The following is a 288,358-nucleotide window of genomic DNA, read 5'->3' on the forward strand; positions in this document are numbered from 1 at the left end:
AGAACGTCACTAATTACGGTAATTATAGAACGTAAGATCTGCTAAATGTATCTGATTTCTATGCCATAAATCATAACGTCTATGTATTGTCTGTCTCTTTTTGACTTGCACTGAATCTGAAATTCAACCTGAGGTACAGAAACATTATTGTAATAAGCCATAAGGTTAGTAGAGAACAGATGGTGCTGTAGTCAGAGCCGTAGGATATTTGCCATCCCAAGCAACAAGCCATTCCATGCCGCCCACTCTGCTGGGAGGTGGGAAAAAACAACGCAGAATATAATTCAGAACACGAATCTTGAATACTAGAACACAGCAACAATATGTTTTCTTTTATAAATGTTGGATTAGTCCGATGGAAACTTCACTCAGTTAGAAATTAATTAATATTTATCCTGTAAATTTGGCTCTCAGGTTTGCTATTTGGAGATAAAAACTTTTCTAATATCAGCAGGAGAAAAGGATAAATAATTAGTTGCTTTTGAACAAACTTTGCATGAAATCAATAGTGAAAATAAGTATAATGACTAGAGATGAGCGAACACTAAAATGCTCGGGTACTCGTTATTCGAGACGAACTTTTCCCGATGCTCGAGTGCTCGTCTCGAATAACAAACCCCATTGAAGTCAATGGGAGACTCGAGCATTTTTCAAGGGGACCAAGGCTCTGCACAGGGAAGCTTGGCCAAACACCTGGGAACCTCAGAAAAGGATGGAAACACCACGGAAATGGACAGGAAACAGCAGGGGCAGCATGCATGGATGCCTCTGAGGCTGCCTAATCGCACCATTATGCCAAAATTATGGGCAACAGCATGGCCATAAAGAGTGACAGAATGAAGCTAGATAGCATCTAAAACATCCAATAATTGACCCTGACACTATAGGGGACGGCATGCAGAGGCAGCGACAGCAGGCTAGAGAGTGTCATGGCGACATACCCTAAATGGACTCAGGCTTCAAACCAATGGGTGGCAGAGAGGAACCAAAGGAGGTGAGCAAGAAGCGCTCAAATAATATCGCTACATGATAAAAGTTTCCCAGTATATTTTGTGGATTACACAGCAGGGTGGCGACAAAGTTAACATGGAATCCATGAAAACAACCCAAAATTCTGCCTGACACAGCTCGTTTGATAAGGGGACCATGTATGGAGGCAGTGAACTAGTAGTAGATTAAAGGTGCTGCAGTTAAAACTATGTTAGTTGGATCTTGGCATGGAGCTGGCGCTCCGCTGCCAGGCGAGCTTTCGCCAATCCAAGCCCCTGTCTCTAGGCTACTCCCCAAACAGCACTTCTAAGAACCTTTTGTATAAGATCAAGTGTAGTAGCGTTCTTATAAGTTTGGGATATGGCGGGTGAGGGGAATGTAAACAGATGCGCAAGAAGCGCATGATGCGCATGGAGCTGGCGCTCCGCTGCCAGGCGAGCTTTCGCCAATCCAAGCCCCTGTCTCTAGGCTACTCCCCAAACAGCACTTCTAAGAACCTTTTGTATAAGATCAAGTGTAGTAGCGTTCTTATAAGTTTAGGATATGCCGGGTGAGGGGAATGTAAACAGATGCGCAAGAAGCGCTGAAATAATATCCCTAAATGGTAAAAGTTTGCCAGTATATTTTGTGGATAACACAGCAGGGTGGCGACAAAGTTAACAACTTTGATGTGGAATCTATGAAAACAACCCAAATTTCTGCCTGACACACCTCGTTTGATAAAGGGACGATGTATGGAGGCAGCTATATGGACGACTTTTGGAGGTAGCAATGGAGACAACGTGTGGAGGCTGCTATGGAGACAATTTAATTTGGATAGTGCCTGTATGTGGCAGTCCCAAACATTATTCAAACCAGAGGAGCAGGTAGGTGGCCCTCCAGTAAAATGGAATAGATTGAGTGCCTGTATGTGGCAGTCCCAAAAATTTTTCAAACCAGAGGAGCAGGTAGGTGGCCCTCCAGTAAAATGGAATAGATTGAGTGCCTGTATGTGGCAGTCCCAAAAATTTTTCAAACCAGAGGAGCAGGTAGGTGGCCCTCCAGTAAAATGGAATAGATTGAGTGCCTGTATGTGGCACTCACAAAAATTGTTTCAAACAGAGGACCGGGTAGGTGGCCCTCCAGAAAAATTAAATGCATGAAGTACTATAGCAAGAGCCAGTGGGCCCTGTCAAAAAATAGCCATTTTCCTCTGCTTTACTGTACAAAGAGGAGGAGAAGGAGGAAAATGAGGAGGAGGAGTGGATCAATTATTCAGGTTGAGCTTCCTTCACCTGGTGGAGATTGGAAATTCTGAGAAATCCAGCCTTTATTCATTTTAATAAGCGTCAGCCTGTCAGCGCTGTCAGTCGACAGGCGTGTACGCTTATCGGTGATGATGCCACCAGCTGCACTGAAAACCCGCTCGGACAAGACGCTAGCGGCAGGGCAGGCAAGAACCTCCAAGGCGTACAGCGCCAGTTCGTGCCACATGTCCAGCTTTGAAACCCAGTAGTTGTAGGGAGCTGTGTGATCATTTAGGACGATGGTATGGTCAGCTACGTACTCCCTCACCATCTTTCTGTAAAGATCAGCCCTACTCTGCCGAGACTGGGGACAGGTGACAGTGTCTTGCTGGGGTGACATAAAGCTGGCAAAAGCCTTGTAAAGCGTACCCTTGCCAGTGCTGGACAAGCTGCCTGCTCGCCTACTCTCCCTCGCTACTTGTCCCGCAGAACTACGCACTCTGCCGCTAGCGCTGTCAGAAGGGAAATACTGTTTCAGCTTGTGCACCAGGGCCTGCTGGTATTCTCACACTCCTTTCCTCTGCAGGGATGAGAGTGGAAAGATTTTGCTTGTACCGTGGGTCCAGGAGAGTGAACACCCAGTAATCGGTGCTGGAATAAATTCTTTGAACGCGAGGGTCACGGGATAGGCAGCCTAGCATGAAATCTGCCATATGCGCCAGAGTACCAACGCGTAAGAATTCACTCCCCTCACTGGCCTGACTGTCCATTTCCTCCTCCTCCAACTCCTCCAACTCCTCTTCTTCTGCCCATACACGCTGAACAGTGAAGGACTCAACAATGTGTCTCGCCAACATTCTCCTCCTCTTCCTCCTCATCCTCCTCCACCTCCACCTCCACCTCCTCCGATATGCGCTGAGAAACAGACCTGAGGGTGCTTTGGCTATCAACAAGGGAATATTCTTCCCCTGTCTCTTGTGACGAGCGCAAAGCTTCCGACTTCATGCTGACCAGAGAGTTTTTCAACAGGCCAAGCAGCGGGATGGTGAGGCTGATGATGGCGGCATCGCCACTGACCATCTGTGTTGACTCCTCAAAGTTACTCAGCACCTGACAGATATCAGACATCCACGTCCACTCCTCATTGTAGACTTGAGGAAGCTGACTGACCTGACTACCAGTTCTGGTGGAAGTTGACATCTGGCAGTCTACAATCGCTCTGCGCTGCTGGTAAACTCTGGATAACATGGTCAGTGTTGAATTCCACCTCGTGGGCACGGCACGTGCGCTGCCCTGAGAGTGGCAGCATCTGGGCTGGACTTCCTGAAATGCGCACAGATGCGGCGCACCTTCGTGAGCAAATCAGACAGATTGGGGTATGTCTTGAGGAAACGCTGAACTATCAGATTTAACACATGGGCCAGGCATGGCACATGTGTCAGTCTGCCGAGTTGCAGAGCCGCCACCAGGTTACGGCCGTTGTCACACACAACCATTCCCGGCTTGAGGTTCAGCGGTGCCAGCCACAGATCAGTCTGCGCCGTGATGCCCTGTAATAGCTCTTGGGCGGTGTGCCTTTTGTCGCCTAGGCTCAGCAGTTTGAGCACCGCCTGCTGTCGCTTAGCGACGGCACTGCTGCTGTGCCTAGAGCTACCGACTGATGGCGCCGTGCCCACGGATGGTAGTTCGGAGGAGGAGGTGGAGGAGGGGTGGGAGGAGGAGGAGGCATAGTAGGCCTGAAACACCTGGACCGAGGTAGGCCCCGCAATCCTCGGCGTCGGCAGTATATGACCAGCCCCAGGGTCAGACTCGGTCCCAGCCTCCACCAAGTTAACCCAATGTGCCGTCAGCGATATATAGTGGCCCTGCCCGGCAGCACTCGTCCACGTGTCCGTGGTCAGGTGGACCTTGTCAGAAACGGCGTTGGTCAGGGCACGGATGATGTTGTCTGACACGTGCTGGTGCAGGGCTGGGACGGCACATCGGGAAAAGTAGTGGCGGCTGGGGACCGAATACCGAGGGGCGGCCGCCGCCATGAGGTTGCGAAAGGCCTCGGTCTCTACTAGCCTATAGGGCAGCATCTCCAGGCTAAGCAATCTGGAGATGTGCACATTAAGGGCTTGGGCGTGCGGGTGGGTTGCACTATATTTGCGTTTCCGCTCCAGCGTCTGGGGTATGGAGAGCTGAACGCTGGTGGATGCTGTGGAGGATCGTGGAGGCGACGATGGGGTTTTTGTGCAAGGGTCCTGGGCAGGGGGCTGACTAGCAGCTGACACAGGGGAAGGAGCAGTGGTGTGCACGGCCGGAGGTGAACGGGCTTGTTGCCACTGAGTGGGGTGTTTAGCATTCATATGCCTGCGCATACTGGTGGTAGTTAAGCTAGTAGTGGTGGAACCCCTGCTGAGCCTGGTTTGGCAAATGTTGCACACCACAGTCCGTCGGTCATCCGGTGTTTCCTTAAAGAACCTCCAGACTTCTGAAGATCTAGCCCTCGCCGCAAGAGCCCTCGCCACGGGAGCTTCACTAGTTGACACATTTGGCGCTGATGCACCAGCTCTGGCCCTGCCTCTCCGTCTGGCCCCACCACTGCCTCTTCCAACCTGTTCTGGTCGAGGACTCTCCTCCGTCTCAGAAGCACTGTGTTCACCCGGCCTCTCAACCCAGCTTGGGTCTGTCACCTCATCATCCTCCGAGCCCTCAGTCTGCTCCCCCCTCGGACTTCCTGCCCTGACAACAACTTCCCCACTGTCTGACAACCGTGTCTCCTCATCGTCGGACACCTCTTTACACACTTCCACTACGTCAAGAAGGTCATCATCACCCACAGACTGTGACTGGTGGAAAACCTGGGCATCGGAAAATTGCTCAGCAGCAACCGGACAAGTGGTTTGTGACTGTGGGAAGGGTCCAGAAAACAGTTCCTCAGAGTATGCCGGTTCAAATGGCAAATTTTCCTGGGAGGGGGCAGACTGGGGGGGAGGAGGCTGAGGTGCAGGAGCTGGAGGAGTGGCGATTTCGGTGACATGGGTGGACTGCGTGGAAGACTGACTGGTGGTGGACAAATTGCTCGAAGCATTGTCAGCAATCCACGACATCACCTGTTCGCACTGTTCTGGCCTCAACAGTGCTCTACCACGAGTCCCAGTAACTTCAGACATGAACCTAGGGAGTGTAGCTCTGCGGCGTTCCCCTGCTCCCTCATCAGCAGGTGGTGTCTCACCCCGCCCAGGACCACGGCCTCTGACCCCTGCAGTAGTTGGACGCCCACGTCCCCGCCCTCGTCCTCTACCCCTAGCCCTCGGGTTAAACATTTTTAAAATGAGAGTTATAACTTTTTTTTTTTTTTTACCTTTTTTTTTGTTTTTTTTTGTGTTTTTTGTTTTTTTTTGTGTTTTTTGTTTTTTTTTGAGTTTTTAAAACCAAACAATGCTATCCTATTGCTATGGCTATTTTCTAGCCAAGTATCAAAGCACACTACTATGCCAGATGAGATGACACTGAGTTAGTGCCTAATTGAAATCCAACCCCTACTAAATTTTCCCACTTCGGTCTTTGCTATGGATATGTGCGTCACTAAGCGCAGAACACAGCGGTCGCAAGTCTCACTACAAATTGCTCAGAATTGGCTAGTACATGCACTGCAGAAAGTACAGCCACCAGCAGATCAACCAGAAATCAAATATATAGAACGCTACTGTAGGCGTAAGTAAGCTCTTTGTATTCTCCTATGGCTATTTTCTAGCCAAGTATCAAAGCACACTACTATGCCAGATGAGATGACACTGAGTTAGTGCCTAATTGAAATCCAACCCCTACTAAATTTTCCCACTTCGGTCTTTGCTATGGATATGTGCGTCACTAAGCGCAGAACACAGCGGTCGCAAGTCTCACTACAAATTGCTCAGAATTGGCTAGTACATGCACTGCAGAAAGTACAGCCACCAGCAGATCAACCAGAAATCAAATATATAGAACGCTACTGTAGGCGTAAGTAAGCTCTTTGTATTCTCCTATGGCTATTTTCTAGCCAAGTATCAAAGCACACTACTATGCCAGATGAGATGACACTGAGTTAGTGCCTAATTGAAATCCAACCCCTACTAAATTTTCCCACTTCGGTCTTTGCTATGGATATGTGCGTCACTAAGCGCAGAACACAGCGGTCGCAAGTCTCACTACAAATTGCTCAGAATTGGCTAGTACATGCACTGCAGAAAGTACAGCCACCAGCAGATCAACCAGAAATCAAATATATAGAACGCTACTGTAGGCGTAAGTAAGCTCTTTGTATTCTCCTATGGCTATTTTCTAGCCAAGTATCAAAGCACACTACTATGCCAGATGAGATGACACTGAGTTAGTGCCTAATTGAAATCCAACCCCTACTAAATTTTCCCACTTCGGTCTTTGCTATGGATATGTGCGTCACTAAGCGCAGAACACAGCGGTCGCAAGTCTCACTACAAATTGCTCAGAATTGGCTAGTACATGCACTGCAGAAAGTACAGCCACCAGCAGATCAACCAGAAATCAAATATATAGAACGCTACTGTAGGCGTAAGTAAGCTCTTTGTATTCTCCTATGGCTATTTTCTAGCCAAGTATCAAAGCACACTACTATGCCAGATGAGATGACACTGAGTTAGTGCCTAATTGAAATCCAACCCCTACTAAATTTTCCCACTTCGGTCTTTGCTATGGATATGTGCGTCACTAAGCGCAGAACACAGCGGTCGCAAGTCTCACTACAAATTGCTCAGAATTGGCTAGTACATGCACTGCAGAAAGTACAGCCACCAGCAGATCAACCAGAAATCAAATATATAGAACGCTACTGTAGGCGTAAGTAAGCTCTTTGTATTCTCCTATGGCTATTTTCTAGCCAAGTATCAAAGCACACTACTATGCCAGATGAGATGACACTGAGTTAGTGCCTAATTGAAATCCAACCCCTACTAAATTTTCCCACTTCGGTCTTTGCTATGGATATGTGTGCCACTAAGAGCTAAACACAACGGTAGCAAGTCCCCCTGCTAATTCCTCACAAAATGGTACTAGATGCAAATTAAAATAAAAAAAGTAGAACGTTATTGTAGCCCTAAGAAGGGCTGTTGGGTTCTTTGAGAATCACTCCTGCCTAACAGTAAGCTAATAGAACACCCTAACGCTTTCCCTGACCAGCAGCAGCTCTCTCCCTAGCGGCATCCAGACACAGAATGATCCGAGCAGCGCGGGCAGCGGCTAGTCTATCCCAGGGTCACCTGATCTGGCCAGCCAACCACTGCTATCGACGTGTAAGGGTACCACGTCATGCTGGGTGGAGTGCAGAGTCTCCTGGCTTGTGATTGGCTCTGTTTCTGGCCGCCAAAAAGCAAAACGGCGGGAGCTGCCATTTTCTCGAGCGGGCGAAGTATTCGTCCGAGCAACGAGCAGTTTCGAGTACCCTAATGCTCGACCGAGCATCAAGCTCGGACGAGCATGTTCGCTCATCTCTAATAATGACCTTATACTGTAATATTTTTTATCAGAAAAAAGTGCTTTGTTCTTCACATACCGTACTTGAATTTAAGTAATCCTGAATATAAGCAGAGGTATCTAATTTTACCACAAAAAAAATGGGAAAACATATTGACTCGAGTATAAGCCTAGGGAGGGAAATGCATTGGTCACAGCCTTCCCCCCAGTATATAGCCAACCTGCCCCCTAGTATATAGCTATTCAGCCCCCTGCTCTACGTATATAGCCAGGAAATCCCCTGCCTCCCAGTATATAATCTGCCAACTCCCACCACCTCAGTATATAGCCAGTCCATGTCCCCTGGTATGCAGCCAGCCAACCCAAGACCCCTGGTATTTATCCAGTATATAGCCAGCCGGACAGCCTGCCTATTCCCCCAATATATAGCCAGTCAGCCCATACCCCCAGTACATAGCCAAAAAGCTCCCAGCATATAGCCAGCCTCTAGCCCAGTATATAGCCAGCCCCTGGCCCAGTATATAGCCAACCCCTTGGACAGTGATGGCAAACCTCTTGGAGACAGAGTGCCCAAACTACAACCAAAATCCACTTATTACTGTGAAGTGCCAACGTGGCATTTTAAGCAGTAACTTATTGCTACCTGTTCTATTACTTCTTTCAATCGTATCAGCCCCTGAGGCCACCAATACAGTTGAGAGAAGAAGGGAAAATTCAGACCATCATTGTAGCTTCTCTCCAGGGTCTCTCTGTACAGGAAGAATGTTAGGTCCAGCAGGAGGACCTCCAAAGATAATGCAGTTCTGTCAACACCTTCTCACTTTTTAAGCAGTTCCAAACAGTAAATGAAGTGTCGCTGTAAAATACCGCTGACAGCAGCATCTCTTAAGTTGCCTAGGACTGCAGGAAGATTTGATGGATTTGGTCCTGTTTGGTGAACTCTGTATTGGGGTAAAGGACTTAGTGCCCATAGAAAGGGCTCTGAGTGCCACCTCTGGCACCTGTGCCATAGGTTCGCCACCACTGCCCTAGGATATAGCCTGCACCTGCCCCCATAGGTCCTCTTCTTGTTTCCTCTTTTTGCTTCCATCATGAGCAGGAATAGGAACTGCTCCAAAATTTTTATTCTGACAAAAAATTGTTAAAATAAAAATCAAAAATTGCGTAGGCGGATTATTGATGAAGCCAAGGAGATTTATACTGTGCAGTAAAACACCTAGTAATTAGAAAATCCTACAAGGAATACATATTCTTTACCTTTCTGCTTTGTTGAGCACAGTGAGACCTAATGCGATACATGACTGGTAAATTACAACCTTCCCAGCTCATTGTGTGTCGCCATGTACAGTGCTATATGGGACAATTATGGATCTTACTCCGCAACATGGTCCTATTATTGTATCACCGCCTTCCTAATTCCATATGCATTATTCATTATATTCACATTTAGCACAGATATTACAGACCTTCTGTCAACCAGTAATGTGAAGCATTAACACAGAATTAACGCTAAAACTTAGGAAATGATGAATTGTAGAAAAATGAAGGAGGATAAATGGATGCCTAATTCATAAAACAGTGGGATGAGCTGTATACTAGTACTAGTGCTTCTCAATAAATTAGAATATCAGTAAAAAGTCTTTTTTTTTCAGTACAGTATTTTTCGGACTATAAGGCGCACAAAAAATACTTTGATTTTCTCAGAAAGGTGCGCTTTATGGTCCAGTGTGCCTTATATGTTAACCGTACTTACGGACAACAGCTGCCTTGAACTGTGCACAGGTCTGCCACCTGCTGGTCATTCATCCTTATAGTCAGGTACGCCTTATAATCCGGTGCGCCTTATATATGAACCTAGACATGTAAGCAGGCATTTATTGATGGTGCGCCTTATAATCCGGTGCGCCTTATAGCCCGAAAAATATGCTAATTCAATTCAAACTGTGAAACCCATCTACATTATTATACAGACTCATCACAAACAGAGTGAACTTTTTTAAGTGTTTATTTATGTTGAAGGAAAACCCAAAAGTCAGTGGGCCACATTTACTAAAAACAGTACTATGTGCAGTTAGCTTGTGTATAGTGCAGAGGGCACCAGGTTCTGCCCCTGTTCTTCATGAATCTAGCGCCCTCTGCACTGCTGCGACAGAGTGCACCACTTTTTTGCTGGTGCACCTTTAACATGGGACGTGCAAACAATTCTGTTGGACTTTGCCTGATAAATGTGGCACACGGTCCGACTGAGCACCTTATTTTAGTGCAGTATAGAGCACTGCCACACAAATGTGTCCCGTGCGCCATAAATGTGTCGCAAGCAGTTTGCACTGAAAAGAATGTGCAAAGGGCAAGAATGTTCAAAGTATCTCAGAAACTTCGAATAAGTAACCCAAACAACTGCAAAGGCTTCCTAAGTGTTTTAAAAGGTCCCTAAGCCTGGTTCAGTAAGTGACACAATGGGGCACATTTACTTACCTGTGATACTAAAAATATCACGTGCGTCACAATCCCAGCGCAGACACCTGCTAAATAGCTGTCCAAGACGTGCAATCCCCGAAAAAAAAGTGCAAAGTCCGACCAAAGTGCAGTGCGCGACCCTCAGTAAATGAGCCCCAATGGATCTGAACACCCAGGTTTGCACATACACAGCTTTTTTAGCCTACACCTTCTGGGCACACAAATATAGCATTGGACATTAACTGGGTAGGGTGTACAGAAGGATCGGGACCACCCACTCAGCACTTGCAACCTCATTTGCATATTGAAATAATCTTTTTCTCCATTGAGGTACATTTTCTAACTTATTTATTTTGCAGTTCAATATGTAAAAGTTTCAAAAAAACGATTACAATTTCATGAATTTCTTCTTACACAGTCTTCATCCGATGATAAAGGTTGCTCAATGTTCTTTTTAATTACTTTTTTCCCCAGCATACTGCACATTACATACTAATGACCATCTGGTATTTAACCTAAAAGTTGACCCAGTATTGTAGAAGACAGGAGTCCTAGAACTCTTCACATTCAGATTTTCCACCTTATATCATTTGTATCTATATACAAGAACAACATATAGGGGGTCATTTACTAAAGGCCCGATTCGCGTTTTCCCGACGTGTTACCCGAATATTTCCGATTTGCAACGGTTGTACCTGAATTGCCCTGGGATTTTGGCGCGCGACGGAAATCGGGGGCCGTGGCCGGACAAAAACCTGATGTATTCGGAAAAACCGCCGCATTTAAAAACCGAAAATGTGTCACTTGGGAAGCGCTTACCGTCACCTGGTCCAGCTCGGTGTATTCCGGCGCGTTCAGATGATTTTCAGTGCAGCAGTGCCACCTAGTGGACGGCGGAGGAACTACCTTCATAAATCCCGTCCGGACCCAAATCCTGTGCAGAGAACGCGCCGCTGGATCACAAATGGGCCGGGTAAGTAAATCTGCCCCATATTCTCAGTCTCTGCTACTGAACTGACACCGATGTCAACTGTTCAGCTTTATAGATAGTGGGAAGAGGAGAACATTGGATCTGATGGAGGATGAGGATCTTAGATCAGCTCCACAGCTTGTCTTTGAGTAGGATTTTCAATGTAGATGCAAGAAACACTGTTATCACAAAGAGACACACATGTCGCTTCCATAGCCATGTCTTAGAGTCGTGAGGCATAAAGGAAATATATTCCGGGGTTTTTTTATCTATTTTTCTGATGTTAACAGTATTTTAAGATATGCTTCAAAAAAAGCCACAAAGACTGGCAACAATGGTGTTATTGTTGTCTATGGGGAGATTTCTGGACAAGCTCCGTGACCTACGGAGAGGTCATTGAGCACGGAGAAGGAGGAAGGACGTCAATGTAGTATGATCACATATACTGCAGAAAAGTGATCTCTAGTATAGAGAAATGGCTTAGTTTTCAGCGTGAAATCTGTAGGATTTAAGGATTTAAAAAAATATAGAAAATTACATGAAGAAATTAAAATAACATTTTCAAAAATTCTTAAAATAAATTTTTGGTTATATACTAAAGGGAATCTAATAGCACCTTCAAAAAGGGCGATGAAATACCCTTAATCTTATATTTATGAATACTAACATTAGGTCCTGGCAGGGTGATTGCTCATGGACAGATAGAAATCGCATGACCCTCTGCGGCCATTTTATGGACAGGAATGTCTGGCTGATAAGGTAAAAGACAGGAGGCTTTACAAGAAAGCGGTTTACATCTTTTAATAAATTACCGCATGTCCTGCCCCCTAGTTATATCCTAGTGTATTATGGACACTGGTGATGCACCCTGAAGCCCTTGTGCCTCATTTACATAAAGACAATAAATAATTAATTTTGATATATAAATATTTTGAAATAAACAGCCCCCCCCGCTACCCAATAAAACATTGCCGTAGTTGCGCTGTTGGCCTGAGACTATATTCATTTATAATGGCCATTTTGAGTTTATTTAAATTTTAATACTATATTTATGCTACACATTAAGAAAAAAGGATTTTCCCCACTATTTGCAACTTAAAATACGGTAATTAAAAATGGAAGAAAAAAATCCTTTAACATTTGTTATTTTTAAATGTGTTTCCAAAGGAACGCTACAAAAATGTTTAAGGTACCACATACCAAAAAAAAAGATATGGCCTTTAAACGTAAACACGTACGAAAATTGGCAAAAATTTTAAATTTTTGAAAGTGGACGGAAGGAGGGACTGTAAAAGAAATAAATGATTATCTGCTGTGGCGCACCTGGTACACAACGCCGCCGCCCGTGGGTACCAGCCTCTCTTTATTTAGAGAGGCAATCACTCTCCGCTCCGCCAATTTCCGCGCGCCTGGCACGCCCACCCGTCCCCTGCCGCCGTGCCTGATACTTATTGAAACTTATGCTGTATCAGGCACGCGGCAGGGGAGGTTGGTCATGCCAGCCGGAAGTTGTCAGAGCAGAACGTGCTGGCCTTAAACAAACAGGGGCAGGTACCTAGGGGCAGGTATCTAGGGGCAGCAGCGCAGGTAATGGGAGCGCCGAAGGAGGTAAGCATTAGTTGTTGGTTTTTTTTTACAGGAAACCTATACATTTTTATAAACTCTCGGACAACCTCTATGAAGGACATCAAGGAATGTAAACCAAGCACACGGATATGCTGGTGTGTGCCCCCTCTGACAGGATCTGCTCTTCTTTAAGATTTTTCTACCCTTGTTTTTTTAGAAAAAAAAAGGCTTCATAAATTATGCAAATCGGAGGTTTTAGGCTCCGTTAACACCTATGGAGTCTGCAGGCTCATTTACATGTTATTAAAAGCCTTTTTTGTACCAGGGCATAAGAAGCTAAAAAAGAATGGATCCTGTCAGAGGGAGCACACACCAGTATGTCAGTGTGCTTGGTTTACAATCCTTCATCCTGGTGGTAGATGTCCTTTAAAGCCTTTTCAGGCCTAATTTGTAATTTTGAACTTCTCATGTGAAATCTGTATGAGGTCCCAATGTATCTACAATGTATTATTTATATAGGTGTATGGCGAATAAACTCTTCATGGACACCTAGGGCCGTGTTCACGCGTTGCATTGGGTTAAGAAAGACTATTCAAGCACAGTAGGGTGGACCTTCACCCGAATGCAGATGTTTTGGAACTAAATAGGAACAAGTATGACGTTACTGCTAAGTAACACATGATTGCTGGTAGATGTGCTTAAACCTATAACAAAATCTAAGCGCATCTAGTAGCTCCTCCCCGCGGTGCTTGAATTGATTTTCTAAACGCAATTAATTTGCAACGTGTGAACAAAGCTTTGGGTTCCTGAGCCTGGATTCATCAGCATCTTCTGCACCCCTTAAAGTTACGTCCCTTTGTACCATGTGTTGAGCATCATAAAGTTGAATCTGACTTTTGAACTCTCCTTTTGTAGCTGCTGGAGTAATGGCAGACTGGGTAGGATACAGAAAAATGATCAATTTGAGATGATTTTCAATTATTTCCCCGATACCTTTTGACATGATATGAAGATCATAGAAATACATTTTTAGATTTTTTTCCTTTCAGCCGGTGTCTGTCAGGAGGTGATTTTCAGTGTAATTTGGCTTTGGCTGTAGAATTCTTTTATAACCTGATTCCTTTCTTCTGCTTGACTGAGCCTCTGGGAAAACTGTTTCTGGTGTCTATAGAGTTTTTTTTTTTTCAAACAGCCTTGAAATGTAAAGTCCTTGGATTGTATTGTACATTGTTCAGCTGGTTGTATAGGTATTGCTGACAGCCGGGGATTGGAAGATGAAACAGAAAACCAAATAATTGCTCATCCTCATGTTCCTCAACACTGGATACAGTAAGATATAGCTGATGTTTTTAGTGGAAATCAGAAGTATTGCAGTGTTATATGGAGAGTAGCCTTTAGATGGAACCAGGCTACATCCAGTAATTGAACCATTTCCCGCAGCTTACTTTTCTTTTGTATCTCTACATTTGGTTTTGGTTTCAGATCTTCTTTATATGATTTGTTAGAAGTATAACACTAGAATGATCGTAACATCTTTTTCATATGTTAGCAGGTGGCAAATATGTTAAAGGGAATGTCCACTTTCAGCAAATAATTTATATTGTTTGTGTCACAAAAGGTTCTACAATTTTCCAATATACTTTCTGTATCAATTTCTCACTGTTCTCTAGTTCTCTGCTTGCTTTCATTGTATAGGAAGCTCCATTGTCTACTTTCTATGGATAAATCCCAGCCTATGGTAATGTGATGTCACACAGGTGCACAGCTCATTATATCCCTGGTCATGTGATGTCATACAGGTGCATGGCTCATTATATCACAAAAATTGGAGCCTTCACCTGTGTCACATAACAAGGGGCCAGTGTCACCTGTGTCACATACACAAGAAGGCCCATTTACATTGACGTTCTGTGGACTTACATCCGTCCATTTACTGCTCTTACAGTAAAGAATCTCTGTCTATGGTGATGGTAGAACCTCCTCTCCTCTAGGTGTAGAGGATGCCCCTGTCTATGGTGATGGTAGAACCTCCTCTCCTCTAGGTGTAAAGGATGCCCCCTGTCTATGGTGATGGTAGAACCTCCTCTCCTCTAGGTGTAGAGGATGCCCCCTGTCTATGGTGATGGTAGAACCTCCTCTCCTCTAGGTGTAGAGGATACCCCTGTCTATGGTGATGGTAGAACCTCCTCTCCTCTAGGTGTAGAGGATGCCCCCTGTCTATGGTGATGGTAGAACTGCCTCTCCTCTAGGTGTAGAGGATGCCCCGGTCTATGGTGATGGTAGAACCTCCTCTCCTCTAGTTGTAGAGGATGCCCCTGTCTATGGTGATGGTAGAACTGCCTCTCCTCTAGGTGTAGAGGATGTCCCCTGTCTATGGCGCTGGTAGAATCGCCTCTCCTCTAGGTGTAGAGGATGCCCCCTGTCTATGGTGATGGTAGAGACTCCTCTCCTCTAGGTGTAGAGGATGTCCCCTGTTTATGGTGATGGTATAACCACCTTTCCTCTAGGTGTAGAGGATGCCCCCTGTCTATGGCGCTGGTAGAATCGCCTCTCCTCTAGGTGTAGAGGATGCCCCCGGTCTATGGTGATGATAGAACTGCCTCTCCTCTAGGCGTAGTGGATGCCCCGGTCTATGGTGATGGTAGAACTGCCTCTCCTCTAGGTGTAGCGGATGCCCCCTGTCTATGGTGATGGTAGAACCACCTCTTCTCTAGGTGTAGAGGATGCCCCCTGTCTATGGTGATGGTAGAACCACCTCTTCTCTAGGTGTAGAGGATACCCCTGTCTATGGTGATGGTAGAACCTCCTCTCCTCTAGGTGTAGAGGATGCCCCCTGTCTATGGTGATGGTAGAACTGCCTCTCCTCTAGGTGTAGAGGATGCCCCGGTCTATGGTGATGGTAGAACCTCCTCTCCTCTAGTTGTAGAGGATGCCCCTTCTATGGTGATGGTAGAACTGCCTCTCCTCTAGGTGTAGAGGATGTCCCCTGTCTATGGCGCTGGTAGAATCGCCTCTCCTCTAGGTGTAGAGGATGTCCCCTGTTTATGGTGATGGTATAACCACCTTTCCTCTAGGTGTAGAGGATGCCCCCTGTCTATGGCGCTGGTAGAATCGCCTCTCCTCTAGGTGTAGAGGATGCCCCCTGTCTATGGTGATGATAGAACTGCCTCTCCTCTAGGTGTAGTGGATGCCCCGGTCTATGGTGATGGTAGAACCACCTCTCCTCTAGGTGTAGAGAATGCCCCCTGTCTATGGTGATGGTAGAACCGCCTCTCCTCTAGGTGTAGAGGATGCCCCCGGTCTATGGTGATGATAGAACTGCCTTTCCTCTAGGCGTAGTGGATGCCCCGGTCTATGGTGATGGTAGAACTGCCTCTCCTCTAGGTGTAGCGGATGCCCCCTGTCTATGGTGATGGTAGAACCACCTCTTCTCTAGGTGTAGAGGATGCCCCCTGTCTATGGTGATGGTAGAACCACCTCTTCTCTAGGTGTAGAGGATGCCCACTGTCTATGGTGATGGTAGAACCTTCTCTCCTCTAGGTGTAGAGAATGCCCCCTGTCTATGGTGATGGTAGAATCGCCTCTGCTCTAGGCGTAGATGATGCCCCCTGTCTATGGTGATGGTAGAACCACCTCTTCTCTAGGTGTAGAGGATGCCCCTTGTCTATGGTTAGGGCAGAACCACCTCTTCTCTAGGTGTAGGGGATGCCCCCTGTCTATGGTGATGGTAGAACCACCTCTCCTCTAGGTGTAGAGGATGCCCCTGTCTATGGTGATGGTAGAACCGCCTCTCCTCTAGGCGTAGAAAGTGCCGCTCTACATCCACACCCAGATGGCAAGAATTTGTGATTTTTTCACTGCTTCTACACCAGGAGACTGGCTTATATAAAGGATTGACGAAGAAAAAGAAATAAACATATAGCTTGGTAAGTTAAGGTGGAAAACAGGTCTAGTAATAAGGGGCGAAAATTATACTTCATTCCGCATAACATATTCTTCAATTACCTGTGTAATTTGGAATTGTAACCTTGTCTTCTCTAATTACGTTAATTCACAGTTATGAGTTTGGGTTCAGTTTCTTTCCTCTTTCATCTTAAAAAATAAAATAAATATGGTAATAATGCAACTCAATAAATTAGAAAAGTGCATTAAAGCCATTAGCACATTTCAGCGCCCACCTCTAATTTCACTGTATGGAGGTCATAAGTAACTGGCCCTGTCAATTTGTGGTGAGTCAACACTGCAGATGTTATTGCATTTTCTGAATCTACTATTCACATTGCCAGGAAGGACAAATACTATAATAAGATGTAGAGAGATAATCAGCTTCCCTGTGTATTGCACAGTAGCTTCCCTATTCCACAATTTCGGAGCACACGCTAATAAGGCGCTCGTGTGACTGAGATATTAACCCCATCTTCACAATGTTACCATACACAACGGGATTTATCAGCTTTCCATAATTAAACTTGTATTTACGTCACTGGACCAGAAATTACACAAAATCGTATTACTGTATCCGTTGTGAGATACCATTCCCTCTGTTTTATACCTTTAATGGGAACAATGCAATTTAACTGGACTGGAAAAACTGTGCAGAAGAACAAGACCCTCAGGAGATTTCTACCAGGATGTGAACAGAACAATGACACTTAGAGAACTTTTGTCAGAATGTATATTTAAATAGTTCAAGAACAAATCATTTCCCAGTATTTATGAACAGACAAAGTAACTTGTCAGGGCCAATTGGGTCACTAAACCACCCACAGGTCCATATGGACCAGAGGTTTAGCGTCCTAAATCGCCCTGACAGAGTTTTCTCCCCCATAATCCTCCCCCCAGCCCCTTTCTCCCTAGCCATTTTTTTTTTTAAATGTATGTGCGGTAAATTGATTTAAACCAATCCGACCTCTTACCAAATAAGAGGTCGGATCCTGTATCTGGTGTGCTGGCAGTCGGCGGTATTCATAAGGGGGCCGGCCGGCACACCCCCAACACGCCCCTGCCAGCGGTCACATTGTAGGAGAAGCCGGCAGCATCGCATCGGCCGGCAATGTGAATAAGCCAGGTTGTGGCCGCAGCCGCTGTTAGTGCAGTGCTGCATGGCTGCCGGCTTCTCCTACAATGTGACGCTGGCAGGGGCGTGCTGGGGGTGTGTCGGCACGCCCCCTTATGAATACCGCCGACTGCCAGCACACCAGATACAGGATCTGACATCTTATTTAGAAAGAAGTCGGAACGGTTTAAATCAATTTACTGCACATAAATTTTTTAAAAAATGGCTATGGAGAAAGGGGCTTGGGGGAGGTTTATGGGGGGCACATTTGGTGGGTGGGTTTTCCTGGGGTGACAGGTCCTCTTTAAAAAACATTTTAACTTACCTCGTACTAGAGATCTCTACGTGTTACCACAAGTGAAGCCATAGACGCCCCAGCTTTACTGCACAAGCACTATAGGTACAACACATGCCGAATAAATAAATAGTAACTTTTTTTTGGTCAATAATACATGGGGCTTTATTTTTATGTAATTTTTACTTTATAATAAGTAACATGTATTTGTAAAAGAAACAATGGGAGAGATAAAGCAAGAATTCTGGCCCAATTGTGCTGAAAACTGGCTAATATGCTTTGTGCAGTTTTATACACTTTTCAGAGGAATCTGACAGCTCACTACATTCTATTCAGCAAGGATTTTCAGAAATGTCCTTGCAGAGATACAAACAGACCCCTCAGATGCCACTAGACCTTTGGAAGTCTGCAAGTTACAGCTTGTACTGATGAGCTTTCCTCGTGAATAATAATTTGGCGTAGACAGTTACCTGATATTATGAAGATGATTTATGAGACTATCTAAAAGAAATACTGGCGCTCATTTACTAAGGGCCGCACGCACACTTTTTTCGGACTATGCACCGTTTTCGGGGATAAAACGGCTTGCACAGGTATTTAATAAGTGTGTGCACTGGAATAGCTGCGCCGGCTTCCATGTGACACAAATTAGGGGAATTTTAATTTTCAAATTGTGTCGCAAGCACTTAGATGCACCACTAAAAAGATGGTGAACTCTGTCGGAGTTTCCGAAAGTGCATTGTCCGATGATAATGCGCTGTGCCGCGATTCACTAAGATTGTGCGCCCGATATCCTGCATGTGTCGCTTCCCCGCTCAGGTCCGACGGAGTTCACCATCTTCTTCCCAGTGTATGTAACTGCATAAAAATCCGATTGCGTGCGACACAATCCCCTGCTTAATCCCTGTCACAGTGGCACAAATCCCAAACATGTCGGGAAGTCCAACTGAAATGCGATGCGCGGACCCTTAGTAAATAAGCCCCTTTGTGTGCAATTTGAGTGTATATCACTATGCAAAATGCCATATTGCATATTCCTGTTGTACAAAATCAGGGACAGCTCTGGTGAAACAGACAAGGTCAGTGGGCACTGATATGAAAATTCCTTTCCAACTTTCCCTGCCTAGCTGCCATACCTACCCCAAGTGGAAGGAGACAACTGGTCGACGTTCCTATCTTGCGCTAAAGTGCAAACACCAAGACAAGGACAAGAAAATACAAACAGAAAAGGATAGTCATCAAATTCGGGTCAGAACCAAGATGCCAATGCAGTATAAAATCACTAGGCAAAGGTATGACAAAAACTGAAACAAAGGTATGAGTAACGCAGTCAGACAAGTCTATCTCGTATATGGTGAGTATGCCAGAGAAACAGAGTTATGAGGTACCCTCACAAATATACAACTATGAACCTATCCTCCTAAACAGAGGGAATGACATACACTATTGCTGCGATGTAAACGAATAACCTTTATTGAATTCGCAAGTTCAAATACAAGTAAAAAAGCATCGCAGGAGAGATATAAAAGTGAAACAGCACAGGAGGTTAGTCCACAGGGAACAGGTAATTCAGCAAACTTGTGAATTCAATAAAGGTTATTTGTTTACATCACGGCTATAGTGTATGTCATTCCCTCTGTTTAGGTGGATAGGTTCAAAGGGTCAAAGATGCCAGAATACAGAAAACAGAATAAACACTAGCTAGCTGAGTACAAGACTATTACAAGCAAAAAATAATAGTACATAAAACCTTTTATGAGATGCCAGAGCCCTGGACCAAAGGATGATTTGATCAGTTCTCTGACATCAGACACGGGAGCATTGGAAATGGGAAGAGACTGGGGGTCATTTACTAAGGGCCCAATTTGCATTTTCCCGATGTATTACCCGAATATTTCCAATTTGCGCCGTTTTTTCCTGAATTGCCCCGGGATTTTGGCGCATGTGAAAACGAAAACCCAACGGATTCAGGAAAACCGCCGCATTTAAAAAACAAAACGTGTCACAGGACTTGCACTTACCTTCACCAGGAATAGGCCGGTGAACTTGAGTGCATTCCAGTGGGCCTCGGGGAACTTCAGCGCAGCAGCGCCACCTGGGAGGAACTACCTTCAGAATCAACCGCAGAGAACACGCCGCTGGATCGCGAATGGACCGGGTAAGTAAATCTGCCCCATTGTGTCCATCACAGAGGGTTAACCGTTAGTAAACCAGAGCAGAGTTTACAGGAGACAGATGGGTGTGATGGAAGTCAATCAGAGCCGTAAGGAGTACATCAGCGTTCAGACTAACAAGAACAGAATAGAACAAAATGACACATCCTCATCAACACATCCATACATTAGGAACACAGGATGAAGCAGGCACAGATACTAAAAGTGTTAGCCACTTTTTGTAATACTTTTTTTTGTTGTAAAAATGACTAATGTAAGTCATAGCAAATGTGAACACAACCTAAACTCAACCATATTTCTAATGTGCTTTATCCAGTTCTCAGAAAAAAATCAACAGTTTTTCCAATCCAGTCTCTATAAATATGTCCTGGTTTATATGTTGAAGAATAATTTGGGAAAGCTGTGTGTTCCTAGAGGCCTTGGTGCAGAAAAATGACCATGACATGATGAATTTTATCGACAACATGTTTCAATACTTGAATGATGTCTTCTTTAGGTCAACATGTACAGATAGCCGTCAGCTTATGAACCAGTACAATTGTGCCTGGATATTTTCTACTCAATATTGTATTGCCTTGTATTACATATATCATATAGGCTAGAAAAAATGTGCACCCACCATTGATATTATGCCCCATATTGATCAAAAGTGACATTATTATAGCAAAATTCATTTATGACTGGAATTTCTCCTCTGCAAGAAGCATCCAAGGCACCAGTAATATATGTCTCAATGGTTTATTACAGGGCACAAAACCGCATGACAGCTGTAGGGCCTGTGTGCCGAAATGTCCCTATTATGTGCTCCACAATAAAATATTGTAAAATATATTTGCCTGTGCCCTGGATCCTTCTTGAATACTGAACTTCTATGTTGGATGAAGGTGGAACCCACAGCCATTTAACCTGATGCACATGATACATCTGTCACAATATAAAATATACTGCAATTCACTTACACACAATGGCGCACATTTATCAAAACTTAATAAAGTTTGTTAACCCTTTCATTTTCAAAATATTTACACATCACCAGTGGATAAAATAACAAAATGCTCCACAAAGTTCAATTTCTCCCGCTTATAACAATACTACAGCGGTGGTAAACTGTTGTTAAGATGCACCATTCATAACAGATTTGCATTGTGGCTTTTTAAAAAATTTTATTACATTTTTACAGTATGACAGTGATATTAAAGAATCAAGCATTTCGACCCATTGGGCCACCATTGACTCTTAAAGTTATGGTGTGAGGGTTTACAATACACAAGTTTTCCTGCTAAGTATTATTGTTCATTTGTTTCAATCCTCGCGACAACCCTACTTCTAATGGACCTAAAGAAATCCTACCCAGAAGCAGAACAATAACTGCTCATATTTTCCTTTCCACCAAAATGGTCCTCACAAGACACTGAGAAGAACCAGCATGCCCGGGTTGGAAGAGGTGATTACACTGGGTACGAAAAACCAATAGCTATCCAAAGAAACAAACTTAAAATATTCCAAACCCAATGGGATAAGTGGACACAAAGCCCATATTACCAAGAGTGACATGTGATACACCTAGAGCTTTAGGCCTTGTCTATTGTTTACTGTTTAATGGTTAATGTTAAGTGTTAAATGATAAGGGGCTTTCTAGGCCCCAGGGGCTAAATGAGAAATGTAGTGTCACTGGTCCCCGGGCCATGTCGATTTTTAAAGGCTATATTTTTTCTGGCAATTTGGACACTTTAAGGCTTATTCTCTGCGAGATTAGATGTTCCTTACAAATTATACATTTTAATGGGTCATTAGCTTATTGATGAGATTTAATTAAATCTTGAATGTATGGAGGAAAAGAAAATCATCAATTCTGGTTCCGGATTTTTTGGTATTTGTTTTTGGGCTATTCACTGTAATATAAAAATTACAGTGATGGGGCACATTTACTTACCTTTCCCGTCGCAATCCCCGCTGTGCGTTGTCTCACGAGGATTCGGATCTATAGCGATTCACATAGCTCGTGCTCCCGATTTCCTGCATCCATCGCTTCACCTGCTGAGGTCTGTCTCCTTCTTCTTCCCGCTGTATGTGAGTGCTGATTTCCCTACGCAATTTGTATTTTAAATTCTGCGGTCTGTCCGAATCTGTCGGGTTGTCCGATGGCCACGATTTGTGTCGCATGAAAGCCGGCGCCGATGCCCCACAATCCGATCGTGTGCGCCAAAAACCCGGGGCAATTCGGCGTAAAAAGGAAAAATCCGGAAAACGCAGGAAATGCGGTCCGCAGACCCTTAGTAAATGTGCCCCAATATGTTATCTTTATTCTTTGGATCACTATGACGTTGGTATTTTTCGGTTGACAGAGCTGGTTTATGGCTTATTTTTTACATGTTGAGTTGTTTTTTTCAGTAGTACCATTTTGGCAAATATACCTTTTTTATCACTTATTGGAACATTCTTGCAAAAGATTTTTTTTAAATGTACATTATTTGGAAGTTTTTTAGTGTTCACTGAACCGGTTCAATAATTTTGTATTTTTTGTGCTTTATTAGATGTGTATAGGAAATGGTGGTGTTTAGGGTAATGCAGTCGAACTCATGGCTGCTGGCACGGCCGTACAAACGGGGAAAGATGTTCTATCCATGTACGGAGTAGTACGTGTGTGGCACTCTGTGTTGCTCTGTGCGTCTATTGGAGCACTCAGATGGGCCTATTGGGCCTCAGTAGCCTCTTAATAAAATTTCCATTTATCTTGGATAAAAGTTTTCTGAGGATCTGGGGCACATAAAGTTTTAATTTAAAAAAAAATTAGACAAGAATACATTACAGGAACCTGCCACCGGATCTACCTTAGTAGGTAGATCCGTGATGGTAGGTTTCCTTTCATACATCTCCCTAAATCTCTATTTTATGCAGTTTCTTTCTAGATATTATACAGAATAGGGTTATTACTTCTTCAGTGTAGAGAAAGACTTATACGTTGTATACTTGAAGTATCCAACACGTGAGATCATATGAGGCTGCCCATTAAAATACATTGCAAATGAGAATACCCCTTTTAATGGTGCCACACAGGATGGCTCTCCCAGCAGTGCACTTATCTGTTGCATTCATTGATACCGGTTGCTCTTTAGCTCAAGTACCAGTTATGACCTTGAGTGTTTTCTGTCTAGACTGGCTATGACATAATGAGCCTCAAATACATTCAGTGTGTTTTATTCCTTTAGGAATTTTAAGTTTATCCTGCAAATGACAATGATGATATTTTCACAAAGTAAAAACCAAAAAGAAACACATACAATTTTTTATTCTTATATTTTATCCTTGCAGTTAAATTTTTAATGACATGAAAAACTTAAGAAAAGATGTTCATTGGAGTTTTTTTGATAAGCTGGAATTTTAATTCAGGGCACCGCTATCAATCTAACTCAAAGGGAATTCGGCGTAAAATGAAAACCTTTTGAATGTTAGAATTTGGTCTTAATCATGACATTTATCTAGTTTAAGAAAATAGATCTACTATGCAGATCCGTCAATCATGTTATCAGAACTTGCTGAATTGCCTGGCAGTATTCTGAATGTGATCAGGTTTCAGGCTTTTGTGCTTGAAAACCACACCTAGGGTCATGTCCGCCATTAACGGGGGTTTATAGTGACAGTGAGCCCCAAGGAGGAACAGGGGTCCTAAGTCGCAGAAAACCCTACTTTCTTTCCAGGTTCAGGGAACTCACTGTGTACAAAGGGGTGGATGATCATTCTATGAGGTGCCCACAAAATTATGCCAGTCAAGGGCCCTGAACTTCCCAGTGGCGGTCCTGTCTAGGGGTGCCTTTGATTGACAGCTGCCTTTCAGTATATTTTCCTTGAGGAAAACTAGGTCTGAGTTTGAGTTCAATTTGTGTGCGGCTTGAGTGATTGACAACTGAACCAGTCAGCTGCTAGGGGCAGCGTACATTAATCCCTTCATTTTCTGCCCTGTTCCATCAGAAGATGCTGGTTAATTCTCAATCTTCTGACACTTGTGTCTTTGCCATTGCTACTTGCTTTGCTTTTCTGTGTATGCTTTTTCACTCAACAATTATCGTTGCTCTCCTTTTTGTGCTGCTCCAACATCCTGGTTTTGACTCAGTTTTGCCTAACATTGCTTGTTCTGTTTTTTATGTTGTTTTTTTTTCCTCCACGGTCCACAATGGCAAAGAGAGGCAAAGAAAATCCTGTCTGGTCTCCTAGAAATGATGGTATTAAAATTAAGGGCAGTAAACGGCCTGCATAGGGAACTTGCTTGGAAGTACAAGCTAGATGGTTACATTTCCATTCAAAAGAGGCATAGACTCTTCAAAGTTACTAGTCTACCTTGACGTGGGCTGTTATTATGCTACAGAATCTGTAGGTTCTGGGCTGACCAAAGTAATTCCCAATTTCTCAATTACGCTACAACTTTACATCTATATGGGTTTCATGCAGTTAGGGAATGTGATCGGCTTTGCTAAATAGATGGGTTACAAGAGCACGATTGAAGTTCATCATTAAATTACTTTTATGAACAGTAAAAGGTTAAGGATATACAGTAGAGTAGCACTTACGTCCTAACATCGGGCACATGTTGGTTTGGACGCCTGGGGGGCCCTAGTCATGTGAACAGCCCGGACCCATGGGACACTTAATCCGCCACTGCATAAATCTTTTTAGCTTCCCTGAGCTTAAAACCCAATGTTATACGTTAACTACTAACAATCAACAGATAATACTAGACAATTTCCCACTGGAAAAAAACTGCTTTCAGAAATCGATAGCACTAACTTTTATCTTCTGTAAGATCCATTTGGAAGTTAGAACTGTCACATATTATAGTCAGCCAACCCTAAATGAGTAGCTTGCACTTATATCTATTGACACTTTAACTTCAGTTTCCATCTAAACATAGAGGTGCTGCCATAGATAATGGGGCAGATTTACTTACCCGGTCCATTCGCGATCCAGCGGGACGTTCTCTGCGGTGGATTCGGGTCTTCCGGCGACTCACTAAGGCAGTTCCTCCGACGTCCACCAGGTGTCGCTGCTGTGCTGAAGTTCCCCGAGGCCCACCGGAGTGCACGATCTTATACTTGGTGAAGGTAAGCACGTGTCCCGCGACACTTTTTTTTTTTAATGCAGCAGTTTTTCCGAATCCGTGGGGTTTTTGTTCGGCCACACCCCTGATTTCCGTATCGTGCATGCTGGCGCCGATGCGCCACAACCCGATCACGTGCGCCAAAAACCCGGGGCAATACAGAGAAAATCGGCGCAAAAAAATTGCCGTAACCCGCCGGTAAAACGCGATTCGGGCCCTTAGTAAATGACCCCCAATGTCTTTACTATTGCCCTCTATTAATAGTCCAAAAAGTTGAGAGGCAAGGGACAGAAGTTGGGTCCTTAATTTATACGGGCAGCTTCAGATATCATCATTCCTCCCTGTAGTACTTTTAGTATATCATTTAGGCTTGTGACATTCCCTGAATGTCACAAGGATAGCTAAAGTGTCTTTATGGTGAAGATCTCACCATTCAACGTGTTATATTACAATTCCCCAAGCCCCTCTGTTCCATAGATAACTATAGAATTTGGGGTTATCTTAAATCACACTTGGAATTTGTAATAATGAGGTCCTTATAGTTAGTGGAAAAGAAGTCAAATATAACATGCCAATTTTGGTGGTACTGGTCAACTTGTATATAGTTAAGCACCAGAAGAAGGTCCACGCTTGGAGTGAATCAATTAGTACTTTTTTATTTTGGTAATTATACATTTCAGAGGTGAACTAGCTGTTTCATCAGATCTGTGGAGACATTGAGTCATGTGTGAACTTCACACTTGACTGTGGAGTCCACACCCGAGAGTTCGGCTCACCAGATGAAGAAGGGACAGAAGTAGTTCACTTCTGAAATGCTTAATGAATTAAATAAAATAAATTACCAATTGATTCACTGGACTCCACAAATCTCCCCTAAATTAAGACAACCACTTTCCCTTTTGTGTTTCCGAATCAATCCACCTTTTCGTACCGAACATATTCACATACCAGCTGTAAACCACACATGGGTCTCAACTGCATGGCTGCCATATACAGAGCACAACTCAAGGGTTTCTACGAAGAGACACCTAGAGGTGTCAATAGAGGGGCTCTTACAGAACTAACACAACTACCATAAAGGGGTGCCATCTTGTCTTTATATAGGGCTTTCCTTGGCTCCAATGCTATGGGTTGGCAGAGAGTTAGAACAATAGCTTTTCTTCCAGGAGAAAAGCCTCCAAAAGCTGCCAACAAAGAGGTGTCTGGCTGTGAATTACTGTACTGCCTCCAATGAAAGAACATATACACTCAGTTGAACTAGGTGTGCAGGTACATGGGGTGTCAGGAGGAATAGCTATTATGGCTGTATGGACACCTTAAGGCATTATAGTTAGTTTTCTGTAAGTAAATGCCTTAACTGTTGGCTAAACCTATTAATAACCCAATTATACTGATAAAAATAAAAGACATCATTATTTAGGGAATTTCTTTGTACTTTCCAGTTTGACATTTACCATAGAAAGTGAATGTCATTGCTTCTATATTGATATGTTACAAAAAAAGAACTTCTAAGAATGTTACATCCTTAATACAGTGACCCATCAGAACCCGAGCTCATTATAGACCTTCTCAGATGTATGGGGCTGGAGAGGAGGCAAGAGGTTATAATGACATATCATACATTAGTCAGAGATATTTTAGATTTCAGAAGGTATAAAGTAAAATCAGAGTTGTAGCAGGACATCTGACAACTTGTGGTTCTATGTATTGAGGACATGTAGTCATTTAATAGACCACAAGAACATATGAACAATAGGAATTTCAGATGGTGATTCACATAATTAATCACTGCACACACTGAAGAAATAAAGTGAATTCATTTTAAATGCAATTTAGTCGGTTTTTCTGTACAGCAAAACCAATAATCTTTGCAGTTTACTGCCCCTTAACCAATTGCAGCCACATTGTGAGCTAAAGGATCTTTATGACAATGCCATCAATATGCAACCCATAACTATGACACACGACAGTGTCAACCCATGTCTTACAAACACGGTAAATTAAATATGTAGTTAGTTCAATGCTTGAAAAAGTTTATGTAGCGGTTGTGGCAAAATTAGTTATCATTTATTTTTGCTTTTTTAAGGTAAATCTGTAATAAATGCTAACCTGGGTGTTAGGCTCCAGGGGCAGTGGACCCACTGGACCAACTCAGATGATGACGCAAGTCGACACCTGGGACCGGAAACTAAGTGGCATCTGGTTTTCACCAGAGCCCGCCACAAAGCGGGTTGGACTTTCAGCGGTGTGGTACCACCAGGTCGTTCCATAGGTGCGACTTTGTCTGTGGTGGCAGCCAAGGTGAGGTACAAAAACGTTAGGCAGAATCATGGTCGTGAACAGGCAGGAGGTCGAGACAGGCAGCACAGGATCAACATCAGGGACAAAGCAGGACAGTCAGCAAGGAGTCAAGGTCAGGAGAGGAACCGGGGTCACAACGGGAAATCAGCAAACAGGCACTAGCTTTCTCAGATGCATAAAGCACAAAGATCTGGCAGGGTGTGCAGGGAGAGGCTGGTTTCTTTCGCATTCTGGGAAAATGGTCAGCGCCAATTAACGGCGTGCTGACCCTTTAAATCTGCTGAAGTTCCAAAGTGCGTGCACAGCTGATGGAGTGGAGACAGGAGCAGGGACAGGTAAGAAGTGCGGGTGCCGTGAAAGCGAGTAGTAAGGGGCACGGGTGAGCCCACGACCCGAGATATGGGCCGCAGGAGTACCAGTGACACTGGGTGTAAGCATATTGACAAGATTTTCCATCAGTTTATTATATTTTCTTTACAATTTTTATTTTCTAGCAGTACAACTATCCCTATATTGTTCCACCCCATGCCTCTGAAGTTCCACAGTCTGTTCGTAAGGTTGACTCACCATCTATGGATATTCATGCCTGGCGGGGAACAATATAGGGATACTTTTACTACTATATAGTAGCAGTTTTCAAAGATATGTTTAGTTAGTGTGAGTTAGTTTAACTTACAGGTTCCCTTTAACAAGATTATGGGGGAAGTTATAGTACTAGATTATTTGCTCTGAGCTGTAAATAAAAGTTCAGAGATTTGCTTTAAAACAAACAGAGGGACATGAAAAACCCAAATTTAAGAAAAGAAGGAACTTACTTGCATTGTGCTACAAGTATGTAACGGTTTGTATCTTGTATGACTCAAAGCAAAATGATGTATATTTTCCTTTAAGGGATTTGTTATCATATTTCTTTGATGTATAATTTGCTTTGAATTTACATTCATTTACTGTCATTTACACAGAATTTACTATGAGCCGGCAGCTGCATGTACCAGCTTTTGTCACAAGATGAGATACCATATGTTATGCTGTCCCACACCGAGCCACACAGGAACATGAGCTCTATAATACACCAAGGGTCTAGTAAAAATCTTAAAACAATGTTTTGTCTATGGAAACTGGAGAGGGTGTTAAGATTACACAAGGTTCCTGAAGAACTTTGGGTGCAACATCAACCATCAAGAGTAGTGTGCCAGCAAGCGTTTTCCTGTAACCATCAAGTCAGATGGTTTTCTTCACTTATATGAAGAAAACAATAATTATATGTTACTGAAGAAGGTCATTCTGCCACCAACAGGAAGCAATAAAATTATACCTATTGGTACTGGTGCGATCCTGTGTTATCTGCCCATTACAGTATGAAAAGATTTCAATATTTTATTATTAAAACTATTGCCAAAAACAGAAATTTTTTTTTTTAAATTAAAGATCTATGAAATATAAAAAGCCTGATATCATAATCAGTAATTTTCAGAATGTTAAAGATTTATAGTAGAACTGATGGGGAGAGTAAAAAAAGTGTAAAGGAAACCAAGACCAATCCAGTGCCAAGGACATTGAACTATTTTAAGTTAGAACATTAATTAAACAAATTCTTATACAAATTATTTCTACGCTGGCAGCTTCAAAGTCAGTCCATGATATCCGCTAATACTGGGGGCCTATGCAGGGATATGTTTCTGTCCGGCTTAGCATATATCATAATGTAGAGAGGAATCTGGATGTCTTCAGTTAATGGCAGTTTCCTATTCTGGAGAAAATCCAGGATTTAGAAACAATGATTATGAATATAAGAAGCAAGAGGTTCTGATCACAGCTTAGAGATTCCTGTTCTGGAATATGTCTCTGCGCTTTATTATAGTGTCAAGAAGTCAGGAGTGAGAAAAAGGAAAGGAAAGTCAGAATCTTGCTGCAGTAAGGAAGATACAATCTTCATACATTTGGTAATAGAGGTAATAAATATATATACAGGCGGTCCCCTACTTAAGAACATTCGACTTACATACGACCCCTAGTTACAAACGGACCACTGGACATTGGTAATTTATTGTACTTTAGTCTTAGGCTACAATAAACAGCTGTAACAGTTATCACAGGTGTCTGTAATGAAGCTTTATTGTTAATATTGATTCCTATGACAACCCAACATTTTTAAAATCCAATTGTCACAGAGACCAAAAAAGTTCTGGGATTACAATGATAAAATATACAGTTCCGACTTAAAGGGAACCTACCACCACGATTCTACCTATAAAGGTAGATCGGGTGGTAGGTGGATGTAAGGGACGTGAGGAGAGCTCTTTTTAGAGCTAATCCTCACGTCCCCGCTAACTTTTAATAAACTTTATTCCCCTAACATGTAAATTTAGTTATGCGGCTACTGGGGCGTGGAGTAGCCGGGCACGAGGCTACACGGCGCGGCTACTCCACGCCCCAGTAGCCACGTTACTCCTCCTACCCTGTGTGTTCGGCGCGCAGCTCCTCGTAGCTGCGCGCCCTCGCCCGACATGCTGGCGTTCTGCGCATGCGCAGAACGCAGCTGAGCAGCCACAGCTCCGAGGCCGGAGCTACTGCGCATGCGCAGAACTCCGGCTTGTCGGATGCCGCGCGCTGAACACACAGGGTAGGAGGAGTAACGTGGCTACTGGGGCGTGGAGTAGCCGCGCTGTGTAGCCTCGTGCCCGGCTACTCCACGCCCCAGTAGCCGCATAACTAAATTTACATGTTAGGGGAATAAAGTTTATTAAAAGTTAGCAGGGACGTGAGGATTAGCTCTAAAAAGAGCTCTCCTCACGTCCCTTACATCCACCTACCACCCGATCTACCTTTATAGGTAGAATCGTGGTGGTAGGTGCCCTTTAAGAACAAACCTACAGACCCTATCTTGTATGTAACCCGGGGACTGCCTGTATATATATATATATATATATATATATATATATATATATATATATATATATACTCTCAAGTACAAGCCGACTGAGTATAAGCCGAGGCACCTAATTTTACCACAGAAAAACTGGGAAAATCTCGAGTATAAGCCTAGGGTGGGAAAGACATTGGTCCCAGCCTCCCCAGTATATAGACAGGAAGCCCTCAATAGTATATAGCCAGCCCCCAGCAGTATATAGCCAGCTAGCACTCAGTAGTATATAGCCAGCCCACAGTAGTATATAGCTAGCCAGCCCCCAGGAGTATATAGCCAGCCAGCCCTCAGTAGTATATAGCCATCCAGCCGCCAGGAGTATATAGCCAGCCAGCCCCCAGTAGGATATAGCCAGCAAGCCCCCAGTAGTATATAGCCAGCAAGCCGCCAGTAGTGTATAGCCAGCAAGCCTCCAGTAGTATATAGCCAACCAGACACCAGTGATATATAGCCAGCCAGCCCACAGCAGTATATAGCAGGCCTGACAGACCACAGTAGTAAATAGCCAACCAGCCCCCTGTAGTATATAGCCAACCAAAAAAATAAACTGAGTACTCACCTTTCTGACGCCCATGGGAGGTCCTCTTCTTAAGGCGCACATACTATGATGTCAGCAGCTTGTTCACATCATAGTCTGTACGCCGGCGGTGTAGAAGTACCTGTCGCTGACCTGGAGCTGGCTACGGCACACACACTTGAAGTAAGAAAAGGACCTACCCAGGTTGTCGGAAAGGTGAGTGCTGAAAAACTTGGTGTATACTCAAGTATACACTCACCGGCCACTTTATTAGGTACACCATGCTAGTAACGGGTTGGACCCCCTTTTGCCTTCAGAACTGCCTCAATTCTTCGTGGCATAGATACAACAAGGTGCTGGAAGCATTCCTCAGAGATTTTGGTCCATATTGACATGATGGCATCACACAGTTGCCGCAGATTTGTCGGCTGCACATCCATGATGCGAATCTCCCGTTCCACCACATCCCAAAAATGCTCTATTGGATTCAGATCTGGTGACTGTGGAGGCCATTTGAGTACAGTGAACTCATTGTCATGTTCAAGAAACCAGTCTGAGATGATTTCAGCTTTATGACATGGCGCATTATCCTGCTGAAAGTAGCCATCAGATATTGGGTACATTGTGGTCATAAAGGGATGGACATGGTCAGCAACAATACTCAGGTAGGCTGTGGCGTTGCAACGATGCTCAATTGGTACCAAAGAGTGCCAAGAAAATATTCCCCACACCATGACACCACCACCACCAGCCTGAACCGTTGATACAAGGCAGGATGGATCCATGCTTTCATGTTGTTGACGCCAAATTCTGACCCTACCATCCGAATGTCGCAGCAGAAATCGAGACTCATCAGACCAGGCAACTTTTTTCAAATCTTCCACTGTCCAATTTCGATGAGCTTGTGCAAATTGTAGCCTCAGTTTCCTGTTGTTAGCTGAAAGGAGTGGCACCCGGTGTGGTCTTCTGCTGCTGTAGCCCATCTGCCTCAAAGTTGGACGTACTGTGCGTTCAGAGATGCTCTTCTGCCTACCTTGGTTGTAACGGGTGGTGATTTGAGTCACTGTTGCCTTTCTATCAGCTCGAACCAGTCTGCCCATTCTCCTCTGACCTCTGGCATCAGCAAGGCATTTCCGCCCACAGAACTGCCGCTCACTGGATGTTTTTTCTTTTTCGGACCATTCTCTGTAAACCCTAGAGATGGTTGTGCGTGAAAATCCCAGTAGATCAGCAGTTTCTGAAATACTCAGACCAGCCCTTCTGGCACCAACAACCATGCCACGTTCAATGGCACTCAAATCACCTTTCTTCCCCATACTGATGCTCGGTTTGAACTGCAGGAGATTGTCTTGACCATGTCTACATGCCTAAATGCACTGAGTTGCCGCCATGTGATTGGCTGATTAGAAATTAAGTGTTAACGAGCAGTTGGACAGGTGTACCTAATAAAGTGGCCGGTGAGTGTATATAGTACTTAAAATCAGGTTAAATCTTTATACTATCCAAGTCAGATTCATTGCTTCATGCTTTACTTGGGGCACCCAGAGATCAGGATTTCACCCAAACAATGGTGACATGTAGATGATTGGTAAAAAATACCCCCAAGGACCTTGTGAGAAACAAGATGCTGGCCCACATCCTCCCTAAATGTATGAAACTGTATCTATGTCTATAGGGTGCCAATTCAATTTAAAGCCATAGTAGAACAGACAGCAATAGACTCCCTGCTCTCTTTCCCATATGCAAAATTTTGTAAGGGGCCCCAGAAATGCCTAATCTCGCTCTGAATATGTAGTATATCATACTAAAAGAAAGCTACAATCATTGTTGTATATTTTTTTTTTATTTATAGATTTTTGGAAATGTACAACCCCCATCTTAGCCCTGACCCGCTACTGGCCCTGTTATCTGCCTATATCTAAGCCCAGCACTTGTATTCTAATTCTGGTATTATGCTTTTTTGTTCACAAAATGAAGGAGCACAATTAAATTGGACCACGCTTGAAATTTCATATGCATATATTTATCTGTGGCTATTCCGGTAAGCTTATTGATTATTTATATGTGTCCTATATTCAATTCATGAATAAGGACTGAATACCAATTGGCCCGAAACGCGTAGATCTGTTTTTGGAGATCATTCAAGACGTGACTATGTTTTATTAACTTTATGGAATAAAATTTACTACTTTTAAAGATGGAATATCGTGTGACGGAATACAACCTTCTTCGTCTATCTTGTGAACCATCCAGTCATCTGACAAGACTGCCTAATTCCTTGCACCGGGGGCTGCACAAAAACCAACTAATTTTGGGTGTGAACAAAACTGTGAGTGAGCGGTAGCTTAGTTGTAAAAAACTTTTGATCACATTTCTATGCTGTTTGTGTGAAACTAGGGGATGGTCCCGGAGCGGAGACATTTATATTAGAACATTTATATCCTCTGAATATTCCATAAATATCTTTACTAAACCTTTTTTTATTCATTTTTTATTATGTAAAAACAACCTCTCTGTGTCTGTTGATCTGCTTCTCTCTCCTGTAGTGAGCAGTGTACATGAGAGCCTCCTGAGGTCCGTTCACTTCAGATATATAATGAGGCTAATGATTAAATCTTTTCCATACCTACAGATGATTCAGCTCTCTGAAAAGAGATTATCCATAGACCTGTAAAGAGTTAAAGGGGTATTCCCATTACAGCAAATTATTGTTATTGTTTATATTATAAAAAGTTATACAGTTTTATAATATACTTTATGTATCAATTCCTCTTGGTTTTCTAGATCTCTGCTTGCTGTCATTCTATAGAAAGCTTCTACGTTTACTTCCAGTGGACAAAAATGTGACCGTCGGAGTTCACTGAAGTTTATCAAGCTACGCTGGGTGCAGGTAAGCGCGTGTCAAGCGACACTTTTTTTTTTTAATGTAGCGGTTTTTTTCCGAATCCGTCGGGTTTTCTTATGGCCAAGCCATGCTGGCGCCGATGCACCACAATCCGATTGCGTGCGCCAAAATCCCGGGGCAATTCTGGGAAAATCACCACAAATCGGAAATATTCGGGTAACGCGATGGAAAACCGCGATTCGGGCCCTTAGTAAATGACCCCCACTATCTATACAATGAAAACAAGCAGAGATCTAGAAAACCATGAAGAATTGAAACAGAAAGTATATTGGAAACTTGTATAACTCTTTATCATTAGAACAATAACATTAATTTGCTGAAATGGGAACACCCCTTTAAGTCATTAGAAACTTTATCAGGTTCCTTTATCTCTCCGCTGTCACTGGAGAACAGGACAGAAAGCTGTTTTATACAAACTGCTTAAACAACTAAGAAAGGCACAGGGAAAAGTACACATTAACGTATTTATTTAAGTCAATTATAAATTTTACTATTATCATGTGAATGATTAATTTATGCAATTTTATTAAAAGCTTAGTTACTTTACTTAATTTACCCCCCTCCCTCCAAGGTGTCATGCGTCATTTATATTTTATTTGTATTTCAGTTATTGGGATGTGTTTTATGATCTCATGTCTTTGGATACATTCTCCGTCCTGTCTTAATAAATAGATGCACAAATGTGCACAAGTGCTAACAAATGTCATCAAAAGAACATTTGGAAACCTGCTGTTTTTAATCGTTTTTATGTGCCATACGATCCTATTTGACGTGCCATGAGTAAGCAAAATATCAGGAGACTGCAGAATCATATTTCTACACACACTATAAAATACAAATGTATACATCAACAGAGATCATTTGTATTTGTCAGCAGTCACCTGCCGATGTAAGACGCCGCACGTCTCCATCCCCTCCTACATTCTGCCGCTAATTACTGTGATTACTCACTATAATGACATTATCTGACTCATTCATTCCGACTGAGTTGCATCAGTTTGGTTTTTGCTAAATAAATAAATCCATTGCCAGGATTGTCTGTTCCCCATGTGCTGTGTAGAACCGTGTGCTCAGCGTCTGTTAATTGCATAGAAATTTATGGAACATTGGAAATTTTCTATTGAGTTTTCTTCCTTAATAAAATAATTCCGTAAAAGCTAATGACTCTATGTTCTACTGCTGCACGCTAATTACTTTCATCTGTCATAATAATAGATGCATCTAGAATACAGAAGTACAAAAACAGGCACTAGTGTTTATGCCAACTTTGCTCAGGCACCTTAACATGGAGGAGGTGTCATGCATAGCCCCGGGTGAACTGCAGAAACAGGCAGTAATTTTTAAGCAAACTTTTTTCAGGTGCCTTAACATGGAGGAAGGTGCCTTAAAGGAAATATACCACCAACATACACATATTTCAACCTAAGCACACTTTTATGTCTGTGGGTGTCTGCTGATCCAGGATCTTTTCTTCATTATCCCTGAAATTGGCACTTTTTTGAAAAATTATAGAAAAATTGATAGAGAAAAAATATGTCAGTTAGGCTTAGAGGCTTTTGTGTATGTTACAGTAGCCCCTTCTTGCTCCATCTGCCTTTATTATGCATGCCTCTTGCAGGTTTCTATGCAATCCACCGTGCATGCGCAGTCAGTGCATTGCCAGGTGTTTGATATGAATTCTGGAGAGGCGTCTTATATCATCGGCTCTGGGGCAGCAGAACAGAAGGAAGGAGAAGGACATAAACAACTTGAAAAGGCATGCATAATTATAGGCAGAGGGAGCAAGATGGGGCTACTGTGATATAAACAGTATCCCCTGAACCTAATTTATATATTTTTACAACTGTAATTTTTCCAATGATAATGAATATGTGTCAGATTCTAGTAGAATGTTCATGAGCCAAATTAAAGTGTGTATAAACTTGGACCCTGATAATCTAAGCACATTGTCAGCACACTGCATCTCATAGCAAAGAGGAATCATGAAGTGTCTGCTTAGGGAGTCCCCGCCCACACTCTGGAATCTTACACTGACCATCACTGAGTGATAGGAGCTAAAACAGCAATAAAAGAGTATAATTGTAAAGTAAGGGGTTAAAATTATGTTTATTGTGTAAACATCACTAGGGGGAAAACCCCTTTATTTCACCCTTTTAAATAGCTCTGGTGGAACTACCTAGACCGGCACTATTGTTTATGCCGATATTGCTCAATAACCTTAACATGGAAGGAGGTCCCTTGAATAATTCTGGGCAAACTACATAAACCAGCTCTAAATTTATGGTAACAATGCTCAGGCACCTTAACATGGAAAAGGTGCCTTAAACAAACAAGAGTGACAGAGATACAACAGACCATTAGAAGGCAGCCAGGTCTGGTGTGTGAGTCCTTCAATACTAACAGCACTAGGACCTGGCAACATCTAGGCAGCGTTTACAGCAGGAAGTGGCTGTCAGGAGAAGGAAATTAATTACAGAGAAGGTCTCAATAAAAATTATCTCTAGGCTTGCATGACTAATTTGAGGCTACATACAATTTTGAATTTAGTATTTTGGTAAGACCCTTAGTTTTCTGTTGCCTTTAGCAGCTGCCACCTGGCACTGATGCTACGCTGTTTCAGTGAATGTTAGGATAGAGATAGCTCGGGCCATGGATATGTCTTCTGAGCCACTTGTTTTGATGAGAACAGATGGAAAGGTCAATCAGGGAGGTGTTACCAAGATACCTGAGCAAAATATTCCATCTATTCCCTGCTAGGGGTTTATAGCCGGCGTTTAAAGGAAAATACAACTCCCTAGGGATAGTGCAGATTAATTCACGGTATGCTATCAGCTGAAACTGAGTACAGCGTACACAAATCTCCCTCTGTACAATACACTTCAGGTTGTAAGATAACAGAAAAGAAACAAAGCAAAAAAAAAATATCTCTCTATTACACGCTATTGATGCCTTTCCTGACATTAGTCCATCAGGTATTGACGGCATGCATTAAAATATTGTAACAGGTTTTCCTGTGAAAACAGATTCATATATACTCGAGTATAAGCCTAGTTTTTCAACACAAAAAATGTGCTGAAAACCCAAACTCAGCTTATACTCGAGTAAAAAAATATGTCTTACCAGGTTTTTGTGGTAAAATTAGTGGCCTAGGCTCATACTTGGGTCGGCTTATACTCGAGTATATACAGTATATTATGTCACAAGCATAGGAGGAAGTGTGACCACTGGGAACTCAATTTCTAGAATAATAGCATCACCTTCATTTTTGGGCATAGCATTGCCCCTGACCATGCACAGATATTAGTCTAGCCCTTTTCTAGTTGTTTGAATTAGCTCTCTATGATACAAATATTTGACTGCATCCGGATGTATTGAGCTGCCATCTGTCACCAGAATTTTACCCCTCACATTAATAATTCCTGCTGGTAAAGAGTTAAAAGTCCTCACCATATCAACTAAAATTATAGGTGAGTCAACTTCTGAAAAGAAGAGTCATGTTTTTACAAGGCTTACAGTGAAGCACGCCTCCTTCTTTTCATTGACATTCAGTGCCTCCTCAAATCTCAGCGTGAGCAGATAGGAAGTTCTCTTTCTGTCCAGTTAATATCCTTATCAAAATTCTGTCCCTCTCACTGCTTGGTGTGGGAGACTTCAGAACTTGCAACCAGTGCACCCCATGAGAAGTGGGCCACACCACATATTAGTGGAAGGAGCCACTATGGACAAAGGCAGAAAATGTTTGGGAACAATTTTATTGGATGCGGATGTAAGCTGGGACACCTGTGGTTCACTTTCCAACAAAGGCACAGCGGTGGGGAGGGGTAAGTAGGTTTTCATTTTCATGTTCTTGATGACAGGTTCCCTTTAAAGGGGTCGTCCAATTTCCAGTAAATTGATAATGTTTATATAATGAAGGGTTGTTAGATTTTCTATTTTACTTTATCAATTACCTATCTTATGTTCTATAACACCTAGAAACAGGCTTTTTTGTGTCATAAAAAAGATAAGAATCTCATATTTCAGATAACACCAAGCCCGTGGCTCTAGGAGCTACAGAACATGACAAAAAATAGTCCAGAACTGGATCTTTATTTGCTCCTTGTATTTCCAATGGTCAGTTGTCTGTGTCTCCAGTGAGACAAGAAGAGTCGTATTTGCTAGACTTTGGGGGAGATGATTTCTTTTATAGGTAAACAGATAAGATTTCAGATATAAGAGGAAATTCTAGATAGGACATTTTATTCCCTACCTCGGGTAGTTTAGAGGGGTAAAACCAGGAAAATATGGTCCCCTGGGGTTATAAAAATAATAAACACGCTATACTGATGGCATGTCATCACCATTCAAGTCAACACAATGGGAAGTGATTTGATGCTTCATTGCGGTGTCAAAATACCATCTTTGGAGGCCAGATACTACCAGGGGAACAGTAAAGCAGTCAAATTAAGCATTTTTGGATACCATTTTAAGGGTTTTTAGGTGGCTGTGTGTAGTGTAGCCTTCAAAGCATAATATAAACCCAGAGACAGTGAGCTGCATATAAGGGAACCTGCAAGCAGCAATAATTGTTGTCATTATTGTAAGTGTCAATGTTTTCTCATGATCAGGATATGACGACATGGAGTAAGGTGCGGTAGCGGCCATAAGTGTTTTCAGTCTTTCCTAATGGCAGCCGTAATTAATATTGGGCATCTAGTCTCTCAACGTGATGGCCTGATCACTTCAACGTTGTATCAAACATGTATAGAGTCTCTCAGCTCCAAGGGGAACCTCTTGAGGTGCTTGAGGTTGTAAGTCCAGGATGAGGTTAGGATATTTTTTCTCCCAACTCCTGAGCCCAATTCTCAGCCTTAGGCTATATTCACACGAACGTATGGGGGACGTATATACGGCCGCCGTATATACGGCCGATATACGTCCCCCATACACTTCTATGGGCGCACGGCACCCTACGGGAGCGGTACGGTGCAGCACACGTGCGGCACCGTACCGTTCCGTACCCGGGAAAAAGATAGGACCTGTCCTATCTTTTCCCGTAATACGGCGCCGTGCGCCATAGGTTGCTATGGAGAGGGGCGGGGGTGAGCTGCGCTCACCTCCTCCTCCTCTCCCCGTACACTGCCGTTGCCCGCTACGGTATGGTACGGGCGGGCAACGGCAGTGTGAATATAGCCTTAGGTGGATACTCTTTGGGTTCAGGAAAGCTCTTAGGGAGTGGAGGATGAACTGAGGGCATTGATCTCACAGTAGCTTTGGTACCAGGACCCATTTCTATAGCTGGGTTATTTGCATGTTGTAGAGAAATGGACTATGATTAAAAAAAAAAAAAAACTTTATTATTTCTATTATTCAGTTTCTGAGAAATTCCCACTTTAATCTGTATGCTAATAAGGAAGTTGTCAATTGCACCTGCAGCTTTGTTATTTATGTCTGGATCAATACCCTCCCCGTCAGATAAGCAAGAAATTTGTATTGCATGGGGTGACAATGGAAGAACACAAAAGTGTTTTAGGCAGGAATAGCAGTGCTCTGGGTGCGCCAACTAAAAGACATTTAAATTCTTAGTGCAATTATATTGACTCTGCAGATGGGAGAATTATTGGGGATGGCATAATAAAAAATGGACCAAAAGCAAGCAACGTTTTAATATAACATTACTTACATAAGGGGACGTACAGCATGCCCAGTTTTGTGGAGTATGTATTATTTAGGAGCACAGTAAGGGCCATTTTAGTTATGATCCAAGGGACATCATGTTGAAAGTGACTGTGGTCTTTTTAGGGGTGTTGTGTGGAAAGTTGAAGTTACTAGGGCAGCAAATTCTGTCATGATCACATCTGGGAGAAGTCTTGCCCTGCACAGTAATAACACTTTGTTGCTTACACACAGTATTATGATAAGAATCTGGAATATGGGACTGGAGGAGAATTGTATAGGAAATAGACAGATGATAGGGAGATGGATGATATAGGAGATAGATATGAGAGATTTATACAGTAGAAGAAAGATAGAAGATAGATTATAGGAGGTAGATAGGTAGAACATAAGCTAGATAGGAGATATCTCTATCAAATTATAGGAGATAGATAACTAGGCAGAAAGATGATAGATATATATAGACAGGAGATAGATGTCTATAAGCATCTTCACCCAGATGATAAGCATCTTCACCCGGGCATTTAAGCAAGGGTATTAAAAGAGCAATACATCCTCTGTCCACAAAAGTCCACATACATGGAGCCCCTTTAAGAAAGGGGGCCCTGGGCAAATGCCCAGTTTGCCTCCCCTTGACCCCGGCCCAGTCTGTCATGTATTTGCCCATGTTTTCGGTGTATAAACTGTGGTCCAAATTTATTAAACTGTTTATTTATACTGCATCAGTTTTGACCTGTTATATCAGAAAAAAACTGATGAATGATGAATCTCCACTATATGGGAAATATCTGATGAGGTAAGGCACTTTATCTCATAGTAGAATAGTATTGTGTCAATGTATGGTGGGGGCTCCGTCCTCCTGTGGTCTCCCGAGGGAGTTGACCCCCTACCGCAGCACCTATGGAACACACATATAGACACAGCAGCACCTCAGCAGTAGCACCTATAGACCTCTTTATATAGACACCTAGACCCTCCAGCACAGCAGCAACATATATAAAAACCTAGGATTTAATAATATCACGGTCCTTATTTTACCAGCAACCAAACTTCCGGTTGTCACCGACTTCGTGAAAACGTTGTGGCGCTCCAAAGTGACTGAAACACTTTGACATAAAGTTGACCGCATGAAGGCTAAAGGTGACCCTATCAGCCATAGCAAGAGTAGTTGGTTGTTCCAAATCTGTGATTTCTAGAATATTGAGTGTTTACAACATCTTATACAAGTCCCCCATGAAGGCTGGATAAGGATCTGTCTTGTCATGCTATGTCACAACATTTAAAAGCATTTGGACTGAACAGGGCCGGCGTTAGGGGGCAGCAGACTGGGCATTTGTCCAGGGCCCCCTGTCCTATAGGGGCCCCCTGCATGTGGAATTTTGTGGGCAGAGGATGTATTGCTCTTTAAATACCCCTTGGTTGAATGCCTGGGTGAAGATGCTTATCATCTATCTCCTGCATATATCTATCATCTATCCATAGATTTATAGATGCAGAAATATAAAGTAGATTATATAAAGATAGCTACCGTAGATACATGATAGTTGATAGATCGATAGATGTCTCATCTATAGATGTCAAAGGCTACACTCGCCTTTGCTGGAGAGCATGTTTTGAGGACACTTGAGAAGTGAACCCCAGTTCATTTTAATGATGAAACCAATATATTTGGGTCTGATGGAAAACATTATGTTTATCGACAAACTGGGGAAAGACTGAATCCAAAATGTGTAAGTCAGTGAAAGGTGGTGGAGGAAGTGCCATGGTTTGGGGATTGTTTTTTCTAGCAGGGGTGGGACTACTCATACAGCTACTACTGAGTGAATATAAATTTGCATCAGAACCTTCTTCAACAACGTGTGGTTCCTTCTTTTCCATAATAATAATAATAACCAGCAATTTTCATGCAGGACAATTCACCCTGTCAGTAAAATGGGTAAAGCAGTTCCTCGAAACGGAAACAAATGAAACAATGAACTGTCCAGAGTCCTGATCTAAACCCAATAGAAAATCCTTGTTGACAAAGTTATGGCCAAGAAACTCTCAACAGTCACAGAACTGTAGAAGAGACTGGTAGAATAGTGGAGCAAAATCCCAGCAGATCCATGTGAGAGACTAGTGATGTCCCTTGGCTGCAGATGTGCTGGTGACTGGTGGAACCTTCAGAAAATGTCATTCTAATCTTTCTCTGTGCTGTTCTCTAATTATAATAATCATGTTTTTTGCTCAATACATGTTTTATGTTAATATACTTTTGTCATTTTATAAAACACTTTCCCAAGATGTACCCAGTACAAACAATCCTTAGAGATTAGATTATTTCTGAAAAGTCATCATACAATGTTCTCTTATATACACTCACCGGCCACTTTATTAGGTACACCTGTCCAACTGCTCGTTAACACTTAATTTCTAATCAGCCAATCACATGGCGACAAGAAGCATAGACCCTGTAACAGAGCAGCAGCACCTATAGAGTACCCATATAGAAGCATGGACCCTGGAGCACAGCTGCAGCACCTATACAGTACCCATATAGAAGCATAGTCCCCCTACCACAGCAGCAGAACCTATAGAGTATCCATATAGAAGCATAGACCCCCTACCACAGCAGCAGCACCTATAGAGTATCCATATAGAAGCATAGACCCCCCTACCACAGCAGCAGCACCTATAGAGTATCCACATAGAAGCATAGACCCCCTACAACAGCAGCACCACCTATAGAGTACCCATATAGACGCATAGATCCCCTACCACAGCAGCACCTATAGAGTATCCATATAGAAGCATAGACCCTGTAACTCCGTAGCAGCACCTATAGAGTATCCATATAGAAGCATAGACCCCCTACCTCAGCAGCAGCAGCAACTATAGAGTACCAATATAGACGCATAGATCCCCTACCACAGCAGCACCTATAGAGTATCCATATAGAAGCATAGACCCTGTAACACAGCAGCAGCACCTATAGAGTATCCATATAGAAGCATAGACCCCCTACCACAGCAGCATCTATAGAGTACCAATATAGATGCATAGATCCCCTATCAAAGCAGCAGCACCTATAGAGTACCTATATAGATGCAGAGGTCCCCTACCACAGCAGCACCTATAGAGTACCCGTATAGATGTATAGATCCCCTACCACAGCAGCAGCACCTATAGAGCACTACATATAGACACCTCACTGATTTCCATGAATGATAGGGAGCAGCTCCATCCTCCTCCTGCTGCATCCATCAGCGCACACCCATCCTCCCTCCTCCCACCCAGGCTTCCCTCCTCTGCACACCGCACAGCCGGGCACCGTGCACACCCTGCGGCTCCTCCTCCCCGCCTCTGACAGCCCTCAGCCCCGGAGAAGCGGCAGTCAGTGCCGGGCTCATCTCTCCCTGGTCCCTGCCTTCGGCTCCGCCATGAACTTCCTCCGCCGCCGCTTGTCGGACAGCAGCTTCATCGCCAACCTCCCCAATGGCTACATGACCGACCTGCAGCGCCCCGAGCCCCCGCAGCCCCCTCCACCCAGCGCCCCGGACCGGAGCCGCCAGAGCGGGGCACAGGTGGCCGGGGGCTTCTTCTCCTCCATCACCAACGTGGTCAAGCAGACGGCGGCCTCTGCGGGGCTCGGGGAGCAGAGTGCGGGGGGCCCCGGGAGAAGGTCCCGCATCCTCCTGGTCATAGACGACCCCCACACCGACTGGTGAGTCCCGGGGTACACATCACACATCGTATAGTGTATGGGCTGGGGGCCGGTGCTTCATGTATATACACCACTGCCAAATATATGCACATGTATAATGTATCATATATACTGGATCTGCCCAAACCAGTGTATACTGTGTCATATATACTGGATCTGCCCAAACCAGTGTATACTGTGTCATATATACTGGATCTGCCCAAACCAGTGTATACTGTGTCATATATACTGGATCTGCCCAAACCAGTGTATACTGTGTCATATATACTGGATCTGCCCAAACCAGTGTATACTGTGTCATATGTACTGGATCTACCCGAACCAATGTATACTGTATCATATATACGGGATCTGCCCAAACCAATGTATACTGTATCATATATACTGGATCTGCCTGAACCAATGTATACTGTACAATATGTACTGGATCTGCCCAAACCAATGTATACTGTATCATATATACTGGATCTGCCTGAACCAATGTATACTGTACAATATGTACTGGATCTGCCCAAACCAATGTGAAAGGTGTGACCTGCAATATATTCTCTATAATGTAAACCCCAATATTATATATGCAGAACATATCAAAGGGTCCCCAATGCTACTCCTATATATATATGGACTGGGAGACTCCATAATGATTGGAGGATTCCCATATAATGAAAGCTGGTGCATAATGTGTCCCTGTAATATCCCTGGTCATTGCTGTGTATGTGGTGGGAGATATGACCCTCGTCGGTATATATCTGTGTGTACAGTACATATATGACCCTCGTCGGTATATATCTGTGTGTACAGTACATATATGACCCTCGTCTGTATATACCTGTGTGTACAGTACATATATGACCCCTGTCTGTATATACCTGTGTGTACAGTACATATATGACACCCATCTCTATATACCTGTGTGTACAGTACATATATGACCCTCGTCTGTATATACCTGTGTGTACAGTACATATATGACCCTCGTCTGTATATATCTGTGTGTACAGTACATATATGACCCTCATCTGTATATACCTGTGTGTACAGTACATATATGACCCTCGTCTGTATATACCTGTGTGTACAGTACATATATGACACCCATCTCTATATACCTGTGTGTACAGTACATATATGACCCCTGTCTGTATATACCTGTGTGTACAGTACATATATGACCCCTGTCTGTATATACCTGTGTGTACAGTACATATATGACACCCATCTCTATATACCTGTGTGTACAGTACATATATGACCCTCGTCTGTATATACCTGTGTGTACAGTACATATATGACCCCTGTCTGTATATACCTGTGTGTACAGTACATATATGACCCCCGTCTGTATATACCTGTGTGTACAGTACATATATGACCCCGTCTGTACATACCTGTGTGTACAGTACATATATGACCCCCGTCTGTATATACCTGTGTGTACAGTACATATATGACCCCCGTCTGTATATACCTGTGTGTACAGTACATATATGACCCCCGTCTGTATATACCTGTGTGTACAGTACATATATGACCCTCGTCTGTATATACCTGTGTGTACAGTACATATATGACACCCATCTCTATATACCTGTGTGTACAGTACATATATGACCCCTGTCTGTATATACCTGTGTGTACAGTACATATATGACCCCTGTCTGTATATACCTGTGTGTACAGTACATATATGACACCCATCTCTATATACCTGTGTGTACAGTACATATATGACCCTCGTCTGTATATACCTGTGTGTACAGTACATATATGACCCCTGTCTGTATATACCTGTGTGTACAGTACATATATGACCCCCGTCTGTATATACCTGTGTGTACAGTACATATATGACCCCGTCTGTACATACCTGTGTGTACAGTACATATATGACCCCCGTCTGTATATACCTGTGTGTACAGTACATATATGACCCTCGTCTGTATATACCTGTGTGTACAGTACATATATGACCCTCGTCTGTATATACCTGTGTGTACAGTACATATATGACCCCTGTCTGTATATACCTGTGTGTACAGTACATATATGACCCCCGTCTGTATATACCTGTGTGTACAGTACATATATGACACCCATCTCTATATACCTGTGTGTACAGTACATATATGACACCCATCTCTATATACCTGTGTGTACAGTACATATATGACCCTCGTCTGTATATACCTGTGTGTACAGTACATATATGACCCCTGTCTGTATATACCTGTGTGTAGAGTACATATATGACCCCCGTCTGTATATACCTGTGTGTACAGTACATATATGACCCCGTCTGTACATACCTGTGTGTACAGTACATATATGACCCCCGTCTGTATATACCTGTGTGTACAGTACATATATGACCCTCGTCTGTATATACCTGAGTGTACAGTACATATATGACCCCCGTCTGTATATACCTGTGTGTACAGTACATATATGACCCCTGTCTGTATATACCTGTGTGTACAGTACATATATGACCCCCGTCTGTATATACCTGTGTGTACAGTACATATATGACCCCCGTCTGTATATACCTGTGTGTACAGTACATATATGACCCTCGTCTGTATATACCTGTGTGTACAGTACATATATGACACCCATCTCTATATACCTGTGTGTACAGTACATATATGACCCCTGTCTGTATATACCTGTGTGTACAGTACATATATGACCCCTGTCTGTATATACCTGTGTGTACAGTACATATATGACACCCATCTCTATATACCTGTGTGTACAGTACATATATGACCCTCGTCTGTATATACCTGTGTGTACAGTACATATATGACCCCTGTCTGTATATACCTGTGTGTACAGTACATATATGACCCCCGTCTGTATATACCTGTGTGTACAGTACATATATGACCCCGTCTGTACATACCTGTGTGTACAGTACATATATGACCCCCGTCTGTATATACCTGTGTGTACAGTACATATATGACCCTCGTCTGTATATACCTGAGTGTACAGTACATATATGACCCCCGTCTGTATATACCTGTGTGTACAGTACATATATGACCCCTGTCTGTATATACCTGTGTGTACAGTACATATATGACCCCCGTCTGTATATACCTGTGTGTACAGTACATATATGACCCCTGTCTGTACATATCTATCTATCCATCCATCCATCCATCCATCTCAACCAGATTCATGGATGGCCATTTGTTGGGAATTCGTGGATGACCGTTCCTCCATTGTATTATTTGCCTTGGCCATTGCTTTTTTATGTAACATTGCTTTTTTGTGGCCGCTTATTGACAAAATAGAACCATATTTCCCCCACACTGGATCACATGACATAAATAGCCTATACTTTGCACATTGCCCTTTGCTTTACTAAGTAAAGGGTCTCATGAAGTGTGGGGTATGTGGTAATCATGGAAGCGTTGCCATCTTTAGTTCTAGTTTTTTTTTTTTTACATTTAAGCAACTGGGTGGTCACATGATGTATGGGGGGCATTATGTGAATGGCGCCATGTTTAGCTTTCCTCAGTTAAATTACACAGGATTCATCCATGTACTGCGCTCTTCAAGGAGCAGAAGTGTTTTTTTAAAAATAAGAAATCTGTATATAAAACAATATATATATCTATATATTGTTACATTAATTATCAACTTTCCCAATACTCAAGATCTTATTGCTGTTGTTGATTGGTACTGGAAAGTGCCGGTATGACGATGAGTTACTGTGGATTTCTGTGAATTTATGATTTGCACGTGTGACTTTAGATTACAGAATTTATGTGAATCCAAAATTTTCCAAGATGATTTTTGATATTCTGGGGTGGGAGGGGGAATCCACTGTGGTATCAGCCCAGTGATACCACAGTACTACCTTATTTTCCTTAGGGGGTTTTCCATCTTGATGATTGATTCAAGGGATAGGTCACGTATAACATATTGGTAGTGAGCTGACATTTGGGATCCCCACCCATCAGATTATTGTAACACAATAATAACAGAGAATGGAACCGGAAGTCCAGCTCCAAACCATGTGTAGTGGTCGGCCTTGGGAACTACAGCTCAGCTCTTTTTTCATACTGTGCCAGATAACCATATCATACCATGCCCCCACAATCCAGCCATGCAGTATTATAAGTGTTATAATCCTGCTATACAGGAACAGGTGGTGCCATGACTTAAAGGAAACCTACCATGAGGAATCTTCTATCAGAAGTAGATGTGATTGTAGATTCCTCCTGTCTGCCTCTGCCCTAATCTGTAATTCAATAATCCTGGAACCTAACCTAAAAAACTTTATTTTAGTAATATGTAAATTAACTGCAGTTAATTTACATATTACTAAAGTAAAGTTTTTTAACATGGTAGGTTAGCTTCCAGGATTATTAAATTACAGATTAGGCCAGAGGCAGGAAGAATCTACTATCAGATCTACTCCTGATGGTAGATTCCTCATGGGAGGACCCCTCCTTTAAAGGGGTCATCCAGGTTCATAATTTTTTTACTATTGGCCCCAGGTGGAGTAAAAATAGTAAAGAACTTATCCTCCTCGCTTTACTGTATCACACGAGGTTGCGCTCCTCCGTCTTTCTTCCTTCACTCTCTCCCAACGGGGCCACCCGGAGTTCCTCTGAGTTCCCCTCTCCAGGTAACTTGATATGGTATAACTGAGCCATCAATGTGCGGTCATATAGCAGTACTAGGGGAGGCCTGCAGCCCCCAGGATTGTTACTTATACAAAGTGTAGCTACGTGATAGGAGTATCTCAGATAGTAAAAATATGAATAATTGGTAAAAAGAATGAGCAAAAATGCATTTGTGTGAGAAAAACATATTGGATGTTTACAAGGGTTTTTAGGCTGGGGTCACTTTTGCCACTTGATCTATATTTGCCACTTGATCTATATTTGCCACTTGATCTATATTTGGTTAGCAGCTTATGTTTGGTTGCAGCAGGCGTCTTGTTCCTCACATATGTGTATTATGCTTCGTCGTACTGTATATAATGGGCGTCATGGCCGAGTCTACGCTGTACGTATTTGTGACCTTCTGACTAGGGATATGATTATTGTGAATGTTAGTACAGAATAGACCGGCTTTTCTATGGCATTGATCACAAACGAAATGACTGAATGATCACTTAGGGTCATTGCTACACAGTGACGCAGCCAGAATGAATCAGATCAGAAACAACCGGTATCACCCCTCCCATATTGTGTTGTTAATTTGCACTCAACATTTTCTATTTTCTGAATTCTGTAAAGAAGCCATCCATTCTTGTTTGTCTTGACAATCCCCATTGTTCCTCCTGACAAGGTATGGTGCACCCAAATGCCTTATATCGCTCTTGTCTGCGTCATAAATTCAATTTCCAAGCCAAGTTATTCTCAATTGATTTTCTGCCCAAGTGATGTTGAGTGCAGGCACATTGGAGCGGCAGAGTGCAGGTAACCATCAAGATTATCATCACTGACAAGACAGAATTTGCTTCGCTCAACATTTCATTGCATGAAATGAGAAATTTCCTAGTCTTAACCATTGTTGTGGTGTGGATTTAGATGCAAATGTACTTGTTAGATGGAGAAGAGTTTGTCATTTGAGTGGGTGGCCTGCCCAACACTCCTGTCATGATGGCACGTTGAAGAAGGTCATGATCCTCTGCTGTTCCCCTTACAAAAATCTGATTAAAACATGACATAATGTTATGATGAAAGAAGCTCTATTCACCTTACCGAACCACCATCGTCTTGCACTTAAACAGAAACTTGACATGACAACAAGAAAGCATGATGATAGAAGCCACACACCACCTTACCAATCACTTACCCTTTCCAGTCCAACACTCCTGGTCATCCGCTCAGTATGAACCAATGCCACATTCACATTACTGAGCCTAAGCTACTACCATTCCAACTCTCCTGAGCATCCTCTCAAAATGAAACCTGGCATGATGACCATCCACTCAATATTAGACAGGACATAATGTCATGACGAAGAAGCAGTACTCGCCGATTTGTCACTGTTCCCATTCCAGCGCTGATTTTCACCCTGGTCCACGTAGAATGAAACATGAAAGAACGTCATGATGAAAGACATGACATCCCTTCCCAACTTTCCTGGTCATCCATTTAGAATGAAACATGCAATGAAACACGATAAAGAAGCCGCACTCACCTTAGCAATCTCTTGCCATTCCCATTCCGATACTCCTGATCATCCACTCAGAATGAAACATGACATGATGATAGAGGCCACATGCTCCCAACCCATCCCCTGGGGTTCCCATTCCAATACTCCTGATCATCCACTCAGAATGAAACAGGACGTGATGAAAGAAGCTGCACTCATCTCACAGAACCCCTGCTATTGCTACTCCACCACTCCCTGTCATTCACTTATGATGAATTCACGATGAAAACATGACGTGATGGCCATCCACTCAGAAGGAAACATGACGTGATGGCCATCCACTCAGAAGGAAACATGACGTGATGGCCATCCACTCAGAAGGAAACATGACGTGATGGCCATCCACTCAGAAGGAAACATGACGTGATGGCCATCCACTCAGAAGTAAACATGACGTGATGGCCATCCACTAAGAAGGAAACATGACGTGATGGCCATCCACTCAGAAGGAAACATGACGTGATGGCCATCCACTCAGAAGGAAACATGACGTGATGGCCATCCACTCAGAAGGAAACATGACGTGATGGCCATCCACTCAGAAGGAAACATGACGTGATGGCCATCCACTCAGAAGGAAACATGACGTGATGGGATAGGATTAAAGAAGCCGAACTCCCATTCCAACACTTCTGGTCATCCACTTAGAATAAAACATGACATGAATAAAACATGATATGATAGCATGATGAAAGAAGCCTCACTCACCTTAGTGATTCCCTGCTGGTCCTGTTCCAACACTCCTGGTCATCCACAGGGGTCACCTGCCCATGTTTGAATGTCATTGCTACCGCTAGCTGTACAGAAACTGTAAGGGGTCTGGGAGTGCTGGAACAGGATCTACAGGGGTCTTACTTTATTATTTTATCATATCTGTAAATCTTTGTTGGGGTCTTATTGCATTGACCCCCACCTGAATGCCTTTCTAGATTATACAGACAACATTACAAGGGGACCAAAGGGAGAGCTGCCAAAGAGAACCACAGATCATTTACACTTCGGAATCACTGTCAATGTGGTTGTGGTGGTGGTGAGGGGATAGGTTGCAGGAGAACGTGGGGTTAAAGGGTGTAAAATTATTTTCCAGAATATCCTGGACAAAGCAGTTATGTTGCTTTTTCTAATACAAACACTCATTTACTGAATGGCTCCATGATATTTTTGGCCTCAGCATCGCTCATCAGGCCACGGCTTATGTTACTGATGCAATTATGTGTTATTGTGTAGATATGAGCTCAACTCTAGAGCAGAAACATTTTCCTCTGCTCTCTGCAGACACTTGTGATTCAGAGTTATACGTTCTCACAATGTTGTAGGCAGTCAGAAGGTGGTAACGCCAGGTCATCTGTAAGGTACCTTAATAACACTTATAGGAGGGTGGCTGCCTCCACAAAGCTACCACATATGGCTGTAGAGGATAGTTTGACATATCTGGTGGACTTTTGGTTCTTCTCACTTGTGTTGCTTTTCTAAAACTATCCAAAAAGAGAGGAAATCCTCAATGGTGGACCAAAAGGAGGGAGAATAGGGGCACACATTCCTTTCAGAGAGGTGTCCTGCCATGCTAGGTTACAGTCTATTGAAGGATACAAAAATAGTACAGGACATCCAGTAAATTTGCAGTATAACCAATTGCATTTGGACCACCCATTTCAACAGTTTCTTTATCCTATATCACTAATCTAACAATCATAACCCAAAATACATAGAAAGGTTCGTAAATGTATGACTCTGAGTAGTCTGACTCTGGCCGCACCCACAACAAGAATGAGTGTTAGTATTTATGGAGTATTTATTCCGTGGGAAGTAGGTGAGTATTTTTCTAGTGGTAGTCATGCATTCATACTATAGTACATAATTCCTAAGGGTGGGAGTTCCAAAATCTGGATCCTCAAACAGCATAAAGATTATTTAGCAACCTAAGTTACTAAATGTAAAGGATACCCAGTGAGATAGAAGATGGTGGAAGTAGGCACCCAACTAGTCATTGGGGCTCATTTACTAAGGGTCCGATCGCCGCACTTTCGTTGGGTTTCCCGAATATTTCTGTTTTGCGCTGAATTGCCCTGGGAATTTGGCGCACGCGATCAGATTTTGGTGCATCGGCGCTGGCTTACCCCCCAATGGATTCGGACAAACCGCGGAATTTGAAAAAGGATTTGTGTCGAAAGATCAAGCACTTACATGCACCAGGAATAAGCAGGTGAACTCTGGTGGACCTCATGGGGACACATGCAGGAACTCGGACGCACGATGTTAGTGAATCGCGCCGGACCCCAATCCTTGTCAGACACCGCACCGCGGGATCGCGACGGGACTGGGGAAGTTAATCTGCCCCATTGTGTATGTAGTGCTTTATACACAATTGTCCCATACCATCCCTTTCCCTGAAACACCATCAATACCACCTTGTGAACAGCTCACATCTGTGTTGGCACTTTCTGTTACACTCTTCGTTTAAATTAAACCCGTCAGAACAATTTGGACTTGTGGTTTAAATTTGCAAATCGACTTGTATGGCAGCTGTCCTCAGGCTCAATATGAACAATTTATCTAAATGTGAGTCCAGTGAGGTTCATCGAAATTGCGTCTGAAGATCTTGGCGCCTCTCGCCTTGATTCATTGAACCAGGATTACACCCTGGTTTTGTTGAGTATGATCCTTGTATCAAGCGTGTATATTCGGCTTCACTTGCTGCATCTTGTGGTCTCTGAGATCTTTGGAATGAGGTAAGTATACATATTTACAGAGAGAAAACTCGTACAGGGTGATTTGGGACACTAAACCACCGGTCCTGTGTACAGTCTTTAAGTAGATTGTAATGGAAACTGAAAACAGGGTCTTCTGTTCCCCACAGACTTTTATGGACCATCTGTTATGCATCTGTTACTAAGGCTATATTCACATGGCTGTATAGGGGATGTATATACCTCCAACATGTCCTATCTTTCCCCGCAAATAGGGTGCTGTGTGCCATGTTTCTCTATGGAGAGGGGCAGGGGTGCAGCACTCACTCCCCTCCTTCTCTCCCCAGCGCCTACTTGTGCCCGCGTGCTACGGTACGGTGGGAACACATCATGTGAATGTAGCCTAATAGCGGAGAAAAAGACATGGGTTGCTGTGCTATTTTCTCCGCAATTAATAAAAGAACGTGTAACAGAACCTGCTGAACTTATCCTTAACCCCTCGTTTCATTTCCCTTACAATCTGCAGAGTGTGTTGCAAAGGTCAATACATCGCGTGAATGTTTCATTATAATGCTGGCATTTTGTACAGGAAACTGAGCAAATTTATCAATGTAATTACATTTGTTTTCCGACTTCAGTGCATTGAGGTAAAATGGCACTCCCCATGAACCCGAAATATATATATATATATATATCTGACTCCCCTGCATCTATTTATAACACCTATAACATTTTTAGACTGTTTGTGTTTTCCACTGACTCACAAGGAAGCCTGTGACAAATGTGATAAATATATAAATCCTTATAGTACCAGGGAAGGGGAGGCCGCGGCGGTGACTAGCTGGTGAATTCCAGTCACCTACTTTCTGCTGTTACCATGTCTGCATGTAATGATTTATAGACGTCTGCTGGATAATGCCTCTTACATCTTCTGCATTGCTGACAACTCATATATTGACCACTGAATGACAGATGAGCAGTCAGGTGACATACTGGATGAGAGGACGCTCACATCTGATTTATGACATATTGTATCCAGTTAATAACATAATTTACCCCAAAAAGAAAAGAAAACTAAAGTATATAAAAATCCACACAACATTATATCTCCTTTAAGATGTCAACTTTTCAATTTTCTGAGATTTATCAGACTCTTTATCTCCCTACACTGCAGAGAGTAGGAATACCACCATGTGTGAGTATAATTTTCTTATTTAGTAGATTTAGCTTCTGTTTTTTCTTTGTCTTCTGTATAGGTAGCATAGAGGTATAGAAGAATGAATCATTAAAGATTCGTTTTGTGGAATCTTCATTAAAAAATTTTCAGTCTAAACCGATGTATCTCCAATTGACCTGGACATTGGTATATTACCCCCTCTCCGCCAATTTTTCACTAAAAAGGATAGTAGTAATGGTACAAGCAGACGATAGTAAAAAGCACTATTAGTATTGAACTGAAGTCAATGGACATTTTATCAGATCTGTTAGACTTCTGTTATTGTCGTGCGAGATTCAATTTGATGTCAACAAACCAAAGAATCAGTAGTGAATTCAGTGTAGCTGATTGTTGCAGGATCAGTAGTGAATTCAGTGTAGCTGATTGTTGTAGGATCAGTAGTGAATTCAGTGTAGCTGATTGTTGTAGGATCAGTAGTGAATTCAGTGTAGCTGATTGTTGTGGGATCAGTAGTGAATTCAGTGTAGCTGATTGTTGTAGGATCAGTAGTGAATTCAGTGTAGCTGATTGTTGTAGGATCAGTAGTGAATTCAGTATAGCTGATTGTTGTGGGATCAGTAGTGAATTCAGTGTAGCTGATTGTTGTGGGATCAGTAGTGAATTCAGTGTAGCTGATTGTTGTAGGATCAGTAGTGAATTCAGTGTAGCTGATTGTTGCAGGATCAGTAGTGAATTCAGTGTAGCTGATTGTTGTAGGATCAGTAGTGAATTCAGTGTAGCTGATTGTTGTAGGATCAGTAGTGAATTCAGTGTAGCTGATTGTTGTGGGATCAGTAGTGAATTCAGTGTAGCTGATTGTTGTAGGATCAGTAGTGAATTCAGTGTAGCTGATTGTTGTAGGATCAGTAGTGAATTCAGTATAGCTGATTGTTGTGGGATCAGTAGTGAATTCAGTGTAGCTGATTGTTGTGGGATCAGTAGTGAATTCAGTGTAGCTGATTGTTGTAGGATCAGTAGTGAATTCAGTGTAGCTGATTGTTGTGGGATCAGTAGTGAATTCAGTATAGCTGATTGTTGTAGGATCAGTAGTGAATTCAGTGTAGCTGATTGTTGTGGGATCAGTAGTGAATTCAGTGTAGCTGATTGTTGTGGGATACAGGGTTCAGATCTCCAGAGATAACAAATCCTGTACCTATATTTTCTAGTAATAGACGTTAATCGGCACAGAATTTTCAATATATTTAGGTTAACAGGAATGGTGTTCATGAAGGCACTATTACCTAAAAGTATCACTCCAGCTTTATTTTCTTATCCCTTCACACTTTACCTGACACCTTGTGCCAAAACATAATGGGGAACATTTACTAAGAACAGTGCAGTGTGTTCTATGTGCAGTTTGCCTGTGTATAGTGCAGAGGGCGCCAGATTCAGGATTTCTGGTGCATATTCTTCATGAATCTGGCTCCCTCTTCACTTTATTTTTGGCGCACCTTTAACATGGGGCGTGTGACACAATTCTGTTGGACTTTGTATGATAAAAATGGTGCATGGTCTGACTGAGCACCGGAACGCCCCCTTCATTGCAGAAATTTGTGTTGCGTGAAGAATAATGCAGCCGTGACACAAAACGGTAACGCACGACACAAATGTGGCGCAGACACTTCTTAAATACACGTACAAGCAGTTTGCTCCTAAAAGAATGTACAAAGTCTAACAGAAAACTGGTGCAAGCGCCTTAGTGAATGTGCCCCAAATTGTTTTGGAATAGTTGTGGTGGTTTATGGGTTGGTCTAACCGGCAACTCCTTTTTGGGATGTACATGGTAGAAATGTTGAGAGAAGTGTTATGAGTGACACTCACTATTCCAGTAGAGATGCATTCCGTCTGCTCTTATCAGACGCCATCTTGATTGTAAGATTTAACTATCCCATGATTCCTCAGCACAGCATCATTCGGAGGCCAGTACTGTTTCCAACTGGTGGGGGTTAGTGTAATTACCCATCTCTCTATATCCTCCTAAAAAGTATACAGTCAGGAAGGCTTCCCTGTCATATTTCACTTTGTAACTGTGTGAGAAGAACCTAATCATCTCCTCGTTGCAGAGCCCCTGTGATACTGTCCAGGCAGTAATATCCTATGAGGACGTTGGTGTCGGAGATTTTTATCCTCACAAGAAACCAAAAAGCAGGTCATTTTCAGGGTTTGCTGTGAGATCACATGACCTAAATAAAGAGGAAAAATCCAAGGAATTTTCAGATGGAAAGAAACAACTAAACACAGTACAGTGTGTATGAAAGCCCTGGGATTACAGTACAAGGCTGAAGATGTCACATTGGGGAATTTTCATGGTATGTGAACACGTCTAAAGTGAGTCTTCAGCTTGGGGGATCTTTATCTACAATGTTAGGGAATAAATGGTTATTCATTCTTGGATTCTCTTCTAAGAGTAATGTGCTCTACAAACACCGAGCCGCGTAAGAAGTGCATCCATAATACATGAACCGCTTCATTGTGTATGCATTATCTTAATCCATTTATTATTACATTATTTTTAGAAATTCATATTTAAGGGGCAGTTCCTTGTCCAACACACAATATTAATATGTGAAAATTACTGGGGAGATTTCCACATCCAGGGATACCTAAAAGCTGTGTAGCAGGTAGGTAATCTCTGGGATTAGATTAAATGATCTACAGGAAAATGAGATTATGAGATGGAACCACTCGGCCATAATCCAGTTGTTGTAGTTTCATTAGTGCCGGAAAAGTGTCTGTACACCACATTTTATATAACTGCTGGCTGCCATTAGTTTTTAAGAGGAATTTGTGTAAATTAGAATTTTTATTACAAAATTTTCCTCATTGGCGAACATATCACTTATTGGGTGATGAATATGGCACTTATTCCGGTTCATAGATTGACTCGGCAAAATGTACACTGATGTCACTAGATATTCTGGCTGCAACAGAGGAATTTGGACAGTTTGGGTTACAGGTAGTTAAGGACTTTAAAAATGTGGGTGTATGCGTATCCCAATGGATCGTAACCTTTGAGGCTCTGAACCTGAGATTTTAGAGAAGATGGTTAAGTAGGTGGAAGACCAAATAGTATAAAGTTATAGTAATCGAGAAAAGATTGAGTCAGAGCAACATTAAGGGTTCTAGATATTTCCATGGTTAGAAAATGGATGATTCAGGACATTTTTTTGAGGCAAGTAAGTTGTAAATGAGGTTGGATTCAAACACAGCCCTAAGACAATGGCCTTTTGCCTTGGAGTTATGGTTGGATCACAGATGGAAATGGAGATGTCAGGGTTAGGTCAGTGAGTAAATGGCAAAAAACTCAAGATTTTCAGTTTTAGAAAGATTATTTTCCAGGAATTGAGAAGAGATGATGGCAGATAATTACTACCATAGTGTAGTGCAGTAGTCCAGATACAACAAATAGGCAGTGTCCAAGGCCAATACGATGGATCGTCGTGAGAAGCTGGAGGTCAGCAGTGTAGAAGGATCCAGAAGAATGAGTAGAGATCAGTCATCTTAAAGGGCTATTCCCACCAGGACAAGTTTCTTATATGTACTCAGGATATAACAAAATAACACATCATCTAATTAAAAAAACAACAACACATTCTCTAATTTGCAGCATTTCACAGATTTAAGTCCAACCTGTCTCTATCAGTCCTGGTGTACACAATTTCAGTTGCCTCTAGACACAACCCAGTAACGTCTGATTTGGGTTGGGCTGCCATCTTGGATTTCTGTGTGAGATCATGCTGCTGAGTTTCTGTCTGTCACTGCTGTGTGCCTGTAGCCCCACCCCCAGCATGAAGCTCAGAGACACTCACATCCTGCCAGGACATCGTGAGCTGAGAGAGAGAGGCTGCAAACTACAAGCTACAAGGAGATAAGTGATCCGGGGGAAGGGGGAGGCAGGCAGATATCTGTGAGATGTGGCAGAGCTCACAGTGTAACAGTGTAAAAGTCTTTGAGCCTCTGTTAAATCTCATGTATCTCTGATCTGTCTCATCTCTCTATGTGTCAGTGTGTTAGTACAATGTCAGAAGCCAGATGAAGGTGTATATACGTAACCACATTGTCACCCCACAGAACTAGATGGATAATAATGTGTCTGCTTAGAGAGGCCCCACCCACAGCCTGGGATTTTTCACTGAGCAGCCTAGGGAGTGGTGGGAGCTAAAACCGCAATAAAACTAAGTAAAATTTCTTTTGCGCCCTCAAATCAACTCAAAACTGAAACCGGGACATAAGCTCTTTACAATTTCATTGTACAATTACTCGTTGTGTGCATTGATTTATGCAGCTCACTTACGGGACTTCCCAACTGGACTTTCCCGCATATTACATTTTGGTCACATGGACATGTATCTATAATGGATACTTTGCACCTCCGAATAATTGGCAGCATCTCGGTTGATGGGCATTGTATTATGGATTTTATGTCACTTTTACTTGTTTAGGTAAGTAATGTATTTGACTCTCGGGATAGAATTAGAAGTATTGTGTACTGAACATGTAACACAGTTTTCTATCTATCCTCAGCTTTGTTCATCAGAAATATCACCTCTGCTAGTTCAATGGCAGAGACCACTTACAAATATCCACGATACAAATATAGCAACTTGGACTATACACATTACATACATTTTTATGAATAGTATGTAATATTTGCAATTTCAATTGCAACTGATACCATAGGTGAGTTGTAGTACACAATTTGGCAACCTGTGTCCAAACGTCCTGTTGTGGCATACAGACATTGGCTCATCACTGGAGTATTCGGATCAGATTTGACTGGTATCATCTATATGAACTTCACAGGTTTTTTCCTCATGCTTTCCCAATTTAGATTACAAGAGACCCCCTGGAGACTGTGAGTAATGAAAATATGTGTAAACTGCTGCAGAATATATTAGCGCTATATACACAAGGTTGATAAAGAGGTCAATATATAATACAACAATTTCCATTTAGCAGCTGCAAGGAAAAAAACACGTGCAGCCAATTTAAAGGAACACCAGGTTTTACCACATTTAACTACTTTCCCCCCTCAGGTAAGTTATGGTTTTTAAATTCCACGGTTTGTCCGAATCAGTCGGGTTGTCCAACGGCCACGCCACCAATTTGTGTCGCATGAATCTGGTGTCCACAATCCGATCGCGTGCGCCATAAACCCCTGTGCAATTCAGAGCGGAAATATTCGGGAAACCCGACAGACATACGTCCGACAGATAAAACAGGAAATGAATCCAGCGCTTGACCCAGGTAAGTAGTAAAACTTCTTCTTTTATTTAAATAATGCTTGTGGTAATACAGCTTAAAATGCACAAACCGCCTGTATCTTGAGTCATCAGCGAGCTATGACAGATGGTGGTAACCTGGCTTCGCCTACGCGTTTCTAGTGTCCGCAGACACTCTTATTCATGGCTCCGACAGACCCTTAGTAAATGTGCCCCATTGTTGTTGGCGGTTTCTATGTCTTGGTGCACATTGGGGCACATTTACTAAGGGTCCGCAGCCGCAAATCCGTCAGGTTTTTCCCGAATATTTCCACTTTGCGCTGTATTTCACGGGATTGTGGCGCACGCGATCGATTTTTGGCGCAATCGCGCCGACTTTCGCGCGGCAGAAATGGGGGGCGTGGCCACCGGACAACCCGAAGGATTCGAAAAAACCGCAGAATTTAAAAAGCCATTTGTGTCGCAAGATCAAGCCCTCACATACACCAGAAAAAAGCAGGTGAACTTCGGCGGACCTCGGCGCAGCAGCGACACCTGGTGAATATCGGCGCACGAACCTTAGTGAATCCCAGCAGAACCCGAATCAGCGCCGGAGAACCCGCCGCTGGATCGCGACTGGACCGGGTAAGTAAATGTGCCCCATTGTGTTTTTCTATGTCTGGTTTTAAGCATTGGCCCATATAAGCCTTATCCAATGATATATATGGACATACATATTTAGTTAGTGCCATCTGTACTGTTGCTATTTCTAAGGTTCTTCTCTATAATAAAAGTATTACTTTGCATCACAAGTTTTGCCTGCTCATAGACAAGTATGGATGAGCCATATACAAAGCTCCAGCTCTTTCTGTAAATAATTTCTGGGATGTCATGGAATATGACAGCGGGATTATACAGTATGAGCTGCAGATAAGAGCAGGGAGGCCTCCTTGCACCGAGCAGCTGCAGACACAAGGAGATAATGTTATGTTGCTTCAGCATCTCCATCTGCAGCTTCGGCAGCCGTCATTACGTGACGCATCATTTAGAAAGAGGATAACTTTGTTAAATAAGCTGTAAAAGCCAATATCTTGTTCTGTCTTCTGTAGACTTCTCATTAGGTCATTACCGCCGGGCTGGAGCATAATGTAGACCTCATTTACTGGCTTAACTATTGTCTGATAAATTGCATATTAAAAACCCGAAAATTGGCAAATTGAGGAGAGACAATCTGACTCCTCGGTTGACACTTACAATGGTTCTTTTACTCTGACCTATACCCATCATTTGCTTCCTACTGGGGTATGTACTGTATACACTTGAGCATAAGCCAACCTGAATATAACCCAAGGTACCTAATTTTACAGCAAAAAAGCTGGGAAAACTTATTGACTGGAGAATGAGGGTGGGAAATGCAGCCACTACTGGTCAATTTCAAAAATAAAAATAGATACTAAGAAAATCTAGGACCTAGGATTACCCCTTAGAATAATACATTGCATTTAAACATTAGACCCCTTATAAAAAAAAACACTTTTCCCCTCCTCTACTTGTCTTCTGTGTGCAGCGGGCGGGAGTGAGGACTGATGGCAACAGCATGTGTGGCAGCTTGGGTCAGGGCACAACGTGCGCCAGGGAATCCTCCCGGACACGTCACACTTACATTGTCAATGGTATCTGCATTTTAAAGAAGCAGAAACCATTGACTCTCCTAACTGTAATAGTACTTGAGCAGCCAGTTCTGGACGCATCAAATTCTATTATAATCACAGGCAGGGCCCCTGCCCTTGTGTCCGAAGATGCCATCACTTGATTATAATACTTTTAGCATAAAAAAATGTGCATATATTTGGCTTATACTCTGTTATAAATGGTAAGTGGGTCTAAAATCTTATGCTCAAATGCACTGTTTTTCCTAAATAGTTTCTGTAAATCCATTAAAGACAGTGCCCTTTCCCTAAAATACACGAGCAGATTTTACAGTGTTTTTAGTTTCTACATTATAGTTAATGGACTGTGACCTAAAAAAAAAGAATTAAAAATCAAGCACAAAAAAAATTTAAAATGTTGCAATCCATCTTGGCTTCAGACTGAAAACAAGAAATGATATTAAAAAGGTAATGGAGTAGGTAAAAACTAATGGGAAATAAAAAAGGCACCTGGGTTGTGTTGTTTTCTGAGCAAGAAAGAGCAACATGGCGAATCACAAGGTCAGAAAATGAAATATATTACATGCATCTCCCTTACAGACTTGTACTTCAGGTTGCAACATATTTTGCTAATTGCAATGAGATGCATGCTGGGGAGATGATGATCTCTGCCCTTCAGGGTATCCTTCCTTATCCACTCTGCTCTCATCAGTCACCATCATGATTGTTAGATTCCTCTACCTCTGTGCTGTCTTCCAACTTACTAATGATGCACCAGGAGAGCATCACATGGGCAGCTAAAGACTGTTCCATCTCTGCCTGCTGGGAGGACGTTGTGTAATGCTTACCACTATATTCTCCTAGAAAACCTAAGAGTGCATATGTGTATGTTACCAGTGCTATAACGTGTGCCAGAGAATATTCCCCATTGTATGAATAAATGAGTCGGAGTCAAAAGGTCAAATGTTTTTAGTTTGGTCTAACTCTAGTAGCCTTGATTGTAGAGTTTGCACATGCACTTGTTTTAGACATACATTGCCAGAATGATACAATGCTGAACTCAAGGAAAAAAGAAATCCAGATATGTTCTTAGAAGAAAATCTATATTTCCTAAAAGAGACTTGTGCTTGTGGCCTTTGGTCACCAGGTTGTATGTGTATGAGATGAGTTCTTTCTTCCTACCAAACATGGTACAGAGGTTGGTGGCTGGCCTTGTGTCTGATATTGGGGCACATTTACTTACCCGTCCGGAGAAGTTCACAGAAAGTGCATTGTCCGATGATCATGCACCCTGCCGCGATTCACTAAGATCGTGCGCCCGATATCCTGCATGTGTCACTTCCTGCTCCGGTCCAACAGAGTTCACCTTCTTCTGCCTGGTGCATGTAAGGGCATTGTCTTGCGACACAATTTGAAAGTTAAATCCCACGCTCAGTCCGACGACCCGCCCCCACGATTTCTGTCACATGAAACAAAGCAACTGCACCGAAATCTAATCGCGTGTGACACAATCCCCTGTTAAAAACTGTCACAGCCGTGCAATTCCCGAAAACGTCAGAAAGTCCGACGAAAGTGCATCCACGGACCCGTAGTAAATAAGCCCCATTGTGTCTGGCCACCAATGTGATTATTTCCCCCCACCACTAAGGGAAGGTGAACATTTATTATGTTAGGAGGAGATGCAATATTAGTGGTAGGATTTCTTTTGGCTGCACATGTGGACTATAGAGTGATATTAGACCAATGGGGTAGTGAATGGCCCCAAACTAAACACTATGGGCCATATTTATTAAAGTGTTTGTACCAGTTTTCTGTCTGACTTTGCACTGAAAAGAACATGCAAACTGCTTGCACATGTATTTAGAAAGTGTTTGCGCGAGTATTGCGTCTGTACTGTGTCCGCTGTGGCACAAAATTCTGCACCTTAAGGGGCGCTTTGGTGCCCATTCGGACCATGCGCCACATTTATTACTACTACTCGACAGAATTGTGTAACACACTCTATGTTAAAGTTGCAACAAAAAATCCATGGGGCACACTTCACGAGCAGTGGAGGGGGCGCCAGATAATTGAACGCCGTATGCCAGTATTCAATAATCTCCCGCAACCTGCACATTAGTGAGGCAAACCGCACATAATACAGACTGCAGTACTTTTGATAAATCTGGGCCTGTAGTGTTCAATGCACTTCTTACTTTGTAGATGGGGGCGATTTATTAATCTGTCTACAACAGAATTCTGTCTTAATTTGCACTATAAAACTGTCTGCACCACATTTATAGAGTTTTGGATAGTTTACTGGCGCTCCGACGATTAGTTCGACAAAGAGTGTGGCCTATGAAAAGGGGGTGTGGCCTCTGTTATTCCCATACAACTGAATGGAGCGCATGTTTGTCCATATTCTGCACCATTAAATGAGAATTGGGCTCCCCTTTCCTGGAGAGCTTGGGGTCTGTTTTTGGCCATCAGTAAGGGTCCCAGCAGTTAGTCCCTCACTGTCCCCTAGTCATACTGCTGATATGACTATTAGGTGCCATAATAATAGCAGAGTTCACATTGTACATTTTCTATGACTGCAGGTCTTACTCTAGTTATTTAGAAATTCAATTAATTTCAGGTCACTGACAATAAATCATGACTCGTAGAGCATATATATATTTACACGCTGCACATTAAATATTACTACATAGTTAATGGGATGAATGGTTTGAGCGCCTCTCTTCATACTTGGGTTACAGTGTGTGTGTATATAGCTAATTATAATAATGTGGGGTACATTAGACAATCTATACTAGTTGACATCATGCAGTACTTAAACATAATGTTAACTGATGTATTAAAGGCGAATTCCAGTATATAGACATTTTTCCACTGTGGCTGTGTATTAGAGAAGTTATACTCATTACAAACCTGTCTCATGCTCATTAATGAATTTTTTTGGGGAAATGCAGTTCATGCCAGGCAGCACCGGGATAGCTTTGGGTGGCTGCCATGTAATTACCACTGGCAAAAGCAGGTGGAGCGCTACAGAACTACATGGTTCTTTAATCAGAGGACTTTATATTTAGGGCTTGTGTACAGGACAGTATTGGGCTAGATTCATACCTTGTTTTTAGCCCTACATTGTAAGGAGAAGTCGGGAGGATTCCTGATGTTTCCTCCTACAATGTATCCCACTATAGGCTCATACAGTAGGATACATTCTCCAGTTTGGCCCCATCCAGGAGTGAACATCGTCATCATCAGCAGCAGCTAGTGTTCGGTTTCTGCCAGGGTGCCTCCTACGTGATGTAACTGTCCTTATATAGACTGTGAGATCTCTGTGGGGAATGCCTAGAACATATGCTCAGCAGAGGCCAGGGAGGGATGCCATACAGTGGCGTCCATCTCCCATAGGCTAATATGGTGTCTTCTGAGTGTATACTGCTCAAAAAGCATAGAATAATGCCGCCTGCTGCATTTTTTCATCCAAAGTACAGGCAGTCCCCTACTTAAGAACACCTGACTTACATACGACCCCTAGTTACAAACGGACCTCTGGGTTTTGGTAATTTACTGCACTTTAGCCCTGGGCTACACTAAACAGCTATAACAGTTATCAATGGTGCCTGTCATTAAGATTTATTGTTTATCCTGGTTCTTATGACAACCCAACATTTTTAAAATCCAATTGTCACAGAGACCAAACAAATTCTGTCTGGGGTTACAATAATAAAGTATGTAACTCGGGGACTGCCTGTATCCTGATGGATGTAATGTATACTGAGCAGACGAAGAGAAAACATATACATCCATCTGCCAGTATATATCTATAGACACGACTAGCCTATAAATTGGGAGCTTTCTTGATGTACATGCTAAATGTATGGAAAAAACGAGATAAACCTAGATTTACATCTCATGCAATTTGGTACCTCTGCTGTACTGTATCATCATGTGCCCCTAATTTATATATAGAGGTTTATTTTTTTTTGTTCAATTTGCCTAAATCTGTCTATATCTACTCGCTTGCTTTGTGTCAAACACACAACAGTTTACAGAGTGGTTTGTGCTGATTTAAAGGGTTTGCCCATGAAGCTCACCACACAGGAAAACCCATGTAAAATATCACTGAGCACTACATGCTATAGTCCACCCAACCTCATTGAATCGTGTTTTTGTTGTGAAACTTGATCTGAACCTTCATACTATCAGCACTTTCCTCGTGGGGTTCACTTATCCCCAGCGCTAATAAGCTGTGGTCACCAGATGTGAACGCTGCTCAGATAAGTCTCACTATAGGGACTGAAAAAATCTTCTCATGTATACAGACCAATAATCATCGTATGACTAGCGTAGAATTTTATGGAATTTAGATAATGTGTAAGGATTGCCATATTCCCACAAATATGTGTCTGTACCTATATAGGATGTAGAAGAAACTGCATGGTAAATTGTGTACACGGAGAGATCTGCTTTACATAATTGATATTATAATGTCAACGCTTCATTCTTTATGGCTCATTCTTTAGCGTTATTTTATACTTCTGTACAATGTTTTGGGTTGTGAACCTTCACTATTACTCTCGTACACAAATATTTTACGCTTTTGTGTAGCACAGACACTTGATGCAACCCATAGGACAGACTTGAGCCCGAAGAAATTTCTGGAAAGATAACAAACAATAATTGTCTTATTGATTTAATAAGCCGCACTAAGAGCTCCGATTTCTGAGAAGTTGGAATATACAGATACGTGGACCATTTATCAAAGCAGTTGGCAGGAGCGAGACGACGTCAAATCCGCCCAGGCTCTGCTGTCTTGTAGGATTGTGTCTATATGTATTATATCTATGTCTCTTGTATGCTGTACATTGTGGCATCCACCAAACCCTTTATCTTCTCTTATTCTAAGCCATACTGATAGCATATTGCAATGTATTTATGTATTGCTGTGTTGTAGTTGCTTTTTTAATGCTAACTTTTAAGAAAGAATAGCCCAGGAATGGCACAATGTAGAGTTATAAGAAAAGATGCTCCACATTTGTTGTATATCTATATTATGTACCGTATATACTCGAGTATAAGCCGACCCGATTATAAGCCGAGGCCCCTAATTTTACCTCAAAATACTGGGAAAACCTATTGACTCGAGTATAAGCCGAGGGTGGGAAATGCATTGGTCACACTCTCCCCAGTATATAGCCAGCCAGGCTCTGCCCCAGTGTATATAGCCAGCCAGCCCCTGCCCCAGTGTATATAGCCTGCCAGACCCTGCCCCAGTGTATATAGCCTGCCAGACCCTGCCCCAGTGTATATAGCCTGCAGGACCCTGTCCCAGTGTATATAGCCTGCAGGACCCTGCCCCAGTGTATATAGCCTGCCAGACCCTGCCCCAGTGTATATAGCCTGCCGCCGCTGCCAGACAGATCGCACAGAAGATATACAGGGGTCACCGGAAAGGTGAGTTTAGATATATTTATTTTTTGACTCGAGTATAAGCCGAGTTTGAGGTTTTCAGCACATTTTTGTGCTGAAAAACTAGGCTTATACTCGAGTATATAAGGTATTATTTATTTTATGATATGATTCAGAGTATAATCTTTTTCTGTAGTTTTTGTAGCCCTTCCCAGAAAGTTTATTACAGTTCATAGAAAAACCATCTTGCTTAGGCCGTTCCTGACCCTACACAGTGCTGAGCAAATACTGCACAAAAGGAATAGATCCAATTATAAAAGGAATGAAATGTGTTCATCACACGGATAGCGAACACCATATACGCTTCTGTGAGAGGGAATGAGAGACAAATACTCTTTTAACCTTTGTGCATCAAGTGTTCAGCACCACGGACAGATCCATAAAGCAGACGATTACTCAAAGGAAATCAACCACTTATTATGGCTCTCGGGGAAGGGAGGGAGGAGCAGATGATTATGGACAGAATGGGGCACATATACTAAGGGTCCGTCGGACGCATTTCCGTCGGGTTTCCCGAATATTTCCGATTTGCCCTGAATTGAACAGTGGTTTTTGACGCATGCGATTGGATTTTGGCGAATCGGCTTTCATGCGATGCAAATCGGGGGCGTGGCCATTGGACAAACTACGGAATTTAACTTTAAAATTGTGTCGCAAGATACGCACTTACATGCACCGGGAAGAAGATGGTCAACTCCGGCGGACCTGAGCGGGGAAGCGACACATGCAGGAAATTGGATGGACGATCTTAGTGAATCGAGGCAGCTCCGAATCTTCGTCTGACATTCCGGATGTTCTCTGTCCTCCAGCTATAAATCAGCAGATTTATAGCTGTAGTACTGTTGTTTAGTGTCTATATATGCAGAATGAGAGTAATAATACTCTGCATTGTCTTTTTCGGATCGAAAAAACCAAACATATACATGTCAAATATTTTGTAAAAATAGGAGGGGGGGGGGGACTTGGGAACCCTAATTTTATTATTTCAGATTTTGATTCCCCAGGAAAAATTACACTGTGACAATTACATTGATCTACAATTCAAGTATTTTGACTTGATGATACTGTAATTGCCAAAAATAAAAAAGTTGTTAGAAAACTAGGGATATCTCAAGAAATTGTCCTGAAAAACTCAGCTTATGATTGAGTATATATGGTAATAAAAGTACAGGCGGTCCCCTACTTAAGAACACCCGACTTACAGACGACCCCTAGTTGGATTTTGGTAATTTACTGTACTTTAGCCTTAGGCTACTATAAACAGTTATAACAGTTATCAGAGGTGTCTTTATTGTTAATCCTGGTTCTTATGACAATCCAACATTTTTAAAATCCAATTGTCACAAAGACCATGAGGGCCATGGAGAGACCTGATGCAGGCTGATTTGGGAACCTTAACCACAGGTCTATATTGATCTGTAGTTTGCTTAGGCTCCCAAATCTGCATAACAGGTCTTCTTTAAAGAAGAGTAGTCGTAATTTACTGTGTGGATAGTTGCAGGATAAGAGTAGCAATGTAGAGGATTATAGGGTTGAAGACACTTTTCCTTATTATCTCTGTTATCTTTGTCCGTAAATAATTTTTGCTTTTGGTGGCCATGGGTCGGAGGAGGCCGCCCAAATGCCCATATTATAACCCACTACTGCTATGAACTATGGACGAAACTGGAATCTCCATAGCTATGAGTGTAGCTTCTGTCATCTTCCCCTTTGGAATATGGATGCAACAGTCTTCATTTTTTACTATGTTTTTCTCAAAAGATTATAATTTTGTTATGGCTGTTAATGTGTTTTCTTATAGTTTCTACCACTGATATAGACAAAGGATTATACAAAGAAGTCTGGAGAATTGATATTGATGATAAATGTGTCGGTTTTAAATGTGTGAATGGAATTTGCTATTTTTATGACTGCGTCGATTATGTATTCTTGGCGATCACAAGTACAGAATATAACAAAACAAGTACAAGTGGCCAAGAATAAAAATAGGCTCCTCGTCTTGTGTGATGATGGATTCCTTGTTATATATAGCTGTTCTTTCTCTGTCTATTTTCTAGCCTTGGAAGGTGGTACAGTAAGTATGGATGGAAGAAACAAAATTGTACGTGACTATGTAGTGAAAGTAGAAGCTTGTGAGTTTTTTCTTTAGTTTTTGTGGTCAGTTCTCTTTAGAATATACATTGGGTGGATTTACTTACCCGGTCCTGTCGCAATCCCGCGGTACGTTGACCGACGAGGATTCAGGTCCTGGAGAGATTCACTAATCTCGTGCGCCAGAGTTCCTGCTTCCGCCGCTTCTGCGCAGAGGTCTGCCGGAGTTCACCTTTTTCTTCCCGGTGCTTGTAAGTGTGTGTCTTGTGACACATTTCTAATTGTTAAATCCTGCGCGTTGGGTTGGCCGATGCCCCTCCCCCCATTTCTGTTTCGTGCAAGCCGGCGCCGATGCGCCGAAATCCTATCGCGTCCCCCAAAATCCCGGGGCAATTCGGTGCAAAAGGGAAATCATCGGGAAACCCGACGAAAATGCGTCCGATGGACCCTTAGTAAATGAGCCCCACTGTGTCAGCGCTATTCTAAGGCTCTATACAACTAATGTTACAGTTAGGTAGCATAGAGCCATATGTATACAATAGATAGGCCACCAACCTCACCTTAGTGTGCTGTTTTGGAACAGGTCAGGGTTTAAGTACAGAGATGCTGTTATTTAGTTGTTGCCCAAATGATTTTATGGTGTCTTTCATAGCTAAAACAGGTCTGATGTTACTCTCAGGGGGCTTGCTCAGCTATCCGTCAGCTGGTCACCTTACCACATATCACAAGACAATGGAGGTCTCGAAATAATCCAGAAGTGGAGTTGCAGCTTGGGATCTGTAGCCTGGACAGGAGGGCAGTGTGCTGAACAAAAGTGTGTTTTATAAAAGGGATTTTCTAGGTGCAACATATTGATAAACCAGCTGTAGAAGTGATGGGGAACCATTTAGAGAACTAGTGCCCAAATGACAACAAAACCTGCTCATTTATTGCAAAGTGCCAACACAGCAATTTAAGCAGTAACTTAACAGTATCCTAACAGTAACTTAAAGTAACAGCGTACTGGAGACACAAATACAGTAGACAGAAATTGGAGAAAAGTGGTGTATCATTGTAGCTTCCCACCAGGGTCCCCTGAACAGAAGGAGCAAAAGCTCCAATGGTAGTCCAGCTCTGTTCACACCTTCTCACTCCTCCAGTAGCCTCCGGCAGCTCAGGATGTGTGTTCATAAATAAAACACGGCATGTCCTGGGCTTTCTCGGACTACAGCAGAAAGCCTTGAGGCCTATTTAGCGGACTTTGGGCTAAGGTGACAGCCTGGATGCCCACAGAAAGGGCACTGAGTACCACCTCTGACCCCCGTGCAAAAGGTTCGGGGGGTCTATTGGATAGGTTTGATATGAGATCAGTGAGACTCAGACACCTGATATACCTTCATTCTGGTTCCCGTTACACAGTAGATGGAGCCAGAAACCAACAGCTCTTTCCATTGTGTATTGGCCCCAAATGCTTACTGCAGGACTGAATCCCATGAAGTGAAAGAGAGCTGAGCCTTTAGTGGACCAAATCGACAATGGTTGGAGCTGTTTCGTTCCCTGTCCACTATATAGTGTCCAATATATAGCGGTCACCAAAGACCGCTGATCAGTGTGGGTTTCCTCACTCTCATCTTATAATGATGTGTAGATCGATTGTAGATTTTAATGAACCTAGTTATCTGTTACAATAAAGACGACCCATTGATTTCAAAGCAAACCCTGTGAGGACTCCTAGGAGAGACTGTAAGAGTCCTGATTGCCCCTCCCCACATACAATGATTGACAGTTTTCTATGTGACACTCTGATACTGCTTTTCCTAATAGTCTTGTCTAGATTTAAACTTCTTTTTAATCAGTAATCTGGCCCCAAACCATGTATACCATGTACAACCAAGCTCAACGTTTCTTCTTCTATTTCTATCCCTCTCAGATAAGATAAAGAGAGAAAAACCTTTAGTCGTTGGCTTTAATACTTTTGCCCGGGGATATATTTCAGATGAGTGCTCCATCATTAACGTCTTCCTGGAATCTCTTCCTTTTCCGATCTACTTCTAAGGAGCTGCTCTTGGGTCACTTCTTTTGTTGCTAGATTTTATAACCTCATATATGTAGCTATATCTGTCCTAAAGAAAATTTGAAATATGAATAAAAGTACGGTGCGATGGAAGCTGAAGAAATGATCGGAGATCAAAGAAGTTCCTTGTTTAGGATGAGCCGGTATAACCAAATTTTAACCCAGATGTCAATGAAAGAGTCCTTCCTTATACAGATGAGGTTGTGAAGTCATTGATGGGTGATGGATGTGCGTCTTCACTTTAGAACTTTAGATGAACATTGTGAAATAATCTGAGTTGCAGATTTCAGCAACATAAAACCTTGTCTTTATAGTCTTGTTATTATGATACTCTAGTCCTGTGTTATTAATATTTCCGGGTCCCAGTAGGCTTTGCTTATGTTAGGACTTCCAGGTAATAACACTTCTGTGGTCTGGGAACTGCGTAATTACAAATTTGTCATAAAAGAAGGGTCCTCGGGGGAGGGACTGCAACCTCTAACCATGTACATACTATAATGTTTTATAATATACTACTGGCATCTTATTAATTTAAGAGGCTGAATTACTTTATTTATAAACACATCTTTTAATCTCTGCTCCCCACATGACTATCTCACATGGTGTATTTAATTTTCCTACGTTTTGAAGTCCTCTTTTTTTTAAAGAAGACTCTTGAATGTCAGATATACTCTTCTTTCTTTTCCATTCAGGCTTGCTGTCAATCCTATGATGCCTCAGCACAGCAACACATCTCTGTGATGGGTAACATATAGATTTCTGTAGACTCAAGTGTCTTGCCAGCAGATTTATATTACAGGCAGTCCTCTGTTATATACAATATCTGTAGGTTTGTTCTTAAGTTGAATTTGTATGTAAGTCGGAATATTTTTATAATTGTAACCCCAGACAAAATTTTGATTGAAAATTGGATTTAAGGAGAAATTTGAGAAATTGTGGAGTGAGTGGTTAGATACACTGGCGTCACAAGCATTGCTGAGAGGTAGGATTAGCGTGGGGGGTACGAATGTCGGGGTATGAATGACTTTGTTGGTCTGGGAAGGGGCTGAAGGGCAGGGGCATTGCTCAACCTATTATAAGTAATAACATCGGGCAGACAAGGTCCATCCCAGAATTGCTGTAGGTGAAGCTTTCGGGGGCCGGAACCAGGGGGGGGTTGAGGAGGGGGGGTGGGGTTGGGGTATTTCTTTGTTTTTCCCCATTTGGGGTATTGTTGGCACTGTATTGTTTGTCTTAAAATGTAAAAATAAATAAAGATCAATCTGATTTAAAAAAAGAAAATTGGATTTCAAAAATTTTGGGTTGTCGAAAGAACCAAGATTAACAATAAATCTTAATTATAGACACCTTTTCATAACTGTTATAGCTAATTATTGTAGCCTGGGACTAAAGTACAGTAAATTACCAACATCCAGAGGGTCGTTTGTAACTAGGGGTCATCTATAAGTTGGGTGTTCTTAAGTTGGGGACCACCTGAACTGTTCTCAGAGATAGAAAAAGCAACACAAAGAAAAGGTGAGAGACTGACACACAACGGACCATAGTGGAGCACAATCTACATTTGGAGAGAATGTCCTTTTAATGGGCTGATGCTCGACCCAAGAGCCATGTGTCTCTGGTTATGAGCCGGTTTTCCAGAAAACCGTTGTGGGCAGTCTGTTACAGGTATAGTGGTCATATAGAGCCACTAACTGCTTTTATTATAAACCTTTTCCATGGATAGGTCAGCAATATATAATTCCTGGTAAATCCATTGTTTTAGTGTATTGGGCATCAGGTTTACATTTTATAATATTATTTACCCAAAACAGGGAATATTACTGTCATGGTGTAATGGTCGGTTTTTGTTAAAGGCATGGGTATAGTAAATCATTTTACCTTTTAATTGATTTTTCGACCTTTTCAAGCATGAATTTTTCTTCTTTTATCACCCAACGATTCTGACAAGGTGTAATTGGCGGTGTATGACTTTCTGAGGGAAAGAATTGTGGAAATAACGAGTATGTTTGGAAGATTCGGGTTGGTACAATCCTCAATGATTGTCCCAGGGCTCTAATTAGTCACATGGGAAGGGAAGCCAAGTGGAAATTAAGCTGTCAGACGCTGCCTGCAATTCCTTGTAGTTCTTGTAGAGGATAAAGCAATGCACATCACTGCAGATAAAAGAGCTGAGAAAGATTGTTCTAAAAGTTTTTTTACTGTATTATATTTTTCTTGCGTTATTGTCATGTATTGAGATTTATAGCATTCTTTAGAATTTAATCTCCTCGTAACCATGAAATAGGAGTAAGAACTACGGCACCATAAAGATTTCATTTACTGTGTACAGGGACATTGAGGCGCTGTGGTTCTGCACAAGGATCAATAACAATTTTTATGGATCCTTTTGTTTATATGAAGTAGTCAGGCAGGGAGTATAGTGTGGGCGAGATTTGGCTTGAAGCGAACCTGCCAGGTAATTCACGTTGCTGTGTATATGATGTGCGGAGAGGAACTAAGATCTAAAATATAGGTTTTAGTAATTTGGAGCACAGTAAATTTGGACAGAACTCTTTGGTAAGACAATGAGAGTCCTGATTGCTGATCCCACACACAGTGATTCACAGTCTTCTGTGACACAGGGGCGTAACTACAGGGGTAGCAGCCATAGCAGCTGCTATGGGGCCCACAGTGTCAGGGGGCCCCGACATCTGGGGTATTTGGTGTGAATATGTTATATTTATGTATTTGTGATGTGTATATGCTCTAAATGTGTTTGCATATGTGATGTGTATATGCTGTATGTCTGTGTATATGATACATGGCTATATATGGTATTGTATGTATGTATGTGTGTATATATGGTGTGTATATATTATATGTATATTTTTAAGGGGTAAGTGGGGCCCCATTCAGAAATCTGCTATGGGACCCTGTCTATCCTAGTTACGCCACTGACTATACAGTTGCCCTAAGTAGTGGGGTAAGTAGTAATCTTGTTTTCTCACCTAGTAGTTAAGTCATTTTTGCTTTTAATTCAGAAATCCTGGCAGCATTATTTCTTTCTATTTCACAAATGAATACCGAAGACGTTGACTTATTTCAACTCACGTCACAAGCAGGAATGTGGAGTCTGTAAGCTAAACTGCCGACTCCTCAGTTTCCCTAACTCCGACTCTGCAATGTCCCTAACTCCAACTCCTCCAAAATGGTCACCGACTCCACAACACATCCCCGTTTTCCTGGTCACTTTAGCAGTTCAAAGATGAGTGCATGCAATGCTTCCCAGTGACTTTTTTCCTCTGGTCTGTAGCAATGGATTTTCACTACTGAGCATGTACATAAAGTACAGCCACATTCATCTTAACAAAAAAGCAAGGAACAGGGGTGTACAACCTGCGGCCAACGGGCCACATGTGGCCTGTCAAGCCTCATGTTGCAGCCCACACCAGTGATCAGTGGTGCAGGAGGCCGTGTCGGGTAGTTATCCGCTCTGGGGTCTCCAGTATTATTATTGTCTGTTCTGGGGGGGGGGGGGGGGTTCCAGTATTATTAACTGCTCTGGGCCTTCTAGTATTATCTGCTCTGAGATATCTGCTATTATTGTCTGCACTGCAGTATTCAGTATGCAGTATTGGACGGTATGGGAGCTGAGTGGGTAGCACTTCTGCCTTGCAGCGCTGGGGTCCTGGGTTCTAGTCCCACCCAGGTCAACATCTGCAAAGAGTTTGTATGTTCTCTCTGTGTTTGCGTGGGTTTCCTCCGGGTCTTCCGGTTTGCTTCCACACTCCATAACATACTGTTAGGTAGTTTAGATTCTGAGCCCCATGCAGACCTTGAACAATTTGACATGCTTTGTGCAGCGCTGCATAATCTGTGTGTGCTATATAAATAAATAATTATTATTCAGTTGCCTGTCATAAGGTTTCTTAAGAATTGACTTAAAGGGAGCTATCCCCAAAAGATGAGCTTAGTTTTTTTTCCATCCAGGAAATTGTGTGTGTATATTCTTTTCCCTGAATTATTAGTGCATATGTTATTCTTTGTATAAACAGAGGTCACAATTTTTATATTTATATGCTCTTGGGTTCCTTCTTTCTGCTCTGGGGTCTCCATTATTTTCTGCTCTGTGGGGTGTTTTATTATTGTCTGTTCTAGGTCTCTATTATTTATTTTCTTATTTGTGCACTGTATAATTCTCATCTGGGGTCTCTTTGTTATTCATGTCAGTTTTTTTTTACTTAACCAGATGTTGCACTTCATGGGTGAGAATAATTTTGTCTCGGCTCCCTGGGGTAACAAGTGTGACTTGAGCTTGGAGGTACCGTATTTTTTGGACTATAATGTGCACCGGATTATAAGGCGCACCATCAATAAATGCCTGCTAAAACGTCTAGGTTCATATATAAGGCACACCAGATTATAAGGCACACCAGATTATAAGGCGCACCTGATATAAGGATGAATGACCAGCACATGGCAGACCTGTGCATAGTTCAAGGCAGCTGTTGTCTGTAAGTACGGTTCATATATAAGGTGCACTGGGCTAAAAAAGGATTTTTTGTGCGCCTTATAGTCCGAAAAAAATGGTATATAGGAATATTTGATAATGGAAGCTGTGCTATCATGCTGAGTGTGAGTTATATTGTGCACTTTCTATTCCTGGATTAGATATCCAAAAAAATGCAATGAGGCACACTGGTAAGTTCACCCATGGCAAAATAAGGTGCAACGTTTCAGCTCATCCATAGAGCCATTATCAAGCATGAGCTGAAACGTTGCACCTTATTTGGCCATGGGTGAATAAAGATCACCTTTATACTTACTGGAGTGCTGCCTCATTGCATTTCTTTTGGATATCTGACCTTACAAACCGGTGGATCGGGTTTGTTGGAGGCGTGCACCCACCATTGGACTTGATCCATTATACTCGGTGTGCTACTCCACAATCGGACTGTTTATTCCTGGATTATATCTCCAGGTCAAACTTGTAACATTTAATTCTCACAGAATCCCTTTATAATCCATGCTGTTCTAAAAAAATTATGAGGAAGGTGCTGCCCCCTGCCGCCTCAGGTTACTATGGTAAGGATGTGTGTAAATACTGATGGATTTATTTGTAGAGTTGGTAAAAGATTACAGTGACATTTTTAGATCAAAGCTGTTATATAATGTTCCGCAACCACCTCCATTGGGGCTGCATCTTCCATAAAACATCAGTGATGCATACATTATGTCTTTCTGGTTTCTCAAGTGGAAAAATAATGCCATAAATAATTTGTTGACAAGTGGATGGGGAATTAGAATTGCTACTTAATATGTACATGTAACTTCTTATTATTAAGTGTTAGAAACATAAAGTAGACCCATTATCTACTTATTATCTGTCTACAGTACTTGTATTTTCCAGAAAATTATTATGGAACATTTCTGGATTGTGCCTCATAGATATTTTGGAATAAACTGAACTCTGATGTCAGTGATAAAATAAGGACAAAAGTAATGATTACAAATATTATCAAAAATAATATCCGCCGGAGTTCACCTTCTTCTTCTTCTCGGTGCTTGTAAGTGCGTGTCTTGCAACACAATTCGAATCGCGATTTGTGTTGCGTGCAAGCCAGGGCCTATGCGCCAAAATCCAATCACATGCGCCAAAATCCCCTGTTAAATGCAGCGCAAAACGGAAATCATCGGGAAACCCAACGAAAATGCGCTCCGTGGGCCCTTAGTAAATGAGCCCCAATTTGTTTCCTCCTGGAATATTTAATTTCCCCTGAATTGTTCCTTTTGTCTTCAAAGCGCAGGTTAAAGCAAATGGTGAATAGAAAAAATAGCTGTGTTGTTGTTTTGTCATATATGTGAGTAAGTAAGTGTATGCCCTTATAGTCTAACTAAACCTTTGAAGCTACATTTTCGCCGGAAAGGAATAGAGCAAGTAAACTTTATGATGTACTTCAATAAAGTAAATTTATCAGTCGTTTTGACTGTATCAAATATTCATGCAACTGGATAGCTCCCAGCAACATATGTACAGTAATATGTTTATTAGCAGCACTGCTGCTTCACTTAAGCTAAAACATGTCCACACATAAAGCGTAGCCTCTCTGTATATTTTATATGCTTCTTTCTCCTATAGAGAGCAGTAAATATCAAAGCCTCTTTAGTCATGCCCACTTCAGACAGATAAGGAGGCTAAGGACTCTTTCCATAACTGAAGAATATTTCCCTTCATAATTCCCTTTTCATAAATTAGTTTTGCTGTGTTAAGATGTTTGACACGTTTGTCCAGTAAAGTCAATTGATTGTCAACAATTCCATATTTCTGAAAAATTTTGATGAAGAACCTATCACGTAATTGTAATGGTCTTTCCTGTGTAGGAGGAGGCTGGAATCTATCATCCTGATGTTTCATGTAATATTCTTACACAGAAGATTAGAACTAAAGAAAAAATGTTTGCTGAGACCAGAATATCTATTTACCTATAACTGGCTGGAAATCTCTGTAGCTCTGATTGATGCCGAGTATTTTTAGTTCTATAATCTGTGCACCGCTCTGTTCCCGGGATCAATACCAGGCGTGCGGTGTACATGGTAGGAATAGGTGCTTCATTCTGCCATCAAATATTCATCAGCCTCCTTTTAAGAGAAATGTTTCCATCCAGTGATCAGCTCCGCAGGGTGTCTGCATAATGCAAGATAATCCAGCCTGCATCCCTGACTTTACCACCGTGTACTGATATTTTGTATCCTCACATGAAGTAGTTCTGCCCACTCAACCGCAGCATCGTTGTCTGATCCGGGACATTCCCCAGTAGACAAACACATAGGGCTGGCGTGGATTTCAGAAGTAACCTGGGCCTGTTACAGCTCAGATCCCATTTAAATGAATAAGAGCTGATCTGCATTACCACAGCATGGCCACTGCAAGGTGTATGGCATTGTGTATTTCCAGCTTCATACATTTTGCTTATCTGCTGACAAGACAGGTCACCAGAAATGTCATTTTTAGCTGGTGTCAGGTTCCAATAGCCTTTGTCAGATTTATGATTTATTTCGGTACTTTATAAAACTTTATTTCACATCACCTGTCTCCCTACCATCAGAGCGTGGCAAGTCCCAGGAAGGAGGAGGGAGCTGCAGCAGCTTGTGCCTGTGTCTCAGTCTCCTCTCCTCCACCCTCATTCAGCTCCCTCCCCTTCCTTTTCTGTTCATTGAATAGACAGGGGGGTGGTGTGTACATGAAGAATGTATGAGGAGACTTTTGCTTTAGTTTTTCTCAGTCGATTTGCATAAGTCTGGCCTCTATAGCCTATGACTGATCCATTAAGAAATATTGCTTTACTTGTAGCCTTGTGTCATCTATTCAAAATATTAAACTTGTATTAAAATGGAGACACAACTATCGGTATTGTTTTTATGAGTGAATGGAAGCTATGACTACGACTACTCAACTATTAAGTAGTCATGCTCATTATTTGCATAGACATAGGGGCTCATTTACTAAGGGTCGCACTGTTCTCTTTTGTCAGACTGTTTGCCTTTTTCAGCGATTGCAGGGCTTGGACAAGTATTTTGGCACAGCTGCGCTGGCGTCCATGCGTCACAAATCAGGGAGCGTACCGTCTGACGATCCGACTGATTCGGACTGAGCGCAGGATTTAACTTTCAAATTGTCTCACAAGACAATGCACTTAAATGCACCAGGAAGAAGAAGGTGAACTCTGTCGGACCTGAGCGGGGAAGCGACACATGCAGGATATCGGGCGCACAATCTTAGTGAATCGCAGCACTATGGACAATGCACTTTTTGTGGACTCCAGCGCATGGGTAAGTAAATGTGTCGCATAGGGTTTTATTCCCATGTAGACATGAAGCTTTGGGTCTTCAGCAGGGTAAATGATAATGCAGCGCACATACTCGTTTCTTCTGAATTTTGCCTTGTGACGACTGCGCTCAAACACTTCAATTGTAGATGACACTGGCTCCACGCTAGACGATAATGGCCAATAATAAGGAACTCTCTCTTCCCATAACATTGGCTGGAATCTAATCACCGTCAAAAAGTTTTGGTTTTGTATAAAAGAGTCACATCTTATGTATTGCTAGCTTTTGTCAAATGAAAATGGCAGAATATGATGATGAAAAGTAATGGAATTGCTTTATCCCGATAAATAAAACATAGCGGGAATGTCCTTGGATTTATGAGTAGACAGCAGAAAAACAAGCTGTCAAAACTGCTAAAATCTTCTGTCAGCGCCAATGAATAACCAGAGATAAGTACAGTACAATCCATGACAGGAGGAATGAAGTTTTCTGCTCTCAGACCTGCAATAATGACCTGGATCTCCATGACACTTCCAGACCAGAACCTGCCATTTACACTCAACCTTTTACTTTTCAGGTATTCTAAGAGCTGGGAGATCATTGTGAAAATTTGTGTAAAATACAAAAATATCAGTCTGTAGGAGCACAGATAGAAAATAGAAAGGCATAGAAGAGCACAGACAACGCGTTTCAGGGAAGAACAATCCCCTTCAAGAACGTTAATTCCTGAAATGTGTTGATTTATCCCTAAATTTTATCTACCATATATACTCGAGCATAAGCCTAGTTTTTCAGCACAAAAAAAACCCAAACTGCTGAAAACCCAAACTCGGCTTATACTCGAGTAAAAAAAGGTTTTACCAGGTTTTTGTGGTAAAATTAGGGCATCTGCTTATACTTGGGTCGGCTTATACTCGAGTACATACGGTAATTAATTCATCAAATAGTCCCGGACATCCTTGGTGTGAGTAAGTGTGCCCTGTGAATCCTCTTCTTCCCCTGACGTCCAGCCATCGGGGCCAGACTCATACTTACAGAGCTGTGGTGGGAAAATACTGCATATTGGGTCACATGTAGCTTTTTTTTTTATGACTTTTTTGCACTTTTGAGACTTTTTTTGTGCCGAACTACCATGGCTAGTTTTTTGCAGTTATCAAATGTTAAAATTGTGACTTTCAAAAGCTGTTTGTGATTTTTTTTTCGGGGGACTTTTTCTGACTTTTGTTCAAAAAGACATAAAATCACTAAAATCTCTAAAGAAGCATCTGACCAGCAAAAAAGCAGAAAAACAAAGCTACATGTGCCCCACTGTCTTTTCCATATATAAAATCATTTGAGCATAGTGTTATTTGCATGCCCTTGAAATGCTCAAAGTATATAATGCAAAGGTATCCTTTCATATTATTATAAGGGACATAATCTCTGGAACCTCCACCAAACCTGAGGAGGTCAGTTGAAAAGTTGTAAGATATTTAGAAAGTTACTGAACCTGATTACTCTTCATATAGCCATATAGTTTGTTTCTCAACCCCCACCTTCCTGAAGGAGTGGTTAATGATGTAGCAGAGCTGAGTCTCACAAAGCCACTGACTCTCTCTCACCTGCGCCCCCACCCTCAGGAATTCTCTTCAGCTAGTCACATGTCTCTCTCCTCTCTCAATGTTCCAGCAAGAAATTGCATAGCATTTTCTACCACTTTTAATAAGTAAACAGCTTTGCATATTTCTGTAGTTGAATATTAGCAGGCCATCCTTAGGTACTAGTTCCATACTGGCAGCGTGGTGGTAGCAGTGAGAATGTGCAGTGGGAATATGCAGTTACTGTGATTGTACTTACCTCAGGCAAGTAGCATATACAAACATATTTTTAACATTGCAGGCATGGAAAGGAACCATTTTGGGTGGGTTAATATAAATGGCAAGTTCCTAATAAACTCTATAAACATTGTTCATTAAAAAAATGCTATCATTTTACTGCTGCATAGACTGTGTAACATCTTAAACTAGCTGACTGTCTTGCTGATGCTTACTCCTGGCTGTGTTGGCACTCCCTACTCTTCCCATGCCTTTGTAGCAGGCTGTGGGATGAGACTAACATGAGAACAGAATGAGAGGAAGAGGGAGGAAAAGTCTTGAAAAGTCTGTCGATAGTTGTAGAAGAAAACAGACTGTAGTGCAGAATCACAGAGAGAGTTATTATGGGCTGAAGGTCCTATGACCAATGGACCATCCATTCTCCAAGGTGTCAGCCGTGTTTCGAAGACTCTGGTTTCTTAATCCAAATTGATTGGCATTTTCAGATTAGGATGTACAGTATTACGCATAGTATTACAGAGAACATTCTGTAGTTATTATTAGGAAAGCAAATATCTTTGTACAACCAGCTAAAGCCCTGGAGATGCTCAGTAGCGTTCCATCCAGGGAGCACAACCTTACACATGTTTGTTATCTTGTCAACAAAATCTGCCATAGAAGTCATGAAGGCATCTCTGGATTTACCATTGTAATATAGTACATACCTTGATTAAAGAGAACCTGTCACCCCAAAAACGTAACCACTAACGATACCTGGTAGATGACTGTAAATTAGTTTGAATGGTTCCATTGTGTCTTCTGTGCTCTTGTGCTTTAATTCAGTTAAGGAGGCGGAGGGGCACTGCGCATGTGCCTTTACTGTGCGCACCATCGGCTGTGAGTGAGAGCTAGTACTGGGCAAGGTGACGGCTTTGGGTGAGAGCTAGCTCACTTGCAGGCAGCGCCGCTCCCAGTACTTGCATTGCCCCTTTGGAGCCATGCAGGGACAAGCCGCCCAGCCCTTGAAATGAACCAATTTTGCAGTGGCTAGTAGTGACACAGGGCTGGGGGCAGTTTAGAGGGGAGTGTGGAAGAGCTCCTCCTCCTTGACTGATTTAGGAAAGGAATAAAACTCGTTTTTGGGGGAGCACAAGCGCAGAAAAGCCACACTGGAACCATCATCTACAAGGTACTGTTAGCGGTTTAGTTTGGGGTTTTGAGTTGACCGGCTCCTTTAATGTGCTCCTTGACTTTACACAAGCAATTTACATCTCAAGTCAAGGTAATTTTCTGGATTATGCCAACACCCTGGGCCTGTGTAACAACATACCAATCATAACAATCTGTGATCAATATAAAAAAAAAATTATACTTTACCCATTAGTTTTTATGTGGTCATTACCTCTTTCTGGAAGACCCTACAAGGATGGTTAGTACAGTGGTAGCTCACCCAAATCAGTGGACACCCTATGTCGTGCTACCAGCTCCAACAGGAGATTACAAATAATTGCGTTCAACAGTGGAACATTTTTATTTACCCAAGCTAATACCCCCCTCAGTCATGCACTTTTCACATATGTCTTGTTCTGCCATACTTCTACTATCTATGGCGTTGGGCACAGATATGTGAAGTCTTAGGTGCCCCTACAGTCCTCTCTGCAGTATCCTCCATCATCATTGTACTGTCACTATGGTTCTTGCAGTGATTGACATTGGATGAGGCTCCTGTACGGCGCATTTCCCTGAAACATGGATAATAAAGGAAAAATGTCATCTTCTCAGGGTCCGTTAATTGGCTTTAGAATTGTAGCTGCTGAAATCCTGATTCTTTGTCAGTCTCCTAATGAATGTCCACTTGAATTCCTAAGAAGAGCAGTGGACATTTTCTTGTCACTAAAAAAGAATATAACTTAGAAAAGCAAAGATTTATGGAGTTATGAGATATATGAGGTACATAATGTGTTAAAATTCCCAAATTGTGGTAGTGCTGGATGACCTACTATTGTGTAGATGGTGGGGAAAAAAATTAATTCAATTCAGAAATACTTTTCTTGCCTTGAAAACACTTAAAAAAAGGAAAGAGATCTTCATTTCCACATTTCGCTATTTAATTCTTTGTTCTAATTGAAAGCATTTGTGAGAGGTTCGGTGCCCACTCATTTGACACAGGCGACCTATTACCTTCACGTTTCAATTTGTTCCAAACCCCTGTTCATTTTCCATCTTTGTGCCGGCTCTGTGGAATATTTTTACTTGGAGAATAAAACAATTAATTACTTAATTAAAGAACAGTTAGAATTAGCGAGTGCAAGGAGCACCCTAATGGAAGGATCACTACACAACTTCTGTGACTTTCTGATCCTTCCTATTTGGCGCTGTTGGTGGTTATTAATACAGCTTAGTGTGTGGTCAGGGCATAAGTATTACAGGACTTACAGACATCCCTATTTACAGACGGACCCCTCTGATCACTGTGATCTCTGATAAAGCTCTCTGGATGCTTTACTTTAGTCCCAGGCTGCAGATGTAAGGTGTCTCTAATGAAGTTTTATTCATTTTCTTTTTTCCTACGAAAATCCAAATTTTGAAAACCCAATTGTCACTGGGACAAAAAAAAATTTGTTTGGAGTACCAATTTTAATATATACCTGTTGCGACTTCCATACGTATACAACTTAAGAACAAATCTAAAGAACCTTTCTTGTATGTAACCAAGGGACGTCCTTACCAGATAAAGCTGCAGATTGTAATATACCATATAAACCGAGTTTTCACAAAAATTTGCTAAAAAAAACCCTTACTCGGCTTATACTCGGGTTTATGAAAAAACCCCTCTATACTCACCTTTCCGATGCCCCCCACACGTTTTTTTTTTGCTTCTGAAGCACAGGCTCCAGCTGCGTCATACAAACCATGACGTCAGCTGCGAGCAGCATCATAATTTGTTAGTAGTGACAGTATACATCATAACGTCAATGGGACACGCAGGACCCAACAACAAGTAATGTGGATGGGCAACCTTCAAATATAGTAACCGCAGCAAACCCATACATATAGACCAAATCTCTTACCATCCTCAAACAGCACATTATATAAAAGGGAAAATGCAACCAAATATAAAGTCTTGGATGTTCTATGTTAGTGCATTCATAACACATAATGCAGGACCAACCAACCAGTTCCTATGAGACGACTGCACTGAAGAGCTGCAAAGTACTGAGAAGTGAAAAATAAAAAGAAGGGAAAGAAGAGAAGGGAGAAGAAGCGGGATAGGGTAAACCAGGGAGGGACTAAGGGTAGGGAAGACTACAAAAGGAACTAGGAACACAAAACGGCTATCACTGCTCAGAGGCTCAGGCAAAGAGAGCTACATATGTAAGCGGAGGATTTATGATATCCTCTTTTAGTGTCCATTGGTCGTGTGTTTCAAATTAGTTAAAAGCACATTGCAAAGAATGACTCTGTTGATTCAACTGCTGATTCAAGTGTCATTCATGCTACTGCCCTGGGCAAAATTCGCAAGTTTATTTGGTTTCACAAGTCTATATAGAAAAGCAGGAAAAAAGTAGAAAAGGAGGAGCATACAAAGCATAACATATCAGGCTTCCCAGATCGTGTAGTCTCTTGATTGGAGAGTTTCCCTGCTGTCTCACGCTTGCGTCACCATAGTGAATTCCTGAAATTTCTCAGCCTCAAGGTTTTAGGAGCGGTCCACGATGCCATCGCCATCTTAAAATGTATTCTCTATTACAGTACATTTAGGAAAATAAGACAAGTAGAAATGACAGGATTTGATCTGTCAGCTAGGTTTACCTTAACACATAATCTGGTGTGTCCTTAAACAAGAACCACGGTTGCCAGATTCTAGTGAATCTAGTTTGATTGACCTCTGCCAAAAGTTCCTACATGCGACAGATATTAGAGAATTCATGGATCCACTCAAGAAAGGGAGGAGGAGCCGGGGATCTCCAATGGCGCATGAGCAAGAATCTTAATAAGCCCTTTTTCTGTGACCATACTGTGCCTGGGAGGATAGATAGGAAGCCGGTCTGAGCTGAGATCTCTACTTAGGGTCCTGTGACCTTTTCATATGTGGCGAACACTCTGTTCCAGAAAGGTTGGAGAACAGCACACTCCCACCAGATGCGCATATGACTTTAGAAGTGATTCTTGTTAGGTATAGGTAAATTGGCATGGTTTAACCCCATAGCACAAAAAGACGTACCCTTATGTCTTATTGCGTATGGGGGAGTATGAAGCAGGCTCACGGGCCCATTGCTAACACCCGCGATCGGCGCCCATCTTGGCTCTGATCGTCTCTCTCCGTGACGTCATCGGGGAGCGGCGATCCGTTGCCATGACAGCCTAGGGTCATACAAAGATCTGAGGCTATCATGTTTTAGACTATCTATTACAATGTGTGATTTGCACATTATAATAGATTGTGTGCAAAATCCCCATATACTGCCATACTGTAGTAGCAGTGGCAGTATATGGAAGGATCAATCAGACCCTATATAAGTACCCTAGGGGTCTGAAAAATAGTAAAAAATAAAAAAAAGTTACAAAAATATTTAAAAAACCTAAAAATTCAAATCACCCCCCCCTTTCCCTAGAAGTCAAATAAATATAAATAAACAGTAAAAATAATAAACACAGTAGCTATCGCCGTGTCCAAAAATGCCCAATCTATTAAAATATAATAACGTTTTTTCACTGCCTTTAACCCCGTAACGGAAAATAGCGCCCAAACTCACAAATGGCACTTATTTGCCATTTTGAAAAATATTAAAAATTCTATAAAAAGTGATCAAAAGGTCACACAGTCCTAAAAATAGAAGGCATCAAAAGTCGCAAAAAATGACACCAAAGTATGAATAAGTTATTAGCGCCAGAAGACGGCTAAATGATTTTTTTTTTTTTTGTACAAGAGGTTTTAATTTTTGTACATATATGAAAACATTATTAAACCTATACAAATTTGTTATCTCAGTGATCATACTGACCCAAAGAATGAAGAAGACCCAAAGAAGCTAGCTAAGTCTCCTCACACTGCTGTTTGCCGCCAGGAAGTGCCTGCGTCTGAGCTGTTCTTGCAATGCAAGGGGGAGGAGCTGGGGGCAGAGAACACTGCAGTGTGCAGACAAGAGAAGCTATTCATGAGAAAAATCTGACCATAATCAGAAGATTCACGGTCAGATCCAGGAACAACCAAAATTGTGAACACCAGGACTGATAGAGACAGGTTGGACTTATATCTGTGAAATGCTGTATTTTTGTTTATAACAGTGAAATAGAGAATGTGTTATTTTGTTATCCTGAGTATATTTAAGAATCTGGTCTTTTTGGGTATATCCCTTAAGTCAATTTTTGCTCATTGAAATGTATTTAGTTTTTTAGTGCTGGTTGGTATTATGATTATTGGCTCATGTGAGGGGGCATTGAAATAAATTGTTTTGCAAACTTAGGTGTAAATATTATAAGGTTATATAGTCTTTTGTATAACTGGATTCATACACAAGTCTGAACCATATGCCTACAGAATAAAGTATGATATATTGATTGCATGAACAGGGCCTAATATACACTCAGATTGTGGTGATCATCTATTATTTTACTGTTGTGGATATTAATAATTAAAACAAATGATGACCTAATGTATTTTGCAACAGCTGTGGTGTATGCCTTCGATAATGCGCTATGATATCTACAATACATGCCATATATTGATGATTGATGCAGGTCCAAACTTGTATAATGAGAGCATTATTTTTTGTTAGATATCTACTTGTATGTAAGATGGAAATCAGCTACAGTCCCTACCATTATTGATTGTGAGAACGGATTGAAGAGAATTAAAAAGTATGAAAAAGTCAAATATTTTGAGACGGGAAAAGGGTTAATATGGCTTGAAAAAGGGGAAAGAAGATTTTTTTTTCTTTCTCTCTCCGACTGAGAAATGTGTGTGTGTGCGGGGGGCATGAGGTTGAGGCGGTTAGGGGATTATAAAAAATAATGAGACACATTTACTAAGGGTCCGCGGACCGCATTTCCTTCAGGTTTCCTGACTATTTCCGTTTTGGGACAAATTAAACGGACTTTCACGTGTCACAAATCGGGGGGAGTGGCCGTCGGACAACCCGACTGATTCGGACTAAGTGCGCAAGACATTCACTCACATATACCGGAAAGAAGAAGGTGAACTCAGCGGGGAAGCAACACATGCACGATCTTGTTGATTCGTGGCAGATTACATCCTCTTCGGACAATGCACCTTGGGGATCGCGCAGGGACCGGGTGAGTAAATGTGCCCCAATGTCTTGTTATATTAAATGTTTTCTTTAATGATGAGTTTGTAATTGGATGAAAACAATGATGCTGTGAATGGAGAGGGCACTTCACATGCTGAACACTCCCAATTTGCTACTGTTGGAGTTCCGTATACAAGTAATTGGGCTTACGATTCTAAGGACCCCATTGCAGCTGCATAAGCTTATATGGTATGTATGATAAGTTGTCATCTCTTCCATAAAGTGACCCTATGAATTTAATATTTATAGTCCTCTTCTAGGCCTCCAAGATCACAGGAGACAAACTACCACAGGCATATGTGAACAATTGTTAATCTGAGAGTCAATATTCTGAATGGAGTAAGAAGTATTCTAGATTATCCTAAGTGCCTCAAATATATATCTAGATCACATTGTGTAGTTCTCTATTCAGCAGACAATGCAGTCATTTATCTTGCTTCTCTATAATCCTATTATCTGCGTCTAGGAGTCTTGATCTTAACCCCAGTGAGATGTGATAAACATTTCACTGCAGAAAGGAAATTTGTGATGTCAGGAAGGATAAGCTTAAGACCTGGAAAGGATCATAAAGTGACAAGATAAGCAGAGAAGGTTAATTCTCTAAAGTGGAAGAAAGCTAGAATGTTTTTACCTTTTCATTTCCTAAAAATGAATCTTCAGTGTTGTAATTATTTAAATAATAGTGAATGTGGTTCTCCTGGAGACAAGTGACATAAGATTTACTGCTCATGGCTCCACTAGCACTTTGCTCGTTCCCACTCCCCATCAGTTGGTCAGAAGGAAAGTCTTATTGCTAGTCCATTGCTTTCTACCAGGCTCATCATTGGGGAAGCGATATATTAGTAATAAAGTGTATTATTTTTTAAGATTCAAACAATATCAGAGTCTAAAACACAAGGCCAAAAAAAAATATTCTAGAACTTCAGCTTATATACCTTAAAATGTTATCAATTAAAAGTACAGCTTGATCCACATAAAACAAGCCCTCATATCCCACCTTCAGGCAAAAAATAAAAAGTTCTAGATCTCAGAACATGACAACATTAAAACAAATGATTATCCCCTATGAGGATAATAAGATTATTTTATTCTATTATAGTCTATTGTTTATAATGTTCAGTAAAATATAAAATTATGGGGCCATATAATAAGAATATTTTGGTTTTTGTTGAATGGCAAAAAGCATAGAATGTAAAAAGTGTAAATATGTGCTAGTCATGCAAAAAGCAAACTCTCAAAGAGCTACAGCAACCGAAAAATAAAAAGTTATGATTTTTGGACATTGTGACATTGAAAAAATAAAAAATGGCCACTTAGTTCATGAAGTATTTTGGGTGAAAAATATTAATGGACTCTTCATAGAAAAGGGCCTCAAAATTGAACAGATACACAGATAAGCTGATTGGATCAATAGATAGATAGGGGCAGATTTACTTACCCGGTCCATTCACGATCCAGCGGCGCATTCTCTGTGGTGGATTCGGGTCTTCCGGCGATTCACTAAGGCAGTTCCTCCGACATCCACCAGGTGTCGCTGCTGCGCTGAAGCCCGCCGGAGTTCACGATCCTATACTTGGTGAAGGTAAGTGGGTGTCCCGCGACATTTTTTTTTTTAAATGCGGCGGTTTTTCTGAATCTGTCGGGTTTTCGTTCAGCCACGCCCCCAATTTCCGTTGCGTGCATGCCGGCGCCGGTGCGCCACAATCCGATCGCGTGCGCCAAAATCCCAGGGCAATACAGGGAAAATCGGCTCGAAATGGAAAATTTGCGTAACCCGCCGGTAAAACGCGATTCGGCCCCTTAGTAATGACCCCCCAAAGTGTAGTGGTCACACCAGGTTACTACAGATCAGCTACTCTGCATGGGAGCTAAGCTGTAGATCTTAGGAGATCTGATCTTAGGAAGGTGCTGTCTACTCCCTTCAATGTGATATTGAGGACTTGAGTCAGTGGATAGGTTATCAATATTTCAAGCCCAGAAAACCCTTTTAAGATATTAAAAGCATTGTGTGGATGTCTATCGACAGTACCTAAGCTCTCGGATCTTTAAGTGAAGAATCCCCATGTTTTATTGACTCATAGTCGTGTGGGTGACTGGGGATCATAGGTGATGTGTTTGAAATTACCTTTTATGGTTTCCATAGATAATGTAATAAAGAATATTAAAAATTGTATTCATCATCATATTCAAATTATATGAGCATAGGTTCTATATGAATAGACAATTATTGACATATAGTTTTCCAGTCTGGCAGCCGCTGTAGAGAATTGTATGGGTCACAAAGGAAATTACTTTGTGATTAACGCTTAGATTCTACATTGTAAAATATAATGATCATGGGCTGAGAATGAGAGGGGAGGGGGTTTTAGCTCTGAAGCATTGAGGTTTATCACTGAAATGGGATCAGAGGTGCGTGGCCCAGAAAAGTCTATAGACCACTGTAAAAATTAAAATATACCCACCTGGACAGTTGATAGCCTGTAAAGCTTAAGAGGTGCTCAAACTAAAGGCACTGGGGCACATTTACTAAGGGTCCAAATACCGTATTTTCGTTTTCCGACTTTTTCCGTTTTGGCACCGGCTTGCATGGGGCACAAATCGGGGGGCATGGACTACGGACAACCCGACTGATTCGGACAAACTGCGCAATTTTAAAACCAAATTGTTTCTCAAGATTAGCAATCACATGCACCAGGAAGAAGGTGAACTCTGGCGGACTCAGCGAGGGAAGCAACACATAGAGGAAATAGGACGCACAATCTTAGTGGATCGCGGCAGTTCATCGGACATTCCGGATCGGCTGTGTCAATGGGATGGGTAAGTAAATATGCCACATTGATTACCTAGAAATATGAAGGGTTAGAAAAAAACTGTGCAAGAATCGGCAGAGCAACATCCATTCAATGGACGCAAAGAGTTGGTGTAGGTGGCAGAATCAATTTCCTCAGTGTAAATGTAATGAACACTGATATATCCATGCACGGTAATCACTATGCACCATGAATATATGTCATTGACTCGAAGACGATGTGACTCCAGCAATGCAGTAATACCGAGAGGCTGGGGATGACAGATGGGTTCAGCGTAGATATAATTTATAGCACTGCTGACCTTTTCTTCACAGCGTCTCTGGGGAGCAGGAAGAACTCTTGTTGTGTAAATTTAATTTAACATGTTGAAAGTTCTCGTGAGACCTCCGACGTCCCTGAAGGATTTTTTTTACAGTTTGTGATTCAGAATGAACGGTGCAATGGACTGAAATCTGAGGAGCTTCCCTTCTGCAGCCAATGCCAGGGTGAATACTACCTCGAGTAAACAACGTGTAAATCCTCGAGAGAATGCGCCGGCAGTGTGGGTGGAGGGTAGTGTCTTCATGGTCTTTTTTTAAAATCAACAATCAACTTTATTTAGTGTAATTTGGAGATACAATTTACACAGCAGACAAAGCGCATGTAGGCCCATTGAAGAGAAAGGTGACAGAGAGCGGTGTACATTTGTACGAAGTGCATTAATGGTCCACTACAGTAAAAGGATCATCTCCACAGGAATACATGCATAAACCTCAATGATAGATATATAAGAATAGATCTGCAAAGTAAAATGTATGCCAGTACAGACCATTGTTTAATAACCTTATAAAAAAGTTCAAATTCAAGCAAAACAAATTACCCAACAATGCACAGCATCCCCACCCCAGGGCCACCCCTCATAGCACGGTCCAAAAAGGGAGATGAGGACCCATGCATACTAAAGAGGTGGGTGAAATTTACTAACTCTGATGGTAGTTAGATATGCTCCATGGAGCATATAAACCTCCAAAATTCTGGCTCCTAAAGTGGGGGAGACCATTTTGGGGGCAAGAGATCCCACTCCTCGTCTGTTAACCAGCCAAATTCATTCTCCCAACGTGCCCTTGCCGAGGCAGGTGCTCGCTTAATGTGGGTGAATAGTAGCTCTCTATGCAAACTAGAAATGAGGTCTTTACCTGGGGCCCCAAGTAGAAGAGGAGGAAGTAAAAAGGAATGATCTACTAGCTTATCACCCAGGAACTGTGTGTATATGGAATGGCAGAGCTGAAGGTATAGCAGGTGGAAGGAATTAGGCAGGTTTTTGGAATTTTTTTTTATCTCTAAACTCTAACTTTACCTACTTTGAAACTAAGTATAGCGATAAACAAATTTCAAATTTCTGAGATGTACCAGATATACTCAAATATAAGCTGAATATTTCAGCACAAAATATGTGCTGAATAACCCAAACTTGGCTTATATTCGGTACAAAAAAACAGTACTTACCTTTCCAATGCCCCCCACAGGTCCTCTTCTTTCTTCTGGCAGCTGCAGCTCCGTGTGCGCTGGCCTCCCACACCCTATGTAGTCAGCCACACACTGACAATATAGTGTGTGCGCTACCAGCGCACACGAATCTGCCGCTGCCAGAGCACAGGAAGAGAGAAGAGGGCCTGCAGGGGACATCGGATAGGAGAGTATTAAATCTACTTTTTTGTATACTGGGGATGGCTGGCAGGCTATATACTGAGGGCTGGCTGGCTATATATTGGGGGCAAGCTGGATGGCTATATACTGGGGTGGGCTGGATATATACTCGGGGGTGGGCTGGCTGGATATATACTGGGGACAGGCCGGCTGGTTATATACTGGGGGTAGGCTTGCTATATACTTGGGACTGGCTGACTAGCTTTATACTGGGGAAGGGACTGACTATATACCGGGGGGTTGGCTGGCTATAAGAACAGAATTGTTTTAGTTGCTCAAGGCAATCAATCAGAGCTCAGTTATTTTTATTGCCGCAGAAGTTTATAAAATGAAAGCTGAGCTCTGATTGGTTGCCGTGTTCTCAGATAAATCTCCCCCAATTTTATTTTCTCTTCATGTGTGTTTGAGTTTGTTTTCTAGCTTTGTTGAAAGCTATAACATGAAAATACTGACATCAGTTTTCCGGCAAAGCCACGTCTCTGTTTGACCTCACAAGGTGTCTGTTCTTCTTGTAGGTGACATGTATCAGGGTACAGTATAGAGTTTATTTTCAGTAACTGTTGTGTTTGGATTTTATGTACATTTTGCTGACAGGTGCCGTCTGAGCAAACATAACCTTCTCCTGCTGTTTACCAGGCCTGGGAGGTAGAACAGCTGCGCTCAATGATTATCCCGCTGCCCGGAAATTATAACACTTATTTGGTTTACTTCTTCCATTGCTTTGTTAAACCATTGTGTAGCAGTACAGCTCTGTTCTTCAGAATAGTCATAGAAGGTGAGCCCTGGCCTTGACTCAAAATACTGACTAGCCTCGGCACCAGGAGCCAGGAGCCTTAAAGGGGTATTTCCACTAAGACAAGCTTCTTATATGTACTCAGGATTCAGTTGCCCCTAGACACGACCCTGTAACTTCTGACTTTGGGTTCGGGCCGCCATCTTGGATTTGTGTGTGACAGCCGTGCTTGCTGAGATTTCTGTGTCTTTCTGCTCTGAGCCTGTAGCCACACCCCCTGCACTGAGCTCACACTGATCACTTCCTGCCAGCACATTGTGAGCAGAGAGAAGCTGCAGACTACAATGTACAAGGAGATAAGTGATCCGGGGGAAGGGGGAGGCATGCACATATTTGTGAGAACAGATATGTAGCAGAGCTAAAAGTGTCACAGTATAAAAGTCTGTCAGCCTGTGTCTGTCATGCCTCATGTGTCTGTTATGTGTAATCTCATGCATCTCTCATCTATCTTTCTATCTGTTAGTGTGTTAGTACAATGTCAGAAGCCAGCTGAAAGTGTATATACACCTGTACCCTGATAATCTAACCACATTGTCACCCCACAAAACTAGATGGATCATAATGTGTCTGCTTAGAGAGGCTCCTCCCACACCCTTGGATTTTGCACTGAGCAGCCTAGGGAATAATGGGGGCTAAAACAGCAATAAAACAGAATAAAATTTTAAAGTAAGGGGTTAAAATGATCTTTTGTATGTAAACATCACTAGTGGATTGAGATGTGAGAATTTTCTTTTGTAGGAAAACCCCTTTAAAACTTCAAAAACTGAAATAAAAATAGAAAAACATGCAGTTTTATGTGCTTTTTTCATACAATTTATTCATATAAATCCGCTACAATGAGAAGTATAAGGCTGTATTACTTTCTGCGTTATTGCTGAGAATTTATGACATTGCAGCAAAACTACAAGTTCCAATATCAGGTAAAGTCCTGAAGCATCTACAAGATGTGACATCACTGTGTCTGCTCGGTGGAAGTCCGGCAGATTTTAGTTTTATTCATACCTGGGGTCATACGTAATTTTTGCTTACCTTCAGCTGCCTATAGAATAAGGGCGATGCATTCTGAATGTAGAGCCCAGATTATAGTTAGGAAAACATCTATTATGTAAATTACAACTTATTGGAAAACCTCCTTCTTGACGAAGATTAATATTACTGGAATTTATTGCTTCTCTGTATAGTTAGAGTAATGAGTGTGCATTCATTAGTGAACTCCCAGGGACTTATGTAATTGGATCAATTAGTCACCGTTTCGGCTTTGGCTTGTTTTTTGTACCACTCTTTTTTTCTCATCTCTACTATAGAGATCTGTGTAGCATATGCTTTGGCAATATGACACATGCCTAATGACACCGCACTGTATTTTTGATACATATTAAAGGGGTTGTCCTGTTGATATTCTAGTCTATCGCTACCCCCATTTTGATACTTTTTGGCTACTACATCTGGTTCTTCTTTGACACAATAGAATAATGGGGCACATTTACATACCTGTCCGGAGGAGTTCACCAAAAGTGCATTGTCCGACGATCATGCACTCTGCCGCGATTCACTAAGATCGTGCGCCCGATATCCTGCATGTGACGCTTCCCCGTTCAGGTCTGCCGGAGTTCACCTTCTTCCTGGTGCATGTAAGTGCTTGATCTTGCAACACAATTTGAATATTAAATCCCGCGCTCAGTCCGAATCAAGTCGGATCGTCCAACGTTACACCCCCCGATTTCTGTTGCATAAAAGCCAGCGGAGCTGCGACACAATCTGACCGTGTCCGGCACAATCCCCTGTTAAATGCCTGTCACAGCGGCGCAAAACCCGAAAATGCCAGAAAAAAGTGCGTCCGTGGACCCTTATTAAATAAGCCCCAATAAGTTCAGCAATCAAAGATAAAGTTAAAGAGAGCCCATCATGCAAAATAACCCCCCTAAACTAAATATATTTTCATAAACTGCCATTAGAGAGCATTGCCTCTATCCCTTCATTGTCCCTCTACATGCCTGTAAACCTAAGCAATGAGGTCCTAAAGCTGTATGCAAATGACCTGTGAAATGTCCAATGAAGAATTAGCATATTCAAGCTGTCCACTCTATTCATGAGTGGGAGGCACAGCCACACCCCCAGTGCTTGACTGACAGCCTGTATAATGGTGTGAGGCTGTATAGTGATGTGCTTCCTGGTGCTGGTGGCCACGCCCCCTGCAGCCTGTGTGTGCATGTGTGTTTAGGAGAGATACAACAGCTCCAGGCAGCCATGTTACAGCAGAACATGTCAGATTCATGTGTAGCTGATGTCTGTGTCTCTCACCTGTATATTAGGAGGATGCAGCATGTCAGCAGATGCAGCAAACACACTAACTATGCTTTACTATACATTACACACAGACATGAGCAGGGGGAGGAGAGGGGAGGGGTAACAGGGGTGACATCACTGCCTCTGACCATGTGACCAGCCTCATTTACATGATAAAGAATAGATGATTTTACAATGAATAATGTATGAAATAACTAGATAAAGGCTGGGATGGGATCCTTGTGAGCTGCTCCAACAGGTAGAGGTGACAGGACTAGTGACACAGACCTGATGACAGGTGTCCTTTAATCTTTGCTGCTGATTCCACTAGTCAAAGAATAGTTTCAAAAGTTTCAAAAGTATGGAATAAACCGTCTTCATGTAAAAACCATAACTTTTACTTTATTTGAAAAAATATAAATGATCAAATGTGTAAATGCTAAATAACCAGTTGGACCACGGTGCCTGGATCTATGAGTAAGTGTCTCTGGTTTATCATGATGGATTCTGAAGATAGATTTCCTTTAAGCCTGATTCCAGCATCTGGTAGGTGGAGTATGTGTATATAGATGGTGTATGGTGATATACAGTGGTCAATATATCTTATTTTCTAATCAATTTCTGGACTGACCTAGTGCCCTTGTAGAACTGTTGTAATGAAGTATGTCCTGGCTACTCCGCCATGGTCATGGAGACTGGAGATATTGATGCAATATCAAGACAAATTGTCATCTGTGAAGATGAATTAAAGTAAAAAATGATCCTGAAAAGAAAGATGCCTTTGTGATACAACATGCAGTGAAGCGCAGTGTTATTTTTTGTTAAATTTTCAGTCCATATTTATGTCTCCATATGAAATAAGAAATGTACAGCAAGGCTCCATGGCCCTATAGCGTGGCTATGTCTGAGTGATGTTTTGGGTAGAAAATGCAGCATTAATTTAGGGCATTCATTTTGCTGTAATTGGAACCAGGATTAACAATTACATGTAATTACAGACACCTTACAGCTGATCATTGCAGCCTGGGAGTAAAATAAAGCACCCAGAGATCTTCTCCAGAGGTCACATTGGGAAGAAAGCTCCGTCTGTAACTAGGGGTTGTCTGTAAGTCGGGTGTTCTTAAGTAGGGGGCCACCTGTATACTGTATTTTACGGTTTAATAGATAGTAACATATAGGGCATACACATATATAAAAATATTATGAAGGCTTGGCTTTTGCCGTACAGAAGATCTAACAATCTGATTTCAGTCGGTTAAAATACATTGAGGCAGATTTACTTACCCGGTCCTGTCGCAATCCCATGGTGCGTTGTCCGACGAGGATTCAGGTCTGCCGCGATTCACTAAGGTTGTGCGCCCGAGTTCCTGCATCCGTTTGCTGAGGTCCGCCGGAGTTCACCTGCTTCTTCCCGGTGCTTGTAAGTGCGTGTCTTGCGACACATATCTAAATGTTAAATCCTGCGCGATGTCCGAATCAGTCGGGTTGTCCGACGGCCTGCCCCCAAAATCCCGGGGCAATTCAGGGCAAAACGGAAATCGCCAGGAAACCCGCCGAAAATGCGCTCTGCGGACCCTTAGTAAATGAGCCCCATGAGATGAGTGGACCCAAACTTGGGGGTCGGGTGCATCCCGCGCGACCTGTACTTATTGCCGGATTTGCGGCTTTTAACCATAGCTGTGATTGGCTAGGGGCGTTCCCGAACTTAAAGAGGACCTTTCACCCTTAAATCGGGCACTAGGAGCTGCTTACTAAACCTTTGGTAATGTTATCTAACACTGCAGCGGAGTACAATGTAAACGCCGGACTGCTCGCCAAGCGGTCTGATGTATTCATGAGGGGGCGGGGTTGGGCCGGCTTTAGGGGCGCTGACTGTCGCATGACACGCCGCAGTCACCGCCGGCCTATGGAGTAAACAGGGAGGTCCGGGGAAGAGGCAGCGCCTCGGACCACCCCATCATAAATACGTTGGATCGCTTTGTGAGCGGCATTTACATTGTACTCCGACGCAGTGTTAGAAAGCGTTATTGGAGGTTTCCGGTAACGCTATCACTCTAACACTGCGGCCTTTATTTAATCACTAGGAGCTGCTTATTTAGTAAGCAGCTCCTAGTGCCCAATTTACGGGTGACAGGTCCTCTTTAAAGTTCGGGTCCACTCATCTCAGCCCCATGACATAGAAATGTTTTCTAAAGGAAGAAGTCCACAACAAATCTTCAGAAAATCTAGGCACATAGGTGTATAAAAAGGACAAAGTTGAACTGCAAGGGTGCAGAAGAGAGCAACCAAACCTTTTAGAGGAGTTATACGTCAGCCAATTTTTTTTTTCCCAAAACTATCATTGGGGGCTGTCAAACAGGAAGCTATACTTACCTTTCTCCAGCACTCCGGTCCAGCACTATGTGTACCTTCATAACTGGTCTGTATATATGTATTCAGAGGTGCAGCAGTGACAGCACGACCATAGCGCGCACCCGCTCCAGGTCCTTGCTGCGCCATGTGTAAGACCTACACAGACCACAAGAATAGGCTGCAGCGGGAGAGATGGATATAGCATCAGCTACGGCATGATCTTATGGGAGACCCAGGTTTAGTTCGGATGCAGCCGTACAACCATGCAGGGTCCTGCTGCAGACGCCATATTACTGATACTCCGCTGATAACATGATCCAAATATTGCAGAAGATACAAATTTATTAAAATGAAGTTTGAAACTTTTCTGACAGTGTTAGCAAATATAGGCACCATGAATATGCTCCAAAATTGTCCCTCTAATTTTAGCCGTGACTGTGACAAATTCACTGAATAGAGTTAACAATCTCAATTACATCAAAGACTAAAACACTGCAGTCAGCAGATTCTTTAGTTGCTGGCAGAATGTAGCTGATATTAGCTTGTCCATTATGGGAATATAAGCCTTAAGGTACCATTAAAGAATTGGTGATGGCTCAGATCCTTCCAAGCTTCAGTTACCGTATATTGTAAATTGAAGCAGAATATAATGTAATGTTTTATTCCTTGTATTTCAATGACACGTTAAAAGATATTAAGATGATAAGATTTTCCAACCAGTCAATCAGAGGTCTCCAACACAAGGATGTGTCCTATGACCTATGACATTTCTACAGGTCATGCTCTTTAGATTTAAAATAATATTAGAGCAACAACTGCTGGACAATCCCATCCTTTAAGAGTTTCTAAGTACCAGGGTAATAACAAGTGGGAAGTGGACCCACTGATCCACCAGACCGGTTTGCCTTGGGGTTTATTCAAATGGAGACCCAGTGTTTCACCTTTAATCTCTTTATCACGATTTGAACTTTGCTTTTGGATCACAAGGCAAGTTCAGCTCTTGATGTAATCCGCTGGCCTAGGTTCGTCCGAAAAAGCAGATTCAAGGCACTAGGGGATCAGGCAGAGGATAGTCAGAGAGAGGCCAACAGCACCAGAAATTAAATTCAGAATCACAGAGCATAGTATTATTACAAAGGGGTAAGAAATTCAAGAATCAGCAGAAGACTTGTCATTTTAAGGAAGTAGCATGCTAGGGACCTTAACTCGTAGGTACTTCTCATTGGTGGAAGGCTACTTTATACTCAGGAGAGCATAGAAATTAGACAATTAAATTAGCCCTTTATATCTCTACAAAAAAGAAAACCAAGTCCGCACAGTGGAGAAAAGCCTCAATAGAGGGGGTGCAGGGCTTTCAAGTATCTTAGCAAAATCCTTCAGTAGTACAGGCGGTTCCCTACTTAAGAACACTCGACTTACATACGACCCATAGTTACAAACGGACCTTTGGATATTGGTAATTTATTGTACTTTAGTCCTAGACTACAATGATCAGCTGTAACAGTTATCACAGGTGTCTGTAATGAAGCTTTAGTGTTAATCCTGATTCTTATGACAACCCAACATTTTTAAAATCCAAAAGTCACAGAGAGCAAAAAAGTTCTGGCTGGGATTACAATGATAAAATATACAGTTCCGACTTACATACAAATTCAACTTAAGAACAAACCTACAGACCCTATCTTGTATGTAACCCGGGAACTGCCTGTAAAGTTAAAAAAAAAATGTAGGCAGCACTCCAAAATTCCAAAGGGTGAAGTTTATTGAAACAGTGGAACCGTCGCCACTGTTTCAATAAACTTCACCCTTTTGAATTTTGGATTTTTGGAGTGCTGCCTTTATATCTCTAGATATGAAGCTCATACCTTATGATGCAGGAACCAGAGGCCATGAGAGCAGTCACAGGACCAATAGAAGGCAGCAGCAGGATGGCAGCACCCATTATTCTAAACAAGATGAATAGGTGGTGGTCATGAACCACTTACATTACTACCAGGATATTGATGGTCTAACAATATCAGATCGTTGAGGTGAAAGTTATTGTTCCCATTCATTTGGATGAAAGCTAAACTGCCTGGCACAGCCATTTCACAGAAGATGGAGCTATGGATACAGTTCTGTGTATTAGTTCTGGTGTTAGTGGCTGCTCTGAGAGGCTGATTGTTGGGGGTTCCGGGTGTGAACCACCACTGATCACAGTAATCAGTCTTTAATCCTGGAGACTAACCTAAAAGACCTCTTTATTTTAGTAATATGTAAATTAACTGCAGAGGCTACTGGAGCACGGAGTATCCTGGCCGGGCACTGGGAGCTAATACACATCCCAGTAGCCTTAGCAATGGCCCCTCCTTTCATATCCTTGGGATGCTCTTCTTCACTCTTGCCCCTGTGCCTTCGGCTTATGTAGAGCATGGGAGAAGGAGCCTATGTACATGCGCAGTAGCTCCATAGAAACCAGTGGCACGCCTGGCTCTTGTACGTAGGCTTAAAGATGAAGACAAGCGTGCCAAGGATGTGCAAGGAGGCGGCTCCAACAATTAGGTTCTACAATTATTAAATTACAGATTAGGTCAGAGACAGGCAGTCAAGAGAAATATACCATCAGATTTACTTCTGATGGTGGATTCATCATGGTTGGTTTTTTTTTAATCTAGAAAATGTAACTATGGCTGTGGTCACAATTGGCTTCCAGTCTTGACAGAATCACAGTACCAGATCCTTATAGATCAGATCCTGTTTTACTGATCCGTCTGGTTGCATGTTACTGTATGCTTTACATGCAGAGGTGAGAGAACCTCCACTGGAGAATCCAAACAGAGCCCATTCTGCAGTGTGAACATAGCCTTACATAACTGAAGGGGTTGTATGCATAGGCTGTATTGCATTTTGGATATATCCTGTGTTCTGCTGCGTGGGGGATGAATTCACCGCAGAAGCACCAGCTGCAAACGTGCAAAAACAGGAGACACTTTCAGGCTCTGTAAATTACACATGGCTATAGATGATAATTAGCAACTTGTGAAGTTCCCCCGTGTCTTCTGTAAACTCCTCTATTTATAGGCCTGTGCCTGGAAATAACAATTAGCTTGGATTCACTGCTCTAATTAATTATAATATCCGAGAGAAATTGGGATATGCTTATTTTCCTCTCACTTAAAGGGGTTCTCCCGAGGTTGGAAAACATGGCGGCTGCTTTCTTCCAAAAACAGCGCCACACCTCACCATGGGTAGTGTGTGGTATTGGAACTAAGCTCCATTCATTTCTATACAGCTGAGCTGCAATACCTGCACAAACCTTGGTCAGGTGTGGCGCTGTTTTTGGAAGAAAGCAGCCCTGTTTTTCAACCTTGGGAGAACCCCTTTAAGCGTGTGGGAATGATAACAGCCATGCTATAGGTATGCCGTGGCGAGTGCAAATACTTTCATTTTGGAGGTAGCAGTTCTCCGGAACTGACATTAAATGGCTTTATCCTTAAGAGATTGCTGAGAATCCTTAAGCTGATTACAGCTCCATACTCTCTGATGTGGCCATTCTTTGCTACTGGGACTCCACGCCCATATAATTGAATATAGGATAAGCTGCAATTGCGGGCCCTCAGTTTCGGCCCACTACCAATCTCACCAATAATTACTGATTGTAACAATAGTCCATTAGTTGTCAGTCTTGAGGAAACCCACGAAAGAATGATGGAGTCATTGACTGATGTGTCCTTTTGGTTTTCAAAGCCAGATTTTGGTCTATACAGTAGATTAATGAATCCCAAACAGAAGCTTTATGTAAATCTTTCCATGTTATGGGAAACTTGTAGATACCATCACTTCTAGAAACCTCCATAATCCTGAGATTGTTTTGCCCTGGAGGGGCCATCTGATGTGCAGGGAAAAGCATTTCCTGGATTGGCGGGTTACCAAAGATCGGTTCCCTGGTAATCAGAAAGTGATGCTAAACCAGTGATAGCATGTAACTAGTCTTTGGAAGAGTATGTAGTACTAGACCTCCACCAATTGTTAAATGATCTCATATCCTAGTGATAAACCATGAGACAACCTTTTAAAGCAGTGATGGCGAACCTATGAAAGCCATTTTCAGTGACACGCGGCAGCCGTAGAGTTACATTTCATCCTTGGCTCCTACACGGCCATGTGTAGTAGCTGAGTATAAAAAAATTGCTGTAGTGTAGAGTAGTGCCGGAGGTCTGTAGGCTAGAACAGCAGAGCTCCGGCACAGGGCATCAAGGCCTGGAACTTCCGGCTGGCGCAGCAAGCAGGGAGCAGTGGGACGCCGCGGGGGGCACATATCTGAGGCCCTGTGATCGCATATCGCTGTCTGGAGGCCCTGTTATCACTGTCTGGAGGCCCTGTGATCGCATATCTGGGGCCCTGTGATCGCTGTCTGGAGGTTCTGTGATCGCTGTCTGGAGGTCCTGTGATCGCTGTCTGAAGGTCCTTTCTTTGCTGTCTGGAGGTCCTGTGAAAGGTTCTGGGGTGTCATGAATGAATGATTGGCCGTTACTGAGATAAGTGAGGGGGAGGCTGGAAGAGGCCTGTGCTATGGGTGCCGTTTCCTGCCATTAAGCAGGATAATAATAAATAATTATACATATTTGTTATTTAAACTATAAATATCACAAAATTATGTTTTTTCTCAAGGTGACACACCACCCAAGTTATGCTCGGATTTTTGGCGAATTTTGACACACCAAGCTCAAAAGGTTGCCCATCACTGTTTTAACGGGAACCTGTCACCACATTTTTCACAAGTATAGTTCGTGACATACATTCAGATCTAGCAGGAGTCTAGTGGGGTGTGGTCTCCTTGGGCTGAATCCAGCCGCTCCTCCCTATACCTTCTTAGCATTCAGCAAATAATCTCATGTGACCAGGGTGACATCATCTAAGGTCCTTTTTCCTCCTAACATTTGCAAACTGTACTTCATGCATGTATATGATCACATGAAATCAAGGCATGCCTCCATGGCATAGAAGTATATGCCTACATGCTGTGATTTTGTGCGAATGTTACAGTACAGTTTGTGAATGTTAGGAGGCAAAGGACCTTAGATAATGTCACCCTGGTCACATGACATTATTTGCTGAATGCTGGAAAGACATGGAGAGGAGCTGCTGGCTGGAGATGGGAGGAGTGATCACTGCTCACCTCTCTCATCTCTATAAGAAAGGAGCAGCCATGCTGCAAATTGAAGCAGGAATGGGTCCTGCTCTATAATTTGTGGTGCGGCTCAGTCACGGTGCGTGGAGACATGATGTGCTCAATGCACTGTGCACATGCACAATAGAAGTTTATGGGAGCCTTGAGAGTACCACAGTTTTGCGAACAGCTCACAACCCCAAAAAACAGTTATGTGTAACCTTGGGGTCCACAACAGAGTTGGACCGATCAGACAACTTTTGGGGAACTGGTCTACTATCTTATATGTATGGAGGCCAATATGATATCAGGATTCAGAAATCCTCCAAAGCAAAACAGACCTTCCATTTTTTTTCCTTTGGTTACAGTTATTTTGGCGAAAATTTTAGCTTTTTACATTTACACACAATAACCTCTTGGTTATATCTATAGCTGTTTGTTAACTTTTCTGATGACTTCCTTCTATTATTGTAAAAATGGCTCCACCTTTGAGGCACCAAAAGTCTCATTAGCATAAATCCAAAAATGTAATTTAATCTCAAATGACTATACAGTAACTGGAAACAGGAAGGTGGAAAGATATCTCTGAAAAGGTTATTAAGGAACATACAGAATGTTCTTATTTGTGGGGTGATATAAGAGCTAATAGGCTGCACCCCATTTCTGTGAACTTTGAATTATATTCAGAAAATCGAGAAAGGACGGGTTGTTCATCGGTAGTCAAGAGACAGACTTTGCTGTAGTTGTCAGTCTCTTCGCTAGCACTTTGTAGTTTTGTTCTCAGAACTTTAGGTGGAAGGATCAGAACATTTCTGCTTGATCGCAGATAACAAAGAATGAATAATCAAGGCGATCAGCACAGACAAATCCAGCGGAGAATGGTCAAGGACGTCTTACAAAAGCCGTAGGGTATCAGAAGCAAAGCCCTCCCCCATTGTACGGGAAGAATAGAAATGAATGGAACATGTAATATGTAGAACATGGTCACCTACTATCCTGTGTTTACAACAAACAGTAGGTAACATTCTATGGAAATAAAGGAACTCGTACAACATCCTTGAACTTTGGGTAATTTTATGCATTTATTATACCACTACCATTAGAAATAGGTCTCTTTGGGGTTGTGCTGTTTGTGAAGATTACTCCGTAACAGGATAAATAAATTGGTTCCGTTGAACCTGAAATGTAAAATGTATTCATTAGTCAGTTAGTTCATAATTAGTATTAACTCATTTTATATGTTACTTGAAATAAAACGTTTATTAATATACCTCGTGGTATACTATTGATCTATGGTCTACAGATCCTAAGTACAAGCCACCATATACTTTTGGCGTCAAAAAAGCTTGCTCTTCCCTTTTTTGGGAGTTCACCGAAAGTGCATTGTCCCACGATTCACTAAGATCCTGCACCCCCAAAATCCTGTATTTGTCGCTGCCCCGCGCAGGTCAGGCACAGTTCACAATCTTTTTAGTGGTGCATGTAAGTGCTTGGGCTTGCAACACAATTTGAAAGTTAAATCCCGCGCTCAGTCCGAATAAGTTCGAATCATTCGGATCACCCAACCGCCCTAAATTGTGTGGCATGGAATCCGGCGCAGCTGCGCCACAAAATGATCACTTGTGCCACAGTCCCAGTACAGACACTTCTTAAATACCGTTAAAGTGCACTCTATAAAGTTAAACACCGGAGATCAGAATTAGAGAATAAGAGAAATAAGCATTTGCATTACAATATAATTGTGTGTTTTGACTTACCTTGCACCCTGACAGAACATTCTGCTAAGCCCCAGGGGTTGGGCTTTAGTTTGAATGCATTTAAAAAACAGCATGTGACTTCTTTGTGCTACAGGCTCCTTAGCTCTCAGCCCCCACCTTTGTGTTCCTGTACAGCTCCTCCCTCCTGCTCCATCACATAGCTCACAGTGTGGTGAGCTGACGTCAATGGGAGAGGGAGGAGCTGTACAGGAGTATACAGGTGGGGGTCCTGAGAACTAAGGACTGAGCAGCACAGACAAGGCACATGTTATTTTTTGAAATGAAACTAAAGCCAACCCCTGGGACTAAACAGAAGATTCTAACAGGATGCAAGGTAAGTTACAACACACAATTTAATTTAATTGTAATGCTTCGAGAAAGCAGAAAGGCATATTTGCAATGCATTAGCTGTGATGGACTTCTGAAACCTGTCTTTAGTGAAATGGAGGTCCCTCATGACTGGTTCTCTTTAACAAACGTTCTGATACACACTTGTAATTACTCTGCTGTATAGCTGTATGAGAGGTCCAACTTCTCCTGCATGACACATTCCCCACGGCACTCCCTCCACCACATTTCACTGACTTCTTTACACACTTTAGGTTCAGTCTTTCCATAGTTTGTCAAGACACTGAGGCTGGAGACACTGAGGCTGCATTCACAAGCACGTATGCATACGTTTGCCGCGATGGAGAGGAGGATTGGTGATCCCTCCGCTCTCCACAGCGATGCTCGGCACCGAAACACGGGGAAATATGGGACATGTCCTATCTTTTCCCTGTGTACGGCGCGGTATGATGCCGCACTTGTGTGCCAACGTATCGCTCCATGCCCCGTTGCCGGCCTATGGGAGATGTATGGACAGCCGCAAGCTTGCAGCTGTATATACGTCCCCCTACGGTCATGTGAATGCAGCCTTAAACTGTATGACAAGACAGGTCCTTACGCTTTACAGTGCTGAACTGGCAAGCAATTCCACCTGCAGTGTTGAAGCCAATACCCATGGATATTCACCGCATTATCCTGTACTTTCTTCCATTTGTCTTTCGAGGGAAACTAGCCTTCTCGAGGGACTTTGAAGGAGTTTGTGATTTTGTAATATTCTAGAAATTGCAGACCTTGAATGATAAACTTCTCTTGTGATGGCTAATAGGGTCATCGCTTCTGGACAACCTGCTGTTGGAGGGTTTTGGTCACTTTGGAACGACACACCATTTTCCAGTTTGCAAAGTCAATGAAATCTGGAAAATTAGGTTGCCAGTTTAATAGGGTTTTTTAGATAATTGAGAAACTTGGGGGTATCTGAAAGTTTTCTGTAATTTTAATCACTGTTCTTTTTCAATGATCTCATTTACATTTTTTTCTGTGCTTTAGAATATATGCAATTTATGAAATAAGGTATTTTACACATGTTAGGATTAGAGATGAGCAAACCTGACGTTCGCGTTCATGGGGGTTGGCCGCAGGACCCGTAAACCTTGCCGGTTGAACAGTCAATCCAGCAGATTAACGCCTCTAACAGCTATCCCTGGCCAATCATTGCAATGGATAGTTGTTAGGGGCATCGATTTGCTGTTCTGCTGGCAAGTTCATCCGGGGTCACATGGCCAAACCTTGAGCGGGAACGCCGGGTCTGTTCATCTCTAGTTGGGATGTATTCACATAGGTCTACACAATGAACTTGACAATTAGGAAATTGATTTCTAGTTTTGACCTTCAGTTTATGGATTCAAGATGAGAAACCGTTTTGGATAGAGGAGACAGGTTTTGGATTGTATTTTGTGACACATTTGCCCATAGATGTCACAGCTGGACCTGTAGATTCTACATACATGCAGGGTGCCAAAGGTGTGACTACAGTGATAATTGCCATAGCCACTGCTATGGGGCCCCCAGTGTCACAGGGTCCGTCATCCGACCTGTATATAACATATATGTGATGTATATATTCTGTGTCTGGGATGTGTACATGCTGTATGTGTATACAGTCTATGGTGTCTGTATATACTGTATTATACTGTATGTGTATAAATGTGTGATTGTAACTGGCATATGTGACTATACAAATATGTATATTTTTAGGTGGGAAGCAGGGCCCCATTCAGAAGCCTGCCATAGGGTCTTGCCTCTCCTAGTTACGCTCCTGAATAGACCCCCACTAATCACGAGCATGGGTGTCCTGTTCTCACTAATTGAGTGAAGCAGCAATTCAAGTATGCCTCCTGTCACTCCAACCAATACTGTGGGAGCAGTAGACATTGCAGGGTGCATGGCTCTTCTATCTTCAGCACTATCATAGATAGTGTATGGGAGTCCTGGAGACACCAGGGTGATGTGCGCTGCAATATCTGGCGCTCCCATAGTATAGAAGGGACAGTCAGGATGCAAGCTTGTCCCGACACTTCTTCAATGAGTGAGAACTAGACCCCCCATTCTAGTGATTGGCGGGGGTCTGTTCTTCTGGAATAAACATGAACCTTGGTACCACCCCTTTAACTGAGTAATATGGGAGCTGCAGTGGTATTGAGCTTATACATGTGATTCAAGCTTCCAAGAGCCACAGAGCATCAATCAGTAGGCAAAGTCCTATATTGCACTGACTAGTGATGGATGGTGTAAGTAACTAGTAATGACATTCAACTTGATTATTTATATATATGTATGGAATGAAATCATCTTATCTTACATTATGGTCTCTTATCTTATCTTACTGGTGTAGATTCCTAGGAGGTTTTTACGCTTTTTGAAAAAGTCTTTAGCAAATTAGTGCCAACAGCAACGCCAAGCAATACACCTCAATCATGGTAATGTCTGTTCTATAGAGGTCTGCCTGCATTTCTGTACACAATGCATTGTATGGCAGATCTGTGCTGAACACTCTACAGGCGGCACAGCAGCCGTATAATTAGCAATGGCTGCATATGGCCTTAATAGGAATAATTCACCCTAATTACTCTAATTACTCAATAACAAGTTGTATTACTAGTACCACTGCTGACAGATGCTGTCCAGAAAAATGGTTATTAGTTACACATTACAGACCCGCAGGTAAATCAATGCATAATTACTATGTGTGTGCATGCTTCCATCTACCGCTTATTCCATGGAGACGTAGTTCATGCGTGGTAACTGTATTATAGACAACACAAAATAAAGAGAAAATATTACTGTTACATCATAAGTTCCAGAAAAAGATTCAGTAAGGAGAGCTCTTTCTTCCCTGACCTAGTCACGAGCCTCTCTCTCAGCTAAACCAGTTCCCTACACTGTACTGATCAGATGCAAATACATCCAAACAGCACTGTCTACAGTTGGGAATTTATTGCTCCTGGAATAGATATAATGGTTTGTCTTTTATCCGGCATCACGTCATTAGGCTTCCTGAAAGTCATGTTTGATATAAAGGGGGTTGCCTTACAAGGTAGATAAGAGGCAGTCTTTCCTTATCCCATCATGTTTCCATATTCCCTGATAAAATAAGAGAAAGCCTAAGGTAATTCACTTCTTGTAGTGGTGGGGCAAGTCCATAGTACACTCCTCTTACACAGCTCCCCTGTACACAGCTCTTCCTTGAACATATAAAGGGCTTTTCCAGTTTATATGTATTGATGTCCTACCCTTAAGATATCACATAAGTGTAAGTTAAGGCTACATTCACACCTTTTGTTTAGGACACATTTAGTGTATACATCAGTGGTGGCGAACCTATGGCACGGGTGCCAGAGGTGGCACTCTGAGCCCTCTCTATGGGCACCCATACCTACACCCCAGCACAGAGTTTGCCAAATAGGACTCAAAGCCTCTTGCAGTCCCAGGACCCTGGAAGGAAGCTACAATGATCATTTCAAACTTCTTTCTACTGTATTGGTGTCCTCAGGTGCCTATACGATTTAAACCTGTGCCAGAGCAGGGAGTAATAAGTTACTGCCTAAATTGTCACATTGGCACTTTGTAAAAAATATGTGGGTTTTGGTTGTAGTTTTGGGCACTCGGTGTCTAAAAGGTTTGCCATCACTGGTATACATAATTAAAAGCTCCTGGCTGAATGTATCCATAGCACAATGATGGAAGAAAGAGTCATCCATTCATGCCCTCCCTGTATTCTCAGAATATCTTGTGTCCAGCAGGAGGCACTATATCATCCTGCTTCCTGGAGAGTGCAGTATATGCTCAGCGGAGGCCGTTAGAGGCTATGGGGCATGTATGTAACTGTATGGCATCCATCTCCAGCCTCCACTGCACGTATACTGTGGGTATATAAATATGGACAGTTACATCACTCGGGAGAAACCCAAACCCAAAGCAAAACACTTGCTTCTGCTAATGTTCACTCCACCTCTCATATCATCAGGGAGGAGGAGGTAAACTGGAGGACCAGGAGGTAACTAGTTGAGGCAGACATATAGCATATACACATCACTTATGCACACACATACAGCAAATACCCACATACATACAATACCATATACAGCTTATACACACACATACAAATACTGTATATACACAACACACACATACAGCATATTATATACCCCTGATGTTGGGTCCCCCTGACACTGTGGGCCCCATAGCGTCTGCTATGGCTGCTACCACTATTGTTACGCCCCTGCTGCCCACCATTGTAAGGACATGTCCACAATCCTCCTGAGGTATACTTACAACATAATGAAATAATAAGGTATGAACACAACATGTTGGATACAAATCAAAGGAACGGAAGAATTTTTTTGCTGCTCACTTTATTTGGTTGCATCTCTCTGGCAAACACTAATGGGTGTATAGTATTTATAGATGGCTGTTTCCAGGGGAGTATCTAAGATCCCATTATTTTATCTCCATGGCTCAGGTCGGACTGTTATATACTTGTTAGAATATCCTCCATATGGTGCAGGGACCACCTCAGAAGTGGTGGTGAAATAAAAAACAAAAAACAAGTAGCAATCGTCCATTGATATTACCTGTGCCATAAAGAGGCTATTAAAGCAAACAATCCTATAGATAGTTCAGCTACGTTTGGATACCTCTTTTACAGTGCAGTAATGTACATCTGTTATCTGATTTTCCTGAAATGTCACATGGGCACAAGAGGAATAAGTGGCGGAGTTATAGGGACACATACATGCCAGAGGGCAGAGGGTGCATTCTGCTGAAGGAAATGGTGCACACCTGGGATCTTCCTCTACAGTATACGGCATATTCTCAGTTTATCTCTAGCGGCTGCAGAGATTACGGTCCATCATTGTCACTTTCCGCCGGCTTCGCTTTACATAAATGATGTAGACTTCGGCTCAGTATTCCTTCTGGGGAGATAAAGAGGATGTTGTTCACACAGAAAATTGGGCAATGTTTGGAAAGGTTTCTTTACTATAAATGGATTAGCTGCAGGATGTGCATTGTGGATATTCCGCCTGAGGGGTTGTAAAGTATTGTAGCATCCAAATTGTGAAAACCATAATTCACCCCATGTGTATATTTCTGTGTTTTCTACCTTTTACTCAACTTTGTACCAGAGCGACTTTTCATTTTGGTTTTATATAACTCAGATCTGTTACCATATAAGAAGCAGGTAATTTCATTTTCACATACAGTGAATAAGGGGTATTCTGAGCCATGTCAGTGGGTCGTGAAGGGGGGGGGGGGGGGCTGCAGCCGGCCAGGAGGTGGGTATTAGGCTGGCGTGGGGCATTTCTGTCCCTGTGCACTTCCAGGAGGTGGTGAATTTTGATATGTGAAAAGTCACCGGCTACGTTTATCTGCCTAGTGTACAGGTGAACACTGCGCAGGACCCCTCCGAATACCTCAATAGGCCCGAACCTCTTCATGTGTCCGACTGTGAAAGATGCACAACGGGGCTATCGTACACTGCCGCCTGAGAGTCGATGTATGATAAATGACCACCAAAAAGTGCAAAAGTAGTTAAAGGGTGATGTATCAAGTTAGCAAAAATCTGACTTCTTGGGCCTCTACCATTTTCATGAATATGTGTCTTGCTGGTCCATTTTATACTATGGAGTGTCAGAAATTGCAGAGCACAGCGCTCTGTTATCTCTGGTGCTTCCATCCAGAGAACTGTGCTCTGCAATTTACAATGCATGAATGAAGCGGGAGGACATATGCTCAACTTTCTACTTCACTCATTAGTGACCATAGGACTCTGGTTCTGCGGATTGTAGCAGTAGGACCCCCCAGAACAGCATGTTACCCCCTAACCTGTGTACAGAAGCGGGGATAACTTTGGTAATTTGGTACAACCCCATTAAGGCCAACTAATGGTGACAGTAGTTGTGAGTTTCCCCTATGCTGCGGCGTTATCCTGCATCGTCTATGTCCCTGCTGTATTCTCTCCTCTCACCCCTGTCTTCCTAAGACACATTTGGTAGATAGGGAAGATGTAGGGGGATACACATTTTTGCAGGATCTGACTACATATGATTTGTTTTTAGTCTATAGCCATGGAAACACATAGGCCCACATTTATTAAAGACTTTGCACCAGTTTTCTGATTGACTTTGCACTAGAAAGAACGTGCAAAATGCTTGCAAATATATTTAAGAAGGGCACTATGCCTACCGCGACATATAGTACATCTAGTACATCTGGAATAAAAAATCGCACAAAAATTGCAATGCACCAAAAATTGTCTCAAAAAAACCAGAAGAAAAATAAAGATGAATGACCCCCATAGAGTTGCACAAGGAGATGAAGGAATGGAGTGTACACGTGATGGTTGTTCTCCCTATTATATTTTTGTAGCAGTCGGATATTCTGATGTCAGTGCCGTGTATGAGCGGAGTTTATGACTGTAAAAACATGGTAATATCTGATTTTTCCCTAATTCTTGATGTGCTCATATACAATAGAGGTGCGCGATCTTGGGAATTGCCTCTTTTCCGTTTGGATAGTGTTCCTGGCACTTTTATCAATGCTTATGACATTCTGTTAATTCCTGGCTTTTCATGTTCAGCAGGACGGAAGTAACTTCCCGCTGAATTTATCAAAAGCCAAATGTGTCTCCTCTTTGCAGGTGAGCGCTGCACCCCATGAAACCTTGTTGATACAGTAAAACGCGTTTATGAAGGTCGCAGAGCAGCCGCATGATTCCCTCTATCCAGATCTGCATAGATCAGCTCGGCGCTGCTGAATAGCAAGCTCATGTGACAACAACAGCAAATAATGTGTTGTGTAGGAGGTAATTATAATCATCAAGGTTGTGTTCTTATTCTGGAGCAGATGCTGCTTTACATGTGTGTATTGTTTTACCTCTAGTGTAGCACACACCATCTGCCTTGTTTTGTTCCAAACCCCTCAGAGTCAATCGGGGCCTTGTGTACGTTGGCTTCATTTACTGAAGTTCTCATTATGTGGCATTTGTGCAATGTTTTATGTGGTCTTCACAAAAAAAGGGATTAAAAGACCCAGTTCCATTCCCATCTTGGCAGAAGCTTAGCTAGGGGTTCAGCGTAGGGGGACAGTATTCCACCATACAGTGAACATATAGTCTCTTCTGTATGACCAGCACCGCTCTGACTTCTAGCAGTGACGCATTGGATTTGTTAGAGAACCTGTCTGGTGGATTTGGGCCACTAAACCGTGTTTATAGTTAGCTATATGTGAGTCAGATAAGACACATTGGACTCACACCTGGAGCTCTTGGTGCTTCATCTCTCAAAGCTTCAATGAAGTTAGAATAAAACCTCTGTTTCATAGTACTTGCTGTGTACTTACAGCGCTTGTGGGGTATAGCCAGGGTGTACTACTCCAGCTTCATAGCACATGCTGTGTACCTACAGGGCTTGTGGGGTGTAGCCAGGGTGTACTACTACAGCTTCATAGTGCATCCTGCATACATACAGCACTTGTGCAGTGAAGCCAGGTGTACTACTCCCACTTCATAGTGCAAACCTACAGCTCCTGTGTGGTGAAGCCGGGGTATACCATGCCAGTGCAACATCCCCCACCTGGACCTAGCCTTTTCTTGGCCTTGGGCACGCTGTGGTCACGGTGCTTGATATGGGGACCAGAGGGCTGACCTACAGCCTGGCACGTCTCCAGCAGGTGGAGTGCGCAAGAAATATGGAGGGAGAGGCTGATGCAATGCTTTCTCCCTGGGGAAACCCCTGAGGTGTATTTAGGATGAATCTCTGGGTGATGGATGGGGAGCCCGTGATGGTGATACTGCCGGATCCAGGGATTAAATGGAAGCAACATTGTGAAATTCAACTTACAGTTCTTTATTCAACTTTAAACAGCAGGAAATGGCCAAACGATAGCAGCAGATTCAGCAGAACTGGTGAGCTGGTCCGCAGGAAGGTTGTTCACAACCTTTTAGTAGCCTCAGGTTGGGCTGATAGAGATGGAGCCGAGTCCAGATGGTGGATATCAGCTTCGGGACTTAAGTCTCCTGACGTGCCCTAAGGCAGTGATGGCGAACCTATGGCACGGGTGCCAGAGGTGGCACTCGGAGCCCTTTCTGTGGGCACCCAGCACAGAATTTACCAGATAGGACTCAAGGCTTCCTCCTTCAGTACAAGACAGCTCAGGACGTGCCACGCTCAGTGCTATTTTAAAGTGACACCTACTTGGCTGTCAGGGCTACAGGAGGGGCAAGAAAGTGTGGACAGAGATGGATCGTTGGAGCTCCTGCTTTGGGTCCCCTGATTCTTCCTCTTCAGGGGACCCTGGAGGGAAGCTACAATCCAAATGTCTCCTGCTTTCTATTGTATTGGTTTCCTCAGATACAATGTGATACAGCAGAGATCAATAGGTTACTGCTTAAATTGTCATGTTGGCACTTTGCGACATAAAAGTGGGTTTTGGTTGTAGTTTGGGCACTCTGTATCTAAAAGGTTCGCCATCACTGCCCTAAGGAATCAGGCAGCGGCCTGAGGTACCTGTTCTTCCTGGTAGTGGGTCTGGAGGAGAGCTCTGCAGGGAGCTGCACACTGGACCTGCTTCTCTGTCTACTGACTATAATCCAAAACCACGTGCCCCTGCCCACCAGTTGTTTATATACTCCCTTGGTCAGGTGGTAACACTCTCCAATCAGCTTCCATATATACAGGATGGATGTAGTAGTGCTGATCTGTGACCATATATACAGGATAGGGGTAATAAGTATTGAGCTTTGACCATATATACAGCATAGGAATAGTAGTACTGTGCCCATATATACGGGATAGGGGTAGTAGTACTGAGCTGTGCCTGAATATACAGGACAGGGGTAGGAGGAGTAGCACAATGCTCTGCCCATGTATATACTGAATAGGAGTAGTAGTACTATGCTGTATCTGTATATACAGGGTAGTAGTACTGTGTGAAAGTGTGGTGCTATAGTGTAGTGTAGGATAGGTGTAGTAGTGTCCCAGTAAAGGAAAGGATTCTTTACCGTTAGAGTAGAATGTAGACCGGTTAGTTAGCCCCTTATCCCAGAAAATATTGGACCTTTGGACTATTAGTAGCTAACAAAGAATATATGTGATTGCCTCAGCTCCATGGTGACTCGTTGCGTTACTTGACTTTGAAGAAGATGTAATTGGCCTGTAATACTCCTGACAATATTGTAGCGACTGTGGTTATTGATTCACCCAGAAATGTACTGATGTGTAATACATGTTTATAAGGCAGGGCAAATCCTGACCCACCACTGCAGTGAAGATCTACATACTTCAGATAAAACAAGACTTTTCTAATGTACGTCTACACCAGAGGGCCTCTTGCTGTGAGTATGGAAATCAATTAAAGTATTCTGTTTGCCTGACAGATAAAATAAAAAATGGGATATTCATCCTCCCTGACTTTCCATTCAAAAGACATAAGTGCTTGTTAATAATTCCCCTTAGGGTCTTCTTCCCATCTAGCCGTGCTGGAGGATGATTAGGCGCTGACGTAGAGAAGGCTGCTCCACTAGTTACTAATACAACGAGACTCGGTCTCTTCATCCATCAGTACTAAGATGTGACTGCAAATGACGTGAGACGACATATTCCACTGTTCTTTAAGATTCTTAAATGTACTCACGATAACAATATAACACATTCTCTAATTCACTGTCATTAACAAAAATACATCATTCCACAGATATAATTCCAACCTGTCTCTATCGGTCCTGGTGTATACAGTTTTGGTTGTTCCTGGATCTGACCATAAATCTTCTGACTTTTGCATGAATAGCTTCTCCTGTCTGCAAATGCCCTTTTCCCCCTGCATTACAAGATCAGCTCAGACACAGGCACTTCCTGCCAGCAAGCAGCAGCGTGCAGAGACTTACTGTACAAGATACAGGCAAGATAAGGTTTTTATAGCAGAGCTTATCTTTATATAGATTAGGTGAAGGAACAGAGCTGAGAGTTTCATTGGGGCACATTTACTTACCTGTCCATGTCACGATCTCCGATCCGGAATGTTCGACGAGTATGGATTGTGCAGCAGTTCACTAAGATCGTGCACCGATATCCTGCATGTCTCACTAAGGTCCGACGGCGCTCACCTTATTCTTCCTTAAGTGCTAGGCTTGCAACATAATTAATCCCGCGGCTTGTCAGAATCCGTTGGATCCTCCAACAGCCCGCCCCCCGATTTCTGTCGGACGAAAGCCAGCGCGATAGTTCCAAAATCCGATTGCGTGCGACACAATCCCCTTTCCTGTCCCGGTAGCGCAAAGTCAGAAAACCCGACAGAAATGCGGCCGCGGGACCCTTAGTAAATAAGCCCCATTGTGTTTTATATCCATCTCATGGATCTAATCATCTCTCATCTCTGATCTGTCTCATCTCTCTTTTTCTACTAGATGTCAGATGCTAGTCAAATGTGCAGAAGCTAAATAAAAACTGTAGATAAACCCTTTACTCTGATAATCTAAGCACATTGTCAGAACACAGCATCTCACAGCACAGAGGGATCATGAAGTGTCTGCTAAGAGAGTCCCTGCTCATACTCTGGTATCTTACACTGACTAGCACTGAGTGATTAGAACTTTCTTTCATGGGCAAACCCCTTTAAGGTAGGTAAATGTACAGTGCCAGTGAAAAAGTTAACTCATCCTACAAAAACCTTGATGAAAAGGTTATGAAAAGAGTTATGGTTCTCAGAAAAAAAACAAAATAATTTAGTAGAGTTTAGTGTTGGATCATCTTATTAATTTATTATAATGTAATTTTTGGGTCATGGGGGTAAAAAAAAAAAAAGAAAAAACATGACATGCTCGGGATTGCCATTTAGTATCTGATTGGTGAGTATATAACTGTCCCACGCAGGATACAGTGCTAAAACGGAAGGTAAAAACATGCAATATGGTGGCGCCTCATGTAGGGTAAAGATATACTATGCAGGTCGGTGTAGAAATGTGGAGGGATACTAGCTGTATTTTGGGACGTAGGCCCTTCATCAAGTACAGATGAAGATCAAGAAGGTCATGATAAAGTGGGGGTGTGCCCGAAATGCGTCTACAATTCAAAATAAATGTTGGACTCTTCTACACCCATGAAGTCTATGTGATATGTTTGTGGTTGAGTTCCCCCAAGTACAAGGGCGACCCAGCATTTAGTGATAATTCACTCCAAAAGGAGGCATTATGTACAAGGGACGTGTGACCTTACTACAGTGTTTTTTGATCACTCTTTCCAATGTTTTATGCAAGAAAAAAGAGTCGTGGAGGATGCACTGAATACAGTAATGCTGCTCATCTTGTGTGCATCAACTATTCTGGCCTGCAGGACCCCCCGATACCTTGAGCCCCATAGAAGCCGTTATGGCTGATACAGAGGTCATTATGTCACATGTAGCTTCCATGTCACTGGTTGAGATATTCTTATCTAGGGCATTTATTGCCCTGATTTCTGATGCCTGCTTACTTGGGCGATGTAATCGAGGGCACAGCCATGTTTCCTCTGATGATTAGACTCTTAGCTATGCTGATTTCTATGTTGATGACTGATGCAGTTTGCTAATCACATCACAATGAAGATCCTGCGTCTACACAAGAATATTTGTCTTCTCATTAAGAAACTCGCCTGATTCCAGTGAGACAAGAAGCCGTTCAGCCTTCTCACGTCCGTCTCATCTCTGTGTTATACAAATGTTTCCTAATCTTTTTTCTCAGTCTACTCGTCCTTTATACGTCAATGGATTAAATAATCTACAAAGCAGACAGTTATGTGCCCGCAGGGTAATCTTCAGAGTGTGTCCCCGTTAAATAACCCAATTATTTAATCTTTGTAGCCTTTGCATTTTCTTATGATTAATTTGTGAACTATTTATTGCTCCTTAGATAATGGTAACTTTTAGCTTTTGCTTTTAAAGGGAACCTGACACCAGGAATGTCATTTGTAGCTGGTGACAGGTTCCAATAGCTTATGCTGTTCTGATTATTAAAATTCCTTTGTCCACTTTTCCATTATTTCAGTGCTTTATAAAACTTTATTTCACATTACCTGGCTCCCTTCCTAGCAGTTTGTGGTGAGTCCCAAAGGAGTAAACGGGGGGAGGTCTGCAGCTGCAGTAGGCTATGTACCTATGTCTCGGTCTCTTTAGGCATTCTTCCTTCACACCTTCCTCCCCCTCCCTTTCCTGCTAAATGCACATGACAGGAAGAGTGGAGAGAGCTGGATGAGTGTGAATGAGAGGGTACTGAGACACAGGCACACGGCTGTCCCCTTCCTCCTGTGACTCACTACATGCCGCAGACAGGGAGCCAGGTAATGTAAAATAAAGTTTTATAAGGTAATGAAATTATTCAGAATAATGACAAATGCATATGCAAAATCAGCATAGAATAGGCTATTGGAACTTGTCACTAGCAAACAATTACATTCCTAGTGACAGCTTCCCTTTAACTACTAAATGACCGCCCTATAGTCTTTTTACGGCGGTCATTAAGGGTCCTTCTTTTGACGCGCCACCTTTCTACGGCGGCACGTCAGAAGAAGATTGCGGGACATCGGGCCTTCAAGTGCCGGTGTAAGGCTGTGATATACAATTAATAATAATAAATAATAAAGTGATATATACAATTTTTCATCAAATACTATCACAAATAATGTTCTAAAAAGTGATCAAAAAAAGTTACATTCCCTAATATGATACGACTGAAAAGAACAACTCTTTTCACAAAAAATAAGCCCTCAACCAGATCTGAAAATAGAAAAATACAGAAGTTATGGCCCTGAAAATGTCCATAATAAAAACAATGCGATTTTCTCCAATATTGGTTTTGCCAATATCGGGTCTGCTGCAATTCACTAAGGTCGTGTATCCAATTTCCTTCATGTGTTGCTTCCCCGCTCAGGTCCGCCGGAGTTCATCTTATTCTTCCTCGTGCATTTAAGTGCTTGATCTTGCGACACAATCTCATTTTTAAATTCTGCGGCTTGTCCGAATCCGTCGGGTTGTCCGACGGTACGCCTCCCCGATTTCTGTCGCATACAAGCCAGCGCCGATGCGCCACAATCCGATCTCGTGCGCCGAAAACCTTGGGCAATTCGGTGCAAAAAGCAAATATTCGGGAAACCCAACAGAATCGCGGTTCACGGAGTAAATGTGTCACGTGAAAACATTCTCAAAATCACCTGGATATGTTAAAGCGTTCCGAAATGATAACCAATTCTAAAAATTTAGTCTGGCCACTAAGCCATAAACTGGCTACATCCTTAACTGGTTAAAGGGGATTTCTAGATGTTTACAATAGATGTAAGTAGGGTTATGCAAATATTTTAAAAAACACAACAAAAAGAGCTTGTACCTCCACTGATCCCCTGCTACTGCCAATTTGATGGTCCCCACTAAACCTCAGTTTTAGCATCTATCCCGAGAAATGGTTAGAAAAGTCCAACCCACAACCTCAGTGAGGCCATAGATGTTGCCCAAAAAACAGGAGTGTACATTTCCTGTAAAATGTTCTTCCCAGTGTGTACCCGGCCCAGTATTTTCTTCTTCTATGATCATCACAACAGAAGCAGGACATGTCACAAGGGAAAAGGTAAGTGAATCAGAGTAATCATTATTCTGTGCTCCCTCCATCAGCTGCATTGTTCTCTTTCCTGCAGTCTGCGCTCCAGGTTCCTTACATTGTTAGCTCCCGTCAATGTATTATTAAGCATCCACCATATTAACCTGTCTAGTTAAGTTAGAAGCTACCAAAGTAAAGGACCCCAGAGACCATGAAAAATTGACCATTAACACAATGAAATTACAATAATTCTTTATAAATTTATTAAAGACTATTTAAATGTAGCATAAGAAAAAGCAGCGATAAAAAGTGGGTGCCCAAATTCATATAGCAGTAATTACTACACGGTTGAAACAATATCCCGAACGGTCGAATAAAATGTGGTTCCCACATACACTCACGGGCCACTTTATTAGGTACACCATGCTAGTAACAGGTTGGACCCCTTTTGCCTTCAGAACTGCCTCAATTCTTCGTGGCATAGATTCAACAAGGTGCCGGAAGCATTCCTCAGAGATTTTGGTCCATATTGACATGATGGCATCACACAGTTGCCGCAGATTTGTCGGCTGCACATCCATGATGCGAATCTCCCGTTCTACCACATCCCAAAGATGCTCTATTGGATTGAGATCTGGTGACTGTGGAGGCCATTTGAGTACAGTGAACTCATTGTCATGTTCAAGAAACCAGTCTGAGATGATTCCAGCTTTATGACATGGCGCATTATCCTGCTGAAAGTAGCCATCAGATGTTGGGTACATTGTGGTCATAAAGGGATGGACATGGTCAGCAACAATACTCAGGTAGGCGGTGGCGTTGCAACGATGCTCAATTGGTACCAAGGGGCCCAAAGAGTGCCAAGAAAATATTCCCCACACCATGACGCCTGAACCGTTGATACAAGGCAGGATAGATCCATGCTTTCATGTTGTTGATGCCAAATTCTGACCCTACCATCCGAATGTCGCAGCAGAAATCGAGACTCATCAGACCAGGCAACGTTTTTCCAATCTTCTACTGTCCAATTTCGATGAGCTTGTGCAAATTGTAGCCTCAGTTTCCTGTTCTTAGCTGAAAGGAGTGGCACCCGGTGTGGTCTTCTGCTGCTGTAGCCCATCTGCCTCAAAGTTCGACGTACTGTGCGTTCAGAGATGCTCTTCTGCCTACCTTGGTTGTAACGGGTGGCGATTTGAGTCACTGTTGCCTTTCTATCAGCTCGAACCAGTCTGCCCATTCTCCTCTGACCTCTGGCATCAACAAGGCATTTCCGCCCACAGAACTGCCGCTCACTGGATGTTTTTTCTTTTTCGGACCATTCTCTGTAAACCCTAGAGATGGTTGTGCGTGAAAATCCCAGTAGATCAGCAGTTTCTGAAATACTCAGACCAGCCCTTCTGGCACCAACAACCATGCCACGTTCAAAGGCACTCAAATCACCTTTCTTCCCCATACTGATGCTCGGTTTGAAGTGCAGGAGATTGTCTTGACCATGTCTACATGCCTAAATGCACTGAGTTGCCGCCATGTGATTGGCTGATTAGAAATTAAGTGTTAACGAGCATTTGGACAGGTGTACCTAATAAAGTGGCCGGTGAGTGTATATAGAGCATATCACAAATAAGAAGCCTAACCACTATAATAATACATATAATGCGATGATTGGATATTCTTAAAAAATACAATACTACGATAAAAGAATAGTCAAACAAACAAAGAGAGAGACAACAATTTTAATGTTAAACAGCATTAAAACCAAAGTAAAGGACACTAGTTATAAATCTGCTCTATTTCCTAGAGTATTTTGTGCCATTTTAGCGGTCGAGATTTTGGCTTGCTTTGGTGTAGTGGAGCAAATAATTCTGGAGTTCTTTGATGAGGTTCTTCACTTTGCCTTTAGCTGCCGCTGCTGGGGGGCTGTATCATATCATTTTGGCCACTGAGATGAAAGACTGTCCAAATAATAGTATAATAGAGTTGACTGGATTACATAAGAGTCATGATTCCTCTATGACAGTGGTGGCGAACCTATGGCACGGGTGCCAGGGGTGGCACTCGGAGCCCTTTCTGTTGGCACTCAGGCAATCGCCTCAAGACAGTGTTCACTAAACAGATCAAATCCACCAAATCTTCCTACAGTCCTAGGTACCTTAGGAGATGCTGCTTTCAGTGTTTTTTTTTACAGCAACGCTTCATTTTCAACTGCGCAAAAAGTGAGAAGGTGTGGACAGGGCTGCATTATCTTTGGAGGTCCTCCTGTTGGACCCACCATTCTTCCTGTACAGAGAGACCCTGGAGAGAAGCTACAATGATCGTCTGAATTTGCCCTCCTTCTTTCAACTGTATTGGTGGCCTCAGGGGCTGATACGATTGAAAGCTGTGACAGAGCAAGGAGCAATAAGTTACTGCTTAAAATTGCAATGTTGGCACTTTCCGGTAAATAAGTGGATTTTGGTTGTAGTTTGGGCACTCAGTCTCTAAAAGGTTCGCCATCACTGCTCTATGACTTCTAGGCACCTTGATAAGTTTCATGGGTGGTCTTCCGAAAAACAACCCCTGAAAAGAGAACATGGCAATATAGTCAATACTTTCATTTTATTTAGTATTTGTATTACTGATTTTCTCTGCCTTGTCTAATGTTTGAATTATTCCTACTGAACATTTACGGTTAAATAGACAATTGGGTGTAATTGGTTTCCTTTGTCAGGTAGGATACACACCGGCGTGTCCGTTGCAGGTTGTTTCAGTTTTGCTTCAGTTTTTTTGTCCGCATCCTTTTTTTTTTTTTTTTTACGTCTGTGATGTTACTATCCCGTTTTTTTTCACATCTGCAAAAAAATAACTGAAGGTTTAACATTGGTTACAAGACATTTCCTTATTCCCCAGCCTCCTCAGTGAAAAACAAAACGTACCGACATAGATTTCTATTACTTTCTGTGATCCGCTAGCATGAAAAAAAATAAGACAGGTTGTAAAATATTATTCATGTACAACAGATCGGTTGAAAAAAAGTGACATGTGAAAACACCCATAGAAAAGAATGGTTCAGTAAGGCTACCATGAAAATCACTGACTCACAGATGTGAAAAATAACCCTAGTGTGAACAGGCCTAAAAGCAGTCTGTAATTTTCTGCAATAATGGTAATACTAATTAGAATTTTTTTTTATAGAACTCTGTGTTCTGTGTTATTCTGTGTTCTATATGTAATATTATGGAAAAAATATAAGAAAAATTGTTATTTCATAGAATTTACAGGTTGCATGATATAACACAGCAATTACATTTTAAAGACTACAATTTACATTCATTGAAGAAATACTTGACATGGGAAGGGTTTTCCAAGAAATTGGTGCCGGGGGCCAGCATCTCGTGGCTCATGCAGCACGTCGCTCCTCTGGAAAGCTGCTCCCTACTGAGTGATTTGTTTCCATGGCCAAATGCTTAGGGCTCAGTTTAATCGATCATGTCCAGCTCTTGGTTGTAGTAGATGAAATTGCTACACTTGTTATTTATTAGTATAGTTTACCAAATGTTATTACAGCCATGGCTGACAACATGTACAATTACTATATGTTTTCTTTTTATGAGCTCATCTGGAAGGGTAAGTAAATGTGCCCCAATAAATGTCTGATTGCTGGAAGCCACAACTTTTATTATCAGCATCAGGCCCATAGACCCTCTCACGTGTGACTAAGATCGTGCGCCCGATATCCTGCATGTGTCACGCCCCCGCTCAGGTCTGACAGAGTTCACCTTCTTCTTCCCGGTGTATGTAAGTGCTTGATCTTGCGATACAATCTGAAAGTTAAATCCCTCGCTCAGTCTGAAACAGTGGGATCATCCGGCAGCCTGCCCCCGATTTCTGTCGCATGGAAGCCGGCGCAGCTGCGCCAAAATCCGATTCAAAAGTGTGGCTGCAGAGCCTTATTAAATAAGCCCCATTATGCCTGATTGCTGGACAGAGGCGGCAATGTTTGTCAATGTTAATTTGAATATTTAAAGTCTACGCTGTGTCCCGGTACATCTTGTTGTGTTCATACATTTGCGTTTTTAGAAAAGGAACAAGTGTTAATGCACATGTGCTTTGGCCTCCTTTTGGCACAATGAGGGTCATTTACTAAGGGCCCGAATTTAGTTTTTATGGCGGGTTACCCGAATTTTTTTGTTTTGCGCCGATTTTCCATGAATTGCCCCGGGTTTTTGGCACACGCGATCGGATTGTGGCGCATCGGTGCCGGCGTGTACGCGACGGAAATCAGGGGGCGTGGTTGAAAGAAAAACCGACTGATTCGGAGAAACCGCCGCATTTTTAAAAAAAAAAATGCCGCTGGACCCGCGCTTACCTGCACCCAGCAACGGATCGGGAACTTTAGTGCATTCCGATGAACTTCAGTGCAGCAGCGACACCTGGTGGACGTCGGAGGAACTGCCTTAGTGATTCGCCGGAAGACCCGAATCCACCGCAGAGAACGCACCACTGGATCGCGAATGGACCGGGTAAGTAAATCTGCCCCAATGTGCCTTGCAACCTCAACACGTGAGCGCAGCTCTAGGACAGGAGACACAAGGGGGGAGTCTGCAGGGTATCCACATTGGAATTGTCTAAACCACAGCGAATTCCATTACTAGCAAAGTGTATAGGAGTTCTACAAAATCCAGAGCACATTCTGCGTTAAAAAGCTGCAGCAGAAATAAAGTTCCAATCTTAAATCTGCATCTTGCCATGTGCCATTTGTTAAAAAAGACAGATCTTGCTTGTCCATTTTTCTGGTGTATTTTGGCTGCATTTAGACGAACGTATGCCCGCACCAATTTGGCCAGGCGGGTACGCGTCCAGCCTGCTGGAGAGGGGGAGGGTTGACCCCCCACAAATATGACGCTTCTGTGCATATTTTTAAATGGGTGAGATTTCAAATAAAAGAGGGAATTCTAGAAAGGTCATTTCATACCCTACCGGAGGGGAACTGTTAGTTTATTGGGTTAAAATCTGGTGACAGGTTCCCTCAAAATGCCTTGAATAATATTGTCATCTGTTGAAATAGTAGGGTTTTTTGCCTTTGCTGGGACCATCACTGCAGGAAAATGAGCTGCATTGTGTGGACATATATCTTTATGTTACTGAATTACCTGCTGCAGCCAGCGCTGGGTTATTGGATTGTACTATACTGTTTCTGTACTATATTGATGTCTTATCCATTAGAAGCCTTGAAATAAAATTTTAAAAAAAGCTTTAAGGTTAAATAATGGTAAAACCTTTCCAGCCTTTCCTTTGTTCCATCTGTTCCGGGGGAATCTGAGATGATAAACTGTTTCATCGGCTTTATTTCTCCCGGAGGAATTGTTGAATGTGTAAAAGTAAATTTTACTGCCCATAAATCACATTGGAAAAAAGTTGCGTCTCTAAACACGTATCTTGGATTTAACTTACTTTGTGCAGTTAATACTTTTTACGGGTATAGATTTTTCCTAGAAGTCTGGAACGTAAAAGGGACATCTATGCTGAACTATAGGTTCCGACCTTTCCATCTGCCTATCGATCGCTATCCTAATAGCAGGCCCCGCTTGGTGACGCTTGCTCTTCCCATGGCGGCACAGATGGTCTCCGCGCTGGCCTGTATTCCACACGTAATTGCACTTTTGAACAAAATTCAAGCATTTCGCTGTTCAGCTTCAGGCATTGAGCGCTCAGTGCAGCATCTCCTCTCATCAGCGAAGGAAGCCATGTGTGGCGAACCATCCACCTTCTAACTATAGAATGGCTCCACTTTGCTTAACTAAAGTGGAGCCCTCCGGCTGCAGCTTTACAGGCCGTTACATTGTGCAGGAACATTCCCCCCCTCCCTCCTAATGTGTGAGATTACATCTGGCAGAGGAAGGGAGAAGTGCTGGAGGGGGAGGTGTTGAAGCGGCACGTGGTGCATTAACATAATTTTAAAAGTTGATTTTAGAAGGAAGGAGGCCATGAATAACACATATAAGATGATTGTTACAGTCCTGGGATCTATGAGTAAGAGTCCCTGGTTTATTCAAAATGAAAAATCCAAAGGAGACCACCCCTATAAAGACCAATTTTCTGTGCAGAATCGTCTAATCAGAGGTTTCTCTGTGTGTGTGTGTGTGTGTGTATATATACCATTATATATATATATGTACCACTTTATTAGGTACACCTGTCCAACTGCTCGTTAACACTTAATTTCTAATCAGCCAATCACATGGCGGCAACTCAGTGCATTTAGGCATGTAGACATGGTCAAGACAATCTCCTGCAGTTCAAACCGAGCATCAGTATGGGGAAGAAAGGTGATTTGAGTGCCTTTGAACGTGGCATGGTTGTTGGTGCCAGAAGGGCTGGTCTGAGTATTTCAGAAACTGCTGATCTACTGGGATTTTCACGCACTAGGGTTTACAGAGAATGGTCCGAAAAAGAAAAAACATCCAGTGAGCGGCAGTTCTGTGGGCGGAAATGCCTTGTTGATGCCAGAGGTCAGAGGAGTATGGGCAGACTGGTTCGAGCTGATAGAAAGGCAACAGTGACTCAAATCACCACCCGTTACAACCAAGGTAGGCAGAAGAGCATCTCTGAACGCACAGTACGTCGAACTTTGAGGCAGATGGGCTACAGCAGCAGAAGACCACACCGGGTGCCACTCCTTTCAGCTAAGAACAGGAAACTGACGCTACAATTTGCACAAGCTCATCGAAATTTGACAGTAGAAGATTGGAAAAACGTTGCCTGGTCTGATGAGTCTCGATTTCTGCTGTGACATTCGGATGCTAGGGTCAGAATTTGGCGTCAACAACATGAAAGCATGGATCCATCCTGCCTTGTATCAACGGTTCAGGCTGGTGGTGGTGGTGTCATGGTGTGGGGAATATTTTCTTGGAACTCTTTGGGCCCCTTAGTACCAATTGAGCATCGTTGCAACGCCACAGCCTACCTGAGTATTGTTGCTGACCATGTCCATCCCTTTATGACCACAATGTACCCTGTAACATCTGATGGCTACTTTCAGCAGGATAATGCACCATGTCATAAAGCTGGAATCATCTCAGACTGGTTTCTTGAACATGACAATGAGGTCACTGTACTCAAATGGCCTCCACAGTCACCAGATCTCAATCCAATAGAGCATCTTTGGGATGTGGTGGAACGGGAGATTCGCATCATGGATGTGCAGCCGACAAATCTGCGGCAACTGTGTGATGCCATCATTTCAATATGGACCAAAATCTCTGAGGAGCTTCCAGCACCTTGTTGAATCTATGCCACGAAGAATTGAGGCAGTTCTGAAGGCAAAAAGGGGGTCCAGCCCATTACTAGCATGGTGTACCTAATAAAGTGGCCGGTGAGTGTATATCCCTATATGAAATAATATTTCCTCGAAAAGTATTTGTGACATAGTATCTGTCTAGCCATAGCTTAGAATTTTCTTCCTCTTTAGCCATCAATGCTTTGCACCACAGATTAGTATTATATATATATAGCTATGCGATGTGCCAAATGGCCAGCAGCTGTATATCTGTAGGTGGTCCGGATGTACACCGATGACCTACAGTTGTACTTGCAATGCAATATAACCTATATTGAGACTGACAATAGTAATGCGTCCTTGGAAAGCCTTACTAGGGAGATCCGAGGTTTCAGAATTGGGAATGAAGAATACTCGGTGTTTTTCGTTTGGATTCATAAAAATGAAGGCTACAAATGATGAGCATTAGACAATTTCTAGATTTCTACAAATGTATCCTGATGCCTGATTTAGTGTTGGGTGATTGGTCTCGACCTAATGGCCAAGCCATGAAATCAAAATACATAGGTTGTGTCTGGTCTACATGTACTTCTTCCATATAAGCCAGTTTTTAAAGAATGGATTTAATGAAGACTTATTAATTTTATTTGCGAGACGTCTCCTGATCTGGATCTGTTAGTTCTATACTCTAATAAGGGTTTTGCTGTCATTTACATCATCAGATGTGATGGACTATCAATATTGTTCACTATGTTACCTAGACTTGTATGGATATTTAATATATGAATAAAACAAAGTACTAACTGGATCTTTCCTTGAATGTATAAGACAGATAATAGTGTGCATTGCTGTCTAGAGGGTTGGGTACATCTTGACATCTTTCCAGTCCTGATAAAAGCCATTCTGGATAAGACCCAATGTTTCATCTCCTTGGAGTAATTAGCTAGATTGCTCTTCCAGCCTCCATGGCATCAGATATTGCATCCTATTCCTATTCCAGCCTATTTACTAACCTGCCAGATATAATGATCATCATCCTCACTGTGTACAGACCATTATCAGGCAGCGGGGGTCATCTGTAGCCTAAGCACGGACATTGTGTCACTACCAATTATTCCATTATAATGTAACACATTAAAGAGACACAATCATATAGTATCTCTTAAAGTCTCATGATATTTAGGACAGATGGGAAAAAATTATGACATTTTTTGGACTGAAAGATGCCCTCGAAGTTTAGTGATCTAAGGGAATTGAATGGTTAGATTTACCCAATCCATAGACCCTCACTGGTCCCTAATACAGGCCGTCAGCTACTTAAGAACACCTGACTTACAGAGGACCCCTAGTTACAAACGGACCTCTGGATGTTGGTTATTTACTGTACTTTAGCCCCAGGCTACAATAAACAGCTCCAAATGTTATCAAAGGTGTCTGCAATGAAGCTTTATTGTTAATCTTGGTTCTTTATGAGAATCCAACATTTTTAAAATCCAATTGTCACAGAGAGCAAAAAAAATTTGGCTGGGGTTACAATGATAAAATATACAGTTCCGACTTACATACAAATTCAACTTAAGACCAAACCTACAGACCCTATCTTGTACATAACCTGGGGACTGCCTGTATAAGGGATAACTTGAAAATTCCCAGAATATCCCTTTAACTTTAGTGTCTCCTGTTATTATAACAGAATTTTACAATGCAAATATATTGGATCGTCACCTCCTAATTTAAAACGGATCTCTCTCAGGTTATGCTTTCTAATACTTCATTGAGTCTAGTGTATTCATGAGCAGCATGCTCCCTCAACCTGTCCTGCCCTGCTGCTGAAGAAGAGGATTCACTACTGGTTGTTGTGTTTATATAACAACCAATCAGTGACTCTGGGGAGGGTGAGAGGTTGTTCTGCTCCTCAATCCACCAAACTCATAAATTCTGAGTCCAGTGTATTCTCTGATTACTCCTATAGCAAATGTTTGATATGAAAGTGTATTTGTTTTAGTACTCCAATTGATTATTCGGATATGCCCAGCTTCTTCACAGTAGTACTTGCCTAGAAATAATACGAATGCTTGCTTCATATAAGGTCAGGCCACAAGTAACTTGGGTTGAAGTTGGAATTTTAATTGCTTTTCCCGAAACGATTTTTCTCCGGAATATTTTTACTCCTCCGTCTGCACACGATGATGCTGAAGATAACATTTGACCTGAAGTCTCATTGTGCATCCAGGATTACAGAAATCTCTGCTCATCCTCCAGGGATTTCATATGTTTCATAAAAACTCAGTATGAGCGGCCAGGGAAATCATAGAATAGTGAGTGATCTATGATCAGAGCATTCACATACAACTGGGGACAGCAAGCAATCCTCACTATGAGGGGGAATGTGTCACCCTCTAACTATAATGTGCTGGGATAATGACACTTTTATTGGCAATACTACATTTATGACATGATATAGTTGTTTATTACATAATTGTACTCCTCCTGAGAGGCTTGATTTGTGTTTGATTTGTGGGCGGTATCTTATAGAGCAGGAGAAGCAGAGCAGATTATACATTGGGGGTCATTTACTAAGGGCCCGATTTGCGTTTTCCCGACGTGTTACCTGAATATTTCCGATTTGCGCCGATTTCCCCTGAATTGCCACGGGATTTTGGCACACGCGATCGGATTGTGGCGCATCGGCGCTGGCACGCACGCGACGGAAATCGGGGGCATGGCCAAAACGAAAACCCAACGGATTCGGAAAACCCGCCGCATTTAAAAAAAAAAAAGGTGTTGCGGAGCTTGCACTTACCTTCACTAGGAATAGGCCGGTGAACTTGAGTGCGTTCCGATGCTCTTCAGCGCAGCAGCGCCCCATAGTGTCCTTTCTGCATACAGCATGTTATAGAGCAGGAGAAGCAGAGCAGATTATACATAATGGGGCACATTTACTTCCCCGGTCCTGTAGTGATCCCTGATCTGGACTGTCCGACGAGGATGAAGTCTGGCGCAATTCACCAAGATCGTGCGCCCGATATCTTTCATGTGTTTCATGAGTGCATGTCTTGCGACACAATTAGAATTTTAAATCCCGTGCATAGTCTGAATCATAGTCCGACGGCCAAGCCCCCCCATTTGTGTCGCATGAAAGTCGGCGCAATTGCGCCAAAATTCTGATCGTGTGACCAAAAATCCCTGTTAAATGTGGCGGAAATCGGAAATAATAGGAAACCCGACGGAAATGCGGTCTGTGGACCCTTAGTAAATGTGCCCCATAGTGTCCTTTCTGCATGCAGCATGTAATAGAGCAGGAGAAGCAGAGCAGATTATACATAGTGTCCTTTTTGCATGCAGCATGTTATAGAGCAGGAGGAGCTATCAAAAGGACGCCTATTTGATAACATGCTGCCAAAGTAGGACTGTATGTTAACTCATGAGCAGCAGTTAGTGATAACAGTGGGATGTGACGTGCACATTTAGCTTTTACTATGGTGCTGTGTGCATCAGTTATACCCTCACTGCAGAAATAAGGTTTTATTTAATTTTTTAAAATTGTACTATCATGATGTACAATATTCCTGTAGTGTGATTGTTAGTAGAATTCCCAAGCTGTACAATTACTAAAGAGATCTTATTGTGTATTATCCTTGTACTGTGACATCACTGTGTGTAATATCCCTGTACTGTGACATCACTGTGTGTATTATCCTTGTACTGTGACATCACTGTGTGTATTATCCCTGCACTGTGACATCACTGTGTGTATTATCCCTGTACTGTGACATCACTGTGTGTATTATCCCTGTACTGTGACATCACTGTGTTTTTTATCCCCTGTACTGTGACATCACTGTGTGTATTATCCCTGTACTGTGACATCACTGTATGTATTATCTCTGTACTGTGACATCACTGTGTGTATTATCCCTCTACTGTGACATCACTGTGTATATTATACCTGTACTGTGACATCACTGTGTGTATTATCCCTGTACTATGACATCACTGTGTGTATTATACCTGTACCGTGACATCACTGTGTGTATTATCCCTGTACTGTAACATCACTGTGTGTATTATCCCTGTACTGTGACATCACTGTGTGTATTATCCCTGTACTGTGACATCACTGTGTGTATTATCCCTGTACTATGACATCACTGTGTGTATTATACCTGTACCGTGACATCACTGTGTGTATTATCCCTGTACTGTGACATCACTGTGTGTATTATCTCTGTACTGTGACATCACTGTGTGTATTATCTCTGTACTGTGACATCACTGTGTGTATTATCCCTGTACTGTAACATCACTGTGTGTATTATCTCTGTACTGTGACATCACTGTGTGTAAAATACCTGTATTATGACATCACTCTGCACATTACGAGGGAGGCTACTGTGACATCACTGTGTGTACTATCCCTGTACTGTGACGTCACTGTGTGTATTATCCCTGTACTGTGACGTCACTGTGTGTATTATCCCTGTACTGTGACATCACTGTGTGTATTATCCCTGTACTGTGACATCACTGTGTGTATTATCCCTGTACTGTGACATCACTGTGTGTATTATCCCTGTACTGTGACATCACTGTGTGTATTATCCCTGTACTGTGACATCACTGTGTGTACTATCCCTGTACTGTGACGTCACTGTGTGTACAATCCCTGTATTATGACATCACTCTGTACATTACGACATTACTGACTTACAACGCACATATATATATATATATATATATATATATATATGGAATTCTGTAAAAGAAAGTTGGAAACATGTAGGACATACATCAGTCAGCACACCCTCCTATGACACAGCAGGCAGTGATGTACTATCAGCCTCAGGCTCTTTTCCTATCAGTGTTGGAGGCTGTTACATATTCTGTCACATTTCCTGGAAAAATGGCGCTGCATACTGTATGCTGGAAGGAATCCTGGCAGACCCCAAAATTGCCAATACAAAACAACAGACGTTCCTGACAGAACTGCAATGTATATTGAATTTTGTCACTTGTTTTGTATTTTATATGTATTATTACTAAATGTCAATAAAATCAATTTTATATTTTTCATTATTATGATAAAAATTATTTTTTTCTGAGTGAAAAAAAAACCTGTTTAGTGTCATTTTTGAGCATGCATTTTTCACAAGTGACCAGTAGATGGCAGAGTTTTTCCTGAAATGTTTTGTCATCTTTATTCAGATGTATTTCATAGAGATTCTCTCTGATATATATGAATGGTAGGATATAGCTTTACATATTACAAATGTAACATCCGTTTATCTGTATATATTGTACCATAGATCTATAAAACTCCTTGATGCTGAGCCATATATCTATAGGATTACAATAAGGGATGGTTATCTCATCCATGTCAGTAAGATGAGAAGAGTCACATTTTGAATGAGTTGGGGCTCTGCCTGTATGTCCAGTTCTGGAGCCCACAGAACCACAACCATAAAAAACCAGAAAGATTATATTCGTAGCTTTAATATGACACCATGGGGGGGGGGGGATTTATCATACATTGCCGTATTATATAGGTTGCACCCCCAACCCGGGCAATACTACGCCAGGTCTGACCTGATGTAAAAAACTTGGTCACTTCGCCCTAAGCTGTGCCCCTCTGCGTTCCCAACTTCATGGCATGGAGGTGGCGTAAGCGCAAAAGTTATCACAATTTCTTGCAATGCTCAAAAACTGTGATTATTTCAGTGCTTCTACGACAGAAAGTACTGTGGAAGCCCTGATAAAAATCCCCCCCCCCCCCCTATGTTTCTAGGTGATAAAGTTATGAAGATAGGGACACTTGAGTCATTTCAGGCTAAATTATATTCTTCTCAGCTCATCTTTACATGAGTTTGTATGTTCTCTCCATATTTGTGTGGGTTTCCTCCAGGTCCTCCGGTTTCCTCCCACACTCCAAAACTTACTGGTAGGTTGATTAGATTGTGAGCGCCATTGGGGACAGTAAAGAGTAGAAACCCGCACAGCAAATCTATAATAGAAATATATATAAGAGGGCCACCACACTCTAATTCCAAATATATCAACAAAAGAAGAGACCAAGAGGAGTGTGTATAGGCCAAGAAAAATTTATATACAAATCTTTATTTATATCATCATAGAAAACACTACAAAACATGCATGAGTCTTAAAAACATCTAAAACGTACCAAAGTACATACAGTTTAACCCGTGTGTATGACCACAATAGGTGTATACACAACACATGACCCTATATTGTCAACAAATGAGTGGCCTGATATTGCCCTATAGATAAGATATATGTAGAAGGGAGCTGGTGTGACACAGTGGTTGGTCGAAATAGACCGCTAGCAATTCCCTTTAACAAAATGCATATGGTATGGCAAGAACAGAGACAAACTCAAAAGAAGCACACTCGAGAGTCAACACAGATTAGTTACAGGTATTGGGTTACCAGTCCATATGATAAGCCTGGAGTGGATCGTGTGCAAAAGGGTGATGTGGGTAGAAGTCCCCACGCGTTTCGTCGCTAGATGCGACTTCCTCAGGGGTCTATATTGTCCCTGTCCATTGGGGACAGGGACTGATTTGGCAGCTCTGTGCAGCGCTGCGTAATCTGTAGGCGCTATATAAATCAAGGAATTATTATTATTATTATTATGACTTTGGAGAACATTTACTTTTTTGTAATAGGTAAATGGGTGAAATTTCACATAAAGGAAGTAATTCTAGTGAGGACATTTTACACCCTACCTGAAGGGCTAGTAGTTAAGTGGACTAAAATCTGGTGACAGGTTCCCTTTTAAGTTTTGGGGCAGATTCCTAATAGTGCTAGATGTAAGACAGTGTTAAGCTATGCAATATTTAAGTCTCTAATGCTGAATGACATGTTTTAGGTACTATAGATTATAGACACATCCTCCCCTACCTAAGGGGCTGGTAGTTTAATGGCGTAAAGTCTTGTTCCATTTAAAGACTTATATTCCTGCCTAAGATGCAGTCAAGGAGGAGGGGTATCTTAACGATGCAGTCAGGCTACCCTACCTCCGGACCACTGCTTGCTCTGCCCCCTCCACTTCCTGCCGGCATCTGGCACTTCCCACTCCTGCCTCTTGTCACTGATGTCACTCTCCGGCTGTACATAGTTCTTGCGCATGCTCAGTGAAGGCGGCACAGGAGGCGCAGTACCGGCACTGCACATGTATGTGGCAAGAAGAGGTGGGTGTGGGAAGTGCAAGATGCTGGTGGGAGGCGGAGTGGGCAGAGCAAACAGTGGTCAGGAGGTGGGGTAGCTTGACTGCTTGTTCCCCTTGGTAAAGGTTCCCTTTTACCTGGACTGTCTCTGCTGAATAACTTTACAGCCTTTCTTACGCTATGAGCTGCAGTGAAGTACAGCAGCACATATGGTCTCTGTAGCATAACCTAATGGCAGTTCATAGAATATCCCCCCAATGATTATTTAGCTATATATATATATACTCACAAATGAATACCATGGGGCTCATTTACTAAGGGTCTGAACGCCGCACTTTCGTTGGGTTTCCCGAATTTTCCATTTTGCGCCGGCTTTCACGCAACAGAAATCGGGGGCGTGGCCTTTGGACAACCCGACAGATTCAGAAAAAACGCGGAATTTAAAAAACAAAATCGCAAGATCAAGCACTTACATGCACTTAGGCGGACAACGTGCCGCGGGATCGCGACAGGGCCGGGTAAGTAAATGAGCCCCCATGAGTACAGCTGAATATATGCCATACACCTTGCAGTCAGGTGGGTATATTTCATTTGCGCTGGACCCTTCCTAATGTCTCACTGCGCGGTGTACCGGGGAATAACACCCTGCACTACAGAGAATGATAAACTTCACTCATCAGCATAATGTCAGGATCTCTCTGTGTGAAGGTTACTCTTTAATGAAGTCTTATTCCAGACTGATGCAGCTAATGTACAAATTGTATTTGTGCCAGGGGCGTTTTATTTATAGGTAACTAATGCCGCCATCGGGGGGAGCTACAAGCCTCATTCTCCTGCACAAGGTTATCGGGATGAAAACATAAAAAATTCAGCAGCTGAAATAGCGTTGGGACGTATTGTCATTAAACTGTAATAGTAAAAATCATGAGGCGTGTAATGATAAGCGTTAAATAAAAGCATGAATATGAATATTATTTCATATTTATAATAGTTTATGTTAAGTGTATAACATGAACGCAGCCGCTAACAATGGAGTGAATGACTTCTTATGCTGGAGCATCACCCCCACATTACAGGACAGCAGATTCCCTATAGATTGGCTCTTGTCTGTCTGTAGCCTGCTTCACATGCAGTGATTGCAGATATTTAATTCCTACTAGTTCACTATAATCATCACATCCAAATTCTCCTATACTCTCCTATACAGGTGCTGTATATCATTGTTTGTCTACTAGAAGATGATTATCACTGGGGGCTAGGCAGGGTCAGCTCCAGGATTCAGTAGGCCCCTGGGTGACAGAGCCTCAGTGGGCCCCTTTGCAGTGAACTCACATGAGTTCATAGTGAGAAACTAAAACAGTCTCCTGTTCCCTAAAATATCTTACAAAACAGCCCCCTCATGGTTATTTCATATACAGCCCCCCCATGAGGTGGTGACCTCATTATATAAAGCCTTATGTGGGCCCCCCTGTAGCTCTGGATCCCAGCTTTTGCCCCAGTATTCCCAGTGCTGGTGCCGGCCCTGGGGCTAGTGGATCCTGCTGTACAGGTGAATTGAACTAAAGAGGGTCAGAGATTCCACCATAAACCAAGCCGTACCTACCAACAATATAACAACAGTACAAAAAAAATGCAAGAATCTGATACCATAGGGAGGGGAGAGCAGGGCTTTCTTTAGTGTGGAGCGGTTTAGAAAGGGGTGGGCTGGCTACACACCCAAGAATAAATAACCCAAGCTAGAGCCCCCCAGTGACCAGCAGAATTATCAGCAGGTCACATGACACCGGGTGAGGGAAGGGTGGTAATGCTCGACCTTAAAGGTACAGAGCACAGCCATTGCTGAGACCCCCACTCTTAAAGTGAATAGAATTTTCTTTAATGTGAAACCCTATATTTTTCTTAAATGTGAAAAATTATAACGATTCTCTGTTCAAAATCTATCTCAAGTCCACTCGTCTCCTCCTGCTCCATAGGATGTTGAATGCAGATAGGACACTATGTACAATCTGTTCAACTTTTCCTGCTCTATAACATACTGCCTGCAGATAAGACAATAGGGCATATTTATCAGGACCTCTGCGCCACATCAGCCTATGGCTAGCACTTGCGACTTCACTTCACGCCAGTGGGGCGTGAAAGGACATAAGGGTGGGGCTCGGCAGGCTGAGCGGGGGCCTGGCCGGCTGCGCCGGCGCACTCGCTGCCTGGCATTGATATGCGTCCGATGGACCTTTAGTAAATGTGCTTTGATGTTTCGGTTCTGATTCGGTGTCGAATTGGATATCAAAACCTGAAACCTGGATATCAAGTCTGCTCATCTCTAATCAGAACATCATAAAATAAAAATAAAAGCATGAATATGCATGAAATGGAGAGTAATACACCCAGCACTAGACCATGAAAAAAGCCTTCATGAAACCTTAAAGACTCTATAGATAAATGTTGCATATATTATGTCCTTGCACCTTTGATATTCTGAAGTAAAGTCTTTATCTGCGTAGGTGAAGTGCATACAAGTGCCTCGCACTACTCGTCTACGGACATTGTTTGACATCAATACCCGGCACTGTACATTACATACAATCTGTACAATCTCCGCTCTTGGACAGTTTTGTGTTGTTGTATCCACTTCATATGATAAGAGTACTTGACCGAGGAAGATCTCGTAACATAACATCACCTTAATGCATTACTGTTCTATTTCATGTTTTTGTTCTGAAAATCCCTTTTTTAACCAGGAAGCTCTGAAGTGCTTGTAGTTTACTCTGCTACCACTAGAGGGCATCAAATCCTTAGCTATAAATATTGTCTGGTTTATTACATCATAAATCCTAAAGCCTATCCTATTCTTCTCTGCAGATGGTTATGTAGTTTAGGTGACAAGTCATGTTTGACAGAGAAGCACCTTCTAAGACTCTAAATTAACCTCGGAGTCTGTATGAAGGACATTGGATGCTGTGACCACCATCTGCCGTCATATTCCTCCATCAGTATTGCACACAGGTACACATTTACATAATACAGAAACACGATCAATCTTAAAGGGAAATTCAGGAAAACAAATGCTTGCGTTCCCAGAAGAGTGTCTTTGTTAGACTAAAACACTTAAAGTAGGCAAATTAAAGAAGGAATAGACTCTCTGATGATAATAAGAGAACAGCAATGACTGTAGCACAGAGAGAATATAATGACTTTTTCTGTAGGTTACACCAGTCACCAATCAGTAGTGCCCAGGCCTTTACTATGAATGACTTCAGCACATCTGCAGCCACAGGACACCACTAGTCTCTCACATGGATCTGGTGGGATTCTCTTCCACTCTTCTTCCAGTCTCTTCCACAGTTCTGTGCCTGTTGTGGGTTTCTTGGCCATAACTTTGTCACCAAATATTTTCCCTTTTTTGGACTGGCCATTTCATTGTTTCAATGAACTACTTTACCATTCTTTCTGCCATGTAGCTGTATGAGAGTTTCAACTCCTGCTGCAAAAAATATTCTCCAAACCATTGCACTTCCTCCACCATCTTTCACTGATTTCTTTCCACACTTTGGATTCAGTCTTTCCCCAGTTTGTCGACTAACATAATGGGCCAGATTTACTAAGCAGTCTGCGCCACATTAGTTGCACATGTATTTATGAAGTGTTTGCGCTAGTATTATGTTGCATGCCGCAACACAATCCTGTGCAGTGTTTATTTATGTCGGCAAGTCCGGCGTAATTGTGGCTAGCTTTGAATTCTGGTGCACACAGTTCCTGCTTATCAGGCACATGCAGCGTGCCCCACATTCACAAAGACCAAGCTTCGGTCTTCATGAATGTGTCGCCCGCTGAAAAATAATAGTAAATTACTAATAGTAAATCTGCGCCAATGTTTCCCTTCAGATCCAAATAAATTAAACTTGCTTTAACCACTAAAATGAACGGTGGAGCACTTCCACACAACATGCTCCTCATCAAAGGTTGAATTCTGCTAATGACAGGTTCGGTCACTACAGACTGAGCTTTCAGTCAGAATTCTCTTAAACTTTGAGACAATGGGGCACATTTACTTACCCGGTCCTGTCGTGATCCCCGAGGTGCTTTGTCCAACGAGGATGAAGTCCGGCGCAATATCCTGCATGTGTCGCTTCCCTGCTGAGGTCCACCGGAGTTCACCTTCTTCTTCCCGGTGCATGTAAATGCGTGTCTTGCGACACACTTTGAATTTTAAATCCCGCGCTTATTCCGAATTAGTCGTGTTGTCCGACAGCCATGCCCCCGATTTGTCGCCTGAAGGTTGGTGCGATTGTACCAAAATCCGACCTCGTGCGCCAAAAACCCCTGTTAAATGCGGCGCAAATCGGAAATAGTCAGGAAACCCGACGGAAATGCTGTGTGTGGACCCATAGTAAATGTGCCCCATTGCATGACAAGACAGATCCTTACCCTGTTCAGTATTGAACTGGCGAGCACTTTCAGCAGCAGTGTTGAAGCGATTACCCATGGAGATTCTCTACATTTTACTGTCCTCTCTTGCATTTGTCTTTCGAGGGTCACCAGCCTCATTGGGGGACTCAAAGGAGTTTGTGATGTTGTAAAGATGCAGTATTCCAAAAATCACAGATTTGGAACAACCAACCTCTTATGGGTGATAGGGTCACCCATTTGGTCTTCATCTGGAGAACCTACTGCCGGAGGGTTTCAGTCACTTTGGAATGGGACAAGTCACTTCAAACTGGAAAGTTAGGCGCCAATAGGGTTGTCAGATAATTAAGGAAACTAGCAACAGATGCCAGATTTACACCAATAACTTGCAAGCATCTGATAACGTTGCTTTGATTTGATCTCATTTACATTTTTATTCATTCAGTATTTTAGAACATATACAATTTATGAAATAAACTAAAAATACTCTTATATAACTCATATTAGGATATATTCACATAGCACTACACAGTGACCTTGACATTTTGTGTGTTATTTTCATCTCCTGTGTGTGTTTGTGTCCATATATATATACACTGTATTTATACATGTCAGCATATTTATTGCTGCTAAACTGCTTTTGCTGAAGTCGGAAGGAGTCCTCTTGTATAACACCAGTAGCTGCATTATGTAAAATAAGAGGGCCGATGGTTGCACGCCTTGTAATTTACCTAGGCGGACATGCCCATGGTAAGACTCATGGTCACCAGGCACTAAACACACCCAATCTGGTTTGGTTGTTTTCCTGTGGATGAGATTAGTCAATATCTTATATCCAGCACCTACATGTTGTTAGAACAGCTTTTCTGGTCGTGGTCGTACGTCCACAACGTGGCATGAGAGGACAAATCTGTTCCTTCTATATGTCAGTCAATCCAGGCGTGGCACGTAAAGGGTCTGGCCATTGTGACTTTTCTGCTATGCGACTGAATTTAAGTTACATGCAGCCTGGACACATAGGCGATTCTTTAATTTTTCGGTCTCTTGGGAAAGCTGTGTCTGGTGACACAGGACCTTGTGTGAATTCAGTGACTGTCAAATATGCTGTTAAAATATGCAAAGTTTTCCAGAATGGGATAAGGAAAACCACACCTCTTTTAGCTACCTTGTAGGGCAGCTCCCTTGACATCAAGCCTAGAAGAGGCCTTATGACATGATGCGGGATTGACATATGACATATGCTGTTACACATAGCTCAGCAATATACAGTCATGGGCAGGCAAGAAAAGCAGGGTGCCTCTATCCCATCAAATATCAAGTGAATGACAACCCGATTATCTTGGGGATCTCAAGGAATTTCTTGTGTCATATTATAGACAACCCACCCCTGCACATGCAGACATTAAGTGAAATGACGTCTTTAGAGAGCCATGGGCCCACAGTAAAAGAAGGCAGTATAAAAAACTACTGATAGATTCCCTTTAAGAGAGATGGTGAGGTAAAAAAAACTGCACAAAATTAATCTCTTTGCCCCGCTTATCCCTGAATCTTTTAGTTGCCTCTGGGTAGCCTGATGATGAAGTGATCACACAGCATTACCATAATGGACGATCATTGAAGGGACTGTGTAACTGTGTATGAGGGAAAACTATTCAAAGTTGCCTCATAATAGAAGATAAATATGAAGGGATGAATTTATCATACACCACCACTTGTATCCCCACCATGTCCCGCCGGATACATCAAGAGGCCTAAGTGGCACAGATGGGCGGTCGTCTCTCAAAACTACATCACTTGGTGTAGTTTTAAATAAAATCCTGTGAACTATCAGTCATCAGGCTATAATTTGATCCTTACAAGTGCCCAGGTGAGAAAAGAGCTGAAAAGACTCAAAGTGGGCAAGGCTACAGGACCAGATGGTATCAGTGCAAGATTATTCAAGACCTGTGGTGATCAGCTTTGTGGTATCATTGCACATATGTTCAACATGAGCCTGGAGTTGGGAAGGGTACCACAACTGTGGAAAACATCTTGTGTGGTACCAGTTCCAAAAACACTTCACCCATCGGACCTCAACAGCTACAGACCGGTGGCATTAACATCCCATTTGATGAAGGTTTTCGAGAGGTTGGTTCTCACACGTCTCTGCCCTCTAGTGAGCTCATCTATGGACGCCCTACAGTTTGCTTATCGGCCAGGCATTGGTGTAGATGATGCCATCATCCACCTTCTACACCGAACTCTTTCTCACTTGGAGAAACCTAGGAACACTGTAAGAATAATGTTCTTTGCTTTCAATACCATACAGCCAGGGCTACTAAGGGACAAACTGGATCTGGCTGGAGTGGACCACCATCTCTCTAGTTGGATCCTAGACTACCTCACAAACCGACCTCAATATGTGAGAGCCCAGGACTGTGTGTCGGATACTGTGATGAGTAGTACAGGTGCACCTCAAGGTACAGTTCTGGCTCCCTTCCTCTTCACATTGTACACAGCAGACTTCAGGTACAATTCATGTAGCTGCTACCTCCAGAAGTTCTCTGATGACTCTGCAATAGTAGGCCTCATTACAGGTGAGAACGACAGGGAGTACAAAGAACTGATACGGAAATTTGTGGACTGGTGCCAGCGAAACCACCTTAGGATTAATGCTGGGAAGACCAAGGAGATAGTGGTTGACTTATCCATGGGACAGACATTGAGGCAGTGAAGTCCTATAAGTACTTGGGTGTCCTCCTCAACAATAAACTGGTGTGGGCAGAGAACATAAACGCACTTCACAGGAAGGGTCAGAGCCGGCTACACCTGCTGAGGAGGCTGAGGGCATTCAGAGTGCGGGGGGCTCTTCTTAAGACCTTCTTCAACTCTGTAGTGGCACCAGCCATCTTCTTTGGCATAGTCTGTTGGGGAAGCAGCATCTCAGCTAGGGAGAGGAGCAGACTGGACAAACTGATTAGGAAAGCAAGTTCTGTCCTGGGGGGTCCTCTTGACACAGTGCAGGTGGTAGCTGAGAGGAGGACACTGTGTAAGTTGAAGTCTATTCTGGAGAATAGCTCCCATCCCTTGCATGAGACTGTGGTGGCATTGGGGAGCACCTTCAGTGACCGACTGCTTCACCCCAAGTGTGAGAGGGAGCATTATCGTAAGTCCTTCCTCCCCGCTGCCATCAGGCTGTTCAACAAACAGAAGTAACCTGCGCCCCCACCTAACCAGTCCCTGCAGGTCCCATCCACAGACTAAACATCAAACTGCCAATCATTGCTTGTCTCTTTTTTGTCTTTTTATCCCCCTTTTCTTTTTGTTCATTTATCCCTAATATTCTCTGTACCCTCTCTGCTGCTGTAACGCGGTGAATTTCCCCACTGTGGGACTAATAAAGGATTATCTTATCTTATCTTAAAGATCAAAGGCTTTTAAAAATTAAACCGGCAAGGGGCAGGAGTGGCGTAGTCTCGATAATAATAACAAATTCTTGTATTGAGTAACGATTTGCCAGAAAATCATGAAGAAAACTGTGCAGGACTTGTAGGTGCAGAGTTTTCACTACACTTAAGGCAAATATCTGTTTGACAGTGCAGGAAGGGAAGCTGAATATGATGTCACTCTTAACTAGGGACATGCTTGTCCTCATTGGCAAGCAAATAAATATTCAGGCCAAACATGCTCGTCCTGCAGATCACAAGTGTACCTGCGTTATCGGCAGCATAGCCCCACAGCATCAGTTTAACTGGAGTTAGAGAGATGGAAAAGATTGTCGTCGAGTTGAGCTCAACGACCATGGAGTGCCAAAGGGTTGCTGGGGAAGCTGATCATTAGCCTTGGGTCTGCTAAGTAAAGGAGCCTAATTGGCAGACCACTTTTTGTGCTACGAGCCTTCCAAAAAATGGAATAAAAAACAATCAGAGTGTGGGTGTATGCCAAAATGGTACGTATTAAAACCTTATGTTATCCTTCAAAAACAAACCCTAATAAGGCCCTAATAATTGATTGGCAAAGTTAAAGCTCTCAGAATATGGGGACACATAAATTAGTTCTTCTTAAAAAGATGTTTTGGTTTTTTTTTTGCTTAAGTCATGAAAAATAAGTAAACCTTTATTAATCACACTTACCTCAAAACTAATGTTATAATTTTTATACTGTATGGTGAGCTTTGCAAAATCTTTAGTTAAAAAACAAGTGTCAGAATTGCTCTTTTATTCTTCTCCCTCCCCCAAAAAGAAAGACATAATACATTTTACTCAATATGTGTTTCAATTTTTAATGTAAAGACCAAACAGACAGGGGGCATCCTCTACACCTAGAGGAGAGGAGGTTCTACCATCACCATGGACAGGGGGCATCCTCTACACCTAGAGGAGAGGCAGTTCTACCATCACCATAGACAGGGAGCATCCTGTACACCTAGAGGAGAGGCAGTTCTACCATCACCATAGACAGGGGGCATCCTCTACACCTAGAGGAGAGGCAGTTCTACCATCACCATAGACAGGGGGCATCCTCTACACCTAGAGGAGAGGCGATTCTACCATCACCATAGACAGGGGACATCCTCTACACCTAGAGGAGAGGCAGTTCTACCATCACCATAGACAGGGGCATCCTCTACACCTAGAGGAGAGGAGGTTCTACCATCACCATGGACAGGGGGCATCCTCTACACCTAGAGGAGAGGCAGTTCTACCATCACCATAGACAGGGGCATCCTCTACACCTAGAGGAGAGGAGGTTCTACCATCACCATGGACAGGGGGCATCCTCTACACCTAGAGGAGAGGAGGTTATACCATCACCATAGACAGGGAGCATCCTCTACACCTAGAGGAGAGGAGGTTCTACCATCACCATGGACAGGGGGCATCCTCTACACCTAGAGGAGAGGCAGTTCTACCATCACCATAGACAGGGGGCATCCTCTACACCTAGAGGAGAGGCAGTTCTACCATCACCATAGACAGGGGGAATCCTCTAAACCTAGAGGAGAGGAGGTTCTACCATCACCATAGACAGGGGCATCCTCTACACCTAGAGGAGAGTTGTCTCTACCATCACCATAGACAGGGGCATCCTCTACACCTAGAGGAGAAGCAGTTCTATAATCACCATGGGCAGGGGGCATCCTCTGCGCCTGGAGGAGAGGCGATTTTACCATCACCATTGACAAAGGTTCTTTACTGTACGAGCAGTGAGACTATGGAACTCTCTGCCGCAGGAGGTTGTTATGGCGGACTCTATGTACATGTTCAAGAGAGGCCTGGATGTCTTCCTAGAGAGAAAAAATATCACGGGTTATGGGGAAAAAACATTTGTTTGATTCTTAAAGGTTGGACTTGCATATTTTTCCAGCCTTATATACTATGATACTATGAAACCTTTGGAAAATATGACTCTGACCACAAAGTTCTCATAGACCATAAGGCTGCATTCACACGTTTTGTAACGCAATCCAGACGGAACGGGAAGAGGCTCGTCCCGGTGTCATATTTGTTTCAATAGTAATCCATGCAATCGATAATGAACACCTGGTGTTTTTTATGTAAACAATGCAAAACACCGGGTGCTACTTATTGATGACATATGTCAGTGATGGCGAACCTTTTAGAGATCAAGTGCCCAAACTGAGACCCAAAAACACACTAGCTTTTCCCAAAGTGCCAACATGGCAATTTAGGCTGTAACAAACTTATTGTTACCAGAATTTTGGAGCTCCAATCCAACCCTGTCCACACCTCCTCACTCTTCGTACAGGAAAATCAGCACAGGATGGGTCACTTTAAAATAGCAGGGCACTACTTGGACTGTCTGAGACTGCAGGAAGATGCCATGTCTGGGAGACAGCCCGTGTGCCCACAGAGAGGCCTCCGAGCGCCATCTCTGGCTCCATCGCCACCACTGACATATGTGATCGGGCCGAGCCCTGTCCATGTACCTTTGCATTGTCTTTCTAAATGCAATGCAAATGGAGCATGTGATGCAGTGTTAGGGTGTTTTGCAGATCACAATCGATACCTTCCATTTCACTTTTTATTTCTCCTGGCATCATGCCTAAGCTTTGACCACACAAGTCTTGTAATGTAGGTAGAGAGCTCTGGCCTCATTTGCATGCTAATGGAATAATTTACATACAGCTGTGCCCAATTTGCATAGACAAGGTTACTCTGAAGTGCTCTTTCCATCTCGAATGGATGATTTTCAGAACAACTTTGAAACTTAATGCTAAATAAAGCCAAGGATCTCATCCGTCGATTACATAACATCTCGCCAATTCACTTAAAGCTGTACAGGTACGGCTTGGGGTAGGTGCAATAAAAGCTATTATGATGTAAATTCACTCATTTCAGGTAAAAATGCATTACTTAAAAAAAAAAGTAATGAACTGAATGGGTTCAAAGGCAATCTGATGTCACTTGCTGAAATTATGTGCTCTAGAGAATAATCTATATACTTTGTGATATAGATTTTATCATTAATGTTTTTAAAAATCTGTTCAAAATCTAGACTATTATTAATATATAGTCACAAAGAACAGGAATTTATATGTATCGTATCTACAAACATACTGACATTCCTCCATAAAACGTCTGATGCTGGTGTCTTCTTTGGTCAAACACAAGTTGATGAAAAATTTGTGACCATTTAAAGAAGCCAATTGCATTGTCCTTTCAGAGATTTGATGCTTAAAAAACAAAAAGTTTTGATTCAAGAAACATTGCATAAATCAGTAGCACAAGAACCTTTGTAATATACAGCATCTTATCAGAGAAAAATGCTACTTTCTCCACTTACCTGGCTCAGATCCTGCTCCCACTGTCCTGATACTCTAAAAGCTTTGTCGAATAAGCCTGCACAGTATCCGGCTGTGCAGGGACACAGTCATTTGCTAAAGGGAATAGTAATACACAGTTGTAATAAGTTATTTATCCTAAATTTCTAGACAGAATAACACATAGGGGCTCATTTACTAAGGGTCCGAACGGCGCACTTTCGTCAGGCTTCCCGAATATTCCCGTTTTGCGCTGAATTGCCCCGGGTTTTTTGGCGCACGCGATCAAATTGTGGCGCATCGGCGCTGGCTTTCACACGACAGAAAACGTGGGGCGTGGCCGTCGGACAACCCAACGGATTCGGAAAAACCGCGGAATTTAACAAACGATTTGTGTCGCAAGATCATGCAGTTACATGCACCAGGAAGAAGAAGGTGAACTCCGGCGGACCTCGGCGCAGCAGCGACACCTGCTGGATATCGGGCGCAGGGACCTTAGTAAATCTGGGCAGACCCCGAATCCTCAGCGGACAACGCACCGCAGGATCGCGACTGGACCGTGTAAGTACCGTAAATGTGCCCCATAATTCTAAGAGAAGAGGATCCAGGATGTATATCTCATCAGTTTATCTAGAGACATGGACATTATCTATATATTGGATATGTATGAGATTTTCTCTACTTCTAATACACCATTTCTTTACATTCTAGGGTAAAATGTTTCAGAGGAAAGAAGCTTCAAGGAGATTATGATATACGAGTTGAACAGGTAAGACACTACAAATGTTTGGTTAAAATGGACGAACTTAAAACCATTGTTGTTTTGTAAAGCCCACATTTTTCATGTAGATAAAAACTTTTATTGTATTGTGTGCAGTGGCATAAACTTATCACCCTAGTTATTAATCTTAAAATGCGGAACTGATGAAGTGTATATGGTAACATTTAGTGAGTACAGCATGGAGGTTATTATAGAGCAGTGTGTCGCAGAGATAATAAACAGTGAGATTGAGTTCTAGAGTGGGATACTTACTGGAAATTGTTATGTTAAAGAAATATTGCAGAAATATTTGTAAACTAGATCATACATCTGTGAGTGCAAATACAAACAATCTCTGGTAAAACGGACAATCGTTTATACTTGGGATATAAAATATATCTTAAAAAAGATATCCAAAGATGTTAAAACAGCAATTTAGTTGATCATATTCTTATTACAAAGGCTCTGAAGTGTTAGTGAACTTGTACATTTTTTCCCTCCCTAAATTTAGGCGGAATTTTCAGAAATAAATCTTGTTGCTCATTCTGATGGGACGTTTGCCGTAGATCTTCAAATGTTCCGAAATGGAGCCCGGGTTGTCAGGTGGGTACAAGACATCTACAGATCCAAACTTAAATGGAACCCTTTAGCAGATTTGTTCTTAAATACAGCTAGTGACAGGTTCTCATAGAGCCCTATTAACTATAAAATAAACTTTGTTATCTTGTCCTGTTGTCTATACAGTCCTGCTCAGCCGAATGCAGCAGCTCCTCTCCATGCCCAATGCTATCCCTTCTCACCTTTCAGCACTTCATGACATGTGTGCGGGGTGATGTAATCTATGCTCCTTTAATAACATTTGCAAACATTACATCTACTCCATGTTACATCTACTCCATGAAATCACAGCAGCCAGCATGGAGGATGGGGAAGAGTAGAAGTTCATGGTGGCTGCTGTGATTTCATGTGATCAGATACATACATGGGGTAGATTTTGGAAATGGTGGGTAAAGGACCTTAGATGAAATCACCCTGGTCACATGGTGTGAAGTTATGAATGGTGAGAAGGAGGCATGGACACGTGGATAAACCTCTGGACTTGGCTGAGCAGGACACGCACTTGATGCCAGGTAAGATAAAAAAGTTGATTTTATGGAGGTGGCAAAAAGAAGGGTGGCAATTAGGTGATAGGGCTTTATGGGAACCTGTCACTAAATTTATTTGTTAAAAATGTGCTTACCGATTCCCTTTAATCAAATCCATTGAAAGTTTGTTTTGTTTGGAAAATTTGGGTTTTCCAAGGCTTTTACGTTGATGGCCCAACACATCTGGGCAATGCAATTGATAAAAATGCATATATTCTATATATAGTGATGTTCTTTCCTGCATAAATACCACGTTCTATATGTTTAATACATATTTCATTGTTATTATTATTACAGGATATTAGTTTGAAGCGCTAATGAACATATATGTTTCCTCTAGGTCTTTTCGACCAGATTTTGTTCTCATTCGACAACATTCCTTTAGCATGGCAGAAAATGAAGATTTTCGCAATCTCATCATTGGCATGCAATATGCTGGGATACCCAGTATGAACTCACTAGAGTCCATTTACAACTTCTGTGACAAGCCATGGGTGGTAAGTGGTCACATAAAATTGTATATGATTATAACAGAATCTGGTAGGGGAACTGTACATTGACAGATATAGTACCTGGTAGAGGTAAATAAAAAGATATAGTACCTGCTAGGAGTAGCGTACATTGACACATATAGAACCTGCTAGGGGTACCTACTAGGAGTACTGGATATTGACACATAAAGTACTTGCTAGGGGTACTGTATATTGGCACATATAGAACCTGCTAGGGGAACCGTACATTTACACATATAGAACCTGCTAGGGCTACATTGACAAATATAGTACCGGCAAGGGGTTCTGTATATTGTACACAAAAAGTAACTGCTAGGAGTACTGGACATTGACACATATAGTACTTGCTAGGGGTACTGTACATTGATACATTTAGTACTTGTTGAGGGTACTGTAGATTGGCACATATAGTACCTGCTAGGGGCTTTATACATTGATAAACATAGTACTTGCTAGGGGCACCATACTTTTACAGATATAGTACCTGCCAGGGCTACCTTACATTGACACATATAGTACCTGCTAGGGCTACCGTACATTGACACACATAGTACCTGCTAAGGGTACCGTACATTTACAGAGTACATAGTAACTGTAGGGGGGACTGTTTTGTTGTAGTGTAAGGTTACACTATTGTACATCTGCAGTCATTTTGTGGTGTAATTTCTATAGTTTCTATATTTGCTAAAATGGCACCATAAAAGAAAGATTTGCCTTTGAGTTGTTAATTACTAAGGTATGAAAGGTGTCAGGATTTCCCATGTGTAACCATATTGATGATTGATCACATTATTTTACAGTTTGCCCAACTCATATCTGCGCATAAAACTTTGGGAGCAGAAAAGTTTCCATTAATCGAGCAGACATACTACCCCAACCACAAGGAGATGGTAAGTCTCACAGCAGCAGTTGTGTGTAACCAGCAGGGGGCGATGTTTGATTTTCTGTTTTTGTAAATTCATAATTTTGGAAATATCTGTTGTGCTAAGCAATACATCCAAAATACTGTTTGAAGGGCATATAATGATAACATGCCGTTATAACATTGCCAGTTTAGATACATTTTACAATATAAAAGGCCAACACTTAAGTCCATTTTTAACAGAAAATGGTCTATTATAGGGGTGGTCTTCTTGTACATAAAAATACACTGAATGTTGTAAGGACCATTGGTGTCAGCAGACTTGCACTGCACCGTACATCAAAGATAGGCAAATAATTAATGTTTCTAAAATCATGAATCTTTTGTTTGATATCACAATATATTACACAGAACGAGCCCAGTATTGTGGACCAACAAGGACCAAGAATTATACCAAACACAGCATCCCAACCCAAATGCATTTGGGCCGCCTCTCTTCCTTACCCATCATGGTGACCCAATCCATTGTTCAGGATAGTCCCATCATACTTGATCCCCACCAGCCTCTTGTTCTCCAGCATGTCTGCACTCTCATACCAGTCCCCCAGAATGACATCCCTCTAATTTTTGTCCTCAGTTGCTTTACCTCAAGTTCCCCGGCATACTACTTTCCCTCTTGTGGTCAATTCTCAGGATTGAACCTATGGCATGTGGCGCCCTAAGTGGCAGACTGCCGTCTCCATTGTTCAACAGTCATTGTTTACTGAGCCACTGTCAGCATGACATCAGCTCTCTGATCTAGCCTGATGCTGGCAGCTCATGTCACCATAAAGTCTCCTGCTCCCTTTCGCTCCAGTCCAAGTGAGCAGTGTAACAGGTCCACACAGGGCATGTCATACAGATGTCTGATATTTTTAAGGAGGTTCTCTCCTGTTCTGGTGAGACCATGATAAACTTATTTGGTTCCAATGGTGTCAAGTGTGTGTGCTGGTATCCAGGTTAAGAGCACAAAGTCAAGAATGTCTTGCCCATAGTCAAGCATGGTGGTGGGAGTGTCATGGATGTCTAACTTTGGGGAGTTACAGTTCAATGAGGGAACCATGAATGTCAACAAGCAGTAAACAACTGCGAGTAAAGGTGACGGAGGAGAACAAGGTCTGTAACAATTACCAGCTATGTGTCATGAGGGATGAAAGAGGACACCAGTGGCTATAATCTGTAAAGCTCTAGTGGCATTGCTGGAAATAATGGTTGCCACACAAAATATTGACACTTAGGCACAATTGGCCATTTTCACTTAGGGGTATAATCACTTTTGTTACCAGAGGTTTAGACATTGATCGCAGTGCGTTGAGTTATTTTGAGGGCACCCAATTTATATTGTTATACAAGCCGTATCACAGTGTCATATCTTCAGTGTTGTTACAATAAAAATATGATAAAATATTTCCAAAAATCTGAGCGCCGTACTAAATTTTGTGAGATACTGTAGGATCCGATTTACCTGGCCAGTTACTTTGAAAAAGAGCACAAAAAAAAATCTAAGGCTAAATTAAGGATTGAATATTTTATTACATCTTAATGACACAAAGCGGATGGGGTTTTGCTCCATAGATACAGTAACAATTATGCATGAACATAAATCCTTTATTAATCCTTTATTTAAAAAAATTGTAAATTGAAGAAAATTCATCAGACATATAACAGTGACACATATACATTGATAAAAGAACATTAATGCTCCACTTTACACGGCTGCAGTACAGTGAGTGAAATCTGCAATGAAAATCACTGAAAATCTAAGTTTTTCTTGTATGTCATGATATTGTTAAAGGGGTTTTCCCACAAACTTAAGTTAGGCCCTATCCATGGGAAAAGCCTAACTTGCTGATCAGTGGGGGTTTCAGTGATGAGACCCCCACAGATCATGAAAATAAGGGGTACCGTACCTCGGTCGGACCCCTTGTCACTCCACTGGAACGACGAGGGGTCCGTCAGAGGTTTTTGGGACCCCTCATTTTCATGGATAGGGCCTAACTATAGTTCTTAAGAAAACCCCTTTAAGAATCTGTACACTTGCAGTTTGCTGTACTTTGGTGCTGATGTAAAAGGTACAATCCAAACATGTTATCACAACCTTAGCGTAGCTGACATATCACAGGCCATAAGGTCTTAATACCCAACTTCCTTCCATCCAAATGATCTAAGGGGTAACATGTTGCCCAGTGTGCATCGGAACCGCGAAAAGAATGATCAATAAGTAAGCACCATTTATAGACTAATATCTAGGGCACCGGACAGTATATGGAGTGGCACTCAACATCTTACACCCGATGTAGTCAGTATTGACCCATATAAACATAAAGGAGCAATAACCCAACAATAACATAATGCTATATCCAAACATCATTGTAAAACAAACATATAGTGATCGAAGGCAACTTACAGTATAGAAACACTGACCTACAATGCGCAGAGAGTTTACGTACAATACGACACATGTAAAGTGACGAGGACAACCCTCTGTAAAAGGGTCATCTACTTTGGAGAAAGTTATTTAAGACTCGCAACAATTGAGTTGGTGACAGGTTATTTGAAAGCCAAAAGACGCAGGAAACCCTTTTATTTAATAACACAGCAAGGAATGAGTGGGGGCCTATCATATAGGGCAGGGATGGGGAACCTTTTCGAGACTGATTGTCCAAATTACAATCAAAAAACAACTTACCGTATATACTCGAGTATAAGCTGACCCAAGTATAAGTCGAGGCCCATAATTTTACCACAAAAACCTGGTAAAACCTATTTTTTTACTCGAGTATAAGCCGAGTTTGGGTTTTCAGCACATTTTTTTGTGCTGAAAAACTAGGCTTATACTCAAGTATACTGTATATGGTATTTATCCCAAAGTACCGTAACAGCAATAACCTATTGATTAATGTTCTGTCACGTCTTTGAATTGTATTGGCATCTTGAGGATGTTGTTACCATTGAAAGAAGGTGGAGAAATTTGGATTATCATTGTAGCATCTCTCTAGGGTCCCCCTGAACAGAAAGAATTGTGGGCCCGGAAAAGGAGCTAAAATGCACCTCCTGCAGGTCCTGGACTGCCTGAGTCCTGTCCAAGGAACACTGTGCTGGGGTAACTGCTTGGTTGACCCCAGAGAGGGATCCACCCAAGCCATAGGTTTGCCGCCACTACTTTAGTCTATGTCCAGAACATGGCTACCATCTTGAAAGATACCATATTGGATCAAGGGCAAGTTTTTCCACTGGGCAGGTAGTTGTGTAGACCAGGAACAGACCAAAATTGTCTCAGAAATGTTTTGCCAAAATCAGATCGCAATATTTCTTGTACAGGCAGTCCTCGGTTACGTACAAGATAGGTTCCTTGGGTTTGTACTTAAATTGAATTTCTATGTAAGTCGAAACTATATATTTTATAATTATAACTCCAGACAAAAGTTATTTTTGTCCCAGTGACGACTGGATTTTCTAAATTTTTTGCTGTAATAGGACCAAGGATTATCAATAAAACTTCTTTACAGGCACTTTACAGCTGATTATTGAAGAGCTTCACCAGAGGTTACAGTGGGCAGAGGGGTCCGTTTGATAAATAAGGTCATCTGTAAGTCGGGTGTCCTTAAGTAGGGTCCCACCTGTAGTTCAGATGTTAACAACAGGAACATTCCCTGTGATATACATTTGAAGTGTCCCTGGTGCTTAACAGAGCTGAATGCGCTGAATTCCGTCATTGTGAACCTGCATGATTATGCATAAAGTATGTCTGTGTTGATAATTTGTGAACCATTGCTTTCCCTTTCGAAAAACGTACCCTTGATCCAATATGGCAGTTTTCAAAATAATGTTCCGGATATGTTCCGGATAAAGCCTCAAATATAAGCTGCTTTTCCCATTACTTGTTGGGGCATCATATATGCTGTTTTCCTTTTAGTTTCTGAAATAAATGTGTGTCCTGGGACTTTTGATTTATCCTGTACTGTTAGGACCACCCACTATTGGGAGGAAACATAAGTCTTAATCTCCTGCACTGCCTCCACAGGTGAAATAGGGTATTACGGGTTGCCCTGGTTTGTAGAAATCCTGTCCACTAAGGTTGCTCCATAAGAATAACACTCATTTTGTCATTACATGTAGAATATTATTTTGTTTTATTATTATATCAAATTCATCCCATTCTGACTCACTAGATGGTATTCAGGGTCTTGGCCAGTGTGGGCCTTGGTTTTAAAGAGCATCTGTCACGTTGGAGGACTTGTCCTGTCCTTCAAGCAGATGATTTAAATAGACACTGTGCAATACTAAATCTCACCTGTGAAGGTGCTGTGCGGAAATTGAACACACAGATTAAGGGGAGGGGGCACTTAGTGGTTAACTTATTCTAAAAGAACCTTTTGGCACGCCATCCATAAGAAGTAGATAAAGTATAATATAACATAAATTTGTATACATTTCCCTCAAAATCATTGTTTCTTAGAGCTAACATTTTCAGGGAATCTTCCTTGTTAAAGTGATATAAACTAATAGATTATTGCTCATATGTTCTACATATTCTAATACCCCAGTTAAATCATAAATATACAGAGAAATAACTTGTGTATTGATTTCCAGGGTCAGAATAGCAATTGGATGAGATGGTGATGAGGCATAAAACAGCCGCAGCTATACCACAAATTATTTCCATTTTGTAATTTTTATAAATTGTATATTTATTACACATCCACAAGTTATGTCATTAATATATGATAGACACGGCTTGTACCCCTGGGATCTGCCCCTATCTTATGAACAGTGGTTCGCTGACCTGCCTCTTGCGTGCTAATGAATGCAGAATTGCCGCAAATGTTTAATAAACTTTCCATTCGTCTTGGTCGTGGAAAAGGGGTTCAGCAGACCCCTTTTCTTAAGATAGGCGCAGATCCCAAATATCATGGGATATGTCATGTCATAAACACTCAAGATGGGAAAAACCCTTTAAAAGGAACTTAATAAACCACTACCAGTTTGTTGTAGAGTAGCACAAGACCTTCCAGATCACGTTTCTTTCATGGCCCAGTGTGGTAGAGCTCATTCAACTTTGAATTGAGCTCTAAACCGGCTCTCCCTACTTCAGAATGCCATTTACACTGTGATTTATGGCTTTGCGTCCAAAATGTCCGGTGCATGATCTCAATCAAAGCAGATTGGTGGTGTTTGACATGGAGAATTTTACTTCAATGCTTAAATCTCCCCTGTCCGTGACTTTACATCTCACTTCAATTCCTCTTTACAGGTTCAATTTAAAGGGACACACATTTTCACCTAATAAAAGTTTCCTACAGTCTTTTTAATAATATTTCCCAATCTGCTTTTATCATTAACATTAATGGTTCTACTCACTTTTAAAAGTTGATAAAAGTTTACCTGGCATCTGTTACAAGGCTGCAATCATCATGATCTTCCTTTCTCCCTTCCGCTGACAGATATTTGGAGCACAATTTAAGCTAATGGCTCCAGGAGAAGAGGCAGGAGGGAGGGAAAAAAGAGGAAGATCTAGCTGAGCAGATAATGATGATGGTTGCAGCCTTGTTACAGATTAATGTTAATGATAAAAGCAGTTTGGGAATTAGTATTAAAAGGCATGAAAAGATGTAATGTGTGTCCTGATGAACAGTTCCCTTTAAGCATCATGCAACTGGATGTATTATATAAAAGGGAACCTGTATAAAAGTTTTTGTGGCCTTATTGTCGACACATCAGATCCCATATTGCCGGCTCTTCTACCCATGAAGCATTGGTAGAGATTTTTTTAAACTGTCTAAAAATAAAAAGAAACCAACCAGAACATAGCTTACAGTGCTTGAAGAATGAAAACTGCACTGTGATTGGTTGCAATGGGAAACACGCAGAGTGCTTTACTTTTTCACTCATTTTACATCAACCTACCCAATTATCTACTAATGGAGAAGACCTCCCATGAAGTATAACAATGGCTGTTCAAGAAGCCTCCAGCTGTGTGAATGAGGCCTAACATTGTGAACTGAGAACCAGATGAGAGACAATTACACCTTATAAATGACTACAGATGAGAGTTTCCACATCTCATTTTGTACGCATGTTGTAGTTAGTTGCAGAATTTTTTATTTCAAAAAGTGAATTTCTAGGAAAATAAGACAGACTAATTCTCCTAGTTTCTCACTAATTTTCTTATATTTACTCAAATACTATTAAAGCGTTTTCTTTATTGATTTCGTTTATTTTCAATCCAATATTTCCAACACCCCAAATTCATTCCACATTTTGTACAGTTCATTGTGTACATTGTAATCCATCGCAAGAATAAATGAGCCATTGGGGGTCCTCTAGGGGTGGGTGTTGAACTCAGACTTGTCAGGTAAAGCTGGGTGCCAACTGCAGGATCCATCTCTCTTTTTAATACATGCATGTTCTGTATCCCGAATCATGTTTTTACTGTCTGGCCAGTGACACACATTGCGTTCATGTATATTGCAGGATTCCCGGGCGCAATTTTTAATCTAAATATAAACAATTACAATTAGGATTTTAAATAATTTCAACAAAAATAGACTGACTCTCACTACTCTGCACTGACCCCGTAATGAGACATTGGGGCAGATTTGTGTAAAGTGTCATTAGGTACGTGCTTCTCCGGTCCTATCACAGTGTCTGCTGGATGATAAATATGGCGTAAAGTAAGACTGTCTAGTTGTCCTTTGCACCTCCTATTAGTTGGTTTAGTTTATGCCAAAAAGCTACCCCAAAATTGTGGAGCCTTATTTTTGGCACATGAAAGCCATGACCACTTTTCACAGGCCAAACACCCTTTATTGTACTAGTCGTAAAAGGGCCTGAAATTTGTCTAGAACCCTTGAGAAATGTGGAGCAGACAGATTTTGGAGCAAAATATGATTGATAAATCCGCTCATTGAGTTTAGTAAGTGTATGGAGAGGTCATGGATAGTTTAATGGGTGGAACAAGGTGTAATTTCGCTTTTCAGTTATAGGATTTACCCCATTAGATGATCAGTTTTCCATTTTTAATCATTCGGCTTTGTGAGACGCGGGAATATCTCACGTGTTTAGATTTATAAGGCTGCGTTCATACCATGTTTTTTTGCTCCATTTTAAGGATATGTTGGGAGGATTCTCAACATGTCCTTACAACGGAGGGCAGCATTGTATCCCATTTCATGCTCATACAGAGGGATACCTTCTCCATTCTGTTACATCACTGGAGGAACACTCACAGCGTACGCACAGCGGAGGCTGGGGATGGATCCCATTCAGTTGCGTCTGTCCCCCAAAGTGTCTACCGGCCTCTGCTTAGCGTATACTGTTCTCTCCAGCAGGCAACAGGTTGATAAAATGCTGTCTGCTGTGCTTTTAGTTCTGTGTTTCCTGCTGAACCCAACATTACTGAGGAGACAAAGGCAAAACGAATCCCTCCGTATGCCAGTATTTGTCTTTGAAGATCACCTGGCATATACGCTAAATGTCTCCAAAAAACAAGGTTTGAAAGTAGCCTTAATTTGTAATAGATTTTTAGGTAAAGTGGGTGGTTTGAAGTTTAATTATTATCTAATTATAATTAGGTTCCCTTGGGTGTATGAACATTAGGGGGTCTGATCACTCATACAATATACTGCAATGCTACTGCTAATGGTAATGCTAATGGTTCATTGCTTTATAACAGCTATGGAAGCCACGGAGAGTCATAGAAGCAAATTGCACGACAATCTTATCCAAGTGGTAGACAGTGAATAGAGTGGTAGAGCACAATAGAGTGGTAGGGCACATTCTTGACCTGCCACTTCATTCACTGGGGGGTACAACAGACCCCCACTGCCTAACAGGTTTTAACTTGCTGTAACCAGAGTACTCATGCAATGATGCCACGTGCATCTGTCCGGAATATAGAATAAAGGATAAGCACCCACCTTACACAGACATCCCTGCAGATATCCAACATCCGTTTGAGTTAGCATTTTTATTTGGAATTGAGAAAGTGTGTCCCAGGGGGTCACAAGGCCGCACAGGCTGATGTGAACATTTCCATTTTGAAAATGACCTTTAAGAAATCGGAAGATAAAAAAAATCCTTGATAACATGCACAGCATTAAAAGGGGACTTTTCTCCTCTTTGGACGCAATCCCTCTCAAATTCTATCACCTCTATTGCTATAATTCTGTGTTGTGCCCTTCCTCTGTCACTGTTTCAAGAAATAAATGTATGAATTTGAAGCTGGGTGTTACCATCCACCTAGTTGGATGGTTACATCTTCTACTACAGTCTAGAACAGTGCTGGCGAACCTATGGCACGGGTGCCAGAGGTGGCACTCAGAGCCCTTACTGGGGGCACCCGGGCCATCACCAAGACGATGCAAGGAATCTTCATGGATTCCCAGACAGCTCAGGACTTGCTGCGCTCAGTGCTTTCTTAAATCGACAGTGCTGCCCGAGACTACAGGAGGAGTGGGAAGGTGTGGGCAGGTCTGGATTATCATTTTAGCACTGGCTCCAGGTCCGAAAATTCTTTCTATTCGGGGAAACCTGAATTTATTACTCCTTCTTTCTACTGTATTGGTGTTCTCAGGATACTGATAAGATTGAAAGCTACGACAGAGAAGGGAGCAAGAGGTTACTCCTTAAATTGCTACGTTGGCACTTTGCGATGAATAAGTGGGTTTTGCTTGTAGTTTGGGCACTCGGTGTCTAAAAGGTTCACCATCACTGGTCTAGAATAAATATTGTAGAATTTCTTTTATGCTTTCATGTGAACACATAGAACATGTGCACTACATATGACATAAAACTGAGATTGGAGAAGTTCCTGCTGATCATGTGCCCTGTGCCTGGACATTGCTTGATCACAAAAGCCACTGACTTATTTTCTTATTTGTCTGGTTTGAGCCTGAGTCATTTGATTCCTTAAAGGGGTTGGACACTTTACCTCATGTTTTTTTAATGTGTGTAAGTGTGTGTGGGGGGGGGGGGGGGCAGGATGTTAGGTTATTTCCCAATATACATCTATTGATAGTTCTGCGCCGCTTTCTTGATATGTAAAGTGAAGCCTCCTGTCTTTTACCTCATCAGCCAGACATTCCTGTCCATAAAATGGCTGCAGATGGAGGGTCATGTGATTTCTTACTGGAGATTGTTCATGGATAGTTAGGGATCACATGACCCTCCATCTGCAGCCATTTTATGGTCAGGAGTAACTGGCTCATGAGGTAAAAGACAAAAGACTTCACTTCACAAATCAAGAAAGCGGAGCAGAACTATTAATAGATGTATATTGGTAAATTACCTAATATCCTGCACCCCACACATTACAAAAACATGAGTGGCCAACCCCTTTAATACAAGAAATTTGAGAGACTTTTGAAATAGTCTGCCAGCTCCTGCTCCCCAGTATATAGCCTGCCAGGCTCTGCCCCCCCCCCCCCCCAGTATATAGCCGGCCAGCCTCTGCCCCCCCCCGTATATAGTCAGCCAGCCCCCCTGTATATAGCCTGCCAGTCTCTGCCCCCAGTATATAGCCTGCCAGTCTCTGCCCCCAGTATATAGCCAGCCCCCTGCCCCCAGTATATAGCCTGCAGCCCCTGCCCTCCAGTATATTGCCAGCCTCTGCCCCCCCCAGTATATAGCCAGCCCCCTGCCCCCCAGTAAATAGCCAGCCCCCAGTATATAACCAGCCAGGACATTCCCTCAGTATATTGTCAGCAGCCCATGTCCCCCAGTATATAGCCAGCAGCCCAGGTTCTTTAGTATATAGCCAACCCCCTGTCCCCTAGTATATTTCCAGCGCTTGCCCCCCTAGTATATAGCCAGCTCCTGCCTCCTAGTATATAGCCAGCCCCCTGCCCCGAGTATGCCCATCCTTTAAAAAAAAACTCTCCACTCACCTTTCTGATGCCCCCATAGGCCCTCTTCTGTCTTCTGAAGCTCCAACTCTGGGTCCTTGTGAGCTGTCGTCGCATATACAATGTCAGTCGCTCGCCGATGGAGGCATACACACTATGATATCAGCAAGAGCCTGACGTCATGATGTGTGGGACCCAAAGATGGAGCAGGAGCTTCAGAAGACAGAAGAGGACCTGTGGGGGTTGTCAGAAGGGTGAGTACAGAGGGTTTTTTCATAAACTTGAGTATAAGCCAAGGGCTTTATAAGTATTAGGGCTTTTCAGCACAGTTTTTGTGCTGAAAAACTCGGCTTACACTCGATTATACACGGTAATACTTTCTACCATTTTGCTGATGTGGAGTCTTTGTAACTCCTTCAGATAGCTGGCTGTCCTGCTGCTTATGGCATTATGGACTTGCCTTTGGCTATTGTATTCATAGTAATTTTTTTACGTAAGTTCTTGTAGTGGTCGTCCGACTGTTATGAAAATGTAGCAGTCAGGCTAGGGAGAAAATAAAAAAAATATATAGCTGTACTTTCGGTAGTGACGGCTCTTTTCAGCCGGAAGCCAACGTGTGATGTGGCTATACGTCACACATTGTTAAGGGGTTAATATAACCTAACTAAACTAAAGAGGCTGTAACATTTCTTTAGCTGAAAACAAACTATGAGGCATCTTGTTACTGTGGAACCACGAATCCAGTAGCAGATTATAATGGGGGTCATTTACTACGGGCCCGATTCGCGTTCTCCCGATGTGTTACCCGAATATTTCTGATTTGCGCCGATTTCCCCTGAATTGCCCCGGGATTTTGGCGCATGCGATCGGATTGTGGTGCATCGGCACTGGCATGCACGCGATGGAAAATGGTGGGCGTGGCCGAACGAAAACCCGACGGATTCGGAAAAACCGCCGCATTTAAAACAAAAAACCTGTCGTGGAGCTTGCACTTACCTTCACTCAGCCCGGCTCGGTGAACTCCAGTGCGTTCCGGTGCTTTTCAGCGCAGCAGCGCCACCTGGTGGACGGCGGAGGAACTGCCTTAATGAATCCCGGCCGGACCCGAATCCAGCGCAGAGAACGCACCGCTGGATCGCGAATGGACCGGGTAAGTAAATCTGCCCCAATATGTGCAGTTGGGGTCCAAGGCTCCTAGAAGACCCATAGCCACCCACTTAAAATCCTCATACATGTGTGCTAGTTCTTTGAATGACAGCTTACCTGCAATAAGATATTCTTTTTTGAGTTCCAATGTTATTCCACAAGTAGCAGATTGGGATGCAGTGTACACAGAATGTATATTCCCCTTCTCAAATCCTTTAAATACCTACGAATATTAAGGAATCAATATATAGAGTTTTCTGAAATTTAGATGTATCATATTCAGTAAATGACTGCTTCTGATCTTTCAAACTTAAAGGGATTGTATAGAATTTTTAAATGATGGCCTATTCTCAGAATAAGCTTGACCGGTGGGGTTAATACCTGACCTCTGCAAGAATCGGCTGTCTGGGCATGTGGTTGGTGAAGAATAACACTTAAGTGCCCATGTAGTTGCTAGGTTCCCTTACTGCACAATGACTACATAGGCCATAAAATCTGGAGAATCCCTGTAAGCATAGTGTTTAGTGCATGATGTTATTTCAGTTTAAACCCTTAACGACCCTTTTTCATTTTTGAGTTTTTATTTTTCTATGTAGAGAGCAGTGTGAGGGTTTGTTTTCTGTATTAAAATTGCACTTCATAGTGACAGTATTTTATATTCCATGCCGTGTACTGGGAAGCAGGAAATAAAGTCCAAATGAAATTGGTAAAAAAAAAGTATTTGGGCCATTTTCTTGTGGGCTTGGATTTTACAGCTTTCACTTTGTGCCCCAAATTACACTTCTCCTTTATTCTGTGGGTCAGTACGATCACAGGGATACCAAATTTATACAGGTTTTATAATGTATTGCTACATTTACAAAATTTTAAATATCCTGTACAAAAAAAAAATTCTGCCGCTAATAACTTTTTCATACTTCAGTGCATAGAGCCACTGTGTTTAGCCACTGGCACATTGTAACAAATGGGAGTCATACAACCTTGGGTCTTACAAAGACCCAAGACTGCCATGAAGACTGACGCTCCCCGATGATGTCAGAAATAATCAAAGCCAAGATGGCGGCGCCCACACACAGGAAAATAAGGGTTACGATTGGGCGTCATATTAAAATTAATAACCTCATCAGGCTTTTGTTTCTTATATGCATCATTTTTTAACTTCTTTTTATAAAAACAAGGGCTTAAGAAGCTAAAAGAAGAGCAGATCCTGGCAAAGGGGGCACACACCAGCATGTGAGTGTGCTTGGTTTACAATCCTTCATCCTGGTGGTAGATGTCCTTTAATCAAATCCCAATGCCACCCTGGCTGACTCCTACAAGGAGGGAAACTAGTTTCTAGTTCTGAGGTAACACAAGGGATGATATGTTCTAATGTTCCTGTATTTTGGATGGCAAGAACAACAGAGACTTTAACAAAGCCATCAAAACTAAGAAAATCCAAATGATCCTATTATAGTCATCGGAGTCTGCCTGAAACTCTTATTTTTTATGTATGCTAATGTGAATGCAGCCTAAGAAATAAGCTTTCATGTACAGGCAGGCCCCGGGTTACATACAAGATAGGGTCCGGAGGTTTGTTCTTAAGTTGAATTTGTATGTAAGTCGAAACTCTATATTTTATTATGGTAGATCCAGACAAAAAAATTTTTTTGCCCCAGGACAATTGGAGTTTCAAAATTTTTTTCTGTATTTGGACCTAGGATTATCAATAAAGCTTCATTACAGACACCTTACAGCTGATCATTGCAGTCTGGGACTAAAGAAAAGCATCCAGAGAGCTTCACCAGAGGTCAGAGTGGGCAGAGGGGTCCGTCTTTAACTATGGGTCGTCTGTAAGTCGGGTGTCCTTAAGTAGGGGACCGCCTGTATATAGACATAAGGAGAGAAGAGGAGGTGTTATAGGAGGACATACCTTGAGCACCTTGATCAAATACTGGACGGTAGAGCTTTGCATGGGGTCGGTGGGGCGACCCTTCTCCCCAGTTACTTTTGCTCTAAACACTAAAAGAAAAGAAAAATAATAACAAGGATCAATAATACAAAAGGGACGTGTACCCTGAAATGGATAATTGTCTTTTTCTTCCTTCCTCTTAGACCACAGATACTAACACTCTTCATGAAAATAAACAGTACCCCTCTGTAGTGTATCCAAAACTTGGTGTGAGAAGACACCAAGAATGCATGAGAAAGGCTACAACTTTTATCCTGATTAGTAATCTAGAATAGATTTATTTTTGTTCATACTTTGCCTTAAATATACAGGGCTGGAGCAGGCACTATGCATGCCTGTGCGAGTGCCAGGACCCATAGATGTTGGCTGTTGGGGGGCCACATATGGTTGTACATAAGGAATCCATGGGGGTAAGGGGCGACTCTATCTAATGATTCCATTCGATTTGAGGGGAGGGCTTTTGTTAAAATAACCATGAGGGGGCTGTTTGGTACGATAAACTAGGGAACAAGAGACTCTTTTTAGTTTCAGAATTTTTAATGCCACCATGTGAGTTCACTGCAAAGGGGCCCACTGAGGCTCTGTTGCCTAGGGGCCTATTAAAACCTGGCACCATCTATGAACACTAGTTGTGCTTTTAATCACATCATAGTCACATTTTTCCGAATTACATTACCAGAAAAAAACCAAGTGAGTTAACAGAAAAGATAAGACAGACCTTTACCTTATGTCATACAACCTCCTTGCCGGCTGAATTAAACCCCACTAAACTAACAGCACCTTTAAATAGTGTATTAAAGATAAAAAATATCACCTTTTAAATCATATCACGGGTTATGGGGACAAAACATTTATTTAATTCTTAAAGGTTGGACTTGATGGACTTGCATCTTTTTCCAGCCTTATGTACTATGATACTATGATATTTAATGAAAATGGCAGGCATTGGATTTTTGTCTGCATCTCACATACCAAACTATGTATTTAAGTGCTCATAGCTCAGTTTTTGAGCACAAGGTTTACCCATGATTTGAAATATTACAAGTTACAAAAATATTGAAAGTTACAAAAAAAACCGAGGTGGGGGAGGGGTTCATTAAAAAATTTACATGTGCTTAGCTCCCCAGTCCCTCCCGGTGTCCTGAGCTGTTTAGAGGGGCACGGAAACTGCGCTCGGATATCTTCTGGGTGCCTTGCCCCCGGAGCTTCTATGCCCCCTAAACAAACAGGGGCACAGCACTGAGGGAGCACAGCATGGAACACTGAAGAGGGAGGGACTGAAGAAGTAAGTACATGTTTATTTTTTATGATTGTTATAGGTTCTATAGAACCGAAGATCTGAAGTGGGGCTCCACCTCCAGCCTCTAATTGACTCCACCATTTTGCACTTGACTGTGAAGGAAATTTTTTTACTAAAGGTAAACTAGTGAATTTTAACATAACGGAGGGAATTCTAGAAAAGACATTTAATTTCCTACCAGAGGGGGCTGTTACTTTAGTGAGGTAAAAGTTGGAGCCAGTGGGCCACATTTATCAGGGCGTGTAAAAACAAGCTGTGATTTAGTCACAATTCCCGGCACAGAGCCTCCTGATTGATCCAGGGGACATCATCGTACGTTGGCGATAAGTGCGATAAACTTGCCCTTAGGTCTTTGCTGTAGCTTCCTTGTCCACGTCCAGTTAACTCCAGACACGGCTCCAGTGTTTTACAGAATTTATTATGTATAGCCTGTACAATCTGATTCATGCGTGCATAAGTATGATGGCTGTCTCTCCTCATATATTTTAGTCACATTTATCAGCTTAGACACATTTTTAATGGACAGTAAATGAGGAGGCCGTTTTGTTATGTTCTGCATAATTAACTCTGCAGGCGATTAGAGAATAATTAAAGCAGCTGAGGTTATTGCTTCATTCTGTAAATGGAGACATATGTCTATGATATGGCAAGTAATGTCTCTTTATTAACAAAAAGTTAGTCAGTAAACACTTTTCCAACAGCTATTTCCTCTCCTCGCAGTATCATGACATCAAGGTGACTTGCTAGAAAATAAAAGGGGTTTAAAAAAAGAAAGCATACTTGCCTCTCAGGGTCCTGCTTCCTGCGTTGGGTCCTGGGTCCTGCTTCCTGCGTTGGTTCAGGTTTTCAGCACAGCATCTGTCCAGAAGTTCCGGTTGAAGCCAATGAGTGGTCTCCTCCGACCACGGAACATCACTTCCAATTTTCAGGGGACTTCTAAATGATTTTGGAGGCTGCCATCTTGCCTGAGATTCACTTGTGTTCAGTTAACAGCATTTAGTAATTTGCTTTACAGCAGCTTCATGGCCAGTAACAGATTAAAGCCAAGTCTAAGGAGAGTTTTGAAGGGAGGGAAAGTAGATAATGGGGCACATTTACTAAGAGTCCGATTTTTTTACGATTTTACCCTTAATTGCCCTGGGTTTTTGCCGCAAGCGATCGGATTGTGGCACATCGGCACGGCTTGCATGCGTCACAAATCGGGGGGCGTGGACGTCAGACAACCTGACTGATTCGGACAAACCGCGAAATTTAAAAACCAAATTGTGTTGCAAGATCAGCACTCACATACACCAGGAAGAAGAAGGTGAACTCCGGCGGACCTCAGCGGGGGAAGCGACACATGCAGGAAATTGGACGCACGATCTTAGTGAATTGCGGCAGACCCGAATCCTCGTCGGATCGGCGGCGTCAATGGGACGGGTAAGTAAATGTGCCCCAATATATGATATGATCAATTGTAAGTGGTGGATGTTATGAGGGGTCAGGGGTGTTGTAATCCTGTCAGCCTTGTCTATGTTGGAAATGAGGTGACTGTTGCAAAGACAAACCATACAAAAGTGGTAAGTGCTAGACTGAGTACATACAGGAGTACATGTATTTTCAAAATTTGTTACATATTACAGTGCATAAAAAAATATGTTTAAAACTTGCTCAATAAATGGGTCAATATGGTCTTGATCGATGCACCTATAAACCTTTACTGTTAAATTTGATTCTGGATCTTGGCAGGATGAGGTTTACTCAACAGATATTGTTTGGCCACCCCCTGTCTTTGCCGAGCCAAGAGAAAAGTTGAGAGAAGACACAACTATATTCTGAAAAGAGTACCATACAGTGGTACAGATTTCTAGGTACAGCAAATTTGTATGAACTGACCTCAAAGTAAAAAATATCACATATCTTTACATCCTTTTAATATACTCCATGTTTTAAAAAAAAAAAACTGATCAGAATGTGTACATTCTTCGGGCCTCTAATGCTTTGCTTACTGTTACATTAAGCTTTTTTCCGAGAATATTGCCAAAACTGACGTCTGTTCACCTATGAGATGTTAAGTAGAGACTGGAATTCGTGATATGTGATCCCTTGTGGACTAGGCCAACTCAAAATTCATGGATGCCTATGTTTGCTGCTGTCAGTTTTATACATTTAGAGGACTGATTATGTTTCTGGGGATAATTCCTCATTCAATTGTTAGTTACTCTGCTGCTTAAAACGGTATTCCCACATAGACAAGTTTCTTAAATATACTCGGAATAACACATTTTCTAATTCGCTGTTATTAAGAAAAAATACTGCATTTCAAAGATATAATTTCAACCTTTCAATCAAAATTTCAATCAGTCCTGGTGTACACAATTTCAGTTGCCCCTGGTTTCTGACCCTGAATCTTATTGTCAGCCATCTTGTCTGACTCTGTGGAGCTGAGCTCCCCTTGCTTCTAGCCCTCACCCTTGCATTCTGGGACGAGCTCACACACACTGACTTCCTGCCCCTGCCGCCAAACACATCGAAGCGTGAAGAGAGCAGGGATGTAGCAGAGATAAGAATGTCATTGTGTGTAATAGGCATCTCATGGATCTCATCTTCTCTCATCTCTGATCTGTCTCATCTCTCTTTCTATGTGTGAGATACTAGTAGAATATTCAGAAGGTAAATGAATGTGTATATTAACCGTGGACCCTGATAATCTAAGCACATTGTTAGCACACTAATAGCACTTGAGGGATCATAATGGGGCAGATTTACTTACCCGGTCCATTCGCGATCCAGCGGCGCGTTCTCTGCGCTGGATTCGGGTCCGGACGGGATTTATTAAGGCAGTTCCTCCGACGTCCACCAGGTGGCGCTGCTGCGCTGAAGTTCCCTGGAATGCACTGGAATACACCGAGCCAGGCTGAGTGAAGGTAAGTGCAAGCTCCACTACACATTTTCCGATTTCCGTCGTGTGCATGCCAGCGCCGATGCGCCACAATCCGATCGTGTGCGCCAAAATCCCGGGGCAATTCAGGGGAAATCGCCGCAAATCGGAAATATTCGGGTAACACGTCGGGAAAATGTGAATCGGGCCCTTAGTAAATGACCCCCAATGTGTCTACTTACCTGCCCACACATTAAGAATGTGCTAAGTTGCCCATGGCAACCAATTACAACTCAGCTTTCATTTTATGAATATTTTACAGGGGAGCTGTAATTGGTTGCCATTGGTTGCCATTCTTAAACTTAGACAACATGATAAATCACCCCCATTATGTGTATGAGATGTAAAGTGTTTTGTTGAGCTTTTGGATTTACCCTTCTAGAAAGTAATAGTGCAAGAGGGTCTGCTTTCCACTGGGAAGAGGGAACTGGGCCTGTTTATTATTAAATTTTGGAAATATTGTGGGGACTTGATCTAGCTTGATCCTTTGTGTGGGGCAAAGCTTTGGTACAAAAAAGTGCCACTAAAAAGGTGCATGAGTACCAAGCAGATGCCATTAGTGAAGGGGATTTTCTGTTTTTAACTTATAGTATTTTTGGCCTACAAGTATATTTATTTTTTAGATTTTATCATGAGGTTTCTAATGATAACTGTGAATTGATTCCTCAAAAACATTTATTATCTTTCAAAAATCAGTCCAAAGCTCTTAGCATATTCTACTTATATTTTATCTAATGGCCCCGGGTAACGTATATTAGATCTTTGATTTAATTCATGTTGCCGAATAGGAGTTTCCATTGTTCTGCTGTCACTTAGTGACAGAACCAACACGGATCAACTCACCCTGCTCCCCTACTCCCGTCCTGTTCAGATTCTTAGGGCTTTCTACTGGGAGCTGGATCTGTTTTGTAGCTATGCATGTTGTAAAGGAATCAGCCAGACAAAACAAAAGAGCGCTGACAAGGAGAAGACAAAATGTCACACCACTAATCACCCGCACAAAAGTGGCGAGGAAAAGTGCTTGGCCCAGACTTAATTAATTTCTCCGCTTACTTTTTGTAGGAGATCTAACACGAATTCCGAGCCTTTTCACAAGACTTACACAGCTAGTGGGTGACTGGGGCTCAGCAATATTGTAGTAATGTGACCCCCGAGAGAAAGCACAGTAGAACAAACACAAGCTTTGTTCAGCAGGAGCCAAGGAAACGTCTTGATTTAGGCATTAACCTTCCGCATAGATATCATTTTTTGATTTTTTTTTTTTTTTTACAAAAATGTGGATTGATTTATTTTCTTATCATGTATTTGTTATTGGGTTTTTAAAAGGTTAAATTGCTAGAACTCTTATTTTTGTGTAAGGATGGTCATTTTTTACCATCCCAGTACATTGAAGCGACATTGAAATTGTATTAAAAAATTACCTTTTGGTTTGGTTTCTACAGCTCCTATGCAGATAATGGGTCTCCTTGGTAACAGACAACAAACAAACCCTGTGTAGTCGGAGCAAGACTAAATTACACTGTTATTCACTGTTATTAAGTAAAAATACTGCATTTCAAAGATATAATTTCAACCTTTCAATCAAAATTTCAATCAGTCCTGGTGTACACAATTTCAGTTGCCCCTGGTTTCTGACCCTGAATCTTATTGTCAGCCATCTTGTCTGACTCTGTGGAGCTGAGCTCCCCTTGCTTCTAGCCCTCACCCTTGCATTCTGGGACGAGCTCACACACACTGACTTCCTGCCCCTGCCGCCAAACACATCGAAGCGTGAAGAGAGCAGGGATGTAGCAGAGATACAGAGATGTCATTGTGTGTAATATGCATCTCATGGATCTCATCTTCTCTCATCTCTGATCTGTCTCATCTCTCTTTCAATGTGTGAGATACTAGTAGAATATTCAGAAGGTAAATGAATGTGTATATTAACCGTGGACCCTGATAATCTAAGCACATTGTTAGCACACTAAATGACAGATAGGAGGTAATATGTCATATCAGTCTTTACAGAGGTTGATGTGTGTACCCATAGAGACACATTAATCTGCGTATGAGATACTGAAACTAAAATGTGTACAAAGTTCTAATTCAGACCTCACTTCATTTCTCAGTGTAAGGGACGTTATACAATAAAACATATTGGGGCACATTTACTAAGGGTCCGTCGGATGCATTTCCGTCGGGTTTCCTGAATATTTCCATAATATTTGCCCTGGGATTTTTTGGGCACGGGATCGGACTTTGGTGCATCGGCGCCGGTTTCATGCGACACAAATCGGGGGCATGGCCACCAGACAACCCGACTGATTAGGACAAACCTCAGAATTTAACAAATCAATTTGTGTTGCAAGAAATGCACTTACATGCACCTGGAAGAAAAAGGTGAACTCTGGCGCCCAGGGGAAGCGACACACGCAGGAAATTGGACGCACGATCTTAGTGAATCGCGGCAGCTCCGAGTCCTCATCGGACAACATACCCGACGGGACAGGTAAGTAAATGTGCCCCTTTGTGATCCTAAATTCATGTTTGGATTGAGGTAGAATCTCTATGAAGTACATGGAATCTGTGTAGATCTGAAAAGTGTGGAGGTGAATTTGAAGCATTAATTAAACAGCACAACTTGATCCTGTAAACCCCATTGAGGTTCAATAGAGATCTGTAACCTCCAATTATTCGTCAAAGGATGGAATTTAGGGAGGAGGTCGAGGCTGCATCCACACGTTTTCTTTGAATGACATCTCGAAACACAATTCAGTCAGAACGGGGAACGGTCTTGTCCTGATCTCATGTACATTTCAACTGAAATATATACGATCGGTAACAAGCACCACATGTTTTGAGTGTAAACAATGTAAAACATGTGGAGCTCCTTACCAATCGCACACCCTTTAGTTGGAAAACAAATGCGATCGGGACAAGCCCCTTCCCAAACGAATGTGTAAATGCATCTCAAATGCAGCTTCTAGAACAGATGTATTTATTCTTCTATTTTCATCTATTTAAGAATCAATACCAGTTAGATCCAAAGCTCAATATTGGACAGAACTAAATGGTCTGCATAGCGACTATGCATTGTATAGTACAAGTAAATATAAGAAACTTTGTAATAGTTAAAAAAAGTGATACTTTTTTTTATGTAATGCACATTACTAGTGACCACAAATCTATAGGCTTCCACAGTATTTATAGACAGAGCCATATAAGAAACCCCCCAAAAGTCAATTTTAGGTTAGATGGGTCTTGTAAGAAGTCTGGCCCCCAAAGATACTCTCTTGGCATCTTTTCGAGCTATTAATCAGTATGCAGCGAGCACAGGCTGCACTACAGAGATGGTAATTGTGAGGTTCTTCAGAGAGGCATGGTGTACATCTACTGCGCACATGGGATGAGAGCTAAGCAGCCACAGCATGACCTGATGAATTAAATGGACATTACACTTTCTTCGTTTTGTCCGACAGCAGAACACCGAATATTTTTCATCGTGATTTACTGATCAGTGTCACCGGTCACAATGGGACATTTCAGAAGAAGCATGGGTGGTAGATGTTCTCCTGAATACAGATGCCTGGGACATCATCATCAGGATGGTACATGATAAATAGGAGTGCGTTGGCCTCAGCTTGGTGCCAGATCATTTGTGTCACTTGCCACATTACTAGTCGTAAAAAAAAAAATGAATTATTTCACATTAGGAAGCTCCTGTGGCTTCCGGCAATGTCACTACAAAGATACAATCCTATCAATTAACGTTAGGGGGCAAGTCATGATTTATAAATGTAACCGAAGAAACTGCAGTTTGCATGTAGAGCCCTGACATACCCAGTTTATCCAAAAATAAGACGTCTCCTGAAAATAAGATATAGTTCAATTTTTTTTCAAGCTTTGATTTTTAAGGCCCTGAAAATAAGAACTGACATCTCCCCCCACACCATACATTAGTATAACTAGATCATTTAGAATTGTTGGACCATTTTACAAGCTCTTATACCTCGTGTCCCCCCTCATCCTCATAGACTGTAAGCTCCTGTGTCACCCCCTTCATCCTCATAGACTGTAAGCTCTTGTGTCACCCCCTCATCCTCATAGACTGTAAGCTCTTGTGCCCCCCCTCATCCTCATAGACTGTAAGCTCTTGTGTCCCCCGTGATCCTCATAGACTGTAAGCTCTTGTGTCACCCCCTCATCCTCATAGACTGTAAGCTCTTGTGCCCTCCTCATCCTCATTGACTGTAAGCTCTTGTGTCATCCCCTCATCCTCATAGACTGTAAGCTCTTGTGTCACCCCCTCATCCTCATAGACTTTAAGCTCTTGTGTCACCTCCTCATCCTCATACACTGTAAGCTCTTGTGTCACCCCCTCATCCTCATAGACTGTAAGCTCTTGTGTCACCCCTCATCCTCATAGACTGTAAGCTCTTGTATCACCCCTCATCCTCGTAGACTGTAAGCTCTTGTGTCACCCCCTCATCCTCATAGACTGTAAGCTCTTGTGTCACCCCCTCATCCTCATAGACTGTAAGCTCTTGTGTCACCCCCTCATCCTCATAGTTTGTAAGCTCTTGTGTCCCCCCCCCCCTCATCCTCATAGACTGTAAGCTCGTGTGCCCTCCTCATCCTCATAGACTGTAAGCTCTTGTGTCACCCCCTCATCCTCATAGACTGTAAGCTCTTGTGTCATCCCCTCATCCTCATAGACTGTAAGCTCTTGTGTCATCCCCTCATCCTCATAGACTGTAAGCTCTTGTGTCATCCCCTCATCCTCATAGACTGTAAGCTCTTGTATCACCCCTCATCCTCATAGACTGTAAGCTCTTGTATCACCCCTCATCCTCATAGACTGTAAGCTCTTGTGTCACCCCCTCATCCTCATAGACTGTAAGCTCTTGTGTCCCCCCTCATCCTCATAGACTGTAAGCTCTTGTGTCACCCACTCATCCTCATAGACTGTAAGCTCTTGTGTCCCCCCTCATCCTCATAGACTGTAAGCTCTTGTATCACCCCTCATCCTCATAGACTGTAAGCTCTTGTGTGTCTCCCTCATCCTCATAGACTGTAAGCTCTTGTGCCCTCCTCATAGACTGTAAGCTCTTGTGTCATCCCCTCATCCTCATAGACTGTAAGCTCTTGTGCCCTCCTCATCCTCATAGACTGTAAGCTCTTGTGTCACCCCCTCATCCTCATAGACTGTAAGCTCTTGTGTCCCCCCTCATCCTCATAGACTGTAAGCTCTTGTATCACCCCTCATCCTCATAGACTGTAAGCTCTTGTGTCACCTCCTCATCCTCATAGACAGTAAGCTCTTGTGTCACCCCCTCATCCTCATAGACTGTAAGCTCTTGTGTCACCCCTTCATCCTCATAGACTGTAAGCTCTTGTGTCACCCCCTCATCCTCATAGACTGTAAGCTCTTGTGTCACCCCCTCATCCTCATAGACTGTAAGCTTTTGTGAACAGAGTCCTCACTCCTATTGGTCCATATTACTGTTTGTACTCTGTACTGATATATTTTATTTGTATATGTTCCCTATGAAGCGCTACAGAATACGGTGGCGCTGTACAAATAAAGATTATTATTATGCCGCAAGAGGTTGTGACATGGGTGAAGAATTGACTGTTGATTAAATCACTGACTGTTGCGTTGCAAATGTGATACTCGCTGCTACCTGGACAAGAAGTGCCATGGCTAAACATGATAGATTTGGGACAATGATTCCAAATGAAGTCATTGAAATTCATGAAATTCAGAGTTTTGAGAGTTAGAAGTTGTTGATTTTGTTTAAACAATAAATGTGAATTCTTGTTCATGGAAAATAAAAAAAACTCCCCTGAAAATAAGTCTTAGTGTCTCTTAAGGTGCAAAAATTTTTTATAAGACACGGTCTTATTTTCGGGGGAAACACTGTAGGTGACTTAAAACGAGATTCTTATATTATGGTAAACCCTGGGCATCATGGAATTTTATAGGATACAGAAAGTGAAGCTTAAGTCGCAATCCCATTTCATGTAGCAGAACTAACAACCAACGTCATCTAACCAATAATCTTGTTCTAATAGATAACCTCACAAAGTTACAACTCTATAAGAATATTTTTAGAACTCAAGTAAAAACCAAAAAAAAAAAAAAATCAAACACAGAAAAAGGTTTTAAACTTCATGTATACCAAACAACAAACATACATATAGAGAGACTTACCAATATCTGCATCGCAAAATTGCTGCTGGGGGTGAGAGGGGACGCAGCTGCATGCTTCAGTCAGCTCCTTAAGGGTTAAAAAGAGCAAGGCGCAACAGAGCAACGTGTGTGTGAAGGGATTCATGCTGAGCAACAACAAGCACCGCAAGCCAAGAAAGCGATGCTCTTCAGAAGATACAACCGTACGTGTCTTCCTTCTGACAGGCGTGGACGGTTCTTCAGGCTCTTGCAACCTGATGTCTTATTACTATGGCATGATCCCTTCTTATTTATGGATGAAAAAGCTGGAGCTCCTCCTTCCAAACACAAGAAAACACCAATCACAGGAGGGAAATCCAGCGTGGTACCGAGGCAGCTACTAACATGTTGTCACTTCCTCATTGCTGAGTGTCTGACACATGATGTAACCTGTAATTGTACTTCCCACGTGAAAAGTGCCTATAGATACCTAGGATCTTCTCTGTTCGCTGTTCATTACTGGAGACCGATAGTAATTGTGCAACATTTTATGTGTAATATTATGTAAAATAATTAATTATTAGATGATTGATATGAAGAACCAATGTAGATTGGACTAGATGGGATTTTATTTGGCCATGTGTACGGTATGCCCTAAAATAGGTCTGAATGTTTTCTAGCCACAAGTCTCCACCCCCCCCCCATTAATACTGATATTTACTTTAATGCAGCTTTATTTTACTGTAATGAATGTGAAATGGGGAGGATTTTTTATGTGGATAGTACATTCACCCAATTACTTCTAAGGGCTCATGCCCAGAGCATTGCATTCCCCGAGCCCATGCATGAATTGGCTGCCCGAGCTGCTCCCATCAGTTGGGCTACCAACAGTGGTCTACGCCATAGACCATTGTTGGTAGCCTCTATGGACTCTGCGGGACTGTTTGTGCCTTTCAGGGCTAGTTGACACAACAGTGTTTGCCATTGCCAGGAATGACAAAATAGTTATCCGGTTGAAATAAATGGAAGGCCACAATATTCTATTTTTTCAAAAAGGAACATCGTCCACTCATGGTAAAAAGAAGCAAAATGCTCTATATACCACTCGGAATAAAGAGTAAATCAAGCAAGATGTTTGAAGTAAAGGGGTTTTCCCCACTAACAATCAGCCCCAATCTACAAGATAGTGGACACCCCTAAGAATCATGGGAATGGCCGTCTCCAACACTTATCCCCTCTCCTGTGTGAATGGAGCTTTAGTGCACCTCTTCATGCACTACACTTGACCATTTCTCCAATAAATATACCTGTCTTTAGCCAACAAATAGGTTTTCCGGCCGGAAAACTCCTTTAAAAATTCAAGCTTTAATGGCCGTCACGGTACCAAAGATAAAACACTTGTAGGGATAGAGGCCATTCACCAATGTTAGCTGTTGACTGAACTCTTGTGTAGCCAATAGCTGATCCTTTTGACTATGAGTAGATGTGTAGTATCTATCTAAAGTCTATTGTCATTTTTGTTACTTTTTGACTTGTAATAGGGACCATTACCATATGTTGGCTATACAATGACATGTAACCAGAGCCAGACATTATATAAATACCTTCAGTTTTTAATACCAAATCTTTTTAACCTTCATAGAAACTGACAGCGTGTAGTGTACAGAAATAATGGAGCCGCTCCTACAGGATACATGGCACATCATTTTATACACACCCGCACCTACTATTCCCTGCTGGAGAACAATATGTCATTTCTTTCTACAAGTGAAGCTAATAAACCATAACCAATTCTTCGCCTTATAATTCCCATTGAAGGTCATAACTTGGTGCTATGTTACAAGCACCGATACTTTCAGTCCTCTTACAAATCTTGTGTACAACCCGTCCTGGCACCAGAATTACTGCTGTGTCGCAAATAGTGCCAAGTCATATAGATAATTATTCATACGTGTAATAATGCAAATTTTTAAGTCTGATGACAGATTTAGTTTTTGGGCTGTAATTATTTTTGTTGAGACAGATTGAGATGACTATTCATTTAGTGAATTCTCTTCATCTCTTCAGTCACTATTTATAGAATTAAGCCAATGTTTCCAATGTTTCCTAATGCAGATTTTGACTTGAATGCCCTATTGAGTATGTTGCTTATTTTTTTGGCAAGTCCACCAACCTGTTTGTGGAATAAGGACCACGATCTACAGGTTTTTAAAGTGCATTTGCAATTTATAACTGTAGGACCTGGGTTTTGTTTTCTTCCCCAGTTGACACTTCTCTTCTAATTCTGGGGCAGATGCTGCCCCTACTGACATGTAAGTTCCTCTCCTCCAGTATCTATAGAAATAACATTGACTAGTTCAAGCAGTTAGGGCTATAAGACCCCTGCAGGTAAGAATAGCTAAGGTCACACACACTTTCCTTTGGGGACTTTGAGAATGTTTCTGAGTATAGGGTATAGTGCTGATCTTTCTTAAACTACTGAACAATACAATAAACCAATCCTTAGTCACTTCTACAAAACCCAAAAATAGTTGTGTAAGAATTCCATCTCATGCATTGAAAAATAAGCTACAATACATGATCTAATTAATAAAAAAAAAAAAAAAACATTATGATCCAAATACCGTATGTTACCATTCAAAAAACACGACATGCCCTGCAAAAAACAAACCTTTGCTGCAGAAAAAGATATGGGATTAGGATGAAGACAAAACTGTAAAGAACATGTGCTAATAAAGGTGAAAAATAATATGGGTATAGAGAGGTTGTTTTGCCTGTTAATGCATAATGATACAAAACATGATTGTGAAAAACGAGTAAAGATTTTTTCAATAATTATTTAATAATTATTATGTAAGAAAAAAAAATGCAATTCACTTCAATGGATTTATCTATCTATATGTGATAAAATAAAACATTAGGTAATCTAGTGCGACATTTCGCTTGTTTTCTCTGGATGCATATAATAAAACAATGGACATTATTTCATGCCCCAGAAGAAGGGATACAGGGCAAAGCCCAGGTTGTGCTGTACTGACTATTTTAAGATGCACATAACACTTTCTTGTATGACAATAAAACTAGATGAAAGCTGTATTGTTCTATTGTTCTTCGTATCTCCCAAGGTCATCTGAGAGAATGAGGATAAACAGTTATTTGACTGACTTAAACTTTTTTTGACCAAATAATATTAAAGTCCTATCCATGGCACATGTGTTTGTGGAGGGTTGTGACACCTGGTCCCCTTTGGGCAATGGGTGGAGGTTGCTACAAGGTGGATGACACCAGAACTAGTCATCTCTGTCTGTTAGGTAGAGATTGTACAGGCTTAAATCCCATTGCAGTGAACGGGAACAACACTGGGGCACATTTACTTACCCAGTCCGGAGGAGAACCCGAAAGTGCATTGTCCGACGACAATTCACAGTGCCGCAATTCACTTACATCGTGCACCCGACTTGTTGAATGTGTCGCTTCCGCAATTCGGTCCGCCGGAGTTCACCATCTTCCTCCCGGTGCATGTAAGTGCTTGGCTTGTGACAATTTTTAAGTTAAATCCTGTGGTTTGTGCGAATCCGTCGGATCGCCAGACAGTCGACCCGCCGATGCGACACAATACCCTTTTAATTGCGGTGCAAATCCGAAATCGTCGGAATATATCCGACTTTTGTGCGGTCCGTGGACCCTTAGTAAATGAACCCCATTGTCTTCTTCCATTTCTCTGTGTAGTGGACACAGCCCAGCAGTCAGCCATATGTACCCCCTGAACAGTATTACTAAAAAAGTGTAGCTCATAACATGTTGTATACAGCAATTTTGGAAACTCCCTGCAGCACTTAGCTCACAAGGTACCTAAGCATATTCTAGTCAACATATACAGGGAAAACCGCTCCCTCACTATATGTGACAATTGGTACACAAGTCTCCCCTACTGGAGATGCTAAATCACACTTCCTGACTACAACCGCACAGTGGGGGAGATTTAACAGAAGTGTCTGAGAGCATAACTGTTCAAGTAACCAGTGGCAACCAATCAGAGCTCAGCTTTCATTTTCATTTAATTTATAAAATTAAAGCTGAGCTCTGATTGGTGACTGTATATACACTACAACTTGTGGCCCCTCCTGGCATGTGAAACTCTAGAGCAGTGATGGTGAACCGTTTACAGAGTTCCCAAACTACATGACCCAATTTTTCTTAACGCAAAATGCCAACATGGCAATTTAAGAAGTACTTAGCTCTAACTGCTAGGCCAGAACTTTCAATTGTATCAGCATTCAGAGACTACCAATACAGTTGAAAGGAGGAGGGGAAAATAGGATTATTATTGTAGCTTCTGTCCAGGGCCCCCTGAACAGAAAGAATCAATGGGCCCGAAGCAGGAGCTCCAATTATAATATTGGTCCACACCTCCCCGCTCCTAATCCTGTCCCAGGCAGACAGGGATGTGCTGCTTTAAAATAGCATGTTCTGGGTTGCCTGAGATTGCGGGGGGATGCCTTGAGTCTGGCAAATTCTATGCTGGACCGACAGCCTGGGTTTCTACAGTAAAGGGAATAATGGCCATTATTGGCATCCATTCTATAGGATTGCCAACGCTTACATCTGACGGCTACAACCTATCCCACTGTACGCTTCTATTGTTTACATATGTCCTACTATTCAGCTCCTCCCCCCTGGAAGTGAAAGGAGTAGCAAACATTGGCATCAGGCAGTGATTTTAAGATGTCTCCATATATGGAAGTTACATCCTACGGGAACACCCAGAGTGTAGGTTCAGCAAAGGCCAGGGATGGATGTAGTACAGTGGCACCTGTCTCCCATTGTCCTCTGTTGTCCTCCACTAATGTATTCCTTCTTTTGAAGTAGTACAGATTACTACTCTTTTTCTTCTAGTGTTTCCTTCTGTAAGTTACATATACTGACTAGATGAAGGCCAAAAGAGCCTTCTGCCAGTACCGTATAACACTTTCAGTCTGTATGTCAGGAGCTTTCCTGCTGTAAAGGATAAATGCGTCCAAAAAATAAGGTGTGAAAGTAGATTTGATGTAATGCTACTGAAATATCCTGCACTTTTCTCCTACTTTCCTTGACATACTCCAAAACATACTGGTAGGTTGTTTAGATTGAGAGCCCCATGGGGACAGAGACCAATTTGGCAAAACTCAGTGCAACGCTGCGTAATCTGTGTGCGCTATATAAATAAATAATTATTATTATTATACATTTCATTGTATGTTTTATATTTGCTTTTGTATTCTTTTATGACTGGAGGCTATTTCACACACAAGAATATCCAAAAATATATGCAAGAAAAGGTGTTATAGCAAGATTTCCACCTGTTTTGTATAACCACATGTGGTTTTGGCTCACATTAAATGATGCAAAAAAATCTGTTAAAATAACTGAGCCTGGGCTTTACCATTGTCCACAATTCCTTTTAGCATGCATTCTGTGTAGATGTATACATTTAATTTTGTTTTCATTCTTACCTTGATGTTTTTCAGCTTGCAATGCCAACATTCCCTGTTGTCGTAAAGATTGGACATGCACATTCTGGAATGGGAAAGGTACACATAGATTGTGGTTCCTTGTAACTCCCTTCATGCATGCAAATTGTCAGTGTTTATTGCTGTTGAAAGTTAGGCATTCAGTCAACCGGCAGTTTGAGCACTGCATGCACCTTAGTGTAAGTATGCTTGTGCACTCACATGCTGGTACAGGCGGTCCCCTACTTAAGGACACCCGACTTACAGACGACCCCTAGTTAAAGACCGACCTCTATGCCCCCTGTGACCTCTGGTGAAGCTCTCTGGATGCTTTACTGTAGTCCCAGTCTGCAATGATCTGCTGTAAGGAGTCTGTAATGAAGCTTTTCTGAAAATCCCTTATCCAATTACAGCAAAAAGTTTTGAAACTCCAATTGTCACTGGGGCAAAAAAATTTTTTGTCTGGATCTACAATTATAAAATATACAGTTTCGACTTACATAAAAGTTCAACTTAAGAACAAACCTATGGAACCTATCTTGTACATAACCCGGGGACTGCCTGTATTGTCTGCCGTACCCAATTCACCTACTGTGGTACCACCTACTGTAGTAAAGTATATAATATTCTAGAACCTGTGTCATTTCAGTGTTCCACAGAGTACTTTTATCCGATCTAATAATTTCTGTAATTGATGTAATGTATTTGTGTCTTTAAAGCGATTATAGACCGGATGTAACCATTGTATATTTTATTTCTACAGGTGAAGATAGAAAACCATTATGATTTTCAGGATATCGCTAGTGTTGTGGCCTTAACACAGACTTATGCCACCACCGAACCCTTCATAGATTCTAAATATGACATCAGGATTCAGAAGATAGGAAACAACTACAAAGCATACATGTGAGCAGGCACTAACATATCTAATATATATATCTCTAGATTTGGTCTATAGTGAACTTGATTTTAAACCCCGATTGACCCCCTTCCCATGTAAGTTGGGATCACAGTTGTTGGTTAACCAATAGGTCAACCCCCTATTCTATGAATACCTGTCACTGTGGACAAACCCCTTCAAGTAATACAGGTGAATAGATTTATAGTGTCACGTATATGGTACGATGCCAAAACATAAGATGGAAAACAAAATTCCAGAAGGGGGCGCTGATAGTCACCATCAAGTTTCAACCCTCTTGTAAGTTTATCTGCAATGGATCGATAAGGACTGTCATATTTGCTTGAGAAGGGCGAGTCTAGTTTATAAAAGTAGTTTTCACTTACCTTAACACAGTAAGTATTAAAATTGTGGATATATATCCTAATTGGCTACAAATAGTCTCGCCATTTTTATTTTCCTGTTAATGGAGGAAAATGAGGGTTTGTTTTTTACGCAATGAGTTGTGTTGGTCAATTACTCCATTGTTCATATATTTTATTCATCATGTTTATGTTAACACTTTATTGGATGAATGAGAAGACTAAACAAGCAATTAAGCCATTTGATCAGGCCTACCATTCATTGCATGGAGAGCATATTGATTTTAACCAGCCTCCAGTGATGCCTTATGTCCTCTGTACTGGTGCCAAAGGCGATCTGTTCACTTGCTATATGTGCAAAGCCATATAGACAAGCCCTTTTAATCATAACTGCTACATTAATCATTCCTCTAAATATGGCATAAAGGTAAATGCCAGTCAATGTACTGTCTGTATGAGATACCACTTCAGTCCTTTTGGTCTCAGTTTATCTTGTAGTAATTATTTTCTCTAAAGCTACTTGATTTAGTATAAAAAAAATACTTTTCATTCACTAGGAGAACCTCCATATCAGGCAACTGGAAGACCAACACTGGGTCTGCAATGTTAGAACAAGTGGCAATGTCAGATAGGTGAGTAATAATTCCTCTATGTCTTCATGTTCCATAAATCCTCTACATAGAACGCTCTCTAGTGGTCTGCTCTATTTAATACCGGTGATAACTTTCTAATAAACTGATAGACAATAAGAGTCCTGATTATCCCGCCCACACACAATGATTGACAGATGTCCCTTTATCAGTATGTTTCTTTAAGGCTGTCAATCAATGTGTATGGGCGGGGTTATCAGGACTCCCACTGTGTCCCCTAGGAGTCTTGCCAGAATTTACTCAGAATTCTTGATACAACACATATACATTTCTATATAGCACAACTCTGCTGTTATATCCTGCTGTCAGAGAGCATCACAAATCAGCTGACAGGTCCCTTTAAAGCAGTGGTGGCGAACCTATGGCACAGGTGCCAAAGGTGGCACTCTGAGCCCTCTCAGTGGGCACTCACACTGTTTCCCCAGCACATAATTCATCAAACAGGACTTAAAGGGGTTGTCCGAGTTTAAAAAAAAAAAAAATATGTGGCCAGGAGCGGGGTTACTAAAACAATAAAGATGTACTTACCTCCCGCTGCCCTCCCGTATCCAGCGCTGCTGTCGCTCCGGTCCGGGGGCCATGTAAACAAACATGGCCGCCGGAGCAGCGCTGGATTCAGCTTCCGGCCGGCCGTGGCCGGGTACGCCTATCCGTCCCTATACACAGCATTGTGTATGGGGACCGGAAGGTTGTCGCATCCGGCCGGAAGCTGAATGCAGCGCTGCTCCGGCGGCCATGTTTGTTTACATGGCCCCCGGACCGGAGCGACAGCAGCGCTGGATACGGGAGGGCAACGGGAGGGCAACGGGAGGTAAGTACAGCTTTATTGTTTTAGTAACCCCGCTCCCGGCCACATATATATTTTTTTTTAAACTCGGACAACCCCTTTAAGAGATCCTCCTACAGGCCCATGACGTGGCACACTGAACGTTATTTTAAAATGAGACTGCAGGAAGAATAGATGTGGATATGGTCAGATTTTTATTGGAGCCATTGAAGCACTTGCTCTTGGCCCTACAATTCTTCCTGTTCAGTGGGTTGTCAAGTGAAGCTCCAATGGCAATTCGAATTTTCCCTCCTTCTGTCAACGATATTGGTGTCCTCAGGACCGTTGAAAGCTGTGTTACAGCATGGAGTAAGAAGATTTTAATAAGTTAATTACACCTAAATAACATTGATGGTTATGTTATATAGAATTGTTTCCCCTAAATCCCTTCCTCATCCAATCCCTCCCCTTCCTTGGTTGAACTCTTGATGGACAAGTGTCTTTTTTCAACCGTAGAAACTATGAAACTATGAAATAATGCTAGAATTGCTGTGTTGGCACTTTTTAAATAAATACGTGTATAAGGGTTGCAGTTTGGGCACTCGGCCTCTAAAAGGTTTGCCATCACTGCTTTAAAGGAATATATTTTACACTGCTGACGGGGCAATATTTGTTTTTTTTATTCTGCAGGTATAAGTTGTGGGTGGACACGTGTTCAGACATCTTTGGTGGCCTAGATATCTGTGCTGTGAAGGTTGTGCATGGAAAAGATGGCAAGGATTATATAATTGAGGTAACTATACTGCACAGTAACACTGGTTATTTCCTCTCTTTATACTCTATTTAGCTAATTTACATTAAATGACATAGCTTTTGTTAATGGATATCATATTCCATATTACCATGCCTATAGAGTTTGTCCCCCAAATTTTGGAAATGGCTAATTAGTATGGCAATGGTGTTCAGCTAAATCCCTTTCCCATCCTTCTCTAAAGCTTTGACTGCTTCAGTTTTGCCTTTTCATAGCAGAAGGAACCATGTGGATTATACACAATACTGGTATCAAGTCTCTCATCAAGAAATTTTACAAACAACAAAATTTCTTAAGGTTAATAACTACTTAATAAACAGCTTGTTAAATATCAAAATATGAGGAAATAAACTGACTTCTGCCTAATTAGTCACCTAAATCATCTGTGTGGATCGTTGTAATTAGGAAGTAGGAAGTTATTATAATCAGGTTCCAAAAATAGATGACCTCTTAGGTAACACATTGTAACAAATTGATAAAGAACTTGATAATATAAATATTAATATTAATATTAATTTACCTACTCACTCACTACTCACAGTGCTTATATTGTGTTGGTTTACTTCTTAAAGATTACCTCTAATTTTAATTTTTTTTAATTAAATGTGTAGAAAACTTCATTCTGACCCTATTTGTGTTATAAATCAGTTCACATTCACATAAAAACTGTGAAGTCTCTCCTTGGCAAAGCTCGAATAGAGTGTTGCTAAGTGGAGCTTATTCTGTCCACAGTTTGTACTCTACTTGGTTTATATGGCTTTTTATATTTAAGGGAAACTAATTACTGTATTTTTCGGACTATAAGGCGCACCATCAATAAATGCCTGCTAAAACGTCTAGGTTCATGTATAAGGTGCACTGGATTATAAGGCGCAACTGATTATAAGGATGGATGACCAGCAGGGGGCAGACCTGTGCACAGTTCAAGGCAGCTGTTGTCTGTAAGTATGGTTCATAAACAGTATAAGGCGCACTGGACTATAAAGCGCCCCTGAGGATTTTTTGTGCGCCTTATAGTCCGAAAAATATGGTACTTTACTAAAGTATACAGTGTTTACAGTATTTTTTTAGACTGTCAGCTAGAGCATTCGATACACTTTTATCAATTGATGCCTAATACATTGTTTTATACCTGGTACCCTATATTTTAATCTTAATTTTAAAGAGTGCATTTTTTTATTTAATTTAATTTAAATTACAGTAGGTGCAAAAACAAACATCCACAAATAAATGTAGTGAATTCCACTTGATACATCATTAAATATAATTCACTATTTTTGCATTCATGCTCACATAAGAATGTACACATAATATACATCCATCATGACTGCCTCCTCGCTCCAGTATAATAGGGCATTTAGTGTGATGGATTTTATATAGAATTAGCTAAAAGGGAGATGAAAACAGCTGTCACAGAAGATCATTAGGCGCAAATGTTGAGCCGACATCTCATCAGTATTTAGCTCTGTAAAGGGACAATTAGATAATGACAAAATGAGAATATTTTTGGAAGTGAAATGTCATCCACTTTTCATTGGAAAATAAAGTTAATAAGGCGAGGATTTAGAAAAGGGGTTCAAACTTTTACCGGGGGTCACATTAGTCTTATGTTGCTTTCTAAGGACCAATTGTAATTGTTAGTTTATTGAACTATTGGGGAATAGTTACATCAATCTATACAGTCTTACAATTACCACTCATTATAATAACATTCTCCTCTCCATAGACTTTTGCTCTATATATGTGATTTTTAACAATTAGGCTAAAAGATTTTGTATGGATTAGACAGCCCCTCTAAAACCGGTATCAGGATATTTTTAGCTTATGTTCCCCAGTTGGGGACTCCTACTTTATTTATATGTTGCTATACCTCTGATAAGACCATGGATATTTATTGAAATCCATAGAGACCTGTCAGGATCAGTGCCAGTGGATCCTCTGTACCACTACGGACGATGGCGTAAGCTGACACCTGGGACCGCAGTATACGTGGTACCCGGTTTCCACCAGAGCCCGCTGCAAAGCAGGTTGGACATATTGTGGCGTGGTACCACCAGATTGTTCCACAGATCGTTCCAAGACAAAGTACAGGATCATAAGGCAAGGTGGTGGTCGGGGACAGGCAGCACAGGATGAGAGTTGTGGATGTAGCCGAAGGTCAGGAGGGCAGCACAGGAGCGAGGTCAGGAACGGAATCGAGGTCACAATGGAAAATCAGGATAATAGCACAGGACATCAGACAAGCTTTCTCTAAGGCTATGAGGCACAAAGATCCGGCAGGGTGTGTAGGGAGAGGCTGAAATATAAAGGATTCTGGGAAGTGGCCAGCGCCAATTCCGAAGATGGGGACGAGCATGCACGGCCGCCGGACCGGAGGCAGGAACGAGGACACATGAGAATGAGGTGTGGGGTGTTGGAGCACACCGAGGGGGACGGGTAAGCCTGCTACATGGGTCGCTGGAGTACCCGTGACATGACCCCTGATTTGAAAGATCCCCAAAGATTCCTCTGATTACTGTATCACTGATCATTATATACAAAGACCACCCTAGGAACACCCACACCAAGGTCTTATTAAGACTGCCTTAGGCCCTGGGCTATATGACGGAGGATGTGTCCCTACTGCCTGCTTTCAATCTGCAGTGTCAGGACCTTTAGAGGACCTTTATAGGTCCTTAAATGGCACTGATGTACATGTTTATTGAGAGCAGGGGCAGATGTACAAGGTTTTTATGGGTGAAGATCCTTCTCAGTATAAAATTTGGTTGGTAGTTTATATGGCCATGGGCACTGCCCCTCTGGCCCCACCGGATACATCAATAATTGCAATTTCTGGTGGGTCTCTAGCAATTGTACTTATTTCAGGGCTTCTAGGTCATTTTTATGGCATAAACCCCCTGATAAATCTCCCCGCATGTATTTATACATTCCCATACACATTAGTCAGGTGGGTCAGGGTATCTTTCATCTAATGTATGTAGTCACCTAAACTGAGAGTGTTTTACTGATTGTATGATTTTAAGGGTCTGTCCTTGCACCCAAGCCCAGTAGAAATTCACCTGATCATAGGTTTTCCATATTAATTCTGGTTTTGGTAGCATCCCAGGCATTTGGTTCTGGTGCAAATGCTATGTGCTAACCCAACCTTATTGCAAACTCACATAACATCCAAACATGCAGATTAACAATCCTAACCTGCATAATAAAGTACATCAGCAAATTTGTTGCTCAAAAATATATTTAATAGGCTAAATAAATAACATATTGTTAGCAGCAGATTACTCGCTTGTAATAAGATGTTTGTCCAGGAAAGGGATTTTTATGACCATTTTTACACTTCTGCCTATTATTCATTATGTTAACGTAACAGTCAAACAGCTGCACGTTGCACGGCCTGGGTGTTGGCCACATCTCAAGTTGGTCATCGCTTATAGTTGTCCGGAAAAACCCTTTAAAGCAGCTGGTACATTTCATCATCTGATTGCTCCAGTTATGTCCCTAGGAGCCGTCCTTAAACTACAGTATCTTCCTTATTGCTTCCTTATTGGAGATGTCATTTGAGTTTTAAGGGATTGTGCCTTTAAAGTCACTTGTCCATCTACAGGCCAGGAAATCAGTGTTGGAGTCACTGGATATTTGGCTGCCAAGAATTGCAATTATAAGGGACTCAAAGTTCTCTAGTAGCTTTATGGGAATAAATTTCAGGCTGTGCTTATTCACCTCTATGGGAATGCAGGACATGGCCATCCCCACTAGTTGAGAATGTGTGTCTAAGGTCCATTCATATGGAGAATATAGGGACCTATAGTCGCCTATTCTAGTGATCTTTGGGGTTCCTGACAGTCAGACTCTAAAAAATAAGGCAGTTAACCATATACTAAGTAGGACTCGAAGTCCACACATCATCTTCACTATAGTAGGTGCAACAGTCATACATGATGTCATCCCTGGAGCTGGTTGAACAGATACCGGTGGTGAGGTGGGAGTATTGGCTCGGGAGCGGCAACACACAAGGAACGCACATCTCTTCATGATCCCATGTTTGTCATGTGATATTCTTTTATATTTTTGTATGGAATACTAAACGCCGCTAAGATCAGCCGATTTAGCACCTTTTGAAAAGGAGTCCCATAAGATTAGTTGTTTTGTGTTTTTATTTTTTAACATTCACATCATAATTTAAGCACCTTGTTCATGTCATGATATTTATGGGGATAACATACACGTATGTTTTCATGACCACTTTTAAAAAAAAAACCTCTTTTTTGAAATATAACTTAAAAACATTTACTGCACTTGATGTAATAAATGTTTTCGGGTCAGTAATGAATGTCACAATTTGATCTGAGCACTTATATGACCATTTGGTATATTTATTATACCTTTACTCCAAAGCATTATTGAATCCCTTTTACAAATCCTTTGATGTTGTGGTCAGCAATTGCTGCTCCATTTAAGGGGTTGTATGGCCAGAAAAAAACTGGGGGCAGCTGGTGGGGGAGGGGGGCTAGAACTGGGGGCAGGAGGAAGGAGGAACTAGAACTGGAGAAGTGGGGGGGCTAGAACTGGGGGCAGCAGGGGGGGCTAGAACTGGGGGCAGGAGGGGGCTGTCTGAGTGAGAAGAGAGAGCAGATCTGGGGAAGGTTAGGTGTCTGTGAAGGGAGGAAGGGCAACTTTATTAGTAGTTATATTCCAGTACATAGGGGCACTATTATAGTAGTTATATTGTTGTACATAGGGGGCAGTATTATAGTAGTTATATTCCTGTACATAGGGGGCAGTATTATAGTAGTTATATTGTTGTACATAGGGGGCAGTATTATAGTAGTTATATTGTTGTACATAGGGGGCAGTATTATAGTAGTTATATTGTTGTACATAGGGGGCAGTATTATAGTAGTTATATTGTTGTACATAGGGGGCACTATTATAGTAGTTATATTGTTGTACATAGGGGGCAGTATTATAGTAGTTATATTGTTGTACATAGGGGGCAGTATTATAGTAGTTATATTCCTGTACATAGGGGGCAGTATTATAGTAGTTATATTGTTGTACATAGGGGGCAGTATTATAGTAGTTATATTGTTGTACATAGGGGGCAGTATTATAGTAGTTATATTCCTGTACATAGGGGGCAGTATTATAGTAGTTATATTCCTGTACATAGGGGGCACTATTATAGTAGTTATATTGTTGTACATAGAGGGCAGTATTATAGTAGTTATATTCTTGTACATAGGGAGCAGTATTATAGTAGTTATATTCTTGTACATAGGGGAAGTATTATAGTAGTTATATTCTTGTACATAGGGAGCAGTATTATAGTAGTTATATTCTTGTACATAGGGGGCAGTATTATAGTAGTTATATTCTTGTACATAGGGGGCAGTATTATAGTAGTTATATTCCTGTACATAGGGAGCAGTATTATAGTAGTTGTATTCCTGTACATAGGGAGCATTATTATAGTAATTATATTCTTGTACATGGGGGCAGTATTATAGTAGTTATATTCTTGTACATGGGGGGTAGTATTATAGTAGTTATATTCCTGTACATAGGGGACAGTATTATAGTAGTTATATTCTTGTACATAGGGGCAGTATTATAGTAGTTATATTCCTGTACATAGGGGCAGTATTATAGTAGTTATAGTCTTGTACATAGGGGGCAGTATCATAGTAGTTATATTCTTGTACATAGGGGGCAGTATTATAGTAGTTATATTCTTGTACATAGGGGGCAGTATTATAGTAGTTATATTCCTGTACATAGGAGGCAGTATTATAGTAGTTATATTCCTGTACATAGGGGGCAGTATTATAGTAGTTATATTCTTGCACATAGGGGGCAGTATTATAGTAGTTATATTCTTGCACATAGGGGGCAGTATTATAGTAGTTATATTCCTGTACATAGGAGGCAGTATTATAGTAGTTATATTCCTGTACATAGGGGTAGTATTATAGTAGTTATATCCTTGTACATAGAGGACAGTATTATAGTAGTTATATTTAAGTATATAGGGGGCAGTATTTTAGTAGTTATATTCTTGTACATTAGGGGCAGTATTATAGTAGTTATATTTAAGTATATAGGGGGCAGTATTTTAGTAGTTATATTCTTGTACATTAGGGGCAGTATTATAGTAGTTATATTCTTTCAACCTCAAGCAGCAAAAAGGCAAGAATCAGCCCTGTGCAGCAGATAATAAGTATGAATTCCTGATTCACAATTACCTGCTGTATGGCTTCAGACAATTTCCGCCATCATTAATATTGTCTTGTTTGTGCGCTGTATTGTAGTCTGCTCTGATGTCTGTTACTTATTATACAAATGCAGTATTATGAAGTAGTGGTTTCTGGGGGGTATTTACTCTGTACTGTGGTTTTTGGCACATCTAGGGTTTTGGTTAATAGTGCGACCCCCTAAAGGGTAGCGGTATGACAATGCGACCCTTGGGCCGAAAAAAGGTTGTGCAGCCCTGCTGTAGAGGGTGACCCTGGCATTTGGCGGGTACTATTTGTTGAAGCTGCCAGTTGTGGACTTGTGAGGCGTCGGTTTCTCAAAGTAGAGACTCTAATGTAATTGTCTTGTTGCTTAGTTGTGCAGCGGGGCCTCCCAATTCCCTTTCTACTCTGGTTAGAGCCTGTTTGTGCTCTCCTCTGAAGAAAGTAGTACACACCATGGTAGGAAATCTTCAGTTTCTTGGCAATTTGTCACATGGAATGGCCTCAGATTCTAAGAACAAGAAAAGACTGTCGCGTTTCACATGAAAGTTCTTTTTTTCTTGCCAAAAAAAATGTTTGCAGGTTGAATAGTCATTTATCACATTAACAATGTACAGAGTGTATTTATGATCTTTCTATATGCCTTCTTTTATTTTTCAGCAAAATCTGATTGGCTTCTGTAGTCAACTCCTCCACTTTTATTTGGACCAGTTATCTGTAGGCTGGACTCTTTATACTATCTTTTTTTTTTTTTACTAGCGTGTCCTGGAGACAGACATGACATTTTAATCACTCTTATATGATAAACGCCCTATTTCCCAACATCTAGTAAGTTATGTAAGAAAATGAGACGTTTCTTGCCTCATATCAACCTATAGTAATACTAAAGTAAACCATAGCTCTGTTTTCGGATACACTGGTGCGTCATATTTTGGTTAATGATTATGTGAGTCACCGATCATCACAGTCTGTAGATCTGCGTACAACATTTATAGTGTAGGAACATTCGTCTCTCTATGTAATCACTCTTTCCACTGAAACTTTTTACAGGGAACCCGTCAATATGAAAATGTAGTGTAATCGGCAATCCCCATTTTATAGAAGAAGAGGATTTGATCAGAATCACATATAGTCAGAAACTGCAGCAAAGTCTTCAACAGCAAAAAGTAACAAAAACTTATAGTGGTCGATGTATTAAAGATTAGCATCTACACCAGTCCCGGCTGGCGTAGAGTTCAGTTTTCTGGCGCACGTTATAGTAAATTTGGCTGACCAAGGCATCTCATCCCTAGCACACCTTGTTCCCTGTTCACTGAGGGGGGAAAGTAGGGAGTACAAACTGGTTAAGACTTAACCTTTATTAGTTAGATAATATTAAAAATTGAAACACATAATAAGAAGATAGTGTGACCACAGTGTAAACCTAACACCATTGAGTGTGCAAAATAGGTGAAGTTAAAAAACAGTGGAAGACCCCAGACCGCAATATTGCGATCACTGAGTTAGTCTGGGACCCACGATATATATGTAGGAGGCTGAGAAATTGTGGATTGTGGGGTAGTCTGAGTGGACAACCTATCAGTCCTAGAATATTTGTGTATCCGGACTCAGTGGTGCAACTCTGATATATTAACTATCCCCCACTAGCTCTCCTATTGCTGGTTTATTTGATCCGACGCGTTTCCTGATTACATTCATCAGGGATCATGATGAGTTACATTAGTAGACTAGACTTAGATATGCATTTTTGTCTATCTAAACACTGATTCAGCGTCTCCCCGCATTGATGATAGGTGATGACACCTTGTTCCCTGCCCTTACATGCCCATTTTTAAGGACAAAAAGTACATAAGGACCAAAAAGGGGTTGGCTGCTTTACATACTTAATATTTTTAATAATATGTGTGTAGTGTGGGGGGCAGGATATTTGGTAACATACCAATATACATCTACTAATAGTTTTGCAAAGCTTGAAATGTAAAGTTAAGCCCCCTAGTTCAGAAATGCCGTTTACCTCATCAACTGCCATTCCTGTCCATTGGCCGCAGTTAGAGGGTCATGTGATTCTACCTGTCCATTGACTTGCCAGGACCTTATTTTAATATTCATGAATACAAGATTAAGGTCCTGCAGGTTGATTAGTTATGGACAAGTTAGGATCACATTACGCTCCACATCCAGCCATTTTATGGACAAGAACCGCAGCTGATGAGGTAAAAGATATTTATGAACAAGGGGCTATATATTTCAGCAGTGCAGAAATTGTAATCGATCTACCGTATATACTCTTGTATAAGCCGAGTTTTTCAGCACAAAAAAATGTCCTGAAAAACCTCACCTGGGCTTATACATGAGTCAATAAAAAAATAAACTTAAATAGTCACCATCTGGCACCCCAATGCTCGGTGCGACTCCCGGTCCTCGGCGCAGCTCCTGGTGGATCCTCTGCTTTCTTCTCTGTACTGTAACAGCCAGCAGAGACGCGTCCACATGTGGATGCGTCTCTGACAGCTGTTACCACAAAGATAAGAAAGAGGAGCCGTGGGAACCAGAACGTCGGGGAGCTGCGTCGGTCATCAGGACTGCCCGATGTTAGTGCGACTGCAGAGGTCGCACTAACATTTTTCTGGAAGGGTAATTATACTCCTCTCACATTTTTGAGGAATATTTTTAGCCGAGGAGGAGTATGAAATTTTTAGTAATACAATTATATAACTCCTAGTCGTATATATATCTATTAATGTCTATTAACTATCTAATAAACATCTGTGAATTTCTCAATAAAATTGCAGGGAAATCTTAAAAAAAGAATCTACAATCTGATATTATTGTGATCAGAATATGCTGACACTGCACACTAGTAGGTCAGTCAGTGATACATACATAAGGGACATCTAGTTCCTTACGGGATACTATCTACTCAATTCAGTCGACTGCTTCTCAGTACCAGTGCTTTCTGGCAGATGCTTTGGTGAATTTTGAATATTGGTGAATTCACACTTGTGGTAGAATGAGAGGGACTCTACAACCCACACAAGTGGCTCAAGTAGTGCAGCTCATCCAGGATGTCACATCAATGCGAGCTGTGGCCAGAAGGTTTGCTTGGTCTGTTTAGTAGTATCCAGAGGCTGGGGTCCGTTGGAGAGCAACAAGCCAGCAGCAGGACTGCTACCTCCGCCTTTGTGCAAGGAAGAAACAGGAGGAGCACTGCCAGAGCCCTGCAAAATGACCTCCAGCAGCCACAAATGTCCATGTGTCTGCACAAACAGTTAGAAAGCCTCTCCATGAGGATGGTATGAGGGCCCAACATCCACATATGGGGCCCAACACCATTCAGGATGCTTGGCATTTGCCAGGAAACATCAGGATTGGCAAATTCGACAATGGCGGCCTGTGATCTTCACAGATCAATGCAGGTTCACACTGAGCACATGTGACAGATGTGAAAGAGTGGAGAGCGATCAGCTGCCTGGAACATCCCTCTGCATGACCGGTTTGGCAGTGGGTCAGTAATGTTGTGGGGTGGCATTCCTTTGGAGGGCCGCACAGGCCACCATGTGCTCGCCAGAGGTATCCTGACTGGCACCAGGTACCGAGATGAGATGCTCAGTCTCCTCGTGAGACCATATGCTGGTGCGGTTGGCCCTGGGTTCCTCCTAATGCAGGACAATGCTAGACCTCATGTGGCTGGAGTGTGTCAGATTCATTGAAGCTGTGGGCTGTCCAGCTCATTCCCAGACATGAGTCTGATTGAGCACATCTGGGACATAATGGGGGTCATTTACTAAGGGCCCGATTTGCGTTTTCCCGACGTGTTACCCGAATATTTCCGATTTGCGCCGCTTGTACATGAATTGCCCCGGGTTTTTGGCGCACGCGATCGGATTGTGGCGCATCGGGGCCGGCATGTGCGCGACAGAAATCGGGGGGGCGTGGCCGAACGAAAACCCGACGTATTCGGAAAAACCGCCGCATTTAAAAACCGAAAATGTGTCGCTTGGGGAGCGCTCACCTTCACCTTCTATGGGATGGTGCATTCCGGGGCGTTAAGATTATTTTCGGCGCTGCAGCGCCACCTGGTGGACGGCGGAGGAACTACCATCTTAAATCCCAGCCGGACCCGAATCCTGTGCAGAGAACGCGCCGCTGGATCGCGAATGGGCCGGGTAAGTAAATGTGCCCCAATGTCTCGCTCCATCCATCAACATCACATTGCACCACAGACTGTGCAGGAGTTGGCGGATGCTTTAGCCCAGGTCTGGGAGGAGATTCCTCAGGAGACCATCTGCAACCTCATCAGGAGCATGGAGAGGTGTTGTAGGGAGGTCGTACAGGCACGTGGAGGCCACACACAATACTGAGCCTCATTTTTACTTGTTTTACAGACATTACATTAAAGTTGGATCAGTCTGCAGTGTGTTTTTCCACTTTTATTTTGTGGGTGATTCCAAATCCAGGCCTCCATTGGTTAATAAATTTGATTTCCATTGATGATTTTTTTTGTGATTTTGTTGTCAGCGCAAAGTCTTCATTGATAATGAATAGGATGTTTTATTTGAGTGTTCCCTTTATCTTTTTGAGCAGTGTATGTACAGCTAGTACCCTGCATAGATCGTATATATACAGCCAGACACCCCCATAGATAATATATTACAACACATACAGCCAGTACCCATCTAAACATAGTATATACTGCCAGTAGCTACCCACAGATATGTAGCATATTAAAAAAAATAATAAACCTTATACTTACATTCAGGCTCCCCGCCGCTGCCATCTCCTCCTCTTCTCCCTCCAACAGCCACACATCTTCTCTGCAGTGACACAGGCTATTCGCATAATAATGTCATATAATAATGCTGGCCCACATCATACAGAGCGGTGCACAAATGTGGGTCTGTGCTGCACCGCTCTGCCTGTCAATTATATTAGCATCTTATTGATTCTTCTATGGACTACTGGCGATCTACTGCCCCCCTCACGGATCTGCAATCTGCGGCCTGAGGCAAGATTTTAATTCCGGCTCGTGGCAGTTGCTCCCCTGATCCTGCCCCCACACTCATACACACATTACAAAAACATTAGGTTAAGTGGCCCTTTTAAATTAGATATTTTTTACCCCTACCCGTGGCGTGACATAATTGTACAACAGAGTGCTGAGATTGTTTATGCACCTTGTTACTGCGGGGGGTTCCAAGGAGTTGTGGAGAAAGGAACAACCCCTTTAAATGCTGTGATGGCAGCAGCTGCGGAGATCACCCTACCTCAGAAAGACCCTAAACAAATGATTGTATTGCAATGGTCCTTAAGTAGATTAGAAAAAACTAAATTATGTAAAGTGATAAAAATGTCTTTTTCAGGAAGCAATATAAAAAATAAAGCCATTTCTCTACAAAAGTTGGTCAAAGTTTTTTAAGAAATCTATATCTTGTATACCAATAAAAACGACCCTTATCTGGCAAAAAAAATAATTTACTTACATTTAAATATCCACTACAAAAAAGGTTTAAAGGAAACCTACCACTTTAAAATGACCCTTCTGACCCACAAATACCTTTAGACAGCTGGAAAAAGTGTTTGTTGCGGTATTCAAATCCACCTTCGGCTCACCATGATCCGGGTTCGTCTCGTCAGCGCCGCTCCCGTCTATAATTTGGCAAGCACACGGTCTTCTCTCCGAAGCCTAGCGATACTACAAGGCGTCAGTGGTAGTTTGCGCAGGCGCACTGGAAGCCGGCCACATGCGCAAGTGTTCCCGAGAGCTCGGTGATGTCATTAGCTCTCGGGCACGACAGAATTATAAACAGGACGACGACGAGCGGTCGCGTGCATGTAGGGAACACCAGGATCATGGTGCGCGCTGTGTGACACACACAGATGCGCCGAAAGTGGATTTCAATACCGCAACAAACACTTTATCCACAAATACAGCTGTTTCTGCTTTTATTCAAGATATGGTCCGGCATCAGCTCATCCTGAGCTGTCTAAAGGTTATTTGTGGATCAGAAGGGTCATTTTAAAGTGATAGGTTCCCTTTAATGAAAGTTAAAACCTTAAAATTTTATGAATTGATAAGTTTTATGTATTCTGACATTGTGCCAAGAAAAATACAACTAAACACAACATCCCATTGGGTCTTGCTACAATCTCCCATCCCTAGAATCTTCCTTTACTGGGTTATTGCAGAATCCCGAGACTTCTTCCTTTCTGCCGTGAGATCTTTCTAAATTTAGGTCATAGTGTGGAGAGGAGATGAAGGAAATCTCATTACAAATTCCTGTGGTTTCCTCCGAACAGTAATTCATATGTGCAGTCATGACTAAAAGGGCCCTAATAATTACAAATTACTATATATAGTCACCTACTAATTATAGTCTCCTATTCTATATATAGTGCCGGCACATGATGCAGAAAGCAAATATGGCCTAAGCAGTTTATATATGAATTTGCTCACGATTGCCAAGGGGGCAGTCCCGCTGCTCCATGCAAAAAGTGCTTTGTTTTACAAATATGCAAATTAGGCTAAAGTGCTGTGGCAGAGCACCTTAGGACTTTGGTTCCACTTCTTGTTGGACCCAGGAGTGGTGGAGCTAAAAGGGTAAGGATTAGAGAAGCTCGGTATTTACAGCTTACACCTACCATTTGATATGGTAGGTTTCCTTTAAGGCTTCAACTTTTTTAATGGATGCACATTGACCCATACATGTCTATGAGCTCATATTCTCACCCTTTTTTTATCCGAATAATGCTTCCATTGTAAATAGCACTCGTGCACAAAACAGTTTCCAGTTTTTTTTATCATCCATGAGAAATAAATATGATGGTTAATAACTATTTTTCTTTTATGGATCCATTTTCCTCACAGAACCATGCATCCAAAAATGGACCGGAATAGGACATGCCATAAGTTTATCAGAACAGACTACAAACACCTGATGCATAAATGTGTACCGTCTCCTTATTCACAACATAAACTTCTCAATAAGTCGCTTTAGTTTCGGAACCTCAAATAGAACAATGAAAAAATGACAAAAATAGATTCTGCTCACAACTACTTTGCTGTATATTTAGCCTAATATTATAAATATCACAACTTCTGCCCCGTATATCCGCTTATTTCTGGCGTCATTTCACATTAGTCTAAAATAGGATCCTCATGTGGTCCACCAAGACTAAGACTTTGTATATTGTGCCTACCGGTAAATGGTACATTGTGAAGAAACATGAAAAACACAAACATTTTCCTTAAAGTTTTAATGAGACTCATGGTTTTTAGGATTTACTGGTGACTATTTTCTGTTTATTTACTATGGATTGAAAGAACTGAATTTAGATGTAGAATAAAATGTAGACTGATATTTTCTGAGAACAAGTCACTAACTGCTTCAGTGACTTATTGTGGACTATGCTGCCCCCTGAGGGTGAAACTGCAGAATCACTGCCTTTTGTTAAGAAATTCTGCAATGGCCAATACCAAATTTACAACATTGGTTGCAAGAAGTCTCCATGTCCTTTCCTTAAACTAACATTATGCGCTGAAATATTATCAGAGCAGCTCTGGGTCTACAGCAAGGAAGGGCCTATTATTGCTGGCTATTACCAAGTGATTAAGTGGCCGCGTGTTCCACTTCCGTAGCAGGGTGGAAATTAGGTTTCACAAAGTTTTTTACAATAAACAACAAAAAAATTTGTTTTATATATTATATGCAACTCATAGAATAAAAAAGTCCTTTTTTTCCATACATCAAAGAAAAAGTAGAAATTTGTTCTGGATGGAAAAATGAAAAAGTTAAATATCTGGCTCCTTAAAGGAAACCTACCACTTCTGAAGGTAGGTATGAGATGTAAACACCGGGCACCAGCTCAGGGTGAGCTGGTGCTGGAGCTTACCTTAGCGAGTGTTTTAAACCGCTATATCGCGGTTTAAACACATTTTGATTTACTTCCGCGAGGCAGCTTCGAAGTGCCGGAGGCGTCACGCGTGCACGGCCGCGCGCAGCGCCAAAGCTGCCTCGGGGCTGTAAATCAAAATGTGTTTAAACCGCGATGTAGCGGTTTAAAACACTCGCTAAGGTAAGCTCCGGCACCAGCTCACCCTGAGCATGTGCCCGGTGTTTACATCTCATACCTACCTTCAGAAGTGGTAGGTTTCCTTTAAGACCCAGAAAGGCAAGGTTTTTTAATTCTGTAGTTCAAGAGCGGGCAATTAATTTTCCCACGGGGCCACATGATAAATTGAAATGGTTTCAGAGGGCCGGACTAATATATACTTAAAGGAAATTTACCTTTTGCTTTTATGCATTATGACCCAAACATACCTTGAGAATGCTGATGGAGAAACACATTTTGTTTAATCCCTGAATTGAGTGGTTTTGCTGAAAAAACAATTATACAATTACAACAATGAGGCTCTGTTGCTTCTGTGGCTGCCCCAGCGCTCTCCTCTTACCCTAATAATGCACTGCTCCAGCCTTGTCCTGCCTAGCATAAGCCAATAATACGTACGTCATCACTGTGCTGTCCCTGACAGGCAGAAGTAATCAATCGCTGCACCATCCCCCAGCTGCTGTTTGAGTCATCCAGCTCAGGTTGATTAGTACTGTCTGGACAGTTCAGGCAGCTCCTGTGTATGTGGAAGTAATGTGTTTATGAACAGCACCAGCTTTCCCAAAGTCCTGAATTTTATAATTGTTTTTTGAGCAAAACCACTTAGTCCAGAGATTAAACAAGATATGTTTCTGCATCAGTGTAGCTACAGCGGTCTCAAGGTATGTTTGGTTCATAATGCATAAAAACAAATGGTAGATTTCCTTTAAAGGGAACCTGTAATTAGAAATTAACCCAGTTTACCACTACAAATATGTTTTGAAGCATATTAACACCTTTCAGATGATGTTTCTTCCATGGCTCAGTCTGGTGGCATCATTCAGAAAATCAAATTTGATCTGTGATGTAAATTGGTTGGATAAAGTCATGGAGGCGGAGAGCTCAGCATTAAAGTCAAGCTCCACTCACCTCAGAATAAAGGAGATCTGGTTAGTGATGTGTCTGGATTAGGACTATCAATTACAGTGAAAAGGGCTTTCTGAAGTGAGAAAAGCTTTTATTATAAGTTGCAAAAGGGCAAAAAGTGGCGTTTCCGACATTTGGGCTTTATTATCCGTTACAGGGTTAAACCCCAGGAATTACTGTTATTTTATTTTTTTTGTAGATCGGACATTTTGAGACCTTTAGGGGGATACCTAACATGTTTAAGTATTTTTATTGTTTATTTTTATACCAGTTCTAGGAAAAGCAGGGTAATTTGATTTTTTTTAAAGGACAACTATCCCCAGATCGAGGATTGTAAACCAAACATACAGACATACTGGTATGTGCCTCCTTTGGCAGGATCTGCTGTTCTTTTAGCTTCTTATGCCCTGGTTTTCAAGAAAAAAAGGCTTTAAAATTATGCAAATGAGCCTAAGGGGCTCCAGGAGTTAATGGAGTCCGGAGACCCTCAGACTCATTTGCATAATTTTAAAGCCTTTTTTTTCTTAAAAACCAGGGCATAAGAAGCTGAAAGAACAGCAGATCCTGTCAAAGGGAACAGTGTTCTGGTAACAGATGTCCTTTAAAAAGAAATCCGATTTTTCCCTATTTTTCAGACTAACTTGGGTACTTAAACCCTAGGTTGTCTGATTGATCCTACCATATACTACATAGTATATACAGTATATATGAATTTTACTCATCATGCCACTGGCGCATTGTAACAAATCATCAGAAACTATACAGCCCAAAGTTATCATGGATAACAGATCACGGATTAACAGATTATCGCTCCCAGATAACGTCACATCGACATCGACAGCTTTGATCAAAGGGTAAAACCGTTTGCAGGTGATACTGGTGGGTGTTTGCTACATTATGCTGCAAATACCCACCCTGTAAGTGAGCCCTCTCCATACACCTGCAGCTAACATGTGATGTACTAATACGTCACATGTCGGTAAAGGGTTAAATAATGCCACTAAACAGTTTGTCACGTAGATAACAAACCCCTATACGTCTCTGAAAATGGAGAAATAAAAAAAGCTATAGCTTTTTGCAAGTAAAAACAGAAACACAAAGACAAAAAGGGGTGAATGGAAATCTATTCTTTTGCTTCTAATAGCTTGAGAAACAGGTCTATTAAAATTATTCAAATGAACCTCAGGGGCTCCTGGCTTCCCGTTTAATAATTAATCATGCCTCCAGCTCTAGGAGGAGGAGAGGCCAAAGGCTAAATTAAGATGTGCATAATAAGAAGACAATGGAGCCAGAAGGGGCTTCTGTGACTGAGCCGGAAGCCCCTGAGGCTTATTTGCATTATTTCAAAAGAAGGTTCTCTCAAAATCTAAGCTATGAGAAGCAAAAAGAACGGATGCTGTTTCAGGGGGCACACACCAGCATGTAAGTGCGCTTGGTATGGAAACACTGCATTCATGTGGTCGTTTTCCTTTAAGGGTTAGTAGTCACTGTTCAGTATATTCATATCTAAATTCTTACTCTGTAGGACCTTTACCTCAGAAGGTCACCTATAGGCAACGATAGGTAGACTCATCCCTTGAGCATTGTGCTGGAATTGGAATTAGCTGTAATGTATAATGTCTCTATTCCTATATAGCAGTGATGGCGAACCTTTTAGAGACCGAGTGCTCAAACTATAACCAAAATCCACTTATTTACCGCAAAGTGCCAACATTGCATTTTAAGCAGAAACTTATTGCTACCTGCTCTTCAACATCTATCAATCGTATCGGCTCCTTGAGGCCACTAATACAGTTGAAAGAAGGAGGGCACATTCAGACTCTCATTGTAGCTTCTCACCAGGGTCTCTCTGTACAGGAAGAATGTAGGGTCCAGTAGGATGACCTACAAAGATACTGCAGTTCTATCAACACTTTTTACTGCAGTTCCAAACGGCCAATGAAGTGTTGTTTTAAAATAGCGCTGATTTCAGCATCTCTTAAATTGCCAGGGTCTGCAGGAAGATTTGGTGACTTTGGTCCTGTTTGGTGAGCTCTGTCTTGGGGTCAATGGCCTGAGTGCCCACAGAAAGGGCTCTGAGTGCCACCTCTGGCACCCGTGCCATAGGTTCGCCACCACTGCTATATAATATAAAATCTCATAGAAACCCCTTATTCTGTCTTTCAGGTCATGGATTGTACAATGCCGGTCATCGGTGAACACCAAGTGGAGGATCGACAGCAAATAGCCGATTTAGTAGTAAACAAGATGAATCAGGTCCTGTCAAAAACTCCAATTCCCTCCCCGCAGAGACCAACGGCAACTGCACAGCCACAGGTAGCCATTCACTATGTCATATCTACAGAATGTACCGACTTATAACATATCATAAGTAAGTGAACCCCCATGTCTTCTCCCTGAGGACAAGGTGTGTGTTTCCTAATGTCACCATTGTACAGGAAATCTGTGCCAAGTGCCGTGAAATATGTTACCGATGGCTCAAAAATGGGAAATGCTCCTTGGACCAAATATGCCTAAAATCAAGATAATGGGTGTAATGTTTTTGGAAGTATTTGGCCTCATATTAATGGAATGTTTCCATTGTCTGATTATCACATGTAGTAAAGTCTTCAGTGTAGTCAGCAGATAACTACATTCAGGGGGGTAACTACAGCGGTAGCAGCCATAGCAGCTGCTATGGGACCCGCAGTGTTAGAGGGCCCCGGAGACAGATCTGTGTAAGTGTGTAAATGTATATATCGGTTTTTAAATGTGTGAGTATACAAATATGTATATTTTCTGAGGGGGCAGGGGGCCCCATTCAGAAGTCTACTATGGGGCCCCGCCTCTCCTAGTTACGCCCCTGACTACAACCTGTTTCATTCCTCTGAATAAGGTGACTGTTCATTCACTGCATGTGTAGTGTAATGTATATTCTGATCAATGCTTGACTGTGGGTTCAAAAATATGTGCTAATTTTTTGTGCCAGAAAACTTTGTTTTTCTTTGTTTTATACTTTTTATTTTTGCAATTTTTTTACAATGTACATTCTGATCAACACTTGACTTGATTTTTGCGGGTTCAGAAATATAAGCACATTTTGTGCCACAAAGTTGTCTAGTTTTTTCTTTTAAAAAAAAAAAAAAAAAAAAATTTGCAGGTTTTTTTTACATTTTTTTTATTTTATTTTTTTGCGTTTTTTTTTTATTACTATGGGGGCACAAGTTAGGAGGATACACATTACCTATGTCTTTATATAGTTGCAGGTCATAGATGACAGTGATCTAATGGTAATGGCCCATGAGGTCTCTGTTATTAGTTACAGTATCTGTATTCCTAGACATGCAGATGAGATGTAGATCATATCTGTATTCCCCTGCCCCCTGTTCTTAGGGGATTACTGGAAATGGTAACACCCAGTTGTCATTTTAATCATAAATACACAGAGAAATTACACAACACCGAACAATGAAGCATAAGGACAGTGTGTTAGTCCCAGGATGGCCACCAGGTGGCGATCTTGGCCTATTAAAAAACAGTAACTGAAAATCAGACGTAACTGCCGAATAAAAAAGATAATTATTTTTGGGGATGATTTATATTTATTAGATTTTTGTTTATCATTGAGCTTATAATAAAGTATATATAAAGATTTCTACAATAAACGCTGTACATGTAGTCTTTAATTAATTAATTTATTATGAATGTCACTTATAAAGCAGATATACCGGCTGTGTAAACTGTAATATATTTGGTGGGTTCCCATTCTTGTATAAGTGATAACAAGCAGCTGGTACTCTGCTAAGGAGAACCAGCCCTCCACAGCACCCAAAAAATACATTTCATATTGTTTCAGATAGGAAAATAGTGGGATGTATTTTACACTGCAGAAAATTTTGCTAAGGAATGGTTCCCAGATTGAGAGCAAAGTAGTTATGTATTCTTGACCATTATTAGAGAGACATCAGGCTACATTCACACCACGTTATTCTCTCTATTCTATGGATGGGTTGGGCGTATTGCTGAGTTGTCCTTACACCAGAGGGCTAGGATGTAACCCAGTGTATGCTCACACAGTAGCATATGTCCTCCTGTATCATCTTTTTACCCTGAAATTGTCAGTGGGCAGTGATTGGCTGCTGCCAGTGTCCATGCTGTTTCCCCCAGTGATGTCACTGTATTTTTATGGACATTCACATCACTGGGGACCTCCCTGAGCATATGATCAGCAGAGGTTGGGGATGGATGCAGCACTCTTGCATCCATCCATCATAGGCTCCCATGGCCTCCGCTAAGCATATACTTTGCTCAGCAGGAGGGAGCAGGATGGAAAGATGGATGCAGCTTGCAGTGTTCCCTAATGATATGGGAAACCTTAGGCATATACGTCGGGAGCTTTCGTGGATTATACACTGAGCATATAAAAAACCGTTGTGGGAATGTATCGTTGTAGATAGAGGTTTCTCAAACCTTGGACCTTTCCAGCTGTTGCTGCAGCCACATCAAGGGCAGTTTCAGACGACCATTGTCGGTCCAAGAATCCCAGTTTGCGCAGTGTTGTTGGGACAGAACTCTGTATATCATAGTGATACAAGGAGTCCCTTCTTCCTCCACAGAAAAAACAGCAGAAAAGAGTTCACTCCTCATATCATATATCACTGTGGGGACCCATTCCCAGCACTTGTGGTCAGTCCATGAATCCCAGTTTGCGCAGGGTCTTGTTTGCTCTGTTGTTGGGACAGAACATTATAGTGATACAAGGAGTCCCTACTTCCTCCAAAGAAAAAACAGCAGAAAAGAATTAACTCCACATACATCACTGTGGGGTCCCATGCCCACCACGTGTGGTCAGTCCATGAAACAGGGAACACTCAGCCTGTAATTCACTGTCTCATCATGTCTGTGTGAAACTGCCTTTAGTGACAAATACAGCTACAAAATGCTTACAACAGTACTTACCCAATAGGGAGGTAACTAGCACAGACAGGGCCCCATAGCAGACTTCTGAATGGGACCCCCTTAAAAAATATACATATGTGTGAACTCACATAACATATACACACACAAATACAGCATAAACATGCATACAGTAAATACATACCATATATACATAGAGCATATACATATATATATACACACTTCCAGCATATACACACCCTGGCACTGTGGGCCCCATAGCAGCTGCTACCCCTGTAGGTACGCCCCTGCTACCAGATACTACCATGCAGTGCACAAAATAGCCCCCTTTTAGCACCAAATGCCTTTGTTCAGCAAAATAAACCTCACATGATGATACCACCAGATGGTGATTTTGGAAGATTATTTTGTTTTTCTGTAAAGAGCTGTACTTTCAGGTGTCACCGTGGAATAAACAGATGATATCATGGTAGTAGTGAAGCATTTGATTTTTTTTTTTTTAAACAATATTAAATAAGAAATAATCTTCATTGTCATATTTCTACTGTAAGACAATGCTGTTCTGTGTTATATAATTTCATGTTTCACCAACCCGTGGGATTATTGTAAACTTCAGGTTTTCTCTGTGTCAGGATATTATATTAAATTCGGTACTACTTTTACTTATACTCTTTGCCAGATTTCCTATTACTTTCTGCTGTAGTTATATCCATGTTCAGTGCCCCCCCCCCCCCCATCCATTGTTCTACGTTATCTACTTTAATAATAAAATCTATTGTACAAAAAAAATGCCTTTGTGGTTGCCACATCTGTATCGCTGACCATCTGAGAACACAAGGGGGCACATTTACTTACCTGTCCCGTTGACGCCGCCGATCCAGAATGTCCGACGAGGATTCGGAGCTGCTGCGATTCACTAAGATCGTGCGTTCAATTTCCTGCATGTGTCGCTTCCCCGCTGAGGTCCCCGGAGTTCACCGGCGTCTTCCTGGTGCATGTAAATCTTGCAACACAATTTGGTTTTTAAATTCTGCGGTTTGTCCGAATCAGTCGGGTTGTCCGACGTCTATGCCCCCCAATTTGTGTCGCCGGCGCCAATGCGCCACAATCCGATCGTGTGCGCCAAAAACCCCGAGCAATTCAGGGCAAATCGGAAAACCCGACAGAATTGCATCCGACGGACCCTTAGTAAATGTGCCTCAAAGTGTATATACAGAGAACACATAGTGGATGTAGTATTGATGATCCAACCAAATACCAGCATGCTGAGCAGTGCACATAATATCCCCCTTTTAGCACCAAATGCCTCATTTCAGCACAATAGACCTCCCCAGTTATGCTGAAAACACTAAATGCAGCACAATATACCTCCTGAGTGGTGTCTCCTTTTCAGCCCCAACCTCCATGCACTGGCATTGTCACATCCTGCCCACTATAATCTGCCCCCATAGACTGACCATTCCCCCTATTGGTCAGCAGAATTACCCTCCTTTCCACCCGTGTTTGAACTTCTGTATTCAAACTCCACCAGTGTAATAAATACTACTGGATAGAGCACCCCTTTAAATTTTAATGCTGAACTAGCTAGCAAACAAGTTTAAGAAGCAGAACTGTGACGGGATTCAATCCAGATAGGGTGCAATTCTCGATGTGGAAGCAACACTCCACAGTTAATGAAAAATTCTTTATTCCAACAGTGGAAATATACTATATTGTATATATACTATATTTCCACTGGTGGAATAAACAATTTTTCATTAACCCTGGAGTTCTGCTTCCACATCGAGGATTTTAATGCTGAACTAGTATAGTCTGCTCCTATGTCCTTAACAGAGTGATCTTCAGAATACTATACACCAGAAGAGGGCGCTCTTCATTCAATATTAAAGGGAATCTATCATCAAAATCCATCATGATAAACCAGGGACACTTACTCATAGATCCAGGCACTGTGACTTTGGTAATCTAATTATATTTGTTATCCATGGCCTCCTTCCTTCTAAAATCAACTTTTACACCTCAGTGCTGCAGTTTCACGGGCTGTTACAATGTACAGGAGCACTTCCACCTTCATGCTGCCGGGCATTATAGCAAGCAGAGGAAAAGGGAAGTTCTAAGGCAGTTATGGGAACCTTTTAGAGACCAAGTGCCCAAACTTATAACCCATACCCACCTGTTTATCACATTATGTTTAGTTTATCACTAACTTATTGCTCCCTGCTCTGTTGTAACTTTCAATCGTATCAGTGTTCTGAGGACACCAATACAGTAGATAGAAAGAGAACCAATTTTTCCTGTTCCCCAGAACAGGAAGAAATATTTTGCCTGGAGAAGGAGCAACAATGATAATTCTGATCTGTCCACACCTTCCCACCCGTCCTGTAGTCCCAGGCAGTGCTGTTGCTTTATAATAACATTGAGCGTGACAAGTCCTGGGCTGCCTGGGACTGCAAGTAGATAACTTGAGTCCTCTTTGGTGATGGCCTGGGTGCCCAAAGGGTGCCATAGGATCGCCACCACTGTTCTAAGGGATCTAGGGTGAGGGGGTGGGGGGCCGTGTAACAAACTGTAAAGCTGCAGTATGGAGGGTCTCTGGTAACATCGTCCAGGTGCCCTCATTACCATAATTTAAAAGTACATTTTTAGGAGGGAGGTCATGGATAACAAATATAAGATGATTACCACAGTCACGGTGTCTGGATCTATGAGTAAGTGCCCCAGGTTTATCATGATGGATTTTGATGGTAGATTTCTTTTAAATGTAGTCACTGTCCAGTAAATCTGATTGATGTATTTTCTCCTCCTCACGTGATAGCAACTCCCCATTATCTTCAATAATTTGAGCTTAAAGGGGTTGTCAGGGTGTTAGAAACCAATCCTCTATGGTAAGTGATCAATTTGAAAACGCCAGGGGTCCAGCTGCCAGAAACCGATCGATGCTTCTAGTCCTGTGCACATCTCTGTCTAAGGTTCAGTTCACACCTGCATTGGGTGGGGGGAGGGGCTCCATTCCGTTCCTAGTTGACTTCAATGTATGGATGGTAGCCTTCTATTCAAACTCTGTTATACTAGCGGGAAAAAACACAGTTTTTTTTTTTGCTGTTTCATAACGAAAGGGGGAAAAGAACCTGCAGAGCCCAGGTATGAACTGAGCCTAATTAAGGTGAATGGGGTTTAGCTACAAGCCAAGTACAGTCACTGCACAGAGATGTGCGGTAGCTGAACTCTTCATTGAACTGGTTCTAGAGAACACCTTTACAGGGTTTTTTTCCCTTATCTATTTATGACATATCCAAGGGAACATGTCATAAATATATGATAAATGTGGGTCTCACCTCTAGAACCTGCTGTTATCTTGAATGGGGGTCCACTGATCCCATTGCTATCCATTATAGACTCTCCCTTCAAGTCTATAGGGCTAATGAAGGTGCATATCTTGGAATTGAATAGTTACCTGTATACAGTCATGGCCATAAGTTTTGAGAATGACACAAATATTATATTTTCACATGATCTGTTGCCCTCTGGTTTGTCAGATATTTCTATCACATACAGAAATACAAGTGCAATCATATTATGAGTAACAAAAGCTTTTATTGATAGTTAGAATGAGTTACTGCAGCGAGTCAGTATTTGCAGTGTTGTTGACCCTTCTTCTTCAGGACCCCTGCAATTCTCCCTGGCAGCTGTCAATCAACTTCGGGACCAAATCCTGACTGATAGCCGTCCATTCCTGCACAATCACTGCTGCATTGTGTCACAATTTGTTGGTTTTTGTTTGTCCACCCGTCTCTTGATGATTGACCACAAGTTCTCAATGGGATTAAGATCCGGGGAGTTTCCAGGCCATGGACCCAAAATCTCTATATGTTGTTCCCTGAGCCATTTAGTTATCACCTTTGCTTTATGACAAGGTGCTCCATCATGCTGGAAAAGGCATTGTTATCACCAAACTGCTCCTGGATGGTTGGGAGAATTCGCTCTTGGAGGACATTCTGGTACCATTCTTTATTCATGGATGTGTTTTTAGGCAAGACTGTGAGAGAACCGATTCCCTTGGCTGAGAAGTAACCCCACACATTAATGGTTGCAGGATGCTTTACAGGTGACATGAGCCAAGACTGGTGGTATCAGTCACCTTGTCTTCTCTGAACAAGCTGTTTTCCAGATGTTCCAAACAATCGGAAAGGGGCTTCATCAGAGAAAATGACTTTACCCTAGTCCTCAGCTGTCCACTCCCTGTATCTTTTGCAGAATATCAGTCTGCCCCTGATGTTTTTTCTGGAGAGAAGTGGCTTCTTTGCTGCCCTCCTTGATCCCAGGCCTTGCTCCAAGAGTCTCCGCAGTCTCACAGTGCGTGCAGATGCACTCACACCTGCCAGCTGCCATTCCTGAGCAAGCTCTGCACTGCTGGGAGCCCAATCCCCAAGCTGAAACACTTTTAAGAGACCGTCCTGGCGCTTGCTGGTCCTTCTTGGGTGACCTGGAGCCTTTTTGGCAACGATGGAACCTCTCTCCTTGAATTTTTTGATGATGCGATAGTTTGTTGACTGAGGTGCAATCTTTCTAGCGATACTCTTCCCTGTTAGGCCAGTTTTATGCAGTGCAATGATGACTGCACGCGTTTCTTTAGAGATAACCATGGTTAACAGAAGAGAAACAATGATGCCAAGCACCAGCCTCCTTTTATAGTGTCCATTAGTGTGATTCTTACTTAATCATGACAGATTGATCTCCAGCCCTGTCCTCATCAACAACCACACCTGTGTTTCTGGAGCAATCACTAACACGATGTTAGCTGCTCATTTTATGGCAGGCCTGCAATGAAGTTGAAATGTGTTTTGGGGGAAAAAGTTAATTTTCTTGGCAAATATTGCTGTTAAGCTGATCACTCTTTATAACATTCTGGAGTATATGCCATTATAAAACCTGATGCAGTAGACTGTGTAAATTTGTATCATTCTCAAAACTTTTTGCCATTACTGTACATCATTATTCAATGTAAGCAAAAACAAATTTAGTTTTAAAATAATCCTGATCTTTAGCTCATCAGTATCAGTATGTCCCAAATGTGGATGGGGCCTTACAGACATCACTATAGTATAAGATCTGGCCATATTGTTGTTGCTACCAGTTTTTCTACCTTGTTGCTACCTACAAATACTGAGGGAATATCTCAGTAATGTAGAAAGCTGGGAACGGCCCGAGGCATCTCTATAATTACTGGATTGTGAGAGATTTTTTTTTGCTTTGAATAGTTGGAGTGACAGCTGTGTATTATGCGGCTTCTCTGCGGACCGGGGAATCAATTTGGGTGGATTTAAGTAAAAATTTAACTGTTGTCCTGTCTTCAAGGTGTTACTTGTACTAATGTATCCAGTTATACCTGTCTACACAAAATATTTTTCCTTCATGGGGACTTAAAAGTGATTTAGCTGAACCGGGTTTTCCCACCCTCAAATATCCGGACAGGTGAATGGGGATTTTAATGAGCCGAACCGCTGCCATCCTCAGTCACATGACCTGCAAATGGGGTTGGGCTGAAATACCAAACACGGCCACTTTACGATATATGGCACTGTGCTTAGTAAGGAGTGAAGTCACCTACAGTATACTTACACAGCTAATAGGTCAAGGTGCCTGGTACTGATCTTATTTTGGGGAACTATACTACCTTTTTTACTGTTGCCCTCCACGGTGACTGTGCATCTGTCATTCAATGATTTCTGCTTATTTGGAATCGCACCAAGGCCACTCTGCTTACAGGGATTCGGCAATGTTACTGAATGATCGGGATGATTCATCTCTTTTTACCCTGAACAATCAGTTATTATCAAAGGGGTTGTCCCAAGGTTAAAAAACATGACTTCTTCCAAAAAGAGCACCGCACCTGACCATGGTATGTGCAGTATTGCAGCACCTCTGTATAGAAATAAATGAAGCTTAGTTGTAATACGACACATGAACGTCTGTTCTCCGGGCTACGGCCTATAGCCGCGTGCAGGAGAGAGGAGCGGTGAGTACTCTTCACCCCTCACCTCTCTATCGAAAGTCGAGCGGCTGTGCTGTCAACATGGCAAAATATAGTCGCTGGCTGTAACGGTAAATATTGTGGTCGTTCACTTTTCTACAACTGTTGACCATTGCTCTAAAGCCCCCAACCATGTGACCCAAAACTACAAGTTTATATTGACTCCTTATTTCCTGAACAATGAATTCCTTTCGAAAACAGCATTTCTTACATGAAATTATTTCCTGCCATTCAGTTTACTTGGATCACTTCACTATGGGGTGTGTGGACTTTTTATGCTTTTTTTCTATGCTATCTATGCTTGAATTTTATATGTTTTTGAAAAACTGAGATAAAAAAAAAATAGAAACACTCACTTACATCTATCTATAAAACCCTGATATTTATTGGGTTATTGCCCTTACTGGTACCAAATTGCCGAAAGAGATTCGTCAAACACAAAACAAGTAGGGAACTAGAGGGGGGTGTACTTGTTCTAGAAGAGACCTAGGAAGTTAATAAAAAAAAACACTACTGGGGCATGGAGTAACCTCTGGGTCCAGCCAGGCTACTCCACTCCCCAGTAGCCTCTGCAGGTAATTTACATATTACTTTTACAAAGTTTTTAAAAAGTTAGATTTGGTCTTTAGATTAGTAAAATAAAGATTAGGGCTGAGGCGGGCAGGAGGAATCTACCATTAGATCTACGTCTGATGGTAGATTCCTCATAGTAGGTTTCCTTAAAAGATAAGAACTCCTTTTTCAGTTTGCATCAGGCTTTTTGTTCAGTGAGGTTCAGAAGTGGAGATACAGGCAGATGAAGAAATAGGTTCTTTATCCACAGCTCGCAATCTCAACTATGGGGGGAATATATTAAGGCTGTCATTGTAAACGCCAGTGTTAAAATTCTCCCCAACCGGCATTCTGACCTCTTAGTAGATTAAGGTGCAGATTAGACCAGGTCTGACATGACAGAGATTTCTGCTATGGTTTTTCAGTGGTTTTCCAGTGGAGGCTGGACTGGTGGAGATGGGGAGATTTATGTTCCTTCTCTGCCAGAAAAATGGTATAGAAGGCATAATAAAGTGTCTTTCTCTTTATCTCCAGTTCTGTAGCTCCCAGAACCCCAAGCCTGATTTGATCTAAAAGATGAAATCCTTAGGATTACTTTAGAACCAGAGATAGACCATCTTAAGTGACCATCCCCTTTCAGCCTCTACAAATGACTCCTTACTCAATTTCTTGTGGCCTAGTACAACTCCCATAATAGCAACTTTTCTAAATTGAAAATGTTCCTACTAATGTATTGATTCTAGAAATCTAAGTAAGCTATGTAAACTTGGAAAACGTAGATATTCAGGAAACCCCAATGGGAGCTATAGGGCAAATAAACCTGCAAAGTAAATACATTATAACTGAACATGTTATTATTGGCAAGAAACAGGAAATTCTTCATGAAAAGTGTATATGTACCAGACTTCCCCATCAAAAGAGTTAACAGGAAATGACCGCTCGACCAATCGTTGCTTCGGTGGATCACAGGTGGGAGATCACAGAAGTATTGCATATTTTATTTTTGCATCTAGTTCTTCAGAAAAAAATTTCTATATATTCGATGGCTAAGAAGGCAAAAATATCCTAAAAAAAAAGGATAGTAGTCTCACATTTTTGTAACTTCTGAGTCTGCAATTTTTGTCTCAATTATGGACTCGTGAAAGGTTTTTATGGCTTGTGAATCTTTGTTGCCTGTCTTTTTATATCCTTCTTAGACATCACGGACAAGGTAAATAAAACTTGCCAAGAGTCATTAGAACTTGTAAACCGGACACTTTATTCCCATCCATGGCCTTTTCTTTGGTAAGATTCTGGCTACTGAGTAACTTGCTCCTGTAAATAGCGAGCTTAAACATCCAGCACGGGATGGCCATTTCATATTACTAGACGTTGTAAAAGAGGATTTAGATGTGGCACAATATATTTAGTGTAGAGTTAATGACTAGCACAATGTTTGCTGTTATATGGCGCTACTGTTCTCTGTTGCATTTATATTCTCGGGAAGGTAATTATACTTTAAGGATATGCTGTGATACTGTTCATGTGCAAACATACTGTAGGGTCACCTCAACAGCCAAAGTCCATGCTGGCTAAGTTACCTCCTGAACTTTAAAGTGTTTCCTACTGTGTGCACTCAAGTGGTGGCCATTTTGTACAACACCTCTGAGGCAATGATCTATTTTTATAGCTAAAATGGGTCAGGTAGGCATTCCCCTTAAGGAACCAGTCACCTGGATTCTCATTTTTTCACCAAGGAAAGCCAAAGCCAATTACATCAATATTCCAAAGCTGCTTTTGGCAAATTTCAGAAAAGTATAGTGTAGTTATAATTATTGAGTTTACCAGGCTCTCTGCCAGAATGTACTGCTGAGTCCCAGGGGGATGGGGCATTTCAAAACTAAACGACCATCTGCTCCTGGATCCTTACACCCTTCTTAAACGCACCCTCCGTCTCCCTTCCACAGGCTCATTCGTGCTCCCTACTGTCGCTGATTACTGCGCTTGCTCCCTCTGTCAGGCGCATTGAGATTTAAAAAAGAGTCCCCTTGTCTCCAGGGTAACTAGACAGTAGTGGGGCTTATGCTCAGAGGGAGCGAGCTCAAAGAGCAAGCATTGGAATTTCTTCCTGTGGTGGGCTGACATTAGTCAGGAGCAAGCCTGCAGGTAGCAGGAGCAAGCCTGTGGTAAGGAGAGGGAGGGCCTGGAACATGTAAGAAGGGCGGAGGTATCCAGGAATAGACAGCCATAACCACACCCACCGGGGACTCAACAGTCGATTCTGACAGGGAGCCTGGTAAGCTGAACTCATTGATTATAAAGAAACTATATTTTTCTGAAATTCGACAAAACCAGCTTTGGACTATTTATGTAATAGGCTTTAGGAACCTCTAACTTGGTGATGTAGCATTGTATTTCTCTGTATTGACAAATTACAGACTATAATTTGTGTTCCTGGAAGAAACAAGATCCAAGGAGCAGGGTACTCCTGTTTCAGGTTTTTTTTCTGCTTAGTACAATTGTACAACGTGGTTGACCAAAGATATGATATAGAATCAACAGTTTTACATGGCCCTTGATGACTTGGGGGTCCAAAAATTTTACTTGAAGGCCGCCAGTATTATAAAGGATACATGATAGGTATGGCCCATTTGGTTTTGGGCCCAGGAGCTCTAGGTGTTTAGTTGAGCTGCAGTACTGGGCACAGCCACTCTTGTCGGTAACCAATCACCCCAGGCTCTGCAGCGTAGGCTAATAGTGTTACACAATGGAAAACTCATATGTTGGTGACCTTTATAAGTCAGCTACTAAATGCTACACTCCAATCCCATCCACTTCTTCCCTACCACTCCTGGCACAAATGACACATGACCCCTTAGGCCAGTTTGCATACAGGGTGGTAATTGGCTGCATTGTTCCGGTGTCTTGGTCACAAGCTAACAGAACTTAAGTGCCACAGCTCAACAAGAGTAATATTCAGTAGGTAAATATTATGTTTTCTGCACTTTATTTTATGTTTTACATTGGCTGGTGTATTTGTAGCCCTAAATCTGTTCCGGTTTCCTTTTAGATTTTGTTTCCTGGTAGTTTCCACATCTGTGTAAGAAATGGTAAATCTTATCATTGTTTCTCATTTCTGTTTTTCAGAGCGGAACGATGAAAGAATCCGAGCAGAGCAAGATTCCAGGGCAGCGACCTCCACCTCAAGGTTGTTTGCAGTACATTCTCGACTGTAATGGCGTTTCTGTAGGACCAAAACAAGTCCAGGCTGTGTGAGGGGGTGATGAAGAGGGGTTCTAGCCAAAAAAACAAAAAAACAAAACATAAAAACAAAAAGGAATTCAAAAATGTTGTGCAGTATTTGCCATGTTTCAGTGCTGACCTGGACTGTGTTTTCTATGCAGTGTCACCTCCTCCTGTCTAGTCTCCCCCTCTATGTCCTCGCCTGTGACGCTATCTTCTCTTTTCTCTGTTTGTGATTCAGAGCTGATGTTAACAGTATACCCAGAATTGTGCCTCCTTCAAGTCCAACCTGACTGTTTATTATTACTGATTTCTCTTTTTTTTATGTATTGTGGGGGGATAACTCCCAACTCCTCGGATTTTCCATCCAACGTGTGTGTATGTATGTGGGCGTATGAACACGTGACCTGGAGATCACTCGATTCCTTGCATGAGACAGTTAGGGAGATCAATAACTTTCAATCCAGGTTTATCTTGTTGAATTCCGGGGCTACTTTCTTTTTGTAATTTTATAGATTTTGGCGTCATTGTTAGCATGAGTAGACTTAGTAAACATGGACTTTAGTACCGTCTATTCTGTGACTCCATAAAATGACATTCTCATGCGGAGGTGTGCGTTCAGTACTTTTTAGCCTTATTGTGTAAGTGTGATTTGCACGCCATATGGATAGGCCACTAGTGCAATATTTGTGATAACGTGTGATATGTTTCATTGTGGTCCACCTATTCCATTCTGGCTTTTGTGGCTTAATAAGATCACAGAGCAAGTGATTGAACATCATAACTTATATCTATGGATTTGATCACTATCCTTCTCCACCCGCTTACTTCTTATACCTTGTTCTCGTTGTCAGTCTACAATGTAAATATTACTGAGAAGCTTGGAGAATCTTCTTTAACTACTTCTTTAACATGTATCTTTCTATAGCCATAAGGTGTGACGTGACTCTCACATTAATTTATAGCTTAGCACTACCCAAAGAGGCAATAGGCAATCATGCTGTGCTTAAGGGTTTTATGGGTACAACAGATATTGCCTTCATTCTTACGTTGATCCAAAGATTGGGTCAGCTAACTTTAGGCACGGGCATACCCCTAATAATGAGATGTGGGAGAAAGTGTATAATTTAGAGAGTAGATGAGATGGTAATATATTTATACTTTATACAAGTGAATACATAGAAATTTAAGGTGTAATACAGAGCTTTATGCTGTAAGTATGGATGGTCCTTCACCAGCTTGGGTTGTTTGGCTTAATATGTTTGTCATCGGTTTACTTGTACAATTGTGTGCCTCATTTCATGTGAGAGTCACCCATGTTTAATGCAAAATAACTATAGAAAATGAAGGATCTGTTCTTACTGGCAGAGGTGCTTTTATAAGGCTTTTGTCACCATATTTTAGGAGGATCGGTAGAAGGTTACAGGACTAACCCACTGGTTGAGTAGGTAGACACCATTGTGGCATACTGGCTTTCTCCCGTCTTCGAGTTCTGCCATTTTATAAAAGGCTTGTATAATTTTAGAAAAAAAATAGTAGCTTTCTTCCAGATGTTGCTCTGTTCTTGTCTGTGGGCTGTGTTCGGTATTGCAATTCCTATTGGTTCAAGTAATTATGGAGTTGTCAACAAATTTCCTTAAAATGGGTCATAATGACATAAAAACAAAAGTTATACCTCATCAAACCCACATTGTTCCTGTTCCGATGCTTCCAGGGTCCCCACCGGCCTCTACTTTTTGTTTTGTCAATATTGACAAGAAAAGAACAATAATGGCCAAACCCAGGCTGTCGATCACTGATTAACTGATCAGTCACCAGTGGGACAAGAAAGGAGAGAGCAGTGGGTGTCCCCTCTTATGTTTTTTATGCCATTACATCTCTTTAAAATGATGTTGAACAGACAAAACAAAATCTAGGACAATATCAATGTCTGACCAACCCCCCATTGAGGTTACGCTGCAGCACCAGATATAGCCCATGACAAGGGGTGGTACCGTTTCTGGAAGCAGCCATTTATTTAGCTACAAGTCTCTTAAGTCTGGCTGTGTGTTTTTAGATTATTTTATGAATCAAGTTGAACATTTGTGAATCGTCATGTATTTTCCATTCTCAATCGTGTCACTTACCCCATTCCCTTGCATTGTCTTCTCCATCACATTTTGTGTCCTTTCTCCCTCAATTAAATGTGTATTTGTCTTCTACTGCCCCAGTAAATAGCCCATGTGTCCAGAATAGCATTTTACAAGGGCTGATAATCACCAAACATCAGTAGACATAATTTATCATGACAGACTATAATGTCCATTGCACTTTACCGACTATGGAAGTGTTCACTGCCGAATACCGGGGAGACTGAGAAGTGACAATGGGGGCTCGAGGAATACAATTGTTAGCACTCATTGTACAGCAAAGATCATCTTTTGTCAATTTGTGTCCGAAGTGCAGCTAAAATAGTGATTGTAGGTCTATGAGGGCCTTACTGGCTTCGAGTTTATCACGTGTCACATACACTGGTCATCCTACAGTAGAGACATGTGTAGAATTTGGGGGAGATTTATCAGAAGTCTCTTAGAGCAGAACTGTTCTAGTTGCCCATGGCCAATCAGAGCTCAACTTTCATTTTCCCTCAGCTGTTTATAAAATGAAAGCTCATCTCTAATTGCTTTCCATGGGCAACTAGAACAGTTTAACCTCTGAAACTTCTGATAAATCTCCCCCAATGTTTCCAGTTGGTGCATGCAGTGATGTGTGGGCCCCACTGCTTGAGTCTCTAGTCATTCTGTGTGCACAGTGGGAAAGGGTTACACAGGAAGCCATTAAGGGTTAACCTCTTTCTATGATACACGAGGATGTTAAATGCCGCTAGTAACATTTCAGATTACTATATATTTTTGGCATGTAAGCATGTTTCAGTACAATGTTGTGGGAAATGGGTCAGGCGTCTTAAAATGTAGATTTCATGTATTTGGGTTTTTTATGTTTTTTTGTTCCTGTTTGTTAGACCTTTTTTTTCTTTGTTTTTTTTTGTATAAAGCCAGTTATGTGGCACAGAGTACATGATGGATGTTTGACTGCAGTGATTTATGTGAATTATCTTGTACAGCTTAATGTGCAATAAAGGAAATAACATCTGCCTTCAGTGTATGGTTTTTGGGTCAAAATATTCAAATTATTATCATTCAAAGCAAAATGGGATATCCATTCCAACCAACTCCCAGTGTGTACTTTTATGGTCCAATAATCTTTCATATGATCAGCAGAGGAGAATATGTAATATACTAATATGGTGGCAGGTTCTGGGTATGGACAATCCAATACTACATGTAGTGCCTAAGACTCCATAGTATTAAGCCACGGGAACCCAGGCGCCTCCATCCGGCATCTGTGCTCATATCTTTGTATTGTCTATAAGGTCTGACAGACAATTGGATGTGAAGTTGATATCAAAATAGATCTCATTGTCTGAATGGGAACCATTTTGAACCAAAACTAATGAAAAAGAGAGAAGTGTTCAGTTATATGTTTCTACTCCAACTTGGTGCTAAATGTGAACAATTGGGGCCATTTTTTCTTAATTAGCATACAGCTAGTCGGAGATTTTTTGCTACTAACCCATAAAAATGAACACAAATATGAATATATTATCCAAACAGACCTTCCCATGATCTATTTTTTTCATACTAAATATACTACAAAATAGTAACAAATATAACAAGACATCTCCTTTACGTCTCTCTCTATTTTTCCCTGTCCTTTTTATGATTGTATAAAAATTGATTGGAGTCCCCGTTGAGTCCTGTCCGTAGTAAGATTATGAAGCCACACCTCTTTGGCAAAGCATTGTCTCAGGTTGGTCCCCAGCTGAAGATGTAACAGACGAGCAGGAGATTAATCAGAAACTTTTAGATGCTTTTATACTTGTTCCATGGGATAAGAGCCACCATTCTTCTAAAAAGCACTTTTAGGCTAAATTCACATGAACGTGTGCCCACCGTACACTGTAGCATGGCGGGCATGCGTCAGCACCCAGGAGAGAAGGAGGGGTGAGCGCTGCTCACACCCGCTCCTCTACATAGAGAAACATGGCCCACGGCGCCCATTGCCGGCCTATGGCGGACGTATATACGTCCCCCAATGGCCGTGTGCATGAAGCCTTATTGATAAGCTGCAATATACAGTCAAGCTGACCACCTCCTCACTGACGCTGACACTGCGAACCCCGCTGAAGGGAATTCCTAAGGAAGGAGTGAGTTTGATTTCTCTTTACATAGCCATTCCCACTCCCTCCTTCCTGTGGTTAATCATGTAGTAGAGCCAATCACACAAAGCCACTATCTCGCTCACCCCTTCCTCAGGAATTCTCTCTCTCTCTCTGTGTTTCTCTCTTAAGGTTCCAATAAGGCACTCTGCAGCATTTCATATCCCTGCAGGGGAAAGTAAAGTAAGCTGTATATGTCTGTAGTTGAATATTGTCAGTACTAGTTCTATACTGGCAGCATGGTGGTAGCAGTGAGACCTGTCAATCGGGAAAATGGAGGCTGGGCAGTTCAGGGAATAATGAATATGCAGGACTCACCGTGATTGGACTCACCTCAGGTTTACAAACTGATTATTTAAAATTGCAGACATGGAAAGGAAGCATTTAGGAATAAGGGAAATGCTTTTTAATCATAGATTTTAATTAGGTATTTATTGTAGGTGGGTTAATTTGAATGACAGGTTCCTTTAAAGCCCATAGTTTTTAACTGAAAGTAGACTGACTAATAGTGAGGGCAGCTATATTACTTGCTTATTTTTTATAGCATTTATTAAGCTAAGTGTTCCTTTAACAGTATCGTATTTGCTTAGGTCAATGAATTCAGGTCATAGGTGATTTGTAAGGTCACAAAAATTCAGCTTTTGGTACAACTTGTCAGTCAAAAGTTTTTTATGTAAATTGAACTGAATTAAAATTTGTGAATTTCAGATGGAATGGACTACCAATATACCAATAGGAAAGCTTTGTGTACACATAATCTCATACGTGTGGTGGAAAAACAAAGATTCTGGTGGTCATTTAAAACTATGGTGATCATTAAAAGTAAAACATTTGATCTATAAAGGTAAATCTAAATCTGCTTGTCTTGTATGTAGCTTCTGAGGACAAACATCCAAAGGGGTCACGAAATTCCAAATAGGACGTCACATTGTCAGCAGATCCCATCCTAAGCTGTGGGATCTACTGACAACAATCAAACATCTAGGGACATCCTAAAGCTTTTTTTCCCTCTGCAACAAAAATATTGGAAGATGTCATAAGTTTGCTTATCCAAGGGGTATAATTTGGTTACAATAGTTCTTCCTTACCTTTTGCAAACCAGAATTAACCAATATGTTCATACCATTATGTTATGCCATTACATGATCAATCTGATGTGTACAATGAAACCAGGCAATTGTATTCCTCATCTCCCATGCATGCTCCAGACTCATCTTATAGACTGTCAATGTAAATCATGTCTATTTCTACAAAGGCTGAATTATATTATCCATATCAGAGGAACCCAGCAAAAGTGGCCTTATCTACTATACCAAGGTGTGTGTGAAAAGGTAAGGTATAAGCTGCAACCGGAGCAAGTGTGATGTCTAGTGGATGTACATTAACCCAAGGTTTAAAGGGAGTTAATAATAATAATTCCTTTATTAATATAGCGCACACAGAACTTGCTAAATCAGTCCCTGTCCCCAATGGGGCTCACAATTTAATCAACCTACCATTATGTTTTGGGGTGTGGGAGGAAATTGGAGGACCTGGAGGAAACCCACGCAAACATGGAGATAACATACAAACTCTCCGCAGATGTTGACCCTGGGACTTGAACCCTGGTCCCCAGCGCTGCAAGGCTGTAATGCTAACCACTAAGACACCGTGCTGGAGTTTCCAGGACTGTGATATCCCTAGTCACATGATGTCACACAGGTGTACGGCTCTATACATCATAGAGAGTAATCAGAACTAGCCATGCACCTGTGTGACATCAGATGACCAGGCACATATAATGATCCGTGCTCCTGCGTCACATCATATGACAAGGGATATAATAAAGCCATGCACCTGTGTGACATCACATGGCCAGGGTTATAATGAGCCGCGCACCTGTGCGACATCACATGACCAGGGTTATAATGAGCCGCGCACCTTTGTGACATCACATGACCAGGGTTATAATGAGCCGCGCACCTGTGTGACATCACATGACATGGGTTATAATGAGCCACGCACCTGTGTGACATCACATGACCAGGGTTATAATGAGCCGTGCACCTGTGTGACATCACATGACCAGGGTTATAATGAGCCGTGCACCTGTGTGACATCATATCACCAGGGTTACAATGAGCCATGCATCTGTGTGACATCACATGACCAGGGTTACAATGAGACGTGCACCTGTGTGACATCACATGACCAGGGTTATAATGAGCCGTGCACCTGTGTGACATCACATGACCAGGGTTACAATGAGCCATGCACCTGTGTGACATCACGTGACCAGTGTTATAATGAGCTGCACACCTATGTGACATCATGTACCAGGTCTTGCAGGAAGATTTTACTTTTATACATTTGTTAGAACTGGTATCAATTTCTAGGAACTTGGGTTTCTTTAAATAGTTGAAATTCAATCATTTTGCATCTATTTTTGAACTTGTAGTGTAGAAGGAACATTTTCTACTGTGAACTTGTGAAACTGGAATTGGCTGGAGGCCACACGCTGTCTGCAGCAGCATATTACATATCAGGAGCAGCGATAACCACTACTGCTGCACATGACAGACACAGACCAATGAACGCTGGGTTATTGCTTACCATCAATTCCATTTACAGTTATGATACTAGACTACTAGTTCTCTAACCCCTTAATGACGAGGCCTGAAAAGACTTTAATAACCAGGGTTGTTTTGTTTTTTTGCGAATTCTCGTACGTAGCGGTTTAAGGGTCATAAATTCATTTATCCATCTGCTACCTTGAAACTTTTTTTGGCTTTTTTTTTCCGCAGACATATAGGGCTAGTTAAAACTTAACAAAAGTTTAAGGACTTTTGTTTCCATTTTAGTTTTATTTGAGGTTATGTTTTTTAAGTGTATAGTATATGTATAGTATATGTATTACAGTTTTCAAATGACCTCAAAATGTTTTGATAGATAATATGTAAAGTATCGGGCAAACTATGACTATGGCACTGGTTTTTATAGTGTAGCAGGGAATTTAAAAAAATTATCGGGAAATATTAATGTAAGTTTCTAAATATTTATTAATATTTTGTGTGTGTGTTTTTACTTTATATGTCTCCCATGAAGTCATAAAGGACCCCTGCGTGACATTTCCACAGTGTTTTTAAAAAGGTGACCCATATGAAGATCCAGTTTGTATCATAATTTTTGTTATTATTTGTTCGCCATTTGTCAATTTTAACTTGAAGACCACTAATGGCCAGGATGCCAAGTTACACTTATATTTTATTTCTAGCTTAGCAAAGGTTCATTGGGGTATTTGGCTGCTGCTGAAGTGTAGAGGTTGTTAAATTGAACCTGTCATCAGAAATTGTCCTAATACACCACTACTAGTATATTGTCAGGTATACAGTTATAAAAATAAGACCTTTTAGACTGTTTCTTTCATGGTACAGTGTGATGGCACTATCCAGAAAATCAACTTTGAAGTGAGATGTAAATTGGTTGTATCAAGTCAAGGAGGCGGAGGGTTCAACACTGAAGTCAAGGTGGGGGCTCGGAACGCCTCCTCCTCTGTGATTGACATCCTTCATTGGACTTCAGGAGATCTGGTTAGTGATGTCTCTGGATGCCGTGCAGGGGTGTTCTGAGCAAGAGAGAACTTGACTCAAGTGTTAAAATCGCCGCCTCCCTGACTTTATACAACTAATTTACATCTCACTTCAAAGTTGATTTTCTGAATGATGCCACCACACTGGGTCGTAAAAGAAACATGATCTGGAAGGTGTTCATTTACTTGGCAACATGTTGGTAGTGATTTATTAGGTCAATTTATGATGACAGGTTCCCTTTAACATCGATATACAGGGGTGTCTTACAAACAGTCCTTCATGAGAAAAATATGCAAATTAACTGTCCTCCAGAATAAAGTACTTTAACTTTTTGTGTCACATTTATATGTTGGTGCTTAGATGCCCCAGCGTATGATGGTGCCTCCCCCCCCCCCCGGCAGCCACCGCGTCTATCAGGAGGCGCTGGCGCAGAATTGCGCCATAGCTTGCGCCTGAATGGGTGCAGGCTATAGGCAATGCACAGAAATGTCCCACGTCTCCTACAGATCTGCCAGGTGTGAAGGTGACGTAACGGGGGAAATAGGTGCTATTCCTGACCGTGCTCTTATTTCGAGGCTTGTACGCCAGATATCTGTCATACAAGCCATGATAAATGTGCCCCTTAGTATCCATCTTAAAGGGGTTGTCCACTTTCACCAGATATCTGATATTGTTTGTGTAATGAAAAGTTATACAATTTTCCAATATAGTTTCTATATCAATACCTCACGGTTGCCCGTCACATCACCAGAGACAGATTTTTGTCCACTGGAGTAAACATAGAAGCTTTCTATAGAAGGACAGCCAGCAGCGATCTAGAAAACAGTGAGGAATTGATACAGAAAGTATATTGGAAAATTGTATAACTTTTTAAAACACAAATAATATCAAATATTTGCTGAAAGTGGACAACCCCTTTAAGTTCCTTTTCTGTCAATATCTGACCCAGTAAAGATTGTTAAAACTAGGGTTATCGGTTATATCAGACACCTGTATGTAGAGGTCTTTGGGAGTACTGGCTGCTCATCAGTACATGTTGACTTTACATAGGTAAAAATTTTAGTATGGTTAAAAAAAAAAGATTTCGGTTGGGGGTATTGGTTCTCCTTGCAGAGACACAGCTAGTGCTTTCCAGAAGGAAGAGAAAGGTAAAAAAGTAAGTTATTGGTGATTACGTTATAGTAATTTTCGGGTATTTTTATTCCGTCTGTTGCATTATTAGTACAATTCCTAAGATGTTGTGCTAAGAATAGACACAAGTAATGGCATCTTTGTCACCTGTCAGTCATACTGTACTTTCTGGCTTATACCAGTACAGGGGGAAATAGCAGAATCAGCAGCAGCTCAGACCACAGGCAGACACTTGATGTCAGCTACGTTGTTCTGCTAAACTAAGGAAGCAGAAAAGCTTCACATATTCCCTTTTTACACATCTGCTGATCCGCCTGCTAACGCATTTCACAATTCTGTACTAAATATATGTGAACTGCTGAGATGTCAGCCTGGGTCACCGCATTAAAGTGATCAGTTGAATCATACATCATGAGTAATACTATATTCTGGAGTATCTAACCACAACTTTCTCAGGAGGAGTTTATGATACATTATGGACCTTACTAAAAATATCTTTGATACTGACGTAGCAGAGTTGCATTTGACATTTTATGCAAAAAAGAAAAAGAAGTCAGGCTGTCTCTATCCCACTATCCTCACAATCTTCATTTCCTAAGATTCACGATTGATGGGCATGTGACCACTGCAGCCAATGATTGACTGTGGTAGATGGCTGCCAATCACTGGCTGCTGTGGTCACATGTTGCATAGGGGCATGTATGGCCTTCTATTTTTGTATGCCATTCTGCTATTACACACGGTACTGTACCGCTCCATAGCCCGTAGAAAGATAAGACATGTCCTACGCATTCCTATGGAGAGGGGCGGGGGTGGGGAGCGCTTATCCCCTGCTCCTCTCCGCAGCGCCGATGTATGCCCGCCATGCTACGGTACGGCGGGCATACATTGTGTGAATGCAGCCTTAAAGGACATGAACCATCAGTTTACTGATGGTAGATATGTCCTAACAAGACGATGTTCCTCAGGACTTCTCTTATTATAACTCTATATGCCATGATCGCGGAAATATACAGTTATAAAAGTTATGCTAATTACCCGAGCGCCGCAGGGAGACTCGTATTTTAATTTAGGCCCTCCCCTGTAGCACTATGGTGGTGTGTATAAATTAAAATATGAAGCATCCTGAAGTGGTTGGGTGATGTAGCCCGAGAGCCCCTGGATAATTTGCATAACTTTTATAACTCCGCGATCGCGGCATATAGAGTTATAATAGAATAAGTAATGAGAAACTATGTTCCTCAGGAACTTCTTAGTAGGAAACATCTATCTTCAGTAAATCAATGTCCTTTAAGTATTAGTAAAATGTTAGATTTATTGTCATTTTGCTTCTGTCAATCGTTTGATAATTGATACCTTTAAATCAGACATTTTTTTGCTTCCCCAAACTACAGGTAACGGCAACATTACAAAAAATTACCATAACCTTAAAGGACATGTACCACCAGAATAAAGGATTGTAAACCAAGCACACTTACATACTGGTGCGTACCTGTCTGGAAGGATCCGCTCTTCTTTTAGCTTTTTATGCACTGGCTTTTACCAAAATTATGTTTAAAAAATGTAATTATTTATTAAACATTATGCAAATGACTCTGAGGGGCTCTAGAATCCATAGATGTTAATTGAGGCTGGTGCATAATTTTGAAAGCCTTGATTGGTAAAAACAAGGAAGCTGAAGGAAGAGTGGATCCTACCAGCGGGAACTCACCTGCATGTAAGTGTGCTTGGTTTACAATTCTTGATTTTGCTCATAGATTTCCTTTAAGTTTTCAAAATTTCCCTTTAATATTTATATTCTATATACTATGTTTTGGAGGCAGAAGCTTATCATGAAGTTACTTGGCATAAACTCTGTTAATAAGGATTCTCAATAATCACAAATGATTTATAGCATCGGCTTCTTCACTTTTGTGCTCCGCCAGGATTTTTTGGAAGCACATCCTCTGTACCTCGTTGGAAGTTGAGGGATCACTGTAGATCACAAATGATCCTCCAATCACAATGATCATAAATATTGTCACTGGGGCCAGACATAACTGGATTTGTAAAGAATGTGAGGGCCTAGGGACCGATGAGTACTTTGTGTGCTGTAGTAAAAAACAAAAATAAGGAAGCCAGCTCTACATTCCTTCCATAAAGACAGGTGGATAGATGAGTGGTCTCCTGCACGTAGATCAAAACGCAGCTCATTCCAGAGTTGAATGATAGTTAAACGAGGAAAAAGACACATATCGGACACAGCTGAGAACAAAGACAAAGAAATCCTGGATGTAATATGTGGCCTTCTGGTCATCCGCCTTCACTGTGTACAATGAAGTGAACGGTCCAGCTGCTTGACCATCCATTTCTTAGCTCTACAATGTTGTGGACATTTAAAGAGTCTGGTTACAGAGTTATATTTGGAGGCATTACTATTAAACATATTAGGGCAGATTTACTTACCCAGTACAGTCGCGATCCAGCGGCAGGTTCTCCGACGCTGATTCGGGTCCAGCCGGGTTTCACTAAGGTCCGTGCGCTGATATCCACTAGGTGTGTCGCTGCTGCACTGAGGTCCGCCGGAGTTCACCTTCTATTTCTTGGTGCAGGTAAGTGTGTGTCAAGCGAAAAAATTTTTTTTAATAAATACCGCAATTTTTCCGAATCCGTCGGGTTTTCCGACGGCCACGGCCCTCGATTTCCGTCGCATGCATGCCGGCGCCAAAGCGCCACAATCCGATCGCGCGCGCCAAAAACCCGGGGCAATGCAGCGCAAATCGGAAAAATTCGGGAAACCCGACGAAAAAAAGCAATTCGGGCCCTTAGTAAATGACCCCTATTGTACATCTTTTAACACAATGTAGTTTTTCGCTCCTACAACAATTAACACGGACACATTTTTTCAATCATTCTTAAATTATAGTTTTTAAATAATAGTGGTCATGATCAAATTCTCATATGTAGGTAGTATGCAATATGCTCCTGAGCTCCTCCTAGTGGTGGCTAAAGATGTAAAGGATTTGAATGGGAATATTTATGCACAAGATTTGGAGTGTTGTATACAGTATAAAAAATGCAGTTTAAAACAATTTACTGCACATGCCATGGTGGGTGTTCAGTGGTTTTCCAGGAACAAAATATGATTTGGGGAATTAGTGGGTGTTGAATCTCAGCTTGATCGGGCATTGCATTTTCTTTATTTCTTTTTCCCTGGTCTTTCAAGTGAACTAAGGTGGCTTAAGCTTTGCGTCTTATAAGTGACCCTGTGTCGCTAGCCTACAAAGGATGTCACTCCTCCTGCATAGGATGTATGGGTCCAGTGCGCATTCCCAAAGTCTGCGAGCTACTTGGCTAGCTTATCAATAAGTGCCACTCTTTTGGGTATGTTCACATAAAAAATGCATCTCAAGCATCGTAACCAGTTTTGATGTGGTTTCTTAATTAAACAGGTATTGAAGGGGAAACATGTTCAGTAAATGTAATTCCCCTGTTTATTTAATGTCTTTCTCCAGTTAAATTAATATTTATTAATATAGACTTCGCCCCAACAAATTTTTGACACTTTTCAGTAACCAAATAAGTTGGCCAAATCAAATCCAAATCAGCTGATCAAATCAGACCCTGGAACTTCTGAAGACCCAGACTGAGGCAGGACTCCATGAGGTAGCCCAGGGAGGTTTCCCGTTTTCCAGTCCCCTTTTCAGGGTATTCTATGGGTAGACCACTGTTTCACCTGGACTAGGAGTCCTAGGGAGTAACTTTTTTAATACCCAAACAGATCGGCAGCAGAATCGCCATATACTGAAACACAGCTGTATTGTAGTATATAGTAGAAACAATCAGACCCCCTAAGTAGTCTAGGGGTAGGGGGTCTGCAAATGTAGTAAAAAAAAGTTTTAAAAAAATGTAAGAAAAAAATTCATATCAACCCCTTTTTTCTAGAAATACAGTATAAAATAAGCATGTTAGGTATCATCACGTCCCAAACGTCCTGATATATCAAAATATAAGAAACAGTTATTCCCGGTGGTGAACCCTATAGAGTAAATAGCGGCCGAATTTCCGAAATGCCACTTTTTGCCATTTTACAACACATAAAAAATTTAATACAAAAGTGAAAAAAAGATCATACAGTCCCAAAAAAACGATAAAAACATAAGTTTGTCCCACAAAAGTGACACCTTACACAGCTCTGTACGCTCTAGTATGAAAAAATACAGAAATTTTAAACTTTATGAAAATAAAGGAGTTTTTTCTTTGTACCGAAGGTCTTAATTTTTTTTTTAAACCATTACAACCTAATAAAAAATATACAAAACCAAAATAATAAAACGGGTGGTGTGGGCATAGATTATACAAGACCCCCCGTTGTATAAAATTATCTCACCAAAAGATTGAAAAAACACAGCATCTTAAATATCTTTCGTATAATACAAAAAAATCTTTATTGGAAAAGAGTAGTGCAACACAATGCACCAGCAACAATACAATATAAAAACAACAGAGAGTGCTACATAATATAAAGTTAATAAAACCAATGGAACAAATAAAGACTGGTAAGTATAGCCTATTGACAGTCACAACCTAAGTAGGAATTGTATACAGAGGAATAATGTCCCTCACACAAGAGCAGTAATGTTACCTATACCAGTAAGAAGGCACACGCTGTACACCCCGACACGTGTTTCGCACTTGGCTTTTTCAAGGGGAGTGCATCTCCATAGACTTGTATAGTGCATTTTTTACGCACCTGACTTAAAAGTAGAGACTGCTGAGATTTAAATGTGCAAGTCTGAAAAAGCCCAATGATTACAATGGGCCAGAGTGCAATGCAAGTTATGCGTCAAAAGTACGCTCAGAACACAAGCATGAAAAACGCAAATGTGAAAGAGGCTTATCAGAGAAAGAAGCTGGAACAGCTCCACTCTCTGTGCTGTGGCTGGGCTAAGTAACTGCTAAAAAGCATCCAAATATTATGATCGGTGGGGGTGTCCAGCAAAGGTGGTAAGAGCACAAAGAAACAGAAACTCATAAAAAATTCAGTGCCTGGGAATTGGTACCAACACAACAAAACCAATAACTTTATTGTAGACCTTTATATTGTGCAGCAATATGCAACAAATAATACTGTTTTGGCCCTATGTCCATTAAAGTTGCCTATCTTTAGCATGCATATATCTTGCTTACCATCTATGTCATTGCTAAGCTCCACAGGTAAGATAAGAGTTGTTGTAGACCCAATTCATGTTTTAACAATGAAAGTTTTTTGTACTAAACATAGGGGGCCCCGTGCAACCCCAAGGATTACATTCTGCTAGTCATCAGCCTCCACAACATGTGGACAAGCAAAATCTTCCTGGACCAGATCCGTTGCCACAGAATGAAGGAGAGGGGCCATCAACCACTGGCGGACAGAAGCCACCTTCTCTAGGACCATCTACTGTCAGCAATGTGGAATCAATACCCCGCCATCAAACCGTGCCACCTCCGAGAGCCCAACCTCATCCACACTTAAAGTAAGAGCATATGGCAAATATACTATAATATGTTGCTTTTTCCTTAAGTCTCGGACTGGGGTTTCAAACAATGGCCGCCTATAGATGATAAATGTGAGTTCAATGGTGGTACCTATGCTGGAACTGGCATGAGCAGTAGATGAGGCCTCCAGTTCTTCACTGTGCGGCTTAAGTGAGAAGTAGATAGATTAAAGAAGTAGTGGCCACTAGAATGGGATGATGTATTAAGCCCCACGCTTTGTGATTGGCTTGAGTTGAAATCTATGACAACCCAAGAAAATTGGTGCAGGTTATAGAAATCTTGGTGGTCCCCCAACATGGCAAACAAATTGGCGTATATGAAATTATAAATCAGCCCCAATGTCAGCAAAAGCATCTGAGATATACTTGGCAGTCTCCTTCAGTCAGATTGGGGAGATTTATCAGAAGTGTCTAAGAGCCGATCTGTTCTTGTTGCCCATAGGAACCAATCAGAGCTCAGCTTACATTTTCTCATAGCTGCTTATAAAATTACAGCTGACCTCTAACAATGTGATTGGTGAGTTCCAACTGCTAGGACGCCTACCGTTCACAAGAATGGCATCTCCAGGATCCAGACACGAGCATCCTGTTCTCACTTATGGGTGGAGCGGCAGGACAACCATGCACTCTGCTGCTCCATTCTATTCTATGTGAGTGCCGGAGAGGTGCTCAGCTATCTCCAGGACTCACATAGACTGTGAAGGAAATGGAAGGGCGTATTCTCCACCTATGAATGAGAACAGGATCCCCATTCTATCGATTGCAGGGTTGCTGTCCTCATGATCGTTGGTTTCCACGATCACCTTGTTTTCCTCCTATCCTGTGGAAATGGGATTTTTTTCTAAACTTGGGACAACCCAACATTTCTATTTCCTATAATTACTTTGCATTTTAGATGCTATTTACACATATCAATCAGTGTGACTGGAAGGCAAATTTCCATAGATCATCTTTCTGGCCGATGAGACAGATATGTGTCAGATCAACAGGCCATTTACATGCACACTTTGTCCTAACACTGATCCAAACAAGCAGAAAATCTCTGTGTAACAAATTCTTACAGATGATGGAATACAAGTACAGGCGGTCCCCGATTATGTACAACACAGGTTCTGTAGGTTAGTTCTTAAGTTGAGTTTGTATGTAAGTCGGAACTGTATAATTTATCATTGTAACCTCAGCCAGAATTTTTTTGACCTCTGTGACAATTGGATTTTAAAAATGTTGAATTGTCATAAGAACCAGGATTAACATTAAAGATTCATTGCAGACACCTGTGATAACTGTTACAGCTGATTATTGAAGCGTAAGGATAAAGTACAGTAAATTACCATCATCCAGAGGTCCGTTTGTAACTAGGGGTCGTCTGTAAGTCAGGTGTTCTTAAGTAGGGGACCGCCTGTACCGACTTTTGGATAGAACCTGTTCTCATGCATAGGATGATCGACTGAAAGCACCAACATTGGCCCTTTTATACTAGTTAAATGAAGCAGTATAAGATTATGTAGGGACAGATTGTAAAGGGGAGCGGAAACCCATTTTTTTAAATTAATCACATATTTCCAAGAGGAATAACAGAGGACGATCCTGAATACAGATCCTTGATTTCACTTCTGAATGTATCTGCACATTCAGCATTATCTGCCTGCAGATACATTGTAGCATTGCATCATTTTCTTGAATTAGAAGTCATCTTTGCCTCTTATACCTGATAGCCCATTATGTAATAGTACAAACAGATCTTTCCTCATTTTGCAATCAGCGTTAAGTGCTTGTATTATTAGTAACACATCCTATCACGTGAGAGCAATGCGGTTAATACTGGGAGGTGTCAGAAAGGAGGAAATCCTTGTGTGATTAGTCACATTCCTCCCACGTCCACGCTGTATAGTACCTGAAAGATCATCTCCTTCTCCATCCATCTCCATTATGTAAAGAATAATTTGCTTCATCTTCTCATATCATCTATTTAATAAATAATAATATATTCTCTTTCTCTATTTTCATGATTCCTTACAAGCATTAAAGGAAGTTTATAATGCTAAATATTATTATAATTATTAACTGCAGGAACCTGTCAACAGATTTTTACTAATATACCTAATGACAGGTTCCCATAGCACTATGCTAAGTATTGCCTCCATTGTTTTCAGCTAAAGAATGCATTGTTCCTATCCCCAGAAAATGAACTTTGTGAGCCTACCTGGCACCCTGGAGTAGTGATTTACAAGAGGCGTGTGTTATTCCTGTGAGTTACTATGTGACTAAGCCCATGTCTCCGGCATCTCCCTCATCCGCCCCCCCCCCCCTTCGAGAAGCCATGAATTGTACAGTGAGCTGACAAAGGACAGAAACCCAGTCCTCTACCCAGTGCACATGCACTAAAATTCAAAGGGTCCCAGAGGATGATGACGGCTGAAGGGAGAGGGGAAATGAGGGAAATGCCAGAGACATGGGCTGAGTCATACATTGGCTCGCATGAATAACACATGCCCTTTGTGTCTTTCTATTCCTTCTGGCAGGGTGCCAGGTAGGCTCACAAAGTTCATTTTCTGGGGATAGGAACTATGCATTCTTTAGCTATAAACAATGGGGGCAATAGTCAACATAGTGCTATGGAAACCTGTCACTAGGTTTATTACTAAAAGTGCGGTGACAGGTTCCAACTAAAATGCCTTTTAATTTCTCTACCTTTACAAAAACTCAAGCAAAATAATGTTCCTATGGGTCCTTGTTATAAAAAAAAAATTGTGAAGATTGGTGTTATATTCCTCAGCCTTATTAATAAAAAGTTTGATGGAGTAAAATATGGCCCATTTATGAGCAAATTTATGAGCAAATTTATAAGCATTCAAACTTTGAATGTCCTTGCTATTAGAGATGAGCGAGCACTAAAATGCTCGGGTGCTCGTTACTCGAGCCGAACATTTCCAGATGTTCGAGTGCTCGTTTCGAGTAACGAGCCCCATTGAAATCAATGGGAGACCCGAGCATTTTTCAGTAAAATTATAAACTTAACGAGCACAGTGAAAATACACAGTGCAGAACAGATTGCAGATGTTCGGGAACATCTGCAATCTGTTCCGGAGACACGCGTGCAGAACGGTGTTCTCCGCAATAGTATTTGAAGAACAATATGTGTGAAGAACAACTTGCAGATGTTTGGAAACATCTGCAAGTTGTTCTTCACACATATTGTTCTTCAAATACTATTGCGGAGAACACCGTTCTGCACGCGTGTCTCCGGGACATCTGCGATCTGCTCCGGAGACACGCGTGCAGAACGGTGTTCTCCGCAATAGTATTTGAAGAACAATATGTGTAGAGAACAACTTGCAGATGTTGCCAAACATCTGTAATGTGTTCTTCACACATATTGTTCTTCAAATACTATTGCGGAGAACACCGTTCTGCACGCGTGTCTCCGGAACAGATTGCAGATGTTCCCGAACATCTGCAATCTGTTCTGCACTGTGTTCTTTCACTGTTTTCTTCAATTAAACAATTAAATTAAATGTTTTAATTGTATCTTTTTACTGTTCTTCACTTTTTTTTTTTTAAATTAAATGCTCGTTATCGAGCAGGGCAAATACTCGTCCGAGCAACAAGCCGGTCCGAGTATGCTAATACTCGACCGAGCATCAAGCTCGGACGAGTATACTCGCTCATCACTACTTGCTATCAACTAGTACAGATTTTCTGTGCAATTTCTATTATTACTATAATTTATTATAATAATACTATTTCTGAGTCATATAACTCTATGGGATGTCTCTTCTCTTCCATTAAATCCCTCACACCTTTTAGAACCAGATCAAATTAGAGAGACTTTTAATGGAAATGAAACAGTTAAAAAAAAAATCCTATAAATACTCACCCCCTCTCCTTCTTGTCTAGATCCTGGCGCTGTCTGTCACTAGTCTTGACATGTCGGGATAAAAGAAGGTTATACTCAGCAGCAAGGAGTGCGGGGACAAGATGTCCGGTGCTCCGGGGTGCTAATTATGCACACCCCCACACCTCCCTCTCCCATGCTGGAAGAGGGAGGTAACGTCATGCTAGAGGAATGAATTCACAACTCTCGTGTGGCGTCACCTCCCTCTACCTCCCAGCATCTTGTCCCCGTGCTGCTAATAATACAGTTTTTTTGTTTTTTGTCAAAGCTAGCGATAGACAACGCTGGGATCAAGATGAGGAGGAGTGGAGGTGAGTATTTGTAGGTTTCTTTTTATTTTTTCACTTTGTTGATTTCCTTTAAAAGTTTGCACATTCATCGGAATGCATAGTGCACGTAAAGCCTATTGTTACCATTCTGCACATCTTCTGGTGAGACCCTAGATCAGTGATGGCAAACCTTTTAGAGGTCGAGTGCCCAAACTGCAACCCAAAACCTGCATATCTTTTGCTAAGTGCCAAAACAGCAATTCAAGCAGTAACTTATTGCAATTTCTTTGCTCCATGCTGTAACACAGCTTTCAATGGGCCCAAGGGCACCAATATCTTTGTCAGAAGGAGATGAAATTTGGGTTGTCACTGGAGCTTCCCTTGATAGCCTCCTAAACAGGAAGATTCAGGGGTCGCACAGGAGGGGCTCCAATGATAACCTGACTCCGTCCATACCTCCTCTCTCTTCCTGCAGCCTCAGGTATACCAGGATGCTCCACATTAAAATAATGCTAAACTTGGCAAGTCCTGAGACTGCAGGAGGATCCCTGTCTGGCGAACTCTGCCATGGAGCAACAGCCTGAGTGGCCACTGAGAGGGCTCTGAGTGCCACCTCTGGCCTAGATATTGTCAGTCATCAGCGCTCTACATTACTCACAGCTAGAATTGTTAACGTCAATGACAAACCATATTCTATTCCCAATTTTTGGAAAGTTCGATTTCTCTTACTTGGAACAACCAAATCCAAAGAATGTTTTTATAATTATGAATGGAATTGAAAAAATTTATGCTGTTTTAGGAATGAGGAAGATTTTTCCGAGTTGATTACACGATAATTTTGCTTTAATTCGCTATTTTATGTGATTTTACATACTTTTTGCTGCTTGAGATGCTCCAATTTGTACAAAAGTTTGGCACTAATTTATCCAAAATTGTCTGCTTGGATATTGAAATATCTCTATAGTGTCTAGTCTAAATTTGTATAAATTTTAGTATCAGTCAAATTGCCACATAGTTTTTTGTTTTTCTTTTTCCATTAAGTTCTGTCCCATTTACGGGGCAACCAGAGGTAACAACAGGGCAAGTAAAAGCCAAAGCACCGAAAATCCTTGTTTGTTTTCGCTTCATCTACCTAGAAAATGGCTGCCATGTACTATTTGCGCTGGGAAATGTAGCCGCTTACAGTTTTACAGAATTTTTCAGTAAATACTTCTCTATTTTCCTTTATTTAGCAAATCCCAGTCTCTGACCAACGCCTTCAACTTCAGCCAGTCCTCGTTCTTCCGCTCATCAAACAACGAGGATGAAGCTAAAGCCGACACAATCCGCAATCTGAGGAAGTCCTTTGCCAGTTTGTTCTCTGACTAAGAGGAATTGTTCACCTGAATATATACCATCCTAACCAGAATATAGCAAGCTTCTAACCTCTGTGCCAGATTAGTAGCCATAGGCCTCGCAGCCTTAATATGTGTAGCATACGTGTTGCTGGTGTTTACCTTTAGTTATAGCAATATTGCTGTGTAAAAGTTCAGGTTTGGAGACTGAGCCATAACCAATGTAAGACTGGGGTTCCATTGGCCCACCAGAAAAAATTATTTTCTGCCCACCACCCATCTGCCCCTAGTGAATAAACCTAACTAGCCTTTATAGTCTGAACTGCTATTGGGTTGGAACCAAAGCCCAATGGAGAATCCTCTGGTACTCTGGTGGACCAGTCCGACACTTGCCACAACCACCATGTGTATCAGAGATTATTTTCTCTACAGTTTATAATTTATATGTTTGTCATAATTATTGCTGTGTGAATTTGACTCATTTTCATCCTATTCATTATGTTATTAGTGTTTCCGTGAAAACACTGCTAACGGACCATTCAGATGTCCGCACGTAGTGCCGGTGAGCCAGCTCACGCCCACCATAAACGTGCATCAAACACATTGGGGCACATTTACTTACCCGATCTGGAGGAGATCCCGAAAGTGCATTGTCCGCGATTCATTTAGATCATGCATCCGACTTGCTGAATTTGTCGCTTCCCCGATCTGGTCTGCCGGAGTTCACCATGTTCCTTCCAGTGCATGTAAGTGCATGGCTCGATTTTCGTCGCATGAAAGCCGACGCGATTGCACCAAAATCCGGTCGTGTGCGACACAATACCCTTTTAAATGCGGTGAAAATCTGAAATTGCCAGAATATCCAACGTTTGTGCAGTCCCCTGACCCTTAGTAAATGAGCCCCATTGTGTCTCACCGCACTGTGTCCGAGCTGGTCGTCCGCTCCGCAAAAGATGGATGTTTATGTAGCCTAAGGGTGTTGTCTTTCTTTATGCTCAGGTGGTCATCCATTTTTTCCCTCTCATCTCTGACGCCTCTCCTATTTGTTCTGAATATTTGTCCAATTTTTTAAAAAAAGGGATTTTTTATAAATATTCAAACCCCCTTCTATCCACAGTGTCACATGCCACAACCTCATTGACATTGATCGTTCACGAATCTCAAAGGTTAAACACTTATCCCCTAACTCTTGGCACGAGTGGGTGATCACAGAGAGCAATCTTTGCATTTATGATAATTGATGTCATATTCTTTTTTTTATTATTTTCAATATAAAAACAGCACTAGATCACAAACTGCATTTCTAAGTAAAATACTGGGAAATTTAAAGGCTTGTCCAAGTTATTTCAGGTTTTTACCATACCTTGACATGCCTGTATACAGCACCGGGCGGCAGTGACCTCTTCTTGGCTAATGCTGTAATATCGGCACGTCACTGCTACACCCATAACCACTTGCAAGGATGGTGCGGCACCCAGTTGTGTTCTCCAGCACTAGAATATTTATTGAATAACTCGGAACACACCTTTAAGATAAGAGGAACATTCATAAACATGCAGAGAGTTTTATTATTTGGCAAGAGAAAGAGGGGATTCAGGGATAGTATAAGTCTGGTTTTGATAGTAGTTGTATATTTTATGTATTTTATGCTCTAGTAGTTCAAGAGATGTGATGTAGCTGGGTACAACCATTTATAGTGCTACAGTAAACCACTTTATAGTGCTGGGTAAATAGGATTTTGTTGCATCACTTTGCTATTTCCTTCCTTGTCGTTTTTGCTTTCCCTCCTCCGTACAGTCCCTGGTTGTTACAGATTATATTAAAAGTCCATTTCAGAAGGGTTAATTGCTCTGTAAATAATATATGCCATACAAATAAAGAGAATGACCTGAAACACATACTGACTTTTAGAGATTCTTTTGCTTTCAAATCTTCGCCCCTGGCATTTTTTTTAGGTAACATCCTATGAGGACAACCTGTGGCCACATGACCTAATGGAAGGAGAACCTACACAAATGCTGGTCTAAGAAGCCATGTTACTGTAAAGCTGACCAACTACATTGGGGTGGTGGATCGGAATCATATAATCTATGGATTACTGTACAATAACTTAGGTTGGACATAACTCAAAATCATAGATAATATTTGGCAGAAGAATCCATATGTGAAGTAGGACCACCCAACCCCTCATTGTCAGCTGGGCATAATTTTTTATTCAGGAGATAAGCATTACTCGTGTTGTCTGACAGCTGCTATACAAGTAAAGAAACACACTTAAAGGGTTTTTCCAGGTCATTGGTATCGACCACATATCCAATACTCTGGACACATTCACTTGACTAGAAGACCTGCGTTCCTGGTGATGGTCACTATAAAGTGTACAGAGATTGACTTTCATCCCCATTCTGTCTCTTGATTCCGGTTTAGGAGGCCACCATCATCGTTTCTGGTATCAGACCCTCACCATTGATATCTAGTGGATAGGCAATCAATATCACAAACTTCATCTACTTTAACCACCAGATTAACCATCAATGTCTCCCAGTGTTTCTGGAAAGGGGAGATGGGACAATGTGGTGGCAGACTATGGTCAGTGGCCTCCGTTGTCCTCCCTATAACCCTACCATGATTATCCCTATGTACTCCAGTATGTCTCTCTGATAGATATGAGTCCTAGAAGTAATATATCCTAGAGATCATCCCAATGTTTCTAGTTTGCGTGTCTGTAGCATGGTTGGGTGTGTGTGGGCATGTTGGAGCACAGACACTGGAAAAATATATGATCACTTTCTATAGTGCAAACTTGTATATTATCAGCAAGAGATCAACAATGGGCTGAGCCACTGAGCTACTCATGCATCATTATTAATCTATGGAGCCTACTCCTACTTCTCCTACTTTTGATAAGAGATTAAAATTACCCGCTGGTTACAATAAAAATTCCACAATAAATAATGTACACCTTTCCTCTCCCCTGTTTTGAATCCTTCTGGTGCAGTTCCTTATACCGTATTCACAGTCACATCTTCATTGCTGCAAAAAAAGTCCATACTACTCTACTGACACTGTGCTTTGGTAGTCTGGGACACTCCCCAGGTCTGGGATAGTCCATCCAATAGCAGTGGGGAAAGGTCCCAGAATACTAATACATATCTTGCAACCATTATAGATCTGGGAGCACTGTTCCGAATTTTTGGGTCTTCCCTGGTGTCCCATGCATCGAGAATTATGTTCCACACTGTGATTCTATCTGCGTCCTCCGGTTGAACCTCATTACATCTGCTGGTTTCAGATACACATAGGAGGGAGCAGGGTACTTCAGGGAACGAGGAGAGGTGAGTAATTGCACAACAACAATGAGAAGGAGGGGCACAATGTCACCATGCGGAGAGGAGGCTGGGGCACAATGTCACCATGCGGAGAGGAGGCTGGGGCACATTGTCACCAAGCGGAGAGGAGGCAGGGACACAATGCAGGATGGTGGAAGAGGGCCACACCACAATGTCAGGAGGAGAAGAACAGAGCCACAATGTCACCATGCAGAGAGGAGGCGGGGGCACAATATCACAATACAAGGAGAAGGCGGGGGCACAATGTCACCATGCAGGGAGGAGTAGTGGGCACAATGCAGGGAGCTGGAGGGCAGCCACAATATCACCATGCAGAGAGGAGGCAGGGGCACAACATGGGGAGGAGGAGGGCGCTATAATATCACAATGTGGAAAGGAGAAAGGGGCCACAATGTTACTATGCGGGAGAGAGTAGGGGGGCCACAATAGAAGAGGTAGGGCATTATAAGTAGAGGGAGATGGAACAAATAAAAGGATCGGAGGGGGAATTATACAGGTAAATGGGCAGTATACATGGTGGGGTGTTTCATGACTATACCATGTAGGGGCCACTAATGGGGGAGGGGGGGTTATACAATGTGGAGTATTGTATTGTGTGGGAACACTAGAGGGTGTAAATTGGGATATGGTAAAGCAAAGGCTTCTGTTCCGCAGAGCGCTGTGTGTAATGCATATTATGTCTCTCTTTGGCCATGACAAAAGTTTTGAGCTATGCTTTATGTATAATTTGCTGTGGATAGGAGTTAATTGTAGCATCAGAATGGTGGGATGAAAATTGTTGCTTGTAGGCTCCACCTTCGACCCATCACGCGGCAAAAGAATTCTTCTTGCGGCAAACCTTTTGCATAAATGAAGTAGAAAAAGACACGGGAGGGGGGGGGGAGAGTTTGTTTCTTTTCTACACCAAATATATGACCCCCAGTGTGCGCTAGTTCATTCAGTAACAGAGAGGAGCGAATTTATAATGCACAAATCAGAGTCACCTCATTTGCATTTTGCCACAACTGTGCAAAATTTCAGGTGTTATTGAGCATGAACCACAATATAGAACTTGTGCCGGATACCCGTTTATTTATTTGCTATTTTTACTACATTTTGAGACCAGAAAAACTTTCGGACTATTTAGAAAAATGCCACAATGTCAGAAACTGTTTTCATCCAGTGGATTTACTAAGGTGCAGCTGTATCTATTTCACACAGTTGTCACTTATGTCATAATCTAGGGAAGGGTAAAGTATTGCGGGTGTGTTCTGTATGGCATCCACTGTACAAAGCTTACAGTCCTGGCCGAGATCTTATATAACTTGAGATTTTTTAGGAAGGCGTCTTCTATAAGGGGTGGTCTTCTGGAGAGGTTTCACTGTATGTAGAATCTCCCATTACAGGAGGAAACAACATAAAGGACAATGTACTTCAAGGAAACCGTCAGTGATAGCGATGTTATAGATAGATGTTAGGAAACTGGGGGATATCTTCCAGGGAAAACAATTCATTTCCTTTTTCGTCAAATATTGACAACTTGGTTTGCATCTGAGATAAAATTAGGTTTGAGAAGGGATAAAGTTTGGTCCTTAGGGACTTTTGTATGATAAAAATAGACTGAAAATGGTATATATCCTAACAGGAAAAGTACAAAAAAAGACAAACATTTTAACCATATTTCATGTGCATAATGTTAAGCCAAACCATCTCAGGTTACTGAAGTGGAATAATGGCATAAAATACTGCAGTAATTACACAATAATATAGTATTGCTACATTACAGTCTAGCACCCTAAAAATATACACAGTGACATCACAGTACAGGCATAATACACACAGTTATGTCATAGTACAGCGATAATACACACAGTGATGTCACAGTGCAGGGATAATACACACAGTGATGTCCCAGTACAGGGATAATACACAGTGATGTCACAGTACAGGCATAATACACACAGTGATGTTACAGTACAGGCATAATAGACAGTGATGTCACAGTGCAGGGATAATACACACAGTGATGTCACAGTACAGGCATAATACACACAGTGATGTCACAGTACAGAGATAATACACACAGTGATGTCACAGTACAGCGATAATACACACAGTGATGTCACAGTACAGGGTTAATACACACAGTGATGTCACAGTACAGGGATAATAGACACAGTGATGTCACAGTACAGGGATAATACACACAGTGATGTCACAGTACAGGTATAATACACACAGTGATGTCACAGCACAGGGATAATACACACAGTGATGTCACAGTACAGGGATAATACACAGTGATGTCACAGTACAGGCATAATACACACAGTGATGTTACAGTACAGGCATAATAGACAGTGATGTCACAGTGCAGGGATAATATACACAGTGATGTCACAGTACAGGGATAATACACACAGTGATGTCACAGTACAGGGATAATAGAGACAGCACAGGCATAATACACACAGTGAAGTTACATTGCAGATACAATACACATAGTGATGTTAAAGTACAGAGATTATACACACAGTAATGTCATAGTACAGGGATAATATACAGTGATGTCACAGCAAAGTCACAATCAATAAAATACAGTGATGTCACGATATATATCAATCATCAGGGCCCGAATAAAGGGATGGTAGGGGCCCCACAATTTATTTCATTAAAGTAAATGTTACTAGAAATAAATATATCCAGCCACCCCAGATATATATATATATACAGCCCCCTGTAATAACTATATACAACCCCTATAATTACTATATATAGCCCCGAAAATAACTATAATAAAAACTATAATACTGTCCACTGTGATAACTATATACAGCCCTCCTATTATAACTATATACAGCCCCCTATAACTATATACAGTCCTCCTTTAACTATATACAACCCGACTATTATAACTATATACAGCCCCCTATAACTATATATACCCCCAGCAATAACTATATCCAGCCCCCCTATAATAACTATATACAGCCCTCCTAAAACTATATATATTATACCTATATACTGCCCTCCTAATATAACTATATACAGCCCCTATAACTATATACAGCCCCCCTATTATAACTATATCCAGACTCCCCCTATATTAACTGTATACAACCCTGCTATAACTATATGTAGCCCCCTATTATATCTATATACAACCCTCCTATTCTAACTATATACAGCCCTTATAACTATATACAGCTCCCCCATAACTATATACACCCCCAGCAATAACAATATACAGCCTCCCTATAATATCTATATACAGCCCTAGGTAAATTAATAAAATTGTACTCACTTTCCCCCGTTTCCCTGATGCACGCGACCTCCTCCTCTTCCCTCCCGGTGTCAGCTGCATACTGGCACTGGCGGCGCTGTGTGTCACGTCACTGCGCCACATCTTGTTGGAGCCCGGTTGTCTATATCAGAGCGGAGAACTAATTGTTCCCTCGCTCTGCTATAGACTACAGTCTGTTAGATGCTTCCATGTTCTCTGAACCGCCTGCTGCTTTACAATCGCCTGTATCTCCCACATTTGGTGGGGGACCCTTTAATCCGGCCCTGTCAATATTAGTTACAAATAATACAAGGAAAATACATTCACAGTACATAAATAATATCTACAGATATGAATTCAATCTCTTCACTCCATATACAGTCATAACACACGTATAGACGAAAATATTCTCAAAAAGTGAGAGAATATCAAATACACAACCTAATTCTGTATTATGTAAATTGCTGAGCACAGCAATCAGGTATCTCCAACACTCCCATTCATTGTCTATGAGAGTGCAGAAGATACCGGAGCGATGTGTAATTTCCAACACTTCCATACAATCAAATAGAGAGGCAGGACACATGCTCCACCCACTAGTGAGAACAGGACCCCGTTCCCTGGATTGTTTGGGGTTCTTTCTCGTGATTATGGAGGTCCCAGAAGTTGGACCATTGCTGATCAGAGTGTTATCCCCTTATCCTGATCCTATGCTCAACAGAAGTGCCCAAAACAGACAACCAATGAGAGGAAGGAACATGGAACCACAGCACAATAAACATCTTTATGCTCCCACACAACTTTTCTCCTCCCTCTGCCTGATATTAGGGCGGCAGATGAAGTTTTATCACACAGTGGGTGGGGTAAAAGTGCTCCTGCACAGTGTAATGACGCTTGAAGCTGCTGCACAGTGTAACGACCTGTGAAGCTGCAGCACAGAGGGGCACTAGTAACATCCCCAGGAGCCCTTCGACTTATTAACATAAATTTAACATGGAAGAAAGGAGGCCATGGATAACAAATTGAGGAGATTACCACGGTCGCGGTGCCTGGATCTATGAGTAATGTTCCTGGTTTATCAGAAGGGATTTTGATGGAAGATTTCCTTTAATGACCAATCCTATGGATGGATTATTAATATTTATGGCCTGAAATTCCCATTAAAGGAAAATATTGAGGGAAATAAAGTAATTATTTAACCAAAATACATATGATACTAGAGATAAATTTGGGGCGTGCGGCAGCCTTGTGCACAATTCTGTACATGAAGCTTGGAGCAGAACATAACATAGATAAGCGGGTAACCAGCCGGCTCATCCAGGGCTGATATGGAAAATCGCTGCTCTCACACTCTGTGCTCCTGAAGTGTCAACTATTTTTTTTGTCATTTTTTTCTTGACGTGAAATGAGGATGAATGATTGCAGGTTAATAGTGAGGGCTGGAGCGGGTGCATGCGCCGCTCTCTGATGATCAGCATGATTCAGCACTTCTCCAGAGAACATTCTTCCTTTCTTTTTAACGTTGAGTAATGAGTAACCAAACTGGCCTATCAAGGTGTTTCCAGCCACTCTCTCTTCACGTGCTACTGCTTACCCAGCCCGTAACCCCTGCACTGCTGGAGCCAGTGGGTTCCCAAACTGTGCAAAGAACTGAGAAGGGAAACCTGTTTGAGAGTTCTCAAAATTTTTATCTCATGTTTCATCCGGTTGCTCAACATTTTCAAAAAGGCTAAATAGAAGAACAGATTGGATATTAAAAGTGAAGTATCCCAAAATAAGAAAATCAAACATGATGACCCTAGTCCTTTACAGTCCTTACAGAGTAGATACCGCTTCCTTTGGATGGAATCTGCTTAAAGGGAACCTGTCAATAGTTTAACTGTATTTTTCCAAAAAACAGATAAGTTAGAGGAAAGTTTACCTTTCAGTATGCAGGGCTGTGTCCCTAGTCCCATGGGAGGAGCCAGTGAGGAGTGATCTCCATCCCCAACCTCGGAAAAAACGATCCGTCACACATCAATCTCAAATTTACAAAAACCTACCATGTCCACCATATCAATCCCCCCCTCAGGACGTCATACATATTTGCCCTGCTCCTCACTGGCCACTCCCATGGGACTAGGTATGGGTGGCACGGTGGCTGAGTGGGTAGCACTTCTACCTTGCAGTGCTGGGGTCCTGGGTTCGAATCCCACCCAGGTCAACATCTGCAAAGAGTTTGTATGTTCTCTCTGTGTTTGCGTGGGTTTCCTCCGGTTTCCTCCCACACTCCAAAACATACTGGTAGGTTGATTAGATTTTTAGCCCTGTGGGGACAGGGACCAATTTGATAAGCTTTGTGCAGTGCTGTGTAATCTGTGTGTGCTATATAAATGAAGAATTATTATTATTATTAGGGACACAGCTGTGCATACAGAAAGTTAAACTTTCATCTATATGTGTACACTATTCTCTATAGGGACCATAGGGCCAGGAAACCTCCTGATGACAGGTTCCCTTTAAAGGGATTTCCAAGCCACGGATTTTACTGACTAATTCAAAAGATAGGTTATTAAAGGGGATGTACCAAGAATGATTGTTATGCCCTTTCCATAGGATCACCCACTGATCATGAGAATGGGGGTCCTGTCCTTACTAATTGAATGAACTGACAGGTAGGTCATGCATCCTTCTGCTCCATTCACGCCAATGGGATTGAAAGAAATTGCCAAGCACAGCGCTAGGGTTACTCCAGAGCTGCAATGTAATGTAGTAATCTAGTAAAATAGATTGACAGAACACGTCTGACCTGTTGATTCATTGAATTAATGAGAACAGAACCCCCGTTTTCAGGGTTGGTTCTCGTGATTCGGCTGTTGGGACCCTCAGCAATCAGATTGTTATCCCCTTTCCTGTGGATAGCGGATATCAATCAAAGATGGTACAAGCCCCTTGATATGAATGTCCTGAAAAAGTCCTTCAAGGCCATTTCTTCATAATTTGTTTCTCTACAAATCCTTTGCAACTTGCAACCTTGGCATTTCACAGGTTAAAAACAATTGCTGAAACTCCCAGCACTGGGTAAAATGAGCCGGGTAATTTCACTATTTACCCTGTGTGCTCTATCGGGCCCCAAACCTTGAATCCGTGGTCCGTTGTTTGTGGTCCATGTGTCATCGGCATGTGAATGCTCTAGGTACTTAACATGCCTCGATAAACGCTCATTTATAGTAATTATAACAATATTTGGTCATTGTTAACAAAGGAGATCAAGTATAAAACTATCTCTTGTGATTCCGTAGATAACACTCCACTCGTGAAGACTATGGGGGAGATTTATTATATGCGTAGGATAAAGCTTTGCCGCCACGGTGGATACATTATGATGCTAATACCAAATTATGTATCCACCGGCCATTTTGGCTGTTGGACAAAACTACACCAGGTCCAACCCACATGGCGTGAAGGTGGCGTAGTTGCAGGAAAGCTGGCATAGAAACACTGATAAATCTCCCCTTATTACTGCATGTACTTTAAACCTCTATCCTTGTGCCTCTATAGACTTATCGGGGAAAATTCATCACTGCTCTAGGACAGGTTTCTGATATAGAAGCAGTGGAATAATTGCTAATTTATGCGCATTGAAAGAATTTACGATTAAAATCTTGAATATGCTACCTCCCCACCATGTGGGCGTGGAGGGGGCGTAGATGGGGGTGGCGGCTGATGGAGTGGGCAGGCACAGCAACTTTTGTTAGTTTCGCTTAGTCTTGATCTCTGGCTGCACTGCCCGCCGGATACATCAAATGCCTCCTTAAGTACAATGGGGGGCACCAGCGTATGATAAATCCCCCCCATCATAGGTACCCCCACTCCTATCTATTATGACCCTCCAATATTACCTATCCATTACATTATGAAACTTCCTGTGCCCCAACTTCTACAGACAGCATTCTAGCCAAAGGTGAGTTTCAAAAATGTTTTCAAAGTAAAAAAAAAGAGAAAACATTCCTTGCCCTGAGGACGCCACCCTATAGCTCCGCGCCCTAGGCATGGACAGTATGGCCAAAGCCATAAAACAAACAGCAGGACTATGACATACTCCTAGTTCTGAGGTCGGCCAGTCATTCTCGGGGCTGTGCAAATCATAGCTATTGATTCGATGAATAGAACATGGACAAAAATGCTCATATGTTCATATGCATGCAGCCGTACTCTGATCTAATAATGATGGAAAGACTTGTTTTTACTGGAGGTCATAAAATGAGGCACCACCATACACAGGGCCGGCACAAGCACTGGGAATATCTGGGCAAGTGTCGGGCCCAAAGCTGCTGGGGGGCCCACATAAGGAATTACATAAGGAATCCATGTGGGTGAGGGCAGCTGTATCTAATGAATCCATAGGGGATGATGGGAGCTTTGTATAAAATAACCATGAGGGGACCATGTTTGGGATGATAAACTAGGGAATATTTTAGTTTTCAATTTCTGAATTTTTAATGCCACTAAGTTCACTTCAAAGGGGCCCACTGAGGGTCTGTCGCCCAGTGGCCTAAGGAAACCAGGAACCGACCCTGGCCACACACACAGGCATATGGAGGTTCAGAGTTATGTGCTTTGATGATCGATTCATCAATTTATCATTTCTTCATGGTATGAACTCCTGGGTTGTGTCAAGACTTTATAACTAAATCTAAGAGAGTCTAAAAAAATGGCTGCCAAAAAATCTGAAAACTGGGGCACATGATTATCTGATGCCTACAAACATGTCCTCAACTATGTTCACAGTTCTGTCCAAAAAGACACTGACAACAAAAGTAGATTTATTAGATGTTTCAACCGAAAATAGAGCATTGGATAACCATTAGATAACACCAGATTTATTCCAGTGTTTGCTGCCTTGAATACCTTTAACTTGCCTGTGATATCCATATGTTGTTGCTTGGTAGGAATGTTGAAAAAAATCATTTACAAGTCAATCAAGTTGAGAAAATATAGAAAGAATCCTAGTAAACTCCCAGAGTTATGAACCCAGAAGCTTAGAAACCTTCCATTGCCAATAAATATCCATGTATATATTATATTCTGATTTTTCTACCTGTATATGGAGTAATAACAAAATGTCTTGTGTTGAAAAGTTCTATCTGCCAAAAAAAATTCTCCCAAGGTTGTGCTGGATTGAGAATTTTTGTATATCGATGCAAGCGAAGCGTCTGGTCAGTCCTTTGGCTGCATAACATGGGGTCACATAGGTTATCCTATATCTGTTTCATCATATAAGGTTGTATCATATAGTATTTTTCTCCACTAGAGGGAAGTCACAATATGTTCCAGACCAACAGCTAATAATCACCTCCGGCGCTGGCTGATGTAAGAGGCGGAGGACTTTGGATTTTAAAGGTAACTAAGTGGATGTAACCAGAGACTTTGGTTACAGATCAGGAGACTGGGTGAAATTGCTAATGAAGAAGTGATATACAGAAATGTCTAGTCAGGCCTAAATTAATTAAAAAAAATAACAAGAAAGAAAAAGCAGCTTTGTTTATTAAAGGGAAGGTGTCACTAAGAAGTACTAAATCCTGTCACCTCACTCTGATCATGAGGCCTGCTAAAAGGCTGACAGTAACTGAAGGAGATTTCATTGTAGAAGTCACCTCATTTACATCATAGACAGGATTACGAATGGAGAAAACACCATAATTACACTACTGACAATAGATGATGTCACAGCTTATCTCCTCCCCCTCCCTGTACAATGACCTCTATATAGATAACACTGACCCATCATTACATCACTACTGACAATAGATGATGTCACAGCTTATCTCCTCCTTCTCCCTGTACAATGACCTCTATATAGATAACACTGACCCATCATTACATCACTACTGACAATAGATGATGTCACAGCTCATCTCCTCCCCTCCCTGTACAATGATCTCTATATAGATAACACAGACCCATCATTACATCACCACTGACAATAGATGATGTCACAGCTTATCTCCTCCCCCTCCCTGTACAATGACCTCTATATAGATAACACTGACCCATCATTACATCACTACTGACAATAGATGATGTCACAGCTTATCTCCTCCCCCTCCCTGTACAATGACCTGTATATAGATAACACTGCCCATCATTACATCACTACTGACCATAGATGATGTCACAGCTTATCTCCTCCTCCTCCCTGTACAATGACCTATATATAGATAACACTGACCCATCATTACATCACTACTGACAATAGATGATGTCACAGCTTATCTCCTCCCGCTCCCTGTACAATGACCTCTATATATATAACAGTGACCCATTATTACATCACTAGTGACAATAGATGATGTCACAGCTTATCTCCGCCCCCTCCCTGTACAATTTCCTCTATATAGATAACACTGACCCATCATTACATCACTACTGATAATAGATGATGTCACAGCTTATCTCCTCCTCCTTCCTGTACAATGTCCTCTATATAGATAACACTGACCCATCATTACATCACTACTGACAATAGATGATGTCACAGCTTATCTCCTCCTCCCTGTACAATGACCTCTATATAGATAACACTGACCCATCATTACATCACTACTGACCATAGATGATGTCACAGCTTATCTCCTCCTCCTCCCTGTACAATGACCTATATATAGATAACACTGACCCATCATTACATCACTACTGACAATAGATGATGTCACAGCTTATCTCCTCCTCCCTGTACAATGACCTCTATATAGATAACACTGACCCATCATTACATCACTACTGACAATAGATGATGTCACAGCTTATCTCCTCCTCCCTGTACAATGACCTCTATATAGATAACACTGACCCATCATTACATCACTACTGACTATAGATGATGTCACAGCCTATCTACACCTCCTATGTTTCCACAAAGCTCACTGTTGGAGATGTAGAAAAAGAATGCCTGAAGATAGAGTCTTGGCAATCACCATTGAGTGCCACAAATATATCTTTATGCATATTCAATTATCTTTGGCTATTGTAGAGCATCACGTCTGCGAGTGAAGGTACCCAGTGTGTTATATAGAGTCTTCAGGATGCATAGAGATGCGGCATCCCTCAAGAGTGGGTGACCAAAGGGATAGTGTCAGTTGTTGTTTCAACATATATCTTAGATATATTTTTTGCGGACACATAGACTTTTTTGGTTTTCCTTGACAAGATTCTTAAATATACACAGGATAACGAAATAACAGTATAACAGATATAATTCCAACCCGTCTCTATCAGTCCTGGTGTACACAATTTCGGTTGGATCCGACTGTTAATCTTCTGACTTTAGGTTCGGGAAGACATATTGTTCTCCTGTCTGATGCTGCAGTCAGCTCCTTTCTGCCTCCAGCTACCACCCTTGCATTCCAAGATAAGCTCACACACACAGACTTCCTGCCGACAATCAACAGCATGAGTAAAGTAAGGCTACAAGCCAAAGACAGATAAAGACTTTGTCTAGAGCAGGGGGAGGGGATGTTATATGCATCTCGTGGATCTCATCATCTCATCTCTCTACATATATATATACAGTGTATATCTATATATATATATATATATATATATATATATATATATATATATATATATATATATAAAAACCTGGACCCCGATATTCTAAGCACACGTGTAAAGATCACTAGGGGATTGAAATTTGAGAATTTGTGGTAATATGAACGCCCATTATCATGAACAGGAACATTTTTTAAAAAATCTGTATAATGAGTCAAAATGAAAATTGGCCAAACATTTTATTTAAAGGGCTTGTTTCATGAAGACAAACATTGTAGATATTTCCTATTAGAGCATATGATCATGGAGAGCCAGTAGTGCACCTCACCTTATCAGGAGCATGGACACTGTGCTGCCTCAAGCTGTATTCTCCTACTAGATAGATATGTTTTGGTAAGTAGATTTTGTTGTGGTGCTATCTGACCTTGTACTGTGCTCTGAGTAAATGTTTTCTGTAACAACATTTTTGTCACTAAAATATAGTGAAATATCTTTGGATAAACTCCAAGAAAATGCATTGAAAGGGGAACCATGTCACCAATGTCCATAGTAAATATATTTGTTGAGGCGCTATTGACATGAAATTCTCAAAATGACAGAGGGAAAAATTATTGAACACATGAAGAAAGAGAGGTGCAAAAAGTCATGAAAAGTAATGACACTGGCTGAAATCTATCAGTAATTAGGAAGCAATCCCTAAATTGTTAATGTGCTGGTACCACACTCCATCTTTACTTCACAAGATATACCCTGATACAGCAGATGCCTGTTGGTGATGTGGCACAGAATGGGGCACATTTACTAAGAACAGTGCTGTCTGTGCTATGTGCAGTGTCCTGTGTAGTGTGCAGAGGGCGCCAGATTCATGAATTGTGGTGCCCATTCTTCATGAATCTGGCGCCCTCTGCACTGCCCCGACAGAGCGCACCACTGTTTTTAGTGCACCTTTAACATGAGGCGTACAACACAACAAAGAAAATTTGCACGGAGCTTAGTAAATGTGCCCCAGTGTGTTTTCAATATTTTTAAAACCTGTCCATCTCTTCTTCTGTTTTGGAAAGCTGTACAAGAAGTCACCACTACTGTTTTGGGCTGCAAAAATCCCACTTGAACCAACTGTTCATGCATTTACTCACTGCTGCTCGGTGTCTGATCTCAGGCAGATGGAAACAGAGAGCTCTGACCTCCCTGTGTAGATGTTCGTATTAAGGAGCATTTAATGGCGCTTCTCCGAAACACATTTGACAAATTTGACTTGGTTTGGGCCCCCTCAGACTTATGCTGCCTTCACACGACCGTACAGGGGACACAAGCTTGCGCCCATACATACGTCCCCCATAGACGGCAATTGGCACATGTACAGAGTGGTACATACACGAGGAAAAGAACATGTCCTATCTTTCTCCGTGTGCACGACTGTACGCTGCACATCTCTATGGAGAGGGAAGGGGTCACCACTGCTCCTCTCCACCGTGGCCATTAGTGTGAATTCGGCCTTATACTGACATTGTAGAACAAAGCTAAATTGAAAAATCTGTTCTGATTTTACCACCCTTCTCCCTTCTGTGTCCGTCATCTAATAGTTTTCCCAAGATGTGTTTTCCTGTTATTTTTGTTGTATTTGAAGAATGAGATTCAGTATGTACCTGCTGTTTGTACATTGTATGCACTTTGTGAGCTGACGGCTGTGACTACCTGCTCTACAAATGTGCTAGCAATTCTGCCACTTAGTGTAAAGAAAATAGATGACAAAAATGTTCAGCCATTTTTAATTAAATAGGTTTTATTATTCAGTTTTGATTTATAACTATAGTTAGTAAATATGTGTATTATATGTGTATTATTCATATCATATATTTAATATTTCGACAGCTTTTTAATAAGAATACATAATAATATTTTTATTTGCACAAGGGAAACCCTTATTGAGCTGCCTTGCAGTATTTGTGTGTGGGGGGTAGTTGGGGAAGTAAAGATATCCAAGTGATATGGTTGTATCAGAAAGGAGTTGTACCGCACGGTGACTTAGTGGTTAGCACTACAGCCTTGCAGCGATGGGGACCTGGGTTCAAGTCCTAGGGTCAACATCTGCAAAGAGTTTGTATGTTCCCTCTGTGTTTACGTGGGTTTCCTCTTGGTTCTCCGGTTTTCTCCCACATCCCAAAACCTACTGGTAGGTTGATTACATTGTAAGCCAAATTGGGGACAGGGACTGATTTGGCAAACTCTGTGTGTGCTGTAAAAATAAAGGAATTATTATTACTTTAATTTATATCCCTATCCACACTAACATCATGAGGTACCCCATTCATCTCTATGTGACTCCCAAAGGAAGAAGCAGACATTGCCACTGTCCCAATGCATTACACATAGAGATGAGCGAACATGCTCGTCCGAGCTTGATGCTCGGTCGAGCATTAGGGTACTCGAAACTGCTCGTTACTCGGACGAATACTTCGCCCGCTCGAGAAAATGGCAGCTCCCGCCGTTTTGCTTTTTGGCGGCCAGAAACAGAGCCAATCACAAGCCAGGAGACTCTGCACTCCACCCAGCATGACGTGGTACCCTTACACGTCGATAGCAGTGGTTGGCTGGCCAGATCAGGTGACCCTGGGATAGACTAGCCGCTGGCCGCGCTGCTCGGATCATTCTGTCTCTGGATGCCGCTAGGGAGAGAGCTGCTGCTGGTCAGGGAAAGCGTTAGGGTGTTCTATTAGCTTACTGTTAGGCAGGAGTGATTCTCAAAGAACCCAACAGCCCTTCTTAGGGCTACAATAACGTTCTACTTTTTTTATTTTAATTTGCATCTTTTACCATTTTGTGAGGAATTAGCAGGGGGACTTGCTACCGTTGTGTTTAGCTCTTAGTGGCACACATATCCATAGCAAAGACCGAAGTGGGAAAATTCAGTAGGGGTTGGATTTCTATTAGGCAATAACTCAGTGTCATCTCATCTGGCATAGTAGTGTGCTTCCTTTGATACTTGGCTAGAAAATAGCCATAGGAGAATACAAACAGCTTCTTGAAGCCTACAGTAGCGTTCTATATATTTGATTTCTGGTTGATCTGCTGGTGGCTGTAGTTTCTGCAGTGCATGTACTTGCCAATTCTGAGCAATTTGTAGTGAGACTTACGACCGCTGTGTTCTGCGCTTAGTGGCGCACATATCCATAGCAAAGGCCGAAGTGGGAAAATTCAGTAGGGGTTGGATTTCTATTAGGCAATAACTCAGTGTCATCTCATCTGGCATAGTAGTGTGCTTCCTTTGATACTTGGCTAGAAAATAGCCATAGGAGAATACAAACAGCTTCTTGAAGCCTACAGTAGCGTTCTATATATTTGATTTCTGGTTGATCTGCTGGTGGCTGTAGTTTCTGCAGTGCATGTACTTGCCAATTCTGAGCAATTTGTAGTGAGACTTGCGACCGCTGTGTTCTGCGCTTAGTGGCGCACATATCCATAGCAAAGGCCGAAGTGGGAAAATTCAGTAGGGGTTGGATTTCTATTAGGCAATAACTCAGTGTCATCTCATCTGGCATAGTAGTGTGCTTCCTTTGATACTTGGCTAGAAAATAGCCATAGGAGAATACAAACAGCTTCTTGAAGCCTACAGTAGCGTTCTATATATTTGATTTCTGGTTGATCTGCTGGTGGCTGTAGTTTCTGCAGTGCATGTACTTGCCAATTCTGAGCAATTTGTAGTGAGACTTGCGACCGCTGTGTTCTGCGCTTAGTGGCGCACATATCCATAGCAAAGGCCGAAGTGGGAAAATTCAGTAGGGGTTGGATTTCTATTAGGCAATAACTCAGTGTCATCTCATCTGGCATAGTAGTGTGCTTCCTTTGATACTTGGCTAGAAAATAGCCATAGGAGAATACAAACAGCTTCTTGAAGCCTACAGTAGCGTTCTATATATTTGATTTCTGGTTGATCTGCTGGTGGCTGTAGTTTCTGCAGTGCATGTACTTGCCAATTCTGAGCAATTTGTAGTGAGACTTGCGACCGCTGTGTTCTGCGCTTAGTGGCGCACATATCCATAGCAAAGGCCGAAGTGGCAAAATTCAGTAGGGGTTGGATTTCTATTAGGCAATAACTCAGTGTCATCTCATCTGGCATAGTAGTGTGCTTCCTTTGATACTTGACTAGAAAATAGCCATAGGAGAATACAAACAGCTTCTTGAAGCCTACAGTAGCGTTCTATATATTTGATTTCTGGTTGATCTGCTGGTGGCTGTAGTTTCTGCAGTGCATGTACTTGCCAATTCTGAGCAATTTGTAGTGAGACTTGCGACCGCTGTGTTCTGCGCTTAGTGGCGCACATATCCATAGCAAAGGCCGAAGTGGGAAAATTCAGTAGGGGTTGGATTTCTATTAGGCAATAACTCAGTGTCATCTCATCTGGCATAGTAGTGTGCTTCCTTTGATACTTGGCTAGAAAATAGCCATAGGAGAATACAAACAGCTTCTTGAAGCCTACAGTAGCGTTCTATATATTTGATTTCTGGTTGATCTGCTGGTGGCTGTAGTTTCTGCAGTGCATGTACTTGCCAATTCTGAGCAATTTGTAGTGAGACTTGCGACCGCTGTGTTCTGCGCTTAGTGGCGCACATATCCATAGCAAAGGCCGAAGTGGGAAAATTCAGTAGGGGTTGGATTTCTATTAGGCAATAACTCAGTGTCATCTCATCTGGCATAGTAGTGTGCTTCCTTTGATACTTGGCTAGAAAATAGCCATAGGAGAATACAAACAGCTTCTTGAAGCCTACAGTAGCGTTCTATATATTTGATTTCTGGTTGATCTGCTGGTGGCTGTAGTTTCTGCAGTGCATGTACTTGCCAATTCTGAGCAATTTGTAGTGAGACTTGCGACCGCTGTGTTCTGCGCTTAGTGGCGCACATATCCATAGCAAAGGCCGAAGTGGCAAAATTCAGTAGGGGTTGGATTTCTATTAGGCAATAACTCAGTGTCATCTCATCTGGCATAGTAGTGTGCTTCCTTTGATACTTGGCTAGAAAATAGCCATAGGAGAATACAAACAGCTTCTTGAAGCCTACAGTAGCGTTCTATATATTTGATTTCTGGTTGATCTGCTGGTGGCTGTAGTTTCTGCAGTGCATGTACTTGCCAATTCTGAGCAATTTGTAGTGAGACTTGCGACCGCTGTGTTCTGCGCTTAGTGGCGCACATATCCATAGCAAAGGCCGAAGTGGCAAAATTCAGTAGGGGTTGGATTTCTATTAGGCACTAACTCAGTGTCATCTCATCTGGCATAGTAGTGTGCTTCCTTTGATACTTGGCTAGAAAATAGCCATAGCAATAGGATAGGATTGTTTGGTTTTAAAAACTCAAAAAAAAACAAAAACACAAAAAAAAAAAAAAAACACAAAAAAACACAAAAAAAAACAAAAAGAAGTAAAAAAAAAAAAAAAAGTTATAACTCTCATTTTAAAAATGTTTAACCCGAGGGCTAGGGGTAGAGGACGAGGGCGGGGACGTGGGCGTCCAACTACTGCAGGGGTCAGAGGCCGTGGTCCTGGGCGGGGTGAGACACCACCTGCTGATGAGGGAGCAGGGGAACGCCGCAGAGCTACACTCCCTAGGTTCATGTCTGAAGTTACTGGGACTCGTGGTAGAGCACTGTTGAGGCCAGAACAGTGCGAACAGGTGATGTCGTGGATTGCTGACAATGCTTCGAGCAATTTGTCCACCACCAGTCAGTCTTCCACGCAGTCCACCCATGTCACCGAAATCCCCACTCCTCCAGCTCCTGCACCTCAGCCTCCTCCCCCCCAGTCTGCCCCCTCCCAGGAAAATTTGGCATTTGAACCGGCATACTCTGAGGAACTGTTTTCTGGACCCTTCCCACAGTCACAAACCACTTGTGCGGTTGCTGCTGAGCAATTTTCCGATGCCCAGGTTTTCCACCAGTCACAGTCTGTGGGTGATGATGACCTTCTTGACGTAGTGGAAGTGTGTAAAGAGGTGTCCGACGATGAGGAGACACGGTTGTCAGACAGTGGGGAAGTTGTTGTCAGGGCAGGAAGTCCGAGGGGGGAGCAGACTGAGGGATCGGAGGATGATGAGGTGACAGACCCAAGCTGGGTTGAGAGGCCGGGTGAACACAGTGCTTCTGAGACGGAGGAGAGTCCTCGACCTGAACAGGTTGGAAGAGGCAGTGGTGGGGCCAGACGGAGAGGCAGGGCCAGAGCTGGTGCATCAGCGCCACTGTCAACTAGTGAAGCTCCCGTGGTGAGGGCTCTTGCGGCGAGGGCTAGATCTTCAGAAGTGTGGAGGTTCTTTAAGGAAACACCGGATGACCGACGGACTGTGGTGTGCAACATTTGCCAAACCAGGCTCAGCAGGGGTTCCACCACTACTAGCTTAACTACCACCAGTATGCGCAGGCATATGAATGCTAAGCACCCCACTCAGTGGCAACAAGCCCGTTCACCTCCGGCCGTGCACACCACTGCTCCTTCCCCTGTGTCAGCTGCTAGTCAGCCCCCTGCCCAGGACCCTGGCACAAAAACCCCATCGTCGCCTCCACGATCCTCCACAGCATCCACCAGCGTTCAGCTCTCCATACCCCAGACGCTGGAGCGGAAACGCAAATATAGTGCAACCCACCCGCACGCCCAAGCCCTTAATGTGCACATCTCCAGATTGCTTAGCCTGGAGATGCTGCCCTATAGGCTAGTAGAGACCGAGGCCTTTCGCAACCTCATGGCGGCGGCCGCCCCTCGGTATTCGGTCCCCAGCCGCCACTACTTTTCCCGATGTGCCGTCCCAGCCCTGCACCAGCACGTGTCAGACAACATCATCCGTGCCCTGACCAACGCCGTTTCTGACAAGGTCCACCTGACCACGGACACGTGGACGAGTGCTGCCGGGCAGGGCCACTATATATCGCTGACGGCACATTGGGTTAACTTGGTGGAGGCTGGGACCGAGTCTGACCCTGGGGCTGCTCATATACTGCCGACGCCGAGGATTGCGGGGCCTACCTCGGTCCAGGTGTTTCAGGCCTACTATGCCTCCTCCTCCTCCCACCCCTCCTCCACCTCCTCCTCCGAACTACCATCCGTGGGCACGGCGCCATCAGTCGGTAGCTCTAGGCACAGCAGCAGTGCCGTCGCTAAGCGACAGCAGGCGGTGCTCAAACTGCTGAGCCTAGGCGACAAAAGGCACACCGCCCAAGAGCTATTACAGGGCATCACGGCGCAGACTGATCTGTGGCTGGCACCGCTGAACCTCAAGCCGGGAATGGTTGTGTGTGACAACGGCCGTAACCTGGTGGCGGCTCTGCAACTCGGCAGACTGACACATGTGCCATGCCTGGCCCATGTGTTAAATCTGATAGTGCAGCGTTTCCTCAAGACATACCCCAATCTGTCTGATTTGCTCACGAAGGTGCGCCGCATCTGTGCGCATTTCAGGAAGTCCAGCACAGATGCTGCCACTCTCAGGGCAGCGCAGCGCCGCCTCCAACTGCCCGCTCACCGACTGTTGTGCGACGTGCCCACGAGGTGGAATTCAACACTGACCATGTTATCCAGAGTTTACCAGCAGCGCAGAGCGATTGTAGACTGCCAGATGTCAACTTCCACCAGAACTGGTAGTCAGGTCAGTCAGCTTCCTCAAGTCTACAATGAGGAGTGGACGTGGATGTCTGATATCTGTCAGGTGCTGAGTAACTTTGAGGAGTCAACACAGATGGTCAGTGGCGATGCCGCCATCATCAGCCTCACCATCCCGCTGCTTGGCCTGTTGAAAAACTCTCTGGTCAGCATGAAGTCGGAAGCTTTGCGCTCGTCACAAGAGACGGGGGAAGAATATTCCCTTGTTGATAGCCAAAGCACCCTGAGGTCTGTTTCTCAGCGCATATCGGAGGAGGTGGAGGTGGAGGAGGATGAGGAGGAAGAGGAGGAGAATGTTGGCGAGACACAAGAGGGGACCATTGTTGAGTCCTTCACTGTTCAGCGTGTATGGGCAGAAGAAGAGGAGTTGGAGGAGTTGGAGGAGGAGGAAATGGACAGTCAGGCCAGTGAGGGGAGTGAATTCTTACGCGTTGGTACTCTGGCGCATATGGCAGATTTCATGCTAGGCTGCCTATCCCGTGACCCTCGCGTTCAAAGAATTTATTCCAGCACCGATTACTGGGTGTTCACTCTCCTGGACCCACGGTACAAGCAAAATCTTCCCACTCTCATCCCTGGAGAGGAAAGGAGTGTGAGAATGCATGAATACCAGCAGGCCCTGGTGCACAAGCTGAAACAGTATTTCCCTTCTGACAGCGCTAGCGGCAGAGTGCGTAGTTCTGCGGGACAAGTAGCGAGGGAGAGTAGGCGAGCAGGCAGCTTGTCCAGCACTGGCAAGGGTACGCTTTACAAGGCTTTTGCCAGCTTTATGTCACCCCAGCAAGACACTGTCACCTGTCCCCAGTCTCGGCAGAGTAGGGCTGATCTTTACAGAAAGATGGTGAGGGAGTACGTAGCTGACCATACCATCGTCCTAAATGATCACACAGCTCCCTACAACTACTGGGTTTCAAAGCTGGACATGTGGCACGAACTGGCGCTGTACGCCTTGGAGGTTCTTGCCTGCCCTGCCGCTAGCGTCTTGTCCGAGCGGGTTTTCAGTGCAGCTGGTGGCATCATCACCGATAAGCGTACACGCCTGTCGACTGACAGCGCTGACAGGCTGACGCTTATTAAAATGAATAAAGGCTGGATTTCTCAGAATTTCCAATCTCCACCAGGTGAAGGAAGCTCAACCTGAATAATTGATCCACTCCTCCTCCTCCTCCTCATTTTCCTCCTTCTCCTCCTCTTTGTACAGTAAAGCAGAGGAAAATGGCTATTTTTTGACAGGGCCCACTGGCTCTTGCTATAGTACTTCATGCATTTAATTTTTCTGGAGGGCCACCTACCCGGTCCTCTGTTTGAAACAATTTTTGTGAGTGCCACATACAGGCACTCAATCTATTCCATTTTTCTGGAGGGCCACCTACCCGGTCCTCTGTTTTAAAAAATTTTTGGGACTGCCACATACAGGCACTCAATCTATTCCATTTTACTGGAGGGCCACCTACCTGCTCCTCTGGTTTGAAACATTTTTGGGACTGCCACATACAGGCACTCAATCTATTCCATTTTACTGCAGGGCCACCTACCTGCTCCTTTGGTTTGAACAATTTTTGGGACTGCCACATACAGGCACTCAATCTATTCCATTTTACTGGAGGGCCACCTACCTGCTCCTCTGGTTTGAAACATTTTTGGGACTGCCACATACAGGCACTCAATCTATTCCATTTTACTGCAGGGCCACCTACCTGCTCCTCTGGTTTGAACAATTTTTGGGACTGCCACATACAGGCACTCAATCTATTCCATTTTACTGGAGGGCCACCTACCTGCTCCTCTGGTTTGAAACATTTTTGGGACTGCCACATACAGGCACTCAATCTATTCCATTTTACTGCAGGGCCACCTACCTGCTCCTCTGGTTTGAACAATTTTTGGGACTGCCACATACAGGCACTCAATCTATTCCATTTTACTGCAGGGCCACCTACCTGCTCCTCTGGTTTGAAACATTTTTGGGACTGCCACATACAGGCACTCAATCTATTCCATTTTACTGCAGGGCCACCTACCTGCTCCTCTGGTTTGAACAATTTTTGGAACTGCCACATACAGGCACTCAATCTATTCCATTTTACTGGAGGGCCACCTACCTGCTCCTCTGGTTTGAAACATTTTTGGGACTGCCACATACAGGCACTCAATCTATTCCATTTTACTGCAGGGCCACCTACCTGCTCCTCTGGTTTGAACAATTTTTGGGACTGCCACATACAGGCACTCAATCTATTCCATTTTACTGGAGGGCCACCTACCTGCTCCTCTGGTTTGAAACATTTTTGGGACTGCCACATACAGGCACTCAATCTATTCCATTTTACTGCAGGGCCACCTACCTGCTCCTCTGGTTTGAACAATTTTTGGGACTGCCACATACAGGCACTCAATCTATTCCATTTTACTGCAGGGCCACCTACCTGCTCCTCTGGTTTGAACAATTTTTGGGACTGCCACATACAGGCACTCAATCTATTCCATTTTACTGGAGGGCCACCTACCTGCTCCTCTGGTTTGAAGAATTTTTGGGACTGCCACATACAGGCACTCAATCTATTCCATTTTACTGGAGGGCCACCTACCTGCTCCTCTGGTTTGAAACATTTTTGGGACTGCCACATACAGGCACTCAATCTATCCCATTTTACTGGAGGGCCACCTACCTGCTCCTCTGGTTTGAAAAATGTTTGGGACTGCCACATACAGGCACTATCCAAATTAAATTGTCTCCATAGCAGCCTCCACACGTTGTCTCCATTGCTACCTCCAAAAGTCGTCCATATAGCTGCCTCCATACATCGTCCCTTTATCAAACGAGGTGTGTCAGGCAGAAATTTGGGTTGTTTTCATGGATTCCACATCAAAGTTGTTAACTTTGTCGCCACCCTGCTGTGTTATCCACAAAATATACTGGCAAACTTTTACCATTTAGGGATATTATTTCAGCGCTTCTTGCGCATCTGTTTACATTCCCCTCACCCGGCATATCCTAAACTTATAAGAACGCTACTACACTTGATCTTATACAAAAGGTTCTTAGAAGTGCTGTTTGGGGAGTAGCCTAGAGACAGGGGCTTGGATTGGCGAAAGCTCGCCTGGCAGCGGAACGCCAGCTCCATGCGCATCATGCGCTTCTTGCGCATCTGTTTACATTCCCCTCACCCGCCATATCCCAAACTTATAAGAACGCTACTACACTTAACTTGGTGCAGGCTGGGACCGAGTCTGACCCTGGGGCTGGTCATATACTGCCGACGCAGAGAATTGCGGGGCCTACCTCGGTCCAGGTCTCAGAGGCCTACTATACCTCCTCCCACCCCTCCTCCACCTCCTCCTCCTCCGAATTACCATCCGTGGGCATGGCGCCATCAGTCGGTAGCTCTAGGCACAGCAGCAGTGCCGTCGCTAAGCGACAGCAGGCGGTGCTGAAACTGCTGAGCCTAGGCGATAAAAGGCACACCGCCCAAGAGCTATTACAGGGCATTCCACATCAAAGTTGTTAACTTTGTCGCCACCCTGCTGTGTAATCCACAAAATATACTTGCAAACTTTTACCATTTAGGGATATTATTTCAGCGCTTCTTGCGCATCTGTTTACATTCCCCTCACCCGCCATATCCTAAACTTATAAGAACGCTACTACACTTGATCTTATACAAAAGGTTCTTAGAAGTGCTGTTTGGGGAGTAGCCTATAGACAGGGGCTTGGATTGGCGAAAGCTCGCCTGGCAGCGGAGCGCCAGCTCCATGCCAAGATCCAACTAACATAGTTTTAACTGCAGCACCTTTAATCTACTACTAGTTCACTGCCTCCAAACATGGTCCCCTTATCAAACGAGCTGTGTCAGGCAGAATTTTGGGTTGTTTTCATGGCTTCCATGTTAACTTTGTCGCCACCCTGCTGTGTAATCCACAAAATATACTGGCAAACTTTTATCATGTACCGATATTATTTGAGCGCTTCTTGCTCACCTCCTTTGGTTCCTCTCTGCCACCCATTGGTTTGAAGCCTGAGTCCATTTAGGGTATGTCGCCATGACACTCTCTAGCCTGCTGCCGCTGCCTCTGCATGCCGTCCCCTATAGTGTCAGGGTCAATTATTGGATGTTTTAGATGCTATCTAGCTTCATTCTGTCACTCTGTCATGGCCATGCTGTTGCCCATAATTTTGGCATAATGGTGCGATTAGGCAGCCTCAGAGGCATCCATGCATGCTGCCCCTGCTGTTTCCTGTCCATTTCCGTGGTGTTTCCATCCTTTTCTGAGGTTCCCAGGTGTTTGGCCAAGCTTCCCTGTGCAGAGCCTTGGTCCCCTTGAAAAATGCTCGAGTCTCCCATTGACTTCAATGGGGTTCGTTATTCGAGACGAGCACTCGAGCATCGGGAAAAGTTCGTCTCGAATAACGAGTACCCGAGCATTTTAGTGTTCGCTCATCTCTAATTACACAACATTGCCCGATAATGAACTTGTAGGATTGAATGAGAAATGTTTGATTCTATTTTTTCCTCGCAGTCACTTTCACCGTCTATTCCTGATGTTTCATCACAAGCAGACAGCGTGTTATAGAGAATGGAGAACAATATCTGGCTGAGCGCCTGCACTGGGGCAGTGTGATAATTATCTAGCGATAATGATCTCAGATGGTTACATACATGTATTTATGATGCTGAACTTTGCAACTAATACAGTTCAATGCTTGAAAACACATCCCAAGCAAGTAAACGGCGTGTAATAAAGGTCTGCCGCCGGATATATGTTGCACGAAAGTAACCTTTGTCCAAAGGTTCACGTATTATTTATAGGTAAGGAAGGTCATGTAATTTGGGCTAAATTACTATTAATGTTTATTCAATCAATATAATTTGCATAATTTAAAAAGATATAAAAGAAAAAAGCGCACATTGCTGCCCAGGTGTAGGACACCTATTGTTGTCAGGAGGCCATATAAATATTATAGTGTTCAAAGAATTTTTTTCAGGAATATGGAGAATTCCACTGGGAATCTGGGATGGGAAATAAAGAAATCATAGTTAGTCCGCAGGGGCTTCTGGTCCCTGCGTTACACTGACAGTACTGGTTTTCGGGCCTTTGTCATTCCAGAAGTTCCTCAGCTTCAGCCAATGAGTAACAACAGAAGACAACACATAGGGGCAGATTTACGAAAGTGCATTGTCCGACGATCATGCACTGTGCCGCGGAATTACTAAGATCGTGCGCCCGATATCCTGTATGTGTCGCTTCCCCACTCAGGTCCGACAGAGTTCACCATCTTCTTCTTGGTGTATGTAAGTGCTTGGCTTGCGACACAATTTTAAAGTTAAGTCCCGCGCTCAGTTCGAATCAGTCAGATCGTCCGACGGTCTGGCCTCCGATTTCTGTAGCATGCCGCGCCACAATCCGATCGCGTGCGACACAATCCTCAGTTACATACCTGTCCCAGCGCAAATCACGCTGGGACAGGAAAATGACGGAAAACAACAGAAAAACTGACAAAAGTGCAGCCGCGAACCCTTAGTAAATAAGCCCCATAAGGTGAAATCCCCTGGAAAACAGAACAGAAAAATCCCATAATCAGAGGATGAAGCGAGTTCCTTGAACTTCTGGCTACTTTGGGTACAGTTGCGAAAAAAGAAGTACTGGGGTGGTGCGGGAACTGGGATCCAGATCAGAGTAAGTGCCGTTTTTTTCTCCCATCACAGCCACTAACTGGGCATTTTTTATATTAAAAAAAACACACGACTTTGGAATATATTTTACATATTTCCATTATGATTCCATTTCAACACACATGTTGAGCTCTGTTTTGGAAGAAGAAGAGTATCCTAAAGGTAAACTATGACTGCCTACATACTTCTCTCCACAACCTGGATTGACCCACCGAACCACCCCTTTAACTCCAACCAGAAATGACCATGGACACCATTTAATACACCATTTGTGGTATGACGACTAGAAAGTCGGCCACAACTTTATTAAAACTTTATAACAATTAACTACTGCTTACAGAGTAGCACTGTTAAATCTAACAGATAAACCTGGGCACCTATATGCCAGCCTTTTGGAGGGCATGTAGGTCACAAACCCGATAAAAGACCGCCAGCTGTGACTTTAGGTATAATTGCATAAAAGGGGAAGGGAGGGAAGATTCACAGGAAAGAGGGTAAGCTCCCGCCAGCAACCAGGATTTCACACTGTTAGCCCGCCCCCTGATGCCACCCACAACTGTAGCCCACATACCCAAGAACACAACAAACTTCTCTTTAAGGGGCCATGCTGCACCTGCCATCACCTTACCATCCTCCACCAAACTTGCAGGCAGTCATTACCCCCAGAGCTTAACGCCTGAGGGCTATCAACATGTATGATCACTGTGACAGCCATATACATTGGTGGGACCAATAAAACACAGGATACAACCCAAGTCATTATGAGATTCATGATAAAATCCCTGATAATTTAGGAAGTTGACATCTGTGCTGGAGGCCCTCTATAATGAACATTCCAATGGAAGCTCAACCGCCCATTGTAGCCAATGGGGCACATGTATCAAACTTTTGGCTTGCCTTTTACTTTAATTTTTGAGACTTTGAATGATGTTTTTGCTCATTTACAACTAAGACATTGGGGCAGATTTATCAAGCTGTCTGAAAGTCAGAATATTTCTAGTTGCCCATGGCAACCAATCACAGCTCCCCTTTAAAATATTCATGAGCACTGGTAAAATGAAAGCTTAGCTGTGATTGGGTGCCATGGGCAACTAAAAATATTCTGACTTTCAGACAGCTTGATAAATGTGCCCCATGATCACTTTGAAATTCACCATTGTCTAGTTTCCTGCAGTGTTCCATCCTTATCATCTGAATCCAGAAAGTTAAAAGTTGCAATTTTTTTTTAAAAAGTCAAAACTGTAGCACATTGTTCTAAGCACAAATCTAAGGCTGACCCTGACCAGGTGTAGAAATTAGCTGAGAACTGATTGTGACTTTTGGAGACTTTTTGCAATTTTTTGGGAACATATGTTAATGGATCAGGCTTATTTGGCTTCCTTGGCTGGACAGGGCTCTGGCTACATGTGATTGCCACACTGGTCATGGCCTTACAACCACTACTGCAAGTAAATGGAATGTACATAGATGGTAACTTATTTTATATATTCCTTTTATGCATATACTGTTGGTCCCCTACTTAAGAACACCCGACTTACAGACGACCCCTAGTTACAGACAGACCTCTCTGTCCACTGTAACCTCTGGTGAAGCTCTCTGGATGTTACTATAGTCCCAGACTGCAATGATCAGCTGTAAGGTGTCTGTATGAAGCTTTATTGATAATCTTTGCTCCAATTACAGCAAAAAATTTTTAACTCCAATTGTCACTGGGGCAAAAAAATGTTTTTATCTGGATCTACAATTATAAAATATACAGTTTCGACTTACATACAAATTGAACTTAAGAACAAACCTAGGGAACCTATCCTGTATGTAACCCAGGGACTGCCTGTATATATACCTTATATACTCGAGTATAAGCCTAGTTTTTCAGCACAAAAAATGTGCTGAAAAACCCAAACTCGGCTTATACTCGAGTCAAAAAAATAAATATATCTAAACTCACCTTTCCGGTGACCCCTGTATATCTTCTGTGCGATCTGTCCGGCAGCAGCGGCAGCCTATATACACTGGGGCAGGGTCTGGCAGGCTATATACACTGGGGCAGGGTCTGGCAGGCTCTATACACTGGGGCAGGGTCTGGCAGGCTATATACACTGGGGCAGGAGCTGGCTGGCTATATACACTGGGGCAGAGCCTGGCTAGCTATATACTAGGGAGGCTGTGCCCAATGCATTTCCCACCCTCGGCTTATACTCGAGTCAATAGGTTTTCCCAGTATTTTGTGGTAAAATTAGGGGCCTCGGCTTATACTCGGGTCGGCTTATACTCGAGTAAATACGGTATGTGTATTTAGCCATAATACAATCCATATATTAGGAACTGGGGGGTCCTGCACATGGTGGGATGCAGACTATCCTCCTGGACCTGCTGAATTGACCAGTTTGTGAAATCTGGAGAAATGTGATACTGTCCAATAGGTTCTGTAAAATGTCCTTCTCCAAATATTAGTAAAGCTAAATATATGGAAGAACGGGGAAGCAAAGACTCAGATTTGATTCTTAGTTGTGTATTAGGGTCTCCACCAGACGTACAGTAACACCAGAAATGCCATCCATCCATGTGTATTCCCCTAGGTCAGTGGTGGTGAACCTATGGCACGGGTGCCAGAGGCGGCACTCAGAGCCCTTTTTGTGGGCACCCAGGCCATTGCCACAGCACACCAGACAAGACTCAAAGAATCTTCCTGCAGTTCCAAGCAACTTAAAAGACGCTGCTTTCAGTCATATTTTGATACTTACTTCGCTACTTGGGACTGTAGGAAGAGGGAGAATGAGCAGACAGGGCTGAATTATCTTTGGAGGACCTTCTGCTGGCCCTACGATTCTCTGTGTACAGAGGGACACTGAAAAGAAGCTAAAATTATAAACATTTTCCATTTTCTACTGTGTTGCTGTCCTCAGGAGACCAATATTATTGAAAGTTGTTGAACAGGGAGCAATAAGTTACTGCTTTCATTTAAATAAGTGGGGTTTTGGGTTGCAGTTTGGGCACTCGGCTGCTAAAAGGTTTGCCATCACTGCCCTAGGGCTTGACCACTTATCATACATTTCCATAGATAGACCCACAATAATTAAGACTTTGCCACGGTGATAACAGAAGTGACTTTTGACCAGCGGTATATTAATCCCTCTACAATTCAGCTCTTATCTCTAACAGTAAAATATTTATCTTTGATGAGATATATACAGCGTAGATTATTGTCCAATATCTAAATCGCTTTATCTTGATGTGGTGACACCTTCCAAGCCTCAGAAGACAGTGGAGAAAAAAAAAAAATTTCCAATATGTCTGATCAAAGTCCAGGGAACCGTCAGCCGAAATAGATACTTTCCAAGAAAACTTGTACTGTGAACCTGCAGTATAGCAGCGATACTTGGAATCCGGTGGAGTTGGGACACAGTGATAGGGCTATGCCTGAAAACTATGTCCACTCTAGAAACATAGAAGGACACGCAAAATAACTGATAACTAAGCATACCGTATTGATTCCCAAGGTTTTACAAAAATGAGTAAACATTGAGACGGATACATAAGGAAACACAAACATTGTAATATGAGCCACAAACCTACTTTGAGCTTCATAGGTTCTAACAATTTTTTTTTTTTTTGCTTTGTTTTGTTTTATACAAAATAAAAGAAACACTTGCTAACTTTAAAACCATGTTAATGAGTCAGAGCTCGTGAGGATGTTACCATCGCCCCTCCATGCTTCAGCTTCATAGGCTGTTACACTGTGCAGGAGAATGTCTTCCCCTCCCCCATGCTCCTTCAGCACTTCCCCCTCCCTCTGCCTGCTGTAATCTCGTACAGTGGGTTAGTGGGAAAGTGTATCATCCTGTGAAGCTGCAGCATAAAGGGGCTCTGGTATAACCCGCCAGAGCTCGTATGGCTCATTAGCTTATCATGGCAGGCGGCCATGGATAACAAATATACGAAGATTACCACAGTCATGGTGCCTGAATCTGCTTGAACTTCATTTTTCGGGACTGTTGCACATTGGCTAACACGATGTACCACACCTAACATCTCCTGAGGTGTCCATCGACCACAATAATAATCTGTTTAGACTACATGGTGTGCTCTGCTTTATGTTACTTTTGACCTGCTTTATGGTTATTACCCACATACAATACATACCTTTGATCTGTTTAGGTTCATATTTGTAGTGTTTACTTTATTCTGGATCTTGTAATAATGACGGTTGTGACTGTTATTTAACTTACTTTGGTAATATATGAACGATTGGTGGTGGTTGAGGGCTACCAAGGTTATACATACACTCACCGGCCACTTTATTAGGTACACCATGCTAGTAACGGATTGGACCCCCTTTTGCCTTCAGAACTGCCTCAATTCTTCGTGGCATAGATTCAACAAGGTGCTGGAAGCTCCTCAGAGATTTTGGTCCATATTGACATGATGGCATCACACAGTTGCCGCAGATTTGTCGGCTGCGCATCCATGATGCGAATCTCCCGTTCCACCACATCCCAAAGATGCTCTATTGGATTGAGATCTGGTGACTGTGGAGGCCATTTGAGTACAGTGACCTCATTGTCATGTTCAAGAAACCAGTCTGAGATGATTCCAGCTTTATGAACCGTTGATACAAGGCAGGATGGATCCATGCTTTCATGTTGTTGACGGCAAATTCTGACCCTACCATCCGAATGTCGCAGCAGAAATCGAGACTCATCAGACCAGGCAACGTTTTTCCAATCTTCTACTGTCCAATTTTGATGAGCTTGTGCAAATTGTAGCCTCAGTTTCCTGTTCTTAGCTGAAAGGAGTAGCCCCCGTGTGGTCTTCTGCTGCTGTAGCCAATCTGCCTCAAAGTTCGACGTACTGTGCATTCAGAGATGCTCTTCTGCCTACCTTGGTTGTAACGGGTGGCGATTTGAGTCACTGTTGCCTTTCTACCAGCTCGAACCAGTCTGCCCATTCTCCTTTGACCTCTGGCATCAACAAGGCATTTCCGCCCACAGAACTGCCGCTCACTGGATGTTTTTTCTTTTTCGGACCATTCTCTGTAAACCCTAGAGATGGTTGTGCGTGAAAATCCCAGTAGATCAGCAGTTTCTGAAATACTCAGACCAGCCCTTCTGGCACCAACAACCATGCCAAGTTCAAAGGCCTCAAATCACCTTTCTTCCCCATACTGATGCTTGGTTTGAATTGCAGGAGATTGTCTTGACCATGTCTACATGCCTAAATGCACTGAGTTGCCGCCATGTGATTGGCTGATTAGAAATTAAGTGTTAACGAGCAGTTGGACAGGTGCACCTAATAAAGTGGCCGGTGAGTGTATATATATATATATATATATATATATATATATATACACATATATATACACACACACAGTATCTCATAAATTTAGTATACTAAATATAGTCCACCTGAATAAATTATAATAAATATGACAGCACACAATTTGTACATGATATAGATAATTATTTTATATATAATTTTGTAAAGAATACAGCATCCTGTAATCAATGTACATACAGGCCCCTGTATGCAGCCCCAAAAGTATAAATATATTCATCCCTCCTAACTCCTAATTTATTTACATACAGTCCCTCATATTCAGCACCTCTCATTAATTCACAGCCCCCCCCCCCACCCCCGTGCAACAAATTGTAAAACCAGTCCAAACGCCATAACAATGAAACAAAAGGATCACTGCCAAAAAGCTATCGACTACACAGAATTTTTTTTTCCGTATATAGTAAATACATAGAACTATCTAAGATCCCGACTGAATGTCTCCAATCATTACTGCAATGGTTACCTCATATATCATAGCTACAAGTCTCACTCCTTGAGTTTAGATAACATACTTAGAGTATTTCTGGTCTGAGTGAAAATATCACTCGTAACAAACCCATAAATCTGCTTTCCAATTGTTGTAATGGTAGAAAGTCCTTTCAAAAATGCTGGAAAGCCAGAAGAGTGAGACACGTACAGGCCGGGCGAGGTTGTCATCTACTACAGAGCCAATGTACCGTACACAAGTGGAATTTCCCAAAAAATTATCTTAACCTTGAATGTCATAATAGTCACATGTGGTGGCCATATTTCATACAATGTAGAAGTCAGAGAATTTGTGAGAATACCATTATTGATCACTGGTGGTTAAATCTCTGGTGTCCCTACCGTTCTAATCTTTAATCCCACATATAACAAACTAATGTAGTAAAAGTAAGTTTAACAACTGCTACCCCTCCACTACGTCTTCTGAATGTCACAGCCGCTGGTCACCATGGCTTGTCCAGAAGGGTCAGGTGGCCACTACTTGTCAGACATATGTCATAGACATGTGATCAATGATAGAAGAGTTAATAACACCCTAGGGTCAGGTGCACTTGTTGTCTTCAGGTTACCTTACCACAGGGTTTTCTGTTTTTAAGCTGTTAATAAGATTTTTGGAGTGGACAGGGTTTTTTGAAGTCAAGGTTACACCCAGAGACATATATATATATAATCTATAAAGCCCCAAAGCTAAAGTCATCTTACTCCCCCAAAGGAGAAAAAAACTACCCAGACAAGCCGTACCACTACCAGTATATATCTACAAGCTGAAACGCTTTAACATATCCAAGTGATGTTGAGATTGTTTTCTTGTGACACATTGGGGGACATGTATTATCATATCTGCGCCTAAAAAAATGCCAGGATCTTTAGTCTTTTTGGGTGCAGAATTGTTGGGGATAATTTATTATGAGTTTGCTTCAGAAAGAACAGATGTTTCCAACTACCCCGACTCCTCCGTATGTTTTTGGTGCAAGTGGGCGTGGCCTAACTTTTCCACATTATCCGTCACATTTATGTGTATTTTTAGGCGCAATTTTTGCCGCACAATAGACCAGGAAAAAATTGATCAGAGAGCAAAATTAAGGCGCAGTCCATGTAAGATTTTGGCGCACATCTCATTGATGTCGGCATTTTTAATACATCGGGCTGTGCTTTCCGGAGACTGATCTCCGATTCCGACAGTCGTGCTTGTGCCAGAATTAGTAAATCCCCCCCATTGTTCTTCATGTTAGCTGTAAAATTTAAGTGATAAGTTTTGCGTTTCATTCTGAAAAAAAAAAGAAAATTTGGCCAAATTTCCAAAAAATTCTACATTTTAAAATGTGAAATCTTTAGCTTTCCAGGCAGATAGTTAAACTACCCAAAAAGCTGTATAACTAACATTTCCGTAATGTCTGCTTAATGTTGGAATGATATTTTATGCGTCCTCTAATTTTTCTAGGATGTTCTAAGGCTTAGAACTTTAGGTGCAATTTTTCTAATTTGCCAAAATTGCCAAAACTCACATTTTGAGGGACAACTCAGCTTTCAAGTGACTTTGAAAGGCCTAAATAATAGCAAAACCCCATAAATTACCCCACTATAGAAACGTCACCCCTCAACGTATGTAAAACAACTTCTATTAAGTCTATTAAAATGGAAGTGCGATTTAGAAACTAGAAAATACATTCATTTAAGCCAAAAATGAATAAAATGATGAAATGCTCTGCAAAGTTTGATGGCCAATTTCTCCCGAGTGTAACGATACTCCATATGTGGTGGTAACTGCTGTATGGGCGCACGGACGGGCATAGGATGAAAGATTTGTATTGTCACATTGTACAAGCTATACATTTAAATTTTTTTAGTAATGTGAACTTATGAGGTTTATTATTTATGGGATGAGATATAATGTATAGATAATTATTTTTGGGAGTCTAAAGCTTATTCATGAGATTTTATTACTATTTCAAGGGGGACACAAACAAAATCATCAATTTTTATTTTGGATTTTTAGCACTTTTCATTTTCCCGCTTGTCATAATATAAAAATTATTTTTATCTTTATTCTCTGGTTCACTACGATTACGGTGATACCTCATTTATTTCGTTTTTTCTTATCTTTGCCCAATTTTACTGGGCAAAACCAATATTGGAGAAAATCACATTCTTTTTACTATTGACAACTTTTCAGGGGCATAACTTCTGTATTTTTCTCTTGACAGATCTGGGCTTATTTTTTTCGAAAAGATTTGTTCTTTTCAGTCGTTTCATATGAGGGCATGTCATTTTTTTAATCACTTTTTTGTGAGGGAATTTGATTAAAAATTATATATTAGGGGAATATTAGGGGAATTTTTTCATATTTTTATTACGTCGTTTACTGAGCGGGTTCAATATTGCGCATGCTCAGTTACTTACAGACGGGTTCTGACAGGAGGCGGAACCCGGCGTGAAGAGAAGCAGGAGGCAGGATGGAGCGGATCCCAGATAAGCTCAAGGGGGTCCATGGGTATACACTTACACGCCACAGTCATGCATGACCACAGCGTGTAAGGGGTTAAACACCGAGATGACTGCGTGTTAATAATGATGATTTTTTTGTTCAATAATAAATATTAATTATTGCTCATGAAAAAATAGAACATCCCCTGAAAATAAAGCCTAGTGCGTTTTTAGGAGCCAAGATTTATAAGACACTGGGGCAGATTTACTTACCCGGTCCATTCGCGATCCAGAGGCGCGTTCTGTGCGGTGGATTCGGGTGCGGCCGGGATTTATTAAGGCAGTTCCTCCGCCGTCCACCAGGTGGCGCTGCTGCGCTGAAGTCCGCTGGAATGCCCTGAAATTCACCGGCCTATTCCTAGTGAAGGTAAGTGCAATTTTCGCGACACATTTTTTTTTTAAATGCGGCGGTTTTTCCGAATCCGTCGGGTTTTCGTTCGGCCACGCCCCCCGATTTCCGTTGCGTGCATGCCGGCGCCGATGCAGCACAATCCGATTGCGTGCGCCAAAATCCCGGGGCAATTCAGGGAAAATCGGCGCAAATCGGAAATATTCGGGTAACACGTCGGGAAAACGCGAATCGGGCCCTTAGTAACTGTCCCCCACTGTCTTATTTTTGGGGATTATCTCCACATGGTGATGGAATAATTTCATTGACAGCAGCATGGGAGGAGGGGAGTAACTCTTTATTTTTAAACTGTCCACATTCGTAATAATAATAATTATTTCTTAGGGTGTTTTATATAATAAACAGAAGAGGGAGGGGCTCTGAATATTGGTGCAGAATGGGGTTGTTTATGGGACACATGCATATAATTAAAATAGGGGGCGTGGCTCTGCATATGGGGGATGGATATTAATTGAACTGGGAGTAGCGCTGTAATGGGTACCATATATAACTAAACCGGGAGTGGAAGGAATTGTATAAGGGGATCAGATCAAAATTAAGCAGGGGAAATATTTATAGTGAGGGATGTTAGGGCTTAAAATATATTAAAAATGTAGAGTTGGGGCTGTTATGGGGAGTTCTGTCTATAGAGGGTCAGATTTTAATTATACTGTGGGCTGTATATGCAGCTGTATATAAAAGAATTGGCATGCTGTATATTAATTAATTAGGGTGGTGTTATATATATTATATATATTTATTACTTATAATAGAGAGCACAAAGTTTTTATCCAGGTGATATTTTACTGTAACTGAGGCTGGATTCACACTGCCGTTGCCCGTTGTACCGTAGCACGGCGGGCACACGGCAGCGTGTGGGGAGAGGAGGTGGAGGTGAGCTCCATAGGGATGTATGGCGCACAGCACATGTCCTATCTTTTCACGGGGTACGGAGCGTTACAGTGCTGCACATGTGCGTCACCGCACCACTCCCGTAGAGCGCCGTGCGCCCAATGCCGTCTATGGGGGACGTATATCGGCCGTATATATGTCCCCCATGTGGTAGTGTGAATGTAACCTGACTGCGATATTTTTGCAGGCACAGTGTGGAACAATTCCACAGTGATAAACCATGGATGAGAGAAATCATTATGAAGTCCTCTTCTTGATGGAGCAATAAAACTGTAAATGTATAATATTGTATATAAAATACATGAATTAAAAAACAGATTGCACACCATTTAATATGTGTATAAATATGTCATCAAATTTATGCAACAGGACAGGAACCTGTCACAAGAATTTCACTAATAAGCCTAATAACAAGTTCCTAAAGCACTATACTAACTTGTGCCCACATTGTTTTTACAAAAAAAATGTTTACTAACCCTAGAAAATGAACTTTGTAAGCATAACTGGCAGAAGGAGCAGCAAGTCACAAGGGGCGTGTATTATTCACACAGGGTGCCAGGTAGGCTTAGAAAGTTACTTTGTTAACCTAAAAACTATGCATCTTTTGCTAAAAATAGTGTTGGCAGGAGTTAGGATAGTGTTATGGGAGCGTGGCCTGATGCCGACCTAGGAGGACGTGCGCCGCGGAGCTCCCGGGACCCGGCACCCTATCACCCTTTCTAGGCAGCCATCCTCCACCTGTACCCCCTCCAGCCTGCTCCCCGGCTCCGGGCGGACCCCCCGCACTCCAGCTCCTGCGGCCTCCCACGTGTCCCGCGCGGCGGCGGGACCATAGCCGCCCGACATCGCGGCAGCATATTGGTGTGGTGTGGAGAGCCGGGGGAGGGAGATCCCCCCTCCGATCATCGTGCTGTGCCGCCGACCCACTGTGCCGCTGACCCACTCTGAGGATCGCGGCAGCGCTCCAGCCAGCCCTGTATCCTGCCGGAGGCGCCATCTTGCTGGACTCCCCTGCGCTGCCTGAGGCCTAGGCGCGCAGGATTAACCTCTCCCTTGCCGGACTGCAGCCAGGAATAAGGTAGGGAAGTAATTCCCCTGCTGCTGCCCTCCTCTCACCTGGGGACCCCAAGCTGTGCAGCCCACCATACTCCCAGTGATCCCCTGCTCCTGGGTTTTGTTTTATATTAACCCTTGCAGTGCCGCTGCAATTTCCCACGTGGGCCCTGACTCTATTTCTGCTAATTACTGGACGCTAGGCTCCTCGATTGTTTATCACTGGCCCCCCCTGCCCAGACGCCATGGGTAACCGGAGGAGAACGGCTAAATTGCACAAAGCAGCGTCCGGGGCGTCTGCGCCTCCATCGGATGATGAATCCGTCCATGAAGATCCTCCATTCCAGTCCCTGGAACCCCTGGATGCGCAGGAATGCTCCACATCCCAAGCCGTTCTTGCACAGATACAGTCAAACGCTGCCAAAAAGTTGGGGAGATTCTCCCGCACACAGCCTTGCTCTCCTCAGGGGTCCCCAAACTCCTCTCCCTCCCTCTTTGAAGGCTCCCAGAGCCCGCCGCAGCTTGTAAGTTATGAAGAGGGTGCTGATCCGCCTGACGCGGCCATGGAGCTGGATCGCAAATTTGCAGAGGTGCTGGCGGCCATTAATGGGTGCCAATCCAAACTGGTCACCAAGGTGGATGAGCTGCGACAGGATTTTGTTCTGCTAAGGCATGATGTCCACAAAGCTAAAGAGCGGATCACCGAAACTGAACGCAGAATATCTGAGGTGGAGGATGTCCAGAGGCCTATGCCGACACAGATCAGAGAGCTTCAGCGCCAAATGTCTGCATCCATCGACAGAGCTGATGACCTCGAAAACCGCCTGCGACGAAACAACGTCAGAGTGGTTGGCCTCCCCGAAAAAGTGGAGGGGTCTGACCCTGTATCCTTTTTTGAAAATTGGCATAAAAATATGCTTCCTGCAGACACCTTCTCCCCGTTCTTCACAGTGGAAAGGGCCCATCGAGTGCCATCCCGCCCTGGCCCTCCAGGAGGCAATCCAAGACCCTTCCTGGCCCGGCTGCTGCACTTTAGGGACAGGGACTCTATCCTCAGGGCTGTCCGTACCAAGGGAGAAATTCTCTATGCTAACAGCAGAGTGTCCTTCTACCCTGTTTTCTCCGCATCCGTCAGGAAACAGCGAGCACAATTCACCGAGGTCCGTGCCCGTCTCCGTGACAAGGGGTATAAATACTCCATGATGTACCCTTCCAAGCTCCGAATTGTGGACGGTCAGAAGACTCGATTCTTCACCTGCCCAACCGAAGCATTTCACTGGGCTGATGCAGCTCCACGGGCTCCAGCTGGAAGGCCCGCACCTCCTGAGTGACTGGACTCATATATCCTTTTTTCTGATGAGCTATGGCAATGCTGGACTTAGTCCTGAATTGATGCCTAGGGGTTCTAAATCACTGTTCTAATTTTTTTTTTTTTTTTTTAATATTGCCTTACATTGGGGCTCGCGCCTCGTATATTGTACCCCATAACTGATGTGCTATCTCTTTTGGTCAACCTGGCCTGTGTGCCACACATGGCAATTATTCTCTCCCCCCCCCCCCTTCCCCTTCTTTGCGCCTACCCCCCCCCATCTCTATCCTCCTACCATCCCCCCTACATATTGCCCTTCCCCTATCCCCTTCTTTACTCTCTTTAAATATGGCTGCCTAAATACCTCCTGTTCATATATACTCTGAGGGTTGGAGGTCCCAGGACAAATGGTGTAGGTTTGTCTTAAGTTAGGGACCACTGTTCTACTCTTTGATTGTTACTGGGTATAGGTCTACACTACTGCTGTTAGGGTGTTAGACAGGGGGTTTGTATTCTTGGGATTGTTAGTACAGTTCTGGTTATATTTGTTATGCTCACTGTTGTCTGTCTGTCTATGTCTTTGTGGTATGAAAGGATGAATGCTTGGTTGCTCACGTCTCCTTCCCCACACCCCTTTCCCTTCCGCTAATATGTCTTCAATTAAGGTAATGAGTTGGAATGTGAGGGGACTTAACTCCAAATTCAAGAGGGCTCTGATGTTAGACGTCATTAAGCGTCAGGCCTACTCTGTTTACGCCAGGGGAGTATCCATACTCATATCCAAAGCGCTTCCCATAGAGGTCATACAGGTTGCGCCGGACCACTTTGGTCGGTACGTAGTCATACATTGTGCCTTGTGGGGCTTTACTTTCACTATAGCGTCTGTCTACGTCCCACCTCCATTTGATCCAGCTGTGCTGCACCTAATCTCCAGTAAACTTGCTTCTATGCCTTTGCATTGGAGACTTCAATGCAGTCCCTAATCCCTCCCTGGATCGCACAAGCGGCCTAGACACAGGCTCGGTCCGTCTGAATGAGTGGCTCACTTCTCTAGACCTCGCCGATGTTTGGCGTAGTAAACACCCTCAAGAGAGAGAATATTCATTTTATTCCTCTGTTCATAAGAGCTTCTCTCGGATTGACCTGGCCTTTGTCTCCCCTGATATGATGCAGCACGTTGATCAAGTATCCTACTGCCCGCGCAGTGCATCAGACCACTCCGCCTTGCTCATCAGTCTCCTTATAGGCCCCCCCAGCGACTCCCGCTTATGGCGCCTGCACCCGGCCTGGCTCCTATCCCCAGCGGTCCAGAGTACTGTTAGGGCAGCGCACAGCGAGTTCTGGGATGTACATTCAACCCATCCTGATCCTCTTCTAGTCTGGGACTCGTACAAGTCCTCGGTGCGGGGAGCATTCATGCCGGGGGTAGCTGGCCATAGGAAGTCTTTAAATGCGCAGGAGGAGAGGCTGACGGCTGCGCTGGTGACTGCAGAAAAGGATTATCTAGAGAAACCTACTCCGGGGAATAAAAAGACTTGGGCTCAGGCACAGAGGAACCATCTAGCTGTAGTGAAGGAGCGCACCAGCAAGCGCCTGCTGGCCAGGGAAGCGTCCATCTTTGAATTCGGAGATAAAAATGGGAAGCTGCTTGCATACCTCTCGCGGGCTGAACGTCCTTGTGCCTCCGTTCCCTCTATCCTTAACAGTAGCGGAGCCTTGATCACAGAACCCCGGGCCATAAACATGGTTTTCCACGAATTCTACTCTTCTCTTTACAGCTCCAGATTGTCCGCCTCTTCCGTCGAGATTTCCAGATTCCTTGACAGTCTTCCACTATGGAGGCTCACACCGGCACAGTCATCGGAGCTTGATGCCCCGCTCTCGGCGGAGGAGGTGGAACTGGCCATCCAATCGTTGCCCCCTGGTAAGACACCTGGACTTGATGGGATGGGAGGTGAGTGGTATAGGGATAACTGTGAGACTCTGGTCCCCCTTCTCCTTAGCCTGTACTCCGATGCGCTTGACAGCGGTTCCCTTCCTGACTCCATGCGAAAGGCCCTTATCGTAGTTCTTCCCAAGCATGGTAAGGACCCTCTGCTTCCTGACTCGTACCGTCCAATTTCCCTCCTAAATTCGGATGTTAAAATACTAGCAAAAATTCTGGCTACAAGGCTTAACAAAGTAATATTATCCTTGGCTCACCCGGATCAGACAGGCTTTATGGGAGGGGAACTGACATAAATATACAAAGACTACACCTGAACATTGCAGAGGCAGAGAGGTCTTCAGACCCTGGGTTTATATTATCCTTAGACAATTGTAAGGCATTTGATTCTGTGGAGTGGCCCTATTTGTGGACCCTCTTGCCTAGACTGGGTATTGGCCCTCGCTTCACAGCACTGGTTAGGTTATTGTATAACGACCCTAAGGCTAGGGTACGGACCAATCTTAATATCTCATCCATTCTCCCTATGGCCAGGGGCACTAGACAGGGTTGCCCGCTATCTCCCCTTCTCTTTGCACTTGCCATTGAGCCCCTTGCTGTGGCGATCCGTCACTCTGATAGCATTAAGGGCATTACTAGAGGTTCTATCATTGAAAAGGTATCTCTCTATGCTGATGATACACTTGTATACCTTGGGGATGTGGGCCCCTCTCTGGAATCCCTTCTGTCCCTGATAGAACGTTATGGGGGGTTCTCGGGTCTCCGGGTTAACTGGGATAAATCGGCCCTTTTTCCCTTATTAGATGCAGGGGTACACTCCCTCCCCGTCCCAGTCCAGGTAGTGTCCACTTTTAAATATCTGGGAGTCCAGGTGTCACGCAAGGTCCAGGCATATACGGAATTAAACATTACACCCCTGATAAATGCAACGGAATCGCGCTTAAAAGCCTGGTCCACTCTCCCCTTGTCCCTATACGGGCGCATTAACATATTCAAAATGATCTTCCTCCCCAAATTTCTATACCTTTTCCATGCCTGTCCTATACTACTTCCTAAGAGCAGGTTCAAACGCATAGACGGCATTCTCAGATCCTTCTACTGGCAGGGGGGCGTCCCGCGTTTCAGTTTAGCGCTGCTTCAGGCTCCTAAGTCTAGGGGTGGACTGGCTGCCCCGGATCTGTATCTTTATTACCTGGCTTCCCAGCTAGTATATGCCCAGTGGTGGATAGATATAGACATGGGTAATGCAGCTACTGCACTGGCTGGTGCCCTGGTAGGTTCCTACGAGGCCCTTACAAACCTGCTGTACAGGTATAAGTCTCCATCTGATACCCCACTACCCCTACGTACGGTAGCGGTGTGCTGGCGTAGGGCACAATCCCTGGTGCAGCCGAGCTGCTTTTCCCCTCTCTCGCCTAGGACTCCATTGTGGCTCAATCCGTGGCTCTCTCACTTCCTCTCCCTCCCAGGCTGGACAATGTGGGGGGCAGCGGGGGTGAAATTTGTAGGTCAGCTCTTATCCCCGGAAGCAGAATTACTCAGCTTTAACGAGATAAGGGAGAGACATACTGTACCCAATACGGCCAGCTTCCATTACACGCAACTGCGACATGCATTCAAAGCCCAATTCGGCTCATTCAGCCTGACAGTGAAATTCTCCAAACTAGAGACTCTGATGAGTACCCCGGACCTCCCTAAGCCACTCACTCAGTGCTATGCTCTCCTACAAGAGCAAAAGTCCAGACCGTTTGATAGAGCCTGTGAACGCTGGAGACAGGATATCCCTGACCTGACAGAGGATGACTGGAGGGAAGTTGAACTGTCCTACTTCACATCTGTAGTGAGTGCGAGGGACTTCCTGATCCAATCTAAATTCCTCCATCGAGTATATTTCACCCCTGCAAGATTATTCCACATGGGAGCAATGCCTAATGATCTTTGCTTTCGCTGTCAGGCTGAAGTCGGATCCTTCCTGCATTGTGTCTGGTCCTGCCCTAGGGTTCATGTCTTCTGGTCCGAAGTGCTGGAGTTCCTAAATCTACACTTTGATTTCCCACGCTTACTGTCTCCCTCTGTGTGTCTCCTCGGCATCATAAATGAAGTTATCAATGGCCACTACGACAAAATTTTCTTTAGGTTTGTCTTATACTATGCCCGAAAAGTGGTGGTGATGACCTGGAAGGACCAGGAGCCCCCTCCATTAAAAAGATGGATACTACTCATTAACAGTGTCATTCCCCACTACCGGTCCCTGTATGTCAACAGGAAGTGTCCCCAGAAATTTGATCGCATCTGGTCCAGATGGTGCGCGACTCCCCATACAGCCTTATAATCACATGTGATATATACTCCTCTCCATGATGAAGGAGACTGAGCGTGCTGGTATTTGTGTGTGTGTGTGACTGATTGTCTATGTGTCAAAAGTTATTTTTGTCGTAACAAGACGTCTGGCTGCATTATCTGCTGTCATTCATTGCGATATATCCCTTAGTCAATATTGGAACGCAATAAGATCCTGTTCGTTACCACGGATGTTATTCAATTATTCTGTATTGTGGGGAAGAAAGTATGTAACAGACAATCTTGTTCTTTGGTTGTGTTTAATGTAATTGTTAAAAAATTTTCAAAAATTGCAAAAATAAATACTTTTTAAAAAAAAGGATAGTGTTATGGGAACTTGTCATTAGGCTTATTAATGACAATCTGGTGACAGGTTCCCTTTAAGAATGTTTCATATAGAAAAGTGATGGCTTCATGCACATTGAAACAATTGCCAAATACAATCATATAAGAGAAGATGTGACTTTTCTATCCCTCATAAATATCTAAGTTGTTTTTGCTTTCTGGTTGTGCAAAGTACGAGCGAACAGGATACATATGTATCCAAAACAGGTCATGTCACTAGACCTTACCCTCAAAACTAAAAACATAACAGAAATGGACAACATATCAATAGTAACATTGCAGATGTACCCGATAAAATGCACTACAAGAATGGGTTCATTTAGTACTCCAAGTTGGTAATCACTACAAGCTAAACACAAAAACGGTAATCATTTTGGATGGTCTGGAATGAACTCATTGGAGGGCATTTATCATGGCTCGTGTAGGACTTGGCATAGATTTAATCCTCCTACTATATCAGGTGCATCATGCGTGGCGGGGGGAGCTCTTAATAAATTCCCCCAATGTACAAGGTCTACTGTATATCTTTTGGAGTAATAAGGAAAAAAAGAAAAGAATCATCTGAAGTTTATACAATAGGTACAAAACAGCCATTAACAACTTGATGTGGCCATAGGCCCAGTGCAACTTTTGGTTCCTCGGGTTGAGTGTTGGACATAATCTGAACGAGGAGTGGATAAACTTTTGCTGGATAAACCATGTTTGTTCTTAAACTCCAAAAACATTTTGAGTGGTTGATTAATTGCCACCACTGTGTGCCTTGTGTGAGTAAAATTAGATTTTTAACCCCACAATGGAAGGGACCAATATAAACTGTGACAATACATGTACCTAAACCTGAAATATGTTGTCACTACATAGGTTTCCATTAGTAAAATTGGGGTATTAAAGTGAACCTATCATCTTCACTAGTTTGTTGTCATTCAGCTTAACATCTTCCAGATCATGGTTCTTTTTTGGTCCAGTGTGGTGGTACCATCCAGAAAATCAACTATGCAGTAAGATGTAAACTGGTGGTATAAAGTCAAAGAGGTGGAGAGTTTATAACTGAAGTCAAGCTCTCCCTGTCTCAGAACACACCCTCTGCTTTATTTTATGCTATTATTTCCAAACTTCACAAACTTCCTCTGCTGAGGTCTGGTGAATGATGTCAGCCACAGGAGAGGGGAGAGCTTGAGTACTAAATTATCACCCTTTGGTGACAAGCAATATTCATCTAACTTTAAAAGTCAATTTGTGGATGATGCCACCATAGTGGAAGGTGTTGATCTGCTTCCCATCATACTGCCAATGGTTTATTAGGTCAATTTCTGCTGACGATTTCCCTTTGAAACCCTGTCTCCGGGACTGCCCAGAAATGCTATTTTATAGGTGAGGTTTACTCAACCTCTGACCCTATTCTAAGAATGTCCTTGGAATGTGACAAGTAGTGCCTTCTAATTGTCCATTTTGGAAACAGCTATTGGTAGGTGATCCCTTTATAGGTAGCTGAGTGGTTGAGCCCCCGATTACAACCTCCAACAATAAGTCACAGGGAAAATCTAATGACACATAGGAATGGCCATAAAGGATTATGACATGGGAACAGAGCAACTTTCCCCCAATACCAACAGAAGGACAGGACTCTTGTTAGATGGATCTACTTAGAACTGTGGCTCGTGCATTGTCCACATCTTGGGTTGTCCATAATATGAGAATGAATCATTTTGGACGATGCATAGAGTTAAATCTGCGTTGTAAATGAAAAGAGTTTTCCAGGAATTCTGGAAATTCCCAAGAAGACTGGGACAGGGGAGGCAGAAAAAAAAATGGTACTTACCCATGTCCGGCTCCTGGCTCTCTTGTTCTTATGGTACTTTAGGCCTTCAACACTTGCGACTGGTCAGAAGTGCACAGGGGTCAAAAGCCAATGGAACTCAACATGTAAACTGGTGGCAAGATCAGGGTAAGTACATGTAAAAAGAGATGTTTTTACATAGTATTGAGGAGATTTATGTCATCTCCACTTCCCTGCTGTATATATTGCAGATTTTCTGCCTCCAGTTCTGCATGTAAAACGCACAGTTGTTCCATGTGGATACACCCTTAGGCGTTTCTGCTCATCTCCCGTATACAGGTGTATATCATGAAGTGCTACAGGAAATCCTCATGTCCATAAATAGTACTTTTTCCTGTAAACTTCTGCAAATTGTTCTTCATTTTTAATACCTTACAATATGATGTTTATCAATTACTCATTATATGATTATTTTTATTTATTTTATTTTTTTTATAAATAAGTGACCTTTAACCAGACTAACCCATATTTATCCAGAGCCAAAGGAAGTTCAGATTCCGCTATTGGCAGTGATAGGGAAGGTTTGCTATTCCCAAGGTACTCGTTCAATGTAAGTGTATTGTTATTTAAGTGCACTGATCCCTATCAGTCAGGAAGAATTAGTGTCCAGCATTGTGCGCTGTTTGTCAAAAGTCAGATTCATGGGATTTCTGCTTCTAACACAACACCCCAGCTGTCAGCTCATATAACAATGGCTTATAATATCAGAAATATCACACTGTGTGACAGATGAATTATTAGTTCGTACTTAAGTATAAGCATGAAGATACAGTGCCTTGCGAAAGTATTCACCCCCTTGAGCTTTTCTACTACATTTAAGGTGTCAAACATAAAGATGTAAAATTGTAATTTTTGGGTGAAGAATCAACAACAAGTTGGACACAATTTTAAAGTGGAACAAATTTTTTAGGACATTTTAAACTTTAGTTAAAAATAAACTGAAAAGTGAGGCGTGCAATATTATTCTGCCCCCTTAAGTTAATACTTTGTAGCGCCACCTTTTGCCATGATTACAGCTGCAAGTTGCTTGGGGCATCAGGTCGCTATCAGTTTTGCACATTGAGAGAATGAAATTGTTGCCCATTCTTTCTTGGAAGGTTGTATGGAGGTGAGTTTGGATGGAGAGCGTTTGTGAACAGCAGTTTTCAGCTTTTTCCACAGATTCTCAATTGGATTCAGGTCTGGACTGTGACTTGGACATTCTAACACCTGGATAAATCTCAGTCAGTCTCAGGACTTTTGCAGACTCCAACAGGTTTTCTTCCAGAATGGCCCTGTCCCTGCTGAAGAAAAGCCCACATCATTATGCTGCCCCCGCCATGTGTGACAGTGGGGATGGTGCCACCACCATGTGTGACAGCGGGGATGGTGCCACTACCATTTGTGACAGTGGGGATGGTGCCCCCCACCATGTGTGATAGTGGGGATGGTGCCCCCGCCATGTGTGACATTTAGGATGGTGCCACCACCATGTGTGACAGCGGGGATGGTGCCACTACCATTTGTGACAGTGGGGATGGTGCCCCCCACCATGTGTGATAGTGGGGATGGTGCCCCCGCCATGTGTGACATTTAGGATGGTGCCACCACCATGTGTGACATTGGGGATAGTGTGGTCAGAGTGATGAGCTGTGTTGCTTTTACACCAAACATACTGTTGGCATTGAGCCCAAAAGGTTTGATTTTGGTTTCATATGACCAAACCACCCTCTTCTACATGTTTGGTGTCTCTCAGGAGGTTTGTGGCATACTTCAAACAAGACTTTTTATGGATATCCTTGAGAAATGGCTTCTTGCCGCTCTTCCATAAAGGGCAGATTTGTGCAGTGATTGTTGTCCTATGGACAGACTCTCCCACCTCACCTGTAGATCTCTGCAGGTCATCCAGGGGGATCATGGGCATTTTGGCTGCATCTCTGATCAGGATGGAGGATGCGTCCCTTCTGCTTGCTTTCAATCTGCAGATTCTGGACCTTTGAAGGACCTTTAAAGGTCCTGAAATGGCTCTTGTGTACATGTGTACTGAAAACAGGACAGATGTAGGAGGATTTAATGTCAGTCAAAAATTTGGTGAATGGTTTTGGTGGCAATAGGCCCCCTAGAAGGTTTGGGCCCCAGCTGCCGCCTAAACTGCCTGTATTATAATCCACTACTGGCAGAGATGCCCTGCTCCGAAACCAACTTTACCAAACCAACGTTACAGCATAAGTGTAGCTACAGCATTCTCAAGGTATGTTTGGTTCACCATGCATAAAAACAAATGGTAGATTTCCTTTAAAGAGACTCTATGGGGCAGATTTATCAAGTGTCTAAAAGTCAGAATATTTCCAGTTGCCCATGGCAACCAATCACTGCTCAGCTTTCATTTTACCAGTGCTCATGAATATTTTAAAGGGCAGCTGTGATTAGTTGCCATGGGCAACTGGAAATTTTCTGACTTTCAGACACTTGATAAATCTGCCCCTATGTGTGTAGGTCTGTATCTATATGTGTCGATAATTGACACCTTTAAGTCACAAGTAAGAGTCTGCCACCCTAAAGTGGGATACAAACTCTTTGTATGCCAATATATAGACATACAGCAGCATTTACCATCCATAGGATCCCTTTGCTGCAATAATATCTAAAATATATTATCCAGTATATTTTTAACTACAGGCAGCCCCCGGGTTACATACAAGATAGGGTCTGTAGGTTTGTTCTTAAGTTGAATTTGTATGTCGGAACTGTATATGTTATAATTGTAACCTCCAGCCAAATTTTTTTTGGTCTCTGTGACAACTGAATTTTAAAAATGTTGGATTGTCACAAGAACCAGGATAAGCAATAAAGCTTCAATGCAGACACCTGTGATAACTGTTACAGCTGATTATTGTAGTCTATGACTAAAGTACAGTAAATTACCAAGATCCAGAGGTCTGTTTGTAACTAGGGGTCGTATGTAAGTCGGGTGTTCTTTAGTAGGGGACCGCCTGTATATGCCTTTGCATAGAAAGATAATTTTCAGTCTATGCTATCTTAAAGCATAAGAAAAGTTAGTGAAGTCTGTGGACACATGACAGGCACCAGAAAGTGGCTCATGACATGTGTCATAATACATGAGTCTTCGGAGCCCCCTTATACCCATTGTCTATGCTCTTAATATTATTGGTATCAGATTATAGAAGTCCGGAGTGAAGTTTTATATGTATAAGATTCAGCAGAAATGTTACCGACTTCTAAGTAGTTTCCAGTCGTCGTAATAGACGATAACCGACTCCTTTAATCACAATGACATTTCCATACAGCAGCCTTGGAGGAGACATGTTCGCAGTGTATATTGCCTTTTTATACTTTGTTATATATGTCCTTGAAGACCAAGGTTAGCCCAGATAATGCAATTAAAAATCCAACTCCTTAGATATTATTTAGTTATTATTTAACAACTGATGAGATTACAAAGTACATGACCGCGAGGCAGCGGAGCAGCAGGAAGACCAGACATTATGTCTAATATAACCGGTAGCCACAATGATTCGCTTTCTGAGATACAGGGAACATGCGGAGCTTCTTACAAAGACAAAGCCGCCCTGGAGGCCGGAGACGTTTGAAGTCCTTGTTACATTGGAATAAAAATACAGTAATAAGACCTTATCGCAGCAAAGAGGCAAACAAGTCCTAGTACGAGTGGCCGGTGCGCTGCCGCCACATGTGTCACATATAGGGAGAGAACTGAGGAAGGACCCTACTCCCCGCACACTGAGATGTGATACCAGACACAGGAGGACCCTCTACCATTACTGTGACAAATACCATAAAACAGAGCAGAGTCCGAGGAGGAGATTCCAAAACTTTAGGAAGTTGGGACACATTACATTACTTCTTTGCTGTATTATTATTACTACAGTGCTGTAGGGTATGGGGATTATTACATCACCTGTGCAGTATTATTACTACAGTGCTGCAGTGTATGGGGATTATTACATCACCTGTGCAGTATTATTACTACAGTGCTGCATTGTATGGGTATTATTACATCACCTGTGCAGTATTATTACTACAGTGCTGCAGTGTATGGGGATTATTACATCACCGGAGCAGTAATATTACTACAGTACTGCAGTGTATGGGTATTATTACACCACCTGTGCAGTATTATTACTACAGTGCTGCAGTGTATGGGGATTATTACATCACCTGTGCAGTATTATTACTACAGTGCTGCAGTGTATGGGGATTATTACATCACCTGTGCAGTATTATTACTACAGTGCTGCAGTGTATGGGTATTATTACACCACCTGTGCAGTATTATTATTACAGTGCTGCAGTGTATGGGTATTATTACATCACCTGTGCAGTGTTATTACTACTACAGTGCTGCAGTGTATGGGTATTACTACATCACCTGTGCAGTATTATTACTACTGTGCTGCAGTGTATGGGGATTATTACATCACCGGAGCAGTAATATTACTACAGTACTGCAGTGTATGGGTATTATTACACCACCTGTGCAGTATTATTACTACAGTGCTGCAGTGTATGGGGATTATTACATCACCGGAGCAGTAATATTACTACAGTACTGCAGTGTATGGGTATTATTACACCACCTGTGCAGTATTATTACTACAGTGCTGCAGTGTATGGGGATTATTACATCACCTGTGCAGTATTATTACTACAGTGCTGCAGTGTATGGGGATTATTACATCACCTGTGCAGTATTATTACTACAGTGCTGCAGTGTATGGGTATTATTACACCACCTGTGCAGTATTATTATTACAGTGCTGCAGTGTATGGGTATTATTACATCACCTGTGCAGTGTTATTACTACTACAGTGCTGCAGTGTATGGGTATTATTACACCACCGGTGCAGTATTATTACTACAGTGCTGCAGTGTATGGGTATTATTACATCACCTGTGCAGTGTTATTACTACTACAGTGCTGCAGTGTATGGGTATTACTACATCACCTGTGCAGTATTATTACTACTGTGCTGCAGTGTATGGGTATTATTACATCACCTGTGCAGTATTATTACTACTGTGCTGCAGTGTATGGGTATTATTACATCACCTGTGCAGTATTATTACTACTGTGCTGCAGTGTATGGGTATTATTACACCACCTGTGCAGTATTATTACTACTGTGCTGCAGTGTATGAGTATTATTACATCACCTGTGCAGTATTATTACTACTACCTTGTATGGGTATTATTACACCACCTGTTCAGTATTATTACTACAGTGCTGCAGTGTATGAGTATTATTACATCACCTGTGCAGTATTATTACTACTACAGTGCTGCAGTGTATGGGTATTATTACACCACCTGTGCAGTATTATTACTACTACAGTGCTGCAGTGTATGGGTATTACTACATCACATGTGCAGTATTATTAGTACAGTGCTGCAGTGTATGAGTATTATTATATCACCTGTGCAGTATTATTACTACTACAGTGCTGCAGTGTATGGGTATTATTACACCACCTGTGCAGTATTACTACTACCACAGTGCTGCAGTGTATGGGTATTATTACATCACCTGTGCAGTATTATTACTACTACAGTGCTGCAGTGTATGGGTATTATTACATCACCTGTGCAGTATTATTACTACAGTGCTGCAGTGTATGGGTATTATTACACCACCTGTGCAGTATTATTACTACTACAGTTCTGCAGTGTATGGGTATTGTTACATCACCTGTTCAGTATTATTACTACAGTGCTGCAGTGTATGGGTATTATTACACCACCTGTGCAGTATTATTACTACTACAGTTCTGCAGTGTATGGGTATTGTTACATCACCTGTTCAGTATTATTACTACAGTGCTGCAGTGTATGGGTATTATTACATCACCTGTGCAGTATTATTACTACAGTGCTGCAGTGTATGTGTATTATTACACCACCTGTGCAGTATTATTACTACTACAGTGCTGCAGTGTATGGGTATTATTACACCACCTGTTCAGTATTATTACTACAGTGCTGCAGTGTATGGGTATTATTACATCACCTGTGCAGTATTATTACTACTACAGTGCTGCAGTGTATGGGTATTATTACACCACCTGTGCAGTATTATTACTACAGTACTGCAGTGTATGGGTATTATTACACCACCTGTGCAGTATTATTACTACAGTGCTGCAGTGTATGGGTATTACTACATCACATGTGCAGTATTATTACTACAGTGCTGCAGTGTATGGGTATTATTACATTACCTGTGCAGTATTATTACTACAGTGCTGCAGTGTATGGGTATTACTACATTACCTGTGCAGTATTATTACTACAGTGCTGCAGTGTATGGGTATTATTACACCACCTGTGCAGTATTATCACTACAGTGCTGCAGTGTATGGGTATTATTACATCACCTGTGCAGTATTATTACTACTACAGTTCTGCAGTGTATGGGTATTATTACACCACCTGTGCAGTATTATTACTACTACCGTGTATGGGTATTATTACACCACCTGTGCAGTATTATTACTACTACAGTGCTGCAGTGTATGGGTATTATTACACCACCTGTGCAGTATTATTACTACAGTGCTGCAGTGTATGGGTATTATTACATTACCTGTGCAGTATTATTACTACAGTGCTGCAGTGTATGGGTATTATTACATCACCTGTGCAGTATTACTACTACTACAGTGCTGCAGTGTATGGGTATTATTACACCACCTGTGCAGTATTATTACTACAGTGCTGCAGTGTATGGGCATTATTACACCACCTGTGCAGTATTATTACTACAGTGCGGCAGTGTATGGGTATTATTACATCACCTGTGCAGTATTATTACAACTACAGTGCTGTAGGGTATGGGTATTATTACATCACCTGTGCAGTATTATTACTACTACGGTGCTGCAGTGTATGGGTATTATTACATCACCTGTGGATTAATATTGCTAAGAAAGTATAAGGCAGAAATCCCCAATCCCTGGTGTAACATTTCCACTGATCAATCCTGACAGTCCAATGAAACCTTACATTACAAGATGATGTGGCTATATGGAATATTGAATCTTAATAGAGGTTTGTAATTTTCTTAAAGAGAACCCCTCAGGCAAAATAACCCCCTAAACTAAATATATTTTCATAACCTGCCATTAGTAAGCATTGCCTCTATCCCTTCATTGTCCCCCTACATGCCTGTAAACCTAAGCAATGAGGTCCTAAAGCTGTATGCAAATAACCTGTGAAATGTCCACTGAGTCATTAGCATATTCAAGCTGTCCGGCTTATTCATGAGTGGGAGACACAGCCACACCCCCAGTGCTTGACTGACAACCTGTATAATGGTGTGAGGCTGTATAATGATGTGCTTCCTGGTGCTGGCGCCCCCTGCAGCCTGTGTGTGTATAGGAGAGATACAACAGCTCCAGGCAGCCATGTTATAGCAGAACATGTCAGGTACTTGTGTAGCTGATGTCTATATCACACATGTGTATTAGGAGGATGTAGCATGTCAGCAGATAAAGCACAGACACTAGCAATGCTTTACTATACATTACACACAGACATGAGCAGGGGGAGGAGAGGGGAGGGGTAACAGGGGTGACATCACTGCCTCTGACCATGTGACCAGACTCATTTACATAATAAAGAATAGATGATTTTATAATGATTAATGTATGAAATAACTAGATAAAGCCTGGGATGGGATCCTTGTGATCTGCTCCAACAGGTAGTAGTGACAGGACTAGTGACACAGACCTGATGTCCTTTAACAATATCTGTGTTCCCAGCTCTTTGTGATGATATGGCTAGGATTAGACTTAGAATATTTTACCATGCATAATAAACTATTAAAGGAGTTCAATGAATTTGTTCCATTAGATATGTATCTGTATGTATATGTACCTATACTTTTGCCTCCTTTGAGAGATTCAGTCTTTCCCTGTTCTCCCTATGCTGCGCTTTGCATCTCTGCACAGCTCCCTGTTTCTCGCTCTCCTTCAGTCCATCCTAACAGCGACCCTGACTGTGCATTTTTTTCTCACACTTTCTCTCACTGACAGACGCAGGGTGAGGGGAGGGGGAGCAGGATGAGTCAGAATCACCTGCTGCAGCTCCTCCTATTCATCAGTGCACAGACATGTAAACGAAGATCCACAGGTTGCGGTCAAACGTTGCATTTAATGTCTGCGCTTAAAAATGCACTGCAACAGCTGAAGGGAGATTTGCCTAATTAAACAGCTGTTAACACCTTCGTTAACACACCCACAGAGAGTCTCCAGACAGCACTAAAGTAAGTAGCAGGAATGCTGATTCACTTGATAAACATTAAGGGCGCTGTCCCCCGCTGCGCTTTGGCTGCGTTTGCAAACGCAAACGCAGACCAAACCGCGCCCACCGGGGCGGGCCGAGGCCCGATCGCATCGACATTTCTAAGGAAAGGCCTACGATCGGGAAAGAGACGCCGGTGTTTTGAAACGTTTGCGTTTGCAAGTGCAGCCAAAACGCAACGTAGGACAGCGCAATCAGGGATTATTTTTAAGGCTTTACCCCAGTAAAGTTGGGAGTTAGACCCCTTAGGCTGGTGCCACACGTACCGCTTTGTCTGCGTTTGAAAACGCAGACAAAGCTGCACCCACTGGGGCGGGCCGTGGCCCGATCGCATCTGCGCTTCTATGGAAACGCCTGCGATCGGGAACGAGCCGGGAACAAACGTAGACTAAGCGGTACGTGTGGCACCAGCCTTATCCAGTAACGAATGGAGAAAGTTCTAGCACTGGAGAGGGTAAGGAAGGGGCAGCCTCTTTACAAGAGAAGGGGGAATTATATAGTAGTTCAAAATCAATAACAATGCAGATATGTGCACAGCTGCTCTGTCATCAGCTGGTCGTCTGGTACAGCCTCTTTGTAAAAGTAGAAAGCTGGAGAAAGCTTCAGGGGGCGTTAATCGGAGCATGCGCTTGCTATATTCGGTGATTTTTACTTTTTGACAACTTACATTCATGGAAAAACTCTTTATTTTTACTTTTTTTGGACAAACATATTTTCTGACTAGATGCTTCTCATTTTTTAAAATATTATGTTCATGTAAACTAAAAGTATGCGAAAATTTGAAAATAATAGTTTGAGGGCACAAAAATCTTGTCCCATAACAGCGTACATTCTGTACATTCCACCTTATTGAGAACTTAAAGATTATGTCTCACAAGGAAGAGGATCACTTTGTATTTTTTTGTATTCTTCCTTGAAAAAGAATACAAATCACTGACTTGTTTAACTTCTTGCATGAAATAATATGAACTACTGTGAACTTCAAGTGTTTTACTTCAAATACATCAGAAAGGCTATTCTATCCAATAAATATCTGAAAAAGTTGTGTATTGATGCATAATTTTTGATAGGGCTCATTTAGGTGGCCAGAATTGTGGCTGTGATTGTGGTATGACACACTGGGGCACATTTACTAAGGGTCCATCGGATGCATTTTCGTAGAGTTTCCCAAATTTTTCCTTTTTGCCCTGAATTCCCCTGAGTTTTTGGTGCACGCGATCGGATTGTGGCGCATCGGCGCCGGCTTTCATGCGACACAAATTAGGGGGTGTGGCCGTCAGACAAACCGACTGATTCGGACAAACAGCGGAATTTAAAAGTGAAATTGTGTCGCAAGATCATGCACCGGAAAGAAGATGGTGATTGTGCTCATTTCTCCAGCGGGAGCACCTGCTTTTCCTCCTTTCCACCTGTGCTCCAGCGGTCATAGCACCGCATCTCATCTCCATTTCTACTTATACCTTGCAATCTGTGCCTGACGAAGGTCTGACAAGACCGAAACGTTGCAAAATAATATTTTTGTTGGACCGCTATACTGTTTATTCTGGACCAAATAAATTCTTAATTATTGACCAATAAGGAGTGCCAAGTTATCTTTTCTCTATATATATGGTGTAGTAACCTACTTGTGCACCCGTATACTCCGAAACATTGAGTGATGTGTATTTTTTCCAATAAAAACAAATAGCAGACAAAAATCTGCTTTTCACCATTTCCACTTATTAATTACCATTTTAACCTTATTTATTAATTTATATGAACTGTTTTATGAAAAGCTGATTTTTGTCTGCCATCTGTTTTTAGACCGGAAGAAGCACTCAACTTGGGGTGCGTAACGCATAGTCTTTGTTGTGCCCCATTTTTATCTTCCCAATAAATGGACACCATTTTGGGAATATTTTGGATCAGTGTCATTTCTAGGGTTGTTTCCCCGCTTACAGTGGACAGTGCCATCACCGGGGTACGTCAACGACCTACCCTAGCTTCATTTAGCGCTTGGTCATATGTTGTAAGGGCAAGTTGGATATCCACCCAACATGTCCTTACAACTTATAGCAAAAAACGAGGTGTGATCCCAACCTTATGGTACTTTTTATATTCATACTCAATATCAATACCAAAGAAGTAAATGAGGAGAAGAAGAGTGGAAAAAAGCGCTCGTAGGAGACATTGTAAAACTAAATTGGATATGATATAGCATCATCTTGTATGGTTTATGAGGGGACAAAAAGCCTCGATAATGTTAATGCTTATTAATGTTAAGCGTTTCCAGAAACGTTCCAGCGTTTCCTGTAAATATGGGGGTTTTTTTTTATGAAAAAAAACATATTTACAGGATTCAACCCAAACTTCATGTTGTCCTGAGACAGGTAGACAAATCTGAGACATATCCGTGACCTGACTTTTATAGTAGGCAGGGGTCATAACAAATATTTCGCCAAACAATAATGGAGGATTGCCAGGCACAGAACATACCCGAAGATAATGGATAATTGTTAGAGTTGTATTTTGCCAGCTGTCACAGAACATAAAGTATATTTCCTGACAAACGACATAAAATCTATTTCCAAAAATAAATGTTCTTTTTTTTGCAGCTCTTAAACCTTTATAACTTTGTTTTTCTCTATTGCCAGATATCACAAGAATAATAGCAATCTGATATCTTGTGCATAGTAGTACAATACACACAACACTCTTCCTGCATCACTTTAATGGAAGTTTTATAGCCATTATATACTGTATGTGGACTATTCTATGGCTTCCTGTTGGCCTCAGTTGACTTCTCTAGACCGAAGTCATGTTATGGAGCTATGTCCTCAGGGCAGGTCACTGCATCCAACGTTAACTAAGAAACAGGATAAAGGATTTCACCTATTAGATCATACAATGGGGTCTTAGAGCCAATGCTCTATTGTGGCACAGGATAGACAGGCTTCTTCCTTCTTCAGGAATGCTCATTCACTTTATTTGTTCCCATGGAGCATTGGCTTTAAGACATCACACCTAAGCTGGATCTCCTCCAAATATCGGTCTGTATCTATTACATGGTTGTGATCACTAATAGAAGTCACTCCTCATGGAGTAGTGATGTGCCTCCAATGGAACTGCTATGAGGCCAGTGCAATGTTGGTTCGCTGGAAGGTAAGTTAACTTTGATTGTATTAAATTCCTACAAGTGGTCCCATACTACTGGGGGCACTATGTATCATGTGAGCCAAAATGTAAAAGACAGTAGAAAGTATAGAAGAATTATCAACCATAAGTCTTTAACTATAATCATACTGTATTCATAATATACATGGTCTGCAGAGTGACCAGTTCTGTTTTTTATATTAGTACAGGCAGTCCCCTACTTAAGAACACCTGACTTACAGACGACCCCTAGTTACAAACGGACCTCTGGATGTTGGTAATTTACTGTACTTTAGCCCCAGGCTACAATAAACAGCTATAACAGTTATCACAGGTGTCTGTAATGAAGCTTTATTGTTAATCCTGATTCTGATGACAATCCAACATTTTTAAAATCCAATTGTCACAGAGATAACTTTGGCTGGAGCTAGCATTATAAAAAACAGTCCGACTTACATAGTAATTCAACTTAAGAACAAACCTACAGAACCTATCTTGTACGTAACCCGGGGACTGCCTGTATACGTTTTTTGTAATGACTTTTATTGTATTATACAAATGCAGTAATAAAACAAGTTACATAATTTTTTTTTTTTGGGGCCCTATAATTTTTATGTACAGGGCTGAAATTGCTCAGAGTTGTTATAATCTCTTCTTTAACCCTTTTATCCATTGTCTTCTGCCTGTGTGACATCCAATAACGTGCTGGGAGTTTTAGTTCACCCTGTTATCACCGGTGTCTTTAGGAGCAATCTCTTCTAAATCATGTAATTTCACTCATTAAAGGGACAGACACAGTAGTGTCCGATAAGAATGGAAAATCTATATTATGTTGCTAAAATGGGGAATGGCCGAGGAGTTCACCGAAAGTGCGTTGTCCAACGATCATGTACTGTGCCCTGATTCACTAAGATCGTGCTCCCAATATCCTGCATGTGTCGCTTTCCCGCTCAGGTCCAATAGAGTTCACCTTCTTCCCGGTGCATGTAAGCCTGGACTTGCAACACAATTCTTAAATCCCGTGCTCGGTCCGAATCAGTCAGATCGTCTGACGGCTGCCCCCTGATTTCTGTCGCATGAAAGCCGGTGCCACTGCGCCAAAATCCGATCACATGCGACACAATTCCAGTGCAGACACCTGTTAAATACCTGTCCAAGACGTGCAGAACCTGAAAAAGGTGCAAAGTCAGACGAAAGTGAGTAGCACGACCCTAAGTAAATAAGCCCCAATGTCTTAATGCAAAGGAGACATCAAACAAGTTTTTCCTGCTTGAGATGTCAATGGGAACGGTTGTCTAATAATAATATTAATAATAATACCTTAATTTATATAGTGCACACAGATTAAGCAGCGCTTAAGTCCTCATGGGGCTCACAGTCTTATCAAACTACCAGTATGTTTTGGAGTATGGGAGGAAACTGGAGGACCCAGAGAAAACCCACACAAACACAGAGAGAACATACAAACTCTGTGCAGATGTTGACCTGGAAGAGAATTGAACCCAGGATCCCAGTGCTGCAAGGCTGTAATGCTAACCACTGAGTCACCGTGCCGCCGTGGCTTGATCCCTTGTTGCCATTAATAGCTACAAATTTGCTCTGCAATATACTTGATTCTTATGGAAAATACCCTAGTAGATGGAGGCACTTGTAAGAGTTTTTAGGTGCTCATGTGTGTACATGGAAACATTTAAGGCAGGTACATAAACAAACCTAAAAAATAAAATGGTGCTATACACTTTACAATTGACCTCCATAGACTGCACTGGTGACATTACCATACATTTGTGACATCATAAACACGTGTGATATGTGTAAATTGGCGAAGATAACAAGAACATTCATAACATTACAGACAAATGGATTCCTGACGCGTCGCAGTAGTGTTTTCTGCGGACATTCCTGTAGAGGCTGTAGGCTTCAGCAGGACAAAGTCTGAACCACTCACTGATACACCGAGCGATGTAACTACCCAGCCAAGGTGATAGAGAGTCACTGAACTGCTTCTAAACTCAGATGCCCTTATTATGAGACCTGTGCTACGCTCAGCAGAGCTTCCTCCAATGTCATTACGATGCTTTGCTTTCTTGGCAAATACAAACACATAGAGAGCATTCTGTCCCAGGGCGGCCGCGTCACATGAACTTTCAAGATCCCTTAGATTTTAAAGAATTCTTCCGTTATAATAGAAAATGAGAATTACCTACATGTATTTGAGGGGCTGAAATTACAACTTTAAAAGTAATGTATGTAGGGCTGGCACCAGCACTGGGCATACCCGGGCAAGTGCTGGGGCCCAGAACTGCTGGGGGGCCCACATAAGGCTGTATATAAGGAATCCAAGGAGGTGAGGGGGGCTGCATGTAATGAATCCATAGGGAACGAGGGGAGCTTATATAAAATAACCATGAAGGGCTGTTTGGGATGATAAACGAGAATATTTTAGGGAACAGGAGACTCTTTTAGTTTCATAATTTTTAAATGCCACCATATGAGTTCAATGCAAAGGGGCCCACTCTGCCGCCCAGGGGCCTACTGAAACCTGGAGCCGACCCTGAATGTATGTCTACTTATATACTATGCCCTAATACACTGCAGGAGGTATCTCAGTACTGTAATGCATGCCTCAGGGATTGATGCTGAAATGTAATGCCAGAAACAGACCAGGGATATAGCTAAGTCTGAATCATCTTCTTTACAAACCGATGACTGAGATATTTCAGAATCTGCAGTGTGCAGATAAGACTGATCTAGAATTAGGGTACGTGACCAATGGACAAAATGGGGCACATTTACTTAACCGACCACGGAGATCCCCGAAAGTGCATTGTCCGACCGGAATTGCACTCTGCCGTGATTTCGAATCAGTCGGATCATCCGATGGCCCGCCCCCTATTTCTGTCGCATGAAAGCCAGTGCAGTTACGCCACAATATGATCGCATGCGACACAATCCCATTAAATACCTGTCACAGTGGCACAAATCACGAAAACTTCGAAAATCCGGCGAGAGTGCAAGCCGCAATGGCACATTTACTAATAATAGTGCAAACTGCACTGAATGAAGTTTGCCTGTGTATATTGTAGGGGGCGCCAGATTCAGGATTTCTGGTGCACGTTCTGCATGAATCTGGCTCCCTCTTCACTGCCCTGACATTGTGCACCACTTAATTTTTTGTGTGCCCCTTTAACATGGGGCGTGCAACACTATTCTGTCAGACTTTGCATTTTAAATCTGGTGCACGATCCAACTGAGCACCGGAACGCCCCCTTGCTTGTGAGGCCAGTGATTCGGCACAGCAGTCAGTACTGGTTCCGATCACCAAACTAACAAGCAGTAGGGATCC

General features: G+C 42.3%; 2 protein-coding genes across 2 annotated transcripts; one reads left to right on the forward strand and one right to left on the reverse strand.

Annotated features, from left to right (window-relative positions):
* Positions 1-42,859: 42,859 nt before the first annotated feature.
* On the forward strand, positions 42,860-229,562 carry SYN2 (synapsin II). Its single transcript, XM_072128106.1, has 13 exons — positions 42,860-43,308; positions 142,851-142,908; positions 143,411-143,502; positions 144,385-144,541; positions 145,357-145,446; positions 174,284-174,346; positions 175,029-175,171; positions 176,083-176,157; positions 177,632-177,734; positions 195,164-195,313; positions 207,603-207,663; positions 221,920-222,154; positions 227,572-229,562. Exons 1-13 carry the CDS (start codon positions 43,025-43,027, stop codon positions 227,705-227,707), a joined length of 1,647 nt encoding a protein of 548 aa, XP_071984207.1. The 5' UTR covers positions 42,860-43,024; the 3' UTR covers positions 227,708-229,562.
* On the reverse strand, positions 146,981-169,078 carry LOC140103600 (metalloproteinase inhibitor 2-like). The gene is made up of 5 exons (XM_072126743.1): positions 168,819-169,078; positions 158,361-158,449; positions 156,566-156,671; positions 153,377-153,507; positions 146,981-151,954 (listed from the first exon to the last, which is right to left on the reverse strand). Exons 1-5 carry the CDS (start codon positions 168,940-168,942, stop codon positions 151,781-151,783), a joined length of 624 nt encoding a protein of 207 aa, XP_071982844.1. The 5' UTR covers positions 168,943-169,078; the 3' UTR covers positions 146,981-151,780.
* Positions 229,563-288,358: the final 58,796 nt, after the last annotated feature.

The sequence above is a fragment of the Engystomops pustulosus genome, chromosome 10 (genome assembly GCF_040894005.1).
Source record: "Engystomops pustulosus chromosome 10, aEngPut4.maternal, whole genome shotgun sequence".
NCBI classification, from domain to species: domain Eukaryota; kingdom Metazoa; phylum Chordata; class Amphibia; order Anura; family Leptodactylidae; genus Engystomops; species Engystomops pustulosus.

What these genes read in the sequence shown, in the direction of transcription:
- SYN2 (XM_072128106.1), top strand. Translation starts at nt 43,025, where the DNA reads ATGAACTTCCTCCGCCGCCGCTTGTCGGACAGCAGCTTCATCGCCAAC. An exon ending in TCTGTGACAAGCCATGGGTG is followed by an intron (nt 144,542 to 145,356) that starts GTAAGTGGTCAC and finishes ATTATTTTACAG; the next exon opens with TTTGCCCAACTCATATCTGC. An exon ending in CAAGTGGCAATGTCAGATAG is followed by an intron (nt 176,158 to 177,631) that starts GTGAGTAATAAT and finishes TTTATTCTGCAG; the next exon opens with GTATAAGTTGTGGGTGGACA.
- LOC140103600 (XM_072126743.1), bottom strand. Translation starts at nt 168,942, where the DNA reads ATGAATCCCTTCACACACACGTTGCTCTGTTGCGCCTTGCTCTTTTTA. An exon ending in AAAAGAATATCTTATTGCAG is followed by an intron (nt 153,508 to 156,565) that starts GTAAGCTGTCAT and finishes GATTTCTTAAAG; the next exon opens with GTCATTTTCAAAATGGAAAT. An exon ending in TGCAGGGATGTCTGTGTAAG is followed by an intron (nt 151,955 to 153,376) that starts GTGGGTGCTTAT and finishes GTTTATATTTAG; the next exon opens with ATTAAAAATTGCGCCCGGGA.